This window comes from Rana temporaria, chromosome 3, assembly GCF_905171775.1.
Source record: "Rana temporaria chromosome 3, aRanTem1.1, whole genome shotgun sequence".
NCBI classification, from domain to species: Eukaryota; Metazoa; Chordata; class Amphibia; order Anura; family Ranidae; genus Rana; species Rana temporaria.
Genome location: NC_053491.1, coordinates 343,580,839 through 343,869,196, shown reverse-complemented (window position 1 = coordinate 343,869,196; position 288,358 = coordinate 343,580,839).

Here is a 288,358-nt window from a genome sequence, read left to right as displayed (position 1 = left end):
TCAGCGCGAACTATCCGTCGACATTTAAATTAAATTAAACTCTATGGCAGGAGACCCAGGAGGACCCCACTGCTGACACAGAGACATAAAAAAGCAAGACTACAGTTTGCCAAAATGTTCTTGAGTAAGCCAAAATCCTTCTGGGAAAACATCTTGTGGACAGATGAGACCAAGATAGAGCTTTTTGGTAAAGCACATCATTCTACTGTTTACCGAAAATGGAATGAGGCCTACAAAGAAAAGAACACAGTACTTACAGTGAAATATGGTGGAGGTTCAATGATGTTTTGGGGTTGCTTTGCTGCCTCTGGCACTGGGTGCCTTGAATGTGTGAAAGGCATCATAAAATCTGAGGATTACCAAAGGATTTTGGGTCACACTGTAGAGCCCAGTGTCAGAAAGCTGGGTTTGTGTCTGAGATCTTGGGTCTTTCAGCAGGACATTAGTCAAACATACATCAAAAAGCACCCAGAAATGGATGGCAACAAAGCATTGGAGAGTTCTTAAGTGGCCAGCAATGAGTCCAGATCTAAATCCCATTGAACACCTGTGGAGAGATCTTAAAATTTCTATTGGGAAAAGGTGCCCTTCCAATAAGAGAGACCTGGAGCATTTTGCAAGAAAAGAGTGGTCCAAAATACTGTGTGAGGCCCCGTACACACGGCCGAGGAACTCGACGTGCCAAACACATCGAGTTCCTCAGCGAGTTCAGCCCTGAAGCTGCCGAGGAGCTCGGCGGGCCGAGTTCTCCCATAGAACAACGAGAAAATAGAGAACATGTTCTCTATTTTCTCGACGAGTTCCTCGGCGGCTCCATCGGGCCGAAAGTGTACACACGACAGAGTTTCTCGGCAGAATCCGGCTCTGACCGAGTTTCTCGCTGAATTCTGCCGAGAAACTCTGTCGTGTGTACGGGGCCTGAGAGGTGTATGAAGCTTATTGATGGTTATAGGAAGTGACTGATTTCAGTTATTTTTTTTCCGAAGGGTGTGCAACCAAATATTAAGTTAAGGGTGCCAAGAATTTTGACCAGCCCATTTTTGGAGTTTTGTGTGATATTATGTCCAATTTGTTTTTGTTTTTTCCTTCCTTTTTTTGTTTTGTTCCAACACACAAAGGGAATAAACATGTGTATAGCAAAACATGTGTTACTGCAATACTTTTCTGTGAGAAATACTTGATTTTCTGTAAAAATTTCTGGGGTGCCAACAACTTCAGCCATGACTGTGTATTTGACTTATTGCATCTTCTAATGCACAAGGTGGGAAGCCCACAGTGTGCACTGAACTAAGCGTAAGCTATTTCAGCATAGTAGAGGATCCTGTACAATTGTGCAAGACTGAAGCTAAGGCTGGAGTTCAGATTTTAAGTACATGGTTTAATGTAACACACCTTTTCACAAAAACATATTTTTATTCTTCCAGCATTACTATTGACCAGACTGTGCCTCTCTGTATTCTGTCAATCTCAGAGGTGAAACAGTTAGAAAAGACTTACCTCTCCCAGGTTCTATATTTCAAATATAGCGCCCATCATGCTGTATATTATTTTTACTGGCCCAGGTTGCAAATGCTTTCCTGTTCCTTAGCTTAGTTTTCCTTTACTTGTATATGATGTTTGGATACGATATGGTAAGAACAAATGTCTGCAACACATTCTGTAAAAGATTCAACAAATATATTATATGAATGTACTGCGCTAACAGTGTTATGCGCTGCCATTATTCTGTGTTTTTAGGCAGTATACAGAGTGGTGCACTTAACGCACCTAGCCCATGAGAACCCAGCATTGGGGTTTTATTTGTCTGCACAATAAACAGTTTTAAACTATATTATGCCATGGAGTTTCTTTTTACCATTTTCCATGTAAGGGGAATGCGCCAGTAAGCAGCTTTGAAACAGACAGCCTGGAGATTCTTTTTACCATTTTCCATGTGAGGAGACAGCACCAGTAAGCAGCTTTGAAACAGACAGCCTCCCTAGAACCCCTAAAGTGATTCATAAGCGTGTTTGACCAAGCTGTGAGGTCACACGCTCAGAGGTGAGCAGCAATTACCTGAGGGTGGGGAGCACACAAGTGTGAACACTGCAGCAAGCAGTTTGTCACATTTTTTTGAAGTCACTAAATATATATCAAAAGTACTTTATATCAACTACATTGGATGGATTTTCCATCTTGAATTAGAATATTACTGTTTTATGCACTATAGCACTTTATGATTCACGTTTGTGGCACTAAAATGTTATGAATTATCTATTTGTTATATCCTACTGTGTGGCACTATATTTATATATTTGATTTATTTGCATGTAGTGCATATAGTATAATAATTGACATTAATATATATTTACAGCAGTGTGTCACATACATCACAGTATAATTTACAGTATCATTTACAGATAAAACATATTTCATTAATTTTAATTTGGGAATATTTTGGATGTGATAGCGCAGCACATTAATTTAATTTAATTGGCTTCACACGGTATATGAGACGTGATTAGTGCTAGCAGCTGTCACTTTTACTTTCATTTGTTGATCACCTTTTTATTTAATTTCATTGGATTTTCTTGTATTTGCACTAGGTAGCTCACAATATTCTCACAATCCAACAAATATATTATGCTATAATACTAAACCATGTATTTTTGAAGAACTCTTAGTCATAATTTATGCAGAGCTAATCTGAAAAAAAAGTCAACCATTAGCATATCAAAGAAAGTTATTGACAGAAATTCAGTATATCTATAATTAGATAGTAGTGTTATGCCACTAATGGAAAATACTAATTATTTAATGTGAATGGACAACAAATATTACATTTCTTATTTCTTATTTCATATCTATGCATTAAGCCACATCAGGAATGTAAATGAGATATTAAACATATTAAATATGCATCAGTTATTATATCCGGAAAATTCAAGCCTATTTTTTTTTTTTAGAACAAAGCAGAAAAGATTAGTAAAGCGTATACCAGGAGGCACACAGAAGGGTTACTGGCCATGCATTTAAATATATAGAAATTAAAAGAAATTAATTAATAAAGATGACAATGAAAAAGGTATTAATGCATCAGTTGTTTCAATGTATATCACTATTCCAGCTGGACTATATCCATGGCTGTTTCAAAATACAAATTAAGCAGCATTAAAGAAAGACAAAACAGAATACAACTGGAAAAAACAAAGCAAGGAGAGGGATTTAGGAATATTTAATGAAACAAAGTAGCAGCCTTCAATGCCAAGTACCAGCTGCAAAAGCAAACACAATATTGAATAGTGTAACTAGGGAGAAACATACAGGCCATCAGTGGTTCATGGAAGAAACTGTTCTCATCAGTTTAAGAAAAGTTTTTTTTTTTTTTTTTTTACAATACAAGGAATAACACTTTGCCGATTTGCGGTAATGATGGAACACAAAAAAAAATGTAATCTAAAACATGGCCCGAAAGATGACATAAGTCTTGTTCATTAAAATTCACTGTATAACAATATGTAACCAGATATTTACAGTATATGAGTGGACCAAGATTGTTGACAAGCTTTGTTAAGCAAAACAGATATCAATTGTAATGTAGAAACGTGAAACCAAAAATGTGTTGGCATGTATAAACATGAAGATATAAAAATATGATGTTATAGTAATGCATAAAATACAGTATCTCACAAAAGTGAGCACACCCTCACATTTTGTAAATATTTGATTATATATTTTTCATGTGACAACACTGAAGAAAGGACACATTGCTACAATTTAAAGTAGTGAGTGTACAGCTTGTATAACAGTGTACATTTTTTGTCTCCTCAAAATAACTCAACATACAGCCATTAATGTTTAAACCGCTGACAACAAAAGTGAGTACACCCCCTAAGTGAAAATGTCCAAATTTGGCCCAGTTAGCCATTTTCCCAACCCAGTGTTATATGACTCATTAGTGTTACAAGGTCTCAGGTATGAATGGGGAGCAGGTGTGTTAAATTTGGTGTTATTACTCTCACTCTCTCATACTGGCCACTGGAAGTTTAACATGGCATCTTATGGCAAAGAACTCTCTGAGGATCTGAAAATAATTGTTGCGCTACATAAAGAAGGCCTAGGCTATAAGAAGATTACCAAGACCCTGAAACTGAGCTGCAGCATGGTGGCAAAGAAGCAGTTTAACAGGACAGGCTCCACTCAGAATAGGCCTTGCTATGGTTGACCAAAGAAGTTGAGTGCACATGCTCAGCGTCATATACAGATGTTGTCTTCGGGAAATAGACATATGAATTCAGCCAGTATTGCTGCAGAAGTTGAAGGGGTGGGGGGTCAGCCTGTTAGTGCTCAGACCATATGCTGCACACTGCACCAAATTGGTCTGTATGGCTGTCGTCCCAGAAGGAAGCCTCTTCTAAAGATTAAGGATATGGCTTACTGGAGCCATGTCGTGTGGTCTGATGAGACTAAGATATTTGGTATAGATGGTGTCAAGCATGTGTGGTGGCAACCGGGTGTCTTGTCTACAGTCAAACATGGTGGCGGAAGTGCCATGATCTGGGGCTGCATGAGTGCTGCTGGCACTGGGGAGCTACAGTTCATTGAGGGAACCATGAATGTCAACATTTACTGTGACATACTGAAGCAGAGCATGATCCCCTCCGTTCAGAGACTAGGCCTCAGGGCAGTATTCCAACATGATAATGACCCCAAACACACCTCCAAGTTGACCACTGCCTTGCTAAAGTAGGTGCGGGTAAAGGTGATGGACTGGCCAAGCATGTCTCCAGACCTAAACCCTATTGAGCATCTGTGGGGCATCCTCAAATGGATGGTGGAGGAGCGTAAGGTCTCTAACTTCCACCAGCTCTGTGATGTCGTCATGGAGGATTGGAAGAGGACTCCAGTGGCAACCTGTGAAGCTCTGGTGAACTCCATGCCCAAGAGAGTTAAGGCAGTGCTGGAAAATAATGGTGGCCACAAAAAATATTGACATTTTGGGCCAAATTTGGACATTTTCACTTAGGGGTGTACTCACTTTTGTTGCCAGCGGTTTAGACATTAATGTCTGTGTGATGAGTAATTTTGAGGGGACAGAAAGTGGACACTGTTATACAAGCTGTACCCTCAATAATTTACATTGTAGCAAAGTGTCATTTCTTCAGTGTTGTCACATGAAAAGGTATAAAACATTTTTTACAAAATGTGAAGGGTGTACTCACTTTTGTGAGAAACTGTATATATAAGAACAGTTTTGGGCACCACATTGCTGAAACTGTATAGGAGTTTTGGAGATTTTGGAGAGAGTTCAAGAACTGGCAATTAAATTATTAAAATCAATGGGAAAAATACACTGAAAGGCTAGAAAAACTGGGCATGTACAGTTAAGAAAGACATACTTCTCAGAGGCAACTAAAACAGGGAACAGGGTATTACATCAAAATCAAAATAGTTGCATAAATATTGCAGCTTACCACTCCTTATGCCGCGTATCGCACGATCGTTTTTCAGCATGTAAAAAACAACATTTTTAAAAAATGTAATTTAAAACGATCGCGTGTGGGCTTCACAGCATTTTTCGGGTTCGTAATGGAGATAGCACATTCGTTATGTTGTAAATTGTTGCATCGTGTAATGCAGCGCATTCTTTTCTTCTTTTTAATGCAACACTAATCCAAATCTTTTGCTGCTGATATTGTCACATAGTTATGACAAGCTTGTTACTTTATTATTTATTGTTATCTCATAAATATTATTGTTTATTTTTTAAGCCAGATCTCCGTCTAAAAAGTTTTCTGCATATTTAAAATCTTTTAATGTAGCTCTTCATTTTTGGTTATTAATTGGATAATATTTTACACTGCTTTCCATTTTTTTTTTGGAGTGTGTCAAGTTACCACAACAACATTATTATTAAGTATAATTTACCCACAAGGAGGTTAGTGTCCCTTGTTAATTAGAAAATGTTATTTTTTTAAATGTCCCTGCCTACTCACTAGCAAACTCTCTATTTTTAATAAAAACACATGGTCAAGTTTTGTCAGCAAACAAAAAATCAATTTATTCTGGTGTAAGTAACATAAAATAAAGGCTGATGGCAAACAAAAAGCTTCATTAATAAAAACAAAGATGCCAGGAAGGCAGCACTGCTTGCATTTGTAAAGACGCAGATCCCCACAGCAAACAATCAAGGATGTGATTCAAAAAATTACATCTCTCCTCATTTCCTGGATTTCGTTGTCCTCTTCTCTGCAGACCGAGTCCTCTGAGGCTGGGTTCCTGGAGACGAGGTTGTGCCAGGAGCAGGACCAAGAGCAAGCTCAGGAAGAGGAGCAGGAGCAGGACTAGGAGCAGGAGGATCAGCAAGAACAGGAGGAGCGATCTGCACAATGTCGGTGCCGTCATCAAGCTTCCCCAACATGGCCAGGTTTACTGCCTTGAAGATGACGGTTTCACAGTGCACAAGCTGGCCCCTCTCCATATTCTGGAACTTGCCTGCAATGAGCGCTGCAAAACCCTCTTCTGCACTGGGGGGCTCTCGGAGGGCCGCAGTTGCTTCGCGAATAAGGGCCTGGGTCTCCTCCTCCATTTGAAGAAGCCTCCTGGCCCTTTTCGCGGGAGCGCGAAGAGGAGGAATCTGCAAGATGGTGTCGCGCCGTGCCTCCTGTCTCCCACTGGGGCCTGCCTCCCCCTGGCTCGCAGTGGGCTCTGCCTCCTCCTGTCTTGCAGCGGGCGCTGCCTCCTCCTGGCTTTGCTCTGTCTGTGTATAAAAAAAGGTACATAGTTTATTTGTTGTCTTCATAAATCACACACATTTTTCAACTCATGACAGATGCAAATTAAATTCTAATATATATTACAGACAATCATTCTGACCCCAGCATTTTTCATTCTTGTCCCCATCATGTTTGGCCACTACTGTCTATTGATATGTCCAACACTTTTTGTTCAATCCTTTTAAATTTTGAGCACTTGTAACATCAATTTGACATCATTATTAGAGTTGAGCGGACACCTGGATGTTCGGGTTCGACAGGTTCGGCCAAACTTTGGTAAAAAGTCCGGGTTCGGGACCAGAACTTGACACAAACTTGACCCCGAACCCCATTAACCACTTAACCACCAGCCGCCGTCCAAAAACGGCGGCAAGGTGGTTGCTTAACTGGGGGTCGCCGTTCTGAAATGGCGCCCAGCAGAAGCAGTAATGCGCGCCGCCTCGGGCGCGCACACAGAAAATGCTACACAGATCACGGTAACTGACCGACAACAGCGGTCTTTTACCATGTGATCGCGCCGTCCAATGACGGCGCGATCACAGGTAAACAAACCGGCGTCATTTGATGACGCCGGTTCCTCCCTCCTCTCGCTGTACCGATCGGTACAGTGTGAGAGGAGAGCGCGGATGGCAGCAGCAGTGTGGGATGGATCTGTGACTATTGCAGTCACAGATCCATCCATCCCTGCTCAGCCATCCCTGCATTAACCCCTGCAATACTCTGCCTTCCCTGTGCAATGCTCTGCAATGCTCTGCCTTCCCTGCGCAATTACTCTGCAATACCCCCTGCGCAATACTCTGCAATACCCCCGCGCAATACTCTGCAAAACCCCCACGCAATACTCTGCAAAACCCCCGCGCAATACTCTACAAAACCCCCGCGCAATACTCTGCAAAACCCCCGCGCAATACTCTGCAATACCCCCGCGCAATACTCTGCAATACCCCCGCACAATACTCTGCAATACCCCCGCGCAATACTCTGCAATACCCCCGCTCAATACTCTGCAATACCCCCGCACAATACTCTGCAATACCCCCCACACAATACACTGCAATACCCCCGCACCAATACTCTGCAATACCCCTGCGCAATACTCTGCAATACCCCCGCGCAATACTCTGCAGTACCCCTTGCGCGATACTCTGCAGTACCCCCGCGCAATACTCTGCAATACCCCCGTGCAATACTCTGCAATACCCCCGCGCAATACTCTGCAATACCCCCGTGCAATACTCTGCAGTACCCCCTGCCAGTACTCTGCAGTACCCCTTGCGCAATACTCTGCAGTACCCCCGCACAATACTCTGCAATACCCCCCGCGCAATACTCTGCAGTACCCCCCGCACAATATTCTGCAATACCCCCCGCACAATACTCTGCAATACCCCCCGCACAATACTCTGCAATACCCCCCACACAATACTCTGCAATACCCCCGCACCATACTCTGCAATACCCCCCACACAATACTCTGCAATACCCCCCACACAATACTCTGCAATACCCCCCACACAATACTCTGCAATACCCCCCACACAATACTCTGCAATACCCCCGCACCAATACTCTGCAATACCCCCGCACCAATACTCTGCAATACCCCCGCACCAATACTCTGCAATACCCCCGCACCATACTCTGCAATACCCCCGCACCAATACTCTGCAATACCCCCGCACCATTACTTTGCAATACCCCGGCCAATACTTTGCAATACCCCGGCCAATACTCTGCAATACCCAGAAAATACTCTGGGGAAAAAAATGTGTTTTAACCACTTCCCGCCCACGTCATATGAGGTCCTTGACTTTGTGCAGGGATATCTAAATGATGCCTGCAGCTACAGGCATCATTCAGATATCATTTTTTTCAGCCGGCGATTCTCTACACCATAAGAACAATCATGGCGGCTGTTCCACCTCTTGATCGTTCTTACGGGAGGCAAAAAGGGACGTCCCCACTCCCTTCGCCCTCCGGTGCTTCTTCTGACTCACCGCTGCGATCGAAGCCAGGATTGTTTTTTTTCTTGTTTTTTTTCAGGCTTCCCAGCCTAGAGGTGAGATGTTGGGTCTTATTGACCCCATATCTCACTGTAAAGAGGACCTGTCATGCTATATTCCTATTACAAGGGATGTTTCCATTCCTTGTAATTGGAATAAAAGTGATCAAAACATTTATTTTTGGGGAAAAACGTGTCAAACTAAAATAAATAAAGTAAAATGAACAATAAAAATAAAAAATAAATATTTAAAGCGCCCCTGTTCCCGCGTGCTCGTATACAGAAGCGAATGTGTACGTAAGTCCCGCCCACATATGAAAACGGTGTTCAAACCACACATGTGGGGTATCGCTGCGAACGTTAGAGCGAGAGCAATCATTTTGGCCCCAGACCTCCTCTGTAACTAAAAACATGTAACCAGTAAAAACATTTAAAACGTCACCTATGGGGATTTTTAAGTAGCGAAGTTTGGCGCCATTCCACAAGCGTGTGCAATATTGAAGGGTGACATGTTGGGTATCTATTTACTCGGCGTAACTTCGTCTTTCATATTATGCAAAAACATTGGGCTAACTTTAATGTTTTTTTTTTTAAAAAGCACAAAACTGTTTTATTTCCCAAAAAAATGCGTTCGAAAAATTGCTGTGCAAATACCAGGCGCGATAAAAAGTTGCAACGACCGCCATTGTATTCTCTAGGGTTTTTGCTAAAAAAGCATATATAATGTTTTGGGGTTCTATGTAATTTTCTAGCAAATAAATGATGATTTTTACATGTAGGAGAGAAATGTCAGAACTGGTCTGGGTGCTCCAGAACGCCTGATGGTGCTCCCTGCATGTCGGGCCTCTGTATGTGGCCACGCTGTGTAAAAGTCTCACACATGTGGTATCGCCATACTCGGGAGGAATAGCAGAATGTGTTTTGGGGTGTAATTTGTGGTATGCATATGCTGTGTGTGAGAAATAACCTGCTAATATGAAACTTTTGTGGGAAAAAAATAAAAATAAAAAAAACCTTGATTTTGCAAAGAATTGTGGGAAAAAATGACAACTTCAAAAAACTCACCATGCCTCTTTCTAAATACCTTGGAATGTCTTCTTTCCAAAAAGGGGTCATTTAGGGGGTATTTGTACTTTTCTGGCATGTTAGGGTCTCAAGAAATGAGAGAGGCTGTCAGTACATCAGATGTGATCAAATTGATCAATTTTCAGTAATTGGTACCATAGCTTGTAGACCTTATAACTTTCACCCAGACTAAATAATATCCCAATTTTTTTTTTTTTAACCAAAGATATGTAGCAGTATACATTTAGGCCAAATTTATGAAGAAAAATTCATTTTTTGCAAAATTTTATAATAGAAATGAAGAAAAATTCATTTTTTTACAAAATTTTCGTTCTTTTTTCATTTATAGTGAAAAAAATAAAAACCGCAGAGGTGATCAAATACCACCAAAAGAAAGCTCTATTTGTGGGAAAAAAAGGACAAAAATTTCATTTGGTTACAGTGTTGTATGACTGAGTTATTGTCATTCAAAATGTGAGAGCACCGAAAGCTGAAAATTGGTCTGGTTATTAAGTGGGTTTAAGTGCCCAGTTGTCAAGTGGTTAAAGTCAATGGGGACCCAAACTTTTGAGTACTAAAATGTCTCTAAAAAAGTAATGGAAAGGGCTAGAGGGCTGCAAATGGCAGCAAAATGTTGGTAAGAGCACGGCAAGTACTCTGCAAACAAATGTGGATAGGGAAATAACTTAAAATAACATAAAATACCTAAAAATACAAAATAAATAATCTTGACCTAGGAGGACGAGGTCCATATGGAGTAGGAGGTTGAGGTGGCGGTGGATGTGGCGGTGTAGGTGGAAGCGGCGGTGGAGGAGGACGAGGTAGCCAACACAGGTTTTTGTTTTTAATTTATTTATTTTTTAAATTAGGGTACACCCAAAAAGAGTGAGAAAGATCAGAAATACAAGAATGGCTGGGTAAGGCCGGTATACGTGTCTATTCGGCACAAGGTACGGACAAGTCCTGTGGGATCCATGCCTGGTTCATTTTAATGAACGTGAGCTTGTCCACATTGGCTATGGACAGGCGGCTGCGCTTGTCTGTGATAACGCCCCCTGCCGTGCTAAATACACGTTCAGATAATACACTGGCTGCAGGGCAGGCCAGCACCTCCAAGGCGTAAAGGGCAAGCTCAGGCCATGTGCCCAATTTGGAGACCCAGAAGTTTAAGGGGGCAGACCCGTCATTCAGTACGTGTAGGCGTGTGCACACATACTGCTCCACCATGTTGGTGAAATGCTGCCTCCTGCTAAAACGTTCCATATCAGCTGGTGGTGCTGGTTGTTGTGGCGTGCTGACAGAGCTTTTCCACATTTCGGCCATGCTAACCCTGTCTTCTGAGGTGCTGGCAGTGCCCCAGCTGCGTTGGCGTCCTCTTCCTCCTCCTCTGCCTGCGCCTTCTGCTTCCACTGTGCCCCCGCTGTCGGGTGGGAATTCCACCAGCAGTGCGTCTACCAGCGTGCGCTTATACTTGCGCATCTTGCGATCACGCTCCAGTGAGGGAATTAAGGACGGTATATTGTCCTTGTAACGGGGATCCAGCAGCGTGGCCACCCAGTAATCAGCACCTGTTAAAATGTGGGAAACACATGCGGAGACACTGCAGCATGTAATCGCTCATGTGTGCCAGGCTGCCCAGAGGCAACGAAAAGCTGTCCTCTGTGGGAGGTGTATCGTCTGTGTCCTCTGCGCCAAGAGGCGCCCAGAGGCGATTCAGTTTGCATCTGTTGCGCTATATAAGTTTCTCACTCACTCACTCTGTATCCCCCCAGCCATGCGCCAGTGATGGCCATGAGCTGGTCTGGGTGCCACCCTGCTGTGAACATGGTTCCTCCTCCTCCTCATCCTCCATCTCGTCATCATCCAGAACTGTGCCCTTGCTGGACAATTGTGTACCTGGCGTTTGTTGGTGCAGGAACCCACCCTCAGAGCCACTTGTGAATGACTGCCCTGAAAGCCTTGGAAATGATCCCGATTCCTTCTCCTCCTCCTCCTCCTCCTCCTGTACCACATCCTCTTCCATCATCGCCCGAAGCATTTTTTCAAGGAGGCATAGAACTGGGATAATAACTATGAGAACGGCGTCATCTGCACTGGGCTTGTTGGTGGAGTACTCGAAACAGTGCAACAAGGCACACAGGTCTCGCATGGAGGCCCAGTTATTGGTGGTGAAGTGGTTCTGTTCCGCAGAGCCACTTACGCATGTGTGCTGCAGCTGATACTCCACTATCGCCTGCTGCTGCTCGCACAGTCTGGCCAGCATGTGCAAGGTGGAGTTCCACCTTGTGGGCACGTCACATATGAGGCGGTGAGCGGGAAGGCCGAAGTTACGCTGCAGCGATGACAGGCGAGCAGCAGCAGGGTGATATTGCAGAAAGTGCGCACAGACAGCCCACACTTTCTGCAGCAGCTGTGGCATATCGGGGTAAGTTTTAAGGAACCTCTGCACCACCAAATTCAGCACATGCGCCAGGCAAGGGATGTGCGTCAAACCGGCTAGACCCAGAGCTGCTACGAGATTTCGCCCATTATCGCACACCACCAGGCCCGGCTTGAGGCTCACTGCCGCCAACCACTCATCGGTCTGATGTTCCATGTCCCTCCACAACTCCTGCACGGTGTGGGGTTTTTCCCCCAAACAGAAAAGTCTTAAAACTGCCTGCTGCCGTTTACCCATGGCTGTGCTGAAGTTGGTGGTGAATGTGTTACGCTGACCGGATGAACGCTTCCATGGGACATTGTGGAGATGTTTGGCGGCCCAGGTGGTAGTGTTGCTTGCCGATCCTCTGATTGCGGGGTGGCAGGTGCCACTGTCACTACAGAGGTGGATGAAGAGGCCAAAACTGAAGCAGAAGAGGAAGCAGGAGGAGCCAGAGACCTTTCTTGGTTTTTGAGGTGTCTACTCCACTGCAGCTCATGCTTTGCACTTAGATGCCTGGTCATGCAGGTTGTGCTGAGGTTGAGAACGTTTATGCCTCGCTTCAGGCTCTGATTGCACAGTGTGCAAACCACTCGTGTCTTGTCATCAGCACATTGTGTGAAGAACTGCCACGCTAGGGAACTCCTTGGACCTGGCTTTGGTGTGCTCGGTCCCTTGCTGCGTTGGGCAGTAGAAGGCGTACTGTCTAGGGGACGGACGCTCCGCTTTTTCACCCTGCTCCCTCTTCTGCTGTGCTGGTGGCTCTGTGTGACCACCGCCTCTTCCTCCGAACTACACAGGTCACCTGCATGACGTTGATTCCATGTGGGGTCGAGGACCTCATCGTCCTCCACATCATCTTCCACCCAGTCTTCACCACTGCCCTCCTTGTCGGTCTGCACAATTGCGAAAGCAGCAGCAGTTGGCAACTGTGTTTCTTCATCATCCGATATGTGCTGTGATGGTCCCCCCATGTACTCATCTTGAAATATAAGTGGTTGGGCATCGGTGTACTTAATCTCACTTCTGGGGCAGGGCTAGGTGGATGGCCCTGGGAAACCACGCTAACAGAGTCATACAAAAGCAGAAGAGACTGCTGCATGATTTGGGGCTCAGACTGTTTGGCTGATTTGCAAGGGGGTGAGGTGAAAGACTGATGGACATCGTCTGCAGGTGACAACTCTGATCTTTCACCACAAGACTGGTTGGGAGACAATGTGAAGGAACTGGAGGCACTGTCAGCAACCCAATCTACTACCACCTGTTCTGCTCCTGGCCTCATCATTCGTAGAGCCGGATTAGGCACCACCAAATACCGCTGCAGGCTCTGACGCCTACTCGCACCTGAGGAAGATGTTTCACTTGTGCGTGTAGCTGGCACAGATCGACCACGTCCTCTCCCTGTAACAGGAGCTCCACCAGCAGCACCAAAACCGGGGCCACACGTTCTCCTCATATTTCTGAAATGTAGGCTCTTGCCCTAAATGGGTGTTTTTTGAATAGCAAAATAGAAGAACAGTATCTAAAGGGTGTATCTCACACCTACAGATATGCAGAAAAAGCACACAATTTTTTTTTGCCCAAAATGGGTGTTTTTTGAATAGAAGAACAGTATTTAAAGTGTTTATTTCACACGTACAGATATGGAGGAAACACTGCAAACACTGGAGGAAACACTGCAAAATGTATTTTTTTGTCCTAAATGGGTGTTTTTTGAATAGCAAAATAGAAGAACTAAAGATCTAAAGTGTTTATCTCGCACGTACAGATATGGAGGAAACACTGGCCCAGATTCAGGTACGACTTGCGCGGGCGCAATCGCGATATGCGCCGCGCAAGTACGGATTTGCGCCCAGGCAAATATGCGGATGACCCAGAAAACAAGCTAAGCCTGAAATCAGGCATTTTTCAACGCACGCAGTTTCTCTGCCCCGGCGCAATTAATGGGCATTTTTGCGCAGGGTGCAACTTGCGCTCTCAGTGTTTTCCCTCAGCAAATATGCAAATGAGGAACTAACGCTGATTCAAAAACCTGCGCGGGTGAGGCGCAGTTTGCACACCAATCGCGCAAGCTGTTTGCCCCGGGCAAACTTGCACATTATAAAAGCAGGGGCAAGTTAGCAACAGATGGCCACAGGTCAGCTGGAGAGCAACTACAGCAGCACCAATACGGACGAGCTGAACAAGCAGAGCACCCACACTTTCTGGACCTCACATCTGTGTGCCAACATGCCAGGGGCAGCTATGGTTCTAGCAATACTAGAGAGTGAACCGACTTGTAGGAGGGCACGGGAGAGGATATACCGAGTGCGCAGGAACATCTTTGACATGAGTGATATGGAGGTGTATCGCATGTTTAGATTCAGCCCTGAAGTCATCCTGGAATTAGCCACAATCCTGCATGATGACATCACCAGCCAGACACATCGTGGACATGCAGTGGAGCTACTGGTCAAGGTAGTGGCAACCCTGCATTTCCTGGCAAGTAGATCTTTTCAACGCACAGGTGGAATGGTGGCTGGGAGGTCCCAATCCTCCATGAGTAGGTGTGTGCACCAAGTTGTCCCTGCAATCCTCAGGCGCATGTCACACCAGTTCATCAAACCAACCCAGGAGGACTTGCGGCAGAAGGCAATCACAGATTTCTACCAAATTGCCAGATTCCCACGCACTGTGGGGGCCATTGATTGTACCCATGTGGCACTACGGCCCCCCCGTGAGCTAGAGCATATATACTGTAATAGGAAGCACTGGCATTCCATCAATGTCCAGGTCATAGTGGATGCCCATGGCCTCATATGGCATGTCCGTGCCAAACACCCAGGATCCAGCCATGACAGTTTCATCTACCGTCAGAGCAGCATCCCCACCAAATTTGACCAGAACATGTATGGGGACAGCTGGCTGATTGGTGAGTGACATGGGTGTCAGGTATGACTGTCCCCCCCCATGATGCAGACATCACGAGGGGCACATGCATGACTAACATCCTTCTGTCTTTTCCCTTCCAGGTGACTCTGCATATGCACTGGGACCCCATATGATGACTCCATTCCGGAACCCCCAAACCCCAGGAGAGGAAAGATATAATGAAGCTCACGCACGTACCCGTGCAGTGGTGGAGCGCACATTTGGCATCCTTAAGTCCCGTTTCAGATGCCTGGATAAATCCGGGGGGACCCTGTTGTATTCCCCAAACTTTGTGTGCCAGATCATAGGGGCATGTTGTATTCTGCACAACTTTGCCGAGAGAAGGGGCCTGCAGATTGACATACGTGATGACCTGACCCCCGAACCCCACAATCCCCCCCCAAGAAACTCTACCGGGTCTACTAAGGGAAGAGCAATCAGGAGTGGTCTCGTGGAACGTCTCTTTGCACGTTAAAAACACACATTAATCATGTCACAAGTAGAATGCATGCGTGCACACCACTGTGTTCCCTAGCACACACACCCCACATGCACCCAAAATTGGATTAGACCCAAGGATACCCATGGTATTAGGGAGCAGCAACGCCGCGTCAAGGCTCCAATTATGTTGCTGTCCATTCATACACCTTTCACATGGCAGAGGGTGACACCCCTTTTCCAGCAGGAGTGACACCCCCCCATTCACACACCAGTCACACTGTAGTATACACTCCTCACCGTGTGCAGGGACTACAAAATAAAATAAAAACTCAAACTTTGAGCATAAATTAAATATAGAAAAGCTCATCATCTGAGCAAAAAATAAATATCCCCCAAAAAAAACATATAAGCATAATCAAAATAAATAGAAAAAGCTCCTTATATGAGCACCAAGGGATATGTTAAAAATACAAAAAATAAAAGGAAAATAATCTTTTTTTTTTTTTTTTACATCCTTGTGCCAAGGGTGCCCCGGCTCTGGCTCCTCAGTCGGCGTGGTTGAGCCTGTGGTGGGGATGGAGCCTGGGCTGAGGATGGAGCCTGTGGTGGGGATGGAGCATGGGGTGGGGATAGAGTGGGGGAGGAGCATCAACCCCTACTTCCTCACTCCTGGCAGGTGGTGCCTGCATGCCCTCCATGGCGTTGGCCAGGCGGGTGAGCACGATGTTGGTTTGTGCCAACATCCGCATCTGCCAGGTGGTAGTGTTCCTCTGCTGCCGCCGGGTTAATCTCCCCTCCTCCCACACAGCAGCAGTGTTGGCCTCCACCGCCCCTGCCAACCTGCTCACCTCCGCTGTGAGCAAAGCGGTGGCACCCTGCTGCTCAACCATGCAGGTGACCATGGCAGCACAGTTTGCACTGACTTCCTCCAGGCTCTCGGTATCTCGTTTGCCCCAGTCAGCATGCAGGGTGAGGGCCTGCTGCACAGAGGAGGAGGAGGATGCCAGGCTGTTCGCCACCCGCCTCAAATCTCCCACCATGGCCCCTAGATGGCGGGCCTGCCGGCCCTGTTCCTCCTGCAGACCTTCACGGAGGAGGGAGGGTACACCCCTTGTTTTGTAAAGTGCCTTCCTGGGAGGAGAGGCTGGGGCACGTCCTGAGGGAGAAGAAGGGGAGGGGGCCACACTGGAGGGGGGTCACTGGAGGGGGGGACACTGGAGGGAGGGACACTGGAGGGAGGGACACTGGAGGGGCTTGCCCTGGAGGGGGATGACGTGATGGTCGGGGGGGTGGTGGGGAGGTCAGGGATGGTGGGATCCTCCTGGAGGAAGACAGAGTCCTCCAGGTTGAGGTTAAAGGACTCCTACTCCACTTCCTCCTCCATAGTTGGCCTATGGCCGCTCTCCTCCTCCACCAACATGCCCAGTATCTCCATGGGGCCTGACTGGACCCCATGCTGATGGGGGGATGGCGTGGGTCGCCCCGCAGCCGACGACGGCCCAGCTTCATCATCAACATCTGTGGATGACACAAAAAAACACATGTTGCTGGAGCAACACACTTGTCACATGTTCCCTTCTACCCCCTCATATGTTCCCTTCTACCCCCTCTCATGATACACAGCAAATATGAGAAAAAATACACTTGTTACATGTTCCCTTCTACCCACTCACATGTTCCCTTCTACCCCCTCCCATGATACACAGCAAATATGAGAAAAAATACACTTGTTACATGTTCCCTTCTACCCACTCACATGTTCCCTTCTACCCCCTCCCATGATACACAGCAGATATGTGAAAAAATACACTTGTTACATGTTCCCTTCTACCCCCTCATATGTTCCCTTCTACCCCCTCCCATGAAACACAGCAAATATGAGCTAAAAAAAACGTACCAGTCCCCAAGTCCCCAACAGTGGAGTCATAGCCTGGGAGTCCCTCCACCTGCTCCAGTGCTAAACTTAGGGCAATCACCTCCTCCTCCGGATTTAAACGGATTGTGCAGGCTAGTCCTCCTCCCGTGCCACTAGTATGCTTCCGGATAAGCACCAGCTTATCCCGGACCCTACGCCGCATATCATTAAGCTTTTTCTGTATGTCCTCCCAGGTCCTCTCCTCATTGCCAAGGGCATTTATGTCCATAGTAATGGCATCATATATTGCCCTCCTTTGGGCTACGGTGGTGTTTTTCCGCTCTGCACCATAGAGCACTGTAGTATGGCGCGTGAGTGCCGCCAGCATTATCTCCATCTCAGCGGAGATAAAATTAGCTTTTCTCTTTTTTTTCTTCTCAGGAGGTGCCATCTCCAAAAAAAAGTGCAAAATTACCTTGCTCAGGGGGGGGGGGGGGGGGGGGAAAAAGCAGGATGTCATTTTGCACAGGACCTGCGCAGGTCTGCCCCTATTTATTTGCTCAGTGCAAGCAGGTGGGCAGGATTTGCCCTGAAAGTAGGACAGGCGCAGTTGCACGCATGCGCAGACGGGAGCGGTCGAACTGCGCATGCGTGCGCCGGGCGCAAGCCACTGCTGAGCGGACAGACCATCATTTGCATAGGGGCACACCCGCACTTTCACCTGCGCTGGCTTGCGCCCTCAATTTTGCCTTACACAGGAGCAAATTACCACACAAAAGGAATCCTGAATCAGGTGGCAATCTTGACAAATTGCCCCGGCGCAGAGAAATTCAGCTGAGCTGAACAGGTGTAAGTAATGGGCAAATCTACCTGAATCTGGGCCAGTGCAAACAGTGAAGGAAACACTGCAAACACTGGAGGAAACACTGCAAAAAAAATTTGTTGCTCAAAATTGGTGTTTTTTGAATAGCAAAATAGAAGAACAGTAGCTAAAGTGTTTATTTCACATGTACAGATATGGAAGAAACACGGCAAACACTGGAGGAAACACTGCAAAATATATTTTTTTGCCCAAAATGGGTGTTTTTTGAGTAGCAAAATAGAAGAACAGTAGCTAAAGTGTTTATTTCACACATACAGATATGGAGGAAACACTGCAAACACTGGAGGAAACACTGCAAAATATTTTTTTTGCCCTAAATGGGTGTTTTTTGAATAGCAAAATAGAATAACAGTATCTAAAGTGTTTATCTCACACATACAGATATGGAGGAAACACTGCAAACACTGGAGGAAACACTGCAAAATATTTGTTTTGCCCTAAATGGGTGTTTTTTGAATAGCAAAATAGAAGAACAGTATCTAAAGTGTTTATCTCACACGTACAGATATGGAGGAAACACTGCAAACACTGGAGGAAACACTGCAATTTTTTTTTCCCTAAATGGATGTTTTTTGAATAGCACAATAGAAGAAAAGTATCTAAAAGGTGTATCTCACAGTGCTGGTTTAATTTGATTTCTGAAGCAGGACTGGCTCCTATCTATTTCTCTCCCTAAAAGAAAAACCAGGCAGGAACCTTTCCCTAAAGTATTGAAAGGGTATATCTCACAGTAACATATGCAGTGCTGGTTTAATTTGATTTCTGAAGCAGGACTGGCTCCTATCTATTTCTCTCCCTAAAAGAAAAACCAGGCAAGAACCTTTCCCTAAAGTATTGAAAGGGTATATCTCACAGTAACATATGCAGTGCTGGTGTAATTTGATTTCTGAAGCAGGGCTGACTCCTATTTCTCTCCCTAAAAGCAAAACCAGGCAGGAACCTTTCCCTAAAATATCTAAAGCAGATATCTCACAGTAACATTTGCAGTGCTGGTCTAATTTGATTTCTGAAGCAGGACTGACTCCTATCTATTTCTCTCCCTAAAAGCAAAACGAGGCAGAAACCTTTCCCTAAATTATCTAAAGCAGAGTGACTTGCACATATGTAGATCGCTTAATAATTTGATTTCTGAAGCAGGACAGTCTGACTCCTATCTAATTCTCTCCCTCAGAGCAGCAGCAGCGCCAGCCTTTCCCTACACTATCTACAGCAGAGTGACATGCTGTGCTGTGTGCCTCTAGCTTATATAGAGACGGGTCACATGCTGCACTGGCCAATCACAACCATGTCATTAGTAGGCATGGCTGTGATGGCTTCTAGGTCACATGACGAGTTAAACAAATGTTGATTGGCTGCCCTGCAGCGCGCCATTACATTGCCGAACACCGAACCTGAACTTACAGCAAATTGTTCGGGTTCGGGTCCGGGTACCAAAAATCCAAAAGTCCGGTATGAACACGAACTTTACAGTTCGGTTCGCTAAACCTTAAAAATCACTAGCAAAATGCAATACCTGGCTCCATGGGTCACAATCCGGCTCCTCCAGGAACTCCGGCTCTTCCTCTGAGGATGGCTGCTCTTGGCTGCAGGGAAGGCTCGAGGGTTGACTGCAGGGAAGGCTAGAGCTCCTTCTGGGGGGAAGGGTCGAAAGGGATGCCCTGGACTCCAGGTGGTCGTCCAGGAACTGGGGCTGACTATACTACCAGAGGTTCGGCCTATAGACGCTGTCAGCAGAAGCTCCAGACCTCATTGAGCTCAGGACTTGCATTCGTTGAGTCCTATAGGTGCCCCTAATGGTCGCAATTTTTTTTTTCACAGTCTTGACTGTTGCTGTGGGGATCTTTGACTGAACAAATACAAGCAGGGTCTCCAGTGCTTGATTCCTGGCCTCTTTGTTTTTATTAAGTTTGCTTTTTGTTTGCCACAATATAGGCAGATCCCTCCACCTCTGGACAAATTCTGTAAAAAAATCTTTGTCCTTTAACCACTTCAATACCGGGCTTTAAAACCCACCTCCTTCCCGGGCCTATTCTGGCACTTCTTTCCTACATGTACAAATCCTCATTCTTTTGCTAGAAAATTACTCAGAACCCCCAAACATTATATATGTTTTTTTAGCAGACACCCTAGGGAATAAAATGGCAGTCATTGCAACTTTTTATCTTGCACCGTATTTGCGCAATAATTTTTTAAACGGCTTTTTTTTGTAAAAAAAATGGTTTCATAAATTAAAAAATAACAAAACAGTAACGTTAGCCCAATTTTTTGGTAAAATATGAAAGATGATGTTACGCCGAGTAACTAGATACCCAACATGTCACGCTTTAAAATTGCGTACACTCATGGAATGGCGCCAAACTTTGTTACTTTAAAATCTCCATAGGCGCCACTTTAAAATTTTTACAGGTTGCCAGTTTAGAGTTACAGAGGAGGTCTAGTGCTAGAATTGTTGCACACGCTCTAATGCACGCGGTGACACCTCACATGTGTGGTTTGAACGACGTTTACATACGTGGGAGGGACTTACGTGTGCGTACGCTTCTGAGCGCGAGCTACCGGGGACAGGGGCATTTTAATTTTTTTATCATTATTTTTTCTTTTTTATTTTACTTATTTCTTTATTTTTTACACTTTTTTTTACACTTTTTTTTTTTTCAATCGCTTTTATTCCTATTACAAGGAATGTAAACATCCCTTGTAATAGGAATGTGTGTGACAGGTCCTCTTTAAGGAGAGATGCGGGGTCAATAAGACCCCACATCTCTCCTGCAGGCTGGAAAGAATGAGATCGTGAAAAAAAATTCACAGATCTCATTCAAACTAGCCGCAATTGCGGTTTGTTTACTTACGGTGACCCGGGCGTGATGTCATCACATCGCGCCCGGGCCTCCGACGGTCATAGAGATGACTGGTGACCAGATGGTCACCAGTCTTCTCTATGGCAAACATCCGGCGGACGGCGATCATCTCTCCGGGCCCCCGGTGGGACGGGAGAGCCCGGAGTAGCACCGGATGGCGGCGGGAGGGGGGGGATGTCCCCTCCCGCCGCCTGTAAGAACGATCTAGCGGCGGAACCGCCGCTATGATCATTCTTACGGTGCGCAGGATCGCCGCCGCTAAAAAATTATATCTCAATGATGCCTCCGGGTGCAGGCATCATTGAGATATCCCCCCGCAAAGCCCATCACGTCATATGACGTCCACCCAGGATAACAGGTCCCCGTTTTGGACGTCATATGACGGCGTGCGGGTGTCAAGTGGTTAAAGCTTCCATGTTTTCTGAAAGTCAAAATCAATACAAAAAAAGCTAATGTCAGTCAAGCCTCTACTAATAAGCTTTCTCACCATATATAGGCCACAAACTCCTCCACTGATCAATAAAGTCAAAAATCATGTTACGTATTGTCATTGTGCACGTTTCCCCGAACCTGACGTACTTTCCCCACCCCTTCTCGGTCGTCTAGTGCAAGACAACATGGAGGACACTCGGCAAGTGGCAACCTCAAGCCAGGAGCGAACCCAGGCGGAAACACACACCAGATCCCGGAGATACAAGGCCACAAATATGGCGTTTGAGGAGATGGTGGAAATGGTGGCAATATTGAGGAGGGAGGATTATGATGGTAAACATGGCCCATACAAATACCCTAATAAGGTGAATGCCCAAATAATGGACAAAGTGGTGAAAAGTCTCTACCACAAATTAGGGGTGCGCAGATCCAAGGAACAGCTCCGCAGAAGATGGTCTGACATCAAATTGAGGGAGCCGGAGCAATACCAGAAGATTAAAAGACTCATTAGAAAAAGTAAGTAATTTTCCTGTGTACTCAGATTAGTATTATTAATATCATGGTGCTGCATGTGCTTTTTCTTTCATGTAGTACAGTTCAAGATGTCAAGTTTCATGTTTGTGGGCCCAATAATTGGTTGTATGAGTCGTCGTTCATTCGCTCACTAATAATTAAATACGATTTGTTTGTCTGATACAGTGTTTTAGAAATGTCATCATGCCTATTTAGGCATGGACAAATGTAGTTAACACTGTATCAGACAAAAAGATTGTATTTTATTATTAGTGAGCGAATGAACGATCACTCATACGACCAATTATTGGGCCCACAAACATGAAAATTGGCATCTTAAACTATTTATGGGAGAAGTTTTTTTTTGTTAGTTTTTTTAGTGTAGATGTGTTTTTAACTAGATTTTACTAATCAAACTGAATTCAATATACAGTAAGGAGAGTATGCTCAGCAGTTGGTTACACATGTGGACTCAGTAGCACAAGTGTTGGCCACAAGAACAACCTATTTAGGGTGTCACACAGGTGATCCAGTGGATACTTGGTGTGTTTCCATGTGGAAAACTTGACTAAAATAGAGAAATGTAGCAGCTTTGGTAATGGATACAATCCTGTGTTCAGCTTAGAAGTATTGACAAAACAGACAATTGTACCACACTTACACAAAGAATGAGTCATATTCCTCTTTCAGGCCTCAAATCTTTTTGACTCAAGTATCCCTTTTGTTACAATCTCATAGGACGAGAACGAGCTTCCAGACAGGAGCTGAGAAACCCCACCCCTCCTACCCAAGCCCCACCCCTGCGGGATGTGGAGGAAGAACAAGCGGAGGAAGGAGAAAGTGGAACCACAACAGGTCAGTGTCATACACCACAGCTTCAGGTAATAGATGTAGGCCTGCAAATTTATAATACATGGTGTGTTTCCAAATTTCAGGAGCTTTTCTGGCTGGGGATGGCTTGGATACACACAGCCCCCAGTTGCTAATTGGCGAGGTGATGGCCTGCTCTGCTGACCTGGAGGACATCAACTCAAGTTTGTGGCAGATAAGGGAAAAGACAAAAAAGGTGGAACAATGACTAAAATACGTGATTGATGTTCTTGGGAGGGTTAAAAAAAAAAGATTTTATACTTTTAAGTTTGTTTGCCCAGACCAAGTTCGCCCAACGGCTTCAGTCGGATGACCTGGGATTGCCACCTGCAGAGGAGAATGAAGAAGGACTACCATTCATCTTTGTTGCTGACGAGGCGTTTGCCCTGGGTCCCCACCTTATTTTCTAATTTGGGTTTATTTTATCTTTCTCCTAGGTTATCCTAGTGCCATTTTAGTGCCATGTGTATTTTCCTTTACTAAATACCCATCATTGTCAATGTAAACACTACAAATATTTATTTGTTCTTTTAGGCAGCATTGATATAAATAATGTTTTTTTTGGAATCAGAATTTTTTGTTTTACCTGCTAAAACGCATGAACAATGACAAATGAAAAAAGTTACATTGTTCATGCGTTTTAACCAGAAAAAAAAAAATGTTCGATTCTTAAAAAAAAACAAAAAAAAGCAAAAAAATATTTGTTTGCAAATCAATCATTTCTGGAATATTATCGAATATATATATATATATATATATATTTTTGGAATAAAAAAAATTAAAAATTTTCACCTAAAAATTATTTTTTTAAAGAAAAAAAAAAAACAATAAAAAATGTTTTAAACTCAACAATGTGTGGCTTCTTTTATATCAATGCTGCCTAAAAGAACAAATAAATATTTGTAGTGTTTACATTGACAATGATGGGTATTTAGTAAAGGAAAATACACATGGCACTACAATGGCACTAGGATAACCTAGGAGAAAGATAAAATAAACCCAAATTAGAAAATAAGGTGGGGACTCAGGGCAAACGCCTCGTCAGCAACAAAGATGAACGGTAGTCCTTCTTCATTGTCCTCTGCAGGTGGCAATCCCAGGTCATCCGACTGAAGCCGTTGGGCGAACTCGGTCTGGGCAAAGACCCCGCCATCAGACATCCGCCCATTTTTCCCCACATCCAGATGTAGTTAAAGTAATAGGATCCCAAACGTGGTGGTGGCACGATGCGGATGTGCTTGCTATCATTGGCTCCTCCACAGTTTGGAAAGTTCCAACGCTGCGTGAAGTCCGATGCCACAGTCTGCCATTCCTGTGGCATAGTGGTGAACTGTGGAGACCAAAAAAATAATAATTCAAACAAACATTGCAATCAGATTATCCCAAAACATTCTTGCAAAAAACAACATGATATCATTAATTTGAAGGAGTATTTTAAGAGCCAAAAAAAAAAGGATCACTAATCAGATTCATCACCACCTCTGATGGCCCAAAAAAATTATGTTTTTGGGGACGGGGGTTCAAGATGAGTTGGGGACCTCAAAAATAAAAGATCTAGCACTCTGTCTGAATTCCCCAAAAATTGTTAAATGCACACATTGGGGGGGGGGGGGCAAGGACTACAAGGGAGCAGAGAAAATACTTTGTGATATAGGGAGACACCAAATGGAGCACTACAATTGAGCAGACAAAACACTTTGGGAAGTGACTAGGCTAGGTGTGTTTGGGCCCAGTATAGAATGTTGGAGAGGTTGGCTATTGGAAATACTGTATGCATGTAGGCCAAAAAAGGAGCATAAAACGCTTACAGCATGCATGGGGACAAAAGGGACATTCACTGCATATTACAAACATGTTAATTAGGGACTGAGTAGAAAAAAAATTACATTAGCAAGCATTAAATACATAGATTGTGAGGTTAAAGGACAAAACTTAACTTAATATAGTCCTCCTGCAGGACCTTTATGATAGCAGAACAGGTGTCCGGGATTATGACCCCCAGAGCCTGGGGGGAGATGCCTGTCGAGAACTTCAAGTCTTGCAAGCTTCTCCCTGTTGCCAGGTATCGCAATGTGGCAACTAGCCTCTGCTCAGCAGTGATAGCTTCCCGCATAACGGTGTCCTGCCTGGTGATATACAGAGACACCGAAGCCAAGAGCTGCTGAAAGACGGGGTCAGACATCCTCAGAAAATTCCTGAAATCATCAGGGTTATTTTCCTGAATCTCCCGCAGCAGAGGCATATGAGAGAACTGGTTCCTGCGGAAAAAAACAATTCTTGGCCCACAAACTCCTCCTCACCCTCTCATGGACCAGAGCCAGGATAAAGCAGAAATCCCTGCACCAAGCACAGCACGATCTCGGCGATGAGAACGTACCCGCAACATGGCTAGATAACGGTCGTCTAATCAGAACGAACAAAAAGAACGCACTGAAGAACAGCAAGGCCTCTGAAGAACGACCTGAAAAACAGTAACGAGCAGACAAAAACGCACTGAAAAAACAGATACAAACTGACTACAAGCACTCAAAGACAGATACGAACTCACAAGCACAAACTGAACAGCAGAAAACGATCTTTAAAGCACGAAGACTGAAAAGTGCGAATTGTCTCGCTCCAAACTTTTACTAACACGCGGTAACACGAAATCAGCAAAAGCAGCCCCAAGGGTGGCGTCATCCGCATGGAACTTCCCCTTTATAGTGCTGTCTTATGTGTTGTACGTCACCGCGCTTTGCTAGAGCATTTTTTTTCACGATCGTGTGTCGGCAATGTCGTTTTAACCCCTTCCATTCAGGGCATTTTCACCCCCTTCCTGGCCAGACCAATTTTTAGTTTTCAGCGCTGTTGCACTTTAAATGACAATTGCGTGGTCATGCAACACTGTACCCAAACTAAATCTTTATGTTTCCCCCCCCCCACAAATAGAGCTTTCGTTTGGTGGTATTTGATCATCTTTGCGGTTTTTATTTTTTGCGCTATAAACAAAAGAAGAGCGACAATTTAGAAAAAAAAACACAATATTTTTTACTTTTTTATTTAATAAATATCACAATTAAAAAAAAAAAAAACTTTTTTTCCCCTCAGTTTAGGCCGATACGTATTCTTCTACATATTTTTGGTAAAATAAATCGCAATAATCGTATATTGATTGGTTTGCGCAAAAGTTATAGCGTCTACAAAATAGGTAATAGATTTATGGCATTTTTATTTTATTAATTGTTTTACTAGTATTGGCGGCGATTTTCAATTTTTTTACTGTGACCGTGACATTGCGGCGAACACATCGGACACTTTTGACACGTTTTGGGACCATTCACATTTATACAGCGATTAATGCTATAAATATGCTTTGATTACTGTGTAAATGTGACTGGCAGGGAAGGGGTTAACCACTAGAGGGCGTTGAAGGGGTTAATATGTTCCCTAAGGTGTGTTCTAACTGTAGGGGGGAGGGGACTCTCAAGGGGAGGAGACCGATGTGTGTTCTTCTGTACTGGGAACACACATTGGTCTCCACACTCCTGCTGTGATTACCGGCAGTCGCGGGCACCCGGCGGCAATCACGGCCGCCGGGCACCTGCACCAGGTCACGAGCGCTGCCGCGGGCGCGCGCGCCCTAGATCGCCGGGAACACAGGACGTCATATGACGTCTACCCGGATCGGCGAGGGGTTCCTGCCACCATCATTTTCCTATGGCGCGGTATGGAAGTGGTTAATGATGAAGTTGGAGAAAACATATTTTTTTCCAGAGGCTGAAAAACGTTGTTTTTTTACAAGCCGAAAAATGATCGTGTGTACGCGGCATTAAACTTGATGGCTGCATTTGGTTTTCTTTTCCCTAGGCTTGTTTTTTTAACCTAATGATCTAGCCACTAAAACACATGTTTTAAGCCTCGCAAACACGGACAGTTTTCCCAACGGGAAAACTGCGAGGAGAGGTTTTGGCCAGGAATCCCGGCCGTGTGTATGCTCCTCGCAGTTATTCAAATGGGAAAACTGCCCAGCCCTTTTTTTTCTCACCGGGAAAACCGGCGGACTTATGCCCGGCGGTTTTAGACAGTTTTCCTATGGGAAAAACTGCGATGGAGCATACACATGGCCAGGATTGCCGACCAAAGCTCTATCGCAGTTTTCCTGTCGGGAAAACCTCTCGTGTGTAGGGGGAAAGACTGACCGAGCAGGTTCTCTGCTTTCCCCTCAAGATTTCCGACTGGAACTTTTTCCGTCATAAATCCTGCACGTGTGTGCAGGGCATTAGGTTGTCTCCTCTCCACTGGAGGATCAGCAGAGACACCTTTGGGCAGTATTGTCAATCAAGGAGATTGCAGTGTTAGATGCACTACCAGATTTAGATGAATTTGACTAACTAATTAAAGCAGGATTCCAGCTAACACTTGAGGTTTTACTCAAACAAATAAAAACTGACCATTGTAAGAACCCCTGTTAGTGGTAAATGATTTATTCCAACATTCTAACTGGCATTTACTTCCTGAAATGCATCTGCCCTTAGCTCAGACATGCAGGCAGAAGGGCATGTGCATCCATTGTTTAAGCCCCTCTTGCACTCCTCTATATAAAAATGCCTATGCAGACTCCTGGGATGACATAATTTTGGCCTATGCCAGAAACCAGGAAGCAACTAAAGAAATGTAAAAAAAAAGGTTAAAACGAAAAAATATAATATACCTTTCTATTTATTTACTACTACTAGCAGCATAAAGATTAAAAATATTTAATGCTTGAGTGAAACACCAGGAGGGCGGAGAATATAACTCACTTAACGTAGGCGTATCATATTATGGGGCAGACTTCTGAATGAGCAGTCCCGGTAAAAGAATTGCCTGAATTGTGTAATATGTGTGGTAGCGGATGCTATGAGTACTGACTGTATATGCCTCTTGCAATGAAGATAGCATTGTGTGACTAACTGTGTGCCCTATATGAGAGCTGTGAAGTTTTCTTATTTGTTCTGCTGCGTTTTTCTTTTTGTTCCATTTTTATTTAATTTAGTTTTTTTTCTCAATAAACATCTTTGATTAAAAAAAATAATATTTAATGCTGATTGAGAGAGTTTAATTCCACTTTAAACAGAGGATGATACTTGCAATCACTGCAATGTACGCAAACAATTATTATTTGTCTTTTTTTCTAACATCCGAGATAGTAGGGGACTCAAGAGATTATTGTGCTTGTGACGTATAGAGCATATAGTAAGCAAATAATTCACTGATAGCCTAGATAGGATGTATCTGTTAATATATTGAGTGCAACCATGTAATTAAATCACTGTCTATAATATAGAAACTCCAGAACAGATAAAAGCATTATACAATAACTGTTTGCATCATAGAATTACATAAATAATAATTTTATTAAAATCAGGCAAGACAACTATTCAAATTACTCAATGCTAAGTTCTTTGGCTGACCCAAATGTAACAACCTAACAACAGGCTCTACAATATACTATGACTAATTTGTGAAAATAACTATTCAAAACAATATTTAGCAGAGCTGTATTCAAGTTTTAATGGGCTACTGTATGTACTAGGGGTGACAGGGGTAGGTGTTAGAACAAAAGTAGTAAAAAAAAAAGCACAAAATAACATTCAGTATATGAAACTTAAAAAAGTGTGTAATGTGTGGCTTTGTAATGTAATAACTATTGTAGCAATACCCCCGAAGAGGCCGCTGGTTTAAATTTGGCCCTGCCGTTACCTCACCATTCACCACATTCATCTTAGGGGTCCTCCTTAAAGAGTTGTTCACAAATGTCTGCACCAACACTTAGGCCTCGTACACACACTTGTTTTTCCGCCGAGTAAACCGAGCGTGTGTACGAGGCTTTCAGGTTTCTCGTCTTGAAATCTGCCCAGAATCTCAACGAGAAAAATAGAGAACCTGCTCTCTATTTTCCTCTATGGGAGTCTCAATTTTCTCGTCGAGTCTTAAAAACCTACGCATGGTCAGAATCAAGTATGAGACAGGAGCGCACCTTCTGGTAAAATGAGCGTTCGTAATGGAGATAGCACATTCGCCACGCTGTAAAAATTATTATTCTTTAGAATGCTACAATGATGAACAATAATGAACTTGTTTTGCTGCTGATATTCACACAGTTTTGACTAACTTTTTGCAACATTTTGAATGCTGATCTCATGAATATTTTTGATTAATTTATAGAGCAATATATATATATATATATATATATATATATATATATATATATATATATATATATATATATATATATATATATATATATATATATATATATATATACTGAATATAATGTTTATTTTTTAAATACAGATCTGCATTTTTAATTATTCTTTTATTTCTAGTGATCTCCCTGATTTGATTTTTCATTTTGTTGTGTCAAGTTACCCCAATTTAAACATTATTATCTTGTAAAAAAAAAAAACAATAATACGCCCTCTGAAGACGTGTAACCAATCACGAAACGCATCAGGGTGTGGCCACGTGTCCCAACCGTCCAATCGGGTGAGTGGGATCCCGGGACTCACGGCGTCAGGAGGAGGAATCCCTTAGACAGCTTAACCAGTGAGAGCCGCTCACCATAAGGATTGTGACAGGCGCCATATTCAACTTAATTTTTGTAAGCATAACTTTTAAGAGTGACTTTCTTAATTTGATAAACGTTTTTACACTATGTGGAGTCTCCCTCTTATCCTTTCATGACCGGATTCTATGAGAATCACCAGAGCCCACCAGGAGGTAGCAGAGTGACGGAGGAGAGATCCAGCTGCACTGCATCATATCCCTGAGAGACAGCCAGCGTTCAATGCACACTGATGACATCTATCTGGTGAGTGAGGTCCCTTTGGGGGATCCCTGCATGTCAATTTATTTGGCTATATCATCACAGTAACTGCTGAAGTTTGTTCCAGACTGGCTGATGGACTTATAGCATCTATTTATTTTTTTATCATCTGAGACACCCATTACTGTCAGAGGATATCAGTGCCTTAGTTATTTCACTGAGGACTTCATGATCACTATCATTTCTTTTGAGGGTTTTGATTCATGTGTTTTATTATACATGCATTTCCTATTAGAAATTTTACATTTAGAAGGATGTGGTAACACATTTCATATTTGAGCACATTGAGCTTGATTTTAGCGCTGTCCACAAAGCGAGGACGCCGGCGTATCTACTGATATGCCGGCGTACTTTCAAATTTCCTGCGTCGTATCTTTGTTTTGAATCCTCAAAACAAGATACGACGGCATCTGGGTTAGATCCGACAGGCGTATGTCTATGTACGCCTTCGGATCTAAGATGCAATTCTTCTGCGTCCGCTGGGTGGCGTTCCCGTCGTAATCTGCGTCGAGTATGCAAATTAGCTATTTCCGACGATCCACGAACGTACGAGCGGCCGTTGCATTCTTTTACGACGTCTCTAGTCCGCTTTTTCCGGCGTATAGTTAAACCTGCTATGTTAAGTATGGCCGTCGTTCCTGCGTTTAATTAGAATTTTTTTTTTCGTTTGCGTAAGTCGTCCGTGAATCGGGATGGACGTAATTTACGTCCAAGTCAAAACAATGACGTCCTTGCGACATCATTTAGCGCAATGCATGGCGGGAAATTTAGGGACGGCGCATGCGCAGTTCGTTCGCCGCGCAGACGCACTTCATTTAAATGAAACACGCCCCCTACTCGCCAATTTGAATTCCGCGCCCTTACGCCGCGAGAGATACACTACGCCGCCGTAACTTACGGCGCAAATTCGTTGAGGATTCAAACTAAGCCAAAGTAAGTTACAGCGGCGTAGCGTATCTGCCCGGGGCAGATCTATGTGGATCTGCCCCTTAGTGTTTATCTTTATCAGTGTAAGACATCATTGAGACTATAGACATATTTGATTCATTTTCTACCTTTTATATAATAGCTGTTTCACTGCTTATTACTTTTGATGACTAGCGATTCACGCAGGTGTTATATCTTATAGTCAATTTCCATTCGTGCGCTGGATTCAGTATTAGTCACCTGACCTTAATTAGGTGCTTTGGTACTGATTCCCTTTCCAATATCTATTTTACAGCATTTATTTTTTCACAATAAATACATTTAAAATACTATACCTGGCTCCAGACAGCCGGGTCTTCCTCCAGGATAGACTAGAGAGTAATGGCCTTGCTTCAAGGTGGTCATTTAGAAAGGAAAGTCTGTTGTAGTACCACAACTTTGGTACATATACCTTCCCTGCTGCTGCTCCAGACCTCTGAGAAGCCAGGACCTTAAAACGCTCACTCCTGTATGTGCCTCTCAAGGTCCCAATTTTAGTGTCTAGCTGTTTGATGGTTACATGGGGCATGCGAGTGTGCACAAATGGGAGCAGGGTCTCCAGCGCTGCTTTCCTTACCCCTCTTTTTTGTGGATTGGGTTTTTTGTCTCCCAAAGAGCGGGCACCTCCCTTGACCGATCTATAAATTCTATTAAAAAATATTTTTCCTGGAATAGATTCATTTGTTCTGCAAGACAAAACACAAGACATGGTGGAATCTGATGAGCAGGTGTCTGCAATTAGGCCAATAGAAGAAATAAACGACGACATGGTGGAGTCTGATGAGCAGGTGTCTGTTATTATTAATTCATCTAATGACGACACAACAAGCCTGGAGCCTGAGGAAACGTCATGAACAAGGGGCAGATACAAGGCATCTAACATGTCCTACGCGAAAAATGGCGGAAATGGTGGATACAGTACATGTTGCCGAGAATGTGTTTCTAGCACGACAGCATCGCGCTGATTCTCTGTGACATGGTGCCGACATCTCGCACTCGCTGGAATAGACAAAGCACATTCCAGCGAGTGCATCATAGAAGCGACGGGAGATCCGACTTGTATTCCCGCCAATTCTAACTGCGGCATTCGGTATGCATTCCTGAGAGGGAGAACTCCACGCCAAATTTTAAATAAAAAACCGACATGGGTTTCCCCCCCCAGGAGCATACCAGGCCCTTAGGTCTGGTATGGGTTGTAAGGAGACCCCCCCTACGCCAAAAAAACGTCGTAGGGGGTTGTAACGGTCACCACCGTTTACGACCTTCCATTCCATCCACGACAGCTTCCGACACTCCAACCAACTGGCAGACCCGATCCATTCCATAAGAATTCGCTCAATAACGAGACTGACAAGCTCTGTTACTGCGTCAAAATATGAACTGAACTTTTAATGGTTTCTTCTAAGCTTTTTATGCAGTACAAGTCATGAAAGGAACAATCAACTCCCCACCCACACATCACACCGTGGGGGCTTCAATCACATTCTTTGAGCTAATTACTAAACATTCTTTCATTAACAGAACTCAAACAAAACACCATCACACAATGATCTCTTCAATCCACATTGTTAGGCAAACGTTCTGTCTCAGACAGACAGGTTGACAAGTTCCATTCCACACACAAAACAGTATTTAGCATACATAATTAGAGGTCTGGGAGCAGACCTGGATTAACACCTTTACAGCCTTACACAATGGTTAATGAAATGTCTAGGGGTAGATGCAATTAACACATTTCAAAAGAATGTGTCCCCACATTGAATAGCCAACAACTTGTGATATCTCAAGACATCCTGCAAACATGATTTATTATTAATGTCCCATCTCATGTAATACATGAATTATGATTAGCCACCCTATGCCAAAAAGGGGCACAGGGTAAACTTAGACCCAAGTGTTCTTAGGGCCGCTGGCACAGGAGTATCCCCCATCCCTCAAAAGTCTCTGGGTGTCACGGGTCATCCTGTTACAGGGGTCCCCCTACAATCCATACCAGACCCGTATCCAAAGCATGCTACCTGGCCGGCCAGGAAAGGAGTAGGGACGAGCGAGCCACCCCACCCCCCCTCCTGAGCCGTACCAGGCCACATGCCCTCAACATGGGGGGGTTGGGTGCTCTGGGGCAGGGGGCGCACTGCGGGGGGCCCCCCCACCCCAGAGCACCCTGTCCCCATGTTGATAAGGACAGGGCCTCTTCCCGACAACCCTGGCCGTTGGTTGTCGGGGTCTGCGGGCGGGGGGCTTATCGGAATCTGGGAGCCCTCTCAAATAAGGGGGCCCCCAGATACCGGCCCCCCACCCCAAGTGAATGAATATGGGGTACATCGTACCCCTACCCATTCACCTGGAGGCAAAGTGTAAAAGTAAATTAACACACGACACAGGGTTTTTAAAATAATTTATTAGTCTGCTTAGGGGGCCCCCCTGTCTTCTTTAGCTCTTTTACCAGGGGGGGCTTCCTTACCGCCGTCTGGTTCTCTTCCGCTCTCTGGGGGGTCTTCTCCACTCTCGGGGGTCTTCTCCGCTCTCTGGGGGGTCTTCTCCGCTCTCGGGGGGTCTTCTTCTATCTTCTCCGCTCTCCGCTGTTGACTCAGCGGAGAGCGGGTTCTTCTCCCGCTCTCCGGTGCCTTCTCCTTCAGGGCTGGCCGCCACTATCTTCATGTGTTAGCTCAGTTACTAGCAGGCGGCCAGCCTGCTCTTCTGTGACGTATTCTTCTTCTCTTCTCTTCTTCTGCCTTCTCCCGATGCCGAGAAAGGGAGCGAGATTGACACAATATCGCGGTCACCTACTGTATATTAAAAAAGTCGGATTATCATTGCAAGCTTGGGCCCTATACCCACCCTAATCTAAGGAAGGCCAAAATCAAGAAGAAAATTGTTAAAAGTCTGAAGAGACATTTTGGGGTGAAAAGATCGAAGGAGCAGTTTAGAAAGAGGTGGTCAGACCTCAAACTGAGGGAGCCGGAACAGTTTAGGAGCATTAAGAGAATGCTTGAAAAAAGTAAGTACTTCTCCTCTGTCAATATTATTGTTTTTCCGAACTTTACATGTAGCTCTATCTTTATAAATTTTGTGGGCACAGTAATCGTTCATTTCAGAAACATCGTTCGGCCACTAGATACAATGGGCCAGATTCACTGAAGAGATACGACGGCGTATCTCCTGATACGCCGTCGTATCTCTGTGATTCGCCCGTCCTAACTATGCGGTTGATTCATAGAATCAGTTACGCATAGATAGCCCTAAGATCCGACAGGTGTAATTGACTTACACCGTCAGATACTAGGATGCAATTCTAGGCTGGCCGCTAGGTGGCGATTCCATTGCGGTCAGCGTAGAATATGCAAATGACTAGTTACGGCGATCCACGAAGATCCACGCGTTCGTTGCAATCTTGTACATCGTCGTTTGTCGGTTTTTCCCGTCGCAAAGTTACACCTGCTTTAACATGGCTTATCTTTAGAACAGCCATGTTAAAGTATGGCCGTCGTTCCCGCGTCGAATTTCAATTTTTTTTTTGCGTAAGACATCCGGGAATACGAAACGCCATAACGCACGTCGCTGTTCAAAAAAACAATTGGGCGCCAGAAATTTCGCGCAAAGCACGTTGGGAAATTTTAACACGGAGCATGCGCAGAACGTTCGGCGCGGGAACGCGCCTAATTTAAATTAGGCGGGCTTGCACCGAGCGGATTTGCGTTACACCGCCGCAAGTTTACAGGTAAGAGCTTTGTGAATCAGGCACTTACGCTGTAAACCTGCGGCGGTGTAATGTAAATCAGATACGTTACGCCGCGGGGGAGCAACGTAAATGTACCTGAATCTGGCCCAATGTTTTTTGAAGATACAGGGTTAAAAAAACTTTTATAGGCCTGTTTGTATTCAAGCAATTTTCGTACATTGTTGTCTAGCTGATGTGTTTGTAACTAGAATTAAATATATGTAAAGGAGAGGACACTCAGCAGCTGTTTACACATCTGCACTCAGGAGCACTAGTGTGGGCCACCAGAACAACCTTTTTAGGGTGACCTACACAGGTGCTTCAGTGGATTTTTGGGGTGTCTACATGTGTGTCATGTGTCACAAAAAGGTGAGTAGTCAAGATTTGTGTTTGGAAAAATCATGTCTTCTGCTTGTAACTCTCCCCAAACAGACACTTGTACCCCACTTCCAAGCAATGTTTTATATTCCTATTTTTGCCCTCAAATATTTGTGTGCTAAGTGTACCTTTTATTTCATTCTCATAGGGGAGAGAAGACTGGGAGGACACCACTCCTCAGAGCCCAGGAACCCCAAACCTTGCAAGGAACCCCAACCTCAGGATGGGGAGGAAGAAGAAGTGGAGGAAGGAGAGGTGGAGGATGTGGTGGAAATTGTCACCACAACAGGTCAGTGTCTGTCACCACAGCTTCAGGTAATAAGAGATGTAGAGCTGCAGATTTATAATATCTTTTTTTTTTTATTAGGGGATGAAACGCCTAATTTCTCCGGTTTGAGTGCCCAAAACATCCTCCTCCCAATCAAGGCATGCAGTAGGGAAATGGACGTCATAAAAAAATGGTCTTTATTGAGCAAACCTTTAAGGTCATCATTGATGACTTGGGGGGAAACTAATAAAACCTCCTTTTTTTTGTTCCCAGTTTGACTAAAACATTTTTGCACTTTTTCAAACAAGCTAAAATTTGAAGATGCACACAGTGGGTCAACATGTGCTATCTGCCACCTCGGGATATCCATGTACGTGTTTTGTAAGTGCAACCCCTTCCTCACAACTCAATTAAGTGAAAGGAAGAAGGGGTTGCACCCACAAAACATGTCCATTGATCACCCATGATGGCAGATAGCACATGTTGACAATAGGGATCAGGAGGGAAATACCCAGTTTTTACCCTAAAAAGGCTGTGTGCATCTTCAAATTTTGGCTTGTTCAGGGGTGACAACACCCCATCTTATTAAGGGCAGGTAGACATTTTAGAAAAAGTAGAATGTCTAAAATATTACAGAGAGTTTACATTGTTGTATTTTGTGGTATGTTATTGGGAGTTTTTAAAAAAAATTTTTTTTAAAAAAAAGCATGCCAGTTTATGGCAAAAAAAATAAAAAATTTGATACACATCAAAAATGTTATAAAGACCATTTGTGTGAATATGCACAAAGTAATTTTTTTTAAAAACAACAACAAAGTGTGGCTTCTTTTTCACAAATCTTCTATAACCTTTTTTCTGTTTAGTTTTGGTGTTTTTTTTTTACCAGTGTAATGGTTGTTATTTAATAAGGAAAATACACTTGACACTACAAGTACACTAGGAAAAACTAGGAGACAGCTAAAAGAAACACAAGCAACACATCAAAAATGGAATTTAAGCAGATTACTTTATTTTTTTTAAAGGGAATAATTTTATACATTGCCTGGCATAGGAATGACCCCCCTAACCGTGAAATATTCCACATATTTATCCAGGACTGCACGGGCACTTTGGGGGGGGCAGGCCAGGACGGCCATGTTCTAGACCTGGCAGGGTATTTTCTGATGAGGTAAGTCCGGCCTCGGGCACAACTGTGGCCATATAACTTGGCAAACCGTCTCCTAAGATAATTGTGGAGAACACAACAACAAAAAAATGATATAGTTCTATTTATATTCCGCCACGTGCATTGACGTTAAAAATAGGCGTAACCGGCTGGCCATTATCCCAAAGGCATTCTCCACAACTCTTCATGCTCTGGCCAGCCGGTAGTTGAACACCCTTCTCTCCGGGGTGAGGGTCCTCTGTGGGAATGGCTTCATGAGATGTGGTCCCAGGCCAAAGGCTTCATCAGCCAGAAATACAAAGGGGAGTCCTTGAACATTCTCTGCATTCTCACCCATAAAGGTGAGGTCCATAAAGGTGTCCTGCCTGGTGATATAGGGGGACACTAAAGCCAAAAGATGCTGAAAACTGGGTCAGACATCCTAAGAAAATTCCTGTAATCTTCAGGATTATACTCCTGGATCTCAGGCAGCAGAGGCATGTGAGAGAATCGGTCCCTCTGGAGCAACCAATTCTTGGTCCATGAACGCCTCTTCACCCTGTTCATGGACTCGTCTTGGTCTAAAACAAGAAGACCAACACAAACCGACTGCACAGCACGAACTCTAGGATGAGAACGTACCTGCAACATAGCTATAAAATGAATGTCTAATCAGAACGAACAAACTAAACAGAACGCACTGAAGAACAGCAAGTCCTATGAAGAACAACCTGAAAATCAGAAACGAGCGGACAGGAACGCACTGTAAAACAAATACAACCTGATTACACTCCCTGAAAGACAAGATATGAACCCACAAGCACAAACTGAACTGCAGAATACGATCTGAAAGCACGAAGACTGAAAAGCCTGAATCGTCTCTCTCTTTACTAACACGCGGTAACACGAGATTAGCAAAAGCAGCCCCAAGGGTGGCGCCAGTGGAATCAAACTTCCCATTTATAGTGTCGTTGTACGCGTCGTACGTCAGGATGCGTCCCTGGTGTCTGTCCCATAAGTACCCCCTACCAGAATGCACAGCGGTGGAGACCATTCCCACTGGGCTGCTTCTGGGAAAAGAATACTTAATACACCCAGCCCGCTGCATTTCCAACCTTGTCCTGTGGTGACAGCGACACCTACAGTCAAGTTGAAAATGTGCAACGCAGCTAAACTATAACAGAAACCAATATTTTGACATAATCATTCTGAGCTAAACTACAGCTCAGATAACTTAAATTTACAAGTGCCTACCCAACAGGAGCAGGGCTCTACACTATATTTTTTTCATAGGATCACAGAATGGACTTTGACATGCCCACCTACATTACAGCATCCCAGCTGTCCCCTGCTTCAGCTCTCATCTCAATGTCCATGCAGAAAAATTCAAGAGAGGGATCAGTAAGCCCATGGATAGAAAGTAGGGTCATAGAAGTGCACACTAGGGTTACATGGAAAGTTATACAAACCATAACATTACATGTGAATGTACATACCCAGCTGTTAATAGTTACACAAACCTAATTCAGAATAAAATATTTAATTATTGGGCCTTTTGGGTGCTTGTGTACTTAAAAGACAGACCCAAGACTGCCCCAAATTCTGATGCTTTATATCATCTTTAACTTTAGGGTTTTTGCATATCCATGCCATTTCAATGTTACACTGGTTGCTTTGAAGGTCTGTCCTAAAGTGGTTTAGTGAAAGTCATACACCAATGTGTAATAGTCAAGGAGCAGCCTAGCCGCTCTCCTTTCGGTTCCACAGGTTTGGCACCTTTGTAAGAACACACCTGTTATACAGACTGACCCCCCACCCCTCCATCCCCATGCTCACTGTTGCATTTAGGTGAAATTGCCCAGTAGTTTCAGTACAGTCGATGATTTAAAAATCATGTCTTGAGCCACTGTTTCTTATGCCGCGTACACACGGTCGTTTTATGCGATGTAAAAAAACGACGTTTTTAAAAACGTCAATTTAATTGACCGTGTGTGGGAGAAAACGTCGTTTTATGTCTTCTGAAAAACGACCAAAAAAAATTGAAGCATGCTTCAATTTTATGTGTCGTTTTTGCCAAACGTCGTTTTTTGGGTCATAAACATTGACCGTGTGTAGGCTAAAACGTTGTTTTAAGCCCGCGCATGCTTAGAAGCAAGTTAGGAGACGGCAGCGCTCGTTCAGGTAAAACTACTGTTCAGAATGGATTAAGCACATTCGTTAGGTCGTTTTCAACTTATCTAGAAGAAAATAATGCGCTTCTTTACACCCTGCTTTTAAATGCTACACGAAAATGGTCGTTTGTTGCGGCTGATCTTGTTACATAGTGTAGTTATGACAAGCTTTTAACTAGATTATTTCTTGTTATATAATGTTTTGTTTTGTGTTGTGTTTTTTAGGTGTATCTTCCATCTACAAAATTTAAAATATATATATTGGCAAACCTTTTTTTGTGGGTTTTTATTTTGGCCCCTACTTTTTGTGAAATCTTTATTTTGGGTTGATTTTGGAGTGTGTGAAGTGGCTGCAACAACCGTTTTTTTTTTTTTTGGAAGTTACCCACAAGTTTTTTTTTTTACCTTGTTAATCTTTCCTCAAACTTTTTGAAAATGGGTCTGCCCACTCACTAATGATCTCTCAAATTCCTCAAAAATACACATGGTCAAATTTGTATGATAAATCAAAAGTGCATTTATTCTGCCAAAATATGAAATAATAAAATGGTGGCAAACAAAAAACACAACTTAATAAAAACAAAGATGCCAAGGAAGGCAGCACTTGAGTGCGTGCTTGAATTTAGTAAAACAAGGGTCCCCCAAGCCACGAATCCAGGCTGTGAGTCTAAAAAATATTCCATCAGGGGCACCGTGTTAGTTTTTCCTCTTTTTCTTCCCAGCAGCCTTCCCTGCAGTCTTCCCTGCAGCCTTCCCTGTAGCCCGAGTCCTTGGGGGCTGGGTTCCTGGAGGAGATGAAGTGCCAGGAGCCAGAGCAGCCTCAGGAAGAGGAGGAGCAGGAGCAGGAGGAGTGGCAAGGACAGGAGGAGCAATCTGCACATGTCGGTGTCGTCATCGAGCTGCCCCAGGGATGCCATGCTTATGGCTTTGAAGATGAGGAGTTCGCAGTGCACACGCTGGCTCTGCTCCAGATTGTGGAGCTTGGCTGCAATGAGCGCTGCAAACCCCTCTACTTCACTGGGTGGCTCTCGGATGGCCGCAGTAGCTTCGCGAAGCAGGGCCTGGGTCTCCTCCTCCATTTGGCGAAGCCTCCTGGCCCTTTTCGCGGGAGTGCGGAGTGGAGGGATCCGGGAGATGGTATCCCGCCGGCGTGCCTCCTGGGTCCCACTGGGGCCTGCCACCTCCTGGCTCCCAGTGGGTTCTGCCACCTCCTGCCTTGCAATTGGACCTGCCTCCCCCTGGCTCCCTGTGGGGCCTGGCTCCCCCTGGCTCCCTGTGGGGCCTGGCTCCCCCTGGCTCCCCCTGGCTCCCTGTGGGGCCTGGCTCCCCCTGGCTTTGCTCTGCCTGTGTATGAAAAAAAGGGTCATAGTTTATTTCTTGTTTTCATTACTCACACACATTTTTACAATCATGACAGATGAAAATTGAATGTCAATATATATTACACACAGGGTCGCCATCCATAATTATGTGGCCCCTTACACAGCTTCAGACATGGTTCCCCTGGAGTTGTGGGGGTTGTTGCAGGCTGAATTTGGGATTTATGGGGCCTTTACACCAATAAGCAAACTAGTCTATTTTGTGTCAAATAGATTTGTGTCAAAAAGGGTGTTTGACATCTGGCACCCCTTGCAGGTGTATTGCGTTTCCTCCCCCCCCCCTAATGGCCTACCAGAAAATGACACACAATCATTCCGACCCCTTCATTTTTCTATCTTGTCCCCATCCTGTTTTGCCACTACTGTCTATTGATGTCTATTTTTTGGACATTCCCTTTGAATTTATAACACTAGTAACATCAATTTGACATCATTATTAGATTATACTTGTCATATACTAAATTCATATAAAAATGACATACCTGGCTCCATGGGTCACAATTGGGGTCCTCCAGGAACTCTTGCTCTTCCTCCGAGCTTGCCTGCTCTTGTCTGCAGGGAAGACTGGAGGATTGGCTGCTGGGAAGCTGGGAGCTACCTCTTGGGGGAAGGGTAGACAGGGATGGCCTGGTCTCTATGTGGTCGTCCAGGAACTGCAGCTGACTGTAGTACCACAGGGTAGGTTTATATATGGACTCAGCTGCAGCCCCAGACCTCATTGAGGCCAGGACTTGGACCCGTTGGGCCCTGTAGGTGCCCCTGATGGAATTGATTTTGTTCTTCACTGTGTCTGTTGTGGAGTGGGGGACCCTTGTTTTAACAAATTCCAGCATGCTCTCCTTTGCTTTTTCCCTGGCATCTTTGTTTTTATTAATTGTCTTTTTTGTTTGCCACAGAACAGGATGTTCTTTCCATTTCTGAATAAATTCAGTCATGAAGTCTGCATCCTTGAAGGGATCCATTATTTCTGCAAATCAAACATATAAACAAAAACCTAATGTCAGTCAAGCCACTACTACTAATAAGCTTTCTCACCATATCTAGCCCACAAACTCATTCAATGTTCACTATAAAAAAGTGTAAAATTAAGTTACGTACCGTCGTTTGAATCGATCGTGACTTCCGCCTTCTTCAACAGACTCTGCACGCCACTTTCAACCATGTCAGATCCCTTTTTACAGTACGCACGTGTGACGCTCCGCACGACACCCCGCCCCTGACGTTCGGAATCGTCTTTTCCACGCCCCTTCTCTGTCGTTTTGAGAGGAAGATAGATGATGGATCAAATGGAGGACAATGTGGCTTCTAGCTCAAGCCAGGAGGCAGGCCAGGCCCAACCAGCCAGAAGAACCAGGCAGCGGTGCAGAGCCTCCAACATGTCATTCCATGAAATGGTGGAGATGGTCATCATATTTAGGAGGGAGGACTATGATGCCAAACATGGCCCGTACAGGCATCCGAATAAAGTAAAGGCCGCAATTATGGAGAAGGTCATCAAGAGGCTCCATCGTAAGTTTGGTAAACGCAGGAGCAGAGAGCAACTGCGTAAAAGATGGTCAGACCTCAAGAAAAGAGAACCCCAACAGCTTGCAAAAATCCAAAGAGTCATTAGAAGAAGAAGTACGTCATTTTCATGTGTATTAATTATTTGGGTGTGTTCTTTGTGCCATGTGGTTTTTCTTTCAGGTTGCCCAGAATTTTTATTATGATTGTGGGCACAAGATTTTGTCGTCGGAGTCGTCGTTCATTCGCTGACTTTAAATAAGAAAATACGATCTTTGTGAGAAATGGCATCATGCCTAGTTCGCTTGGGCAAAGGGGAGTTCAATCACTGTATCAGACAAAAAGATAGTTTTTTTATTATTTAGGATCGAACGAACGACAACTCCTACGACCAATTATTCGACCCACAAACATGAAAGTTGTGACATCTGTTTGGTTTGAGGTGACATCAATTGTGGAATGGATATAGATGTGTTTCTAACTAGATTTGAACCAGAAATAATACCTTAATATACAGAAAAAGGAGCATTTGCTCAGCAGTTGTTTACACATGTGGACTCAGTAGCACAATTCTTTGTCACAATAACAACCTATGTCGGGTGTCACACAGAGGTGAGCAGATCCAGTGGATACTTGGTTAGCTTCCATGAAGAAAACGACACCAAATCTACCGAGATTTTAAAGTGCATTGTGAAGGGCTAAAATACTGATCTCAGGTTTTAGAAGGGTTTTTAAAAACAACATTTTTTAAGGAACAAGCTAGTTTCTTTGACTTTCAGGCCTCTAGAATGTTTGAATATCATGTTTACCCTTTCTTCAATCTCGTAGGGCACAATGAAGCAGCAAGGCAGGAGGCCCAACAACAACAAGCCACACCCCCGAGGGATGTAGACGAAGGGGAACCTGCCACAACATCGGGTAAAGTATCATATACCACTGCTTCAGGTAATGTAGATGTAGGCCTACATAATTGTAATACATGTTTTGGTCCCACATTTCAGGAACAAATCGTTGTGGTGAGGGACTTGACACCTATAGTGCCCAGCTCCTCATTGCAGAGGTCTTGTCGTGCAGGGCACAAGTCGAAGACATCCGTCTTGCCTCCCGCGAAATTCGGCACAAAGCCAAAACGCTGGAACGCCAGCTGAAAAATGTAATCAATGTTTTGGGGAGGGTTTAATTTTTTGGGGGACTTTTTTTCTTTTTTGTGTTTAAAAGCCGTGATTTTAGATGTGTAAATATCGAAAAGACCAAAAAAAATAAAAAAAAGATTGATTATATTGTTGAAAAATGAAAAAAAGACCAAAAAAATAAAAAAAAGATTGATTATATTTTTGAAAAATGAAAAAAAGACCAAAAAAATAAAAAAAAAGATTGATTATATTTTTGAAAAATGAAAAAAAGACCAAAAAAAAAAAAAGATTGATTATATTTTTGAAAAATGAAAAAAAGACCAAAAAAATTAAAAAAAGATTGATTATATTTTTGAAAAATGAAAAAAAGACCAAAAAAATTAAAAAAGATTGATTATATTGTTGAAAAATGAAAAAAATACCAAAAAAATAAAGACAAAAAATGATTTTTGCTATGTAAAAAATAAACATATTTGTACGATCAAAAATGTGTGGCTAGTTCTTTGTATCAATGCTGACTCATTAAATAACTCTGGTATATTTTGTTTGGTAAAGATTGACAATGATGGGTATTTAGTACATCCCAAACACATGGCTCTATGAGAACCTAGGAAAAAGCTACAATACACAAAATTCAAAAACAAAAATAAAAATACAAAGAAATACGCTGTTTATTCCATAAAAAAGAAGATTTTATTTTTTAACCAAGATCGGGCATTGCAATGGCCCCCCTCCCCATAAAATAATCCACATAGGATTGACGCACTGCACGTGCGGTTTGGGGGGCCAAGCCTGTATGGCTAGCCTCACGGAGCGCCTCCGGAGCCACAACATCTGCCTCATCAGGCAATACCGTTAGGTAAGTTAGTGAATGTCTTTTTAAATAATTATGTAGAATGCAACAGCATAATATTACGTGATTCCACTTGTATTCTGCAAGGTTGATTGCAGTTAAAAACAATCTGAATCGGCTGGCCAGGATTCCAAAGGCATTCTCTACCACACGTCTTGCCCTGGCCAGCCAATAATTAAAAACCCTCCTCTCAGGGGTGAGGGTGCATTGGGGAAATGGCCTCATTAGGTGGGGACCCAATCCAAATGCCTCATCTGCTACAAACACGAAGGGCAGACCCTCTTCGCTCTCCTCCGCAGGTGGCAATCCTAGGTCCTCCGACTGAAGCCGTTGGGCGAACTCCGTCTCCGCAAAGACACCGCCGTCCGACATCCGGCCATTTTTCCCAACATCAACGTACATGAACTCATAATTGGCAGACACCACCGCCATCAGCACAACGCTGTGGAACCCCTTGTAGTTGTAAAAATGGGATCCACAATGGGGTGGGGGCACAATGCGGATGTGCTTGCCATCAATGGCTCCTCCGCAGTTCGGAAAGTTCCAACGCTGGGAGAAGTCCACTGCCACAGTCTGCCATTCCTGTGGCGTGGTGGGGAACTGTATAGAAAAATAAGAAAAAATACATTCAAACAAACATTGTGAACAGAATATCTCAAAACATTCAAGGGATCCCACTAAAAAAAATCAGGTCATTTCATATACCCAAAGAATATGGGATCACTTGGAAGATTAATCACCCCCTCTGATGTGCAATAAAAAACATTAGGGGGAGGGGGGGGCCCGAGATGAGTTTGTGACCTGACAAACAACCCCCAAAAATATTTGTAAAAAAAAGATATTTTCGCAAGATATTAGAAGAAAATTGTGGGGGGGGTGGGACTTCAATGGAGGCCACAAATAAAGGGGGATCTAGGCACTAGGCTAGGTGGGTTTGGCCACAAAATAGAATGCTGGACAGTTGACTAACTAAAAGATACATGTAGGGAAAAAAGTATTTCTAAAAACAGCATACATGGAGACAAAGTGAACATTCTCACCATATTACAAACAGGTTAATTAGGGAGTGTTTTTGTTAAAAAAATAAGCAGACAATATAGACATATAGTTTGGGCATTGAAAGGACACCACTTACCTTAACATAGTCCTCCTGCAGAACCTGAATGATGGCAGAACAGGTCTCCGGGATTATGAGGTCCAGAGCCTGGGGGGAGATGCCCGTCGAGAACTTCAAGTCCTGCAGACTTCTCCCTGTTGCAAGGTAGCGCAACGTAGCAACTAGCCGCTGCTCAGCAGTGATGGCTTCCCGCATATTGGTGTCCTGCCTGGTGATATAAGGCGACACCAAAGCCAACAGCTGCTGAAATACGGGGTCAGACATCCTAAGAAAATTCCTGAAATCATCAGGGTTATTTTCTCGGAGCTCCCGCAGCAGAGGCATATGACAGAACTGGTCCCTGCGTCGCAACCAGTTCTTGGTCCACAACCTCCTCCTCACCCTGTTCATGGACCGTTGCCGGGATGCAGCACACATCCTAACAACAAGCACAGCACGATCTCGACGACGAGAACGTACCCGCAACATGGCTAGAAAACGGTCGTCAAATCAGATTGGACTCAAAATTGCGCCCTGAAGTACAGAATGGCCTCTGAAGAACGACCTGCAAAACAGCACCGTGCACACAAGAACGCACTGCCAAAACAAATACGTCCTCAATACAAGCACTGTATCACAGATCCGACGACAAATACACAAACTGTACGACAGAAAACGAAATTTAAAGCACAAACACTGAAAAGCACGAATCGTCTCTCACCAAACTTTTACTAACACGCAGCAACACGATATCAGCAAAAGAGGCCGTCTTCCGCATGGAAACGACCCTTTATAGTGACGTTGTACGTGCTTGACGTAACCACGCTTTAATAGAGCTTTTTACAAAAGCGATGGTGTGTATGCTACGTCGTTTTGCAAAATGACGTTTCAAAAACGTCGTTTTTTTTCATCACAGAAAATTTCGTTTTTTTACATCGCATAAAACGACCATGTGTACGCTGCATTAGCTTGAGCATCAAGATGCTGTCAAGGTAGGGAAGAAATGTGGAACTTAATTTGAGGAAGAAGTGACATCATCAAACCTCACTCTAAATCTTCTGAGAGTAGCAATCAGATCCCATTCACACCCAAGTGTAGCTCAAAGCTTTAAAATGCTCAACATCCAAAATCTCATTTATTTCAAGGCCGACTATTCACGTATGAGCACCCAAAAACCGGTTGCTCATAGTCTGAAGCCCCATATGCTACATGGGCTACTTTTGAGGCAGATTTAGGCATTTTTGTCTCCATAGTCGTCAATGGGAATGCCTGAACTCAAACACTCAAACTGAGCATTTTCAAGTGTTTTTTATAGGAATGTTTAAGCCTGTAAGAACAGGTCTCCTCCCCTTAGTGTTTTCTATTAGCTAAAACAACAACGCTTGTTTAAGCCGCAAAATTGCTTAATGCCTGAAAATTGTTCTTCTTAGGTGTGAATGTAGCCTCAAAGACATACAGTAAGTGTCTTGAATTTCACATGGTAGATATACAGCTATGAGGCTCAAGGCAGTGGAAATGCACCGCTATTTTTTAGTAGGAACTAAAGGCAAATGGCAGATATTTCAGAATCCTGCTTAGGCACAATTCAAATTTCTAGATGTTCCCTATAACACAGCAACTCTTCTCTTTTTGAGTTGAGCTCCATATTAGGGAAGTAATCTTTTTCTCAATGCACTGGTTAATAGGATTAATGTGAACAACATGTTCCCAAGTAATTGTCATTCCTTTAACCTAAGGTTTAAGAAAACTTGTTAATCCATAATGACTCAAAACTTTCTTTCAACGCCCATTCACAGATATTAATTCACTTCAAGAGAACCTGAATATAAAATTCATTTGAATAATTATAGCAATACAAAGTTTATGAAGGGCACTTCATTACATTTATTATTTAACTTTCTTTGTGTGGTGATTTAGGTATAATTTAGATATAATCGCAGGGTCTCAGACCAGAAAAATGTTCTAGTGCAGCACACTTTAGCAGAAAGGGGGAATTAATTGTTGAGAGATTGGCAGGTCTCATCAGCAGGGAAGATGTTAAGAGGTCCAACATGCATGCAAAGTTTCGAACACATGTCATTTTGTATCCCAGGGACTGGTTCAAGTGGTTCAGGATAATTTGAGCATAGAGTTATTTCTGATTGGAAATTGAAGGACTTTGTCAAGAAAAGCAATTTGTGTGACTAATTACAGCTTGTGTGCAAGTCTACAAAGTATCTAGGCATACTTATTTCTTCTGCTTTGCTCACCCACTCCCTCGTTTTATAACCTTCTTTGCAACTGCATACCCTGAGTTATTTAGTATCTCCATAAAATTCAAAGAAATGGAAATTTAAAAAAAGTACACTTGGAAATACAGAGAATCTTTTTAAGATACATAGAAAGAGAGAGAGAAACTATTAGTCACTGAGAAAAAAAAAACGTTTCTCTGCTTGTTAGGCCTTTTAAATGAAGAATGCTATACTGATATATACAGTATGTATGTATATATATATATATATATATATATATATATATATATATATATATATATATTTTTTTTTTATATATTTGTAGCATGGCCCCCTGAGGACTGCTTAGATTCACTTGTTCATCTTCTTTTGCATTGATACATGTCCCCTAGGGCAGTACCCAGGTCCTCATACACTAATTATGGCAATAACTTGCATATAACCCTTCAAAATTAAATTTAGATTTTTCATGTTCGTGTCCCATAGCGTTTAATAGGGTTCGCATGTTCACACAAACCTTTTGCCTGTTTGCATGTTCTGGTGCGAACTGAATTAGGGGGTTGTTCAGCCCATCCCTAATGTTGACCCACTGGCTTCATTACCTACTGAGCAACTGATATAGAACAAGTATATTGATTGTACATTTTCCTATTTTACAATTAAAGAATTTGTTACCCCAACATTTCCCATTCTCAATATTTTCCTATTTAATTATGCACTTAAAAAGTTTTAAAAAGTATCCTGTACACTTTATATTGTTTCCTGTGTGAAATACCTGGTGTTCCTCTAAGTCCACCTGTTTAACTATTTTAAATTGACCATGACATGCAAGAAAGCACATCCATTTCAGTGTCGTCGGGATTTCTGGTTGTGCTTGGAAAACAGCCTACCTGTTCTCCAATGGTCAGACTTGTACTGGCAAAGGCATTTACTGTCATTTCTCCACCCCATAGCTCTTTATGCCCCTCATGCAACTTAGAACAGAGGTTATGTCATATTAAAAAAAGGAAAACGTTTATTTATTTATTTTTTAAATATACACAAATATGTTGCCTTTTATTTTAAACTATAACTAAAGGCATTTTTTTTCCCGTTTTGGATAGAGGGTAGATGGGTTAAAACAACCCGTCATTTCCTATTGCTGTCTGTGCTCCTGTTAGAGAGATTCACCCTCTCTGTTTTTCCTATTTACCATTATCAGTGAAAGTGAAAGTAATGCCTCGTACAGACGGGCAAACATGTACGATGAAAACGGTCCGCCGGACCGTTTTCATCGTACATGCCCGCCCAGAGATTTCTGTATGATGGCTGTACATCATACAGAAATCCGCACGTACACGATACGCGGCGACAAGGCCGCGCCGTTGGCGCAACGATGACGTGGCGACGTGCGCGGCCCTGGCAGTTCAATGCTTCCACGCATGCGTCAAAGTCATTCGACGCATGCGAGGGATGGCGGCCGCTCGGACATGTACGGTAAGTCTGTACAGACGACCGAACATGTCCGACGGACAGTATTCCAGCAGGCATGTTTCTAAGCAAGTTTAGAAACATTTGCCCGCTCGAAAACGGTCTGGCGGGCAAATGTACGCTGGAATCCTGTCCGCTCGGCTGTACAGACGACCGAACATGTCTGCTGAAACTGGTTCGCGGACCAGTTTCAGCAAACATGTTCGGTCGTGTGTACGGGGCCTAAAAGAAAATCTCAAATTGTGGGTTTTCCACAGAAATGTAATAGAGGGGAAATCTTCCACTACTAGTTCTGGTGACCTGGGGATCCTCAAGGGATTCCTTTAATTTGCAGGGATTACCTCCCACTTACTGTTTGTCTATGGGACAGGAAGTGAAGGCAGATTTCCCCAATGGGACAAAAGATGCCAAAAAAGAATCCTTACAAGGGTTATATGAAAATGAAAAAGAAAAGTGTTGCCTATAGTTCTACTTTAAACTGAATGGTTTACTTTACAAGGTAAGGGTTCACATGCACTATAACTATAGTCTTTATTTAAAATATCTCCACAAGTTCCAGAAACTACCCAAAAATAAAAAATAAATATGAAATGCATCTCAGCGGGTACAGTGCACCCGGAAAGTATTCACAGCGCTTCACTTTTCCCACACTTTGTTACAGCCTTATTTCAAAATGGATTAAATAGAGAAAATTCTGCATAATTTTACAAACAATACCCCATTATGACAATGTGAAAGAAGTTTGTTTGAAATCTTTGCAAATGTATTACAAATTTAAAACAAACCAATCATATGTACATAAGTATTCATAGCCTTTGTCATGGCACTCAACATTGAGCTCAGGTGAATCCTGTTTTCACTGATCATCCTTGAGACATTTCTACAATTTTATTGGAACCCACCTGTGGTAAATTCAGTTGATTGGGCATTGGATTTGAAAGGCACACACCTGTCTATATAAGGTCCCTCAGTTAACAGTGCATCTCAGAGCACAAACCAAGCCATGAAGTCCAAGGAGTTGTCTGTAGACCTTCGAAACAGGATTGTATCGAGGCACAGATCTGGGGAAGGGTACAGAAAAATGTCTGCAGCATTGAAGGTCCCAATGAGCACATGGGCCTCCATCATCCATAAATGGAGAAAGTTTGGAACCACCAGGACTCTACCTAGAGTCTGGCCAAACTGAGCGATCTAGGGACTTAGTCAGGGAGGTGACTGTAACAGAGCTCCAGCATTTCTCTGTGGAGAGAGGAGAACCATCTAGAAGAACAACCATCTCTGCAGTACTCCACCAATCAGGCCTGTATGGTAGAGTGGCCAGATGGAAGCCACTCCTCAGTAAAAGGCAAATGACAGCCTGCCTGGAGTCTGTCAAAAGGCACCTAAAGGACTCTCAGACCATAATGCCGCGTACACACGATCATTTTTTGGCATGTAAAAAAATATGTTTTTAAAAAATGTCATTTAAAATGACCGTGTGTCACATCATTTTTCGGTTCTGAAAAACGGCAAAAAAAATTCTAACATGCTCCTTTTTTAACGACGTTTTAAACAATGTTGTTTTTGGGGTTGTAAAAAATTATTGTGTGTGGGCTAAAACAAAGTTAAAAACCTGTGCATGCTCAGAAGCAAGTTATGAGACGGGAGCGCTCGTTCTGGTAAAACTACCGTTCCAGGCCATCTTGTGAATCCGGGCCTCCAAAGACTGGATGTTTCTGCCCTCAATCTCGGGCCCATCGCCAGATACTCGCCCACAACCACTTCGGGGACACCCAGCTTGCCACCCAGAGCAGTTAGATCTCCACCAGCCTTCTGAGAGTGCCCACAGGCTTTGGTGAGTTCAAGCGGCCATCTTGGTACACCCCAGAGGCTTCTTCTTTCTCTCCCCTTGAACTGCACCTCCATTCCTCACTGGGGACACCCTGACATGCTACCTTAACGCACCAGCAGAGGGGGAAGACCGGAATGGCCTCATAAGAGCGATGCTCCGCCAAAAACGGAGATATAACATATAATAATAGCCTGATCGGCGGCGATCACAACCCACCTCCCCGGCGTTACCATCCCACTGACCACCCAGGAGATGACGAACAAACGCAAGGGCTCCCAGCGGCCTCAGAAGCTGACAGAATACTTTACGTGGGAGCAAAGACAGAACGGCGCCGAGTCTCCCGGTCCATCTGCTGCCAGCACTCCACAGACGGACCAACCTAAAAGTAAGACAACTAAACGAAACTCTCCATCGGCTAGAAAGCAATCTCCTGTCCCTTCCTCCGCATCGGGGAGCCCGGAGAAGACGCGGCCTAAGCTGGACGGCACGGTTCCTACTCCAGAGGTTAGTGCGGGCTTAGACTCTGGGGATGACACCAGGGAACTCCCTGACTCCATCGACCGCTTTCCTACCACGAATCAGCCTGTGCTGGACACCACATTGAAGGACATGTTAGTGTCCCTTAGAACCTCGCTGCATGGTGACATGATGTCCTGTATGCGCAGATTTGGCAAGGAGCTACATAATGTGTCGGCCAGGGTGGACCACGTGGAAACGAAAATGGGGGAGTACGCTGACACCATCAATAGCTTGGTAGATGCACATGATGCCAGGGATGAGGAGATGGAAGCGGTAAGGGCCAAGATCGCGGACATCGAAGACCGCGCAAGGAGGAACAACCTTAAAATACGAGGGATCCCCAAAACAGTCTCACAACCAGACTTGCTAGATCATGTCACTGGCATAATAACCTGCATTCTACCTGGTGTATCAGCTTTGGATGTCACCATGGACAGGATCCATAGATTGCCTAAGCCTTCCCATCTACCCGACAATGTACCCCGCGATGTTATTCTACGCCTCCACTTCTACCATGTTAAGGAGCGCTTAATGAGAGCAGCCCGCAACAAGGATCTTGTCCCTGAACAACATAGGGACCTGCAGTTTTTTGCAGACTTGTCACAGTACACACTGCAGAAGAGGCGCAACTTAAACACCATCTCAAAAGCCCTGCGCAACCACAACATTGCTTACAAGTGGGGATTCCCTACTAAACTTATCATTACGAATAAGGGAAAGGATTTCGTTGTTGACTCCCTCTCCAAGGGATTGGATCTACTTAAGTCTTGGCTCATCATCCCCGAGGAGGACCCAAGGGGCTCAACCAAGGGAGACCCGTCACGGGTAGGCAACGACTGGCAACTTGTTAACCCGAAAAACGCCCGATCACACCGTTAAACCGCCCGCTGAACAGTGCTACTAAGTTACTTAATCCACAGCTGTACCCCTGTTTCAGGAGTAAATTATCGTACTAGACTTTTTTTTTCCCCCGTTCTGAGTTAGCGTTTTTGTACGCTACACCCAGGTCATTATGACCTACCCCATCCCCTTGCAATCTTTTTAGTTTGTTTTACTTCAACTTTTTCTTCTCCTTTGTTTCTTTACCTGGAGCCACTTCTTCGTAGCTGGAGCCACCACGATACTTCAAACAGTCGGAGACCCACCACCTCTGAGAATGTGCCACTTGTTAGAGGATCCTCTTCACCACACACAAGCACCGCAAACTGTAAGTGATGCACCCACCTTTTATTCTGCACCGCTTTTTACTCATGAATACACATGCCTGTTACATTCTTGACGATCAACACTAAAGGTTTAAATCACCCAGTGAAGAGGAAATCTATGTGGAATGAGGCTATCCACCATAAGGGAGATGTACTGTGTGCACAAGAGACCCACTTTCACAAACAGAAAATGCCCTCATGTATCCACCCTAAATTTCCACACATTTTTACAGCAAGTTCATCGGCTAAAAAGGGTGGAGTACTTACTGCAATTAGAGACACAGTGGCATTCTCTAAACACAACGAATTGGCCGACCCCTTGGGCCGGTATCACATTCTAGTATGTGATATTGCCTCTACTACGTACACCATAGTCAATGTCTATGCCCCCAATAACCATCAGATCCGATTCCTTCACCAAGTCCTTAGGAAGGCTAAGAAAATTCAGAAGGGCTATCTCCTTCTCTGCGGAGATTTCAATCTTCCCCCTGACCCACTAATGGACTCAACATCTGGTACAACCCGGCATCGCCATTCGCTACAACCACTCCTTCATACCCAGGAACTCTACGATGCTTGGAGGTGTCTCAATGGCTCAGAAAGGGACTTTTCCTTTTATTCATCAAGTCACCGAATTTACACGAGACTGGATCTCTTCGTTACAGACAAATGGCTGCTGCCCAAAATAACTGCATCCAAAATCAACGACATCACTTGGTCAGGCCATGCCTCGGTGACACTGTCGGTTGCTGACTCGCCAGGCGTGAATTCATGCTTCGTCTGGCGGTCCAACTCAAGGCTGATCCAGGATGGTACCACCAAGGCTCAGCTGCAGGAAGAATTGTCTAATTTTTTCTCTAGTAATATCAATTCTGTTGCCAATCCTATGACTCTTTGGAATGCCCCATAAGGCATATATGAGAGGGGTTCTTATAAAAATGGGGGCGGGGGTCAGGAGAAGGAGGAGACAGCAAATACAAGACCTGGTCACCAAAATTCACACCTTGGAAACCCAAAACAAAAAAGACACCTCTCAATTATTATCTGCTCAATTATCACAACTCAGATATGATTTGCGACTAGTACTACTCGACAATTTCGATCTAGCAACTAGGCGCCTTAAGATGACATATTATGTTAGCGGTAACAAAGCTGGGAAGCTTTTAGCTAACCGCCTTCGGGGCATCAGATACAAAACGAAAATTCCCTACATTTTACATCCCGCCACAAAAGAAAAGCTATATCATCCGCAAGCCATTGCGGAGGCATTCAGCTGTTACTATAATTCTCTGTATAATTTAAGGGAGGATCAAGCCACGATTCAACCCACCGAGTCCATGATATCCAACTTCCAGGACAAGGTCAGTCTCCCCCAAATCACGCCAGCCCAGCTGGATGAACTTAATACGCCCTTCTCAGTCCCGGAGATCATTAAAGCGATTGACTCCTTACCTATCAATAAATCTCCCGGTCCTGATGGATTCACAGGGGAGTACTTTAAAACCTTCAAATTTGATCTCGCTCCCTTTCTATCTGATGTTTTTAACAATGCTGCCTCCTCCTCTTCCTTCCCTACTGAGATGCTACGTGCTCTTATTGTGGCACTTCCAAAACCTGGGAAAGATCCAACCACGCCACAGAACTTCAGACCGATTTCTTTGCTAAACAACGATCTGAAGCTCTATGCCAGACTCATCGCAAATAGGTTGGTTGATATACTACCGACTTTGATTCATATGGATCAATCAGGGTTCACAAAGGGTAGGCAGACGGCAGACGCGACAAGACGTTTAATCAATATAATTCACGCAGCAAATGTGACCAAAACGCCTTCTCTGCTCCTAGCTTTGGATGCAGAGAAGGCGTTTGATAGGATTCACTGGGATTACTTGGCGAAGGTCCTTACCAAGTTTGGCTTCACGGGTGAGATCCACTCTGCAATAATGGCGCTTTATACCAATCCCTCAGCTCAGGTGTATATATCAGGCATGCTATCTTCCCCCTTTAATATCACCAATGGGACACGTCAGGGGTGCCCCCTTTCCCCACTCATTTTCAACTTGCTCATGGAACCTTTGGCCTCGTACATCCGTTCGCATCCCAAGATCAGGGGGTTCAGGAGCAAGGACTCGACACACACTATAAGTCTCTTCGCGGATGACATCATCCTCATGCTTACAGACGTAGAATCCTCCCTAACCTCAGTCCAAGAGACGTTAAACTTATTCTCCTCAGTGTCCTACTATAAGGTTAACGACGCTAAGTCCTACGTATTGGGAATGGGGGTTCCACCTACGCTCAAACAATCCCTAATTGAAAGATTCCCGTATGTCTGGAGAGACGCAGGAATCTCTTATCTCGGTATAACTCTTACCCCTAAGCCTTCTGAGCTAGCTAGAGAAAACTATTACCCACTGCTACAGTCAATCCCATCTAAATTAAACAATCTGGCAAAGTTTGAACTCTCCTGGTCAGGCCGCCTTGCGGCTTTTAAGATGCAGATTCTCCCCCAAATCATTTACATTTTCAGGACTCTACCCATCCCGGTCCCTGCCTCTTTTTTTTCCTCTTTACAATCCTTGATTAATAAGTTCTTATGGGGGGGCAAGCGGGCTCGATGCGCATTTAGCCGGTTAATAAAACATAGGTCAGTGGGGGGGATTGGCCATACGCATATTAAAGATTACCATTCAGCTTCTATCCTTGCCCAGCTGAAAGGATGGTTCCCCTCCCCAAATCCTAGTATTTGGTCGTTACTGGAAAGCCACCAGGTCCCGTGGGAAGTTCTCTATGATTACTTAATTTCCAGTGTATTCCTACCCCACCCAACTCCAGCGATGAGCCCAACGATCCGAGGATCTATTGAGGCTTGGAAGTCTCTGGTATTACATCCGTCCCCTGATCAACGATCCTCACCCCTAATGATTCCTCTATCAGCTCTATCACTGTTCATTCCTAATATCTCACTTGCTAAATGGGATCCCGGGGGTAGGCTAACGGTAGCTGACTTATACGTAGGGCCCGCCCTTAAGACCTTCAGATCCCTCCAACTAGAATTATCCCTACCTTCGACTGACTATTACACGTACCTGCAGATTAGTCATTTCCTGAAAGGCTTCAAAGAGACTTGTATTTCGCTTCCGTGGCAGGTCCACCAATACTATCTCTCTACGTCACCAAAAGTAAAGGGCATCTCGCTATTTTACTCTATACTACAAAATAAAAGTGTGTTTCAGAAATCTCTCCCTATGAGAGCATGGGAAAGGGACTTCGATAAGATTTATTTGGAAGAACAGTGGACAACGGCTCTCAGGGTCACATACTTATCCACTAGGAGTGCCAATCTGTGGGAGCTGTTTCAAAAGTTCCTACTTCGTTGGTACCTCACACCCCACCGTATATCGAAGTTTGCCCCTGGGGCTTCCCCCCTATGCTGGAGAATGTGCGTGAACACTGTCACACTGCACCATCTGCTGTGAACGTGTCCCAGAATCACCCAGTACTGGAACCAGGTGTTTCAGCTGATCAATCAAGTGTTGGGCCTGCCTCTGTGCCAGGAACCAGGGATGGCATTGCTCTCCCTGGGAATGGACTCGGTACCCCACAGCTCACGAATCCTACTATCCCATATACTGCTAGCGGCCAGGTTGGTTCTGGTCCGGCACTGGAAGGACCTGTTGCCTCCGGGCCTGACCGAAACGATACAAACAATCCATACCCACGGCACCTACGAACAAATGTTTGATTGTGGCTTAGGTGGCAGATCTGGAATTCAGAAATGTTGGGAACCTTGGAATAGATGGTATCATTCCTAATGCCTGTGTTCTCATTGGTGGTCTCCGACTGCAATGCAATGTTAGACTGCAATGTTAGACTGTATTGATAGACTATAACATTCGATTTGCTGGTCCTGCTATGGCTCTATCCTCTTCCTCTTCTTCTTCCTTTCTCTCACCCTACTCTCATTCTCAACCCTTTCTCACCTTTCTCTCTATTCTTTGTTTTCTCTCTACTTACACCTATCTCTTTTTCAGTTCCACTTAAACTTACATTTATAGGTTATGTTGGTCGACTGCCGACCACTGTTACCAGACATTTGCTAAAGATGAGTTCTGTCTTCACCTGCGCAGTGATAACTAGGTACCAGGGGTTTGAATGTTTGTAGTCCACTTTTCGTTATTGCTACGGCATTGTTCCCTACTGATGGAATCTTACCCCATTAGTTTGCACTAAAGATATGTTTATTTTGTTGTACTACTTGATACCTACCTCATTGTGATGTGGATTGTTCAAATGTCTGAAATGTGTTATAATTCCTGTTATGACCTTAATAAAAAAACTATTGAAATATTAAAACTACCGTTCCTAATGGAGTAAGCACATTCATCACGCTGTAACAGACAGAAAAGTGTGAATCGTCTTTTTCTAACACGAAATCAGCTAAAGGGTAACGTCATCCGAATGGAACTTCCCCTTTATAGTGCCGTCGTACAAGTTGTAGGTCACCGCGCTTTGCTAGAGCATTTTTTTTAAACGACCGTGTGTGGGCAACGTCGTTTTAATGATGAAGTTGGGAAAACCGTTGTTTTGTCTACATGCTGAAAAATGTCATTTTTTTTACAATGACAAAAAATTATCGTGTGTACGCGGCATTAGAAACAAAATTCTCCGGTGTGATGAAACAAAGATTGAATTATTTGGCCTGAATGGCAAGCATCATGTCTGAAAGAAACCAGGCAACACTCATCACCTGGCCAATACCATCATTACAGTGAAGCATGGTGGGGGCAGCATCATGCTGCAGGGATGTTTTTCAGCTGCAGGAACTAGGAGACTAGTCAGGATTGAGGGAAAGATGAATGCAGCAATGTAATGAGACATCTTTGATGAAAACCTGCTCCAGAGTGCTCTAAACCTCAGACTGGGGCAAGGGTTCAATTTCCAACAGGACAAGGACCCTACGCACAGCAAAGATAACAAAGAAGTGGCTACAGGACAAATCTGTGAATGTCCTTGAGTGGCCCAGCCAGAGCCCAGATTTGGACCTGATTGAACAACTCTGGAGAGATCTGACAATGGCTGTGCACCGACACTCCCCATCCAACCTGATGGAGCTTGAAAGGTCCTGCAAAGAAGAATGCGAGAAACTGCCCAAAAATAGGCGTGCCAATCTTGTAGCATCATACTCAAAAATATGTGAAGCTGTAATCGGTGCCAAGGGTGCTTCAACTAAGTATGAAGCAAAGGCTGTAAATTCTTATGTGTTTTTTTTTTATATATAAATTTGCAAAGATTACAAACAAACTTCTTTTGCATTGTCATTATGGGGTATTGTTTGTAGAATTTTTCAGAAAATAATTAATTTAAACCTTTTTGGAATAGGACAAAATGTGCAAAAAGTGAAGCGCTGTGAATACTTTTCGGATTCACTACAAGTTGATCTGTCTTCTATAACCATCTAAGACCTGTAATGTCTCTACAGGACATTGACAATTTAATTATGGATCTTCACTTGAAAACCTGTCTTTTCTCTGAAATCCTTATATAGATCTCAGTGCTGTGCCTCAGATTTTCCAGAATGAGCATTAAACGTGAGCAGATTAGCTGTTATTGTCATGTCAATTACATGGGGTTGCAAATAGAATTGAGCAGATAAAAATTCATTCTGCAAGAAATTTGTACCCATAATTCATATATGCTCTGATCTGCATTTTTTTTTTTGACAATTTTAAAAGTGAAACTCTGGCTAAACTTCAGTTGGTATAGAAAAGAATCATCAGCCTTTAAAATAATCAAAATGTGTTGGCTTTGCAACCTGAAATGAAGACAGACACGTTTTTTGTTTTATCCAGCTGTATTTACCCAGTGCAACTTATAACATCCAACTGAAATATATAACACCAACATGTCAGAAAAAAAATAAAAACAATTCAAAAACAGAATCAGTTGTAAAAAGGATTACCCCCTCCTAAAAATGACTTGTAAATGCAATCAGGTGTAAATAATCACCTTCTCAATGGCACACAAAGCCATTTGACTTTCAACTGTGATCAGCTCTGATCATTTTGATTAGCTCAGCATTAAAAGAGCTTTCCTGGAACATCTTTAGTCCCTAGCAGTGCAACTGAAGCAAACAATCTACTATGGATGGCAAGACGATGTCAAAAGATCTCTGGGATGAAGGGACAAGTCAGGAGATGGATGCAATTTTTTTTCAAAGGCTTTGTCAATGCCTAGAAACACAGTAAAGTCTATTATTAGGAAGGAGAATGTATTTGGTACAACACAGGCCCTCCCTCGATCAGGATGTCCCTCCAAACTGGATGAAAGAGCCAAGTGGAAACTGGTCAGAGAGGCTATCTTTTCAATTGTTTTTATTAGATTTAAAACACATACAAAATAAAGAAGGAAAAGTTGACATTTACAACATTGGTCAGTATACATTGGCAGCCAAAAAAACAAAATTAGCTGTGAAAACTAATACACTGTTACCACATGTGGTATACACTAGAATTCGGATGCCGTGCATCCTACTACACAAGCCACAGTCCCCTATGTATATAGAACAACGCCAATATAAGTGGTCAACCCTTGTATGACATGAGATAGAACATTTAAGGGAATATAAAAGAATAAATGGAACGTAAAAAAACAAAAAGGGAAAAATAATCAACATTTAAAACACTGTACCATATGGAACGAGTATTGCTACTAAGAACATTTTCAGAAGAACGAAAGGCAAACCTACTGCTCAGGGAATTTAGAAGTCCAAGGTAGCCATTGAGTCTTAAAGGATTGGATGTGACCTAGTTGAAGTGCAAAATATCTTTCATAGGAATGTTGTGTGGAGACCCTCTGGATAACTTCATTAATGCTGGGGATCTGGGTAGTCTTCCATTTTGAGGTCAGAGTCAGGCGAGCTGCTATTAAGATATGTATCGTCATACTATGTACTTGGGATGGGATGACATTAAGGTTAATATTAAGGAGATCTAGAGGGGGGCTTGGACATACTAAAACACCAGTAACAGAGGAAATGAGTTGGAAGACAGAATTACAAAAGCTACAGATGCTCTTGCAATCCCAGAGTATGTGGGAGATATTCCCTTTAGCTCCACACACTCTCCAACAAAGGTGAGATTCAGAAGGAAATATTAGGGACATCCTGACTGGCGTAAGGAAAGCTCGGTGTAAGATATTCAACATGTTGTCCCAGTGGTTAGTGCAATGAGTATATTTGTATGTCAATTTGATTGCCGCCTTCCACTCCACAGGGGAGTAGGTAGTTCCCCAGTCTTTTTCCCAATTAGTCATGTGAGAAGTCTTGGAAAAGCATTTTGCGGTTTGTAAAATGGAATAAAACCAAGAGAGCCCTCTAGGTTTATGGTGTTCTGTGCAGAGGTAGTCCCAGACTTCAGTAGGGAGGTTATATGTCCCGTCGAATGTGCACGTTGGAAATGCCTCAGTTGCGTGAGAGAATATGTGTGAGTCGTTGGCTGTCTATTAAGTACCTCCTGTATTGTCATCAGGTTATCTTGTCTCCACAAGGTAGTCAATAGGTTGGGAATCAGGTGTTCAACAGTCAAAAGGTTAGTGATCGTCCGTGCATTCTTGTTAATAGGGTCGATGTGAGGTTGGATATATCCCCACACTGTAAGTGTGGCTTCAATAGAGGGTAAGATAGTCTGTGCCAGTGGCAGATTCGTCAGTTTGGCTAAAAGTAAGGAAGGTAGGTCCCTTCCCCATAAGACTGATTTTTCTATTCCAACCCATAGTTTAGAAGGTTCAGGTTCGAACCATGCCTTCCAACTGGTCCAGGATTGTTGCCATGTACATAATACTTTGCTTTGAGCCTTTTTAAATGGCTTTGATGTGAAGTGAGTAGTAGTAGACAAAGTTTGTGTCTACTGTTGAACACATCGGTTTCTAACAGAGGAGAGGAATTTTGTTTGTGTTGGGTTTCCAATTGTTTAAGCTCCTCCAGTGCACCGTTCAACTGCCTTGCCCTCCTCTTTTTTCTCTGGACACATCCTGGATAAGGAGACCCCTACTATACGCCTTATGTGAGCACCACAAGGATGCAATGCTGGTTTCCTCATTGTCATTAAATACAAAAAATGATTTGAGCTGCGATTCAATCCTGCCTGCCTGGACAGGACTGGAAAGCAAGTCAACATTATTCCTCCACAAGTAGGCTGGGGAGATCGACCCCCGGTCCTGCAGGGTAACAGAAACCGGAGCATGGTCCGAGCACGTGATAGGGTGTATTGTGGCCGATAGAGTCTTCTGCAACAAAGTTAGGTCTGAGAGGATTAAGTCTATTCTAGAATAGGCACGATGCGGAAAGGAATAATGAGTATAGTCCTTCTCGGAGGAATGGAGACATCTCCATGAGTCATACAAGTTGTGGCTGGCAATCAAGGATCTAATTTCAGTTCTACGAGACTTCAGTGGTTGAGAGCAATCCATAGATTTGTCAGGGACACAGTTGAAGTCCCCACACAAAAGTAAAGAGCCTTTCTTGACTCTTTCCACTTTTTTGAGCAAAGAGGTCAGGAATCTTGGTTGTCTTTTGTTTGGTGCGTAAAGATTGACCAAAGTGTAGGTCGTGTTGTTCAAATCACAAGTCAATATTATATACCTTCCGTTAAGATCACAAATCAGGTCATGTAGTTTAAATGCAATAGAATGTTTAATGGCCACCAGTACTCCCCTCTTGACCGAAGCATTGGCCTGAAAAACATTTGGATATGCCTTGTGGGAGCACCTGGGGTGATTGGAAGATTTAAAGTGGGTCTCTTGAATACATATTATGTCCCCTCTAAGTTTAGTCATTTCTCTCGACATGGAATTTTGTTTGAAGAGGGCTATTAAGTCCATGGACATTCATTGAGACTATTGAGAGCGTCATCTCAGCAGAGTAAGGAAATGCTCCATGGTTGCTAATAGATTCCTTGCGGACATGTGCCATAATAAATAGTTACCTGAAGGTGGTGCTGTTGCGCCATAAATCCAAATCCAGAAAGTTCTCGTGGTGCTGGAAAGTCCCTTAACTCGCAGCCATACTGTGGATACACAATCTTCAGTGCAAAAATTCTTTGGTACAGTAGAAAAAAAAAAAGAAATAAACAGACAACATTATGCAACAAACATAAAAAAGGTGTGGAAAATTCCACTAAGTGCGAGTATTTTCGCGAGGAGTATGAGGGGGAAACTACTCCCTGAGACCCAGGACCAGCTACACTGGGATTTGAACTGGTTAAGGCTATATGTAGAAAAATTACAAAAACAAACAAACAAAAAAAAGGCAAGACAATGCTTGCTACTTAAAGATGAAGTTCATCAAATAATTTCTGACGCCACTCTGGGGACAATCTTGGGAGAGCTTGATCAGGTGGTGGGGTTGCAGCATCCATAGGAATGAGATCCCATTTCTTAGCTAGGGTGAGCCCATCATCTATGTTAGTGATCGCCATGGGCGTCCGCTGAAATGTTTTCAGGGAGGGGCGCTTCGGCAGAAAATGCTAGCGGGGGTAAAAAGCGACCCGCTAGCGGCCGAATAGCGCAGCTAAAACAATGCCGCTTTACCGATAACGCGGCCAGCTGGCAGTGTGAAATAGCTCTTGAGATAATTCAGCTTCACTCCATGCCCATATAAATATAGCCTAGAGAATGTACAGACCCCCCTTCAGCACAGATGGACCCCACCTTCAGCACAGACCCCTCCATTCAGCACAGACCCCTCCATTCAGCACAGATGGACCCCCCTTCAGCACAGACCCCCCATTCTGCACAGACCCCTCCATTCAGCACAGATGGACCCCCTTTAAGCACAGACCCCCCTTTAGCACATACCCTCCTTCAGCACAGATGAACCCCCCATCCCATTCACTACCTCAGATCAGCCATCAGCGTGGCACAGCAGGTTCCCTCCCCTTGTGTACACATAAACACTGGAGGGGGAGGCGGCTTCACTCTGCTCGCTGTGCCTGTGTGACATCCGGCCTGGGACCCCTCAGGCAGCCCACAGCCACAAAACTCTTCAACACCTTCTCGATTTTCTAGGGGGGGTCAATTGCCCCCCTTGCCCTATGGAGCGGACGCCCATGGTGATCGCATATGTGTGATTGTCCCTTGTGATATGTAATTTGGTTGGAAAACCCCATGAGTAAGAGATCTTGTGGGTCTGCAAGATTTTGGTAATGGAGGACAGGTTCTTGCGCGCCAACATAGTATGCTTTGGCAGGTCAGCAAAAACTGCAATATCAGAGTAAGGCCCAGGCAGAGGCTGTTTTTTCCTGGAGAATCGCATCAGGTCGTCCTTAACGTGGAAGAAATGAATGCGAGCAATAATGTCCCTCGGCACCCCATCTGGGAGATATTTCAGTTTAGGAAGACGGTGTGCCCTGTCCACAATCACCTCATTTTTAAGGGTATCAGGTAAGATGGTTGCTATGAAGGCCTGTACATACTGCCGGAGCTCAGCCGGGGTCACAGATTCCCCCACACCTCTCATCTTTATATTGTTCCTTCTGGACCTGTCTTCTAAATCTGCTATTTTCTCCTTCATGGCCTGTAAATCATTCTCTGCATCATTATGGACATCCACCAGTTCATTATGGGCTGATGTAAACTCCCCCATCTTATCTTCCACATGGCAGATCCTGTCCCCTATGGCTGATACATCGCTTTTTAGCTGCGTGACACAGAGCATCATGTCTCTATGCAGAGACCCTCTGAGTGTGATTAACATGTCCCGCATTATAGTGTCACTAAAGGGCTGCCCTGTAGTAGGGAACTCATGGAGCTGTTCCATAAATTGACTAGTGTTGTCCTGGGAGTTGCACCCATCCCCCGGCTCACCTGCATACTTGTGGGCTGTTGACCTCTTTTGCGCCGACTTCTGCGGGTTGTTGATGGGTGATGTGCCAGGAGAGGAGCCGCCGCTAGCGTTGTGAGGTGGGTAGGGATTCTGGCCATGAGAGGGAGATGATCCACCGCTCCCGTCGCGACGCGGACCTTGCCGCGAGTCCGAGGCCTCTGCGCCATCTTGCGGCCTAGGTGTGCTTGCTGACGGATAAAAATCCATTAGTTTTCTTGGCCCCTTTTCCTTCTTCCTCTTCCCCATCATTGCCCAGGGAGTCCCAGGAGTAGTATCAGGCGAAATGATGCCTTAATCTGCTTCACAAGTCGCTGGATGGAGCTGGATACGAGCAGGTCTCACGGAGCTCTCTCCTTACACAGCCTCGGCTGCTGGCCACGCCCCCCCTGGTCAGAGAGGCTATCAAGAGGCCTACAGCAACTCTGAATCATTTGCAGGAATTTATGGTCACTGTGTGCATGTGACAACAATATCACCAATTCTCCACAAATGTGGCTTGCATGGGAGGGTTGCAAAAAAAAGTCACTCCCCAAGAAATGACACATGTAGTCATGAGTGAGCTTTACCAAAATGCACCTTGACGATTCTGAGACCACAAAAAGGTGTTATGGTCAGATGAGATTAAAATATATATATTTGGCCTCAACACCAAACGGTATGTTTGGCGGAAATCCAGTACAGCTCACCATCCAAATAACACCATTCCTACATTAAACATGGAGGTGGTAATATCTAGACATGTGCAGACTGGAATATTTTGTTTCGTTTTTTCGTTTTCGTTTGGAAAATAAATTTATTTAGTTACTCCCGAAAATCGTTTTGATTTATTTCGTTTTTCGTTGGGGAATAGCTTTCGTCCGAAAATCCAATAACACTTGGTTTCTGTCGAATGGTCAAAAGAATATTCGACGGAACGTCAAATCTTTGTTGGTTTCTGTCTAATGGTCAAAAAATATTCGACGGAAAATATTCGTCGAATCTTTACACCGAATCGTACATTTCCATTAGAATATTCCGCCTACAAGAATTCTAATGTTGTATGACTAGTAATAATGTCGAATCTATTCTCTATAATGTCGAATCTATTTTCTCATAAATCGAAATCTATTCTCTGTAATGTCGAACCTATTATTTTTATAGTGTCGAATCTTTTCTCTATAATGTCGAATCTTTTCCCTATAATGTCGAATCTCTCCATATCGAATTTTTACCACAACGAAAACGAAAATAAAGCATTTTTTATGTCGGATCTTTCGGTTTTCGTTTCTTGCACTTTCGTTATCGTTTTAACAAACGATAACGAAAGTGCAAGAAACGAAAACCGAAAGATCCGACATAAAAAATGCTTTATTTTCGTTTTCGTTGTGGTAAAAATTCGATATGGAGAGATCTTTCGGTTTTCGTTTCTTGCACTTTCGTTATCGTTTGTTAAAACGATAACGAAAAAACCTGATTTTCAGATGAAAATGCATTCTAACGAAAACGAATGCACATGTCTAGTAATATCCTGTTATGGGTTGTTTCTCTGTAGCAGGGACTGGAGCACTGGAAAATCTGCTGCCCTCTGACAGAAAGTTGTCAATGGGAAGAAGGTTTACTGTCCAATATGACAACGACCCAAAGCACACAGTAAAAATGACCCACACAGTGGTTGAAGGAGAAAAAGGTTAATATCCTTTTATGGCCTAGTTAGAACCCAGACTTATAGAGGGGGTATTTTTTTCTTATTTTTTCTTACATGCAAAGTAAAGGCATAGTGTGCTAGTATGCATGGCATATTAGCACATTATGTGGCACTTACCTGCAAATGAAGCCCTTGTCGTCCCCGCTCGAGGCCGCATCCATCTTCACCTGTCTTCCTCCCGGGTCATGTAATATGTTGCTCCTTACCAATCGTTAGATGTGGTGGCTACATTAATTTTCTTTTTTTTTTAAGCTTTTTTCCTTTGTAAAGCACATCACTACACTACACTACAGAGGTTTTTCTGATTCCTTGCTGTACTGCAAAGTAACCATAAAAAAGGCAAAGCAAAACAAGGGCACAGTGATAATGTAGTGTCTGACATGCGCAGAAGATGTTTAAGTATTGGGGCTCGAGCAGGCAACAGGTACATTATTATGGCATGGACAACAGGAGAAGTATTAACCTTTACTTTAAAGGAAGCCCTTTCTTTAACAATTTAAAAAAGTGACAGAGTAACTTCAAAGCCAAAAGCTCCAGTTGACCAATTAACACATTTTCTACTTTTTTCCTACATCTTAGAAACCTAGTTCACAGTCAAGCATTGATGTTAACAAAGATGAAAAAAAAAAATCACAAAAGGTGCACAGTATGTTTGCAGCTATGACAAATTATTCCATCAGTTTTTCTTTTAATATGCGCACTCAATATTTTTGCACAAGTACTAATTTAATCTTTTTCTTCCCTGTCCCTATTTTACGCAGCACTATTGATTACCTATGTTCTACTACTTTCAAATCTGCATCAGGGCAGAACATTTTTTATTTCTTTCCCACTGGTTAAATGAGTGAAAATACATTAGCAAAATTCTCTACGTTCCAATTGTTTTGTAGATTAAAATAATCTATGGAGAAAGTTCCACCCATTTAAAAGTCAGCAGCTACAAAACGTGTAGCTGCTGACTTTTAATAATCAGACACTCACCTGTTCCAGGGTCCAGCGATGCAGGCACACAAAGCCTTTCTCCTCTCCCCCTCCTTTCCATGGCTCCGGCATTCTTTTCCATATAAAATGAATTAAGAATAAAGTATAGATACACACTTTTACATACAAACAAAAGGTGAGTGAGCATCATAGTCACATACAGAATGGGTATGTCCTTTCTCGTTGTAAGGCTATCCCCTATAATATCAATGCATTGTAAGGCTTGCTAGAGTTCCCCCATAATATCAATACTTGTATAGAGATGTATCCTTTAACCCAGAGCTGTTAGGATTAATTACGCAGAAGCTAGGAACAGCCTTGCCAAATGTTATTGTGTGTGAGCAGAGAACAATAACATAGATAAGGCGTGCGGTAGAAACAAGGTTTAGTTGGTCACACAGAAAATAGACTGCTATGTTTTACAAACGTTGTATAATTGTGACGTACTGTATTGCTTGTATAACCTAATTACTTAAATACGAATGGCTGAGCCAAGGGCGTCCCTTTGCTTGTATGTTTTGATAAGGTGGAGTGCGCACGGAAAATAAAGCCTAGTCTTGGATTCACCACATTGCTGTGTGTGTCTTGACTTGCTGATCTATCAGAGAGCCTCCATACATCCATATATTGAAGTGCATTAATGTTGTGATTTTCCTGTCCTTTTCCCCTTTTTTTCCTTTTTCCCTTCTCTCTCCCTTCCCTTTCCCCTCTTCCCTTCATTCCCCTCCCTTCCCCCATTACTTCCCTTTCCTTCCCCCTCTCTTTGTCCCCTTCTCTTCCCTCCCCTTTGCCTTCCTTCCCTCTCCCTCCACTTTTCCTCTTTTTTCCCTTTCCTTTCCCTCCCCTCCTTTCCTATCCCTTCCCTTTTTTATTTTTCTTCTTTTATTTTTTCGCTTCCCTTTTTCCTTTTTTTTCCCTTTGCCCTTTTTTTCTTTTTTTCTAACCATAGCTGGCTGGTAGGATAATAGAGAAAGGGAAGAGTGTAAGAATTTCTGTGGTGTGCAATGGACAAAGTTTGTTTCTATCCATATGCCTACTTATATATTAATTATGGTATTAAGAATTTATTTTAGGTCAGATTTATGTTTTGACATTTATGTCGATATAGACTGAAATGCCTTAACACAGAGATTTGTTTTCCCTCTCTTTCTTAATGTTGATCTACTTGACGTGATTGTAGCCGTATTAGTGCAATTGTGATAGAGAAAATTGAGTACTGTCCGTGATACTTTTTTTATTTGCACTAACATACAATTTTTCAGGACAAGCTTTCGGGGTGTTACCCCTTCTTCAAGGTCCAAGCAGTACTCAATGTTGATTACTTAATGTTGATCTGAATGTCTAGAAGGTACAGCTCTATCTCCGCCTAGCTTGCCTATGCCCTACAGTAGGTTTACCAATTTTGGGGAATTGGCTATATTGCCTATTAGATTTTTGTTCTCTGAGAATATTCAGAGACATTTAAGACACATTGCATGTTTTGGGACTGCGATGTGTTGTTTTTTAAAACAGTTTTTTCCCCCATTTTTTTTCCTCTTCTCTTTTTTTTCTTCCCTGGGTTGTTCTGACTTAATGAAATTGTAAAAATTACTATTTTCTTCTATGGCATTCTCAAAATGTTCCTTTAATGTGAAGGGTCTCAATTACCCTAATAAACGATCCCAAATTTTTCAATATCATAATAAAGAAAAAATTGATATGGTGCTTTTTCAAGAAACACATTTTCATATGGATGCTATTCCAACATGTAAAAATAAATATTACACTTTTTGGCTTCACAGTACAAATCCATATGCGAAATCCAAAGGAGTATCAATCGCTATTCATAAGAATATGAAGTGTCAAGTCTTAAGCATCATACACACGGCCATTTTCCTTGGCAAAATCCATCAAGATAAATGCTGGCAGAGCATTTTTGCAGAGAAAAACGGTCGTGTGTATGTTTTTCGTCGAGAAAACTGTCGTGAATCTCACTAGAAAAAAAGAGAACATGCTCTCTTTTTTCTCGTCGGGAGTCTCAATTTAATCGTCATGTTTCTCGTCGGGCTGCTTTATGACGAGAAACACATTCATGTGTATGTTTAGAAACCCGCGCATGCTCAGAATAAAGTATGAGACGGGAGCGCACCTTCGGTAAAAGTAGCATTCGTAATGGAAATAGCACATTCGTCACGCTGTAACAGACTGAAAAGGGCGAATCGTCTCTCACCAAACTTTTACTTAACAAGCAGTAATATGAGATTAGCAAAAACAGCCCCAAGGGTGGCGCCAGTGGAATCGAACTTCCCCTTTATAGTGCCGTCGTACGCGTTGTACGTCACCGCGTTTGAGAATGATGAGATTTAATCTTGACAGTGTGTATGCAAAGAAATCTTGACAAGATTCTCGACAAGCCTGACAAGAACCTCGTGGAGGAAAATTATGTTTCTTTTAAGACGAGATTCTTGGTCGTGTGTATGAGGCCTTAGATTCTAAATCGGATTATTTAGGTAGACCTTAGATTCTAAATCGGATTATTTAGGTAGATATTTATTTTTAAAAATTAAATATGAAAATAAAATATATACTATAGACAATGTATATTTTCCAAATACTTCTCAAATCTCTAAAGGTCTCAAATATATATATGTATACTTGAAAGTTTTGCTGAGGGTGATATTATTCTCGAAGGTGATTTTAATCAGTTTTTTGATCCTCGATTGGATTCATCTTCGGGAAAAACCCACATTTCGTATTCAGCAATTCGTAGATTAAAGCAGAAATTATCCACAATGAAATTATTTGATTTATGGCATATATTACATCCCTCTGAGAAAGATTATACTTTCTTTTCTCCAGTTCATAAAACACACAGTAGGTTGGATTATATTTTTGTATCACAAACATTATTAGATGCTACTCTGAAAATTAGGATTGAACCTACAATTTTATCAGATAACTCACCTGTTCTCTGTGTGCCAGTAAAAGATCTTGACAACTTAACGATAATTTATTAGAAACCCACTGTGTGTAACTGATATTAAAAAAGCTATAATGCATTTTGTAGAAGATTAGAAAAAATCTCTGATTTAGAAGTAATTCATAAAAATAGAAATAGTGATAGAGCTAGAATTGAACTTGCCAACAATAGAAGTCGACTTTTGCGTTTACTTAACCAGCAGTCTTTAAGAACTTGGGATAAAATCTTGAGGATGTCCTATGAATGTAGTAACAAGAGTGGTTAATTTTTGGCACATTCTCTTCATTCTAAAACATCATCATCAACTGATCAATTTAATCAAGTTAATTGCCCCTGGTAAAGGAATGGTCTATACCAACTCAGCTATTGCAGAATTTTTTTGCAATTATTATTCTTTATTACATTTCACAAACCAATTCTAAAACTGATTTTTCTTCCATAGAGATGGAAAAAAATGATTTCACATATAGAGGAAACAACTCTACCAAATGTTGACTTGGCCACTTGGTCTTCCCTAGAGGTTTTTTTTTACCCCTGAAGAACTGCTAAGTTTTATTAAGACTGCTAAGATTGGTAAAGCGCCAGGACCAGACTGATTTTCTACTCAGTTCTATAAAAATCTTTTCATCAGATCTGTCCTCAACTCTTTTATATTTGTTTAATTCAATTTCAAAATTTCAGTCTTTCCTGCCCGAAACATTAAAGGCTTATATTTTGGTTATTCTGAAACCTGGGAAAGATGAAACAAACCCAAATAGTTATCGTCCTATCTCATTGCTGTATCGAGTCACAAAGCTTTATGCTAAATTTATTGCTAATAGGCTTCGACCTCTATTGCCTTAAATAATTCATACAGATCAAACTGTTTTTGTGAGGTCTAGAGAGACTCAAGATAACACTAGCAAGACTATCTCATTAATCTCCTTGGCACAGAAACAACAAATTACAGCTTGCCTGCTTTCAATCGATGCCGAAAAGGAAAAGGAATTTGATCGTTTATATTGGAGATTTTTATTTCAAATTAATCTGGGAGAAAATTTGATAAACAAAATCATGGAGCTATATACAACTCCTTCTCAAGTCCGAACAAATGGTACCTTTTCCAATATTTTTAAGATTAATAACGGTACTCGTGAGGCCGCGTACACGCGGTCGATCCCTCCTATGAGAATGGTCCGACGGACCGTTTTCATCGATTCACCGCTGAAGCAGACTGATGGTCTGATGTGCGTACACAACATCAGTTCAAAAACCGATCAGGTAAGAACGCGGTGACGTAAAACACACGACGTGCTGAAAAAAACGAAGTTCAATGCTTCCAAGCATGCGTCGACTTGATTCTGAGCATGCGCGAGTTTTGAACCAATGCTTTTGTGTACAAACCATCGGTTCGATTTTAAAGCAAGTTCTCTAATTTTTGTCCGAAGGACAACAGACCGATGGGTCGTACACACGGTCGGTTTGGACCGATGAAACTGGACTTCAGGTCGTTTTGATCGGTTTGGACCGACCGGCCTTAGGTTTTTTCATTATCTCCATTACTTTATGTGATTACAATGGAACATCTAGCAATAGCTATACATAATAACCCTTCTATACATGGTATTACTATAAATGAGGTAGACTTAAAAAACGTTACTTTATGCAGATGATGTTTTACTTTATATAACATCACCAAGGATAAGTTTTCCTTCTGTATTAAAAGAAAATCAGTTCATTTGGATATTTAAGTAACTTTAAAGTGGATGTAAACCCGTAATGTTTTATTTCTTTTTTTGCTGTCGCAATGTAGAGTAAAAGATTTCCGATCATCTGTGCCCAGTCTTGCCACAAAAAGTTAATCCAGCTCTGAGCAATCCTCTTTTATTTTTTTAGTGAGATAAAACGGACTAACAGAGAAAAACCTGTCTGTTCCACCTCCTTGCTGTGAGTGACAGATTATTTACATATCTCATGCACTAGCCTGGAGACAGGCATTATTTTTTAATTCCCACCCCCACTCCTTTTCTGAAGTCATGTGGTTATTTTTCTGGATTTTGACTGGATGTTACTGATCATAGCAGAATTCAGTGTAAGTAATACACAGGACAAAATGCATGTTGACAAGGGGAGTGAAGAGGTGGGCGAGGAGTCTACTGACATCATGACTCTACCCACAGAGCTGCAGACAACAGATCCACCCACACAATCTGCAGTTTTTTAGTTCTTATACCAGGTAGGGGAGATGTTTTACAGGTAAGGATACATGCAGGAGGCATCTATATCCTTATAGATCAGCACTATGGCAGTAGTTTAGAAAGGATGAGAGTGGCTTTACATCCACTTTAAGGTAAATCTAACTAAATCTGATTTATTAAATATCTCACTACCTAGAGATTAGGTTTCTTCGTTGGTAGCACTATTTCCTTTACACTGGCAAGAAGTAGCAGTGGAATATCTAGGAGTTCCATTCTTTATTACAAAACATTTAGTGACACTTTACTACCTAATCTCACTGCCTACGCAAATTCCATCTCCCACAAATCAGGTCTCTGCCCGGAATCCTTATCTGCCCACATTACTGTTATTCCCAAACCTGATAAAGACCCTACCCTATGTAGTAGTAATAGACCCATTTCCCTTCTAAATATTGACACTAAACTCTTTGCCAAGGTTATGGCAAACAGACTGCTCCCCCTCTTACCCCAGTGGATTTCTCCCGATCAAATTGGATTTATCCCTAATAGAGAGGCCAGAGACAACTCTCTTCGCACTTTATCCCTGATCCACTACGTTCATAGGTGCTCCCAGTCCACTCTTCTTCTCGCCAAAAAAGCATTTGACAGAGTGGACTGGGATTATCTCAAAACCACTCTCTGCTACTTTGGACCCCAGAATGTTTCACCGTATTTCTTCCCTCTGCTTAAACCCCCACCGCGCAAATTCGTATAAACGGTTCCTTAAGCGAACCATTCACCTTATACAACGGAACCAGACAGGGTTGCCCCTTATCCCCCCTTTTTTTTTTGCTATCTCTCTGAAACCCTTCTTGGCCACATTTAGACATAATAAAAATATCCATGGCATCCAAGTCGGTTGTATACTTTATAAATACGAAGCTTATGCTGATGATATTCTGTTTTTCATCCAGCAACCACATATTTCATTACCAAATTTAATGTCGGAATTCTCTGCCTTCCAAACGCTATCTAACTTTAAAATAAACCTGTCAAAATCTGAAATTTTAAATATTTTGATACCCCAATCAGTAGCTGATTAGTTGAAGCCCCTATTCCTCTTTCGATGGGAAACTTCACATATGAAATATCTCGGCATAGATCTTACTCCCCATCTTCACTCTTCACACTTCACACTTTTCAGGCATAATTATATCCATCTTCTTAACAACATCAGAGCAGACCTTAGAAAATGGTCTTCCCTTTCACATTCATGGCTAGGTAAAGTGAATATAATCAAAATGAATATACTCCCCCGCATTCTCTTTATTTTACAAATATCTAGGAGTTAAAATCCCAACATATCTTACTCTGGTTTATAAGTTAAAGTTTCTTCCACTTCTACTACGAATGCAAGCTGAATTGTTATTATGGTCAAAACTTTCCCTATCATGGTTTGGCCCTATTAACTCCATTAAGATGGATACTCTCCCAAAGTATTAATACCTATTCCAAACCTTACCTATTAAACCACCTAAAACATTTAAAAAAAAAATCAAGTTTTTTTATCGCAATTTGTTTGGAAAAATACTAAACCTTAAATAATTGGAAAACATTTGTCGATCAAAAGTTTGTAGAGGAGCAGCCTTGCCAGATTTTGAGTGTTATAAAGCATCTATATTTGCTTGTATTCTGGATTGGTTCCATCATCGTGATAATAAACAATGGGTTCAATTGGAAATTGGTTCTTCTCCATTGAATCCTAAAGCTGCTTTATGGCATTTTTTTTAAGGATATAGGATCACAGTCTTCATGGCCTTGGCTTACTTATATGGTCTTGGCATGCTGGCATCATTATTTAAAATTATTTCCTTTGTCTTCTATTCCAGCTCCACTCACTCCTCTAATATATAATCCTTCTTTATCTATTGGTGTTCACTCAAATGCTATTCTAACCTGGGACCAATTTCATTGGCCCCAGATTAGGCATATAATTCTGGAGGGTAACTTTATGTCATTTTCAAGCTCTACATGATCCGAAAAAGGGTATTTGGTTTGTTTATTTGCAATTACAGAGTTTTTTCTCCTCTCTGACCCCAGAATACTCTATTCATTAATAGCTTACACATTTTGAGCAGTTATGTATATCTTTTGGAACGACCAACACATACTATATCTAAGATATATATGTTATTATCTACTTTTAACTCACCTGGTTTACCATCATATACGGTTAAATGGGGGATGGGATTAAAACGGTTAATACAAAAGGAAGATTGGGATAAAATTTTTATTAATACCCATCAATTTTCTATAGCTTGTGACACCCAAGAGCACAATTTTAAATTTCTATCTAGATGGTATTGCACTCCAGTTAATTTAAATAAAATTTTCCCATCACAATCAGATCTATGTTGGCTTTGTAATGTTGCTATAAGTAATTGATCTCATCTTTGGTGGGCTTGTCCCTCCATTTATAAACTTTGGGATCAAGTAATTAGCTTATATAATACTGCTGTGGGTGAATTAATCTATAATTCTGTTGAATTAGATCTTTCCTTTTTACCTCGATCACTATCTAAAACCAAAAAATCTCTTCTTTGTTTTTTTTTTCTATCAGCAGTTAGACAATTGATACCACTGATCACCACAATTGATACCACTGGAAATCTACTACTGTCCCTTCAATTGCGGAGTGGATTGAGACTCGTAATGTTATTATGCATATGGATATACTGGTAGCTGAAAATAATGATACTACACAGAAGTTTATTAGGAGAATCGGGAAAGTTCAGGCGGTGATCAAGTCAGGGACCCAACCAGCGGAGGAGATGCTTGCAGAGCAGCCTTGTGTGTCAAGCCAGGAACCAAGCCGGTTAGCAGGGGTGAAGCTTGAGGGGTATCGGGAGTGCCAAGCTAGGGACCCAGCAGAAAAGTGGTGGTGACCCTTGAGGGAATACCACCGCAAACCTTGGAGGAGCTCAAGGGATTCATAGTCAGTGAATAGTCAGTGAATCAGTGGGTCTAGTGAGAGACCAGGAGCTCAGTATTGAAGAACAACAAGGAGCAGTTGTAGTGGAGTTGAAAGAACTGATACGTTTGAGTTAGGAACTGTTAAAGGACTGTTACCATAGGAGACAGCAATCCTGCATATGCAGAAGTGGCACCTTGTTGGGGCCTTTGACCTGTACGGCTGTTCTCCTGTTGAAGTCTCGGAGTCTGCCAGTTGAGTTTGCAACTATCTAAGGGTGTCCTGGCCCAAACCCTCTTTTCCCCAAAATATATAAAAAGGTCTGTCAAAAGAAATAAAAGCCCAATGACTTTCACCATCTTTCACTATGCCTCACAACCCACCACATATTGAAGGATGTCAGCTATCTTTGGCTTTGGAAGTTCTCATTAGACCAAAAGAGGTAAAAGATCTTGCTACAGATGTAAATAATCTGGCTCCCAGGCAGGAAGCTTCTGCACCCCAGAGGGTCTGCATGGCCTTCTTAGCTTGTAGTGTAATGTAACAAAAATGGAAATTAACGCCTCACAACACTGCTAAACGGTAAAGATGCAACTTTGTTTTCTGATAAAAGCCAGGGGGATGAGCCATGAAATAGCATAAGCATTTTGGGAGTCCAAGAACGTCCCAATCATCAAAGTTTTACTGACAACAATGTGAAAAGTCTAGAAGTGAACTGAACCTTTAATGCAATTTTTTTCAGTGTGCCCGCAAGCACAGGCCTTAGCGCACCAGCTGCTATTTTCCCCTAAAAATGTGTTGGCTACTTTTTGGATTGTCGCTCTGACTTTTCTCAGAATAAAGTTGTTGTATTTTTATATCTAGCAGTGGTGTGACACTTCGATTTCCATTAGTGTTACATTACACTTCAAGCCAAGGTTTTTATTGATGTGTGTTGCTCTGTTAAGGATATTCACCCTTGCCACTATTCTGGTGACATTACCAAAAGTAAAAGTGAAGAAAAATACAAAATCTTGAGTTGTCACCAGAACAAGAATAAAGGGTAAATCTTCCAATGGGGACAATAGTTCTGGTGCCCCTTCCAACAACCAGGAATTTCGCTCACGTTGGAGTAATTTCCTCTAACCAGCTTTTGTGGCTGTAGGACAGGAAGTAAAGGGAGATCTCCCCACTGTGACACAAAAAATCAGACAGAGAATATAACTCTTCATTAGGGTAGGTTCACATGTATGTATGTGCAAACATCAGGGGTACAACATCCTATGTATTTTAATAGGCTGTTGTACCTGCAAAAAAAATGAAGGGAATGAAGTCCATGACCATTTTGTGACACAATGAGGTTTTGTGTGTGCAAAAATATACATGTGTATAAGATGTGTGGGGGTTCCATTAAGAAATAATGACTCCCTGTGTATTTGCTAAAGAACAGCATGTTTCTCGGTGGGTTGGGAATGCTTGTGATTGTTCACACATTTCCCAACTGCACATTTGTGAATCTAGGCTTACACTATCCAAAATGGAAAAAAAAAGTTTGGGCTTTAGTTTAGTAGTGTTGAAATGCCAATATAACTTTTGAACAGCAACTGAAGTACAGCAAGAACCGATTGTTCAAGTATGAAGAGCTAACGAGAAAAGTATTCATGCAGATGGTGAGTACTAATACAATGACGTTTTTAAAGGTTCTGCAGCTCATTTTCCAATGACAATTGTGCATAAGTAATTTTTATGTAACAGCCACCTGATTGCTAAAACAACACAATAAAATATTACAGCATTACAAAATTGTTAGATATCTTCAATACAAACAGGCAGGTATCTTTGTTTTGTAAATGTGTCCATTTACTTTTCTATTTCTCTTTTATCTTATTTATTTCATTGTCTTTGTGTAAAAACACTTTCAAACACAGCCCTCTCTGTCTAGTTTATGTTGTGTACAGTATATTCATAAAAAATATCTTATAGCTGGTTGCCATAGTAATGAAAATAGCTTTTGTTATATGGTGATGAATTGCGCATTACAGGACAAAAAGGATGCTTTACATTCATTGAGGAAACAGAGTGTTCTTGTCGCAGAACAATCAATGCGAATGGTACATTAGAAGGTTTAGATGGTTGTCAAGGACCTCACTTCCAGACAACCAGTCCAAAATTACCTCTGTCTCTCTTTTAATGCCCCGGTACACACGGTCGCTTTATGTGATGTAAAAAAACGACTTTTTAAAAACGTCATTTTAAATGACCGTGTGTGGGGAAAACGTAGTTTTATGTCTTCTGAAAAACAACCAAAAAAAAATTTGAGCATGCTTCAATTTTTTGTGTCGTTTTTCAAAACGTCATTTTTTGTGTCACAAAAAATTATCGTGTGTAGCTAAAACAACGTTTAAAACTATGTTTTTAAACCCGTGCGTGCTCAGAAGCAAGTTATGAAGCGAGCTTCAATGGAAAAGAGTGCTGAACGTAATTGCGCTTTGCTAGAGCATTTTGAAAAAACGATGGTGTGTAGGCAATGTAGTTTTTGAAAATGAAGTTTCAAAAACGTCGTTTTTTTACTTCACAAAAAATGTTGTTTTTTTCATTAAAAAAAACGACCGTCTGTACGCGGCATAAGTCCTGGCAGCACAGCTAATTGAAATATGTATACCTTATAGCAGGGCTCAAAATTTCACTCTTTTGTTTGCATTTTGCGAGTGGAATTTAGTCTAGGGCGAGTGAGGAGCGGGGTGAACCTGGCTGACAGTTTCCTGGCTGAAGCGATCAGCCAGAAACTGTCAGCCGAAGGACACAGAGAGCAGCAGCGCTCTCCTTCTCCCCCTCTTGTATCACACACAGCGGGCATCTTCCGCTGTGTGTCATGGAGCGGGGTCTGTGTTTGGCGGCGCAATGTGACAAGGTCTCGCCCCCCCAGCTAATGTGATAGTAGATTGAATCGTTGTTCTGCCTATCACATTAGCCGGTCTAGGGGGGCGGGACCTTATCACACAATGCCGCCAAACACAAACCCCGCTCCATGACACACAGCGGAAGATGCACGCTGTGTGTGTGCAGGGCCGGATTCCAGACGCTTGGAGCGGGTCCTGGCCAGCCGGGACATCTCTGAGGGGTGTGATTTGGCCATGGCTGCGGTCACACTGACACAATAATAACCAGCAACACGATCCGATCACCGAACTGAACTGCTCACTGACAGCTAACTTCCCGGAGCAGGGGTGGAGACCAGAGGACCGCCTAGATGGAGGGGCGCAGAATAGGAAGCTCTCCTAGTGGACGAGGAGCAGGAGAGGAGGATGTCCTAGCAGGAAGGGCGGATCGGACGAGGTCAGCCTTCGTACCAGACTTGAAACCCCTCTCTAGTGGGAGGGAGGAGCGGAAGGTAGCCCTATTGGGAGCAGCGAATAAGGGAAGGCCGCCCTTGTAGGAGTGGTGATTAAAAGGGGTGGAGCAGGAGGCCATCCTATCAGGAAAGTCCTAGTAGGAGGGGCTGAGCCTACCTGTCCGCCCCGCCCTCTGCACACAGGTGTCCTCAGGAGGAGAACTGGGGATGGAATGGAGGGAGGAGCCGAGCAGGATAAACATGTCTGAGCAGAAATGTAGAAGAGCCGGAGTGAGCAGTGTTCTCTGATCTTCCGTCAAATTATGTCCGATTGAAGTCATTGTATGAGGACCAATGTGCGGGAAACCAGCCACAGCCTGCTGTCTGTTACCCTATAATGACCGGCTGTGTGTGGGAGCAACAAGGCTGCATAGGTCCCCTCCATTAGATTGCCTTAATTTATTTGTTCCCCTATCAGAATTCCCTGTTCATATCAGTGTCCCCACTAAAGTTGCCAGAATATTTGACTCAAAGGTATTTAAGGTATTTAATTCCTTGCAGGGTATGCTGCATAATGCATATAACTACATTTATTATTGTATTAAAAACAGTGCACAAATACACCAGAAATGTCTTCAATAACACACAGTGTTGCGGCAATTGATGGGGCACAGTAATGCGGCAATTGATGGGGCACAGTAATGCGGCAATTGATGGGACACAGTAATGCGGCAATTGATGGGGCACAGTAATGCGGCAATTGATGGGACACAGTAATGCGGCAATTGATGGGACACAGTAATGCGGCAATTGATGGGGCAAAGTAATGCGGCAATTGATGGGGCACAGTAATGCGGCAATTGATGGGACACAGTAATGCGGGAATTGATGGGGCAAAGTAATGCGGCAATTGATGGGGCACAGTAATGCGGCAATTGATGGGGCACAGTAATGCTGTAATTGATGGGGCACTGTAAGGCTGCAAGTGATGGGGCACTGTAAGGCTGCGTTCACGGGCACACTGAGGCTGCACAGGTGGGTACTGACATGCTTTATGTTACTATTGTTAAAGTTGTTAATATTTATTTTTGGAACTTAATTCTGTTTAAAATATTTAACAGTGTCATTTCATGAGATAATTTACAAGGGCGTGTTTAGGGGCGGACTTAGGGGTGGGGCAGGGGAGGTGTTGGGTGGGGCAACTGGTGGCGAGTAACTCTTAAGGCCTGGCTAGTGGCTCAGGACTTGAAATTTTGAGCCCTGCCTTATAGACTTTATCTGCACTAAATCTGGGCACTGGTGAATGTGTACATAGAGATGGAAATTTGTAGTGCTCTCAGCTTAACTGTCTAATATAAGCGTTTTTCTTTAGCATTTAAGGCTAGTGTTAGGTATTAGGTTAAATAGGAGTTAAGGATGTATTTATACAAAATAACATAGCAATTTGCCCAGTGAAAGTGAATTTACATTCATTCTCTTTGAAAGGGGGCAAAATTCTAATGTTTTTAGTCTATTTCTTGTGCTGGTCAAATGTTTTCAATTAAATTAAAATGGAAAATATCACATTTGGCCACTAGAGGGCCCTAAGTATAATTGAAATTTCCTGTGCTACTTAGCACCACCAATTGACTAAAAGTGGTATTTTCATTTTAAATCAACGAGAAACATGCAATCTGCACAGGAACTAGACCAATAACCCATTTTTGCCACATTCTCACAGAATATATTTACATGTACTTTCACTGGTTGAATTGCTATGCTAATTTTTACAAAAACACACCCCTTATTGTTAAGCTTATGGGTAAAATTGAACCTATGATTTTCCAAAAGCAATGAGTTCTCTTAACTGCTGATCTCCCAAGTTGCACTTACTCATCTTACCTTTGCTCCCCTTCTTCTCTATTCTGTTGTATTCTTCAGAGAAAGTAGCTTTGTGCATGTGCCAAGTTGTAACTTGGTGCTTATGCAGGGATGAAGAATTTCTACCTATCCCCATTGACAACACTGGGCATCTAAACATCCAATCTAAGATCAGGGCTGTCACTAGGGAGGAACAAGCGTGAGTCATGTGATCCAGAAGTGCCATGCATTTATCTTTCCCAGTGGCTTACTGCAGTGGGAGTGAAAAGAAGTTGAGTATATGCAGCCAGTGGAGGGTGATAGTTAAATGAACATGCACTATGCATGTTATTTTCTATCCTATTAATAACACAGTTGGTTCTTTTCCCCACCCTCAATCTTTGATTGGACTGTGAAATAGAAGCAGCAGAACAGAGATAAGCCATCTCTCTGCTCACTGATGTCTCTACCTGTCTGAATGTTCCTTCTAGTATACTGTAGCAAAGTTAGATACATTTTATAGTTAGCCAATTTCTAAAAAGACACAAATTCCATCCAGTTCAACCTATACCCACAGCTGATCTAGAGAAAGGTAGATAAACACCTATAAAACAAGAAACCCCCTTTAAAGCATAACATACTGTATCTAAATCCAAAACAGAAAAATTTGTTATATTGCAGCTTACCAGTCCTTAGATGTAGCAGCTCCATTTAGACCCCTTTCACACCGAGGAATTTTTCAGGCACTAAAGGGCTAAAAATAGTGCCTGTAAAGCACCTGAAAAATGCCTCCCCTGCAGCCCCAGTGTGAAAGCCGGAGTGCTTTAACATTGGGGCACTGCGCTGGCAGGACCTTAAAAAATATGCAAATAGCATATTTGGGGCTCCTAAACAGTCCCTGCCCATTGAAATGAATGGGCATCGCTGTTGAAGTGCCTGCAAAGTGCTTCAGCAGCGGCTCTACATGGGCACATTTAGTCCTTTGTTCGGCTGCTAGCAGGGGTTAAAAGCGACACGCTAGTGGACGATTAGCGCCGCTAAAACAGCAGTAACCCTGCACTCAGCTCAGTGTGAAAGCACTCTAAAGTGCAAATAAAGGCAAATCTCTTTTATTTTTAGTTTTGGATAGAATGTTGAACAATTAAGGCTCATACACACGGTAGGACATCCAACAAAATTTCCCTTGGATTTTTGTCCTAATTGATTTGTCCTGCCACACCCAGAGCATACACACAGTCAGACTTTTCTGCAAACTTTTCTAAAAGTTTCCTAACATCACGTGTTTTTTTTTTTGCTCTTTACCGCCACCCTTTGGTTAACTTCTGCTATTGTTTGTTGCTTTTAACATTGGTTTTGAGCATTCGTATTTGCACTTTGTCCAAAAGTTGGTTGGATTGCTGTACACACGGTCACACAAAGCACCATCGGACTTTTGTTGCCGAAAAGTTGGTCCGTTCGCAGACCCAACTTTTTGTTGGATGAAACCAGAAAAAGTTGGTCTGATGGAGTGTACACACGGTCGGACAAATTTGAAAAGTTGCAGATTTTGAAGTTGGTTGGCCAAAAGTCCTACCGTGTGTACAGGGCTTTAGAAAGCCTGTCAGTTTTTATTGCTGTCTGTGCTATTTGTCCTGTTGAACGTTATTATCAATATAGAGTGAAAGTAAAAGAAAATTATACGTTTTGGGTTGACTCCAGGACAGGAATAGAGGGGAAATCTTCCAATGGGGACAATGGTTCTGATGACTCTGGTGACACCCCAGGATTCCCTACATTGGAGGGATTTCCTCTAACTTCCTGTCTTGGCTATGGACAGGAAGTGAAGAAAAACCCCCCATACGAGGCACAGAGGGCAAAGAAAACTGACAGGTGTTATAACCCTCCATTAGGCTAGGTTCACATATGTGCATGCATGTTTGTGTGCACGTCATGGATACAGCAGCCCAATTATTTGAATGGACTGATATATCCACAAAAAACTTGGAAAAAGAAGTTCCCAATCAAAAATAAGAAAAAAAGTTTTGTCTTCAGTTCTACTTAAAGGGTCACTAAAGGATTTTTTTTTTTAGCTAAATAGCTTCCTTTACCTTACTGCAGTCCTGGTTTCATGTCCTCATTGTTCGTTTTTGCTTTGATGTTGCTCTAATTCTTCTCTGTTCTGGACACTTCCTTGTTGTCTGTTTTCCTGATCACCACAGTACTGGGAGATTTCTCACTGTGGTGACTAATCAAGGAGGTGTGATTACTGTGTGTCTGTAACCCCTCAGCACCAATCCAGTTTCGTTTTGCAAAACCTTCACTGCCCTCTATTGGCTCTCTGGCTCTGTACATCAGAGAACCAGGAAACAACAGCAAAAACTAAACTAAACTGTAGGTACATTATATGATTGTTTTTGTATCTATTTTTAATCATTTTTAAAAGGAATCAGTTAACTATTATGTCTCTATACCCTGTAAACAGTCATTTCAGCAAAAAAAAATGTTTCCTTTAGTGACCCTTTAACTTTATTTTTTTAAGCTTTTTATTACCTTTATTTTCATCTTGTGATCCTGTGAGTAACACACTTACTACCTCCGCAAAGCTACACTAATTTCTCCACTATATTTACAAAGGAAGTCATGGTTGTCATCCAGGCTGGATGACAACAACTGCCATTGTAAGGCTTCATTTCCACTGGCGTTTTTACAGCCACTGTTGTTAGGCTTTTTTACAGCTTAAAAACGCCTGTCCATGTTTATTTTGTAAAAAAAAAAAAAAAGCAGCTTTAAAAATGCCGCGGTCGCGTTTTTGAGCGTTTTTTAACGTCTGGCGTTTTTACAGCTCTACTCTGGAGCTTCAGAACGCCCTGGTCCTGCGTTTTTTTTACAGCTCAAAAACGCCTATGCCATTTGCAGCTCAAAAACGTCTATGTGGGCATGATGCCATAGAATAACATGGACAGGCGTTTTTAAGCTGTAAAAAACGCTCAGAAAAGTGGCTGTAAAAACGCCAGTGGAAATGAAGCCTTAATGTCCATTGTAGGGGGGGATTAGTAGTTTAAAACAGAAAGTTTAAAACAGAAAGGACACTTTATTTTGACAGGATCACCAGGTATTTTCGGTACTAGCTGAAAATGTTCTTAGCCTGAAAAATAAAAAAACATGCAGCCACCGCATCTAAGGACTATTAAAGTAGAACTAATCCTATTTTTTAGACAACTGCAAGCAGGCAGCTTTTTATTGCAGAAGAGACGTGCTATGTCTCTTCTGCAATAATACACGTTTATCTGCTTATTTGCAGTTTTCTATCAAATGTACACTGATCTGCAATACAAAGCACAGCTCAGCACATTTTTCTATTGCACTTCAACTGTCTGACTCCCATGCGTATAAGCGGGATGATGTCATACCCCGGCAGCCAACCAAGAGGCCAAAAAACCTTGCACTCGGAGAAAGGTTGATGACAGGCAAGGGATGAAAGTGCTTCATCGCTGGAAGGTGGAGGTGAGTATATTACAGATTGTTTAGTTTCGCTTTAAAGGGGAGTTCCACCCACAATTTCACTTTTTAAATATAAATACCCCTGTAATACACAAGCTTAATGTATTCTAGTAAAGTTAGTCTGTAAACTAAGGTCAGTTTTGTTAGGTTGTTACAGCATTTAGATAGTTTATAATCTAGAAATAGTCCGTGGCCATCTTAAGTGTGGGCATCATGAAGCCAGACTGTATGACTTCCTGGATTTCAGCTTTGCATATCTCTCAATGTAATAGGTTTCAGTCAGGTTTGCAAGGACTACTGGGAAACATGATGCCTATCCCAGAAACCCTTGCGAATAGTCATGTGACTTAATAGCCTAGGCTAATAAGGAGGAGGAAGTAATGAAGGACTACAAAATAAAGGTATTTACAAGCAACAAAATAAATAAAAATTGTCCATTCTGAACACTATGAGATTAGAGCATGCAGCACAGACAAACATAAAAAAATGGGTGGAACTCCACTTTAAGCTCCAATATATTACATCTTGTTTAGTTAAACACAATTGTAAAAGCAGAAGCTTTTTTATCCTAATGCATTCTATGCATTAAGATAAAAAGCCTTCTGTGTGCAGCAGCCTCACTCAGCCCCCCTAATGCTTACCTGAGGTCAGTGGTGTATTTAGGTTTTGTGCTGCCCTAGGCCTGACTAAATTCATGCACCCCCTAATTTAAATACGACCCACCCTTCCTGTCAAAGCCACACCCCTTCCTATTTAAGACCCTATCATCTGTAAATCCCACCCCTTCCAGACCCCCGCCCCCTCCATCTCCCCCCTAGCAGCAAAAATACTCCCTTTCAGCACAAATCCTCGCCCTCATATAACCCCTTCCAGTGAAAATCCCCCTTCTCGGCATACACCCTTGCCTTAACCTCCCCTTTCCCAGCACAAATCCCCCTCTTAGCACAAATCCTTCCCCATCTCCCCCTCCCAGCATAAATCCCCCCTCCTATCATAAATCCTTTCCCATCTCCCCCTCCCAGCAAAAATTACATCTCTCGGCACAAATCCTCCCCCATCTCCCCCTTCCAGCATAAATCCCCACGTTCAGAAAAAAATCCCCCATCATCTCAAACCTGTGCCTCCTTCTCTCCCCTCCCAGTACACCCCCCAGCTCTTTCTCCTGTTCTGCAAGAGTAGCCTCCTATGCTGGGACTTGTAGTGCACTCTGGGAGGCTGAGATATGGCAGCTTCCTATGCTGGGACTTGTAGTGCACTCTGGGGGGCTGAGATATGGCAGCCTCCTATGCTGGGACTTGTAGTGCACTCCGGGGGGCTGAGATGTGGCAGCCTCCTACGCTGGGACTTGTAGAGCACTCCGGGGGGATGAGATATGGCAGCCTCCTATGCTGGGACTTGTAGTGCACTCTGGGGGCAGAGATATGGCAGCCTCCTATGCTGGGACTTGTAGTGCACTCCGGGGGGCTGAGACATGGCAGCCTCCTATGCTGGGACTTGTAGTGCCCTCTGGGGGGCTGAGATATGGCAGCCTCCTATGCTGGGACTTAAAGTGCATTCTGAGGGGCTGAGGGGCTGAGATATGGTAGCCACCTATGCTGGGACTTGTAGTGCCCTAGACTACAGGGGATAAAAGAATGGCAGCCCACTCTGCTGGGACTTGTAGCGCCCTCAGTGGCGGAATGAGGATTCCTCAGTCCCCCCACAGTCTAAGGCACTACAAGTCCCAGCATAGGAGGCTGCCATATCTCAGCCCCCCCCAGAGTGCACTGCAGGTCCCAGCATAGAAGGGCTGCCATATCTCCGACCCCACAGTGCACTACAAGTCCCAGCAAGAACGGGGGTGCCATATCTCAGCCCCCACAGTGCACTACAAGTCCCAGCAAGAATGTGAGTGCCATATCTCAGCCCCCACAGTGCACTACAAGTCCCAGCAAAATGGGGCTGCCATATTTCACACTCTCCCCTTACAATGGTGTCCTCCTACCTGAGTCTGGGCTGGATGTCACGCTGCATGGTGAAGTAGTGGGCGGGAAGTCTGAAGAAGACACATCCAGGCTCCCAGACCCCGGCACAGCACGCAAGGCTGCAGATAACTCTGTACTGGTCAGGAACCTCAGAGGCTGTATGTTAGCTGGGAGAAGGGCCGCGGGAGCCAGGACTCGGGAGGACAGGTGTGGGGATGTTTTTGTGCAGGGGAGGCGCCGCCCCCCGCAAAGTGCCGCCCTAGGCCTGGGCCTTGTCGGCCTAGGCCAAAATACAGCCCTGCCTGTGGTCCCTCTCTGTCCACGATGTCTATGCCATCCACGATTCTCCCTCAAGATTGGCTAAGATACAGCTGCCACTGCTGGTAAAGTCAGCTAGCCAATCAGGAGAGAGAGGAGGTGAGGCTGGGTCGGGGCTCTGTGTCTAAATGGACACAGGGTTCTGTGACTTAGCTCGGGTGTCCCCATAGCAAGCTGCTTGCTGTGGAGGCACTGAACAGGAGGGAGGGCCGGGATCACAGAAGAAGGACTCGAGTGGAGGAGGATCTGGACTGCTCTATGCAAATCCACTGCAACAGAGCAGTTAAGTATAACATAATTGTTATTTTTAAAGTAAAAAAACATTACAATAACGTTAGGCTTTAAAGAATCCGAAACCCTGTGATCTACCAGCCATGTGTTTTCAGTACTGAAAAACAATATATTATCTCTCTGATTACTTAGACAAGAGCAGACTAGCCGATGACTTTTTACGGATCATTAACAAACTAAAATAACCCTGTAACTGTTCTAAGGTTATTCAATGAAAGTACACTGTGCTACACTTACGTGGTTTTAATTTACTAATACAGTGTTAAACCTAATCCTTGATAAACACAAATTGGATTATACATACTGATATTTAATTAGGCTAAAATGGAGCTTGTAACAATTTTAAGAGCTTATATACCGTAATACAAGAGTCAATACACAGAATAAAAAAAAAAACTTAGCAATTTTATATCCTGTGGTCTGAGATAAAACCTTCATCTAAATTAAAATATTGCACACAGGAGTAAACAAAATCATTTAGTGATTTAGATTGAAAGGACAAGAAAAGAACAAATGTGCTGGAACTTGCAGCAGCTGATCAGATTAGGTGTTATTTGTCGAGTAAAGTTCAGAAAGTGACAACAGAGACAGCTTGCAAAGATAAGCTAGGCATGATAATATAGACATTTCTTTAGAAAATCTTCATACGGAAAGTCTGGAATTTAATTGAATCACTGTCCCCACTGTTCTCAATGTCCTAATTTCCCAAAGTTGGGTTGTCTATAATTTAGATGCTCACTCAACCAGTGAATGCAGTGTTGTCCAGCTGTGATCCACTTCTCTATTGACATTACCTGGGTCCTGCTCTGCCATCTTCTTCAGTGATATTGTGAGACAGCTGTCTATTCTGTGCTTAAGCAGATGTCCCTGATGATGTGCCTCCAAGCCCACCCTCCTCTATAGTGTGCTAGCTTCAAGCCATTGCTTCCTGGGATATGTGACATGCAGGAGTCACCGGGATATATATATTTTTTGTCTAGGCAAGAATGAAGGGCAAAGGTCAAAACAGAAATAAAGGTTAACAAACAAATAAGCAACAAAAGAATACAAACACTTTAAGTTTTTAAAGATGCAGGCATTCAGAACACCTTATTTTTTTTTCTTCAGGCTTTATACTGTGTAGCGCTCACCCCCAAAGGAGCCGCTGATTAGTTTGGGATCGGCTTACTGAGTTACCTTTTTGACTTGGTCTAGGGGTGATTTCTGTGAGTGTGAATAAACAGCAAGTGTCCAGACATCAATTCAGTTTTCAATGCTTTACTCCAAGGCCCAACACGGCCAACATCAACATGGCAAACGACAGAGAAAGGTTGATGAGCATAGAGAAAACTTTAGTATCAGGCCTTGGATATGAAGAGAGAGCAAGCCTGCTCTCAGCAATGATATAGCTCAATACGTCGCCACCCCAATCAGGGTGGGTAAAGTGCCCCCGGACAGGTGGTTATCTCAGGCCTGGCAGCCGGACCGTCACTTGCGGATCACTGGGAGGAAACAGACCTCTGCCACAGGCCTGACTCAGGGCCTCTGCCACAGGCCAGACAACTTGGGATTTGTGAGATCAATTTGAGCAAATCCTTCCAGTTAGTTCAATCAGTGTCACCCACTGACAGCTTGAGCATACCTGTCATATGGTGTGGTGACCGGATCCCCGATGGTTCGTCTAGGCCTCCTGGACAACCTTTAGTTCTAGGTTCCCCCGAGCCGATCCCCCATCGCACAGCCTCCAGCTTAGGATCCTCTCAACAGAAGGTTGGGACCCAGCAAGTCGCTGGGGCCCCTCTCAATGTCAGGATGAGGCTCTGCATGGTGCACAACCTCAGCGAAGCAGGCCACGGTGGCGGGGCCCATGGATGCGTGCACCCTGAAAGTGGGTACCGCACCTGGAACTCGGGCCCCGCATAGAACAACCCGCCAAAAGCGGCTGCCCCAGATATATCCCCCTCCCAGCATGCCCAACGAGGGAAGAACTCCTCTGATTGGCTGCTGGGAGGAGGTGGGTCCGTCAGAACCTCTCTAGCGCCAACTGCCACCCAGGGGTGACAACATACCCCTGGAGCGTAGACTGACCCACAAGACTGATTCTGAAATGGGCAGCAGCCTGAGTTTCCATAAATCACAAATGGGAGTAAAACTAAGCCTTCCATTCCCCACTAACTTTAGTGTAGCGCCTGCATAGAAAGTAAGGGGGCGCTACATACTCCTCCCACTTGAATTGACACTGTCCCCAGTGTCCCAAAGCATTCGAGCCCGAATGCTGACCTGATACTGAACCTAACAGGAAATTAGGAAAAGAGAGAGGGAAAAACCCTTTTACTAAATTGACATTACAATCCAATATACATTTTCATGACATACACACATACACAACCCTTCTATCTGACTGCCCATTCTCCGCAGCATGGATGACAGGTGGGTCCAAAAAACCTGTATGCACATAAGAAATATGCAATAAAAAAAACATTGTAAAACATGCATCCTGGCATATCAATGTAATCATTACATTGTTTAGGATCAGGACTGCACGCTCAGGCCTGAACGCGAAATCCTCTCTAGATAATATAAACTTGTAAGTACTGGTAAAAAATACTTCAAGGAAAAGAGGGAAAAAAACAATCAAACACATCAGTAATAGTATTGTCTCTTATAGTAATGGTACAGAACACTGCCCCTAGTGGTCAGTGCGCTGGTACAGCAACAGTTCATCCATCCGAGGAGAGAGGGGAAGAAAAAAAATAGTTATTTTCCTATCGGATCTTCCGATGCTGCATCTCCAAAGTTGACAGACTCCCACTCTAACTGGCTGAACCCACCCCCCCAAAGAGTTCTGCACAAGAGGGGCCCCAGATGTGGATCTGGAGGGGTAGGGAACGTAAATCTGAATGAGGAGGAAGGAAACGTCTTGGTTCATACCTCCGGAAGGTAAATGTGAGCGAAAACACAAGCATCCAACCTATCTGTAAAAACGTGGGTCGGGAAGGATGTCGATTTCACTCATTCCATTAATAGATGCCACTGAGAACACCAAGTCTCTTCGTCCCAGGTATCTCAGTATAACGTGGTCTTGGTATAAGTACCGGCCCCAGCTCCAGTCCCGGAGACAATTTTCTAGACAATTTCCCACGCAAAGGAGTGCGTATTTCGTCTCACGGTCTCCGACTTTGACATTCAGATGGTCCCAGGCAGCATTCCGGCACCATGTCTCACGGTTCCGGTCAATGTCCTGAAAGAGACTCGGGGGCACATATGGGTATTCCCAACCGTAGTCTAAAGCCACCCGGCACATGACGATATACTGCAGCCCAGAGACATTTGGCATCATGCCAGGCCTCCCAAGCCCCGGCAACACGGGGGTGTCTTGTGCTCTTCTCAATGCAGGCAGAGTAACGGCATTGAAATCATCATGTGTCGGCCGAATTCGCCAACTCCCCAGGCCAACAGCGGGGTTCATAGATCCATAGGCTCCAACCTGACCGTAGCCTCCTGCTGAGATCATTATCGCTACAGGCCCTTGGCACCAATGCAGGCGCTGCCGATGGGATAACCCTCCAGAGGTGGACTTGGTTCACAAAGTCCGACTCCGGCATAATATCAGTTCGCACCCCAACCTTGTGGAGCTCATACCCACACAAAGTGTCCTCACCGAGTTCTGAGGGCTCCGACCTTTCGCCCCGAGTTTGGAGGAATAGCCATCTTCATGGGCAGGGCCACTCGAGGGGTCTCAGCGTGAGGCTCTGTAGTACGTCTCACGCAGGGGAGGGCGGCTCCTCCCACTTGGAAAACTTGTCCAGGCACGTCGCTGGCGCGCGCAGAGCTACACGTACGCCCAGGCTTAGCGGGGCAAGGTTAACCCCCTCGCTGCCAGACAGCTTTCACACGTCACCGAACACTCTTCGCCCCTTTAGTAAATCACACTTATATTTTCTCTGGTTGTCAATGGCAACAGCCGAATGCCGGACGAGCCTCCACGTGTAGTGCTCACCCCCGAAGGAGCCGCTGATTAGTTTGGGATCGGCTTACTGAGTTACCTTTTTGACTTGGTCTAGGGGTGATTTCTGCGAGTGTGAATAAAGAGCAAGTGTCCAGACATCAATTCAATTTTCAATGCTTTATTCCAAGGCCCAATACGGCCAACATCAACATGGCACATGACAAAGAACGGTTGATGAGCGTAGAGAAAACTTTAGTATCAGGCCTTGGATATGAAGAGAGCGCAAGCCTGCTCTCAGCAATGATATAGCTCAATACGTCGCCACCCCAATCAGGGTGGGTAAAGTGCCCCCGGACAGGCGGTTATCTCAGGCCTGGCAGCCGGAGCGTCACTTGCGGATCACTGGGAGGAAACAGACCTCTGCCACAGGCCTGACTCAGGGCCTCTGCCACAGGCCGGATAATTTGGGATTTGTGAGATCAATTTGAGCAAATCCTCCCAGTTAGTTCAAACAGTGTCACCCACTGACAGCTTGAGCATACCTGTCATATGGTGTGGTGACCGGATCCCCGATGGTTCGTCTAGGCCTCCTGGACAATCTCTAGTTCTAGGTTCCCCCGAGCTGATCCCCCATCGCACAACCTCCAGGTTAGGATCCTCTCAACAGAAGGTTAGGACCCAGCAAGTCGCTGGGGCCCCTCTCAATGTCAGGATGAGGCTCCCCATGGTGCACAACCTCAGCAAAGCAGGCCACGGTGGCGGGGCCTATGGATGCGCGCACCCTGAAGGTGGGTACCGCACCTAGAACTCGGGCCCCGCATAGAACAACCCGCCGAAAGCGGCTGCCCCAGATATATCCCCCTCCCAGCATGACCAACGAGGAAAGAACTCCTCTGATTGGCTGCTGGGAGAAGGTGGGTCCGTCAGAACCCCACTAGTGCCAACTGCCGCCCAGGGGTGACAACATACCCCTGGAGCGCAGACTGACCCACAGGACCGATTCTGAAATGGGCAGCAGCCTGAGTTTCCATAAATCATGAATGGGAGTAAAACTAAGCCTTCCATTCCCCACTAACTTTAGTGTAGCACCTGCATAGAAAGTAAGGGGGCGATACAACTGTAAATCAAAATGCATTTTAAACGACCCACTTTGGGTCATTTGCACACAAGCCTGTCTTGCTACTGTGCATCCTACCTGCCATTTTGGTGTGCCACAGGTGCAGCATCCAGCCTGAAGGCTGCAGCTGGATAGGGTTGATTGCTGTACTGAACAGTATTCATGTTTAAGGCCCTGTGCATTCTGAAATGCAGAAGACCTCCGTCCCTGACATTTATCCCTATAGCATTTAGCCTCATCCAGTCGCAGCCTTCAATAGACTTTGAAAGGCTGCAGGCAGCGGGGCTTTTCCAGGACTTTAGTGTGACTGCAGCCAGGGCCGCCATCAGGAATTATGGGGCCCCTTACACAGCTTCAGGCATGGGCCCCCTAGAGCAGAGAACCGGGGGGGTGCTGCCGCTAATTGGCTAATTGAGGACATTGAGAAGGAGGGGGGCCATGAATTGAGAAGTGTGGGGGTGCCACGAATTGGGGGGTTGCCTTGGGGACCTCTGGGCCCCTTATAAAATATAAATGAATATAAAAGGGGGGGTTTCCATCTGGGACCCTGGGGACCTCTGGGTCCTTTAATAATAAAAAAAATAATATATATATATATATACACTGACTGCAGCAGCTAGATGGCTCCATGTGCCAGTGGCCTTAAAGTAATAAAAGAACCTTGTATAGTATACCTGTATTTTTAGCAGAATGATCCTTTAAATGCAGTTTCTTTTCCCCCAAGAAGTGCACAAATTACCTGTCCTCAATCAATGAAGATCTTCCTTGTGGAGCCACTGGGTGGGACTGCTGTGGAGCTTAACAGCTTCTTTACAAAGCATCTATCACATGTGTAGTAGATTTCCAATTCATTTAGGAAACCTGGGGATCTTTAAGGCCAACGGTTAATGGGTTCCCCATAAACATTTCAGGGCTTGTGCCTCTGGCCTGTAATTGTCGCTACTTAAAGTTGTTATTCATATATTATTTTCTATACTCTATACAAGTTGCTTCTACAACAGGCGTGGCCCAGGAGGTGACTGCCCTGACCCAGGCTGTGCAGGACAATACCCGGGCTGTCCAGGACAATACCCGGGCTGGCCAGGCCAATGCGGCTGCCCTCACAAACTGTCTGACAAGGATAGCAGTGGCCTTGGAGGGCAGGCCAGCAGGAGGACAGACACCAGGGGAGGCTCCTCCTTCCCCTGCTCACCCACCCCCCCATGAAGATACTCCCCCCCCTGCTCACACCCCCCCCATGAAGATTCTCCAGTCGGCTGTGGCCGTGGCCGTGCCCGTGTCCGTGCCCGTGGGCAGCCCAGATGGAGCAAACGCAGCCGAAATTAATTTGCAGGGGTACTTTTTATTTTTTTTATTTTTTTATGATTTTGTTTATTATACTGTACTTATGATTTGGTTTATGTGTGTGAATGATGTGTGAATGTGGGGGTGGCATTCCTGATTAAATAAGGGTGTCACCCTCAGTTTTGGTGGAGAAGGGATCCCCAGGACCAGGGAGAAGTGATCCCAGGTTCCTGAATGGTGTATGAATGCACAGTAACAGAATTGGAGCTGTGGCGGGGCGTTACTGCTCCCAAGTACCAATGGGGGGGGGTACTTGGATCTAATCCAATTAGATGTGCATGTGATATGTCTGTGCTAGGGACCACAGTGGGTGTGCATTTATGCATTCTCATTGTGACATAATTAATGTGTGTGTTTACTGTGCAAAGATGCATTCTGCGAGGCGTCTCCTGACTGCTGTTCCCTCAAAAGAGGGGGTACCCTTGGTCACTGAAGTCACTAATCTAGCTACGCGAATGGATGCCCCTGGCATGTTGGCATACAGATTGTAGTCCAGCAAGTGTGTGTGCTCAGCTCTTCCTTAATGGTGTTGCTTTAGCTGACCATTACACGGCATGTGTAAAATTAGGGCACCTTTTATAATGTGTAAATTTACACATTGAAACTAACAGAAGCGCACAGGGCGTAATCTACGGTGCACACACTTAATTTTGTGGATCGCCCTATCTCCCTCATTTGCATCTTTGCCTATCAAAACAGCGGCGTTTCTAGCGTAATTTGCACACAGAAAAGCGCCGGTGTAATTATTTTCAGTAGGACGGAAAAACAGGATTTTAAGGCGTATCTCGTTTTGAGGATCAGGCGCAAATATACGCGCCGTGTAAATTTCAATTACGCCGCGTATCTCGAGTTAAGTCGGCGCATTTGCTTTGAATTATTTTATTTTTTTTAAATAGATATTTATTATAGCAAAAAGTAAAAAATATTGTGTTTTTTTCAAACTTGTCCCTCTGCTTTTGTTTATAGCACAATAAATAAAAACCACAGAGGTGATAAAATACCTGCAAAAGAAAGCTCTATTTGTGGGAAAAAATGTATAAAAATGTCATTTGGGTACAGTGTTGGGTACAGTGTTGCATTCAAAGTGTGACAGTGCTGAAAGCTGAAAAATGGCTTGGGCAGAAAGGGGGTGAAAGTGCCCAGTAGGCAAGTGGTTAATGAATAACACAGCCTACGTACACCATAATACAAATTGTAGCCCATGCACAAAATTGTCGTCATGCTAGGATGTCGTCATGCTAAATTTTACTAAATTTTGGACATATGCTTGTTTAATAAATAACAAATCCACCCTGCATCCAAGGCTGCTGTTTCCTGCTGAGAAGACATTGAAAACAGCCCACAGGTCAGCATACTGCTCTCCTCAAATTCACATTACACTTTGCTATGGCTCATTAACCTCCAACAGAGATGTCTTCTTGTGCAATGTCACATAGCTTTCCTTACTACAGTTCTCATAAAAAATGATTGATAGAAAATCATAATTTCAATACAGTATAAAGGACCACTAATAGGGGTTTAAAATGATTCCCGCAATATCAAAGTGGTTTTAAAATTGACTTTTCAAGAACTGCATGGCCCAGATTCACAGACACTTACGCCAATGTATCTTCTGATACGCCGCGTAAATGCACGGATGCGCCGTCGTATCTCTGCGCCTAATTCTTAATAGAAGATACGCCTGAATTTTGGCCTCATCAGACCAACGTAAGACTCCTACGCTGCTGTATCTTGGGCACATATTTACGCTGGCCGCAAGGGGCGCTTCCATTGATTTACGCGTCGAATATGTAAATGAGCAAGATACGCCGATTCACGAACGTACTTACGCCCGTCGCAGTAATCTACGCCGTTTACGTAAGGCGTACATCCGGCGTAAAGTTAAACCACCATATAGGAGGCGCATCCCATGCAAAGGTATGGACGTCGGAATAGCCGGTATATTTTACGTCGTTTACGTAAGTCATACGTGAATGGGGCTGGGCGTAGGTTACGTTCACGTCGTAGGCATTGAGCCGTCATATCTTAGGGAGTATATGCAATGTGGTTCTGAGCATGCGCGCGCATGCACCGTTCGTTCGGCCCTTCATTTACATGGGGTCACGCTTCATTTTAATAGATCACGCCTACTACATTCCTACTTTGAATTAGGCAGGCTTACGCCGGCCAATTAACGTTACGCCGGCGCAAGTTTGGGAGCGAGTGCTTTGTAAATACTGTGAATCACTGATTTACGTTGGCGTAGCGCATATGAGGTGCGCTACGCCGGTCTAAAGATGCTCCGCTCTACGTGAATCCAGCTATATATGTCTGTATGAATACATTTTTGACACAACAGTATACATTTTCAAAAAGCTCCACCACTTATCATTAAAAGATAGTCCTTGATTTCCAGGCAGGTGAGTTTGTATAGGCTAAGGTGAGGTCATTAGTGGGGTGAAGGCAGGAAGAAGCATTTTCTCAGGCCTCGTACACACGACAGAGTTTCTCGGCAGAATTCGGCGAGATTCTGCCGAGAAACTCTGTCGTGTGTACACTTTCGGCCCGATGGAGCCGCCGAGGAACTCGTCGAGAAAATAGAGAACATGTTCTCTATTTTCTCGTTGTTCTATGGGAGCTCTCGGCCCGCCGAGCTCCTCGGCGGCTTCAGGGCTGAACTGGCCGAGGAACTCGATGTGTTTGGCACGTCGAGTTCCTCGGCCGTGTGTACGAGGCCTTACTCTGCTCTCCCTCAGTGATCAGACTGTACTTTGAAACAAGGTGACAGTTTAGAGCAGAGGGTGATCCAATTCATTCATTTGTGACTGCACAGGCACCAGGGTTTATATTACTGTGCCATTTCTTGGCTGGTGTCCCAGTCTGGGAAGTAAATTCTGACCCTGGATAATGGGGCTTGCTGTAAGCAGGTCTCACTTTGGAATGCTGGGACCTGGCATATGCCTAGTGTGTAAGAATATGCCAGCTCATATTTGACTCATTTAGGAGAAGTATAATTAATTGTACAAGGTTAAATGTATAATATTTCATGAAAAGTTTGATACATTGTTCATGTCACAAGTAAAATTTTGTCTCCCATTAAAGAAATATGTGCGCTACCGCTGCGGCTGTCACGTACGCTGTATCACAGCCTGACATGTAGAGGGAGGCCTCGCTTACAACCCCGGCTCAAGGACCACTGATGTTGCAACAGTGGCTGTGAGAGCGCGGCAAGGTATGAGTGCCTGTAAGATATTCTGTTAATTGCAGTTCATTCATCACCGAGGCATAGTAAACAGTGTTTACTCTGTGTCAGTTTGTGAATGAATAGGAGCCTCTATACAGATTCCTAACTCATTTATTACAGTGTAGCTCAGGCTGCAGAGAAAGTGACTGTCTATGTTTCAAAAAGGATACATATGGGGTCTGTTTAGACATGAGTCTACATCTCCCTGGCCCCTGAAGCGCAATCCGTGCTCGAATCACGCTCCAGAGACTACTGACAGGCAGTGAGAAAGTGATGCCTCCCCACCACTTGTGTGTGTTTTTTTTTTAATTGTAATACTAAATACCTTCTTTGCCCAGAGCTGCTGTGTGGTCACTAGGGATGAGCCGAACACCCCCCTGTTCGGTTCGCAGCAGAACTTGCGAACACACCAAATGTTCGTGTGAACTTTAGAACCCTATTAAAGTCTATGGGACTTGAACATTTGAAATCTAAAGTGCTAATTTTAAAGGCTAATATGCAATTTATTGTCCTAAAAGCAGGGAGCTGGGACTGAGTAGATGGATAAGGGGTCTGGTGTGAATTTTTGGGGGAAACCCACGCCATTTTTTTTTATTTGGGGTGGAGTTCCCCTTAAAATCCACACCAGACCTGAAGGGTCTGGAATGGATATTTGGGGGGAACCCCACGTAATTTACACCTAGGTACAAAATTTAAAGTAATATTTCACTTTTATTGTTTCACTTTTAGCATTATTAAATTCACTGCTCCCGAAAAAACTGCAGTTTTTAAATCTTTTTTTTGCATTGATACATGTCTCCTGGGGCAGGACCCAGGTCCCCAAACACATTTTAGGACAATAAATTGCATATTAGCCTTTAAAATTAGCACTTTAGATTTCTCCCATAGACTTTAACAGGGTGTTCCGGGGCTTTTCGAATTTGCCAACACCCCTAATTGTTCGTTGTTCGCCGAACAGGCGAACAGGTAATGTTCGAGTCGAACATGAGTTCGACTCGAACTTGAAGCTCATCCCTAGTGGTCACGTGTCCTCCCTCCACTCTCCTCCCAGATTTTAAGGGAGTACAGAGGAAGGGGCTGAGATTGCCCTCTGACTTATGCAAGCTGGGGGAAACAGATATATGGAAGGGAATTAAACCGGATTCAGACATAACTGCATCTAAAGAGGTCTAAATAAAAAAAAATATAGAGGCTAGATAAACAAAGGGAACCAAACTCTAAAATGCTACGGGGGACTGGATCTGGGGCCAGTTATGTCTGAATCCAGTTTAATTCCCAGTTCTTATATCTGTTCCTCCTTGGGGACCTTACTGAGTATTCAATGTTTTAGTTCTCTGTGGTTGAGCATTATTGTGCTGCTTTGGGAGGTTATGGACACTCCTGACATTATGATTGTTAAGGCATTTCCTCCACAGAGGGTAGGATAAGGTAGCGTGGCACTGTTTGACGTCCAGGCAGGGATGCGTATGCACCTGCCGCACCAGATTGCAGGACTGTGTGTTGGGGCTGGGCATTTCCAACATCCACGTCATTACGTTGATCGTGGTGAGAGGGATATTTCAGGATTAAGCTCATTGGATGGGCAGGGAGCAGTGGCATGAACAGGCTTGATGTGTTGTCTTAAGCAGCAAAGTGCACTTTAATCTGAGAGTACCTTTTTAATGAGCATGGAATGATATTTTGGCAGCACCTTACATACCTTAAAAAAATCAAAAATTGGAGCAAAAACATTTAATAAATATTGTGAATAAAAAAACTACAGTAACATTAACAAAAAGTTCTTATAGGTGAAAAAATGTGTGCTTCAAAAGGAAATCCAAATGTCACTGATCACAATCCAGTGTTAAATCCAGAGATACAAATAGACTCCACCACCATATACAATGGCTGCTCACCTTCAGTCCAGAGACAATAGGTATCAAGCTACTGGAGCTCCATAGGATATAGTCTGTCACAAATCATTGTACATGAAATAAGGAAAATAAACCCCTCCTTGTGGTGTAGTATATAGTAGCATTTATTAACCACTTAAGACCCGGACCATTATGCAGGTTAAGGACCTTGCCCCTTGTTGCGATTCGGCACTGCGTCGCTTTAACTGACAATTGCGTGGTCGTGCGATGTGGCTCCCAAACAAAATTGGCGTCCTTTTTTCCCCACAAATAGAGCTTGGACGACCCCACGGCTGGGCTCTTAAAGAGGACGTACAGGTACGTGCTTGTGCGTGAAGGGGTTCTTAAGTGGTTAAAAAGACAATGTGTAGACTTACAGTTAAAATAGCAGTATCGCGAATGGTAAAAGTGACCAAGGGGTTCCAACCCTTGAGAAAGTCACGTGTTAGTGATGCAACATGTTGGGAGGAGCTGGGTGACGTCACTTCCGGTTACGGCCAAAGCCGGAAGTTTGGTTTCTACAGCATCTACAAAATGAAAAGATCCAATGCTTTTAATGAATCTAACAATTTTATTTCTATTTTTTATATGAACTGATCAAATAAACAATATGAATTTTATCTGAGGTTTTGATTTAGGTTATTGGCACCTTAAAAATCCTTGCTCTCTGTCTGAGCATTATTTTTGTGCATTGTCCAATACTGATGGGATGCGGTGCCCATGAGATCTGCTCTGACCACCCAATTCCTGTGATGAATAATCGGGGGGCCAGAACCTTACTGCACCTTGTGCCAATGCAGATATTACAAATAATGAGATATATTGTTTTTTGGAGTGCCAGTAAGATAATAACCAGTATGACAAGGTAGTTTCACATGCTGAACATACGTGCACCTTGTTGATAAATACTGTAGTTTAAATGTAGTTTATTATACCCTATACATCTGTGCTTTAAATAAAATAAAATAAAGCATAGGCATGACTTAAGTATTTGGTTTATAAAATCTTAGATTTTTGGCAATTTCATTTTTGTCTGCTTACAAGTAGTTAAATCAGGGCTCAAAATGGCTTTCTGACGTCTATCAGCACATTTTTCCTCTTTGTACAGTGTATGCCAGAAACAGGCACTATAAATTGCTTGTCTTCACTATCTTTGAATAACTTTGGCAATTGCTTTATTTCACAATGTAAATCTAGTCAACTCATTCAGAGAGGCTGAATGAAGCTGAACCAAATGCAGAGCTTCATCTAGTGGCTAATCTACACATTCTGATTCTTAATACAATAATAAAAATATGATAGGACAAGCATGTAAAACATGAAAGTCCAATTAGGCTGCTTTCACATTGCAGCGTCGAGCTGCGGTGACGGTATAGCCGCGCTATTTGTAGCGCGGCTATACCATCGTGTTTACCGCGATATTCGGGCGCTAGCGGTGAGGTTTTATTCCCCGCTATCGGCCGAAAAAGGGTTAATACCGCCCGCGTTGCCGGCGGTATTACCGCAGTATTACCGCGCTTTCCCATTGATTTCAATGGAAAGGCGCGGTATAGGAGTGGTGAACACACCGCTCCTATACCGCGGTAAAGATGCGGCTAGCAGGACTTTTTCCTGCTAGCGCACCGCTTCAGTGTGAAAGCCTTCGGGCTTTCACATTGAAGACTACAGGGCATGATTTTTCATGCGGTATAGCAGCGCTATTTTTAGCGCTGTACCGCATGAAAAACGCCACAATGTGAAAGGGGACTTAATGTTTTCTTTAGGGTTAACATTTTTGATTAATACCTAAAAATATGTGCTAACCGAAAATACACAATTTCCTTTAAGAGGTGACATATGTAGTTTGATGAAATAAATCACCTTCTTACATCTCTTGGGGACTCAGTGATTAAATCTCAATGAGCTAGAACCATGCTTGTGCTAATTTTGTGGTGTTTCTTGCCTTTCTGTTGCATTCTACAACAAATCAAATAAAAAATTGACAGAGAGTGGGACCCTGTAACAATGGTTTTGGGAACGTAGGCTCAGCAATCTTATCATTAAAGAAGTTTATAAAATGTAGCTGACATTACTTTCAGCATCTTAAACAATTGAAAACCCAGAGCAAATATACAAATATATTCACCAAGTTACTACAATGTTTAGCGTATCAGATTAGGAAATGTGCATCTAACAAAATTAATGTAAATTAATAGCTTCAAGCAAAAACAACATTTTGGCATTTAAATACACAATAATTATCTTCCAATATTCCAATAGGAATATGCCCTCTTTATTATATGGGGAACATATGTGGTGATCCTGCTACAAGATGCACAAACTAATGCAGCATTTTCAGCCTTTTTTGTAGCATATCTTTCATAGAATACAGAAATGCGTAGGCACACCAGCACTCAACTCCATGTACCTGCATTGACACTCCAGAGGTAGCTTTGGACTTCTTTAATATGTACAATATATTAAATACCAGCTGACATTACTTTCAGCATCTTAAACAATTGAAAACCCAGAGCAAATATACAAATATATTCACCAAGTTACTACAATGTTTAGCGTATCAGATTAGGAAATGTGCATCTAACAAAATTAATGTAAATTAATAGCTTCAAGCAAAAACAACATTTTGGCATTTAAATACACAATAATTATCTTCCAATATTCCAATAGGAATATGCCCTCTTTATTATATGGGGAACATATGTGGTGATCCTGCTACAAGATGCACAAACTAATGCAGCATTTTCAGCCTTTTTTGTAGCATATCTTTCATAGAATACAGAAATGCGTAGGCACACCAGCACTCAACTCCATGTACCTGCATTGACACTCCAGAGGTAGCTTTGGACTTCTTTAATATGTACAATATATTAAATACCACCTACATGCCATTACAAAAATAATTGCCCATCTACAGAATGACATGCTATTGTTATACTATCACCACAGAGTGTAGGTATATTGGCACTGTTTTATTATATAGCTCCTGGCACAGAAAGTACTGTTGTACCCTCCATGGACCTTGAGGTGGATGCTCTCGCTCACTGCACAGTGATTGTGAAATGGATGAGGGAATGTTTTTTGATAGCATAGTGAAGGGTTAACACCCCTGTAATGTTTGTTTTGCTATCTGTGCCCCTGTTCAATAGATTTCCTCTTACTTTTTGTTGTGTCCCTCCTTTTGATAAGTATGAGTGATATGTATGTTGGTTGTATGTAACTCAGGGACTGCCTGTACATATGTCATTAAGGTAGCATTTAAATCAGAAGTTTTTGCATTAGGAAAGAACTCATCCTAAAGTGTATCTAAAGCAAAAACATTTAGCGGGAGGAATTAGAACCTGTTTTTTATTGCTGTTTGCGCCTACACTGGGAAAATTCATCCTTTTTGCTCTAGTGACTATAGTCATCAAGACAGAGTTAGGCCTCGTACACACGACCGAGAATCTCGTCAGGAAAAACCCGTCGTTTTCCCTGACGAGATTCTTGGCAAGAAACTCTTGCCGCCGGAGTGTACAGACTTTCGTTTTAAAAAAACCGCGGTTCTCTTGAAAGGAAAGAATGCGGTGACGTCATTGTGTACGACGAGCATGCGCTCGTCACATTTGATGCCATCGCCGCCATCTTGCTTCACCATACCTATGCCATGGAAGCTACCGCACATGCGTCAAAGTCATTTAGAGCATGCGCGGGTTTCCACGGCGACAGGTAGGTATACACTCTCTCGGGTTTCTCGTCAGGAAACAGGCCGACAAGAATCTCATCGAGATTCTGGCCAGATTTCCAGACGAGAAACCTGAATGCCTCGTACACACGAACGGGAATCTTGGCAAGAAGCAGGTTTTTTTTGCTGGTTTTTGCCAAGAAACCTGGTCGTGTGTACAAGGCTTTAGTTGAGAAAACCAAAACTTGGCACCGATACAGGAGGTGAGGGAAATCTTCCAATGGAGGCATTTGTTCTGGTGTCAGCTGAGGGGGTTCCCCTCATTTTGTTGATATTTCCTTTTATTTCTCATTGTGTATCTGGGGGAAAAAAGTAAGGGGTAATCTCCCAAATGGGAGGCAAACAAAATGAGACACTCAACAGTGTTTTTAACTATTTCTTACTCAATTCCAAACTAAAAAGAAAAACGTTGGAAACACATATAGATACACTTAAAAAGGCTGTAAAGCTTCTTTTTTTTTTTTTATAATAAACATGTCTTACCTTCACTGTACAGTTCGTTTTGCACATTGTGGCCCCGATCCGCAACTTCTGTGGTCCCCTGGTGGCTCTTGTGGCTCCTCCTCTCATCAGGTAACCCCCTAGGAGAAGCGCTCTCCTAAGGGTTACCTTGCGGGCGTGCTCTCGAGTCATTCATTCAGCATCCATAGTCGCCGAATGACTCAGCCCCGCCCTCCGGAGCCTGCGTCATTGGATTTGATTGACAGCAACTGGAGCCAATGGCTGCGCTGCTATCAATCTATCCAACCGGGAGGTGAGGACCCTGGGATGAGGAAGAGCGTGTATCCACCAAGTCAAGTTTGAGGGCTCAGGTAAGTAAAATGGGGCTTGGGGGGAGGGCGTGACAGGCAGAAGTTTTTTCATCTTAATGCATAGGTGAAACAGGTGCTGTCACGCCGCCTGTTCCCTGTTCCGCCTGTTCCCTGTTGTAACATGCGCTTTCAGCGCCATATTGAGTTCCATGCTGGGGCGCATACGGCGCTCGCGCGATGACATCATCGCCCGGCGCCGTTGTGCGTTCCATCGTAGAACGCGGAAGTGCGCCGCTAACGGCGGTTTTCTTGAATTCAGTGCGATTGCACTGCACCTGGTTCTTTTCCTATAAAGGCATTCACAGGCCATACAAGCCCTGTTCTATTATTGTCAGCCGTAGCTCAGCCACGCTACACATACCGCTGCCTTGCTCCCTATGCTGCAACACCGCTCCAGACAACAACTACTTCTTTAGTGCCATTGCACCTACTACAATACAGAGCATTGCTGGGGACAACCTTGAGGCCTTTGCTGAACATCCTACACCACAAACTCTATCTCCTACAGAAGCCTACAAACGAATAAGTAGTCATTCTATCACTTGTAGTCCTATAAGAAGATCTACTGCTAGTGTTCCATCTAATACAATTGTGTTACTAAATATGCCGTGTGGATATCAACATACTATTTGGGAGATAATGCTGTGCTAGGCACTGTTTGCTAAGGAGTACCTTAAAGGGTCAGCTATCCTCAAATTACTAGAGCAATATTTACCTCATATATGCAACTACTATTACGTGTGTAATATTTGCCTCTCGAATGCAACTATTATTACCTGAGCTATAATTGTCACTCTTATGCAATTATTAGTTGTTACAACGACTCCTATTTACTACGTGTACTCTCAAAGTACCTGAGTTATAATTCCCTCGTGTGTAATTATTAGTTGTCTCAACAACGCCTATTTACTACGTGCTTGACAAAGGTACTACCTGTTTATGGGCCTATGCCTTAAGTTGCGGAACATGTTTGCCTAAACTTTCCTATGCTAAGGGTTGACATATTTCATACCTTCTCCCTTAGTGGCCTAATGCACGATGCTATGTAACACTGATAATGACTTGCATACAGTTGTGTATTTGTATCTTTTAGTGCATACTATATAACTGTAAACGCTAAGCTCTGGTCGCATGTTGTAATGTGTCCATCCTTAGTAGCTCAACACCTTTCTTTATGTGACACAGAGATGATGTAGAGATCCCCCAAACTCCTGTTGCTAGGAGTGACGCCTGGGGCCCAATACTGAGATGTCACATAAAGAAGCACATTGAAATCCTTACTATCCGCAGTTGTGGTTCACTCCGTTCACCAGTGCTGTTACAATAGGATGCATTACGGTGAAAAAACATGAGGGTTTACAACCCCTTTAAAGTATCCGTACAATTGTGTTACAATTCGTGTTCTGTATAATAATCCCTGAATGGAAAACAGCAATGTCAGAATGTGTTTAGTGCAAGAGGACATTCATGCCAACCCTTCTGGAGAGCAAGAATAGTTTACTGTAATAAGGAAAACTGTATGATGGTGCTTAAGAGGCTTCATTTGTCTTGATGTGATTCAGATGAGAAGAAACACAATCACTTCTTAGAATTGTAGATTTAGAAGTGATTGTGCTTCTTCTCATCTGAATCACATCAAGAGCACTGTGTGCATTTGATTACATTTCTGGAAGCCAAATGACCTTGTTTTTTGCTACAGCTGATGGACTCTTATTTTGAATCCCCACACCACCACAGCTAATGTGCCAATTGCTTAAATTAATTTGTTTAAGCTTACTCTGTGCCAGTATAACTTTTTTCCAACCTAAAGCCCAACTCTGGCTCCATGATCCATCATACATGATCTATACATACAGACTGGGGTGTCTGTGTTCTCATGGAGGCACCCACAGTTTAAATGTTTTGCTTTTTAGGATTTGTACACACCAGCAGTCTTGCTGAATGCAGTCACAAGGCAATTTGCATTATGTTCATATTGCATTTTGCGCAGCACACAGAGTTATATGAAGGTTGAAAAAACAAAGAAAAAAGCAAGCACTGTAATGCGCTTTAGCAATGTATTGTAGCACATTAATGTAGAACAAAAGGTGGGAGCAATGGTTTTGCACAGAACGTCCCAGAACATCCTCTTCTGGGGTCCCCTGCTACTTGGCTACACCTCTTCTACTTTTCTTCTCTGCAAGCATTCATATAGGCTTGATCCCGAGCTGGGCTACAGTATGTGGATCAAAAGACACATACTATACTGATCCACCCTGCCTCCTGCTCCTTTCTCATACAATTTGACTGACAAAGGTAGGAGCCAATTTACACAGAGTGGCCCTGAACCTTCTCTTTTGGGGTCCCCTGTTGGTGCTCTTGGTTCGTTCTCTTCTCTGAGTTCCCTCATAGCAAGCCACTTGCTATGGGGGCATTTGTGTGGGCTTGATCCGGAGCTGGGCTATGTGCGTCTATAGCCATACAAAATGCAATTCAGCCCCAACTCCTGCTCCCTCCTCACATAATTTGACTGACAGCAGGGGGGCCAATGGCTCCTGCTGCTTTTAGCCAAGCCTATGAGAGAGGGGAGAAGATCCACTGCAGACTGGACAGGGATAGATCAAAAGAAGACTCAGCTAAGTGCTTATGGGGGGGGTCTGGGGGGGGGGCATTATTGGAATTTTTTTTTACCTCATTGCAGACTTTCCCTTTTCCAAAGTTTTCTTGCCAGACGTGTGACACCATCACTACATTGGTCCTACATCCATCTGACTTGAATGAACAGGATACTACATTGATCCAACTTTGTGATAGTCTGACTTGTCCTTTGACCAATTAAAACAATCCCTGTGTGAGATAAATTCCTTTTACTGCTGCTGTTATCACCATGTCGGATGTCAAAAGTCAGATGGTAAGGACAAGGGGCCAGATCCACAAAAGGGATACGCCGGCGTATCTACTGATACGCCGTTGTATCCCTGTTTCTATCTATGCGACTGATTCACAGAATCAGTTACGCATTGATATTCCTAAGATCCAGCAGGTGTAATAGTTTTACACTGTCGGATCTTAGGATGCAGTACCTCGGCCGCCGCTGGGGGCATTTCTTGTCGAAATTCCGCGTCGGGTATGCAAATTAGCACTTACGGAGATCCACAAAGCGGTTTCCCTTCGTGAAGTCTCCGTAAGTTGTTAGTTTGCAAACGCAAAATTATGGCTAAAATTAGTAGACCCTTCTTTCCCGCGACGCTGTCAAATTTTTTTAAATTTTTTTTTTTTCGCCGCATATCTTGTTTTTCCTGACGCAACTTTTTTTACCTGGCGCGATTCACAAAATTCGGCGTAACGTAACTTCGCGCAAAGCACGTCGGGAAAATCGTGTCGGGAGCATGCGCAGTACGTCCGGCGCGGGAGCGCGCCTAATTTATATGGGACTCGCCCCATTAGATTGGGCACGCCTTGCGCCGGACAGATTTAAGTTACACAGCCGAAAATTTCTAGGTAAGTGCTTTGTGGATCGGGCACTTAGGTAGAGATTTTGCGGTGGTGTAACTTAAATAGGAAGATTTAAGTTAAGGATGTGGATCTGGCCCAAGGATCCTACTTTGATCCGACGTCAATGATATTCAATGGGCTGAAGTAGGATCAAAGTCGGACCAAAGTAGTACAGGGAGCATTTTCAAAGTCGGACCGACTTGTGTCGGACCAGTTAAGACGGCTCTCATAGGGAAACATTCATTTTCACACGTTCATGCGACATGAGCTCCCAATGTCGGAGCGTTTGTTGGACAAGTGTGAACCCAGCCTAAAACTGGAGAGTACAAAATCTGGTGCAGCTGTGCATGGTAGCCAATCAGCTTCTAATTTCAGCTTCTAAATTAAGCATTGACAAAAAAAAAGCTCTCCAGTTGTAGTAGATGAATCCCATTAGGTCTTCCTCTTCTCCCAATCTTTTCCAGTGATGAGCAGTCCTTGGAGATGCAGAGAATGGCACAGACATCCACACCACTCACTGGTGTGGCCATGGCCATCTGCTTTCATAGTATGCCCACTTCCTTTTATTTAAATAAATCCACCTTTTACGTCTCTCTTAGGTTTACATTGTTGCAGTGTGTTAGCGCAATTGTTACACTATGTCACACGTTAACTTGCCTTGTACTGAAGCAACCCATTTAAATGAATTGGAGCCAATGCACCAAAACATTGAACAAATTGAATGTGCCACAAAATGTATAATGCACACACGTTGATGAATTAGCGTGTCGTGGCATGCTGTTGCCGTAACTCTTGCACCTGCACACTGGAGTTACATTTGGCACAAAGTTCCATTCTTAGCATTCTATAGATGCAGGCAATGGGTTCTGACTGTAACCAGGACTCAGCATGGGTCACAGGCAGTAAACAGTTAAGACAAATTTGCCAGAAGACAGGTAAAAGTTATTTTTGGCAGAAGAATATTTTAGGGGTCTATTTATAAAAAAAATTATATGTACAAATTTCTCAAACATTCTCTCTCGCAGCCATCACAAATGATCTCTGTAATATGTTGTTTTCTATTACTGTCAGCTTGATCTAATGGCCATAATGCAAGATTTTCCTGATAGAGGTTTTTTTCAGGCAAATTATGGGGATTATTTGTGACATTGACCATAGACATTCGAATACCAATTTTATTTATAAATAGACCTGTGGACAGGGCTGATTTGCCTGGTGCACAAGAGGCCTTTTGCTCTCTCTCACTCCTCTCCTTCTTCCAGACTCTTTGGTGTACACACTCGCTAATGCCCAGGAACAGGCAAGGCCACGTTCATGTGACATCAACATTATGGCGGCACCCTGACTTAGAAGCAAACCGTCCACCCTGGTGTCTCTGTATCTTAACCTAAAGCTGTCCTACAAGTGCCTCCTGGTTCCACAATACATATACCTGCTCAGGATGCGACATTTTGAAGGAGACACCACAGAGCAGTGCCACCTCACTCCCTGTGACAGAATGGGGTCCCACCGGGCACTAGCGTAGTCCCCATGCGTGCACATAATAAACTCTTTTCTCTTCTGTACCATGTGGCTAGGTTCCTAGGGTCTCTGCTATGTGGGTCCAGGCCTGGTTACTGGGGCACCAACTGTTCAGGGGGGGAAGGCTATGAACCCTCACTATACATAAGACCCGTCACCCCTGCCAGTACCGCTCTTCCGCTATCTAGCTGTTATACCATCCTTCTTTTGTACTTGTTGCCCCGAGCAATGACATGTCACCATGATCTCGTAAGATATTGTGAGGTTACGGTGCAGCCAAGTTCAAAAAGTGAAACTAAAGTTTAAAAGAACATGTAATTACATGTTTTCAGACATGTGATAACTATATATATATCCTGTATATATATACACATGTGTGTGTGTACAGTATATATAAATACAGTGGGGCAAAAAATTATTTAGTCAGTCACCAATTGTGCAAGTTCTCCCACTTAAAAAGATGAGAGAGGCCTGTAATTGTCTTCACAGGTACAGTAGGTGCACGCGATATTGTGTCAATCTCGCTCCCTTTCTCGGCGAGATTGAGCACCTACGAGCCCCATCGCGGGAGCCAGCACCGAGCTGGCTTGCCGCGATAGAGACAAAGCCGTCATAGAAGCGACGGGAGATCTGACTTGGATTCCCGCCAATTCTACACGTGTGCAGCGTTTGTTATGAATCCTGAGGGGGAAGTCCCCGCCGGATTTTAAATAAAAATCCGGCATGGGTTCCCCCCTCAGGAGCATACCGGGCCCTTAGGTCTGTTATGGGTTGTAAGGAGAGCCCCCCCCCTACGCCGAAAAAATGGCGTAGGGGGTCCCCCTACAATCCATACCAGACCCGTATCCAAAGCACGCTACCCGGCCGGCCAGGAAAGGAGTGGGGACGAGCGAGCGCCCCCCCCCTCCTGAGCCGTACCAGGCTGCATGCCCTCAACATGGGGGGGTTGGGTGCTCTGGGGCAGGGGGGCCCACTGTGGGGCCCCCCCACCCCAGAGCACCCTGTCCCCATGTTGATGAGGACAGGGCCCCTTCCGGACAACCCTGGCCGTTGGTTGTCGGGGTATGCGGGCGGGAGGCTTATCGGAATCTGGGAGCCCCCTTTAATAAGGGGGCCCCCAGATACCGGCCCCCCACCCTAAGTGAATGGATATGGGGTACATCGTACCCCTAACCATTCACCTGTAGGAAAAATGTCAATGTTAATAAACACACCACACAAGGGTTTTTAAAATAATTTATTAGTCTGCTCCGGAGGCCGCCCCCTGTCTTCTTTAGCTCTGTTTACCAGGGGGGGCTTCTTCTTTGACGTCTTCGGGTGGGGGCCGCTCTTCGCCGCCGTCCGGTTCTCTTCCACCGCCGGGGGGGGTCGCTTTTATAAAAGCGCCCACTCCTCGGCGGGTTTCCTCCGACGTCTTCGGCGGGGGTGGTGTGCTTCTTCTTCCGCTATCAGGGGGGTCTTCTTCGGCTATCCGGGGGGTCTTCTTCACTCTCCGGGGGTCTTCTGCTATGTTCGCCGCTCTCCGCTGTTGACTCGGCGCACCCCGGTTCTTCCTCCAGCTGTCCGGTGCCTTCTCCTTCAGCGCTGAACGTCTATCTTCTTCTTCCGTGCTGTGACGTATTCTTCTTCTTCCGGCCTGTGACGTCATCTTCTTCTCTTCTCCAGATGTTGACACGCCGGCTCTTCTCGCTGAAATGATGGATGCGCGGCTTGCATCGGACCTATATAGGCCTCACAGTCCCATCATGCTCTGTACCTACCCATGTGATACCTACCCACGTGGGTAGGTATCACATGGGTAGGTACCAGAGCATGATGGGATTGTGAGGTCTATATAAATCCGATGCAAACCGCGCACCCGTCATTGCAGCGAGGAAAGGCGACGTGTCAACATCGGGAGAAGAAGAGAAGTGAAGAACATGACGTCACAGCACGGAAGAAGAACTCACAGCACGGAAGGAGAAGAAAACGTACAGCACGGAAGAAGAAGGCACCGGACAGCAAGAGGAAGAACCGGGGTGCGCCGAGTCAACAGCGGAGAGCGGCGAACATAGAAGGAGACCCCCGGAGAGTTGAGAAGACCCCCCGGATAGCAGAGAAGACCCGTCGGGATAGCGGAAGAAGAAGCCCCCACGCCGAAGAAGCCGGAGGAAACCAGCCGGGGGGTGGGGGCTTTTTTAAAAGCAACCCCCCCCGGCGGTGTAAGAGAACCAGACGGCGGCCCCCACCCACCCGAAGACGTCAAAGAAGAAGCTCCCCCTGGTAAAAGAGCTAATAAAGAAGACAGGGGGAGCCTCCGGAGCAGAAAAATAAATTATTTTAAAAACCCTTGTGTGGTGTGTTTATTAACTTTGACATTTTTCCTACAGGTGAATGGTTAGGGGTACGATGTACCCCATATCCATTCACTTAGGGTGGGGGGCCGGTATCTGGGGGCCCCCTTATTAAAGGGGGCTCCCAGATTCCGATAAGCCTCCCGCCCGCATACCCCGACAACCAACGGCCAGGGTTGTCGGGAAGGGGCCCTGTCCTCATCAACATGGGGACAGGGTGCTCTGAGGTGGGGGGCCGCAGTGCGCCCCCCTGCCCCAGAGCACCCAACCCCCCCATGTTGAGGGCATGCAGCCTGGTACGGCTCAGGAGGGGGGGGAGGCGCTCGCTCGTCCCCACTCCCTTCCTGGCCGGCCGGGTAGCGTGCTTTGGATACGGGTCTGGTATGGATTGTAGGGGGACCTCCTACGCCGTTTTTTTCGGCGTAGGGGGCTCTCCTTACAACCCATAACAGACCTAAGGGCCCGGTATGCTCCTGAGGGGGAACCCATGCCGGATTTTTATTTAAAATCCGGCGGGGACTTCCCCCTCAGGATTCATAACAAACGCCGCACACGTGTAGAATTGGCAGGAATCCAAGTTGGATCTCCCGTCGCTTCTATGACGCGATTGCTGGGATGTGCTGTCCAGTGAGTGCGAGATCTCGGCACCATGTCGCCGAGAATCAGCGCGATGCTGTCGTGCTAAAAACACAATATCACAAACACCTACTGTATACCTCAACTATGAGAGACAAAATGTGCAAACAAATCCAGATAATCACATTGTCTGATTTGGAAAGAATTTATTTGCAAATTATGGTGGAAAATAAGTATTTGGTCAATATCAAAAGTTAATCTCAATACTTTGTTATATATACTTTGTTGGCAATGACAGAGGTCAAATGTTTTCTGTAGGTCTTCACAAGGTTGTCACACACTGTTGCTGGTATGTTGGCACATTCCTTCATGCAGATCTCCTCTAGAGCAGTGATGTTTTGGGGCTGTCGCTGGGCAACACGGACTTTCAACTCCCTCCAAAGGTTTTCTATGTGGTTGAGATATGGAGACTGGCTAGGCCACTCCAGGACCTTGAAATGCTTCTTATGAAGCCACTCCTTTGTTGCCCGGGCGCTGTGTTTGGGATCATTGTCATGCTGAAAGACCAGACATATTTCATCTTCAATGCCCTTGTTGATGGGAGGAGGTTTGCACTCAAAATCTCATGATACATGGCCCCATTCATTCTTTCATATATATATATATATACACACACTTGTGTATATATACAGTATAGGCCAGATTCATATAGACTTACGACGGGCGTATCAGTAGATATGCCGTCATAAGTCCAAATCCCCGCCGTCGCAACTTTAAGCGTATGCTCAAACTGAGATACGCTTAAATGTTGCTAAGATACAGCCGGCGTAAGTCTCCTACGCCGTCGTATCTTAACTGCCTATTTACGCTGGCCGCTAGGGGCATGTACGCTGATTTACGCCTAGAATATGTAAATCAGCAAGATACGCCTAGATAAAAGATAAACCACCAAAAACATGGCGCAGCCAATGTTAAGTATGGACGTTGGAATAGCGTAAATTTTTTCACATTTTACGTCGTTTGTGTAAGTTGTCCGTGAATGGGGCTGGGTGTAGGTTACGTTCACGTCGAAAGCATTGACAATTTGCAATGTGATTTGGAGTATGCGCACTGGGATACGTTCACGGACGGGGCATGCGCCGTTTGTTAGAAACGTCATTTACGTGGGGTCACACTTAATTTACATAAAACACGCCCACAGCTTCAACATTTGAATTAGGTGGGCTTACGCCGGCCCTAATACGCAACGCCGCCGTAACTTCGGCCGCAAAAACTTTCTGAATACCTTACTCGCCTCTCAAAGTTACAGCGGCGTAGCGTATAGGAGATACGCTACACCAGCATAAAGGTATCTGAATCTAGCGATATATATAGATTTATATGTGTACACACGTGTGTGTGTGTGTGTGTATATATATATATATATATATATAATGTTGTTAATATTCATTCTTAACCCACTGGTGCTGATATTAGGAAGAAATAAGCCTTCTTCCTCTAATCACACCAGCTTCTCTCCCAGATTCCACCTCTGAGCTGGTGAATCTGGAGGGGAGATATTTCAGTGGAAGGGCTGTGAGATCCTTAGCGGTGATCATCATGATCTCGGCTTATCACGGTTTATTAACCACTTAGTAACCGCCCCATAGACAATATACGTCTACAGGGCGGGTGGTTAACTCTAGGAGGGCGTCAATGTACGTCCTCCCAAAATCGCTCTCCCGCGCGTCCCCTGGGGCGCGCACACGGGAACATCCGTGACCGCCGGGTCCAGAGGACCCGGCCGATCACGAATCGCTGTAAATGGCCGCTGATAGCGGCCGTTTACCACGTGATCGCTCCGTCCAATGACGGAGCGATCACATGTAAACAAACCGGCGTCTTTTGATGACGCCGGTTCCTCCCTCCTCTCTCTGTACCGAGCGGTACAGTGTGAGAGGGGGGAGCGCGGGTGTCAGCAGCGCTGTGGATGGATCTGTGACTATTGCAGTCACAGATCCATCCATCCCTGCTCAGCCATCCCTGAAACCCCCTGCAATACTGTGCATTACCCCCTACAATACTCTGCAATACCCCCCCTACAATACTCTGCAATACCCCCCCTGCGCAATACTCTGCATACCCCCAGCAATACTCTGCATACCCCCCTGCGCAATACTCTGCATACCCCCCTGCGCAATACTCTGCATACCCCCCTGCGCAATACTCTGCATATCCCCCTGCAAAATACTCTGCATACCCCCCCTGCGAAATACTCTGCATACCCCCCCCCCCCCCTGCAAAATACTCTGCATACCCCCCCCTGCGAAATACTCTGCATACCCCCCCCTGCGAAATACTCTGCATACCCCCTGCGCAATACTCTGCATACCCCCCTGCGCAATACTCTGCATACCCCCCTGCGAAATACTCTGCATACCTCCCCTGCGCAATACTCTGCATACCCCCCTTCGCAATACTCTGCATACCCCCCTGCGCAATACTCTGCATACCCCCCTGCGAAATACTCTGCATACCCCCTGCGAAATACTCTGCATACCCCCCCCCCCCTGCGAAATACTCTGCATACCCCCCCCTGCGAAATACTCTGCATACCCCCCCCCTGCGAAATACTCTGCATACCCCCCCCTGCGCAATACTCTGCATACCCCCCTGCGCAATACTCTGCATACCCCCCTGCGCAATACTCTGCATACCCTCCTGCGCAATACTCTGCATACCCACCTGCGAAATACTCTGCATACCTCCCCTGCGCAATACTCTGCATACCCCCCTGCGCAATACTCTGCATACCCCCCTGCGCAATACTCTGCATACCACCCCCTGCGCAATACTCTGCATACCCCCCCTGCTCAATACTCTGCATACCCCCCTGCGCAATACTCTGCATTACTCCCCTGCGCAATACTCTGCATTACTCCCCGGCAATACTCTGCATTACTCCCCGGCAATACTCTGCATTACTCCCCGGCAATACTCTGCAATACCCCTGCGCAATTACTCAGCGCAATTACTCTGCAATACCCCCCGCACCAATACTCTGCAATACCCCCGCACCAATACTCTGCAATACCCCCGCACCAATACTCTGCAATACCCCAACACCAATACTCTGCAATTCCCCAACACCAATACTCTGCAATACCCCAACACCAATACTCTGCAATACCCCGGCTAATACTCTGCAGTACCCAGAAAATACTCTGGGGAAAAAATGCGTTTTAACCACTTCCCGCCCACCGGCCGTCATGACGTCCTTGACTTTGTGCAGGGATATCTAAATGATGCCTGCAGCTACAGGCATCATTCAGATATCATTTTTTTTAGCCGGCGATTCCCTACACCATAAGAACAATCATGTCGGCTGTTCCACCTCTTGATTGTTCTTACGGGAGGCGAAAGGGGACGTCTCCCCTCCCTTCTCCCTCCGGTGCCTCTTCTGACTCACCGCTACGATCGAAACCAGGATCGTTTTATTTTTTTTTATTTTTTTTCAGGCTTCCCAGCCTAGAGGTGAGATGTGGGGTCTTATTGACCCCACATCTCACTGTAAAGAGGACCTGTCATGCTATATTCCTATTACAAGGGATGTTTACATTCCTTGTAATAGGAATAAAAGTGATCAAAACATTTATTTTTGGGGAAAAACGTATCAAACTAAAATAAATAAAGTGAAATGAACAATAAAAATATTTTTTTTTTTAAAGCGCCCCTGTTCCTGCGTGCTCGTATACAGAAGCGACCGCACACGTGAGGTATCGCTGCGAACGTTAGAGCTCTTCTCCAACTAAAAAGATGTAACCAGTAAAAATATTTAAAGCGTCGCCTATGGGGATTTTTAAGTAGCGAAGTTTGGCGCCATTCCACAAGCGTGTGCAATTTTGAAGGGTGACATGTTGGGTATCTATTGACTCGGCGAAACTTCATCTTTCATATTATGCAAAAACATTGGGCTAATGTTTTTTTTTTTTAAAAGCACAAAACCGTTTTATTTCCAAAAAAACACATTCGAACAATTGCTGCGAAAATAACGTGCGCGATAAAAAGTTTGCAACGACCGCCATTGTATTCTCTAGGGTTTTTGCTAAAAAAGCATATATAATGTTTTGGGGTTCTATGTAATTTTCTAGCAAATAAATGATGATTTTTCCATGTAGGAGAGGAATGTCAGAATTGGTCTGGGTGTTCCAGAACGCCTGATGGTGCTCCCTGCATGTCGGGCCTCTGTATGTGGCCACGCTGTGTAAAAGTCTCACACATTTGGTATCGGCATACTCGGGAGGAATAGCAAAATGTGTTTTGGGGTGTAATTAGTGTTATGCATATGCTGTGTGTGAGAAATAACCAGCGAATATGAACATTTTGTGAAAAAAAAAAAAAAATCTTGATTTTTCAAAGAATTGTGGGAAAAAATTACAACTTCTAAAAAACTCACCATGCCTCTTTCTAAATACCTTGGAATGTCTTCTTTCCAAAAAGGGGTCATTTGGGGGGTATTTGTACTTTTCTGGCATGTTAGGGTCTCAAGAAATGAGAGAGGCTGTCAGTACATCAGATGTGATCAAATTGATCAATTTTCAGTAATTGGTACCATAGCTTGTAGACCCTATAACTTTCACCCAGACTAAATAATAACCCAATTTTTTTTTTTTTTACCAAAGATAAGTAGCAGTATACATTTTAGGCCAAATTTATGAAAAAAAAATACTTTTTTGCAAAATGTTATAATAGAAATGAAGAAAAATTCATTTTTTTTACAAAATGTTCTTTCTTTTTTCATTTATAGCGGAAAAAATAAAAACCGCAGAGGTGATCAAATACCACCAAAAGAAAGCTCTATTTGTGGGAAAAAAAGGACAAAAATTTCATTTGGTTACAGTGTTGTATGACTGAGTTATTGTCATTCAAAATGTGAGAGCACCGAAAGCTGAAAATTGGTCTGGTTATTAAGGGTGTTTAAGTGCCCAGTTGTCAAGTGGTTAAACGTACACCATAGTTCCCCTTTAAAGCCTTAATTGCAAACTTGTTTCTTAAGAAAAATAATTAAAACATTATATTATAATGTATTCTATTTATAGGAATTCCCTTCCTAATTCCCTAAATATTTTTGTTAAACAAAAAGTTATATAATATGGGCCAGATTCACAAATGAGATACGATGGCGTTTCTCCTGATACGCCGTCGTATCTCTGTTTCTATCTATGCGACTGATTCATAGAATCAGTTACGCATAGATATCCATTTTTTTTGGTGCCCTAACTTTAGTCAGCAAGTGTATTGCTGTCTAAAGTATGGCCGTCGTTACCGCGTCGAAATTCAAAATTTAACGTCGTTTGCGTAAGCCGTCCGGGAATACGGAAGTACGCTACGCACGTCGCCGTTCAAAAAAATGACGTCACGGCGCGCAAAGCACGGCGGGAGTTAAGAAACGGAGCATGCGCAGTAGGTCTGGCGGGGGAGCGCGCCTAATTTAAATGGCACACGCCCATTTGAATTGGCCCGCCTTGCGTAGTTTTTATCACAAGTGCTTGGTGAATCAGGCACTTGCGATGAAAAATTGCGGCGGTGTAACGTATCTAGGATACGTTACGCCGCCGCGATTCTACGTGAATCTGGCCCTTTGTTTCAGGTGTACAAGTTTCCACGGTTATATCTTGATATCACCAGATGAGCTCTATGCTCTGGTTATTATCAATGTTTTAGCAGAGTCTATTATGCATTCAGGAGAGAGCGCGCCACCAAGATTGAAAATAAGAGTAAAGGGCAAGACATTCACAGCTTTGCTATAAATGAGCAGTTTGTTTAGAAGGCCAATTAAAAAGTCATAGTGTACTGACAATTTTCTCTGGAGTGAAAAATCATCATTTAAAACTTGCACTTACAATATTTTTTTTTTTTTTGATTGCTAAGATGCTGTTAATTAACAACCCATTAACCCAGTCATATCCATAAAGTTCCAATAGGTTTTAGGGAGATGGCAAAGTTTTCCTCTGAAGGCAGAAATCTCTTGTTAGTGGTAAGTATTTAATTTGCTATTTTTTTCTGCAAACTTTTATACAGAAACAAGTTGTTGGTTTCGTCGCTTTGGTCTCTGAAATATAATATGAAAAAAAAAACAATACTTTCGGGCACAGTTCTTTCAGCTATCAGTGGTATTCCACCACTGACAAAAAAAAGGAGTGGGGCAGCCGTGTCCTAACCACTTGCCTACAGGTCACTTTTACCCCCTTCCTGCCCAGGCCAATTTTTAGCTTTCAGTGCTGTCACACTTTCAATGACAATTATGAGGTCATGCTACACTGTAACAATGTGATTTTTTTTTATAATTTTCTATACACAAATAGATAATTTATTTTGGTGGGATTTAATGACTGCTTTTTTTTTATTAAGAAAAATAATCTGAACATTTTGAAAAAAATTAAAATTCTCTTAATTTATGTAAGTAAATTTAATAAATAAGTAATTTTTCTCCTTCACTTTTGTTCGCTGATGAGGCGGCACTCATGAGCATGGATAGGCTGCACTGATGGGACCTGATGAAGTGGCACTTATGGGCACTGGTTAGGTGGCACTGATAAAGAGGCACCAATATGCTACACTTATGGGAACTGATATGTGGCACTGACGAGCACTGATAGGTGGCACTGATGGATGGCACTGGTGGGCACTGATAGGCTAGGGGAATACTTAGATGTGTCCCTACAGCCATTAGCAGCAAAAGGTAAATCATTCATCAAAGACAGTAAGGATATTATAAATACATTAGCGCAAGAAAGAATAGATGACTCCACACTGTTAATAACTATAGATGTAGAGTTACTATATACTAATATAAAACAAACAGACACACTTGCAGCAGTAACATGGGCACTAAAAAAAACATTCTGAACTCAAACTAAAACAGAGAAGATTTGTTTTGGAGGGGTTGAGAATGGCCATGAAGAATAATTTATTTTGGCACAACCATAATTACTATTGTCAAATAAAAGGGGTAGGTATGAGGAACAAGTACGCCCCAAGTGTGGCAAACATTTTTCTAAACAACTTTGCCTTGCGGAAGAAAGTGGAAGCAGAGCTGGACCACCTATTGGCTAAAAAGATCATAACGAAAGTTGATAGAAGTGAATGGGCATCGCCAATTGTGCCTGTCAAGAAAAATAATTGGAGACATTAGGATTTGTGGTGATTTCAGGGTAGCCCTGAACAACCAACTTCTTGTGGATCAATACCCATTGCCTCGACTTGAGGATTTATTTGGCTCACTGGCTGGGGGGCAAAAGTTTACAAAAATAGACTTAAAGCAGGCTTACCTGCAACTGCAAGAACACCCGGATTCACGTCATCTGTTGACCATTAACACTGATAAAGGTTTATTCCAGTATAACCGCATGGTTTTTGGCATAGCCCCAGCTCCAGCAATCTGGCAGCGGTTCATGGATTAGGTCCTGGCAGGAATACCTTTCACCCAATGTCTACTGGATGACATGCTCATCACTGGTCCCACTGATGAAGAACACAGAAAGAATGTTGAAGCGGTGCTAGAGAGACTCCAAAAGTATGGTTTACGTGTTAATCTTTCAAAATGCGAATTTCTCAAGTCTCAACTGGAATTTTGCGCCCACACGGTGGACCGACATGGGTTACACACTACTGAAGAAAAGGTTAAAGCCCTTACCCATGCCCCTACTCTCCTGAATGTCACCCAGCTCAGGTCCTACCTTGGCCTCCTAAATTACTACCATCGTTTCTTGCTGAACCTGGCACACCAGCTTTACCCCTTACATCGCTTACTGGATGCAAGAGCTAAATGGATATGGACAGAAAAATGTGAAGAAGCTTTTCGGTTTTCTAAAGACCTCATTCTGTCTTCTCGAGTTCTGGTCCACTATGATTTAAAGAAAACCGTCATCTTGGCTTGTGACGCCACGCCTTATGGACTGGGTGCCGTGCTTTCCCATGACATGCCGGATGGCACGGAGCGCCCCATTTCTTTTGCCTCCAGATCTTTAACCTCCGCGGAACAAAACTACTCCCAGATAGACAAGGAAGCTTTGGCCATTGTATGGGCCACAAAGAAATTTCACGCGTACATCTATGGTCGGGAGTTCACACTTATCACTGACCACAAACCTCTGTTGTCAATACTGAACCCCTTTCCAATATTGAAAGGGATTTCTACAATGACCGCATCTCGCTTACAAAGGTACGCTTTATTTTTAGGAGCTTATACTTATTCTATCAGATAACGCTCCCATGATACCCATGGCAATGCAGATGTATTTTCCAGATTGCCACTTGGAGGCCACCCACCAAGAGATATACGTGTAGTTGAAGTACACAGGCCATGATCTTGCATGTCAACCTCCCTGATTGCCCCAGACATACAGCCACAGATCCTTTCCTGTCTCAGATATTCTCTTATGTTCAGACTGGGTGGCCAGAGAGAGTTCCAAGTGAATTTCGTCCATACTTTGCCAGAAAATGTGAGCTTGTGACGAATGTTGGTTGCCTACAATGGGGCAATAGAGTGATTGTACCCCAGTATTTGCAATCAACCATGCTGCGGATGCTGCATGAAGGCCATCCTGGTGTGGTGCGCATGAAGCAGCGAGCCCGGAGCTATGTTTGGTGGCCACAAATGGATACGGCAATTGAAGATTATGTTGCTCAATGCCCTGGGTGCTGTCAAGCCCAGCGACCCCAAAACAGAGGAACCCTGCAACCCCAGACTCTATCTTGATTTTGCTGGCCCCATCCAGGATAAAATATATTCCAAATGGCCGGAGGTTTTTCAAATGCCTTATATTACCTCGGCTGCTACCATTCTAGTCTTAAAGAAGCTCTTCGCTCAATATGGCTTGCCGACAGCCATAGTCTCTGATAATGGCACTAAATTTACATCGCATGAGTTTCAATCCTTCCTTGGTGGCTTGGGCGTCCACCACTAAAAAACAGCTCCTTATCATCCAGCTTCGAATGGGCTGGCGGAATGATTTGTGCAGACGTTTAAGAAGCACTTACTGTCCACTCTGGACCAGGTTGGACTGTCAGAGGAGAAGCTGCTGGAATTCTTGATCATGTACCGTAACACGAAACAGGCTACTACTGGGCTGTCACCAGCTTTTCTTATGTTTGGCAGGCATCTCCGCACCAAACTTGATTTAGTTCGTCCACAGGAACCGTCACCAACACCTCCTTCGCCAGGCTGTCTTGGATTCCGTGCCGGTGATCTTGTATGGTCTCGGAATTACAGAGATTTGCCCCCTTGGCGTTATTGATGGAACTCTTGGAAGACGAATGTACCTTGTTCGCCTGGAGAAAGGCATTTATGTTCGACGACACCTTTCGCAATTGAGGAAGCGCATTTGCCGGCCACTTGTCAGATAAACATATTGGATTCTGAACACTAGATGGCAGCAATGTTGTCAGTGGGAGCTGTCAAAGAAACCTTCAGCTACAGACTGGCTGTCACATGACACGCACCACATGACTTCCACATGACTTCCTGGTTGTCTATAAAGCTGAGCAGATGCTCAAAGGAAATTGCTGGTTTGTCTTCAGCTTCCTGTACCTGAGTTCCTGATTCCTGATTGATTGATTACCTGCTGTGACCCGGATTGACCCTGACCTACTCTGATCTTCTCCTGGACCCGACCTTGGCTTGTTTTATGGACTTTGTTCCTGCCTCCTGTGTTTGACCCTCGGCCTGTGACCCGGATTCACCTTCAGTCTCCTGCGCTTTGACTTTCTGCTTGTGACCCAGTTTTGTCTCTTGTCTCCAGTGCTTTGATCCCCAGTCTGTGACCTGGATTGTCTGCTTGCCTGTGTTTGAGCCTCAGCCTGCTCTGGACTTTCTACCAGTCTTCTTCTGCTGGACCCTGATAGCCATCAGTCCTTGCTCCAGTTCTACAGGACTTCCACACAAGCTCTACCCTGCCTGCTGGTAGCTTGTGCCTCTTGGTGCCATCCACCCTCTGTACCACCTCCAGGGGGCGGACTGCGCTTAGTCGCAACAGCGAAACGCTCTCGGCATCTCGGCCTTGGTAAGTACACTATTCTGATAGTAAAAACCAGCCATGTCAGAGGCCGATAGAGCGCATTCTCCTCTTGAGATCATGTGCCAGCAGGTCACAGCCCTCACTGATGCGGTCCAGAAACTGCAGGAAGGCTATGCCCAGATTGATGGTCATCTCCAGCAACTTTCAGGGTCACCTGCACCAACAGCCGCAACTCCTGCACCCACCAGTGGGGCCGCCTCTTCTCAACCTGCATCGAGCCCCACAGTGATTATGGCTTCCCCTGAACCCAGGGTGCCCACGCCAGAGCGATTTTCAGGCAACCGCAAAAAGTTCAGAGCCTTCAAAAATGCCTGTTCCTTGTACTTAGCCCTTCAGCCCAGGACTTTTTCGTCTGAAGTAGTTAAAGTGGGATTTGTCATCTCCCTGTTGTCCGAAGAGCCACAGGCTTGGGCCCACAGTCTGATGGAACAAAGAAGCCCTGTTCTGAATTATTTGGAAACTTTCTTTGAGAGTATGTCTCAACTCCACGATGACCCTCAATGCACCGCTACTGCTGAAGCCATACTACACACCCTGTCTCAAGGGAGGAGGCCGGTGGAGGACTACACCTCTGAATTTCGAAAATGGTCGGCTGATACAGCATGGAATGAACCCACTCTTAAATACCAGTATGGGCAGGGGCTGTCAGAAGCCTTGAAAGATGAGTTAGCCAGGATTGAAACTCCTGCCACTTTGGAGGATCTAATCCAATCCGCTACTAAGTTGGACAGGCGCATGCGCGAGCGGCGCACTGATCGCTTCCAGGCTCCCCGACCTAGCTGGATGCTCCCTAAACCTTCTTCCGTCCATTCATCCTTTCCGGTGACTCCTGCCACCCCTGCTCCAGATGCTGAGCCCATGCAGCTTGGATTGGTCCGTGCTCCTCTCACCCCTGAAGAGAAGCAACGACGGCGACAGGCCAACCTCTGTCTGTACTGTGGAGAAACCGGATATTTTCTTCGTACCTGCCCTGTGAGACCCCGTAAGTCACGCTCACAGTTTATTTTGAACTTTCAAAACACTGGTCTGTCCCAGACTTATGTCACCCTCTCTGTCTCCTTACAGCTAACGGAAAAGGAAATTCATCTACCAGCAATTATTGATTCTGGAGCCTGCAGCTGTTTCCTAGACACTTCACTGGCCAAGGAACTAAACATTCCCTTGCAGATCAAAGAACAAAGGGCCAAATCAACAAAGCAGATGCGCCGACTTAACTCGAGATTTCTAATTTTACACGTATCTTTGCGCCTGATCCTCAAAACGAGATACGCATGAAATTCCGGTATTTCCGTCCTACCTAAAATAATTACACCGGCGCTTCTTTGTGCGCAAATTACGCTAGACACGCCGCTGTATTTGATAGGCAAAGATGAAAATGAGGGAGATAGGGCGATCCACAAAATTAAGTGTGTGCGGCGTAGATTACGACCTGTGCGCTTCTGTTAGTTTCCTGGACCATTTTTTCACTTTTTTTTAAATACAGCCCTAATTTTACACATGCCGTGTAAAGGTCAGCTAAAGCAATACCATTAAGGAAGAGCTGACCACACACACTTGCTGGACTACAATCTGTATGCCACCATGCCAGGGGCATCCATGCCCCTATCTATAATAGTGACTTTAGTAACCCAGGGTACCCCCTCTTCTGAGAGAACAGCAGTCAGGAGACGCCTCGCAGAATGCATATTTGCAGAGTAAACGCACATTAATGATGTCACAATGAGAATGCATGAATGCACGCCACTGTGGTCCCTAGCACAGACACATCACATGCACATCGAATTGGATTAGATCCAAGTCCCCCCCCCTTTGGTACTTGGGAGCAGCAACGCCACGCCACGGCTCCAATTATGTCACTGTGCATTCATACACCATTCAGGAACCTGGGATCACTTCTCCCTGGTCCTGGGGATCCCTACTCCACCAAAACTGAGGGTGACACCCTTATTTTATCAGGAATGCCACCCCCCCACATTCACACATCATTCACACACATAAATCAAATCATAAGTACAGAATACCAAATGAAATAATAAAAAAAAAAACATAAAAAAATAAAATAAGTATCCCTGCTAATTAATTATCGGCGGCGATTGCTACGCCTTGGCTGGCCACGGGCACAGGCACGGGCACGGCCACGCCCTCGCGGAGGATGTCCATTGGGGGGGGTGTGAGCTGGGGAAGGAGGAGCCTCCTGGGGGGGGAGGGGAAGGAGGAGCCTCCTGGGGGGGAGGGGAAGGAGGAGCCTCCTGGGGGGGTGAGCAGGGGAAGGAGGAGCCTCCCCTGCTGGCCTGCCCTCCAAGGCCACTGCAATTCTACTGAGACAGGCAGTGAGGGCAGCCGCATTGGCCTGGCCAGACCTAGTATTGTCCTGCACAGCCTGGGTCAGGGCAGTCACCTCCCGGGCCACGCCTGTTGTGGCGGTCTGTAGGTCGTTCATGCATGTAATGACCGCCACTGAGTTGGTGGCCACATCACCGACTGCCTCCATCATTACACCCAGGCTGTGCTCCATCTGGGTCATTTTTTGTAGCATTTTCGCCAGAGTGCGGGTCTGCCGGGCATTGTCCCTCAGCAGACTGACCGGCAGACGCTCGGCCACCTCCATGGTGTCCTGGGTCGCCATCCTGCCTGCCCCTGAGGCTTGTGGCCTGGGAGGAGGGGATAGAGTGACCCTTGTGGGTGGAGGCCTGTTGGGGGAGAAGTGGGAGGGGCTACCCCTGATGGTGGCCTGACTGGTGCCAGCCTCTGGGGTAGCCTCAGGGGAAGACTCAAAGGTCATCATATCAAGGCCAACAGGACTTCCCGGCCAATCTGAATATTTTCTTCCTCCTCCCCCTCATCCTCCTCCCCCTCATCCTCCTCCCCCTCAACCTCCTCCCCCTCAACCTCCTCATGAGGGGAGGTTTGGCCACTCCCCTCCCCTGGGCAATCCTGCCCTTCTTGGGAGTCATCAGCAGCCTGTCTTGGGGGTGGTGCAGCAGCCTGGCCTGATGGGCCAGCAACCTCCTGGCCTGATGGGCCTGCAACCTCCTGGGCTGATGGGCCTGCAACCTCCTGGCCATCTGTGGAGGACACAAAACAATCACAGGTTTGAGGATCCACACACTTGGCACATCTTCCCTTCCCCCACCCACACATGCTAATCACCAGAGAGAAAAACCAAAAACTTACCTGTCCTCACAGGAACATCTGACTGATAGCCAGGCAGGCCCACCACCTGCTGTGGGTGGAAACACTGGGCCACTGCCCATTCCTCCTCCGTCAGTCTGACTGGGCAGGGTCCCCCTCCTCCAGTGCCCCTGGTATGGGCGTCCATCTTTGCCATCTTATTGTGGACGACGCTCCTAAGGTCGTTAATCTTTTTCTGTATGCCAGCGGGGGTCCTGGTCTCCCCCCCCCGCCGCATTGACCTGATCCGTTATCCGTTTAAGGAGCTCCTTCCTCCTGGCCGGGGGGGTGTTCCGGCTCTCAGGACCATGCAGATATCGCCTATATCGCACGATGCCCCGAGCAAGAATTTGCTTCTCTCCCAGGGTGAAATTAAGCTTCCTGCGCTTGGGGGCCATCACAGACACCACCCAGCACCAAGAAACTCACCCAAAAAACAATCACCAATACACACCCAACAAACAGACACAAATACACACCCAAAAAAGAGACAAAAATATACACCCAAAAAACAGACAAAAATATACACCCAAAAAACAGACAAAAATCTAAACACACAAGCAGACAGCTACTATAAATTCTAAATAAAACACGAACAAAAAACAAACAAAATACAAGCACAAAAAAACAATCAGCAAAAAAAATAACAAACAAATTAACAAAATACACTTATCAAAAACAAACACCAACTAGACTCTCCAACTCCTCAAACACTTTTCTCACAAACACAACTTAACAACACACCAACAAACGTTAAGAGCAGAAGCAAATTGCTCATGGAAGGGAAACACTGGGATATACTTTTGCAAGGGAAGTGTGTTTGACTGGGGCTTTTTATACACAGGGCGATCCTCAAACTAAGTACGCTTGGCCTTTTACCTATCTCACTGATTGCGCCGAGCAAAGTTCTGCACATGCGCAGTGAGCAGCAGATTCGTGCGCGCATGCGCAGTACGGCCGGCCCTTCATTTGCATGGGGTCACGGCTCATTACAATGAAGCACGCCCACTTCATTCCCACTTGCAATAACCCTGCCTTACGCCTCGGAATTTAAGTTACGCTGGCGCAATTTTGTGCGCAAATGCGCTGTGGATACGGCACTTACGACACCCACTTAGGGCGCCGTAACTTAAATGACATAAGTTTTGAGTAACTTAATTTGCGCCGCTGGCTGTGGATTTGGCCCAAAGCCTCCAAGTCTACCTGGCCGATGGGTCTCCTCCTCGTTCTGGACTTGTCACACAACAAACAAGGCCCATTCTTGTCACACGGACTCCGGCCACCAGGAGCTTCTAAGCTTCGACACCATCTTCTCCCCCATGTTTCCCATCATCTTGGGGCTCCCCTGGCTACAGGCACATGAACCTTACATCAATTGGAACAAGAAGGAAGTCTCCTTCTCCTCTCCATACTGTTTCCAGCATTGCCTTCCTCCAGCTCCGGTCTCCTGTCTAACTGTGGTAAATGCACCTGCACCTGACAATCTCCAGCACGTCCCTTCGGTATACCTTGAATTTAGGGATGTCTTTGATAAACAAAAAGCTGACTGCCTACCACCTCATCGGTCTTATGACTGCCCCATTGATCTACTACCAGGTTCGGAAATACCCTTTGGCCGCATCTTTCCACTATCAGAGACTGAACTGAGGGCTCTTAAGACTTACATTGATGAGAACCTGGATAAGGGGTTCATTCGTCCTTCCTCTTCGCCCGCCGGAGCCGGCATCTTCTTTGTGGAGAAAAAAGATGGTTCCCTAATAGATGCATAGATTATAGAGAACTGAACAAAATAACGATTAAAAATCGCTATCCACTCCCACTCATCCCAGAGTTGTTTCAGCGTTTCCGGTCTGCCCGAATCTTCTCTAAGTTAGATCTGCGAGGTGCCTATAACCTCATCCGAATCAGGCCTGGAGACGAGTGGAAGACTGCCTTCAGGTCCAGGTTTGGACATTATGAATATTTGGTAATGCCTTTTGGGCTGTGTAACGCTCCGGCCACGTTTCAGCACCTGGTAAATTACATTTTTCGAGAATACCTAGACAATTTCCTAGTTGTTTACCTGGACGATATTCTTATTTTCTCTGCCACCATTGAGCTTCATCGGGCTCACGTAAAGACAGTCCTTGCAATTCTCAGGAGACATAAGTTGTACCTTAAAGCAGAGAAATGCAAATTCGAAAAATCTGTTGTGCAATTTCTAGGCTTTATCATTTCTACCAACGGGGTCGCAATGGATCCCCAGAAGGTCAAGGCAATTCAGGAGTGGCCGGCTCCAGTAGACAAAAAGGGAGTACAGTGGTTTATTGGATTCGCTAATTTTTACCAAAGGTTTATCATTGGTTTCTCATCCATTATTGCACCCATCACCCAACTAACCTGCCAAAACAGTCGTTTTCAGTGGTCCCAAGAGGCCCAGGAAGCTTTTACCAAACTCAAAACCCTGTTCACCTCTGCACCAATCCTGCAACATCCGGATCCAGCCCTGCCATTTGTGTTGGAGGTAGACACCTCGGAAACCACCACTGGAGCCATACTCTCCCAGAGACAGGGCCCCAAGGCCCTCCTCCATCCTGTAGCTTTCGCATTCCGGAAACTAAGTTCCCCCGAAAGGAATTATGATGTGGGAGACAGGGAGCTGTTGGCCATCAAGTTCGCCCTGGAGGAGTGGAGATATCTGTTGGAGGGTGCGTCCCATTCCATTATGATTAGGGTTGAGCGAACCCGAACTGTAAAGTTCGTGTTCAGTACGGACTTTGGGTTTTTCCCGAACCCGGACCCGAACCCGAATAATTGAAAAAAGTTTGGGTCCGGGATCGGAGTTCGGGAAAAAAAATGTGCGGAGGTCCCCGCAAATTCAATAACCAGACCCTTTAGGTCTGGTATGGATATTCAGGGGAACCCCGCCGTCAATTTAAAACAAAAATGACGTGCGGTTTCCCCTAAATATCCATAACCAGACCCTTCAGGTCTGGTATGGATATTCAGGGGAACCCCGCCGTCAATTTAAAACAAAAATGACGTGCGGTTCCCCCTAAATATCCATAACCAGACCCGTTACCTGAGCACGTTGACCTGGCCGGCCGCAGAAAAGAGGGGGGGACAGAGTGCGGCCCCCCCCCCTCTCCTGAACCGCACCAGGCCACATGCCCTCAACATGGGGAGGATGTCCCCATGTTGATGGGGACAAGGGTCTCATCCCCACAACCCTTGCCCGGTGGTTGTGGGGGTATGCGGGCGGGAGGTTTATCAGAATCTGGAAGACCCCTTTAACAAAGGGGACCCCCAGATCCTGACCCCCCCCTGTGTGAAATGGTAATGGGGTACACTGTACCTCTACCATTTCACGAAGGAAGTGTAAAGTCTTGTAAAAAAACACACTGACACCAAAGCTCCTCTTCTTGGGCTTACCCAGTGACGTAGCAGAGGGTACGTCAGAGGGGGCGGGGTCACGTGACGGGTGGCTCTGCCTCCTCTATATAAGAAATGTCACAGCTTCAGCCGCTCATTCGCTGGACTGTGCCCAGCGGTGAGAGGAGGTCCGGGATGCTGCTGCGCTGGATGAATGGATGTTCTCATCGCCGGAGCAGAGATCACCCGACGCAGGATCTTCTCATCGCGGGAGATCACCCGCAGCCGTCGCAGGATCAGGACAACGCAGGAAGCCGGGAACGAGTGGATTTCTCACCGCTGGATGTTTTTTTTTTTTAATAAAGGACTTTATTCTTTGGTGTCAGTGTGTTTTTTTTACAAGACTTTACACTTCCTTCGTGAAATGGTAGAGGTACAGTGTACCCCAATACTATTTCACACAGGGGGGTCAGGCTCTGGGGGTCCCCTTTGTTAAAGGGGTCTTCCAGATTCTGATAAACCAAAGTTCATAGGGCTGTTCAAAATCAAGAAAATGGTCAACCTGTGGCATTTGAATTGGTCTTACCCAGCTCTTACAGAATTCATCCTGTTTTTCATGCATCCTTATTGAAACCTGTAATTCCTAGCCCCTTCCCGGGAAGAGAAGAACCGCCTCCTCCGCCAGTTCAGGTCGATGGAGAAAACGAATTTGAGGTTGAAACCATACTGAACTGCAGGAAGAGGGGTAGACAACTTCAATACTTAAAGTTGAAAGGGTACCCGCCTGAAAATAACTCTTGGGAACCCCCAAGGAACATACACGCTCCTCGCTTGATCCGAGCTTTTCATTAGGAGCACCCAGGGTTAATGTCCAGTTTGGGTGTCCAGTGGCGGCCCCTCGGGGGGGGGGCACTGTCAGAGAAACATATTGGATTCTGAACACTAGATGGCAGCAATGTTGTCAGTGGGAGCTGTCAAAGAAACCTTCAGCTACAGACTGGCTGTCACATGACACGCACCACATGACTTCCACATGACTTCCTGGTTGCCTATAAAGCTGAGCATATGCTCAAAGGAAATTGCTGGTTTGTCTTAAGCTTCCTGTACCTGAGTTCCTGATTCCTGATTGATTGATTGATTGATTACCTGCTGTGACCCGGATTGACCCTGACCTACTCTGATCTTCTCCTGCACCCGACCTTGGCTTGTTTTATGGACTTTGTTCCTGCCTCCTGTGTTTGACCCTCGGCCTGTGACCCGGATTCACCTTTAGTCTCCTGCGCTTTGACTTTCTGCTTGTGACCCAGTTTTGCCTCTTGTCTCCAGTGCCTTGATCCCCAGTCTGTGACCTGGATTGTCTGCTTGCCTGTGTTTGAGCCTCAGCCTGCTCTGGACTTTCTACCAGTCTTCGTCTGCTGGACCCTGATACCCATCAGTCCTTGCTCCAGTTCTACAGGACTTCCACACAAGCTCTACCCTGCCTGCTGGTAGCTTGTGCCTCTTGGTGCCATCCACCCTCTGTACCACCTCTAGGGGGCGGACTGCGCTTAGTCGCAGCAGCGAACCGCTCTCGGCATCTCGGCCTTGGTAAGTACACTATTCTGATACCACTAGTGACAAACCCGACCCCTCTTGCTAACCACCCACCAGAGTCTACTCTGAACTCTGCTGGTGACATATGGCATGGTGTCTGGCATGATCCCGCAAGTTTACAACCAAACCCTGAAACGGTTGGTGACCATATTCCTGAGGAGCCCAGTCATGTGTCTGGAGTTACAGAGACTGATTTGTCTGTGGGACACCCACTGACATCTTCAGAACCTTTGACCGACTCTATTCCTCCCGGTGCTGAAAATTTACTTGACACATTCGAGATCAAGACACAGAGACAAAGGGCTCATGAAGTGCTGCGGGAATCACAGAACTGAGTTGCAGATACTACTTGCTGAATTGATTTTGCTTGCCTTATGTTATGTGTTCAACATTTTGTTCTCTTGTTATGTTTTGTTTTTTCTTTGGGAAAGAAAGGAGGTGTGATGTTTGTGATAGATCACTGTAACCTTGCCCTTTTTCTCCTGATGCATGATGGGGGGGGGGGGGGGAAGCTGTACCAGGAAGTCGGGACGGTGTGTGTGTGTGTGTGTGGGGAAACTGGAAGCAGACACACGAGGCTGGAGAAGGGATTACATCTGTTAAGAACTAAAGCTGTTTGGATCAAGACTCCTGTAAGAATGCCATAATGTTTCTGAGTAATAAACCTTGCTCTGGTTAAGAAGTACCTCGGCCTGTGTGTGTAACTTGCTGAGAAGATACTGGCAGCATTGCCAGCAACACTGGAGAGACACAGAGCGGCAAGGGGACATAACAGAAACACATTGCGAATTAAAAAAAAAAGAATTCTTTGCTGTTCCATATTGATAATTGTTTGCTGTTTCATATTGAAATTTTGATAGGAGCTGAAGAACGGGGAGATCTTCTGTGTGGTAGTGACACTGATTGTCTGTTCCCTGATATAGGGAACAATGATCAGTGATGTCACGCCTAAAGCCATGCCCCCCTACAGTAAGAATCACTCCCTTAGGGCACACTTAACCCCTTAGCGCCCCCTAGTGGTTAACCCATTCACTGCCAGTGTAATTTTCACAGTAATCAGTGCATTTTTATAGCACTTTTTGCTATGAAAATGACAATAATCCCCAAAATTTTTCAAAAGTGTTCGATATAATGTCGCAGTCATGAAAAAAATCGCTGATCGCCGCCATTACTAGTAAAAAAACCTATATTAATAAAAATGCTATAAAACTATCCCCTATTTTGTAAATGCTATAACTTTTTGAAAAAAATTCAATATTTTTTACTTTTTGCTATAATAAATATCCCCCAAAAACATATATAAAAACATTTTTTTCCTCAGTTTAGGCCGATACGTATTCTTCTACCTATTTTTGGTAAAAAAAATCGCAATAAGTGTTTATCGATTGGTTTGCGCAAAATTTATACCGTTTACAAAATAGGGGATAGTTTTTTTGCATTTTTATGATTTTTTTTTTTTTTTACTACTATTGGCGGCGATCATCGATTTTTTTCGTGACTGCGACATTATGGCGGACACTTCGGACAATTTTGACACATTTTTGGGACCATTGTAATTTTCACAGCAAAAAATGCATTTAAATTGCATTGTTTATTGTGAAAATTACAGTTGCAGTTTGGGAGTTAACCACAGGGGGCGCTGTAGGAGTTAGGGTTCACCTAGTGTGTGTTTACAACTGTAGGGGGGTGTGGCTGTAGGACTGACATCATCGATCGAGTCTCCCTATAAAAGGGATCACTCGATCGATACGCCGCCACAGTGAAGCACGGGGAAGCCGTGTTTACACACGGCTCTCCCCGTTCTTCAGCTCCGGGGAGCGATCGCGATGGAGCGGCTATAAACGAATAGCCGCGCCGTCGTCCCGGATCGCTCCCCGCGGGAATCCGCCCGCCGCACCCGATCGGACCCCCCACCCGCTAGAAGGCAAGGACGTATATATACGCCCTTCTGCCTGTCCGTGCCATTTTGCGGACGTAAATAGTCGTGCGGCGGGCGTTAAGGGGTTAAGGAATGCATTAAGGTAAAAAATGTTTAGGCTTTACAACCACTTTAAGGTTTTTCACCTTAATGCATTCTAAGCATTAAGGTGAAAGCCCTTCTGTGCTGCAGCTCCCCCCCAGATCCCCCTTTCCTTATCTGAGCCCATCCGATCCAGTATTGTGCACGAGTGTCTCCTCATTGGACAGACTGATAGCAGCCCCCACTGCTGTGTCAATCCATTCTGGTGACATGGGAGGGAGGTCGAGTCCTGCTGTCTGTGTCAATGGATGCAGCAGCGGGGCTCAGGAGCGAGCATGCACATGTCTCCCCCTGTCCAAACAATGGATGGAAATCTCCCTAGGATATACAGGAGTGCAGACAGCGGGATAGAGGCAAGGCTGTATCTTGACGCCTCTGATGATATCCGAGTAGGATGAAACATGTCAGGCTGGCAGATGCAAGCACGCTGAGAGCCGAAAGTGTTTTTTATATGCCTTTTATCCTTGTTTGTCCTGTAAGTAGACTACAATAAATGTTGTATGGTTTATCTTTATGGGCTATACTATGATTGCTTCCTTTCTTATACTGGGTTCAATCTCCTGTTGATGACTGTGCTATCCATTCATCTGCCTGTTTGAGTCCTGGAGTCCCTTTATTTTGATGTTGATGTTATCCACCATTCATCTATCAAGTTAGGTGTGCTGCCTTTGTTACTGCCCACCTGCATCCTATGGTCTTGTTGCCTGATTGTCACATAATTATGGTAAGCAGACTGAGAGCACATTGGTGTGGTGTGTTTTTCCTGCACACTGAAGTTTGGTGAAGGTGTTCATACCTGTTTTGCATCTCTTATTGATTTCATCATATGGGCTTTAACACATATTTTTTTCACTGAAGCGCTGCATTTTTGGACTTTTTTTTACTTATGTTTGCTGAATCAACGAACTGTGCTAGCTGCTTTATTATTATTCATTTGCTATATATGTTTTATTTGTATTTTGGTTAGCGCAGATATCCATGCACCCCTTTTTTCTTATAACGCTGTATCTTAGCCTAGGCCAACAAGGCCCAGGCCTAGGGCAGCACTTTGGAGGGGGTCAGAATGAAAAGAGTCTCCGCTGGCTTGCGCTACACTTTTAGTGCAGCACCAGTCTTATGAGGTGGACTGGGCTGCAAGACAAATCGGTCTGGCGCCCCCATAAAGCGGCCGCACTGCTGCCGGTATGATAGAGACGGCGCAGACACAAGGGAAACTGACATGTTCACCTATACCTGGCCGGTAGGTAGTAGTGTGATGGAGTTAAATAAAATGATTATTTTGTGTGTTACTTTTCTTCTAAACCACTCAAATGTTGTTTTTCTCTCTTTTATTGATTTGTTTCTTTTATTTCTTGATACAGTATATATATATATATATATATATATATATATATATATATATATATATATATATATGTATGGGTGTATTAGAATACTGTTACGTTCCTTAAAAGTCATTATAGAGTTAAACAACCCTTCTGAAGTGATAAATGAAGACAGCTGTTACTGCTCACTCCTTCCATAACCCCCTCCATCGAGTGAAGCAAAGATGGCCCCCAAGACTGAAATATAAGCCACGAGGGCAAGAAGAACATGTAACAAGAAGAAAGCCATATATGGACTGACGAATCAACATATGAATGATGTCATTTTGTCTATAAAGCTATTGTAGCAATAAAGTTTCTTCTCTCTCTCTCAACGTTGGACAGTAAAGGATGTAGACTAAACTCCTCGTGTCTGCATGTTTCACTATTATGAATTTGAATCAGAGGCAGAATGGTTATGCTCTAGAGTTGTACTAGAGGTTTATCCTTATCAATTGTCGCGCCAACGTGGATTTTGTTTTCTTGGCCAGATGCGGCATTCCGAGATGTCAATGGAGTGCGCCTGTGAGGACATAGAGAGGTTGATCACCTTTTTGGATGCGGTAAGAGACATTTATTTTATGCTTCTTGACGATTAGTGTTGCTCACGAATATTCGCATTGCGAATATTCGACTCGAATATAGCATATTCGAGAAATCGCGCTATATTTCGAATTTCGCGGTGAATATTCGCAATTCCGAATATTCGCATTTTTTCAATTTGATTTTTAAAACAGATCACATCCTATCGACGTCTAAAAGCATTGCTGGTATGATTAGAGACCCTGGGCCGATTGCGATTTTTCGCTATTGCGAATGCGAAAATGATTGCGAATTTTCGATAACTGTGGTAGGAGAACTCTGATTGTCTCTGATGCAAAAGGGGGGGGCTTTGTGTATGTGTATGTTATGAATATTTGTATGTTTGATATTATTATTTTTTGTAAGAAGGAAAAAATTGCGCATACCTTAAAAAAGGGGAGAATACAGCAGCAACTCAAAAATGTTATACAACATAAATTAATACAAGACAGAAAATGGAGTCGCTCTACAAGAATAAAAAATATGTCTAGTGACAAGACATGTGGGCAAATTATAAAATAAGCAAGCGCAAATAACTTGTGAAATACACAGTGAAACAAATATATAAAGAAATATAGTCCCAATAATAGAAAAATAATCTTTCATAAAAATGTCTTTGATATGTGAAGTGAAAAAAAGTCCAAAGCATGCAGCATGAACGTGTTCAATCTTTAAGGTGTTTGATTGACAAACGGCTGTGACAGATGGATAGAGTAAAGAATCACCACCAATGCAAAACACTTTTTATTTTCTATTGTAAAATATCAAGAATATTCTGAGCCAATCAGAGTGCTCCTTCCGCATTTGCCGAATATTCGCAATTATTTTGTATTGTAAAATATCAAGAATATTCTGAGCCAATCAGAGTGCTCCTTCTGCATTTGCCGAATATTCGCAATTATTTTGTATTGTAAAATATCAAGAATATTCTGAGCCAATCAGAGTGCTCCTTCCGCATTTGCCGAATATTCGCAATTATTTTGTATTGTAAAATATCACGAATATTCTGAGCCAATCAGAGTGCTCCTACAGCATTTCTCGAAATTGCGCAATAAATATCGCATTCGCATGTTGCGATATTTCGATAAAATATCACGAATATTCTGAGCCAATCAGAGCGCTCCTCCAGCATTTCTCGAAATTGCGCAATAAATATCGCATTCGCATGTTGCGATATTTCGATAAAATATCACGAATATTCTGAGCCAATCAGAGTGCTCCTACCGCAGTTATCAAAAAATCGCAATTATTTTCGCATTCGCAATAGCGAAAAATCGCAATCATTTACTTTCGATAAAATATCACGAATATTCGAATTTAGCGAATATATCTCGAATATTCGAATATATATTCGAGATATATCGCGAAATCGAATATGGCATATTCTGCTCAACACTATTGACGATATTCTTCCGTACAGATGCCCTCCATTAGCTCATGGTTGTCCTGCTGCTTCTCGGCCATGCAAAGACGTGTAATTTCTTGAACAAAGTTGTTTTAAAGAGAACCTGTCGTCCTATTCTGTAGGCTGATATTTTGTGTTCTATGTTGCCTTGAATGTGGCTATTTCAGCGGTTGTCTGTATGGGAAGGGGGTGACACAGTTACCATGTCTGGCTTTTTGCACAGAGTGGTTTAAAGAGGGTGAACCGTAAGAGTCACAGATGCCTTGCCATCTCTGTGTGAGAAAAAAAAAGCTAAAACAAAAAGCAGATTTACAGATGGTGTTCAAAATTATAGATACAAATATGTAATATTGAGATCAGCTTCTCTTTGCACAGAGGGATTTAAAGAGGATGGCAAGAGTCACAGATGCCTTGTCGTCTCTGTGTTTTAATACTATAAAAAGAAAGCAGATTTCTGGTGTAAATGCATGTTTGTGTGTATAATAATTACCTCCATACAGACAAAGGGGCAAAGAGGGACTTAGAGAGGGTGAAAAGTGTCAAAGATGCCTTGTCATCTCTGTGTGTTAAAAATTATCGCTGAAATAGTGTGTCATATTCTAACTGTGTGTGTGTGTAGCTTAATGTTTGTTCGACTGTGTGTCTAGTATACTGTTTGTTTATGTTATAAGCTAGTGTGCTCCGCAAAAAGTTCATTTTGGCTATAGAGGGCACATAAGTCCAGCCAGAGCCCTCTTCCTCCATCCCTTCTGCTTTGAAAGAAGTCCCCCCCCCTTTCTCCTGGCATATTAACCCTGTGCTTGCTGGCAGCTTGAGGGAAAACAAGAGAGAATACAAAATGGGAAATGGTTTTTAAAAAGTACGACTGGTGAATTGCAACTGTTTCTTTGTTAGATATATATATGAGTTTAACTGTTTCACGCCACAGCAACTGATACTGTTGATGCATAAGAATGAGTTTTATTAACTCACAATGCTCATCTTTGAAGCTTATTTTTTTTAAGCTGAGCTTAATTTAGATATTGAATGATGACCAGCCTACACTGATTTTTATCGTTTTATCAGTCAGATTGTGTAATCTATGGAGCCCTGCCTGTAGATTTCCAGACCACCCTTCCTTTAAATGCCGCCCTTCCCACATGCCACTCCCCTTATGCCCCTGCCACCTCAGCTGAGAAAGCCTCACATGAGCTACCTACCCTGATGGTGAAATGTGACCCACGACATGATAAATATATGGCTTGTTGCCTGTGATGCCGCGTACACACCATCACTTTATGTGATGAAAAAAACGACACTTTCTGTGAAGTAAAAAATGACGTTTTTGAAACTTCAATTTTCAAAGACGAAGTTGCCTACACACCATCGTTTTCTCACAATGATCTTGCAAAGTGAGGTTACGTTCCACCACGTTTTACCATTGAAGCTCGCTTCATAAGTAGTTTCTGGGCATGCGTGGATGAAAAAACGTCTTAGAAAACGACGTTTTTTGCTACACACGGTCAATTTCTGTGAAGTAAAAAGTGCACTTTTGAAAAACGACACAAAAAATTGAAGCATGCTTCAATTTTTTTTGGTCGTTTTTTAGAAGACATAAAACGACGTTTTCCCCCACACACAGTCAATTAAAGTGACGTTTTTAAAAACGTCATTTTTTTTCATCACATAAAGTGATGGTGTGTACGCGGCATTATACTGTGATAATGTGGTGCCCAAGGAATGTTACTGCAGCTATTGCCCCCTTCAAGACCATGCCTGATGTTCAGTTTATGGACTGGTGCCCCTACTGCTTTCAACACCAGCTGTTGTGCCGGGTGGTAATCTGACCAAGGTTTAAGCTTCTGTATGTATGCTGAGTAGTGTTGAGCGGAATACGCCATATTCGATTTCGCGATATATCACGAATATATAGCCGAATATTTGTGAAATATTCGCTAAAATCGAATATTCGTGATATTTTATAAAAAAAAAAATTTTTGCGAAATTTCGCTAATGCGAATGCGAAACTGATTGCGAAATTTCCCTAATGCGAATGAGAAATTGATTGCGAAATTTTGAAACATTCAATTTCACCTGCCCTTTGGAAAAAGTGTGGTTTTACGTAATGGACCCTGCAACTAACAAGGTATTAATAAAATAAATACATTATTATATAGATTTGAGGGTTTACTTTGACCAATTTGTATATTGATTAGTTTAATAAATATTGAATAACCATAGATTTGGAAAATACAAGTAAACCGTTTACGTTGACATCTCTTAAATGTCTTTATGTTAAACAGTTATTATTCTCATTAAAGAGGTGAAATGCAAATGATGATGACACAGGACAAAAGATGGAAAATTCTTTGAAGATGTGATACACTGGAAAAACGCACAGAAACACTCCACTCTCTCCTATGACAACTGTGGTAGGAGAACTCTGATTGGCTCTGATGCAAAAGAAGGGCGGAGAAAGTATTCGCGAATATTCGGAAATCGAATATTCGCGATTGCGAATATTCGGCAACATAAAAGGATCGCCTCAGCTTAGCTACTCGGCCCAGGGTCTCTAATCATACCAGCAATGCTTTTAGACGTCGATGGAGATCACTAGGATGTGATCTGTTTTAAAAATAAAATTGAAAAAATACGAATATTCGGAATAGCGAATATTGGCCGCGAAATTCGAGTTATTCGCGAATATTCGAATATGCCATATTCGTAACGAATATTCGCAATGCGAATATTCGTGAGCAACACTAATGCTGAGCAACACCACTGCTATTGTGGAAGCATGGCCTCTGTCCGCATGCTGTTCTATGCTGAAGGTCCCTCCCCCTGTGAACAGGCCTTGCTCCAGCCTGACCCATCCTGCCCCAACCCCATGTGCCCAGTATTGAACTACCCCCTCTACCCCCTGTGAACGCAGATGGCATCCTATCCTGCCCACCGCCCATTGCCCATACCGGATTCTGTGTTTTGTAACCCGCCGGGGGGTATCATGCCATGTCTATGGACAAAACAGAAAGAAGAGAATGGCGCAGACCTACCTGCTCCTACCCTGGATGAACATGATTGCTCTGAATTCATGAAGGTGGATACCGCTCATCTACCCTCTGTCCTGTGTGCCCCGACCCCAATGCCTTAACTCACCTTGAATGTTGATTGATTCAGATATGGGGTAACTGAGGTGATAGAGAGTGATCAAGGTCCTGGGTACCACATTAACTTTTCACACACATTACCACCCTCAGAGTAGTGGTAAAGTGGCCCCAAGTGGGAAGCATTCATTATCCCCTTTTGAAATCTTGTTTGGAGCAGATTAGTTTGTAATTGCAACTGTCATGGGTAAATAACAATCTGATACTTTGAGAAATTATGTGACCGCTCTTGCAAATTAATTAACTAATATCCATGTACGAGTATTTTCTAGCATTCCAGATCCTGGTTTAGGTACAGATATTCACAGCATACTCCCTGGTTATTGGGTGATGGTTAAGAAGTTCCTTCGAAAACACTCTCTGGAGATGAGATATGATGGACTGTGCCACCCGCATCAGAATGAGACTATATATTTTTTTTCTTATATTTGATTACTGTACTATAATCTCCTTCCCTCCATTAGATTGGCAGGGTAATACGTTTAGGAACTATGGGCCAGATTCACGTAGAATCGCGGCGGCGTAACGTATCGTAGATACGTTACACCGCCGCAAGTTTTCATCGCAAGTGCCTGATTCACAAAGCACTTGCGATGAAAACTACGCCGGCGGCCTCCGGCGCAAGGCGGGCCAATTCAAATGGGCGTGTGCCATTTAAATTAGGCGCGCTGCCACGCCGGACCTACTGCGCATGCTCCGTTTCGCAATTTCCGTCGTGCTTTGCGTCACTTTTTTGAACGGCGATGCGCGTAGCGTACTTCCGTATTCCCGGACGTGTTATGCAAACGACGTTAAATTTTAAATTTCGACGCGGGAACGACGGCCATACTTTAGACAGCAATACGACGAATAAATTTGCGACGGGAAACTAGACTAGCGGCGACGTAGCGAACGTGAAAATCCGTCGTGGATCGCCGTAACTCCTAATTTGCATACCCGACGCTGGTTTACGACGCAAACTCACCCCAGCGGCGGCCGCGGTACTGCATCCTAAGATCCGACAGTGTAAACAATTACACCTGTCGGATCTTATGGATATCTATGCGTAACTGATTCTATGAATCAGTCGCATAGATAGAAACAGAGATACGACGGCGTATCAGGAGATACGCCGTCGTATCCCCTTTGTGAATCTGGCCCTATGGGCCAGATTCAGGTACAATTACATTACTCCTCGGCGGCGTAACGTATCCCATTTACGTTACACCGCCGCAAGTTTACAGCGTAAGTGCCTGATTCACAAAGCTCTTACCTGTAAACTTGCGGCGGTGTAACGTAAATCCGCTTGGCGCAAGCCCGCCTAATTCAAATGGGGCGGGCACCATTTAAATTAGGCGCGTTCCCGCGCCGAGCGAACTGCGCATGCTCCGTCGTTTGCATTGCGCTAAATGACGTCGCAAGGACGTCATTGGTTTCGGCGTTAACGTAAATGGCGTCCAGCGCCATTCACGGACGACTTACGCAAACGACGTGAAATTTGAAATTTTGACGCGGGAACGAAGGCCATACTTAACATTGCTTAGAACACCTAGGAGGTAGCCCTAGTTTTACGACGCGTATCACGACGGAAACAATGGAAATTTAGATCGACGGGCATCGCGGACGTTCGTGAATCGCCGTAACTAGTCATTTGCATATTCTACGCCGACCGCAATGGCCTAGCCACCTAGCGGCCGGCCTAGAATTGCATCCTAAGATCCGACGGTGTAAGTCAATTACACCTGTCGGATCTTAGGGCTATCTATGCGTAACTGATTCTATGAATCAGCCGCATAGTTAGGACGGGCGGATCACAGAGGTACGACGGCGTATCAGGGGATACGCCGTCGTATCTCTTTTGTGAATCTGGCCCTATATATATATATATATATATGATATAGGTGATTATTGTGACCACTGGGAATCTGTGGGTTGGAATATAGTTGATGACTGGGGATATAGGCCATGGGCCGGATTCAAAGAGATTTGCGCATTATTTACGGAGGCGCAGGGCAACGTTTTTGCCCTGCACCCCCGCAAATTTGCTCCGCTGCCCTTGATTCAGGGAGCAGAAGCTCCGTGAATTGCGCGGGCGCGCTGGCAAAAAGCCCGGCGCTAGAGCACGCAATTTAAATGATCCCGTAGGGGGCAGGAATCATTTAAATTAGGCGCGTTCCCTCGCCGATCGTAGAGCGCATGCTCCGTCGGGAAACTTTCCCGACGTGCATTGCAGCAAATGACGTTGCAAGGACATCATTTGCTTCAAAGTGAACGTGAATGGCGTCCAGCGCCATTCACGATTCACTTACGCAAACGACGTAAGATTCAAATTTGGCGGCGCGGGAACGACGGGTATACGTAACATGGGCTGCCCCTGCTAATAGCAGGGGCAGCCTTGCGTGAAAACCGCCGTACGTAAACGACGTAAATTGCGTACGCAGGGCTCGCGCAACATTGTGAATGGGTGTTAGTATGCAATTTGCATACTATACACTGAGCACAACGTAAACGCCACCTAGCGTCCACCGCAAGAATGCAGCCTAAGATATGCAGGCATAAGAGCCTTATGCCGCGCAGATCTTAGGCTGCAGTCGGCGTAACGAGGATCCTGAATCAGGAGCACTCGTTACGCCGGGGCAAGTAAGCAATTGCGCTGTGTAACCTATGGTTACACAGGCGCAATTGCTTCTTGAATCCAGCCCCATATGTATATATAGATGCCATAGGAGTCCCAAGGGGGGTCCCGGATAAGTTTAAAGCAAGAGACCAAGTAGCTGCAGGTTTTGAGCCCCTGAGTCCAATAATCACTGTGATATATTCCATAGGGTAATTAATGAATTAATTAATGCCAGAGTGTAAAGAAGTTCTTTAATAAGGAAACGAAGTTCAATGCTGCATGTAAATGTTTAGGAATATTTTAGCCCTAAACAACAGAAATGTGTTATTACTAGTGTTGAGCAGAATATGCCATATTCGATTTCGCGATATATCTCGAATATATATTCGAATATTCGAGATATATTCGCTAAATTCGAATATTCGTGATATTTTATCGAAATTAATTGAATGCGATTTTTCGCTATTGCGAATGCGAAAATAATTGCGATTTTTTTTAATAACTGCGGTAGGAGCGCTCTGATTGGCTTAGAATATTCGTGATATTTTATCGAAATATCGCAACATGCGAATGCGATATTTATTGCGCAATTTCGAGATATGCTGGAGGAGCGCTCTGATTGGCTCAGAATATTCGTGATATTTTATCGAAATATCGCAACATGCGAATGCGATATTTATTGCGCAATTTCGAGATATGCTGGAGGAGCGCTCTGATTGGCTCAGAATATTCGTGATATTTTATCCAAATATCGCAACATGCGAATGCGATATTTATTGCGCAATTTCGAGATATGCTGGAGGAGCGCTCTGATTGGCTCAGAATATTCCTGATATTTTATCGAAATATCGCAACATGCGAATGCGATATTTATTGCGCAATTTCGAGATATGCTGGAGGAGCGCTCTGATTGGCTCAGAATATTCCTGATATTTTATCGAAATATCGCAACATGCGAATGCGAAATTTATTGCAGATATTTCGAAAACTGCTGTAGCAGCACTCTGAAATCGAATATGTATGATATTTTAACCAAAATACATATTGCGATTGCGATTTTTCGATCGCGCATGCGCAATTGCGCGAACAACACGCGACCATTTCCTGGAGCCTTGCCAGTTTCCCAATATTACAGCAACATGGTGGGAAGCAATTTCACAAAGTCTGAGGAAAAGTTGCTGATTTGTGTAAGTATTTTGACCACTGTTATTTCATCATCTTCAACTGCATTTAAGTCTAGTTTAAAAGTTAGTATATATGATCAGATATTAGTATTTAACCAAAAATGTGTCTCCTGCTTTTACAAAACTACAAGTCCCAGCATGCCTGGACAGCTGCAGACACCCTGGTTGGCAAATGTGTATTTAGGCACTTTTCCTTGTTATTTAGCATAATGAATTTAAAAATTTTTTGGACATAGGACGTATGCGAACGTCCTGACTTCAGTGTCCTCAAGGCCCAAGGACGTTCGAATACATATTGCCCTTTAGATGTTGCAGAACTACAACTTCCAGCATGCCTGGGAATGCTGGCACTTCTAGTATTGTAAGTTCTGCAGGCCCACATTTTTCAGGCCTTTATGCACGGGTCTCTAAACTGTGGCACCCTAGATGCAGCAAAAGTAAAATTCTTAGCATGCACTGAAAGACCGTGGCTGATGGGAGTAGTAGTTTTGCAACAGCTGGAGGTGGACTGGTCTTGAAACCCAGAGTTAGGTAACAAACCCGTAGTGTTTTGCAACCATTCTGCCTCCAGCTGGTTATTTTCTGTTGAAAAGCCTGTGGCGTGCAAAACACAACCCAAAAACTCCACCCGGTGCAAGGAAAAATTTGCACACACCTAAAGAGTGACATCACAAAAAACTGCGACGGTTGCATACGTCAGTGGTCCTCCGAAAAGGTCCCGTCTCTGACCCCCCGGGGCGTTAGGCTCCTAGGCTCCTGACAGGGAAAAGAGTTACTGTGGTCCATACAGCCGAAGCCATATGGACCCATCTCGGTCCAAGCAGCGCAATCAACACGCGAACAACACGCGACCATTTCCTGGAGCCTTGCCAGTTTCCAACTTATGATCGCAGCGCAATCACACAGCAACATGGTTGGAAGCAATTTCACTAAGTCTGAGGAAAAGTTGCTGATTTGTGTAAGTATTTTGACCACTGTTATTTCATCATCTTCAACTGCATTTAAGTCTAGTTTAAAAGTTAGTATATATGATCAGATATTAGTATTTAACCAAAAATGTGTCTCCTGCTTTTACAAAACTACAAGTCCCAGCCCAGCCCAGCATTTAAGTCTAGTTTAAAAGTTAGTATATATGATCATATATTAGTATTTCACAAAAAATGTGTCTCCTGCTTTTACAAAACTACAAGTCCCAGCATGCCTGGACAGCTGCAGACACCCTGGTTGGCAAATGTGTATTTAGGCACTTTTCCTTGTTATTTAGCATAATGAATTTAAAAATTTTTTGGACATAGGACGTATGCGAACGTCCTGACTTCAGTGTCCTCAAGGCCCAAGGACGTTCGAATACATATTGCCCTTTAGATGTTGCAGAACTACAACTTCCAGCATGCCTGGGAATGCTGGCACTTCTAGTATTGTAAGTTCTGCAGGCCCCCATTTTTCAGGCCTTTATGCACGGGTCTCTAAACTGTGGCACCCTAAATGCAGCAAAAGTAAAATTCTTAGCATGCACTGACAGACCGTGGCTGATGGGAGTAGTAGTTTTGCAACAGCTGGAGGTGGACTGGTCTTGAAACCCAGAGTTAAGTAACAAACACGTAGTGTTTTGCAACCATTCTGCCTCCAGCTGTTTTTTTCCTGTTGAAAAGCCTGTGGCGTGCAAAACACAACCCAAAAACTCCACCCGGATGCAGTGAAAAATGTGCACACACCTAAAGAGTGACATCACAAAAAACTGCGACTGGTACATACGTCAGTGGTCCTCCGAAAAAGGTCCCGTCTCTGACCCCCCGGGGCGTTAGGCTCCTGACAGGGAAAAGAGTTAGCAACGCATATCTCCCCTATACGTGTATCCTGTGTTGTTAATAATATATTCATAATTATGCAAATGATAATGGCTGCTATATTTATGCAAAAAAGGTGGCGACCGAAATGGCAGGATATAAAATCTTTCATGTTACCCCTGTCATTGATTAATAAGGCGAGAATGCTTCCAATTGTTGAATAGCATACATTTACGTCATATATCCATAAGGCTGTCAACAGAAGTATTACAATATACTTTGTTCTTCATCTTGCAGAAGTTCCTGGAAACAGGATACGATGAGCTGCGGCGGCAGCCACAGAAAAGGGCTGTGGTCAGCGCCCTAATCGCTGACTTTGGCGGCCAACATGACCACAAGGCCATTGTTAAGAAGTGGTCTGACCTGAAGAGGCGCCAAATGGGTAATGTCAGACGTCTTCGGGCTAAATATCATCCAGGTAAGTTATTGTTGACAGTTATGTTTTTTTTTAAAAAAGTGTATTTTGTGCGTGAACTCGAAAGAGAGAGGAGCCGGCCTGCAGGAGTTGGGAGGCCTCCCCCAGAGGCAATCTGCCACCTTTCTCCATGCCCCGGTTGGCAATGGCGGGTGTGAGGGGGTCCTCCCAACCCAACCTCGCATAGCACACCCACCAGTGGCGGGGCTGAGACCACCAAACTCAATTCACAGGTAGCCGAGAGCGGGATCCGAACCCCTAGCTGCAGAGGTGAATCAGTTGTCAGTGCAGTGGCAATCGCGTGGAGCCACCGCAGCTCCTTTGGTGACAGTTATGTAAGGTCATATGTAATTCATGTAAGGTCAGATGTTGTTAACCAAGATGCCATGTTGTGCTAACATATATCACCACCGGCCAAGGTATTCATAGTACTGTTGAAAAAAGACATGGGGCAGCAGACAGGAACACAGAAGTTATGTGGGAACATAATTTTCCCATTGCTTTGCATGGGACTTTAAAGAAAAACCCCGACCATGGCAAGTGGGGGTGGGTAAGGTTTAAACCACCTATCCTATGTTTGTGGCTGACATATAAGTAACCTGTGTGCCAAGTTTCATATAAATATCTTTAGCCGTTTGTACGTGATGCTGGAACATACATACATACATACATACATACATACATACATTTATGCACACACACACGTTGAGTTTTATATATATAGATTACCACTAAATTCCTGTGTTAGGAGTGGGGTTGTTATAGTAATCCCGTGTGCTCCATCAGGCCCTTTTTTTAACATGAGATGGTCTGAACAAAACAAAGGAGACAAAAACAGCTCATTTTAACATGGTTGCATCCCAGCTCACGCTCAGTCCCCTGTAGTGCCCACAAGACCCTTTAATATAACATTGTCCCATTGGTTAACTGTCTATATAAATCAATTTGTATTCATATACAATACAGCACAGTACACAGAATTTGCATACGTCATTAGAAAACATTTTTATAATATATGAACATTGTGTTATTATAGGAGCTCCAATGCCAGTTGTCCGCGCCAAGCGCAGAAGGCGCCAGGCCGATGAGGAGGAGGAGGAGGATGCGGCAGAGGAGGATGCGGCAGAGGAGGACATGGATGAGGAGGAGCAGCCAGGGCCCTCCCACTCCCCAACCCCAGCTCCTGTTGAGGAGCAAGCTGAGGAGCTTCCCCCCCCCACCACCCCAACTTCTCAAGCAGAAGAGCAGGAGGAAGAGAGCGGTCCTGTGAGCCTCATTCAGGAAGGTAAATATGTGCACAATGATTAATAACATTTCAACAACGAAATGTAGATATAAAAATGGACAACATATAAAGCGCACCTGTCAGATTGTAGAACCATAATATGGTATTGATGCTAGAAGTATACAGGTAGTGCATAATTATTAGGCAAGTTGTATTTTTTGAGGATTCATTTTATTATTGAACAACAACCATGTTCTCAATGAACCCCAAAAACTCATTAATATCAAAGCTGAATTTTTTTGGAAGTAGTTTTTAGTTTGTTTTTAGTGTTAGTTATTTTCGGGGGATATCTGTGTGTGCAGGTGACTACTATTACTGTGCAGAATTATTAGGCAACTTAACCAAAAAATAAATAGATAGCCATTTCAATGATTTATTTTTAACAGTGAAACCAATATAACATCTCAACATTCACAAATACACATTTCTGACATTTAAAAACAAAACAAAAACAAATCAGTGACCAATATAGCCACCTTTCTTTGCAAGGACACTCAAAAGCCTGACATCCATGGATTCTGTCAGTGTTTTGATCTGTTCACCATCAACATTGCGTGCAGCAGCAACCACAGCCTGCCAGACACTGTTCAGAGAGGTGTACTGTTTTCCCTCCTTGTAAATCCCACATTTGATGATGGACCACAGGTTCTCAATGGGGTTCAGATCAGGTGAACAAGGAGGCCATGTCATTACTTTTTTTTATTTAATACCCTTTCTTGCCAGCCACGCTGTGGAGTACTTTGACACGTGTGATGGAGCATTGTCCTGCATGAAAATCATGTTTTTCTTGAAGGATGGTGACTTTTTCCTGTACCACTGCTTGAAGAAGGTCTCTTCCATAATCTGGCAGTAGGACTGGGAGTTGAGCTTGACTCCATCCTCAATCCGAAAAGGCCCCACAAGCTCATCTTTGATGATACCAGCCCAAACCAGTACTCCACCACCACCTTGCTGGCGTCTGAGTCGGACTGGAGCTCCCTGCCCTTTACCAATCCAGCCACGGGCTCTTCCATCTGGCCCATCAAGACTCACTCTCATTTCAGCAGTCCATAAAACCTTAGAAAAATCTTTCTTGAGATATTTATTGGCACAGTCTTGACGTTGCAGCTTGTGTGTCTTGTTCAGTGGTCATCGTCTTTCAGCCTTTCTTACCTTGGCCATGTCTCTGGGTATTGCACACCTTGTGCTTTTGGGCACCCCAGTGATGTTGCAGCTCTGAAATATGGCCAATCTTGTGGCAAGTGGCATCTTGGCAGCTGCACGCTTAACTTTTCTCAGTTCATGGGCAGTTATTTTGCACCTTTGTTTTTCCACACGCTTCTTTTGTTTGATGATCACGCTTCAGAAGCTTTGCAACTTTAAGAGTGCTGCATCCCTCTGCTAGATATCTCTCTATTTTGGACTTTTCAGAGTCTGTCAAATCCTTCTTTTGGCCAATTTTGCCAAAGAAAAGGAAATTGACTAATAATTATGCACACCTGATATAGAGTGTTGATGTCATTAGACCACACACCTTCTCATTACAGAGATGTACATTACCTAATATGCCTAATCTGTAGTAGGCTTTCGAGCCTATACAGCTTGGAGTAAGACAACATGCATAAAGAGGATGATGTGGTCCAAATACTCATTTGCCTAATAATTCTGCACTCCCGGGATGTGTTAGACACATAACAAGTGTATACACATGATAATGATTGATTAATAAGCAAAAAAAAATATTTATTTATTTGGTAACGTTATTTGAAATCCAAATGTTTTTTTATTATATCCTAAAAGCATCAAGAGATCTGAAGAGGCAAAATATACTCATTGAAAAGACGCACCAGAAGATCCTTCAGAACCAGCGGAAGATGAGCTACCTCAACCAACAAAATGCTCTGCTAGAGCAGCAGCTATCGGGTCAGATTGCGGAAATGCACCGCATTCAAAAACGGATTGAGAGCTATATTTAAATTTATTTTTGTATTAAAAAAACTTATTTTTTGGAAATGTTTCATTTCTTTTTGAGATAGAGTTGTAGGTTTTTAAACACATCTAACTTCACATCAAACAAATCAACATCAACACATTTAACTTCATAATAAGCAAAAACATTTTATACTATTATTTTATTTAACATTAACCTAGGACAAACTAAAGCACACGACACAGACACGACGAACACAAAATAAACTGTTGAAAAATGAACATAACAAAAGCAACAATATATATATATATACAAAGAGAGAGAGAGGGAGAGCAAGAAAGAGAGAGAATGCAGATGAGCTCTTGCAGTCAGCCCAATGGTTGCAGTATAAATGCCGCAAAACAGGGTTTAACATAAGGTTCATTGTTATAGTTACACTTGCTGTTTAGATCCGGTCTGGTAGTCCGGTCTGGTAGCTTGTAGCGGAGGCTGTTGGTGGATCCGCTGTGCCAGAAAGGTCATGAAGCTTTACTCAGCATGGAGGCAGCAGCAGGAGTATTAAAATATAATATAACTAGACAATGCATTTCCTGAGGAAAATGCGAGTGGGAATGCTGAATAGCTTAATTGGTGAGCCCCTTGCCAAAGACATTCACCATAACCACTACACTATCTTTAGGACACACAGCTTCTTTCTCTATCTGCAAAGTATAGAGTATGCTGACTTCCTGGTCGCCCCTCCCCCCTCAATAGGTTTCCCCTCCCCCCCAGGTCAGTGAGGAGGAATATTGCACTGAGGTCAGGAAAGTTATTTATGGAAAGAAATAACATTACAAACGCTTTTAATTCACAGATCTAATACATGATTTAAGCCTCCAAACAAAGCTTAATAAATCCTCAAACGTACATGCAATTGATACAACGACTACACCGTTTGAAATACACGGCCCTTGTAAACGCATCGATATGAAATTTATGTAGATAAACTTAAAAATGTGGCCATGTCTGCGATTTAGAAAAGAGCGTCTTTGTGAGTTCTGCAGCAACATTTTTTAGATAATTTCACATGAGAGTCTATGAGACATAATTTCTGGCTGTTGCTCCAATAATTAAAACTAAAATACGTATCGCAGAATTGGTCACATTGCCATAAACCAGACAAGCATAGCTACGTTTTGATATAAAAATTGTGTATGAAAAGTAGATCTTGTGGGCGTGAGACCAATTTGTTTCCCCTTTTTGTAAAGATATTTTTAATTACAAAGATCTCCAATGTTAAGGTCACATGACAGACTCTAAATCCCCTCCATAGGTTTACATTATAACCTATTGCATTTTTGTGAAAAATTCGCAAAACGTAAATTGCGTTTTCACCAAAAAATTGTAAACGATAACGATCTGAAAAGTCATAGCCGGATAGCTAAATATTTTGTGACCGCTTTAAAGTTTTTTCAGTGTCTGTAAGTGAAAGTATGAAGTAGCTGAAACTTTTGGCATGGCATGTGAATTCAAAGGGGAAAAGGATGTTCTCATTGACTTCAATGTTTAAAAAAAGGGTCTAAAAGCTTAAAATTTATAAAAGTGTAAAAAGTAGAAAAAAACTTGAAGAAGTCCCATCATTAGCTGAACGAGACGAACATTTTTACAGTTGAATGGTCTCAATAGCTGAAAGTATGCCGAAGTTACGCAGAACCAAAAAACTTAAGGAATAATAAGATTACTAAATTTACGGATATCAATACTGGAAATGTTTATTAAAGCATTCACACTAATTAAGATTAATACATTTACGGGTATCCATACTAGGAATGCTTATTAAAGCATTCCCACTAAGTATCACACAGGCATGATTTACAAGCAGTAGTGGTAATAGTAATACATAGCATAAAAACACTTGGGGAATACTTTACAGCATCAGTAGTGGTCATAGTAGTCAATAGTGTACCAAAAAATTGGGACACAGGTGTCTTGACTGAGCTGTAATAGTAGTAGTAGACATTGACAATACAGTGTCAAATCACTCGGGCAAGAGGTGCCATGATGAACAGCAGTCTTAATAAGAGTATATAGGGTGTGAAATAACTGCTGACATAGGTGTCTTGACTGGGCAGCAGAAGCAGCAGTAGTAGTATTAACAGTAGTAGTTGATACAGAGTCATATCACATGGGCAGGAGGTGCCATGATGAACAGCAGTAGGAATAGGAGTATATAGAGTGTCAAATAACTGCTGACATAGGTGTCTTGACTGGGCAGCAGCAGCAGAAGCAGCAGTAGTATTAACTGTAGTAGTTGATACAGAGTCATATCACATGGGCAGGAGGTGCCATGATGAACAGCAGTAGGAATAGGAGTATATAGAGTGTCAAATAACTGCTGACATAGGTGTCTTGACTGGGCAGCAGCAGCAGAAGCAGCAGTAGTATTAACAGTAGTAGTTGATACAGAGTCATATCACATGGGCAGGAGGTGCCATCATGAACAGCAGTAGGAATAGGAGTATATAGAGTGTCAAATAACTGCTGACATAGGTGTCTTGACTGGGCAGCAGCAGCAGCTGAAGCAGCAGTAGTAGTATTAACAGTAGTAGTTGATACAGAGTCATATCACATGGGCAGGAGTTGCCATGATGTACAGCAGTCTTAATAAGAGTATATAGAGTGTGAAATAACTGCTGACATAGGTGTATTGACTGGGCAGCAGCAGCAGAAGCAGCAGTAGTATTAACAGTAGTAGTTGATACAGAGTCATATCACATGGGCAGGAGGTGCCATGATGAACAGCAGTAGGAATAGGAGTATATAGAGTGTCAAATAACTGCTGACATAGGTGTCTTGACTGGGCAACAGCAGCAGAAGCAGCAGTAGTATTAACAGTAGTAGTTGATACAGAGTCATATCACATGGGCAGGAGGTGCCATCATGAACAGCAGTAGGAATAGGAGTATATAGAGTGTCAAATAACTGCTGACATAGGTGTATTGACTGGGCAGCAGCAGCAGAAGCAGCAGTAGTATTAACAGTAGTAGTTGATACAGAGTCATATCACATGGGCAGGAGGTGCCATGATGAACAGCAGTAGGAATAGGAGTATATAGAGTGTCAAATAACTGCTGACATAGGTGTCTTGACTGGGCAACAGCAGCAGAAGCAGCAGTAGTATTAACAGTAGTAGTTGATACAGAGTCATATCACATGGGCAGGAGGTGCCATCATGAACAGCAGTAGGAATAGGAGTATATAGAGTGTCAAATAACTGCTGACATAGGTGTATTGACTGGGCAGCAGCAGCAGAAGCAGCAGTAGTATTAACAGTAGTAGTTGATACAGAGTCATATCACATGGGCAGGAGGTGCCATGATGAACAGCAGTAGGAATAGGAGTATATAGAGTGTCAAATAACTGCTGACATAGGTGTCTTGACTGGGCAGCAGCAGCAGAAGCAGCAGTAGTATTAACAGTAGTAGTTGATACAGAGTCATATCACATGGGCAGGAGGTGCCATCATGAACAGCAGTAGGAATAGGAGTATATAGAGTGTCAAATAACTGCTGACATAGGTGTATTGACTGGGCAGCAGCAGCAGAAGCAGCAGTAGTATTAACAGTAGTAGTTGATACAGAGTCATATCACATGGGCAGGAGGTGCCATGATGAACAGCAGTAGGAATAGGAGTATATAGAGTGTCAAATAACTGCTGACATAGGTGTCTTGACTGGGCAGCAGCAGCAGAAGCAGCAGTAGTATTAACAGTAGTAGTTGATACAGAGTCATATCACATGGGCAGGAGGTGCCATCATGAACAGCAGTAGGAATAGGAGTATATAGAGTGTCAAATAACTGCTGACATAGGTGTATTGACTGGGCAGCAGCAGCAGAAGCAGCAGTAGTATTAACAGTAGTAGTTGATACAGAGTCATATCACATGGGCAGGAGGTGCCATCATGAACAGCAGTAGGAATAGGAGTATATAGAGTGTCAAATAACTGCTGACATAGGTGTATTGACTGGGCAGCAGCAGCAGAAGCAGCAGTAGTATTAACAGTAGTAGTTGATACAGAGTCATATCACATGGGCAGGAGGTGCCATGATGAACAGCAGTAGGAATAGGAGTATATAGAGTGTCAAATAACTGCTGACATAGGTGTCTTGACTGGGCAGCAGCAGCAGAAGCAGAAGCAGCAGTAGTAGTATTAACAGTAGTAGTTGATACAGAGTCATATCACATGGGCAGGAGGTGCCATGATGAACAGCAGTAGGAATAAGAGTATATAGAGTGTTAAACAACTGCTGACATAGGTGTATTGACTGGGCGGCAGCAGCAGCTGAAGCAGCAGTAGTAGTATTAACAGTAGTAGTTGATACAGAGTCATATCACATGGGCAGGAGTTGCCATGATGTACAGCAGTCTTAATAAGAGTATATAGAGTGTGAAATAACTGCTGACATAGGTGTATTGACTGGGCGGCAGCAGCAGCAGAAGCAGCAGTAGTAGTATTAACAGTAGTAGTTGATACAGAGTCATATCACATGGGCAGGAGTTGCCATGATGTACAGCAGTCTTAATAAGAGTATATAGGGTGTGAAATAACTGCTGACATAATTGTCTTGACTGATCCAAAGGAGTCATGGGAGAAAATCATGTGGTCAGATGAGACTATAATATAATTTTTTGATCATAATTTCACTAACCGTGTTCGGAGGAAGAATAATGATGAGTACCATGCCAAGAACGCCATCCCTAATGTGAAGCATGGGGGTGGTAGCATCATGCTTTGGTGGTGTTTTTCTGCACATGGGACAGGGTGACTGTACTGTATTAAGGAGAGGATGACCGGGGCCATGTATTGCAAGATTTTGGGCAACAACCTCCTTCCCTGAGTTAGAGCTTTGAAGATGGGTCGAGGCTGGGTCTTCCAACATGAGAATGACCCAAAGCACACAGCCAGGATAACCAAGGATTGGCTCTGTAAGGAGCATATCAAGGTTCTGGCGTGGCCTAGCCAGTCTCCAGACCTAAACCCAATAGAGAATCTTTGGAGGGAGCTCAAACTCCGTGTTTCTCAGCGATAGCCCAGAAACATGACTGATGTAGAGAAGATCTGTGTGGAGGAGTGGGCCAAAATCCCTCCTCCAGTGTGTGCAAAGCTGGTGTAAAACTACAAGAAATGTTTGACCGCTGTAATTGCAAAGAAAGCCTACTGTACCAAATATTAACATTGATTTTCTCTGATGTTGAAATAGTTATATTCAGCACTGTAAATACATCAGGTCCGGGGCTTCATCAGGGAATGCATGGCAAGGGACCCTTCAGCGCCCTGAACCGACGACGGGTGCCAGAAAGTCACCGCCGATCCAGGACTCATTCATCTTTATGAATGTGAGTCTGTCCACGGAGTCTGTGGACAGACGGGTCCTCTTGTCCGTGACCACCCCACCTGCCGCGCTGAATGTCCGCTCAGATAGTACGCTGGAGGGGGGGCAAGACAATAACTCCAGCGCATACTGAGCGAGCTCGCGGCAGGTGTCCAATCTGGCAACCCAGTACTCCATGGGGTCGTCGGTGCTCATACTGTCAGAAGCACCGACGGACGCCATGTAGTCTGCCACCATGTGGGCCAGCCGCTGGTGGTGACTGCTGCTGCTGCTGCTGGTGGTGGTACTGGGTCGCTCGGTTTGGAAGAACATCCTCATCTCTTCCATTAGGTCCCCTGCTCGGCTGCAGCTGGGTGCAGCCACCTGCTGGGTGAGATGAGGGGGGACAACTGGAGGCCGGGGAGTTGCCTGCTCCAACCGTCTGACAATGGCTGCCTGCAGTTCCTCCATCCGGTGCTGCCTCCGGCTGGCTGGGATGAACTGCTCCAGTTTCCCCTTGCACCTGGGATCCAAAAGGGTGGCCATCCAGAAATCATCCCTCGTCTTGATGGTCTTAACCCGGGGGTCCCTCCTGAGGCATCTCAGCATGTGGGCAGCCATGGGGAAGAGCACAGCCCGCTGTGACTCCTCAATGCTGGCCAGGTGAATGAGGTGCGACTCTTCTTCCCTGAGGCGCTGCTGGTCAAACTCAGACATGCCCAACCCCCGGACTATCGGTGCCCCCAACACCGGCTCTCCCTCCTGACCAGGCCCTGACTCCGGGACGACACCAGCAACCACCTCCTCCTCCTCTTCATCATCATCCTCCTCCTCCTCCTCCTCCTCCTGGTCCTGGCCCTGGTCTCGGTGGAGCATTGCTGACTCCTCCTGCTCCACCAAGGCACTCTCCCCAGCCTCGAGCAGGCGATCTAGTGTCCTCTCCAGCATGAACAGTATTGGCAGCACGCTATTGAGGCCAATTTGCTCACTGCTGACCATCTTGGTCGCCTGCTCGAAGGAGGACAACACTTGGCAGACCTGGTTTATCTGCCCCCACTGCGCACAGGCGATGAAAGGGAGTTGTGGTGAAGCCCTCTGAGTGCCTAGTTCCATCAGGTACTCCCTCACCGCCCTTTGCTGCTCCCACAACCTCTTCAGCATGTGGAGGGTGGAGTTCCACCGCGTCACACTGTCCACAATCAGCCTGTGAAGGGGCAGATTGTACTTCCGCTGCAATTTGGACAGGGACGCGGTAGCGGTTGGGGAGCGCCTGAAGTGGCTGGCAATCCTACGCGCCTTTGCCACAATGTCACTCAACCCTGGATAAGTGCGCAGGAACTTCTGCACCACCAGGTTGAGGACATGTGCCAGACAGGGCACGTGCGTCAGACTGCCAGCATGGAGGGCGGCGAGTAGGTTGCTGCCGTTATCGCAGACAACCATACCTGGCTGGAGCCTTCGGGGTGTCAGCCACTTCTGGACCTGAGCTTGAAGTGCTTTCAGCACTTCTTCTGCAGTGTGTCTCCGGTCCCCTAAACTAACAAGCTGGAGCACGGCCTGACAGCGCACGTGCCCCACACTTGAGTAGCTACGGGGGCGCTTGCTGGGAGGCTCAGCAGCTGCGGAGACAGTGGCTTGAGGGAGACCAGCAGTTCTCCCCTGGACACCCCGGGGCGGCACCACAAGATCGGTTGCCGACGATCCCTCACCGACGCCTCGGAGGGAAACCCAATGGGCCGTGAAGCTGATGTAGCGTCCCTGCCTGCTGGTCCAGCCATCCATTGTCAGATGAACCCTGTCGCTGACAGCGTGATCCAGCGACAGGGTTACATTCTGCACAATGTGCTGGTGTAGGGCAGGGACACCAGTCCTGGCAAAGAAATGGCGGCTGGGGACACGCCATTGGGGTTGGGCCTGCTCCAACATCTGCCTGAAGGGGTTGCTGTCAACTATGTTGAAGGGCAGCAGATGTTGGGCAATAACCCTTGCCAGGAGCCCATTGAGGGAACGCACACGTCGGTCTCCAGGGGGGAAGGGAGTGGTGCGGTCAAAGGCGTCTGAAATCGACGCCTGGCGCCGGACGGCAGTGCGGGACACAGACGTGGAGGGTGCTGTGGAAGTAGAGGTCTGGCTGCCGGTACCAGTACCTCTACTAGAGGGAGCGGGGGGGCATGACCTGCTGGAAACAGATGAAGATGTGGCAGGGGCTGCTGTACCCTGCTCACGTGTGGTGGTGGTGCTGCTACCACCACCACGCTTCATCTCTTCATACAACGCCCAGTGGTTTATCCTCAGGTGCTGGTTCAGGGCTGTGGTACCCACCCGAGCCAAACACTTCCCTCTCTTCACCCTCACTTTACAAATCCGGCAGATGGCCACGGTAGGGTTGTCTGCCACCAGGGTAAAGAAATTCCAGACAGGTGACTTCAGCACCGCCCTCCTGTCAGATGGGGTGACGCTTACTTGCACCTGCTGGGATTCGGTGCGCACAGGTGGAGCTGCCTGCTGCTGCTGCTGCTGCTGCTCCTCCTCCTCCTGACACCTCCTGCTGCCATCACCAGTGGAGACCCTGACGATGGTCTCCCTGGTGGTGACCTGGCGCACCGTTTCACCAGGGTGCCTACCTTCCCCGTCGTCACTGACGTAGTGAGCCGACGCGTCAGATGGCAACCATGATGGGTCACCCTCTTCGCCCCCAGAGATGTCAGACCAAGGGCTGAGATGTGTTGGTCTGAGGGAACCACGTGACATGGAGCCTCTAGCCTGGCTCCGCTGTCCCCTCACCCACGCCTGGGTCTGACTAGGTGCTGCTGTTTCCTGCACCAAAACAGCAGCACCAGTTTGAAGGGATGTCTCTGGGATACTGCCAGCAGGTATCCCATCCTCCTCATCCATCCCTTCAAAAAGGTCCTGACCATCAGGACAGAGCTGGAGGTCTGCCTGATGCATGGCCTCCCCCAAGAGATCCCTATCACTGTCGCTGTCGAACAGTAAGATGCTGGACTCTTGGGGGCTGGGGGGGGGTAGTACAGGCAACGGTGTAATGGTGGTACTACTGTGAGTCGGGACCGACGACTCAGTGGCACTGCTGTGCCCCATGTAGTCCACCACTACTTGAGCCTGAGATGGCAATATCGGGCGGCTGCCCGATGGGAAGAACTCCCGGATCAGGCGTACTCCCCTTGCACCCGATCCTCTACCACTAGTAGGGGCACGAGAGGTACCCCGTGCTGGCAGCGATCCAGCACTGGGAGTAACTCCCCTACCCCTGCTGCCACGGCCACGGATGCCGCTCATTATTGCTGATATGTGTGTGGGGGGGTTAAACTTTATTGGGGGGGAAAATGTGAACAAAATGTGTTTTTGTGTTTTTTTTACAAGACAGGCACGCAGACAAAGACGTACACAGACAGCTACTAAACTATAAGAAAAGTAGTACACCAGACAAGGACTACAAAATTAAAGAAAAAAAAAAAAGCACTAAACAAACACTAACTTTTTTTTTTTTTTTTTTTTTTAAACACAAAACACAGACACTAAACACACACTAAGCTAAGCTAGATGAAATAAATGTACACTAACAGTGTGTACACTTACTACACAAAATTTAACTAAACTGAACACAAAACTTAGCTTTTATAAAAGCTCTTTAGGGAAAACTAAACAAAATTTGAACTGAGATGCCTATCAAATATCACTGAACAGCGAACCTGCAAGATCTAACAGTAACACAAGATGAACAAAACTTAGCTTTTAGAAAAGCTCTTTTATAAAGCTCAGATCAATATGTGTTCTGAAATCTCTTGCAAATATAACTGAACAGGGAGGATTGCAGGATCAAACAGTAACACAAATGAAAAAAACAGCACAAAACAGCACAAAACGTAGCTTTGAAAAAAGCTCTTGGGTCTATTGCTTTGAAAAAAGCAGTTGATATACTGGAAAAGATCCACTGGAATCACTAAATAGCAATGCTGGTGATGATCTAAATCAATCAAGAACAAAGACACAGGAAACCAGGAACACAGAAACAGCCTCCACACTCTATAGCCAGCTTCTGAATCTGCAATGAAATGGTGCTGGGAGTGAGCTTATATAATGTCCATGCAGGCAGGTTCCTATTGGTTGCTAACCTGTGACGAGTGTGGAAGGAGAACTCTGATTGGCTCTGATGCAAAAGGGCGGAGCAAATAATCGCGCAATATTCCTATTGCCGAATATTCGCATTGCGAATATTCGGCAATATAAAATGATCGCTTCAGCTACTCGGCCCAATGGCTCTAATCATACCAGCAATGCTTTCAGACGTCTATGGAGATCACTAGGATGTGATCTGTTTTAAAAATGAAACTGTAAAAATCGCTCTGATGTGGAAGATCGGGGCGAGGAAAATAATCGCGCGATATTGCGTTTGCCGAATAATCGCATTGCGATCTTTCTGGAAAATTCAATGAACGCTTCAGCTACTCGGCCCAGGGTCTCTAATGATACCAGCAATGCTTTTAGACGTCGATGGAGATATCTAGGATGTGATCTGATTCAAAAAAAAAATTGTAAAAAATCGAATATTCGGAATTGCGAATATTCACCGCGAATTTCGAAATATAGCGCGATTTCTCGAATATGCTATATTCGAGTCGAATATTCGCAATGCGAATATTCGTGAGCAACACTAGTTATTACATGTCATTCAAAGCACAAACGGGAAAAACTATTGATTAAGATTATGTAAAGAACTGTATAAAATTCAGTTAATGGAAAACAACAAGGTATTTAGTATTTAACAAAAATCCTACAGATTTGGTTGCAGGAAATAAGGATTGAACATTTTTTACAAAAGATTCCAAACTTGGATTTGGTTATTAAATTTAAAGTAGTAGATTATTCTAATTTACTTAAGGTTACCCAGGAAAAAATATTAAAATATGAAAGTTTTGTTCAATCTAAAATTAGCAAAAATTGTAGAAAAAACAATTGTTAAAAGTTTTTGTAATTGAGTATTTCTGATAAGAGTAAGGACTTTGGTTGGAGGAATTTTCTCGGGAAAACGTCAGTCAGTTCATGCGCAGGAACCAATCTGAGTTTCACGAGATTGTCCCCTAAACAATTTTTTGTCATTACTAAAATCAAGAAATGTCACATTATAATGTAATGTACATGATTTTTGGCAGATGTACAAATTAAATATGTTTACATTTTTTTAAAAAAGGTTAAAAATTAGAAAAACGATAAAATTTGATTGTCAATGAATCTTACAATGTATGGCATACGAAGCTTGGAAGATTCGGTTTAGCAGTAACAGATGTTTTTCTTTGGAGATCATTACATGAAGGGAATGTCAGGTTACACAGCCTGGTCAGTCCAGTCATTGCTATGGTAATTTTCTCTTCTGTGAATCTGAAGAGCAGAATGTTAGTGCTGAAACCAGAGACCTGGAATGGAGGTTCATGGATGAGAAAAAATATATTTAAAAGATGTGGCTTACTAAAGTAATGGTTTTAAAACATTTTTGAGCCTAAATAACTTTTCTTGAGAGTTCATTGAAATTCTTGAAGACAAAATATCTGTCTGAATGAATGTTAATGAATTATAAAGGCTTACTATAGGGCAAATCTTTCTTCAATAATAAATTATAACTTGTATACAATCATTTGAAGGTCTAAAGAAAGCCCTTATTAAATTAGTATTTTTGATTAATATAGAGATCTCCCTCATACATTTACATTGTACAAGTGTATGTGGATGATTGGTATTTTTAAAAAAAATTGGGTTTTTGCACCATTTGTTTTGAAGAACATCTTACTCTAAGGGTGTTATTTCAAAGAGAATGGGAGGTGTCAATATACGCAGCTTTGACTGAGCTTTGTATAGTGACAACTGGATGTTAAAAAGAAAGGTCGGTTAAAACAGTGTATAGATACATTATGAATAAATGATGCAGTGTGATAGAGCCACAGTTGTGAATTAAAAAGTCACTTTTTCAGGCTTTTGGTTGACAAATGTATTTATTGGGGAGGAATATTGTGCTTTTTTAAATTGATCTATATTTTAGCACAGTGGAACTTCCTGTATGTTTGTCTACCCTGAAGGATGAACTAAGACTGCCTTGTGTTAAATAGAAATTTTGTTTAACAGTCATAGTGTGACAAGCGCATATGTGGTTCAGTCGATCATACTGTATGATTGGTTCTGAAAAATTGTGTAAATCAACATGAATAAGTTTCTTTCAGAAATAGAATATCTAGGAAAGCCCAATATAAATTAATGTTCTTTTGCAAAATGAAAGCAATTATAAGTGAAAGTATAGTAAGAAGAGAAATACAGTAATCTGGTAAGATTGTTGCTTTTACAAAATGTAATTTAGTAATGGGATAAAGAGGGTTCAAATAAGTATGTAGATTGGATTAATTATATTTACTATAATCAACAGAGGTTTGTTAACTATAAACAGTGATGCACTCCAAGGTTTAGCTGACAACTAGAGGCCACTTCACAAAAGACTTTGTAAAATCGTATGGCCCTAGACATGATTTTAGCTAACAAGGGGGGTGTATTTAGAATGTTACCTGGGGACAGTATTTTGGGTGATAACACATTTATACTCAGGTATAGCAATTTTGTTTCTGCTTATATTGGTTATGATAATGGTTTGTTGTATTGACCGTATCCTCTATTACAGTCCTTAGCTGTTAAAAAAACACATACAACATTCTCAAGTGAGGGAAAGAATAGTGTTTGACTGCCTCCTGACGTTTCGTTGGTAAAGGACTACAGATAATCCCTGTCTGGACGCTAAGCGAAACACAAAAGAGTTGCTGATAGGGAGGCCAGGCACAGGGACAAAGAGAGCATAGGGACAGTACTGATAAAATAGTCATTTTAAGGGGGGACTGTGATGGAGTTAAATAAAATGATTATTTTGTGTTTATGTTACTTTTCTCTTAAACCACTCAAATGTTGCTTTTCTTTCTTATATTGTTTTGTTTCTTTTAATTCTTGATCTATATATATATATATATATATATATATATATATATATATATATATATATATATATATGTGTGTGTGTGTGTATACATATATATGTATGGGTGTATTAGAATACTGTTACTTTCCTTAAAAGTCATTATAGAGTTAAACAACCCTTCTGAAGTGATAAATGAAGACAGCTGTTACTGCTCACTCCTTCCATAACCCCCTCCATCCAGTGAAGCAAAGATGGCTCCCAAGACTGAAATATAAGCCACAAGGGCAAAAAAGAAAGCCATATATGGACTGACAAATCAACTGTGTGCATATGAATGATGTAATTTTGTCTATAAAGCTATTGTAGCAATAAAGTTCCTTCTCTCTCTCTCAACGTTGGATGGTGAAGGATGTAGACTAAACTCCTTGTGTCTGCATGTTTCACTATTATGAATTTGAATCAGAGGCAGAATGGTTATGCTCTAGAGTTGTACTAGAGGTTTATCCTTATCAGTAGGACTTTCCTGCAATCATTTGCTTGTGTTATTTGTTTCTGCCCCCAATCCTTCCTTTGCTCACTGCCTGGACCACATACCTCCATCACTGTGCTACATGTTTTCTGCTGCACCACTGACATGTTATATCCTCTAGTCCTCTCCATAAATTTAACAGAAATTTGTGTTTAAAGTAGAACTAAGCAAGGGATGGTTATAGCCCCTGTTCATTTTTTTTGCCATCCGTTAATTTCCCTTCATTTCCTGACACATAGCCAAACAGAAAGTGAGAGGAAATCTCTGTAGATTAAGCAGAGATTTCAGGGCATGTCTTAAACAGGAAGGGGTGTGACCTTGACAGGAAGGGGTGGATTATATTTAAATTAGGTGTTGCACAAGTTTAGTCAGGCCTAGGGCAGCACAAAACCTAAATACACCACTGACTGGAGCTCTGCTGGCCTGGGGAACTAAGGAGATTGCATCAATAGCATTGTCCTTAAAAGATCTCAGAAAGCATTATGAGATCGCATGCATTTGATATTAAATAAAAGAAGAGATTTAGATAAACTAAAAAAATATCTGAAGCCAAACCTTTTTTTTTTTAAAGCAGGGGAGGATTAAAACCACTGTTATTTTTTTTTACCTTTGTCTCATTAGGGAAATTCCTCTTCACTTCCTGTACTGTAGACTCAACAGAAGTCCAAATAAAAAAAACTTTTGCCTTTAGTTATAGGTTAATGCTTGATTTAACAACAATTGAAATGTTGTTTCTCTTCATAGATACTGCGGTCAATAATGTTTGTGCAATGCACTCAATAAAATACAAAAATACCTTATTGACTTTTCTGCTCTGCATGGGGACAGTGTAAATTCTGCTGCAATTAGTTTGTTCTTCTACCGAGTACCAAAAATATCCTTGTTCATATTTCATTACTGTATAATTATGACTCTCTGAAGTTAATATAGTTAGCAGTTAGCAAATTACTCCCAAAAACTGTAATCTTTTTATTTTTCTCTATTTTTGTCAGATCATGCAATTTGTCATCACTCCTTCTAATTATATTGCTACAGTATTTCCAGTTGATAGTTTAATAACACTATAAAAATAGGATGAAGATGTTAATATTATTAGTAGTAGCAATAATAACTTTCAGTGCAATGCGCTTATGGAGGCATAGTTGTAAAGAGCTTGGTCTCATAATATATAAGAGGCAAGGGCAGAGCAGCTGGCGGGTAATGTAAAACTCTGAGTCACAGCACCCTTGGGTGGTGAAATCTATGAGTCATGGTCTAAAAGGATTTTACTGGTTTTGAAATTTTGTGTTAAAATCTATGGTATTAGCTAACAGTGGCCCAGATTCAGGTAGATCGGAGCAATATTTGCGTGGGCAAAGAGCAAAGATTTTTCTCTGCGCCCACGCAAATATTTCGATTTGCCCGCGATTCACGGAGCAGTAGCTCCGTAAATTGCGCGGGCGCTATGCTAATTAGCCCTGCGTAAGGGCGCCTAATGTAAATGATCCCACCGGGGGCGGGAATCATTTAAATTAGGCGCGCTCCCGCGCCGAGCGAACAGCGCATGCTCCGTCGGGAAACTTTCCCGACGTGCATTGCGGCAAATGACGTCGCAAGGACGTCATTTGCTTCTAAGTGAACGTGAATGGCGTCCGGCGCCATTCACGAATCACTTACGTAAACGACGTGAAATTTAAATTTCACGAGCGGGAAGCGCAGCTATACTTTAGCATTGGTTGCCCCTGCTATTAGCAGGAGCAACCTTGCGCTAAAGTTGCCGTACGGAAACTCCGTACCTTGCGTGCGCAGGGCCCGCGCAACTTTTGTGAATCGGTGGTAGTATGCAATTTGCATACTATACGCCGATCACAATGGCCGCTCCCCCTAGCGGCCAACGCAAGAATGCAGCCTGGGATATGAAGGCATAAGGAGGCTTATGTCTGTCATATCCTAGGCTGCAGTCGGTGTAACAAGGTTCCTGAATCAGGAGCACTCGTTACACCGGAGCAAGTAAGCCCTTGCGCCGCGCAACCTATGGTTGCGCGGGCGCAAGTGCTTCTTGAATCTGGGCCTGTGTTCCTAACTATTTGTAATGATTTGTCAGTGTGCCTTATTCAGAGTTCAAATGTAACACTTAATCTGATTACTAGTATATCCAACAGTATGCCCATCCACTAGCCTAGTCCAAGGACATTATCATCCTATGTTTTATGGTTTTAAAGTATAACTCTGGGCATAATCAAAAATGTCAACCTGTTGATCCTGGAAGTAGATCCTGTAATAGGATGCCATATTTTTATTTTGTTATGAAATGTACAGCAGAGCTTTTTTTAGGTAAGAGACAAATGCATTAAAGCAGACCTTGCAGTGAAAAGCATGGTCCATCTAATATGAACAGTAGCTTTAAAGTTAAAAAGCAGTAGGGAGAAAGTTATTAAATATACTGTACTTACATTACAACCAGCTTCCACCCACAGTGCCTAGGTAAGGGTGATGTCGCCTACTTACTGGATAAATCCCCAGGGAATGCTGACTATCCTAAATCTTGAGAGAAGTTGCGTAGGATCTCACTAAAAGAATCATAAAGTCACCTTCTGTAGTAATGAAGCCAGTATTTTACTAACTTTTGGCTACAGCGCTGATGGATGACAGTCTGACCAATCAGCTCCTCCAGAACACCAGGGAATCCAGCATATAGAGGCTGCCATTGGGGTTGGAAACCTCTCAGCTATCTGCCACAGTGTCCCTCTATCCATGTAGATGGCCAGAAAGAAGGACGCTGTAGGCTCTAATAAGCTGCCTCATTTCTTTCCTCCCACAGAGCGGCCGCATGTCCAAGATGGTGGCAGCGGTGGCTCGCCTGCCTCATCCAGAGGCTCCTCTTGCTTTCCACAGAGCCCCACACAGTCCGGCGCTCCTAAGGCCTCAAAACCACGATCACAAGTGGCCTTAACCCCAGTGACACAGAACCCAGCTAAGGCTGTCAACAGGCTTTTCACCTATAGAGGTAGGCCACAGCTGTAACTCCATCAATACAACCAGAGAGCAAGCTGAGACCTACAGATCCTTCCTGCTAGCAATAAGCATGTCTCTGAATCAACTTTAAAGGACATGTTGGTGTCCCTGCTGGCTTCTCTCCATGCAGTCATGAAGGAATGTATAACAAATTTTAAAGCTGATGTGCAGGAGTTGGGAGGGAGAGTGAACCACATAGAGCAGAAAATGGGAGAATGTGCATCCTCTCATAACAACTTAATAGATGCACAATGACCAAGATGAAGAAATGGGAAAACTAAAAGCTAAAGTTGAGGACTGCTCATGGCGGAACAACGTGAAACTAAGAGGTGTCCCTGAATCTGTCCAAAATGTCCAACTAAACCAAAATGCCTGTTACATTATCTGCACGATCTTACTATCTATTCCAGATTCTGAAATAGTTATTAACAGAACTTGTTGCCTACCCAAACCCTCTTACCTTCTTGACAACATTCCTAGAGATGTTATTATGAGGGTACATTTCTATCATGTAAAGCAGGGGTGGGGAACCTGCGGCCCGCAAAATCATTACATCCGCCCAAACCCCCCCCCACCTGCGCCCCTAAGTGTGTGTCAGCGGAGCTGTCAGAAGGAGCCAATGTTTACCTTGTAGTTCCGGCTCCTTCTGACTAGGGGTGCAAAGGATCAGGTTATGTCCAACTTCTGCAAAACTACCTGAGCAATTCTCCCACCTTCAAATGTACACGGATCTCTCTCAATAGACACTGCAAAAAAGAAAGTATTTTTCTGCCAATCACATAAGCATTACGGAACCACAATATCAACTATTGCTGGGGTTATCCTATAAAGCTTACCTTCACATACAATGATGCTACCTCCATGATTACATCACTTATTGAAGGCTTGGTACTGCTCCGATCCTGGGACATTCTTCTGGAGCAAGAGCCCACATCCCGATCACCCCCTATTGGTGAATGGCCAGGACGCCTGGCAGGTTGTCTCAGATAAGCGCAAGCAAAAGTCTAACACACCCTAAATGCCTCTAAATCTTAACTCCAAAGGAATCATATTATCCGACCTCCCTGGTCAGATGGAACTCACTACCCACGATTCCTCCTCCACAAATAATGTGCAGTATCCCATGATCGACTGGAATCATCCTTACTTTTTAATAACTGTTCCTTACCATTTCTGTATACTTTTTTCTTTTTCTTTCTATTTTTTCTTTTTTTTTTCTTCCACCCTCTGTCAATTACAGGTCTGAGAACAGAAATGCCCATCTCTCAAATCCTCAACTGGAATACTACTCTGCAATGCTTACTAAGGCCTATACCTGGATCAACTACCTCCTACACATACCATCTTCCTCTCACTAGCTAAAGGTAACAAAAGCTTTTCGTTTGATTTATTCCCAAAGGCACTTACAGGCATCGCCCCTCCTACTTTTTGCCATAACCAATTCCCCCACATCATCACCCCATCAGCACAGAATAAAGAGAACTTATTGCGGTTTGTAAAGGAAATTTGTAAGTTCTGTATATAATTATATTCTATTTTGTATGTATTGCATACAGCCCTCACTGTGCACACAGCACTAATAATGTTTTCAGTACATGTTTGCATTCTTTCGAGTCCTGATTAGAATTAGTATGTTACGCACCTTGTTGCCATAAACGTACAATTGTAATATTAATGTGATACCTATGTAATCATGTGTATAAAAACCTTCAATTGTGTCATAATTAGGGTTGGGCTATCTGTTTGAGTCAAACATTGCCTGTTCGCCGAACAACGAACAATTTGGGGTGTTCGCGGCAAATTCGAAAAGCCGCGGAACACCCTTTAAAAGTCTATGGGAGAAATCAAAAGTGCTAATTTTAAAGGTTAATATGCAAGTTATTGTCATAAAAAGTGTTTGGGGACATGTATCAATGCAAAACAAAGTTTTAAAGGGTCACTAAAGGAATTTCTTTTTTTTAGCTAAATAGCTTCCTTTACCTTACTGCAGTCCTGGTTTCATGTCCTCGTTGTTCGTTTTTGCTCTGATGTTGCTGTAATTGTTCTCTGTTCTGGACACTTCCTGGTTGTTTGTTTCCTGAGGACCACAGTACTGGGAGATTCTAGTTTCATTTTCCAAACCATCACTGCTCTATGGCTCTGTACATGCACACAGGCAGGATAACATGCAAAAGCGAAACTAAATGCAAAAACGAAAGTAGATGCAAAAACGAAACTACAGGTACATTATATGATTGATTTTTATCTATTTTTAATCAAATTTAAAAGGAATCAGTTAACTATTATGTCTCTATACCCTGTAAACAGTCATTTCAGCCCAAATTTTTTTTTCCTTTAATAACAGACGTTTTTTTGGGGAGCAGTGATTTTAATAATGCTTAAAGTGAAACAATAAAAGTGAAATATTCCTTAAAATGTTGTACCTGGGGGGTGTCTATAGTATGCCTGCAAAGTATTGCATGTTTCCCGTGCTTAGAAAAGTCCCTGCACAAAATGACATTTCTAAAGGAAAAAAGTCATTTAAAACTATTTGCGGCTATAATGAATTGCCAGGTCCCGACAATACAGATCGATGTCATTGAAAAAAAACTGCATGGGTTCCTCCCTTAGTCCATTACCAGGCCCTTTGGGTCTGGAATGCATATTAAGGGGAACCCCGAACCAAAATAAAAATAAAAAAAACATGGGGGTCCCCCCAAAATTCCATATCAGGAATTAAGGGGAACCCTGCGCCGTTTTTAAAGGGGAACCCTGCGCCATTTTTTTTTAAATGGCGTGGGGTTCCCCCCAAAAATCCATACCAGACCCTTCAGGTCTGATATGGATTTTAAGGAGTACCCCGCACCAAAAAAATAAAAAAAAATGGTGTGGGGTTCCGCCCAAAATCCATACCAGACCCATGCAACCTGGCAGGCCACAGGAAATGAGGGGGGGGGGGGGCAAGAGAGTGCCCCCCCTCCTGTACTGTATCAGGCCGCATGCCCTCAACATGGGGAGGATGTCCCCATGTTGATGGGGACAAGGGCCTGATCCCAACAACCCTTGCCTGGTGGTTGTGGGGGTCTGTGGGTGGGGGGTTTATCGTAATCTGGAAGTCCCCTTTAACAATTGGGAACTCCAGATCCCACCCCTCTATGTGAATTAGTAACCCCTCCCATTTCACAAAGAAAAAGTGTGAAAATGTTAAAAATGACAGGAGACAGCTTAGGACAAGTCCTTTATTAAAAATAAAAAAATTTAAATAAAAAAAACATTCAAGCGATGTAATCCAGTCTGTCCAGCATTGTACTCCATTCTTGATGTCCAGCGATCATCCATTCTCCAGCATTGCTCTCCACTCTCCAGCGAGGAACGACGCATGATCGCCTGCACCGGAGGCACCGGAGGTACCCGGCCTAATGACGCGCAAGATGTTTATTATAGTTCGGGGTTTAATTTTTTTATTTGGCATAAGGTTCCCCTTAATATATATATATACCATACCTGAAGGGCCTTGCATTTTAACTTAGGGGGGCCCCCACACTTTTTTTTTATTATTTTTTAATGACTTTGATCTGTATTGTCGGGACCCGACAATTCATTATAGCCTTCGAGTAGTTTTAAATTACTCTTTTTCCCTTAGAAATGTCATTTTGTGCAGGGACTGTTATAAACACGGTAAACATGCGCTACTTTACAGGCATACTATAGAGACCCCCCGAGGTATGAAATTTAAAGGAATATTTCACTTTTATTGTTTCACTTTAAGTATTATTAAAATCACTGCTCCCCAAAAAAATGCAGTTTTTAAAACTTTTTTTTGCATTGATACATGTTTCCTGGGGCAGGACCCGGGTCCCTAAACACTTTTTTTGACAATAACTTGCATATTAACATTTAAAATTAGCACTTTTGATTTTTCATGTTCGTGTCCCATAGACTTTAATGGTGTTTGCATGTTGGAAGAAATGTTTTGCCTGTTTGCATGACCTGCTGTGAACCGAACCGGGGGGTGTTCGGCTCATCCATATGTGGAATCATCTGGTCTGAGTCTGTCCTGGATAAGCCTGCCTCCCAGTATTGCTATATTAAAGGACGATTGGAGAAGGGAAAGTTAGCCTAAACCTAAAGTGAAAGATGAAGCTTACTAAGGTGGTTAATGACCTTGATAAGTCTGAGATTCTGGTAAGAGGCTATGTGTGTCTGAACTGCAAGGGTGTCAACTCACTGAAGTTATAATAAGAGCCACCTGGCACTGCGTGGATCACCATCTAATGGACTTTTGTTTTTTGGACTCAATCTTTATGTAAATAACACTTTTTTTCATATCTTGTGCACTACATTCTTGGACTCATATTGCATGATTATATATGTTTTGTGGCATTTGAATAATGTTATAATTTTTGGTTTAGACAACATTTATGCACATTTAAGTTGTGCATTATATTTATATGGCAGCGCAACACTGTTAAATTTCACTTTGCTATTATTGGTATGCACAATATTGTGAGTGCAGCTGCTCCACTTCATTAATTATTAATTATTAATCATCGTTTATGATATATTTGTTTAGTAATTTTTCACTAAGCACAGGTATTTTTACTTTTAATTTCCAACTACAGAAGACTTATTAATAGAGAAGATGGACAAGCACTTACGATGACCTGCTTCTCCACAGTAGAGACAGAGGTTGTTTAGACTACGTCATTGCCATTCCTCTGACATAGGTGAGGTGCATAGAAGACCCAGCTGCGTGGGTTTGGGCTCATCAGATGCAGATGGAACTTGACTGGAAGGAGCAGGGGTAGCTGGAGGTGACAACTTATACAACATCCACACAGGATGAGCTAGACTAGTGGATCTCTCTATCCGTCCTTCTCTGAGTCGCCAGTCAATCTGGATGGATAAATCAATCAGTCCTACCAGAAAACTTGTTACCCCCATTCTAGCCAGTTAATCTTTAAAAGGTTCGGACAGACCCGGTGGAATTGGTAGCACAAAGCAGGGTCATTCCAGTTGCTATTGGAACTCCAGCATCTGAATTCAGACTCCTAGTCCTCGACTGCATTGTGGCCTTGCTGGAGGGAATAAAGAACTGCCTCAGCAGAAGCAGAATGCTGAGGGTCATCATATAGGAGTGCCATGGTGTCAAATAAAGAGTTGAGGATAGTCCACTTGAAGACGAAGGGCCCATGTCTGTGGTTCTCTTTGTAGCAGTGAGATGACAAAGCTTAAGAGTAATCAAAATCAGACCAGGGTCGGTAACGGCAGGCAAATGGGCATATAAGCAGAAGGAGCAGGCAGAGACAAAATCCAGAGACAAGCCAGGGGTTGGTACGGGCAGTGTTCAGGCAGTGAGTCAAGAGCAGATCAAGTCGGTAACAGGGAGTCAATGCAGGAACAGGTAGTGAGTAATCAGAAAATGTAGTAGACCAGACGGCAAGGACCCAAGACCCTAGAGCAACTTAAATGTCCTGCCTGGTGTTTGTGCTTGCTCACGCACCCATTCGTGCACACACACGTGCGTGCTCGCACGCACCTAAAAACTGACCATGGACCACTCTTCTGTGCACAGGAATGCGCCATTCGTGACAGTAGGGCTATATACAGAATTTTTAACAGTGCCTTTGAAAACCTGGCCTGTTTTTTAATACTCCCACAGCAGTATGTTAAATAAAAAAAAGCTCTCTCTGTTATACAGACCTCCTCTCTGGTGATATCTTCTACAGCAGGGGTGAACAACCTGAGGCCCACAACAGCTATTAATGTAGTCCAACACAAAATGTTGATTATTTTTTTTTTTTATAATTTTTAATAAACATTTATAAGTTTTATCATCGCAAAGAAAAATATTTCACTCTTCACAATCACATGTAGTGCTACTCCCGTAGAAGCCGTAGGAATACTGTCCAGGTCTCCCCACAATCTTCGCCCTGCAGCCAGGCACACAGACTTATTCACACATTTCTTTAATGACCAGACTAGGGATGTCGTTTTTGTTGTTTTTTGTTTGGAGAACTTGGGTAGGGTTAAGGGCATTAGGTAAGATACTCCTCAAACAAGAACTGTACTTGAGAACATAGGAAATCTTCAGGACAAGCTATATAAAAGCTTGCTTGTAACAAACACAAACAGTAGACTTCTGCTATAAGGTAGTGGTAGCTAGAGTCGCTGTCTCGGATTTACCCTGGTTCTCCTCCTTCTTGGAAAACCGATCTCAAATAGTGAAACTGGGTCCTTTCACTTCTGAAAAACGCACAGTGTCATGCAGAGTCCCTCAGGGATCCCCCTTGTCGCCCATACTATTCAATATCTATCTCTGCCCTCTTTTTGAAATCATCAGTAACCAGAAGTTACTCTACCACTCCTACGCTGATGACACGCAACTATATTTTCGCATCTGCAACAATAAGGATCATTATCTCGGACTAGAGAAATGCCTTACTTTGATAGAAAATTGGATGACGGAGAGTTATGCCTAGTACACACCAGAGGATTTATCCGCGGATACGGTCCTCCGGACCGTTTCCGTGGATAAATCCTCGGAGGATTTTGATCCGATGGAGTGTACACACCATCGGATCGAAATCCGCGCCGAATTCCCATCGCGATAACGTGTCGCGCCGTCGCCGCGATGATGACGCGGCGACGTGCGCAACGCTGTCATATAAGGAATTCCACGCATGCGTCGAATCATTACGACGCATGCGAGGGATGGGTTCGGACGGATCGATCCGGTGAGTCTGTACAGACCACCGGATCGATCCGCTGGAGCCGATTCCAGCGGATAGATTTCTTAGCATGCTAAGAAATTTTTATCCGCTGGAAATCGGTCGGCCCGAAATATATCCGCGGATAAATATCCGCTGGATCGTACACACCAGCGGATCTACTTGCTGAAACCGATCCACGGATCAATTTCAGCGGATCGATCCTCTCGTGTGTACGGGGCCTTACCCTAAACTCAACGGCTCAAAAACAGAACTTCTGTTTCACGTCAACCAAAAGAGACTTCCCGCACCAATATGGACACTGCCGCCCTTTCTGGGACAAACCATCACACCTGGCACCAAAGTAAAAAGTTTCTGAGTCATTTTTGACACCCACATGACAATGGATGCACAAATAGGGTCAGTAGTCAGCGGATCCCACCATCTGCTGCGCCTGCTACGTATACCCATTCCCTTTATCCCAAAAGAAGACATAGCAGTCGTGGTGGGTACAATTATCAACTCCAGACTCGACTATGCAAATGCCCTCTACCTCGGACTCCCAAAATACCAAATCACTTGTCTGCAAGTCGTTCAAAATACGGCCGCTCGACTCGTGACTGGGAAAAAACATTGGAATCAATCTCACCTTCACTGAGATCCCTTCATTGGTTGCCAGTAAAAGACAGAGGGCCAGATTCACGTAGCGCAGTGGATCTATAGATCCGCTCGATCTACGTGAATTAAGATCCGCTCCCGCAAGCTTAGGAGGCAAGTGGCTAATTCACAAACCACTTACCTCCAAACTTGCGACGGCGGATCCTAAATCCCCCGGTGGAATTCAAATTCCGCGGCTAGGGGAGTGTACTATTTAAATCAGGCGCGTTCCCGCGCCGATTTAAATGCGCATGCGCCGTCCGGGGAATTTCCCGGCGTGCATTGCTCCCACTGACGTCACTAGGACGTCAGTGGTTTCGACGTGAGCGGGACTTGCGACGCGCGTGTTTGTGAATCGGCGTACGCAAACGACGTTGGAAAATTCAAATTCGACGCGGGAACGCCAGCTATACTTAACATTGGCTGCGCCTGATGAAAGCAGGGGTAAGTATACGACGGGAAAACCGCTACGGAAACGACGTAAGAACACTGCGACGGGTCCGCGTACGTTCGTGAATTTGCGTATCTCGCTGATTTACATATTATTTATCGTAAATCAGCGGGAATGCCCCCGGCGCGATTTTTAAATTGAAAAAAAGATCTGACAGTGTAACACAGTTACACCTGTCAGATCTTAGCCCTATCTATGCGTATCTGATTCTATGAATCAGGCGCATAGATAGGACCAGTTTACGTCAGAGATACGATGGTGTATCTGTAGATACACCATCGTATCTCTTTGTGAATCTGGCCCTGAATCACTTTTAATGCACTCTGTCTGACACATAAGTGTGTTCAAGGAAATGCCCCCCAATATCTATGCGAAAAATTTAAATGTCACAACCCCAATCGCCTTCTGCGATCCACCAACCAAAATCTACTCCAGATACCCAAAGCCAGATACAAGTCCAAAGGAGAACTAAGATTTGGAATCCAAGGACCTAGACTATGGAACGCTCTAACAACCAGCATCCGTTTGGAGGTGAATCACCTTGCCTTCATAAAAAAACTCAAAACCCATCTTTTCTGAGGGCAAAAGTACAGTAGAGAAAGGATACTAAGCGCCCAGAGGCGATTCAGTTCGCATGTGTTGCACTATATAAGTTTCTCACTCACTCAGAACTTCAGGACACCAGCCGACCCACAGCTGACTCTAGCACCAGAGGGGTGGCAAAAGGTCCACAAAATCTCTCAAAGTGTTTGTACTCACACAAGGACCAAGGAACAGCTGGTTGCCTCCTTCCAACTTCCAAACAACACCTTACTTTAGTGATACCAGACTAGATCTTTTGCAGACAGCCTCACCCTTAGTCAGCTCTCTTTAGCTCCAGGGTCTCAGCATCCAGGCCCCCAGGTCGCCCACCTGAGCCAGCAGACACAGCAACAGAGCCTTAGAGGGTAGTATGCCCTCCAGGCTCGATAAATCCTCTCCAGGAAAAGACCCAGAGCTCAGTGTGCTCACAGAATATATGCAGTCTCCCATTATGCCATTAGAGTATTCCTTTCTGGGATAGGCCAGAACTGTATCAGTATTCATGCTGCCATCTGCATAGCTCCACACCTATCATCCAGAAACGTCTGAAGTTCCCTGGCTACAGAGAAAGCTATCAGACAGACTGGAAGCAGCTGAGCATACTAAACAGACCTAACTAATTGATCACAGCTAGTACAGTGAGAAAATTATGTGAATGCTATATTGATGTCCTAATGTCAAATATCACACTAGTTTTATATTTCCCTCTTTTACTTTTATAATTTAAAAATTAAATTAAATTTAAAAAGTTGTATTGCTAAGATATGTACTGTACAAGTGTACATGTATATGTACATGTATAAGACTTAGGTAACATAAATAAATTAACTAATAATATGCACAATGGAAAGGCAACAGGAGGGGGGACAGTACCTTGGAGTTGGACTTTATTTTGTCTGCAATGCACATCTACAGAGTGTTGCTTTGAATTGCAGTGATGATCATGGTGGGTCATGAGGTTCATATAATTCTAATTACGATCAAAGCATCAGCCTCTGCCGTAGGGTTGCCACCTCATCCCTTTAAAACCAAATATTAAATTACACAGGATCTGAGGCTGATTAAGGTGGTAATTAAACTCACTTGATGAATTATCTGCATTAAATTAGCCTCAGAATTTGTGTAATCCATATGTGTTTGGGTTTAAAGGGATGAGGTGGCAACCCTACACTGCAGTGAAAGAGAAAGTTAAATAAACTGGAGAGAATTTATCAAAATTGAAGCAGACAACAACCAATCAACCAAATTAGCTTCTATTGTCAGATTTTCTTTGTAAGGCTGGGTTCACACTATACTACACGACTTTCATCCTACTTTGCTCTGCGACATTGCTCCTACACTGATCCTACATTGGTCCTACATTTGTCCTACATTGGTCCTACATCCATCCGACTTTAATGAACAGGATACTACTTTGATCTGACTTTGCCCTGGACTTGAAGTCCGACTTTCAATGAGTGGGGATCCGACTTGGATCCCTGCCAATATCAGGCACTGTTTGATATGAACCTTGAGGGGGAACTCCACGCCAAATTTAAGAAAAAAACTGGCATGGATTCCCCTCCAAGAGCATACCAGGCCCATGGGTCTGGTGTTTATTTAAAGGGGAACCCCCTACGCCAAAAAAACGATGTGGGGATCCCCCCAAAATCCATACCAGACCCGTATCCGAGCTGCAGCCCGGCCGGTCAGGAAAGGGAGTGGGGATGAGCGAGCCCCCCTCCTTAACCGTGCCAGGCCGCATGCCCTCAACATGGGGAGGTAGGTGCTAAGGGGCAGGGGGTGCACTGCCGTCCCCCCACCCCACAGCATCCTGCCCCCATGTTGATGAGGACAGGGCCTCTTCCCGACAACCCTGGCCGTTGGTTGTAGGGGTCTGCGGGTGGGGGGCTTATCGGAATCTGGGAGCCCCCAGATACCGGCCCCCCACCCTAGCTGAATGAGTATGGGGTACATCGTACCCTTACCCATTCACCTGGAAGTAAAGTGTTAAAAAAAATAAACAGGCTACACAGGTTTTTAAAATATTTTATTAGTCAGCTCCGGGGGCCCCCTCTCTTCTTTAGCTCTTTTACGAGGGGGGGCTTGCTTCTTCCGACGTCTTCTGAGGGGGGTCCCAGTCTTCACCGCCGGTTCTCTTCCGCCGGGTGGGGGCCGCTTTCGTCTTTAGCTCTTTTACAGCGGCCCCCTCCCAGGCTTCTTCCGATGTCTTTGGCGGGGAGGTGCCCGGGCTTCTGTCGCCTTCTCCTTCTGCCTTCTCCTTCTGCCTTCTTCTTCGCTGTTGACACGTCGCTTCCTCCCGCTGTAATGCCGTGTGCGAGGCTTGCACCGACTTATATAGGTCTCTTATGACATCACAGTCCCATCATGCTCCGTGCATCTGTGACCTATATACCCCATACTAATTCACCTAGGGTGGGGGGCTGGTATCTGGGGCCCCCTTGTTAAAGGTTGTTCAGAGATTTCGATAAGCCCCCCGCCCTCAGACCCCGACAACCAACGGCCAGGGTTGTCGGGAAGAGGCCCTGTCCTCATCAACATGGGGGCAGGGTGCTGTGGGGTGGGGGGGCTGCAGTGCGCCCCCTGCCCCATAGCACCTACCTCCCCATGTTGAGGGCATGCAGCATGGCACGGTTAAGGAGGGGGGCCGCTCGCTCGCCCCCACCCCCTTTCCTGACCGGCCGGGCTGCTGCTCGGATACAGGTCTGGTATGGATTTTGGGGGGACCCCCACGCTGTTTTTTGCTTAAAATTTGGCGTAGAGTTCCCCCTCAAGATCAGTAGAATACAAGTCACATGCCAAAGTCGGAGCGTGCAAGACTGCGTTCCGACTTTGATCCTACTTCAATGATGTTCAATGGAGTGAAGTAGGATCAAAGTCGGACCAAAGTAGTATAGGGAGCGTTTGCAAAGTCGGACCGACATGTGTCGGACCAGTTAAGATGGCTCCCATAGGGAAACATTGCTTTTCACACGTCATGCAACATGAGCTCCCAATGTCGGAGCGTATGTCGGACTAGTGTGAACCCAGCCTCATACTTTAAAAATGAAAGTTAGAAGCTGATTGGTTGCAATGCACAGCTGCTCCAGATTCTGGCTGCTCCAGTTGTCATTAACTCCCCTTAGTATGATTTGTATGCCTCCAGTCAAAGCTTAAACTAATGCTGGCCATACACTATACGAAAAATCAGCCGAAAATCGCTCATGTAGACACTTAGTTAGTTTTTCGGCAAGTTAATGGGCACAAATCGTTAATGGTTTGTGACGTTTTTGTGGGAAAAAAATGAATGACAAGTTTGGAAGAATTCTGCCGAACGAACGATAAATTGCAAAGTTAATGCGTCATTCGTCCGAGAAAAAACAAATGGCTACTACTGCGCATGGGTGAAAACATTTAACCCGGAAGGTATATATTCGCACCAAAGAACGTTCACGTAAAATGGTCGTGACAATTCGTACACACCACCAACTATATAACCTGCAACTTCGTGAATCGTCATATACCTTCTATGCACTATTAAAAATGTATTGCAATAGTATTTTTTTTTTAGAAAAGTAAAGAAATACTGTACAATTTATTTTGTGCATAATTTTTTTTGTAAATAGCTTCCAAAAATGTTATTTTGACATTTTAATAATTAACATTATTCATCCATCAAGCAATGTTTTTTAATTATGTCTCATGGTTTTCAAAAGTAAATTGTTTTGTCAAACATTAGTAGTCTTTAGATTTTGGCCTGCAGAATAAACGTGGTTTGAGTTTCTCTTTAAAGCGGGGTTCCAACCACCATTAGCATTTTTTAAACGTATGTCCTTTTATCATGCGTTTTTATAATATAAATCCGATCACTTACTATTTTACAATCCGCTGCCGCTCCGCATAGTTATTCCAAAAAGATAGTTTATAAAACTATGTCCACATCGTTGTCATTTTGCTTGTGGGCATTGTGAAGCTCACAAGCACTTACTTCCTGGAAGTCTTGGATGGGGAGTGATAATTGGGTAGCGCACTGCATCCTGGGAAATGATAACACACATTTCCCAGGAGCATTAGAGGGAGATGATGTCAGAATCCAGAATCCTAGGTGATTCCAAAGGCAGATTTCGTGGGACCACATAGCAACAGGCATTTCCAGATGAGTAAAAAAAAAATCTTTGTTTTTTTTCTTTTTTAGGTCTAATGAGCACAATAATGAAAACATTTTTTTGGGATGGAAACTCCACTTTAAAGTTTGTGATGGCAGTCACCCCTACTATAGGTGCATGTCCATATATGGGATAGTTGTGTGCATGAAAACACTGCTACCATATGTGTCCATACATAATTGACTTGTGTCAGAACACAACTATAGTAGAGGTGACTGACTCACAAACTTTAAAGACAGCTTTGCTCCAACCATGTTTTTACATGGCATGCCTGAAGTTTAAATGTACATGAAGCACCCACATTAAACATAAAGGGCCAGATTCAGAAAGAATGGCGTAACTTTCGGCGGGCGTAGCGCATCTCATATACGCTACGCCACCATAACTTAGAGAGGCGAGTACCGTATTCAGAAAGATTGTAAGCCCACCTAATTCAAATTTTCAAGGCAGTGGGCGTGTTGTATTACAATGAGCCATGACCCCATGTAAATGAGGGGCCAAACGAACAGCGCATGCTCTGTCCGTGGACGTATCCCAGTGCACATGCTCACAATCACGTCGGCTAGAATGCCTAAGATATGTCGAATACTGCCTACGATGTAAACGTAACTTACGCACAGCCCTATTCACGTACGACTTATGTGAACAACGTAAATTTCGACGGTCGTTCCAACGTCCATACCTTAACATGACTTACCCCTGCTTTATGAGGGGTAAAGTTACGCCAGTCGTACGCCGTAGTAAACATCGTATATTAATACGCCGGGCGCAATTACGTTTGTGAATCGGCGTATCTAGGTCATTTGCATATTTATAATGGGAATGCCGAATGCGTCCAGCGTAACTATGCGCCCACGATACGCCGGCGTAGGCAAGTTACGTCGGACGGCTGAAACCATGTTTTTGGACGTATCTCGCTTTGTGAATCGGTGCAAAGATGTGACAGCGCACATTTGAAATTACGGCGGCGTATCTGGAGATACCCAATCAGCAAATGAGCTGGGAGTGTAGTTATGTGCACATATGTAGGTAGCTGTGTGCACATCTATGAGTGGTCTACGTGCTGGTGAGCTGCGTACTGGTGGGGTGCTAAAGGTCTGAGTCTATGGTGTGCTCAAAATCTGTAATAATCACATATAAGCAAGCAAAGAGGTAGGTTCATGCGTCAATGTCTGCCCTCATAGGCACTTAAGTGATGAATATAAACAAAAATAATAGGTACATCAATGTACTACCAGCATGAGCACATCCTGAAAATAAGTAAATTAAATCAAATAACAAGCAATGAACAGTAATGTGGAGTATGAGCCAGCAACAGTCCAGGTGCAATACTAACAGTCCGGCTCCTGGTATGTTAGCATATAAAATAATAATATTGTTATATTAGTAATCAGTCCACAATACTGTAGCTCAATATAGCATAAACTTCTAATGCATTCAGAATAGTGGCATATATGGAGTCCAATTGTACAACGCTGTGGAGGGGGTGATCCTAACTGTACAGATGCGGAGTGGTCCCGGTGCTCCCCTCAGGGTTCCCCACTCACCAGATAGAGATCCCCGCTTGGGGTAGCAGGCATGCAATAATTTCTCCTGGATATCACCGGCTCACTCCACCGCTACTACAATCGGCTCCCTTCCTGTTGGTCACTAGTGGATCAGCTCAGTGTCATCTTAAGAGCATTATAGGCCCCCGGGCAATACAGTGCACTGGGGCCCTGTCTACACAATCACGCACGAGAATTTACTGACAAAAATCATAAAATTTACTGGCAGAACCACATTTTTTACTGCCACTGCAAAAAAAGTACCTAAAATTAAATTTTTCAGTGCCCAACAATGCAAATGTCAGTATTTAAACTATAAACATATACAGTAGCTAGTGCTGTGTTTAAGTTAAACAAAAGTAAAAAAAAAAAAAATGTCTTTATTGACATGAAGGTCAGGTTACTATAACCCAGCCAGCACAGAGTTTCCTCTTACATCAGAGTCTGCAGGATTCCCCCTTACAGTGAAAGGGAACTCTTATGTAAAGGGGAACGCTGCAGATCATGATCTAAGGGGGGAACTCTGATGTGGAGGGGGGCTATGGTGACCAGAGACAACCTTATATCAGAGTCCACTGCTTTCTCTTTCCCACTTACATCAGGGTCCGTAGACTGAGTTCCCCCTTGCATTGTAAGGGGGAATCCTGCATACTCTGATGTGGGGGGTACTCTGGTGACCAGAGACCACCTTCCTTAGATTAAATACACTAAGGTAAGGGGGGTCACTAATATAGGAGGGGGAACCTTTATATCAGTGCCCCCTTACATTTTTGCATTCACTCCCCCCTTACATCAGCAACCCCCCGCACTCGTGGAGGACCGGATCTTCTCTGTGATTTCCGCGAACTGGGCATGGGCAGTTCTAACCCGTCACTCTCCATAATTTTTTACTGGGGTTGCTGGGCAGCCGGTGGGGCCCCCCAGGCAAGCGGGGCCCCCGGGCAACTTCCCAGCGTGCCCAATGGAAAAGATGGCCCTGGATCAGCTGTTCTACAGGTGATGGTCCTCCCGTGTCTCCGTATCTCAGAAAAAGAAGGGGAACTCCAATAGTGCAATATGTCTTCAATAAAATTTATTAAAATATATATATATATCTCCAAAAAATAACTCCTGCATAGGAGTGGCTGAGTTAAAAAGAGGCAACCCCGATAACGGAGTAAACGACAAAACAAAAAACACAAACAGCAAAGTCCAGGGTCTGAAGCGTGTGAACAGCGGAGAGTGGCGTGCGCTCCAGCCACAGCCACCGTACGCGGACCCGGAAATGACGTAAGTCCGCAGACGCCATATATATATATTTTAATAAATTTTATTGAAGCTGAACTTTTGGTGCAAATTTTTGCAAACAATGAACACATAAACTGAACTATACAAACAAAAACACAAAAAAAAAAAACGTGGACAAAAGTGACACATGTTAAATTTTGCATAGTGTGTCAACTACAACCAAAAAAAACTTTTTTGGACAGAGGTCAAGTAATCTTTATTTTTTTCACTAACTCTGAGCACTTCTCTAACTCTGATGAGCACTTCAACAGATCAGATACCAATCTTTGGGCAGTGAGGGCATTTAATCAGTGTTCCTCAGACAGATCATGTGCTGTTGAAGATAAGAAAAAAATAAAAATAAATCAGGGAAATGTGTTTTAAATAGGGTTGGTGTTAAAGTGTATGTGTAGTGGCTTACCTGTGCTGCTTGTGATGGTTTCAGAGGAATGCTGTTCCTGGTCTGCTTCAACATCTGTTATAGTTTGGCATGGTCCTGCATCATCATCATCAGGTCCTATAGCAGTAGCTGTAGCTGTGTCATCAACCAGAACAATATCCATTCCTGTTGTCACAGTTCTGTTATCAAAGTGTGCTTTCTTGGGTCTTTATTGGTTTAAGATAAGAAAAAATCATGAAAAAAGCATGCATGCTAAAGAATATAGTTTGCATTGATGAAGACATTGCAGAGAGACTAGATGGATTGCATGACAGAAATGTCAAAAAATAATCTAAAATACCTTTTTTCATCATTCTATGTATCTTCTGCAACTGGGATTCCTCCCTATGCTTCAAGTCAGATCATCTCTTGCACAGCTGGTCCTTTGATCGCTCCACACCATACTTCTTCTCAAGCACATGGACAACCTTCTTCATGATGTTGTCTTTTCTTGTATTACGTCTGAGGTAGTTTTTGTGCCTCCCATCATAATTATTTTTTTTCCAGAATCTTCACTATAGTTTTCATCTCACCCAGGACATAGGTGTTGCCTTTTTTTTAAACCTTTGCAGGCTAAATTGTTCGGGAACTGCATACTCCTGTTCTTCAGCCATCGTTCTGCTGCTAAAGATGGCAACGGATGAAGAGGGGTGGAGCTTGTAAACTCCCATAGAGCACCACGGTAGACTCCAATCCGGCACACAGAATGTTGTCACGTACGATTACACTGACAAGACGAACGACCACATTACACTGACGAGACGAATGATAACACTGACCAATCTACAGAAGATTCCTAACAATTGAAGGTAACAATAGTTCTAGAATATTAATTGTTTGGTGTAGTTTGGCAACTAAACAATGATGCATTGTTTCTTATTACAGGAGCAATGGTGGACAAATTTACCTCACCACATTTCCTGCCACAATTCCTTGAAATGTATCGAGACCTTCCATGTCTATGGAAAGTATGCTCCAAAGACTATTCAGACTGTCAAAAACATAATGAAACGTATAGTAAATTAGCAGAACTATGCACTGTTGTGTATTCCAAAGCAGATATAGCCAACAAATAGCAAATTTGTGTACTATCTTCAAAAAAGATTTGAATACAATTAATGATTCAAAAAGATTAGGTGCAGGTCAAGTATACATGCCACGTCTGTGGTATTTTGAGAGTCTACGTTTTCTGACCAGAGGAAGCACGACCCTCTGTGTCAAGTTTAGACAGTATAGGTGAAAATATTTCAGTTGATGAAGAAGATGCAACATTTGAGGAAATGGCAGACAGTCAGGTAATGTAATCATATTCTTTTTTTATTATACACTTTGATATATACAGATAATAAAATCTAAATTTAATATAATACATAACAAATTACACCACACATCAAAATTTCTAGCAAATGTACTTTTGTTAATTTATTTTAAGCAAAAAAGACATGACACCTGTCTTTATTCCTTAAATAACAGATACATTCAGCCACTGAAATTTTAATATAACATTTAGAAATTATTTTGCCAATCTACTGCTCCAGGACCTAGAAAATATTGCATATAATCTAGACAATTCTGATGGGCTAGTTGACTAGAGAGACGTGGTGGGGCACAGCCTAGGTTTAATAGCCCTTCTGTATCATTACGCCACTCACCAGGCATGACATCCCCAGACAGAGTATCTTCCTGGTCCATCATGGATTGTGGCATGTAGGTGGAGCTAGTATGCCTTAGGAAATTATGTAACCCACAGCAACAATGAACCATAGTGTACATTTTTTGGGGGCGACATTTATTGGTGTATGGAAGATACGAAAGCGGTTGGCCATAATACCAAAAGCATTTTCTACCACTTGTCTAGCATGAGATAACCTGTAATTAAAGATTTTTTGAACAGGTGTAAGGGCAAATGGTTTCAAATCATGGTCAGATAATGCAAATGTGTCATCTGCGACAAATACAAAGTTTAGTCCTTCCACTGTGTCCTCTTGGGATGGTAGATTTAAAAGTCAGTTTTTTCAACTATGAGTAAAGACGTTTTTCTCAATTACTCCCCAATCTGAATTTCGTCCATTTTTTCCAATATCCACAAAGATAAACTCATACTTTGCATTCACGATTGCCGTTAGGACAATGCTAAAGTAGCCTTTGTAATTATAATAGAAGGAGACAAATTTAGCTGGGAGCATTTTGCGAACATGCTTCCCGTCTATGGCACCACCACAGTTGGGGAAATTCCAATAGTTGTTAAATTGTTTAGCTGTTGCTTTCCATTCCTCCACAGATGCCGGGAGCTGTAAAAGGTAAAAATATATGTTAAAAACATTTTCAGGCTTAATTCTCGATACATTCTTTTATTTTGCTTTATTATACAGGATCTATTTGGCAACGAAACACGGACTGTCACATCACCCCCACCAGTAAACATAAACAAAAAGAAAAAGACAAGGCAAGAGTATACAGGCAACTTTCTACTACAGGTTTTTCATATTTTCATATATCCTCTATAATCTTATTTATTTCCTTAATCTAATCTATGTTGTTTAGGGCACAAGCACTTTGATCACTGGAATTGTTGTTCATGGGATGCATAATTTGAATTGGCATTTATATAATAGGTTTTAAATAACAGGTTTGAATATACTATGCCTAGCACAGAGCTCACATAACTTAAATACTAATTTGTGTTTGTTTCTGGTTATCATAAAGAGTGGTAATATATATAAAAAGTTAGCATGATCCACCTATTCTATATAATTTTCAAACACTCAGTCCACAGGGGGTTTTACTTGATTGCAGCAAACTTAAGAAGCATTTATTGAATTGTATCTTGGCGCCGATAACACATATTTGCACGAAAAAACGATACATTGATGTTCACAAACTATTTATTGTTCGAAAATCGTTACTAGGCATGTGCAAAAGGGAAAAATTTGTTTTGTTTTGTTTCGTTTTAATTCGTTATTTAATTAATTTCGCTAAGTTCGATTCGTTACATGTGTTAAATTCGTTTTCGGAATTCGTTCGTTTTCGACCGAATTTCAAAAAATCCGGTCGAATTCGAAAATATTTTGACCGGATTCGAAAACAAATTCTATTCGAATCGAATTCGAAAACAATTCGATTCGAAAACAAATTCGAATGAAAATTGAAAGCAAATTTGAATCAAAATCTAAGAAATATAAATCGATTTCTAAAAAAGAATACAATAAAATAGAATATAAAATAATAAAACAATAGAATGAAAATCAAAGAACAGTAAAGAACAGAATGGAATTTAATAGAATGTAATCAAATACAATAGAATATGACCTGGCTTCTTCTATCTATCTTCTGTCTATCTTCCATTTTCTGAAATTTGAAATTCATATAGAATGAACTCAAATTCAAATAGAAAAATATTAGAAGAGTAGAATAATATATATATATATATATATATATATATATATATATATATATATATATATATATATATATATATATATATATATATATATAGAAAGAAGATAAATGCCTTTATTCTACCTTAGCAGTGCTAAGCTGACAGCTCTAATTTAGATGAAAAATAACGAGTTGAACAGGTGCCTAATACCCATAGGTGTGGTAATATAAACAAAATGTTATCTCCCAGTAACATTCTATTTAGGTACATGATTTTGCATCCTTGGCGTTTGCCGATGGCTCCATTACTTAATATCAACAATGCAAACTGCCTGGGGTTCCTCACAATATGGAGACGAGTTAAACAAAGACTTGTTTTTTTGTACTGCACAGACATTCTGAATAACACGTAAAGTTGATTTGCACTTTTCAAATCAGTAAATATCCTTTTCTGGGTTGCTGCATTGCAGTAAAAGATTAAATTGGATTTATATATCTCACATGAAGCAATGCATCTAAGAAGATAATTACTACTTTCAGTAGATCTGTGCTGTTTTCTTGAATAATAGATTAAGTATTCAACAGACTGTATTAAATCTGTGAATACAATTCATTAATGCTGCTCTATAAGTTATTATGAACAAATACAATTTTTGTGACCAAGATAAAATTGTCCAAAATTGCTGCTATAAAACTAGTAGCAGGAAGTTGTTAAAAAATGACTGTCCCTGAGGCTCTGGAACTCTTTTTCAGGCTTCTAAAAGCAAGGACAAAGTGCAACATGCAGATGCATCTTATAAAATACCCCTGTGGGAGGGGCTTAAGGGACCCTAGCGGAGACACTGGGGAACTGCACTCGCTAATGCCTAAACCATAGGCAGGAGCCACGGTCATGTGAAATCAGTAGTAAGGCGATTATCCAGTCTGGATAATAGAAATCAGCCAAGCTTCCCCTCATTCACTAAGCTTCTCATACAAGGCAAACACTATTTGCATTAGCAAATTAACCCCTATGTGTGAATGGAACAGGATCTCTGAATTGAGGAAAGGTGGACGATTGATAGGTGCACCCCCTCCAATCAGAGATCACATTGCAGAGCATGTGTGTCATAGTGCTTTGGGGTCATTTTGGTACCACAAAGCATGTGTGTGAATGGGCCCTTAGCAGTTCACTTTTGCATTACAGAACATGTGAGCGAGTTCCTGTTGACACTGTATTCCAGCTTTCCCAAGCAGGGTTCCTGCAGAGGTGGCAAGGTATTTCTTTGATCAGTGTTGCAATAAAGCGGAAATAAAGTTAACTAAAAAAAAAAAAAAATAGGACTTTATTACCACTTTAATAACCTACCTGATGAAGCCTGCACAGTCCTGGCACCAATACCATTCATCTCTGTGGAACCAGCAAAGCATTTTATCTTTCAGGTAAATAATAACTATAACCAATAATCTTTTTTTAGCAATCTGAAAAGAGGACATTCTTCCCACCGACCTTCAGTATAACAAGGCATTCTTCCTACTGACAATCAACCTAAGGGTTATAACTAGGGATGAGCCGAACACCCCCGGTTCGGTTCGCACCAGAACATGCAAACGGACCTAAAGTTCGCATGAACTTTCGAACCCCGTTAAAGTCTATGGGACTTGAACGTGAGAAATCAAAAGTGCGAATTTTAAAGGCTAATATGCAAGTTATTGTCCTAAAAAGGGTCTGGGGACCTGGTTCCTGCCCCAGGGTACATGTAGCAATTAGAGTTGAGCGGACACCTAAAAAAAAGTTCGGGTTCGGGAACCCGAACCCGAACTCCGAACCCCATTGAAGTCAATGGGACACAGACTTTTAGTAAAAAAAATAAATAAATCCGCGGCGGTCCCCCCAAATTCAATAACCAGACCCTTTAGGTCTGGTATGGATATTAAGGGGAACCCCGCCGTCAATTTTAAAAAAAATGACGTGGGGTTCCCCCTAAATATCCATAACCAGACCCGTTATCCGAGCGCGTTGACCTGGCCAGCCGCAGAAAAGAGGGGAGGACAGAGTGCGCCCCCCCTCTCCTGAACCGCACCAGGCCACATGCCCTCAACATTGGGAGGGTGCTTTGGGGTGCCCCCCAAAGCACCTTGTCCCCATGTTGATGGGGACAAGGGTCTCATCCCCACAACCCTTGCCCGGTGGTTGTGGGGGTATGCGGGCAGGGGGCTTATCAGAATCTGGAAGACCCCTTTAACAAAGGGGACCCCCAGATCCTGCCCCCCCCCTGTGTGAAATGGTAATGGGGTACACTGTACCCCTACCATTTCACGAAGGAATTGTAAATTCTTGTTAAAAAAAAAACACACACACACCGTAGAAAAAAGTCCTTTATTAATAAAAAAAAGAAAAAAAACTCCAGCGGTGATTATCCACTCGTTCCCGGCTTCCTGCTCCAGCGTTGTCCTGATCCAGCGACGAGTGCGTGTGATATCCAGCGATGAGAAGATCCAGCGGCGGGTGTGGGTGATCCAGCGACGGGTGCGGGTGATCTCCAACGATGAGAAGATCCAGCGACGGGTGCGGATGATCCAGCGATGGGTGCGGGTGATCTCCAGCGATGAGAAGATCCATCCATCCAGAGCGCAGCATCGCCAACCTCCACTCACCACTGGACACAGCCCAGCGAATGACGCGCTGAAGCTGTGACATTACTTATATAGGGGAGGCAGGGCCACCCGTCACGTGACCCCGCACCCTTTGACGCACTCTCTGCCACGTCACTGGGGAAGCCCAGGAAGGGGATGTGGGGATGAGACCCTTGTCCCCATCAACATGGGGACAAGGTGCTTTGGGGGGCAATTCTAAAGGAAAAAAAGTCATTTAAAACTGCTTGCGGTCTGGTTATGGCAATATGGATGAAAATCATTGAGAAAAACGGCATGGGTACCCCCCCAGCCCATTACTAGCCCCTTTGTGTCTTGTATGGATATTTAGGGGAACCCTGCACCCAAATTAAAAAAAGGAAAGGCGTGGGGCCCCCAGGCCCTATATACTCTGAACAGCAGTATACAGGCGGTGCAAACAAGACAGGGACTGTAGGTTTGTTCTTAGGTAGAATCTGTCTGTAATTATTAACTGATACATTTTTAAAGTGTAGCTCCAGCCAAAAAATCTGTTTTTAAGCTTTTTGGAAAACATAGGGAAGGGTTGTCACCCCTGTAACATTTGTTTTGCTGTCTGTGCACATGATCAGAGCATTTCACCTCACTTTCTGTCCCAATGGCAATTGGTTTTTGAGAATTGGGTTTTTTAGTGAAACAAGGATTGGTAAAAAAGCATAGGCAGAGAGGAGACATGTTTTTCCCATATTAACTCTTACAGGAACGAATTTTCCTTCCTAGTGGTAGATTTCCTCTCACTTCCTGTTGTCTACATCTGTTTGCAAGTAGGAGTCGTTTGTAAGTTTGATATTTGAAAGTAGGAGTCTGCCCTATATACTCTGCAGAAATTTGGGCCTTAGGTGTTGGTGTTGCCACAACACTGTAAGCCCTCACAGTTACTCTTGGTGGTCGCATTTCACTGCTGTGAAATATTAGATCAAGAATTGTAATTACATGCCCCAGTTGAACAGGGTCGGAAAAAAGGGCCTTTGGTGGTAGACGGTATGGCGGTGTTGTCACAACACTGTAAGGTCTCACAGTTACTCTTGGTGGGCGCAGGAACGGGCCCTGCTGTGAAATATTAGATCAAGAATTGTAATTACATGCCCCTGTTTAAAAATTGGGACTTAGGCACTGGTGCTGGTGCCACAACACTGCAACCCCTCACAAATACTCTAGTTGGAGCGTGGGAATGAGCCCTGCTTCAAAGTATTGCATCAACATTTTTAATTACACAGGTGCAGAAAAAATGGGCCTTGGCCACTGGTGGCGGTGCCCAGAACCAAAAATTTTCTTACAAGCTATCAGCATGATCATTGAGAAGGAAGAGGATAGTCACTCAGCATAACAGGATAGTCAGCATCAGGTGCTTGGTAGCTGGTGATCCAAGACGGATTAATTTTTATGAAGGTCAGCCGATGCTGCCTTCTTTCACCCCACGCTGATGAAGTCCCGCTCATAGGGACGTAACGTCGTACGAGGGGAAGGGGCCACATGTGACGTCAACCGCGATCGCCGACCTAGACTGAAACCCATGCTCTTATGGATGTTTTATGCTGTTTCGCTGCACTCGTTTGAGAGTGCTTATACAGTGAGTGTATTCGTTTTTTATTCTTAAATAAATGTATTTTGGCTTCAGAGAGCACTAGATTTCCTCTCCTTTGTTTTTTATGCCCTGATTGCCATGTCCTGATCCTGAGTCTGACTGATATCGTGGTTCTACTGCTGCATTGCTTGCTGTCCTCTGAGAACAGGTGTTTCTCTGATTATGCTTTGTGACCTATTGCAGGTCGAAGTTGTAAGGTGAGAGGCCATTCCTGCTATTTGGTGGAGGTTCCTTCTGGATATCACCCTTTGGATATTTGCACTATTATATTCCGATTTGGATCATCTTTTTGCACTTGAGCACTTTATATGGACTTTATTATATAATTTTTAATTATATATCATATATCATATGTTTTAACTTTCTGTATGTATAGTTTAAAGCTGGGGGAACATGACTGCCAGTTTGCTGTACTTCTTGGGCACTCCCTCTCTCTGGGCTCATGTTATTGCCTTTCTCAAGCTGGGTACCATCATCGGAACCTTCAAAACGCTGTGCATCCTCCTGCAGCATGTACCCAACACTGTGGTCAAACAGTTCGGGTGACTCTTCAGGAGGACATGGCTTGGTTATCCACTCTACCAACTCTACAGCATGTTGCGGCCAGCTGCCGAAAAAAAGGACAAGCATGCCCCATGGCCACATGCTGATGAGGATGCACCGTGTCCATGACCAGCACTGTTGCCTCTAGACACAGAGCCTGCTTGCCTTCTTTTATTGGCCTGTGTGTGTCTGTCTCTCCTTGATGGCCTTCTAGACATACTTTATTTCATGTATTGGAATAGGTAGGTACACAAGGAATTGTCTGCAGTCAGCTTTAGCTGCACACTGTGGCCAGTAAACAGTACACTGACTTACTATGCTACAGGTTAGCTTAATCAACTGCTTGTATTATCAGTAATCAGGGATTGACTGGCCATCGGGACTACCGGGAGTTTCCCGGTGGGCTGACTGGTCAGTGGGCCGGCTCGGCTGTGTCACTCATCTCTCTGATCTGTCACATTTACGCTAATGCTTATGCCTGCACCCGGCAAAGCCAGCCAGAAGCATTCATCGTGGTCACGACACTGATGGTAATGGGGACTCTGATGTAAGGGGGCTAATGGTAGTGGGGACTCTGGTGGTAATGGGGACTCTGATGTCAGGGGACCGCTGATGGGGAAACTGATGTAAGGGGGTGCTGTTGGTGACACTCAAAATTAAAGTGGGCTGGTCTGGATGAAGTCCAGGGCCAAATTTTTGTCCCAGTCCAGCCCTGTCAGTAATAGAAAAACAATAGTCTGCGGTGAGCTTTACATGCACACTGAGCTCAGTATACACTACACTGACTTAAGAAACTGCAGGTTAGCTCAATCAACTGCTTGTATTGTCAGTAATAGAAAAACAATAGTCTGCAGTGAGCTTTACGTGCACACTGTGGCCAGTGTACACTACACTGACTTAAGAAACTGCAGGTTAGCTCAATCAACTGCTTGTATTATCAGTAATAGAAATACAACAGTCTGCAGTGAGCTTTACATGCACACTGTGGCCAGACTACACTACACTGACTTAATATACTGCAGTGAGAATAACAGGAACACTCTGAAGTGAGATCTAGCTAAACTGAATACATATATATATATATACAGGGCTCAAAATTTCAAGTCCTGAGCCACTAGCCAGGCCTCAAGAGTTACTCGCCACCAGTTGCCCCACCTAATTCATACACTGCCCTGCGCCTAATTGCACCCGTAAACACGCCCTCGTAGATTATCTCATGGAATGACAATGTTTTATGCAGAATCAAGTTACAAAATTAAATATTACCAACAACAACTTTAACAAAATGGGACAGGGCACTGGGGGCAGACCAGAGGGACAGGGCACTGGGGGCAGACCAGAGGGACAGGGCACTAGAACTGGGTCTCTTCCCCATTCTTTTGCTGTCTCCTCTGCAACTCCCATCCATCCTCTCTCTCTCTCCCATTCATCTCATCATCAGGAGCCTGTGTGTGCGGCTCCACGTTTACATGTCCCCACTTCCCCCTTTTATTCAGGCTGGCAGAGAGGAGAGGAGCTGCAGCACAGCGGGAGGGAGAACAATCCAGCGCTGAGATCCACACAACTGCACAGCCATTGACACCATAGCACAGCGCACACTGACAGCGCACAGCACACATTGAGACCAGTCTGTTCACAGTGCTCAGGCTAAACTTACATAGAGCGCAAGGAGAAGAAAACTGCACAAACTAGAAGGCTGCCGCTCTCATGTCAGGGCAACTTTACAGTTAGCGCTGCACCGGAGTGGTAATTTTTGCAATCCTCCACCTCACTCATTACTTTCTGCTCTCCAGCTACATTGGTCGGGGCCCGGGGGGGGGAGCTCAGAGAGGTCATACTGTTGGGTCCCATGGCTTAATGAGAATTGTAAGGAGAGCACCTGTGTACTGCTCTGCCTGTGCGCGGCTCAACAGACTACTTTTCCCGAGCATGCACCTTTCCTCTTCGGCCGCCAATCTCATCGGGACTCTAAGTGTAGGCACAGATTGGAGGAAGATTGGTCATGCAGCCCTGTCATCACTCGCCCCCAGCTTAAATCCACTCGCCAAATGCTAGTAGGCGAGTGGAAATTTTGAGGGCTGTATATATATATATATATATATATATATATATATATATATATATATATACTGTATATATATATACACAACTCCTAGGATGCATATACTGTATATACTAAATACACTGACTAAAGCTAACTCAATTGCCTGCCTGCTCTATCTATCTGAAATGAAAAGACACTCTGACTCTCTCTATCTCTATCTCTCTCAGACTCTCTCCGCAACACACTACACAAGGCCGACACGCATGCGGCCTTATATAATGTGGGGCATGTACCTACTCCCCTGAGCCATGATTGACCAAAGGCACCCTGGCTTCGGCCAATTACGGCTCTCTGTACTGACGGCGCTGTGATTGGCTAAGTATGCGGGTCATAGTGCATGCTTGACCAATCATTAGCCATAAATGCACTGCGATGACGCAGTGAGCTATGGGCTGTGATGCGCCACTCGAATTTGCCGCAAACAGCCCATATTGTTCGAAATTCGGCAAACGGACGAACAGACGATGTTCGAGTCGAACATGAGTTTGACTCGAACACGAAGCTCCCTAGTGATAACTAGTGTTGAGCAGAATATGCCATATTCGATTTCGCGATATATCTCGAATATATATTCGAATATTCGAGATATATTCGCTAAATTCGAATATTCGTGATATTTTATCGAAATTAATTGAATGCGATTTTTCGCTATTGCGAATGCGAAAATAATTGCGATTTTTTAATAACTGCGGTAGGAGCGCTCTGATTGGCTTAGAATATTCGTGATATTTTATCGAAATATCGCAACATGCGAATGCGATATTTATTGCGCAATTTCGAGATATGCTGGAGGAGCGCTCTGATTGGCTCAGAATATTCGTGATATTTTATCGAAATATCGCAACATGCGAATGCGATATTTATTGCGCAATTTCGAGATATGCTGGAGGAGCGCTCTGATTGGCTCAGAATATTCGTGATATTTTATCGAAATATCGCAACATGCGAATGCGATATTTATTGCGCAATTTCGAGATATGCTGGAGGAGCGCTCTGATTGGCTCAGAATATTCGTGATATTTTATCGAAATATCGCAACATGCGAATGCGATATTTATTGCGCAATTTCGAGATATGCTGGAGGAGCGCTCTGATTGGCTCAGAATATTCCAGATATTTTATCGAAATATCGCAACATGCGAATGCGAAATTTATTGCAGATATTTCGAAAACTGCTGTAGCAGCACTCTGAAATCGAATATGTATGATATTTTAACCAAAATACATATTGCGATTGCGATTTTTCGATCGCGCATGCGCAATTGCGCGAACAACACGCGACCATTTCCTGGAGCCTTGCCAGTTTCCAACTTATGATCGCAGCGCAATCACACAGCAACATGGTTGGAAGCAATTTCACTAAGTCTGAGGAAAAGTTGCTGATTTGTGTAAGTATTTTGACCACTGTTATTTCATCATCTTCAACTGCATTTTAGTCTAGTTTAAAAGTTAGTATATATGATCAGATATTAGTATTTCACAAAAAATGTGTCTCCTGCTTTTACAAAACTACAAGTCCCAGCATGCCTGGACAGCTGCAGACACCCTGGTTGGCAAATGTGTATTTAGGCACTTTTCCTTGTTATTTAGCATAATGAATTTAACATTTTATTGGACATAGGACGTATGCGAACGTCCTGACTTCAGTGTCCTCAAGGCCCAAGGACGTTCGAATACATATTGCCCTTTAGATGTTGCAGAACTACAACTTCCAGCATGCCTGGGAATGCTGGCACTTCTAGTATTGTAAGTTCTGCAGGCCCACATTTTTCAGGCCTTTATGCACGGGTCTCTAAACTGTGGCACCCTAGATGCAGCAAAAGTAAAATTCTTAGCATGCACTGACAGACCGTGGCTGATGGGAGTAGTAGTTTTGCAACAGCTGGAGGTGGACTGGTCTTGAAACCCAGAGTTAGGTAACAAACCCGTAGTGTTTTGCAACCATTCTGCCTCCAGCTGGTTATTTTCTGTTGAAAAGCCTGTGGCGTGCAAAACACAACCCAAAAACTCCACCCGGTGCAAGGAAAAATTTGCACACACCTAAAGAGTGACATCACAAAAAACTGCGACGGTTGCATACGTCAGTGGTCCTCCGAAAAGGTCCCGTCTCTGACCCCCCGGGGCGTTAGGCTCCTGACAGGGAAAAGAGTTACTGTGGTCCATACAGCCGAAGCCATATGGACCCATCTCGGTCCAAGCAGCGCAATCAACACGCGAACAACACGCGACCATTTCCTGGACCCTTGCCAGTTTCCAACTTTATGATCGCAATGCAATCGCAGAGCAAGATGGTTGGAAGTAATTTCACTGTATCTGAGGAAAAGTTGCTGATTTGTGTAAGTATTTTGACCACTGTTATTTCATTATCTTCAACTGCATTTTAGTCTAGTTTAAAAGTTAGTATATATTCATAATTATGCAAATGATAATGGCTGCTATATTTATGTAAAAAAGGTGGCGACCGAAATGGCAGTATATAAAATCTGTCATGTTACCCCTGTCATTGATTAATAAGGCGAGAATGCTTCCAATTGTTGAATAGCATACATTTATGTCATATATCCATAAGGCTGTCAACAAAAGTATTACAATATACTTTGTTCTTCATCTTGCAGAAGTTCCTGGAAACAGGATACGATGAGCTGCGGAGGCAGCAAGAAAAACAGGGAGTTATAAGCTCCCTGATTGAGGAACTAGGCGAAGAACACACTCGCATGGCGATCCTCAAAAAGTGGTCCGACCTGAAGAGGCGCCAGATGAACCGGGTCAGGCGTATCCGGAATAAATATCATCCTGGTAAGTTATTGGTCACAGTTATGTTTTTTTTTCCCTAAAGTGTATTTTGTGCGTGTACTCGAGAGAGGAGCCGGACTGCAGGAGTTGGGAGTAGGCAGGCCTCCCCCAGAGGTAATCTGCCACCTTTCTCCATGCCCCGGGTGGCAATGGCGGGTGTGAGGGGGTCCTCCCACACAGACCGTCCTACCTGCTCCGCTTCGAAGCCCCACGGGGCAGAGGGACTCCCTATAAGGGAGTGAGAGGATTTGCCCGCTCAACCAGCCCCGTTAGTCCTTCGCCTCTCTTTTTAGAGACCGCATGGTCAGAGTGCGTGCATGTTAACCCAATTGCGAGTGCGTGTGTAAGTGTGGTGGTTTTTGTGGGAGGGAGGTGGGCATACTAAGCGCAGGCTTACCTCGCATAGCACACCCACCGGGGGCCGAGCTGAGACCACCAAACTCAATTCACATGTAGCCGAGAGCGGGATCCGAACCCCTAGCTGCAGAGGTGAATGGCTTGTCAGCGCAGTGGCAATCGCGTTGAGCCAGCCCGGGTCCCTTGGGGACAGTTATGTAAGGTCATATGTAATTAATGTAAGGTCAGATGTTGTTAACCAAGACGCCATGTTGTTGTAACATATATCACCACCAGCCAAGGTATTCATAGTACTGTTGGAAAAAAACATGGGACAGCAGACAGGAACACAGAAGTTATGTGGGAACATACTTTTCCCATTGCTTTGCATGGGACTTTAAACAAAAAGCCCGACCCTCACCAATGGGGTTAGTTAAGGGATAAATTAACGATCCTATACTTTAAGTGGATGTATAGATAACATGTGACCAAGTGTTATCGAAATATCTACAGCTGTTATGAAATAACATGTATTTCCCATAGAGTTGAATGGGACTTTAAAGAAAAACCCTGACCAAGGCAAATGGGGGTGGGTATGGGTTAAACCACCAATCCTATATTTGTGGCTGACATATAAGTAACCTGTGTGCCAAGTTTCATGTAAATATCTTTAGCCGTTTGGACGTGATGGTGGAACATACATACATACATGCACACACACGTTGAGTTTTATATATATAGATTCCCACTAAATTCCTGTGTTAGGCGTGGGGTTGTTATAGTAATCCTGTGTACTCCATCAAGTACTTTTTTTTAACATGAGATCGTCTGAACAAAACAAAGGAGACAAAAACAGCTCATTTTACCATGGTGGCAGCCCAGCTCACGCTCAGTCCCCTGTAGTGCCCACAAGACCCTTTAATATAACATTGTCCCATTGGTTAACTGTCTATATAAATTAATTTGTATTCATATACAATACAGTAGAGTACACAGAATTTGCATACGTCATTAGAAAACATTTTTATAATATATGAACATTGTGTTATTATAGGAGCTCCGCTACCAACTGTGCGCCCCAAGCGCACAAGGCGACAGGCCGCAGAGGAGGAGCAGGAGGAGGATGTGGAAGAGGAGGAGAGGGATGAGGAGGAGCAGCCAGGGCCATCCACATCACCACCCCCAGTTCCTGTGGAGGAGCAAGAGGAGGAGCTGCACCCCCCCCCCGAAACTTCTGGTGGAGTAGTGGGTGACGAGGAAGAGGAGCAGGATGAGACGGTTAATTATACCGTCAATCAGGAGGGTAAATATGTGCACATATATTAATAAAATTTCAACAATAAAATGTAGCTCTAAAAATGGACAGCATTTAAAGCAGGGCTGTGGAGTCGGTAGATAAATTTTTCGACTCCGACTCCTCAGTTTTATGTACTTCAGACTCCGACTCCCCGACTCCCCGACTCCCCGACTCCGACTCCTCTGTATTAATATGCGAATGTATTTTATAGATTCCTTGAGGGAAAGAAACGCAAACTACCACAGGACTACTGGCTGGGAAGCCAACAGTCTACTGTATTGCACAGTTTAAGCAAAAGACAAACACAATGAAAACAATCAAGTGACTGGATAGTAGCAGCAGGCTTAAACATCAGGAACATGATCTTTAACAGTTCAAAAATACAGACCACATTATTTGGCTGTTTTAGAACCAAAACAAAGCTTATCTATAATGAACCCAAAAAAAAAATATGAAAAACCTAGAAATGGTTTATATTAATCTTGAAATGTAGTTCTAGGCTTAGCAAATGCAAATAAATGCAATGTAGAGTTCTAAGGAAGAGAATTGCCTCTGCCAGATCCTCTTTCATAGAGTCTCTTAAGTCAGACTTTATTATTTTTATGGCTGAAAATAATCTTTCGTAACGGTCTTTGAAATCCAAATGTTTTTTTCTTATATCCTAACAGTTCTAAAAAAGCTAGAGGTGAAACAAGCTGCCATGAAAAACCTGACGAAGAGAGTAATGGCAAATGAGCAGCAGATACTGTTTTTGATGCGCCAAAATCAACAACTGGTGCAACAACTGGCGAAAAACATGGATGAGGTGACAGAGCTTCAGAAGTTAATGTCCTAATTTTTTTTTTTTTTTTTTTTAATAAAAAATGTTATATTTTGCAAAGGTTTCATTTCTTATTGAAATTGTTAGTTTTTTAAACACATCTAACTTCACATCTAACACATCAACATCAACATCAACATCAACACATCTAGCTTAATAATAACCGAAAACATTTTATACTATTACTAGCTGAATACCCGGCGTTGCCCGGTCTTCCTATCTTAACCTTTTGGGGAGGAAAATCATAGTAATATAAATATACCCATCTTTTATATAAGGGTGTTGGTAAGGGTTAATTTAACTGTTATATATTTTTATTTGGCATATAAGTAATATGTATAGCGGGTATTATTGAAATATCTCCAGGCGTACAGAAGTTATGTGGGAACATACATTTTCCATTGATTTGCATGGGACTTTAAAGGAAAACCCCGACCCTCACAAATGGGGGTAGTTAAGGGATAAATTAACTATCAGTGGTATCAGTGAACAGCAGTGGTAATAGGAGTATATATAGAGTGGGAATTAACTTTTTACATAGGTGTCTTGACTGAGCAGCAGCAGCAGTAGTAGTAGTAGTAGTAGATACAGAGTCATATCACTTGGGCAGGAGGTGCCATGATGAACAGCAGTGGTAATAGGAGTATATAGAGTGGGAAATTACTTTTGACATAGTTGTCTTGACTGAGCAGCAGCAGCAGCAGCAGCAGCAGTAGTAGTATTAGCAGTAGTAGTTGATACAGAGTCATATCACTTGGGCAGGAGTTGCCATGATGAACAGCAGTAGGAATAAGAGTATATAGAGTGTGAAACAACTGCTGACATAGGTGTATTGACTGGGCGGCAGCAGCAACAGCAGAAGCAGCAGTAGTAGTATTAACAGTAGTAGTTGATACAGAGTCATATCACATGGGCAGGAGTTGCCATGATGTACAGCAGTCTTAATAAGAGTATATAGAGTGTGAAATAACTGCTGACATAGGTGTATTGACTGGGCGGCAGCAGCAGCAGAAGCAGCAGTAGTAGTATTAACAGTAGTAGTTGATACAGAGTCATATCACATGGGCAGGAGTTGCCATGATGTACAGCAGTCTTAATAAGAGTATATAGAGTGTGAAATAACTGCTGACATAGGTGTATTGACTGGGCGGCAGCAGCAGCAGAAGCAGCAGTAGTAGTATTAACAGTAGTAGTTGATACAGAGTCATATCACATGGGCAGGAGTTGCCATGATGTACAGCAGTCTTAATAAGAGTATATAGAGTGTGAAATAACTGCTGACATAGGTGTATTGACTGGGCGGCAGCAGCAGCAGAAGCAGCAGTAGTAGTATTAACAGTAGTAGTTGATACAGAGTCATATCACATGGGCAGGAGGTGCCATGATGAACAGCAGTAGGAATAAGAGTATATAGAGTGTTAAACAACTGCTGACATAGGTGTATTGACTGGGCGGCAGCAGCAGCTGAAGCAGCAGTAGTAGTATTAACAGTAGTAGTTGATACAGAGTCATATCACATGGGCAGGAGTTGCCATGATGTACAGCAGTCTTAATAAGAGTATATAGGGTGTGAAATAACTGCTGACATAATTGTCTTGACTGATCCAAAGGAGTCATGGGAGAAAATCATGTGGTCAGATGAGACTATAATATAATTTTTTGATCATAATTTCACTAACCGTGTTCGGAGGAAGAATAATGATGAGTACCATGCCAAGAACGCCATCCCTAATGTGAAGCATGGGGGTGGTAGCATCATGCTTTGGTGGTGTTTTTCTGCACATGGGACAGGGTGACTGTACTGTATTAAGGAGAGGATGACCGGGGCCATGTATTGCAAGATTTTGGGCAACAACCTCCTTCCCTGAGTTAGAGCTTTGAAGATGGGTCGAGGCTGGGTCTTCCAACATGAGAATGACCCAAAGCACACAGCCAGGATAACCAAGGATTGGCTCTGTAAGGAGCATATCAAGGTTCTGGCGTGGCCTAGCCAGTCTCCAGACCTAAACCCAATAGAGAATATTTGGAGGGAGCTCAAACTCCGTGTTTCTCAGCGATAGCCCAGAAACATGACTGATGTAGAGAAGATCTGTGTGGAGGAGTGGGCCAAAATCCCTCCTCCAGTGTGTGCAAAGTTGGTGTAAAACTACAAGAAATGTTTGACCGCTGTAATTGCAAAGAAAGCCTACTGTACCAAATATTAACATTGATTTTCTCTGATGTTGAAATAGTTATATTCAGCACTGTAAATACATCAGGTCCGGGGCTTCATCAGGGAATGCATGGCAAGGGACCCTTCAGCGCCCTGAACCGACGACGGGTGCCAGAAAGTCACCGCCGATCCAGGACTCATTCATCTTTATGAATGTGAGTCTGTCCACGGAGTCTGTGGCCAGACGGGTCCTCTTGTCCGTGACCACCCCACCTGCCGCGCTGAATGTCCGCTCAGATAGTACGCTGGAGGGGGGGCAAGACAATAACTCCAGCGCATACTGAGCGAGCTCGCGGCAGGTGTCCAATCTGGCAACCCAGTACTCCATGGGGTCGTCGGTGCTCATACTGTCAGAAGCACCGACGGACGCCATGTAGTCTGCCACCATGTGGGCCAGCCGCTGGTGGTGACTGCTGCTGCTGCTGCTGGTGGTGGTACTGGGTCGCTCGGTTTGGAAGAACATCCTCATCTCTTCCATTAGGTCCCCTGCTCGGCTGCAGCTGGGTGCAGCCACCTGCTGGGTGAGATGAGGGGGGACAACTGGAGGCCGGGGAGTTGCCTGCTCCAACCGTCTGACAATGGCTGCCTGCAGTTCCTCCATCCGGTGCTGCCTCCGGCTGGCTGGGATGAACTGCTCCAGTTTCCCCTTGCACCTGGGATCCAAAAGGGTGGCCATCCAGAAATCATCCCTCGTCTTGATGGTCTTAACCCGGGGGTCCCTCCTGAGGCATCTCAGCATGTGGGCAGCCATGGGGAAGAGCACAGCCCGCTGTGACTCCTCAATGCTGGCCAGGTGAATGAGGTGCGACTCTTCATCCCTGAGGCGCTGCTGGTCAAACTCAGACATGCCCAACCCCCGGACTATCGGTGCCCCCAACACCGGCTCTCCCTCCTGACCAGGCCCTGACTCCGGGACGACACCAGCAACCACCTCCTCCTCCTCTTCATCATCATCCTCCTCCTCCTCCTCCTCCTCCTGGTCCTGGCCCTGGTCTCGGTGGAGCATTGCTGACTCCTCCTGCTCCACCAAGGCACTCTCCCCAGCCTCGAGCAGGCGATCTAGTGTCCTCTCCAGCATGAACAGTATTGGCAGCACGCTATTGAGGCCAATTTGCTCACTGCTGACCATCTTGGTCGCCTGCTCGAAGGAGGACAACACTTGGCAGACCTGGTTTATCTGCCCCCACTGCGCACAGGCGATGAAAGGGAGTTGTGGTGAAGCCCTCTCAGTGCCTAGTTCCATCAGGTACTCCCTCACCGCCCTTTGCTGCTCCCACAACCTCTTCAGCATGTGGAGGGTGGAGTTCCACCGCGTCACACTGTCCACAATCAGCCTGTGAAGGGGCAGATTGTACTTCCGCTGCAATTTGGACAGGGACGCGGTAGCGGTTGGGGAGCGCCTGAAGTGGCTGGCAATCCTACGCGCCTTTGCCACAATGTCACTCAACCCTGGATAAGTGCGCAGGAACTTCTGCACCACCAGGTTGAGGACATGTGCCAGACAGGGCATGTGCGTCAGACTGCCAGCATGGAGGGCGGCGAGTAGGTTGCTGCCGTTATCGCAGACAACCATACCTGGCTGGAGCCTTCGGGGTGTCAGCCACTTCTGGACCTGAGCTTGAAGTGCTTTCAGCACTTCTTCTGCAGTGTGTCTCCGGTCCCCTAAACTAACAAGCTGGAGCACGGCCTGACAGCGCACGTGCCCCACACTTGAGTAGCTACGGGGGCGCTTGCTGGGAGGCTCAGCAGCTGCGGAGACAGTGGCTTGAGGGAGACCAGCAGTTCTCCCCTGGACACCCCGGGGCGGCACCACAAGATCGGTTGCCGACGATCCCTCACCGACGCCTCGGAGGGAAACCCAATGGGCCGTGAAGCTGATGTAGCGTCCCTGCCCATGCCTGCTGGTCCAGCCATCCATTGTCAGATGAACCCTGTCGCTGACAGCGTGATCCAGCGACAGGGTTACATTCTGCACAATGTGCTGGTGTAGGGCAGGGACACCAGTCCTGGCAAAGAAATGGCGGCTGGGGACACGCCATTGGGGTTGGGCCTGCTCCAACATCTGCCTGAAGGGGTTGCTGTCAACTATGTTGAAGGGCAGCAGATGTTGGGCAATAACCCTTGCCAGGAGCCCATTGAGGGAACGCACACGTCGGTCTCCAGGGGGGAAGGGAGTGGTGCGGTCAAAGGCGTCTGAAATCGACGCCTGGCGCCGGACGGCAGTGCGGGACACAGACGTGGAGGGTGCTGTGGAAGTAGAGGTCTGGCTGCCGGTACCAGTACCTCTACTAGAGGGAGCGGGGGGGCATGACCTGCTGGAAACAGATGAAGATGTGGCAGGGGCTGCTGTACCCTGCTCACTTGTGGTGGTGGCGCTGCTACCACCACCACGCTTCATCTCGTCATACAACGCCCAGTGGTTTATCCTCAGGTGCTGGTTCAGGGCTGTGGTACCCACCCGAGCCAAACACTTCCCTCTCTTCACCCTCACTTTACAAATCCGGCAGATGGCCACGGTAGGGTTGTCTGCCACCAGGGTAAAGAAATTCCAGACAGGTGACTTCAGCACCGCCCTCCTGTCAGATGGGGTGACGCTTACTTGCACCTGCTGGGATTCGGTGCGCACAGGTGGAGCTGCCTGCTGCTGCTGCTGCTGCTCCTCCTCCTGACACCTCCTGCTGCCATCACCAGTGGAGACCCTGACGATGGTCTCCCTGGTGGTGACCTGGCGCACCGTTTCACCAGGGTGCCTACCTTCCCCGTCGTCACTGACGTAGTGAGCCGACGCGTCAGATGGCAACCATGATGGGTCACCCTCTTCGCCCCCAGAGATGTCAGACCAAGGGCTGAGATGTGTTGGTCTGAGGGAACCACGTGACATGGAGCCTCTAGCCTGGCTCCGCTGTCCCCTCACCCACGCCTGGGTCTGACTAGGTGCTGCTGTTTCCTGCACCAAAACAGCAGCACCAGTTTGAAGGGATGTCTCTGGGATACTGCCAGCAGGTATCCCATCCTCCTCATCCATCCCTTCAAAAAGGTCCTGACCATCAGGACAGAGCTGGAGGTCTGCCTGATGCATGGCCTCCCCCAAGAGATCCCTCTCACTGTCGCTGTCGAACAGTAAGATGCTGGACTCTTGGGGGCTGGGGGGGGGTAGTACAGGCAACGGTGTAATGGTGGTACTACTGTGAGTCGGGACCGACGACTCAGTGGCACTGCTGTGCCCCATGTAGTCCACCACTACTTGAGCCTGAGATGGCAATATCGGGCGGCTGCCCGATGGGAAGAACTCCCGGATCAGGCGTACTCCCCTTGCACCCGATCCTCTACCACTAGTAGGGGCACGAGAGGTACCCCGTGCTGGCAGCGATCCAGCACTGGGAGTAACTCCCCTACCCCTACTGCCACGGCCACGGATGCCGCTCATAATTGCTGATATGTGTGTGGGGGGGTTAAACTTTATTGGGGGGGGAAAATGTGAACAAAATGTGTTTTTGTGTATTTTTTACAAGACAGGCACGCAGACAAAGACGTACACAGACAGCTACTAAACTATAAGAAAAGTAGTACACCAGACAAGGACTACAAAATTAAAGAAAAAAAAAAAAGCACTAAACAAACACTAACTTTTTTTTTTTTTTTTTTTTTTAAACACAAAACACAGACACTAAACACACACTAAGCTAAGCTAGATGAAATAAATGTACACTAACAGTGTGTACACTTACTACACAAAATTTAACTAAACTGAACACAAAACTTAGCTTTTATAAAAGCTCTTTAGGGAAAACTAAACAAAATTTGAACTGAGATGCCTATCAAATATCACTGAACAGCGAACCTGCAAGATCTAACAGTAACACAAGATGAACAAAACTTAGCTTTTAGAAAAGCTCTTTTATAAAGCTCAGCAAAATGTGTTCTGAAATCTCTTGCAAATATAACTGAACAGGGAGGATTGCAGGATCAAACAGTAACACAAATGAAAAAAACAGCACAAAACAGCACAAAACGTAGCTTTGAAAAAAGCTCTTGGGTCTATTGCTTTGAAAAAAGCAGTTGATATACTGGAAAAGATCCACTGGAATCACTAAATAGCAATGCTGGTGATGATCTAAATCAATCAAGAACAAAGACACAGGAAACCAGGAAACCAGGAACACAGAAACAGCCTCCACACTCTATAGCAAGCTTCTGAATCTGCAATGAAATGGTGCTGGGAGTGAGCTTATATAATGTCCATGCAGGCAGGTTCCTATTGGTTGCTAACCTGTGACGAGTGTGGAAGGAGAACTCTGATTGGCTCTGATGCAAAAGGGTGGAGCAAATAATCGCGCAATATTCCTATTGCCGAATATTCGCATTGCGAATATTCGGCAATATAAAATGATCGCTTCAGCTACTCGGCCCAATGGCTCTAATCATACCAGCAATGCTTTCAGACGTCTATGGAGATCACTAGGATGTGATCTGTTTTAAAAATGAAACTGTAAAAATCGCTCTGATGCGGAAGATCGGGGCGAGGAAAATAATCGCGCGATATTGCGTTTGCCGAATAATCGCATTGCGATCTTTCTGGAAAATTCAATGAACGCTTCAGCTACTCGGCCCAGGGTCTCTAATGATACCAGCAATGCTTTTAGACGTCGATGGAGATATCTAGGATGTGATCTGATTAAAAAAAAAAATTGTAAAAAATCGAATATTCGGAATTGCGAATATTCACCGCGAATTTCGAAATATAGCGCGATTTCTCGAATATGCTATATTCGAGTCGAATATTCGCAATGCGAATATTCGTGAGCAACACTAGTGATAACCAACTCTTTCTATTAAACAACATTGTAGCAGGGCATTTACTCCACTGACCACCAGTGTATAGTGACACTTCTCTTGCTGGCCACAAAGATAAGGTGCCCCTCTCCATTGATGACCAAAGTAAAGGAGTTCTGCTCTGGTAATAAATAATATAAGGGCACATTTCTCCACATATCACTAATAAAAAGGCTATGTTCCTTTTCTGGACATTGTCATTTTTTGTTTATTTCATGATTTGTACTAAAAATAATTTTGTCATATACTGTATATGGGTATTACCCATATAAATGGAGGTTTAAAAATATCAGCTCTGAGAGTCAAATTATTTATTTTTGAATTTAGTATTATATCTGCAACCTTCTTATCATGCAAAAATATCATAAACTATAGATATAATCATTTTTAGCAAAGGGCCTATATTGAACTATATTTCAAAACATCCTCTATGGTAATAGGTTGAGAAAGGCTTTTGTAAAGCCTGCTGTAAAGTCGCTTGTGTGGCACTTCATGTGCTGACCAGAATCCCCCAGCCCTGTGCTGTTGAAGCTCATTAGTCTGAAACACTGCAGTCCTAAGATTTTTTTTTTTTTTTTTACATTCAGCAAAAGGTGCAATTTTATTTTGCACATAATAACTCTCTTTATGCCTATACAAACAACATTTTACTCTATTGCAAAAGACAATCTTAAGCACATCATTAGATGTGACTGCTTGTGTTTTCAGTTTGGATAGGTCATGAAAATTAATGGGTGCTTCAGTCAAGATTTTTTTTTTATTCTGGGTTTTTTCCTGCTATGGGTTCTTCTGCAACAGAATGTAATTGGAAGCAGTAATCTCTTTGAGTAGCCATAGGTGTCTAAGGAGGAATTGCACTAAGTACATTATTATTTCTAATAAGTGCATTAGACATTTTTTTGTCCTGTGGTGCAGGCATATTTCAGATTGTTGCAATTTTGTTATTATCAGGTTTCACATTCTCTAAGTTATAATGTGTCCCATGTGTTTCCTTTTATTTCTGTTTTATTTTTATTTATTTATTTATTGAACTTTGCTCAAATGCTTTACTTGTATATTGTATTCAAAATTACTGGTATATCATTGGACAACAGTGATTTTGCTTCCTGAACACATTTTGGTGTATATTACAGATTTTTGCCTGCTAATCACAAAAATAAGCTGTGAATTAACCCGTCGTGTACAATACATGTTTTACAGATATCTTCTCTTTTTGTAGTTTGCAATACCTGTTGGCTAAGCAGCTGCACAAAAAAACATGCAAAAATGTGGAACTTTTATTGAAGCACATCCAGTACACCAAGTACAACTAGAATATCTGTGAAGTTCCAAAAGTAGTGGCTCTTCTGCTTGGAATGCAGTTCAGATATATAACGTCCTGTTGTTACATATGCTAATTGGAAATCCATGCAAGAGATTCACATTACATTAGAATTGTGTTGGTCCACAGATGAAATACTCCATCAATGACAAGTACTTCAAAAATCTGTTAGTGGGGCCAGAGAAAATCACCTGGAAAGCATTTAAAGATATCAATGATCAATGACGATTTTCTAGGCAACTACAGAGCAATAACTTACATTCTGCTGGTTGCCAAACTTCTTAAGAGTAACGAGTAACACGTCACTCAAGATTATTGTTCTACTTTCTGCACACTTATGCCACGTACAGTACACACGATCGGACATTCCGACAACCAAACAGTGGATAATTTTCCGACGGATGTTGGCTCAAATTTGGTTGCAAAAATGTTGCCAGGAATTGCAAACGTCAAGAACGCAGTCACGTACAGCACGTACCACGGCACAATAAAATGGAAGTTCCATACCAATTGTGCCACCCTTTGGGCTCCTTCTGCTAATCTCATGTTAGTAGAAGTTTGGTGAGAGACGATTCAAGTTTTTCAGCTTCGTGCTTTTCCACTGTTACAGCATGACAAATGTGCTATCTCCATTACGATCGCTAGTTTTACAAGACCGAGCGCTTCTGTCTCATACTTGATTCAGAGCATGCATGGAATTTTGTGCATCAGAATTGTCTACACACGATTAAAATTTATGAGAACGGATTTTGTTGTCGACACACGGTCAGAATTTCCGACAAAAAGCTCCCATCATACATTTGTTGCTGAAAATTCAGAGCGTGTGTATACGACATTAGACTTCTTTCCTGAAAATCTAAGTGCAGTCAGTCATGAACATGGTGAAAAATAGGATGAGATACAATATGCACTGGATTATTTTACAGTGCCTTGAAAAAGTATTCATACCCCTTGAAATGTTCCACATTTTGTCATGTTACAGACCAAATTTTTTATGAATTTGATTGGGATTTTATGTGATAGATCAACACAAAATGGCACATAATTGTGAAGTGGAAAAAAATTACAAATGTTTTTTAAAATGTTTTACAAATAAATATCTAAAAAATTATGTGTTGTGCATTTGTATTCAAGTCTGATACCCCTAACTAAAATCTTGTGGAACCAATTGCCTTTAGATGTCACCTAATTAGTAAATAGAGTCCACCTGTGTGTAATGTAATCTCAGTATAAATACAGCTGTTCTGTGAAGCCCTCAGAAGTTTTTTTAAAGAACATTAGTGAACAAACAGCATCATGAAGGAACACACCAGACAGGTCAGGAATAAAGTTGTGGAGAAGTTTAAAGCAGGGTTAGGTTATAAAAAAAAATCCCAAGATTTGAACATATCACGGAGCACTGTTTAATCCATCATACGAAAAATGGAAAGAGTATGGCACAACTGCAAATCTACCAAAAACATGGCCACCCAAACAGACAGGCGGGGCAAGAAGAGCATTACACAGAGAAGCAGTCAAGAGGCCAATGGTAACTCTGAAGGAGCCGCAGAGTTCCACAGCTCAGGTGGGAGAATCTGTCCACAGGACAACTATTAGTTGTGCACTCCACAAATGTGGCCTTTGTAGAAGAGTGTGTCAGGAAGATCCTGCCAGTAACAGAAGATCCGGACTAAAGAGGGCGAGCGGCCACTTACACCAGGTGAGCTATTTAAACCAAAAAAAAAAGAAAACCCCCCGGGGGAGAAAAAGAAGAGAAACCCCCCCAGATAAAGAAGCCACTGGTAGAAAAAATGCAAAGACATAAATTACAGACACTCAAAACCCTTCACCAACACCCAGTAAATTAAAATTAATAAGACAACATTGTCTATTTTAAAACTCAGGCTACATCACAAAATGCATGTACGCAATGATACTCTAGCAGGGTGACCAGCTGGAAATGGATCCAGTTAGTTACACTGCAGTAGAATAGATCAGCCAGTAGGACTGACCAGGTCCCTGAAGGGGTATAAAGAGTTTAATGAAAATAGCTATGCACAAGGGCTCATATATGTAAATGACATCAATCAATATAAAAACAGCACAGGAGGATAAAATATCCTATAGTAAAGGGCTGTTAATGCAAAACAGTCAATAAGATGGATCAAACACACTTGAAGCCAATGTTGTGGAGCAAAAGGCAGGCTGGCAGAGATATTGTGCAAAAGTTCATTTATTTCACTAATGCAACTTAAAAGGTGAAACTACTGTATGAGATAGACTCATTACATGCAAAGCAAGATAGTTCAACCCGTGATTTGTCATAATTGTGATGATTATGGCTTACAAGCCAGGCCCACAATCCACATATCAATTGGGCCACAGGAGAGATCACGTTCCCTTTTCCTTACTGTCAGCAGTTCTGTCTCCTTAACCCCTTAACGCCCGCCGCACGACTATATACGTCCGCAAAATGGCACGGACAGGCAGATGGGCGTATATATACGTCCCTGCCTTCTAGCGGGTGGGGGGTCCGATCGGGACCCCCCCTGCATGCGGCGGGCGGATTCCCTCAGGAAGCGATCCGGGACGACGGCGCGGCTATTCGTTTATAGCCGCTCCGTCGCGATCGCTCCCCGGAGCTGAAGAACGGAGAGAGCCGTATGTAAACACTTCACTGTGGCGGCGTATCGATCGAGTGATCCTTTTTATAAGGGAGACTCGATCAATGACGTCAGTCCTACAGCCACACCCCCCTACAGTTGTAAACACACACTAGGTGAACCCTAACTCCTACAGCGCCCCCTGTGGTTAACTCCCAAACTGCAACTGTCATTTTCACAATAAACAATGCAATTTAAATGCATTTTTTGCTGTGAAAATGACAATGGTCCCAAAAATGTGTCAAAATTGTCCGAAGTGTCTGCCATAATGTCGCAGTCACGAAAAAAATCGCTGATTGTTGCCAATAGTAGAAAAAAAATATAAATGCAATAAAACTATCCCCTATTTTGTAAATGCTATAAATTTTGCGCAAACCAATCGATAAACGCTTATTGCGATTTTTTTACCAAAAATAGGTAGAAGAATACGTATCGGCCTAAACTGAGGAAAAAAAAAATGTTATATATGTTTTTGGGGGATATTTATTATAGCAAAAAGTAAAAAATATTGCATTTTTTTCAAAATTGTCGCTCTATTTTTGTTTTTAGTGCAAAAAATAAAAACCGCAGAGGTGATCAAATACCACCAAAAGAAAGCTGTGGGGAAAAAAAGGACGCCAATTTTGTTTGGGAGCCACGTCGCACGACCGCGCAATTGTCTGTTAAAGCAACGCAGTGCCGAATCGCAAAACCTGGCCTGGGCATTTAGCTGCAAAATGGTCCGGGCCTTAAGTGGTTAAAGATACCTGTAAGCCACCTATCCTGTTGTGCATGGAAACCGACACAGACATATGCCAATCTGTCCCAATCTGTGCCAATCTGTACCAGAGGCCTATCATGACATTTTCAGTAAAAGGGAGCCTAGACCCTTCCGCCCCCCCCCCCCCCCAAGGCATATGACTGTACCATTGAGCTCCTTCTGGCAGCCAAAATCCCTTTTGGAAGACTATTCCCTTTAACAGAGTTGGAGCTGGAAACATTAAAGAAGTACATTGATGAGAATCTATAAGAAAGTTTAATTCGCCCATCCACATCCCTGGCAGGAGCAGGTATCTTTTTTGTGCAAAAGAAAGATCACACCCTACGGCCTTACATTGACGACAAGCTTGACAAAATCACAGTTAGGAACCGCTACCCTCTCCCCTTGGTGCCCAAACTATTTCAGAGACTGGGAGCTGCTACCATTTTGACCAAACTTGATCTCCGAGGGGCCTACAACTTGGTCCGCATCAGAGAAGGAGACGAGTGGAAGATAGCTTTTCGTACCCAATTCGGGCACTTCGAATATCTTGTGATGCCCTTTCGGTTGTGCAATGCCCCTGCTACATTCCAGTACTTCTTCAATAATATCTTTCAAGGTTATTTGGATCTGTTCGTCATTGTCTACCTAGATGATATCCTAATCTTTTCATCTTCCCTAGACTCTTACCGCCAGCATGTCAGATGTGTGCCAGTCCGTACGCTAAGCCTGAAAAGTGCAAGTTCGAAGCAAAAAAGTATCCCATTTCTGGGACTAATCATCTCAATTGAAGGAATCAAGATGGACTCTCAAAAAATTGCTCAAATCCGAGATTGGCCAGTTCCCGCATACAAGAAAAGAATCCAACGTTTTGTAGGATTTGCTAACTTTGAAAATTAATTAAATGGTTTTCAGCCATCATCACTCCTATTACTCAGCTAACCAAACAGGGAATCCATTTCCATTGGTCTCCAGAGGCTCAGACTGCTTTTGAATCCCTTAAGAGACTTATCACCTCTGCCTTGAAGCCTGACTCTACTCTACCATTTGTCCTGGAGGTTGACACCTCCGAAATCGCTGTTGGAGCAGTACTTTCCCAATGACAGGGGACCAAAGTCCTGTTACACCCAGTTGCTTTCTTCTCCTGTAAGTTAACAGCAGCAGAGAGGAACTATGACGTGGAAGACCAAGAACTGTTCGCGATAAAATCCACACTGGAGGAATGGTGATACCTGTTAGAAGGAGCAGCCCACCCAATCCTGATCTATACAGATCATAAGAACCTGGAGTACCTAAGATCTGCAAAGATATTAAGGCCACATTAAGCCAGGTGGGCAATATTTCTCACCAGGTTCTCTTTCCATGTCACCTACCGACCTGGCTCGAAAAATACGAAGCCTGTTGCTTTGTCTCGGATGTTCCATAAATCCAAGGATGTGTCTTCCCTGGACACCATCCTGTCTCTTGGAAATGTTCTTTTAGTACAAGAAGACTTGTTCTCACGAATCAAACAAGCTTCTGTGGGGTTAGCACCCACCACTGGAACAGAGTTATAATCAAGAGATGGCCTGTTCTGATACAGAAACAAGATCTTCATACCTTAGAATCTACGGGTCACTATACTGGAACTCTGCCATGACCAGGTACTACTGATAGTATTTAAAAAGTCCAACACATCTTATGTCCTTAAAATGACATAGCAGCACTCATGTCAGTCCATCCACATGTGACACGCTTTTATGTTTCCACATATAATAAAAAAGATGAAAACTTCTTTAAGTGGGTGAAGCTCTCATTACGGTGATCTTAGTTGTTATCACTCGTGCACCACATACCCAGAACGCCACCATGTGAGTAACACTCTCCTTAGGGTATACAGTACACTCCCCAGATGTTAATATTTCATATGCCTTAAGGTAATCCTTTGCTGTCACTTTGAAGGCAAGTCATCCACTAATTCTGTTGACTTGGTGGAGGTATAGATGGCTCCAATGCAGCAGGATCACATAGGAAAGTAAAAATGCCACATAGCATAACCCTGCTTTTCAAAATTGTATTGTAGCCAAATGCCCCAATACAGACTATATACATACTAGCTTGTAAAAACAATAGAGCAATATATATATGAAAGGGCAAAGGGTAGTCACCAGTCCGCTGTGTAGGATGCCGCCTGTGTCATATGAAAAGTCACGCTGTTTCTTCCTTGTAGTTCACAGCTGGCCGTGGCATGCACACGTAATTTCCAGTTGTCCGGTGGCATTCTGGGTATGTGGTGCACGAGTGATAACAACTACGATCACCTCAACGAGAGTTTCACCTACTTAAAGAAGTAATTTTTACCTATTTTTCTGGAATCATATAAAATCTTGTCACATGTGGGTGGACTGACATGAGCGCTGCTATGGCAATTTAAGGACATACAGTAGGTGACCGCGATATTGTGTCAATCTCGCTCCCTTTCTCGGCGAGATTGACCACCTACGAGCCCCATCGCGGGAGCCTGAGCCGAGCCGGCTCACCGTGATGGGGAAAAGCCGTCATAGAAGCGACGGGGATCCGACTTGGATTCCCACCAATTCTAGCCGCGGCGTTTGGTATGAATCATGAGGGGGAACTTCACGCCAAATTTTAAATAAAAAACGGCATGGATTCCCCCCAGGGGCATATCAGGCCCTTAGGTCTAGTATGGATTGTAAGGAGAACCCCCTACAGCGAAAAAACAGGGTGGGGGTTCTCCCACAATCCATACCAGACCCGTATCCAAGCACGCCGCCTGGCCAGTCAGGAAAGGAGTAGGGACGAGCGCCCCCCACCTCCTGAGCCGTACCAGGCCGCATGCCCTCAACATGGGGGGGGTGGGTGCTCTGGGGCAGGGGGGCGCCCTGCGGCCCCCCACCCCAAATTACCCTGTCCCCATGTTGATAAGGACAGGGCCTTTTCCCGACAACCCTGGCCGTTGGTTGTTGGGGTCTGCGGGCGGGGGGCTTATCGGAACCTGGGATCCCCCTTTAATAAGGGGGCCCCCAGATACCGGCCCCCCACCCTCGGTGAATGAATACATCTTACCCCTACTCATTCACCTGGAGGCAAAGTGTCAATAAAATAAACACACAACACAGGGCTTTAAAATAATTTATTAGTCAGCTCCGGGGGTCTTCTCCGCTCTCCGGGGGGTCTTCTCCACTCTCCAGGGGGTCTTCTTCCATCTTCTCCACTCTCCGCTGTCGTCTCGGCGCTCCCCGGTTCTTCTCCCACTCGCTCTCTGGTGCCTTCTTCTGGGGTTGGCCGCAACTATCTTCTTTTTAGCTCTCTTACTAGCGTCGGCGCAGCCCGCTCTTCTTTGTCGTCTTCTGCCTTCTTCTTTTCTTCTTATGTTGACGCAATGCTTCCTCCTGCTGTAATGCCGGGTGCGCGGCTCGCACCGATTTATATAGGCCTCTTATGATGTCACAGTCCCATCATGCTCCGGGAATCCAAGTCAGATCCCCATCGCTTCTATGACGCGTTTGCTGGAATGTGCTTTTCCTATTCCAGCGAGTGCGAGATGTCGGCAACATGTCGTCGAGAATCAGCGCAATGCCGTCGTGTTGGAAACACATTCTCAGCGACAGGTACTGTAAGATGTGTTGGACTTTTTAAATGCCATCAGTTTTACTTGGATATTTTTTTATAGTAGCCGCTGACGCAATTAATATAATAAGATATTTTGTTTTATTTATCTTATTCAACATAGTAGCTAGATTTAGTTCTATGTAGTTAATATCATTCCTTTGAAAAGTTTTCTTTTGCCGCTATGTGGTGTCAATAGGCAATCACTGTGCACTTTTTTTATTTATGACCATGTACTGGCTGGACATTTTGGTATAACTAAAACTGCTGATCTTGTGCAACGCACATTTTGGTGGCCTGGGGGTTGCTAAACCCAATCAAGGCCTGGGGGTTGCTAAACCCATTGCCTGTTCCGTACAGACCGTGGAAGATGTTATTCATAGACTGTGTGGTGAATTGCCCATGGCAGAGGGTCATACCACAATCTTTGTGGTGGTGGACCGATTGTCTAAAATGGCACACTTCATCCCAATGAAAGGAACGTCCTTAGCTCCCGAAACAGCGCAGAGTCAGAGAAAACATTAAACTTCATGGAATGCCGGCTAACATTGTCTCGGATTGGGGACTACAATTTACTTCCAGATTCTGGAAGGCATTATGCAAGACTCTTGGAATTTAACTATTATTCTCCTCCACCTACCACCCACAGACAAGTGAGCAGATGGAGAGGACCAATCAGACTCTGGAGCAATACTTGTGTTGTTTCTCCTCATTTTCCCAAGATGACTGGATCTCCCTGCTCCAATTGGCCGAGTTCGCCTACAACAACTCCACCAATTCCACCACAAAACAAACCCTATTTTTTGACAACCATGGCTTCCACCCATCATTCTTGCCCAACTCCACCCCAGCTGTCCTTGAAACAAAAAAAAATTCAGCTCCAATAACAAATTACTGCAGGAAACCATGACAAAAACACAGGAACATAACAAAGAAGTCTTTGACAGAAAAAGAAGAGAAGAATTAAAGCTGGAACCCGGTAATCTAGTGTGGTTGTCCACGACAAACCTTAGGTTGGCATGCCCTTCAAAGAAACTGGGCCCTAAGTTCATGGGTCCATTTTCCATAAAGAGGAAAATTTACGAGGTGGCCTATGATCTGGAACTTCAACACTCATTTAGGATTCATCCCGTCTTTCATGTGATGCTACTGAAACCCTCTGTTCCCAACTCTTTTCCAGACTGGAAATTTGCATCCTCCAGAGCCTGTAATAGTGGATGGAAAGGAGGAATTTGAAGTGGAAGTGATTTTGGATTGTAGGAAGTGAAATAACCAAATCCAATTTTGTATTAAATGGAAGGGATACGGACCTGAGGAGAACTCATGGGGACCTGAAGGTAACATCCACGCTAAAAGTCTGAAGAGTCTGAGTAGTAAGAGAGGCCTTCTTCTGCAGTTCGGGCTTATCTACTAGGTACGTGACAGAGTGTCAAAAAGAAAGTCATTGTTAAAAGAAAGCCATAAAAAGTTATATTTGTGAGAAGCCATGTGGGGGACACAGCAAACAAGTAGACGAAAGTGCTCTGGTCAGATGAGACCAAAATTTTACTTTTTGGCCTAAAAGCAAAACGCTATGTGTGGCGGAAAACTATCAGTGCACATCACCCTGAACACACCATTCCCACCGTGAAACATGGTGGTGGCAGCATCATGTTGTGGGGATGCTTTACTTCAGCAGGGACTGGTCTGCAAAAGACTTGGGACTGGGACAGAGATACAGCTAGAGCTACAATAGAATGGCTTAGTTTAAAACATATTAATGTGTTAGAATGGCCCAGTCAAAGTCTAGCCCTAAATCCAGTTGAGTATCTGTGGCAAGGCTTGTAAATTGCTGTTCACAGATGCTCTGCATCCAATCTGACAGAGCTTGAGCTATTTTGCAAAGAAGAATGCACAAAAATTTCACGCTCTAGATATGCAAAGCTGAGACATACCCAAAAAGACTTTCAGCTGTAATTTCACGCTCTAGATGTGCAAAGCTGAGACATACCCAAAAAGACTTTCAGCTATAATTTCAGAAAAAAGTGGTTCTACAAAGTATTGACTATTGAGGAGGATACGAATGCATACAAATGCATGCCACACTTTTCAGATTTTTATGTAGCAGGCATTTTGTAATGCAATTTTTCCTTTTGGCCACAAGATGGAGACAGAGAGATGCTGACGTTTCCTTCCAGAAAACTCAGAAACACAAAGCACACTGGGAAAGAGGGGAGTTTCAGGAAGTGCTGAGGTAAATGAGGAGAGGGGCTGACAGGAGACAGAGGAGAAGAGATTGCTTAAAAGAGTGAGGAGAGCTGTCTATTGTACCAGCATCTGAGGAGAGCTGTCTGAGGTACCAGCATCTTGGGAGAGCTGTCTGAGGTACCAGCATCTGAGGAGAGCTGTCTGAGGTACCAGTATCTGAGGAGAGCTTCCTGATGTACCAGCATCTGAGAAGAGCTGAAGATCTGTCTGAGAAGTACCAGCATCAGAGAGAGGAGAGAGATATAAAAGAGTGTGGAGGATGAGTTGTTTTTTTCAGAGGAGGAGAGATAGAGAGTCTAGGAGCCCAGAAAAAAAAAGGTTCTGACATGACAGTGCAGAGACAGTGAGGAGAGAACGACTGTACCCAATATTGTCAGCCAGAGAAAGACAGAGCCTGAGTTGGCAGAAATCCACAGCCATTTGGGGACACTCCTAAGTCTGCAGCAAGTTATCCGCGCCAGTGTGGAGAGAGGACGAGGTGCCATTGGAAGCTACTACAGTGTGGGGAAGCAGTTCTGAGACCGGATCGTGGAGATCAGTAACAAAGTACCAGGCTGATGACATGCTATTACCGACACAGCAAGGCAGGGAGAACATTCCCAGTGCCCAGCAAGACGATGCACAATCGCATGTGTCCAGATCGTTACGGGCTAGCAAGATGTCCTCAGCAAGTTCCTCAGCAGTTAGAGCTCATGCCAAGGCAGAAGCTGTCTGCGTCCAGCTACAGTACGCAGAAAAGGAAGCTGCCATGATGCAGGAGGTAACAGCAAAGAAAGCTGCCATGATGCAGGAGTTAGCAACACAGAAAGCTGCAGTAGCACAAGAAGAAGCGGAGTTAGAGTTAAAATTTCTCATCCTGCAGCGACAGACTGCTGCTGCAGTTGCTGAAGCAGAGGCCGGTGCCTACATGGGAACAAGTCAGTCAGGAAGTGAAAAATCATATAAAGTCTCAGAGGTTCTAGAAAAACCTCTATCCTCTGCAGATCGTACAAGTGAGTACATCCAGAACCTTACTGTTACACATGCAAATGAACAGTCTCTTAAACCTGAAGCAAAGGAATACAGGCCAAGATCAACATACCCCCTGAGCAGGCCCCATTAACCACATCAGGTCAGCGGCTGCCAACAAACCAAGAATGAAGCACCAGAAACCCCTGAGAACAAAAAACAAGTGTTCACATCGCCTCAACCTATGGATTACATGCGCGAACAACAATGTGCAATAGATGTCATCAAACATCTCATTCACAAAGAAATGATTAGCGCAGGCTTTCTCCAATTTGATGACTGTCCTGAAAACTATTGGGCATGGAAATCTTCCTTTTTTAATGCCACTGAAGGTCTGAACTTATCACCAGCAGATATACTTAATTTGAAGATAAAATGGCTTGGGACCGAGTCAGCAGAACATGCTAAGAGGATGAGAAGAGCGAACCTGTTCAACCCTGCAGCAGGACTCAACATGACCTGGAAAAGACTAGAAGAAACGTATGGATCCCCAGAGGTGATAGAAGGAGCACTGTTGAAAAAACTTGAAGTCTTTCCCAAGGTGGGCTACAGAGACAACGTGCCACTACAAGAACTAAGTGATCTTCTACTAGAGATAGAATATGCCAAAGAGGATGGCTACTTGCCAGGAATTTCATATCTTGATACAGATAGAGGCACTAATCCCATAGTAGAGAAACTACCCTCAAATCTGCAAGACAAGTGGATGTCTGTGGGAGTTAAATTCAAAGAAGATTGTGGAGTCGCTTTTCCCCCTTTTTCTGTGTTTTCTAGATTTGTCCGACAGCAAGCGAAAATGCAAAGTGATCCCAGTTTCGCCTTCACCACCAGCGGCAATCAATCACACAGACTGGAGAAACCTCACAGACCTCACGGTAGGACCTCTGTATCCACACACAAAACAGCTGTACCTTTTAGAAGTCACAGACTACCAAAGCAACCACAAGGTACACACCATAGAAAACCCTGATAGACTTTGCACAATACACAAAAAACACATCCACTAACGAAATGCAAAGGCTTTAGAAACAAACCCATTGCAGAGCAGATGTCCTTCCTTAAACAAAACGGCATCTGTTTCAAGTGTTGCGGATCTACTTATCACATTGCCAAAGACTGCAAAATACCAGTAGAATGTACAGAATGTGGCAGTGAGAGACATATTGCAGCTTTACACCCAGGACCTGCTCCTGCCCCACTAGAGACTGTAGAACCCAGGAAAGATCAGGGCAGGGAGCAACAAGAGACCCCACTCTTCTCAGTAATGTCTAATTGCACTGAAGTATGTAGACAAGGCAAGAGTGCACGATCATGTTCTAAAATCTGTTTAGTGACTGTGTATCCCACTGGCAACAGAGAAAGGGCAGTGAAAATGTATGCAGTGCTAGATGAACAGAGCAACAGATCCCTTGCAAAGTCAGGTTTCTTTGATATCTTTAACCTTAAGGCAAGTGCAGTTCCATACACTCTAAGGACATGTGCGGGGACAATTGAAACCACAGGGAGAAGAGCTACTGACTTTACCATTGAATCCTTCAATAAGAAAGTCCAGTTCCCACTTCCTACCTTAATAGAGTGTGGCATGATACCTGACGAAAAAACTGAGATTCCCTCTCCAGAAGTAGCTCATCATCACCCTCACTAGGGATGAGCTCCGCGTTCGATTCGAACGTATGTTCGAATCGAACATCGGTCGTTCGATCGTTCGTCGAAACTAGAAAGAAACGGGTCGTTCGCGCCAAATTCGAATGACGCAAAACGTCCCATAATTCACTGTGGCGTTGAGCGCTGATGATTGGCCAAGCATGCTGTATGTCCCGCATGCTTGGCCAATCACAGCGCTCAAAAAACGAAGAGCCATAATTGGCCAAAGGGGGATTAGTACACGCCCCACACTATAAAAGGCAGCCTGCACGGCTGCCTTGTGTAGTGTGTTCCAGCTTGTTAGGCCCCGTACACACGAGAGGATCCATCCGCTGGAATTGATCCGCGGACCGGCTCCAGCGGATAGATCCCCTGGTGTGTACAATCCAGCAGATCTTTTTCCGCTGATTTTTATCCCCTGGGATGGATTTCAAGCGGATAAAAATTTGAAGACATGCTTTAAAATCTATCCGCTTGAATCCATCCCAACGGATTGATCCGCTGGTCTGTACAGACTCACCGGATCAATCCGTCCGAAGGGATCCCCCGCATGCGTCGTAATGATTCGACGCATGCGTGGAATTCCTTATATGACAGCGTCAGGCACGTCGCCGCGTCATCATCGCGGCGACGGCGCGACACGTCATCGCGATGGGATTTCGGCGCGGATTTCGATCCGATGGTGAGTACACTCCATCGGATCAAAATCCTCGCAAATCCTCGAGAGGATTTATCCGCGGAAACGGTCTGGTGGACCGTATCCGCGGATAAATCCTCTCGTGTGTACTAAGCCTTACAGAGAGCAGATCAGTCAGACAGAGATAGATAGATAGATAGAGAGATAGGGCCAAATCCACAGCCAGCGGCGCAAATTAAGTTTCTGAAAACTTATGTCATTTAAGTTACGGCGCCCTAAGTTGGTGTCGTAAGTGCTGTATCCACAGCGCATTTGCGCACAAAATTGCGCCAGCGTAAGTTAAATTCCGAGGCGTAAGGCGGGGTTATGGCAAGTGGGAAGGAAGTGGGCGTGCTTCATTGTAATGAGCCGTGACCCCATGCAAATGAAGGGCCGGCCGTACTGCGCATGCGCGCACGAATCTGCTGCTCACTGCGCATGTGCAGAACTTTGCTCGGTGCAATCAGTGAGATAGGTAAAAGGCCAAGTGTACTTAGTTTGAGGATCGCCCTGTGCTTAAATAGCCCCAGTCAAACAAAGTGTTGGAGGAGTATTAGATTGTAGTTGTTGTTTGTTTCTGATAAGTGTATTTTTTGTTTGATTGTTTCTGCTAAGTGTTTTTTTTTTTTTTCTGCTTGGATTTTGTGTTTGTTTTTTGTGTGTTTGTTTTTGACTTTGTAGTAGCTGTCTGCTTGTGTGTGTATTTTTGTGTGTTTGTCCTGTTTGTTTTCTTGTTGCTGGGTGGTGTCTGTGATGGCCCCCAAACGCAGGAAGCTGAATTTTTCTCATGTTGAGAAGCAAATCCTTGCCAGGTATATCATCCAATATGGAAGATATTTACATGGGCCTGATAGCCGGAACACCTCCCCGGCCCAAAGGAAGAGGATATATGCTAAAATTACGGATCACATAAATGCGGCGGGGGGGGGGAGACGAGGACCCCCGCTGGCATCAAGAAAAAGATCAATGATCTGAGGAGCGTGGTCCGCAATAAGGTGGCAAAGCTCACTGCCCATAGGAGGGGCACTGGAGGAGGGGGACCATGCCCCATCCGGCTGACTGAGGAGGAATGGGCAGTGGCCCAGTGTTTCGAGCCAGAGCAGGTGGTGGGCCTGCCTGGTTATCAGTCTGATGTTCCTGTGAGGCCAGGTAAGGTTTTTGTTTTTCTATTTGGTGATTACCATGTGTGGGTGGGGGAAGGGAAGATGTGGCAAGTGTGTGGATCCTCAAACCTGTGATTGTTTGGTGTCCTCCACAGATGACCAGGAGATTGCTGGCCCATCAGGCCAGGCTGCTGCACCACCCCAAAGACAGGAGGCTGCTGAGGAGTCCCCAGGGGAGGGGAGTGGACAAACCTCCCCTCATGAGAAGGCTGAGGGGGAGGAGGCTGAGGGGGAGGAGGCTGAGGGGGAGGAGGAAGAAGATCTCCAGATTGGCCAGGAAATCCTTATTGCCACTGATCTCATGACATTTGAGGATACCCTTGAGGCTACCCTTGAGGCTACCCCAGAGGCTACCCTAGAGGCTACCCCAGAGGCTACCCCAGAGGCTGGCACCAGTCAGGCCACCATCAGGGGTAGCCCCTCCCACTCCTCCCCCAACAGGCCGCAACCCACAAGGGTCACTCTATCCCCTCCTCCCAGGCCACAAGCCTCAGGGGCAGGCAGGATGGCGACCCAGGAGACCAGGGGGGTGTCTGAGCGTCTGCCGGGCCAGTCTGCAGAGGGACAATGCCCGGCAGACCCGCAGTCTGGGTGACATAAAAAAAACTATGACCAAGATGGAGCACAGCCTGGATGTAATGAGGGAGTCACTCAGTGATGTGGCCACCAATTCATTGGGGGTCATCACCTGTTTGTGGTCCCTGCATACCGCCACAACAGACGTGGCCCAGGAGGTGACTGCCCTCACCCGGGCTGTGCAGGACAACACCCGGGCTGTGCAGGACAACACCCGGGCTGTGCAGGACAACACCCGGGCTGGCCAGGCCAATACGGCTGCCATCACTGTCTGTCTGAACAGGATAGCAGTGGCCTTGGAGGGCAGGCCAGCCGGAGGTCAGACACCAGGGGAGGCTCCTCCCTCCCCTGCCCCCCCCTATGAATATACTCCCTCCCCTGCTCCCCCCCCCCCCCCATGAAGATACTCCCTCCCCTGCTCACACCCCCCATGAAGATACTCCCTCCCCTGCTCACACCCCCCCGTGAAGATCCTCCAGTTGCCCGTGGCCGTGCCCGTGCCCTTGGGCAGCCCAGACGGAGCACTCGCCGCCGGAATTAAATTGCAGGGGTACTTTTTTTTTTGTTTTTATATAATTTTTTTATTTTTATGATTTTGTTTATTATACTGTACTTATGATTTGGTTTATGTGTGTGAATGATGTGTGAATGTGGGGGGGTGGCATTCCTGATAAAATAAGGGTGTCACCCTCAGTTTTGGTGGAGTAGGGATCCCCAGGACCAGGGAGAAGTGATCCCAGGTTCCTGAATGGTGTATGAATGCACAGTGACATAATTGGAGCCATGGCGTGGCGTTACTGCTCCCAAGTACCAAAGGGGGGGGGGGGGTACTTGGATCTAATCCAATTCGATGAGCATGTGATGTGTCTGTGCTAGGGACCACAGTGGTGTGCATTCATGCATTCTCATTGTGACATAATTAATGTGTGTTTCCAGTGAAAAAAAACATTCTCAATGTGACATAATTCATGTGCGTTTACTGTAGAAAGAAACATTCTCATTGTGACATTATTCATGTGCGTTTACTGTGAAAAGAAACATTCTCATTGTGACATTATTCATGTGCATTTACTGTGAAAAGATGCCTTCTGCGAGGCATCTCCTGGCTGCTGTGCCCTCAGTAGACCGGGTAGAGTGGGTTAGGGGGGGATTGCCTGGGTGGGGGGTCAGGTCACCACGTAAGTTAATCTCCAGTCCCCTTCTCATGGCAAAGTTGTTAAGAATACAACATGCACCGATTAGTTGGCACACAAAGTCTGGGGAATACAACAGTGTACCCCCAGTCTTGTCCAGGCATCTGAAGCGGGACTTTAGCAGCCCAAATGTGCGCTCCACAACTCCCCGGGTGCGAATGTGAGCGTCATTGTAGCGTTGCTCTCCTGGGGTTTGGGGGTTCCTGAATGGGGTCATCATATGGGGTCCCAGGGCATATCCAGAGTCACCTGGAAGGGAAAAGACAGGAGGATATTAGTCATGCATGTGCCCCTTGTGATGTCTGCATCATGGGGGGGGGACATACCTGACACCCATGTCACTCACCAATCAGCCAGCTGTCTCCATACAGGTTCAGCTCCAAATCTCGAGATATGTTGGTCTGCCGGAATATATAACTGTCATGGCACGAACCAGGAAATTTTGCACAGACGTGCCAGATGAGGCCATGGGCATCTACAATCACCTGGACATTTATGGAATGCCAGTTTTTGCAATTCCGGAACAGGTGCTCTGTCTCATGGGGGGGCTGTAGTGCCACATGGGTACAGTCAATGGCCCCGATGGTCCGTGGGAACCCAGCAATGTTATAAAAGTCCGCCATGGTCTTCAATCGCTGGTCCTCCTGGGTGGGCTTTTGAAATTGATTGCCCATGCGTCTTAGTATTGCAGGGACTACTTGATGGACACACCTGCTCATCGAGGACTGTACCATCCCAGCCAGACCTCCACATGTTCTTTGGAAAGACCCAGTGGCAAGAAAATGCAGGGTTGCCATTACTTTGATGTGAGGTGGCAGGGCATGGGATCGTTGGGTTGGGGTGGTGAGATCATCCTGCAGGATTCGGGTTAATTCCAGGATGGCTTCCTGGTTAAAGCAGAAGTTGCCATAGACCTCAGAAGCAGTCATGCCAAAGAGATCTTGGCGTGTGCGGTATACCCTCTCCTGTGCCCTCCTCCTCCTCCTCTATGCCCTCCTCCTTCTTTGCGCCTGTAAAGTAGTGAGTGCCGTTAGAATCATGGATGGGCCGGGCATTTTGGCAGTCAGATTGAAGTCAAGCAAATATGTGTTGTCAGCTCTTCCTCAATGCTGTTGCTTCAGCAGACCTTTACACTGTAGGTGTAAAATTAGGGCTGCTTTTATAAAGTGTAATTTTGCTCCAGGAAACTAACAGGTGCGCACAGGGCTTAATCTACGGCGCACAGGGTGTAATCTACGGCGCACACACTTAATTTTGTGGATCGCCCTATCTCCCTCATTTGCATCTTTGCCTATCAAAAAAAAGCGGCGTGACTATCGTAATTTGCGTCAGAGGATGCGCCGGTGTAATTATTTTAGGTAGGACGGAAAAACCGGATTTTTCGTTTTGAGGATCGGGCGCAAAGATACACGCGGTGTAAAATTTGAAATCTCGAGTTAAGTCGGCGCATCTGCTTTGTGGATTTGGCCCATAGAGACGTGTCTTTTCTACCAGATAGATAGAAAGATAGATAGATAGAGTAGGAAGTGTAGTCAGTATAGTTAAAACTACAGTTTGTAGAGAATATATTCACATCCTTAGGCGTTGTCAATATATTTATAAACTGTATAGCTCATCTAGTTGATCTATTAGTATCTGTCAGGCAGGAGATTGTTCTACATGCAGTGCTCTAACGTGTTGTATTGCCTGCATTAGGGATTAGCTTGAAAATATTATTCTGTGTTATTGAACGTGTGCTAGTTTAATTGCACACACAGACGCATTACCTGTTACTGCACGTGTGCAATTTATTTGCACAGAAGCGCAGTCGCGGTTAATGCAACTGGGCTATTGAATTGCACAGAAACGCAGACATTCTTACTGCGTGTGTGCTGTTTAATAGCAACTAAACGCATTTGGTGTCACTGCGTGTGTGCTGTTAAATCGCATTTGACCGCAGTCGCTATTACTGCGTGTGTGCAGTTTAATAGCAACTAAACGCAGTCGGTGTCACTGCGTGTGTGCTGTTAAATCGCATTTGACCGCAGTCGCTATTACTGCGTGTGTGCTGTTTAATAGCAACTAAACGCAGTCGGTGTCACTGCGTGTGTGCTGTTAAATCGCATTTGACCGCAGTCGCTATTACTGCGTGTGTGCTGTTTAATAGCAACTAAACGCAGTCGGTGTCACTGCGTGTGTGCTGTTAAATCGCATTTGACCGCAGTCGCTATTACTGCATGTGTGCTGTTTAATAGCAACTAAACGCAGTTGGTGTCACTGCGTGTGTGCTGTTAAATCGCATTTGACCGCAGTCGCTCTTACTGTGTGGTTGCTGTTTAATACCATCTGAACGCAGTTGGTGTGACTGCGACTATTTTGTTACATAACACTTGAGCCAAGTCGCTCTTACTGTGTGGTTGCTATTTAATACCATCTGAACGCAGTTGGTGTGACTGCGACTATTTTGTTACATAACACTTGAGCCAAGTCGCTCTTACTGTGTGGTTGCTGTTTAATACCATCTGAACAAAGTTGGTGTGACTGCGACTATTTTGTTACATAACACTTGAGCCAAGTCGCTCTTACTGTGTGGTTGCTATTTAATACCATCTGAACGCAGTTGGTGTGACTGCGACTATTTTGTTACATAACACTTGAGCCAAGTCGCTCTTACTGTGTGGTTGCTATTTAATACCATCTGAACGCAGTTGGTGTGACTGTGACTATTTTGTTACATAACACTTGAGCCAAGTCGCTCTTACTGTGTGGTTGCTATTTAATACCATCTGAACGCAGTTGGTGTGACTGCGACTATTTTGTTACATAACACTTGAGCCAAGTCGCTCTTACTGTGTGGTTGCTATTTAATACCATCTGAACGCAGTTGGTGTGACTGCGACTATTTTGTTACATAACACTTGAGTCAAGTCGCTCTTACTGTGTGGTTGCTGTTTAATACCATCTGAACAAAGTTGGTGTGACTGCGACTATTTTGTTACATAACACTTGAGCCAAGTCGCTCTTACTGTGTGGTTGCTGTTTAATACCATCTGAACGCAGTTGGTGTGACTGCGACTATTTTGTTACATAACACTTGAGCCAAGTCGCTCTTACTGTGTGGTTGCTATTTAATACCATCTGAACGCAGTTGGTGTGACTGCAACTATTTTGTTACATAACACTTGAGCCAAGTCGCTCTTACTGTGTGGTTGCTGTTTAATACCATCTGAACAAAGTTGGTGTGACTGCGACTATTTTGTTACATAACACTTGAGCCAAGTCGCTCTTACTGTGTGGTTGCTATTTAATACCATCTGAACGCAGTTGGTGTGACTGCGACTATTTTGTTACATAACACTTGAGCCAAGTCGCTCTTACTGTGTGGTTGCTGTTTAATACCATCTGAACAAAGTTGGTGTGACTGCGACTATTTTGTTACTTAACACTTGAGCCAAGTCGCTCTTACTGTGTGGTTGCTGTTTAATACCATCTGAACGCAGTTGGTGTGACTGCGACAATTTTGTTACATAACACCTGAACGCATAACTATGGCTGGAAGGACAGAGAGTCACGAGGGCAAGCAGGCTCTGCATCTAGAGGTAACGCTGGTGATGGATGTGGTGCATCCTCTTCAGCATGTGGCCGTGGCCGCTCATCCTTCCTTTCGGGAGCTGGCCGTGTTGAGCCTCAACATGCTGAGAAATTAGTTGAGTGGATGACCAAGCCGTCCTCATCCTCCTCATCCTCTCTCACACAGACTGATCATAGTTTGTCTGGCAAAGCAGCTGCCAAGGCGTCCTCTACCCTCTGCACAATGGCATCACACAATCCTTCCCTAGTCCCACCGTGTCCTCCTGAGGAGTCCCCCGAACTGTTTCAACACAGTGTTGGGTACATGCTAGCTGAAGATGCACAGCGTTTTGAAGACTCCGATGACAGAACACTGATAGAGGAAGGCATTGATGTGAGCACAGGGAGAGGGGGTGGCCGAGAGGGACAACAATCTGGGAGTGATGTTCCCCCAGCTGGAGCATACTGCCAGGTTGTCGCCAGTGATGATGAGGAGGGAGGGGATGATGAGGTCATTGACTCTACCTGGGTGCCTGATAGGAGAGAGGAGGAGGAGGAAGAGGAGGACGAGGCACAGGCACATCTCCAAAGAGGCAGGATGCCCTCCAGGGGTCAGCTTGAGGACAGCACACCAACTGCATTACGTGGCGCTGCTGTGTCTCAACGTTACAGCAAAAGTTCATTGGTGTGGGCCTTTTTTGAAACCTGTCCATCAGATCGTACCTTTGCTGTTTGCAACATATGTCTCAAGCGTATCTCGCGTGGCCAAAACATCACCCGCTTGGGCACCACATGCTTGTCCAGACATATGTCGACCTGCCATGCAGCTCGTTGGCAGGCATACCAGAAAGACCCACACCAAAGACCAAAGCAGTCCTCCCCTTGCCCTTCTGTGACCTCCAACCCCACTAGACCCCCAGTCCTCTCTGCAGCCTGCACCGAAGGTGTAGAAATAGGTGTGTCACAACGTAGTAGTGGTAGTACATGCGGGCAATCTACTGATATTACCAGACACATTTCCCTGCCCCAGCTGCTGCAGCGCCAAAAGAAGTACGCTCCCAGCCATCCACATGCCCAGCGGTTGAATGCTAGCTTAGCAAAATTGCTAGCACTTCAACTGCAACCTTTTCAGTTGGTAGATTCTGCCCCCTTCCGTGAGTTTGTGGAATGTGCAGTACCTCAGTGGCAAGTACCCAAACGCCACTTTTTCTCACGGAAGGCGATTCCAGCTCTCTACCGGCATGTGGAAGGCAATGTCCATGCCTCGCTGGACAGGGCGGTCAGTGGTAAGGTGCATCTTACCGCTGACTCATGGTCCAGCAGGCATGGACAGGGACGTTACCTGTCTTTTACGGCCCATTGGGTGACTCTGCTGGCAGCTGGGAAGGACGCAGGGCAAGGTACAGTAGTTTTGGAGGTTGTTCTGCCACCACGCCTCCAAAACACTACTACTGCTTGTGACACACCTCTCTCCTCCACCCCCTCCTCTTCTTCTTCCTCTATGGCCTCTTCCTGTGGTGATGTTGGCTCAGAATCAGCCGTGCTCCGTAGGCGTACGATGGGCTACGCAGGAGTGCTGGCCAAGAGATGCCATGCGGTGCTAGAGCTGGTGTGCTTGGGAGACAGCAGCCACACTGGGGAAGAGGTTCTTTCAGCTCTGCAGGGGCAGGCTCAGAGGTGGTTGACGCCACGCCAGCTGAAGCCTGGAATGGTGTTTAGCGATAATGGCACCAACCTCCTCTCTGCCCTGCGACGTGGAAAACTCACCCATGTGCCCTGTTTTGCGCATGTTCTCAATTTGGTGGTGCAGCGGTTCTTGGGCAGGTACCCTGGCTTACAGGATGTCCTGAAGCAGGCCAGGAAAGTCTGTGTGCATTTCCGGAGGTCATATAATGCCACTGCTCAGCTGACAGACCTCCAGAGGGAATACAACCTGCCCAAGAACCGCCTAATCTGTGACATGCCCACCAGATGGAACTCCTCGTTGGCCATGCTGCAGCGGCTGCACACGCAGCAGAGGGCCATCAATGAGTACCTGTGCCAATATGGCAGCAGAACTGGCTCAGGGGAGCTTGGGTTTTTTTCACCACGCCAGTGGGCCTTAATCAGGGATGCATGCACTGTCCTGTCACCATTTGAGGAGGCCACGAGGATGGTGAGCAGTGACAGTGCATGCATCAGTGAGACTGTCCCGCTTATTCACATGTTGGAGCACACCCTACGTGGAATAATGGACAGGGCCCTTGAGGCAGAACAGAGGGAGGAAGAGGAGGACTTCCTTACCTCTCAAGGCCCCCTTTATCCAGACACTGTTCCTGCTTGCCCACCTGGAACACAGGAAGAGGAGGAGGAGGATGAGGAGGAGGAGGAGGATTGTATCAGCAGCATGGAGGTGGAGCCTAGCACTCAGCATCAACAGCAGCAGTCTTCAAGGGATCATTTACAGTCCCAAGGAACACGTAGACTTTTACGTGGCTGGGATGAGGTGGCTGAGGATCCTGTCGTCCTCAGTGACCCAGAGGACTGTGCCCCGAATGCCTCTGCAAACCTACGCTGCATGGCCTCCCTGATCCTGCAAAGCCTGCGTAAGGATCCTCGTGTATGTGCTATCAAGGAGAGGGATCATTACTGGCTGGCAACTCTCCTTGATCCACGTTACAAGAGTAAGGTAACGGATCTTATGTTGCCATCGCAGAGGGAGCAGAAGATGAAACTACTGCGGGAGGCCTTGCAGAAGGGTCTGTGCAATGCGTTCCCAGAACGGGGGGATTACCAAAACCTGGCCCAGGACAACGTCTTGCTGAGGCTTCAGTGAGTCAGAGAAGGAGCGGTGGAGAAGGTGGGCGTCTGACCGATGCGTTCAGACAATTTTTTAGTCCGCAGCCCCAAGGTCTGACCGGTTCCAGCAACCATCGCCAGCGTCTGGTTTACATGGTCCGGGAATACCTAGCGGCAAGATCCGACTTGGACACCTTCCCCACGAAAAATCCTCTGGCTTACTGGGTCTTGAGGATGGATCACTGGCCAGAGCTTGCACAGTACGCAATTGAGCTACTGGCTTGCCCTGCATCCAGTGTTCTTTCAGAATGCACATTCAGTGCTGCTGGAGGCTTTGTGACCGATCACAGGGTACGCCTCTCCACCGACTCTGTTGATCGACTGACCTTCATCAAAATGAATCAGGCTTGGATCAACACCGGCTACCAAGCACCTGATGCTGATGTTACTGAATAAGAATTTTGTGTTGAAATATCAGATCCCTTTGAGACTGCTGATGCTGAGTGACTGTCCTGTTGTGCTGCTGATGGAATATCCTTCTCCTCCTCACTTTTCATGCTGTTAGCTAGTAAGAAATGTTGTTTTTCTGTGCTCCGCCACCAGTGCCTAAGGCCTAATTTTTCTGCCCCCGTTTAACAGGGGCGCCTAATAACAATTTTTGATGCAATACTTTGCACGTGGCCTAAGGCCTAATTTTTGTGCCCCTGTGTAACAGGGGCGTGTAATAACAATTTTTGATGCAATACTTTGCACGTGGCCTAAGGCCTAATTTTTCTGCCCCTGTGTAACAGGGGCGTCTAATAACAATTTTTGATGCAATACTTTGCATGTGGCCTAAGGCACAATTTTTGTGCCCCTGTGTAACAGGGGCGTCTAATAACAATTTTTGATGCAATACTTTGCACTTGGCTCCTTGTTGCGCTCCAATTACAGATATTGGGAGGGGTTGCAGTGTTATGTTGCGCCTACGGACACATTTTTATGCCCCTGTGTAACAGGGGCACCTAATAACAATTTTTGATGCAATACTTTGCACGTGGCTCCTTGTTGTGCTCCAATTGCAGATATTGGGAGGGGTTGTAGTGTTATGTTGCGCCTACGGACACATTTTTATGTCCCTGTGTAACAGGGGCGCCTAATAACAATTTTTGATGCAATACTTTGCACGTGGCTCCTTGTTGCGCTCCAATTGCAGATATTGGGAGGGGTTGCAGTGTTATGTTGCGCCTACGGACACATTTTTATGCCCCTGTATAATAGGGGCGCCTAATAACAATTTTTGATGCAATACTTTGCACGTGGCTCTTTGTTGCGCTACAATTACAGTATGTTTGAGGGGTGCCCTTTTTTCTACAATTTTGCTTTCCCAAAAAGATAATGCCACCCCCCCACCACCCCTAAAATAATCGAGATATTGTTCCCACACAGCACGTGCGCAAGCAGTATTAAATTACTTTGTTCTTATAATAATTTAATGTTGTGCAGGGACATTTCTAAACACGTGCCACTACTAGAGACACACAGCAGGTGTGATATTTGAAGGAATGTTTCATTTTTTTTTTCACTTTAAACATCATTAAAATCGCTGCTCCGGAAAAACGGCCGTTTTTAAAATATTTTTTTCGATTGATACATGTTCCCTGGGGAAAGACCCGGGTTCTGAAAGACGTTTACCAACATTAAATTGAATATTGGTCTTTAAAATGATCATTTTTGAATTCGAACGTTCGAGTCCCATAGACTTCAATGGAGTTCTAAATGTTCGCGCTAACCCGCTGTCTGTTCGAACGTTCTGATGCGAACCGAACCCGGGTATGTTCGGCTCATCCCTAACCCTCACCTTCGCTAAATTGCTCACCTTATCCCAGCTGTTGAGCCAGATGTTTCTATCCTTCTACTTCTTGGGAGAGACATCCTTCAGGTAAACAAGGTGCGCCAGCAAATCAATGGACCTTATAATGCCCCCTATGCACAAAGACTGGACCTGGGATGGGTCAATGTAGAAGAAGTTTGCCTGGGGACAGCGCACCAGCCTGACAACATTAGCACTTTGAAGACGTCTGTGTTAACAAATGGACGCACATCCCTTCTCAGTCCCTGTCACAACAGCTTCGTTGTCAAGGAAAGCTTTGGCGGGTAAACACAACACTGTGACTTTTCCACACTATATGGTAAAGAAGAAGAAGTCAATTCCAAAGTTGAAACAGACAATCTAGGGATTACAGTATTTCAGAAAACTAAAGATGATGATAAACAGGCCCTCTCTATAGAGGATCAGACCTTCTTGCAGATTATGGATAGAGAGGCTTACCAAGATGACAATCACAGTTGGGTGGCCCCTCTTCCCTTTCGCACACCTAGACGTGTTTTTCCTAGTAACAGGGAGCAAGCCATGAAGCGTTTGCATTCACTCAGCAAAACACTGCAGAGAAAGCCAGAAGTGAAAAGAGATTTCATTGAATTCATTAAAGGGATGCTAGACAATGATCACCCTGAAGTTGCAGGACAATTTGAGTCAGACAGGGAACACTGGTATCTACCAATGTTTGGTGTTTACCATCCACACAAACCTAACCAAATTAGAATAGTTTTTGATTCCAGCGCAGAGTATAAAGGAGTCTCTTTAAATGATGTACTGTTGAGTGGCCCTGACCTAAACAATACTTTGCTAGGTGTCCTGATGCGCTTCAGAAAAGAGCCCATTGCTTTTACAGCAGATGTGCAACAAATGTTTTATTGCTTTCTCGTCAGAGAAGACCACAGAGACTTTCTACGTTTTCTCTGATACAAAGACAATGACATAGACAAAGAAATTGTCGATTACAGAATGAAAGTGCACGTATTCGGCAATAGCCCCTCTCCTGCTGTTGCTTTATACTGCATGCAAAAGGCTGCCCAGGAAAATGCAGAGTGCTATGGACAAGAAGCCAAACACTTTGTATTGAGACATTTCTATGTAGATGATGGACTCGCTTCTGCTAGCACAACCGAAGATGCAATTTCATCCTCAGTAAAGCAAAGCAAATGCTGGCAGAATCCAACCTGCGTCTTCATAAAATCGCCTCCAACAGCCAAAAAGTAATGGAAGCATTCCCTGTAGCAGACAGAGCTAAGGACCTTAAAGATCTTTGCCTAGGTACAGACACCCTAGGCCTAAGTTGGGATCTAGAAACAGATAGTTTTGTTTTCAGATTTTCCTCAGAGGAAAAGTCTTTTACACGTAGAGGCATTCTATCCACTGTAAATAGCCTCTATGATCCCCTAGGATTTGTATCACCTGTGACAATAAGAGGTAAGGTCTTAGGTCGGGAACTGTCATCTGGGAAAAGTGAATGGGATGCATTGCTTCCACAGGAGAGACTAAGGCCCCGTACACACGAGAGGATCGATCCGCTGAAATTTATCCGCGGACCGGTTTCAGCGGATAGATCCCCTGGTGTGTACAACCCAGCGGATATTTACCCGCGGATTTTTTTCGGCCCGATGGATTTCCAGCGGATCAAAATTTCTTAGCATGCTAAGAAATCGATTCGCTGGAATCCAGTCCAGCGGATTGATCCGATGGTCTGTACAGACTCACCGGATCAATCCGTCCGAATCCATCCCTCGCATGCGTCGTAATGATTCGACGCATGCGTGGAAATCCTTATATTACAGCGCCGCGCACGTCGCCGCGTCATCATCGCGGCGACGGCGCGACACGTTAGTACAACCATGAGATCAAAATCCGCCAGAGGATTAATCAGCGGAAATGGTCCTCCGGACCGTTTCCGCGGATCGATCCTCTCGTGTGTACTAGGCCTAAGTGAGTGGGTTCATTGGACAGAATTCTTACTAGCATTAGAGCACCTAAAAATAGACAGATGCTATGTGCCCATGTCTCTATCATCAGCTTGCAGGAAAGAACTATGCATCTTCTCAGATGCATCCACCACAGCTATAGGTGCAGTAGCTTACTTGAAAGTAATGGATGCAGAAAATGTGTGCCATGTTGAATTTGTCATGGGAAAGTCCAAATTAAGCCCTAAACCAGCCTACACGATTCCTCGTTTAGAGTTGTCTGCTGCTGTACTTGCAGTCAAAATGTTTGAGCTAATCGCAGATAAACTAGACACTGGCCCAGATTCAGGTAGATTTGCCCATTACTTACACATGAGCTGCTCAGCTGAATTTCTCTGCGCTGGGGCAATTTAGCCAAATTGCCACCTGATTCAGGAATCGTTTGTTCAGTTAATTTGCTCCTGTTTAAGGCAAAGCTGAGGGCGCAAGGCCGCGCAAGTGAAAGTGGGTGTGCCCCTATGTAAATGAGCATTTTTCGGCTCAGCAGAGGTTTGCGCCGGGCGCGTGCATGCGCAGTTATGGCGCTTCCGTCTGCGCATGCGTCAAACTGCGCCTATCATACTTTCAGGGCAAATCCTGCTCAGCTGCTTGCACTGAGCAAATAAATAGGAGCAGACTTACGCAGGTTCTTTGCTGAATTTCATCCTGCTTTTTCCAACCCCCCCTGAGCAAGGTAATTTAGCCCATTTTGAAGAGATGGCACCTCCCAAAGGAACAAAAAAAAGAAAGGCCAACTTCGTGGCTGCGGAGATGGACATCCTAATTGCTGCACTCCTGCGCCATAAAGAAGTCCTATATGGTGCCCAGCGGGCAAACACCACCGTTGCCCAAAGGAGGGCTATCTATGAAGCCATAACCCTGAACATCAATGCCCTGGGTAATCAAGAGCGTTCCTGGGATGACATCCAGAAAAAACTTAATGACATGAGGCGCAGGGTCCGGGAGAAACTGGCTCTTATCCGCAAACATACCGGTGGCACGGGAGGTGGACCACGATGTAAGATACGACTAAATCAGGAGGAGGAGATTATTGCCCAAAGTCTAGTGCAGGAGCAGGTGGAGGGACTTGCAGGGTACGACTCCACTGTTGGAAACTTGGGGACTGGTAAGTTTTTTTTTTTCATATCTGCTGTGCATCATGGGAGGGGGTAGAAGTGAACATATTTGGGGGTAGAAGTGAACATGGAACTTTTTTTTTTTTTCATATCTGCTGTGCATCATGGGAGGGGGTAGAAGTGAACATATTTGGGGGTAGAAGTGAACATGTGAGAAGTGTGTTGCACCAGCAACATTTTTTTTTTGGTGTCATCCACAGGTGGTGATGAGGATGATGAAGCTGGGCCGTCTTCGGCTGCGGGGCGACCCACGCCATCCATACCTGAGCCAGGGGTCCAGTCAGGCCCCATGGACATTATGGCAATGCTGGTACAGGAGGAGATCCTACCGGGGACAAGTATGGTGGAGGAAGTGGTTTTGGAGGAGGAGTCCTTTTTCATCATCCAGGAGGACTCTGGCTCCCTCCAGGAGGATACCACCATCCCTGATCAACCCACCACCCCCCCGGCCAGCACGTCATCCCCCTCCAGGGCAAGCCCCTCCATTGTGGACCCCTCCCCTTCTCCCTCTGTCCGTGCCCGAGCCTCTCCTCCCAGGAAGGCTCTGTCCAAAACCAGGGATATACCCTCCAGCCTCCGTCAGGGTCTGCTGGAGGAGCAGGCCCTGCAGAGCCGCCATATAGGGGCCATGGTGGGAGATGTAAGACGTATGGCGGACAGCATGGCATCCACCTCCACCTCTGTGCAGCATGCCCTCACCCTGCATGCAGACCGGGACAAACATGTCTCACGGAGCCTGGATGAACTAAGTGGCAACTCCAAGGCCATGGTCACCTGCTTGGTGGCTCAGCAGAACGCCCCCGCTTTATTAACCGCTGAGGTCAGCAGGTTGGCAGCTGCGGTGGAGGCCAACACCGCTGCTGTGCAGGCCAACACCGCTGCTGTGCGGGAGGAGTGGAGAGTTACCTGCCATCATCAGCGGAACACCACCACCCGCCAAATGCGGATGTTGGGCCAGACCAACACCATCCTCGCCCGCCTGGCCAACGCCATGGAGGGCATGCAGCCACCACCTGCGAGGAGTCTGGAAGTAGGGGTTGATGCTCCTCCCCACCCCATGCCTCCTCCGCACCACGGAGATTGAGGAGCCGGAGCCAGGGCACCCTTGGGCCAAAGAAGAAAAAAAAAATTAATAGAATTTGAAAATGTATTATATGCTCAGAATATGAGCTATTTTTGTTTATTATATGCTCAGAATATGAGCTTTTATATTTATTTGTAGTCCCTACACACGGTGAGGAGTGTATACTACAGTGTGACTGGTGTGTGAATGGGGGGGGGGGTGGCACTCCTGCTGGAAAAGGGGTGTCACCCTCTGCCATGTGAAAGGTGTATGAATGGACAGCAACATAATTGGAGCCTTGACGCGGCGTTGCTGCTCCCTAATACCATGTGGTATTGTTGGGTCTAATCCAATTTGGGGTGCATGTGTCGTGTGTGTGCTAGGGACCACAGTGGTGTGCATACATGCATTATACTTGTGACAAGATCAGGGTGTGTTTAATGTGCAAAGAGACGTTCCACAAGACCATTCCGGATTGCTCTTCCCTCAGAAGATCCGGTAGTGTTTATTGGGGGGGGGGATTGCGTGGTTCTGGGGTAAGGTCATTGCGTAGCTCAATGTGCATGCCCCTTCTCTCAGCAAAATTGTGGAGAATACAACATGCCCCGATGATTTGGCACACAAAGTTGGGTGAATACAACAGGGTCCCCCCTGATTTATCCAGACATCTGAATCGAGATTTAAGGATGCCAAATGTGCGCTCCACCACCGCACGGGTACGTGCATGGGCTTCGTTAAATCTTTCCTCTCCTGGTGTTTGAGGGTTACGAAATGGGGTCATCATGTGAGGTCCCAGGGCATATGCTGCGTCACCTGGAAGGGAAAAGACAGGAGGATGTTAGTCGTGCATGTGCCCCTTGTGATGTCTGCATCATGGGGGGGGGGCAGTCATACCTGACACCCATGTCACTCACCAATCAGCCAGCTGTCTCCATACATGTTCTGGTCAAACTCGGTTGGGATGGGGCTGTGTCGGTAAATAAAACTGTCATGGCTTGACCCTGGGTGTTTGGCACGGACATGCCATATGAGGCCATGTGCATCCACAATCACCTGCACATTTATCGAATGCCAATGCTTCCTGTTGCAGTAGATATGCTCGAGGTGCCGGGGGGGGCGTAGTGCCACATGGGTACAATCTATTGCACCCACAGTGCGTGGGAATCTGGCTATTTCATAAAAATCACTGATTGCCTTCTGCCGCAGGTCAGCCGTGGTTGGTTTGATAAATTGTGTGCCCATGCGTCTGAGTATTGCAGGGATCACTTGGTGCACACACCTGCTCATGCTGGATTGGGACATCCCCGCCACCATTCCACCTGTGCGCTGAAATGAGCCACTTGCCAAAAAATTAAGGGTTGCCACTACCTTCACCAGTGGCTGCAATGCCTGTCCCCGATGGGTCGGGCTGCTGATGTTATCCTGCAGGATTGTTAACAACTCAAGGATGACTTCAGGGCTGAAGCGAAACATGCGATACACCTCATTATCACTCATATCAAAAAGGTTGTAGCGCCCTCTGTAAATCCTCTCCCGTGCCCTCCTACGAGTCGGCTCAGTCAATAGAATATCAAGAACCATAGCTGCCCCTGGCATGTTGGTGCACAGATGTGAGGTCCCGAAAATGTGGGTGCTCTGCTTGTTCAGCTCGTCTGTCTAGGTGCTGCTGAAGTTGCGCGCTCCTGCAGCTGACATGTGCCTATCTGTTGCTAACTTGTCCCTGCTTTTAGAAGGAGCAAGTTTGCCCGGGGAAAAAAGCTTGCACGCTTCCAGCGCAAGATGCGCCTCACACGCGCATGTTTCAGAATCATCGGCAGTACCTAATTTGCATATTAGCTGAGGGAATAACATGTTTGCGCAAGTTACACCCTGCGCAAAATTGCGCAAGAATTGCTCCGGAGCAGCGAGGCTGCGTGCGCGGAAAAAAGGCAGAATTTCAGGCTTAGCTGGTTTACAGAATCAGCCGCAAATTTGCCTGGGAGCAAATCAGTACTTGCGTGGCGCAAATCACACTTGCTCCCGCGCAAGTGCTTCTTGAATCTGGGCCACTGACTTTTATGCTGTGAAATTCTTCACTGATCACAAGACTGTCCTAGGGTACATTTGCAACACCACTAGGAGGTTCTATCTGTATGTCTCCAACAAAGTGAATAGAATCAGGCAATCTACACACCCAGATCAGTGGTTCTATGTATGTACGGAGCAAAACCCTGCAGATTATGCCACTAGACCTACTCAAGCAGCATGCCTTCAGAACTCTATATTGTCCTCAGACCCAGATACACCTATGGTCCTTACCCCAGCAATGTTGTTGACTCAAAAGGTGAACTCTTTGTCTGCTCCATCTGGAACCATGAGTACAACACAAGTTCATACGATACAATGGAAGCAAGTTCAATGCTTGGCAGACACCTTTTGGAAAAGATGGAAGAGAGAGTATCTGTCAAATCTGCAACGCCGTAGGAAATGGACTGAGGATCACTCAAATGTAAAAGTGGGTGATTTTGTCACAGCCAAGAGGGCAGGAACCAGTGGCCCATAGGACTTGTTTTCAATGCTCTATCAAGTAGGGATGGCAAGGTTAGAAAGGTGGAGGTCAAGATTGTAAAAAATTAGACTGCCAGAATTTATCTCAGACCTATAACTGACATTATAGTTTTGATCTCAGATTAGCTAGGATTCTATTTTCCTGTTATATGTTTTTTCTGCAGGTAGTGACATAACAAATTATGCCAGACAGGGAGTGTTCTTCCCATATTATCCATAGCAAATATGTGCAATGTTAGTTTGATGTTGATGCCATCTAGTGGCCAGAGTTAGTTATCATTTTGCCAAAAGCTTACAGCAAGCTGTATTTTCCTCTGAAAGGCAGTAACCTTTAACCCCGGAACTGTGTTTCCTCCATTTTATGCCTGCTTCTGGATCTAACAGACTCATGAGAGAAAGCTCTTAAAACATTCCTGGACTAGTGATGGAATTGTCTGTAAGTACTCTTACTGATGGACTGAGGCTGCTGTGTAATGTTCAATGTACTGACACATATGTTTTGTTTATGTTTATGTTGTAGTTTTACAAAGTTATTCAGAAAAAATAATACATACAGATCTGATGTCTCCCGTGTCTTGACTTCTGAATTATTGTTAAGCTGTCTGACTGCTGGCTCCCAGTTGATGGTGGCTTCACATGTGGACTCTCTGATCAGAAGTGCATTCTTTGATCAAAAGTGCGAGTTAAAAACCAGGATTTGGCTATCATTTGCTTCTGCTTGCAGATTTTTTTCCCCTCTTTTTCTCTGACACTTTTTAAACAGCTTTTTTTTCTTTTTCCTTTCTGCTAATTAAGGGGAGGGTTTAATTGTTCACAGGTGTGTGTTTGTTCACAGGTCTTCACAGGTGAGTATAAAGTGGCTGTACAAGCTCCCAGAGGAGCTGGCTCCCAGTTGATGGTGGCTTCACATGTGGACTCTCTGATCAGAAGTGCATTCTTTGATCAAAAGTGCGAGTTAAAAACCAGGATTTGGCTATCATTTGCTTCTGCTTGCAGATTTTTTCCCCTCTTTTTCTCTGACACTTTTTAAACAGCTTTTTTTTCTTTTTCCTTTCTGCTAATTAAGGGGAGGGTTTAATTGTTCACAGGTGTGTGTTTGTTCACAGGTCTTCACAGGTGAGTATAAAGTGGCTGTACAAGCTCCCAGAGGAGCTGGCTCCCAGTTGATGGTGGCTTCACATGTGGACTCTCTGATCAGAAGTGCATTCTTTGATCAAAAGTGCGAGTTAAAAACCAGGATTTGGCTATCATTTGCTTCTGCTTGCAGATTTTTTCCCCTCTTTTTCTCTGACACTTTTTAAACAGCTTTTTTTTCTTTTTCCTTTCTGCTAATTAAGGGGAGGGTTTAATTGTTCACAGGTGTGTGTTTGTTCACAGGTCTTCACAGGTGAGTATAAAGTGGCTGTACAAGCTCCCAGAGGAGCTGGCTCCCAGTTGATGGTGGCTTCACATGTGGACTCTCTGATCAGAAGTGCATTCTTTGATCAAAAGTGCGAGTTAAAAACCAGGAGTTTGAAACAGGAGGTAAGACAGGAGTCTTCATTATTTTTTTTTTTCAATCACTGATCCAGAACAAGCTTGCAGCTAATAAAGTTGGAACTCTTGCTATATAGTTTCAGCGGTGCAGCAGACGCTCTCATCTTAGTCTGCTCACCCCAGGGATAGTGAGAGCAGGACGCTCTCAAACGAGTCGGCTCTCCCCAGGGATAGTGCAGCCAGGCAGGGTCCACCACACCCCCCTAGCCAATTGATCCAGGGTTGCACCGATCGCCGTTAAGGGGTCAGGAAGGAATTTTTTCCCCCGATCGCTGCAGATTGGCACAGCACGCCTGGGGTTTTTCGCCTTCCTCTGGACCAATCGGGGAGAGAAGACTCAACGAGTGACGGCTCACTTGGACAGTCTTCCACCCATCACGTCCGGCGTCTCGCGGCTCTTCCCGCATCCGCGCCAGACCAGGCCTCATTCGCGGCCGCCGCAATTAGGAAAGACTGACGACAATGTGACTGGCGACAATGGCTAATCTGCGATACTCTGCGGACTCTATTCGGGGTCTGAGACAATTCGCAACAGCATTACCAGCCGTCACCAAAAAGGCCTTAAAAATAGAGCAACTTTTGAGATTCGATCGACGATCGACCATCAAAAATTTTAACTATTTAACCCAGCTCGAGCACATATCATGTGCTTTGATCAACACAAGATCGGCAGTAAAACACCGATTAGAAATCCACGATTTCTTACTACAAAACGATCTAGACTGCCTCTTTATTACAGAAAGCTGGCTCTCAGACGACTGCAACACCATTCTCGGAGAATTGGTGCCAGAAAACTATCGCATTATAACGGAAAACAGAATAGGGCAAAGAGGAGGAGGCCTGGCGGTGATCCACAAGAATCGCATTACAATCACTAAGCCAGCCCTTCAAAATCCTCTTCCATTCATGGAAACCCTTACTCTTCAACTTCAAACTTCCCCCCAGGAGACTGTTCACATTCTCCTCTGCTATAGGCCACCTGGGCCAAAATCGCAGTTTTTGCCATCATTAACGGAGTTTATATCCACTTATACCCTTAACAGCAAACACCTTTTGCTGCTCGGGGACTTTAATCTGTGGGCCAACTCCGCACAGGATCCCATTGCGGACGCCTGCATTGATCACCTGGAGGGATTAGGGCTACAGCAACTTATATGCGGGCCAACACATGCTTCAGGTCACACACTCGACCTAATTTTCAGACAAAATCTGAAAATAAGCATTTTAGAAAATGAACCATTGCCATGGACAGACCACCATGCAATTAATTTCATAATCTCCAAAATTCCCCCAGTGATAAAAGCACCCAAGCCGGTGACAATACACTGGGCTAGATCTCAGAAGAAGCTCCATTCGGAACTCTTCAAATCTACCTTGGGAAACAGAATCAAAACAATCCATCCACATCAAACAGCCGCAGATACACTGGATGCCATAAACGCAGCCCTGCTACAGTCAGCCGATTTAGTAGCACCGAAACGCAAAGTCTGCATCCGAAAAAGAAAGTCCGGCTGGTTCAACAACCAGCTGTCGCTTCTGAAGCAAGAGCGCAGAAGGGCGGAAGCCGCCTGGAAAAGAAGTCCTGCAGAGGATAACCTCATCATCTACAAGGCAATAACAACACGATATCATAAAGAAATCTTCAAAGCCAAGAAACATCATTTTTCTATGGTGATTAACAGCGCCCTAAACCGCCCCCGCGAACTCTTCAAGATGGTCACCCAGACCATGAATCCAGGATGTCTTGAAGTCCCCAACTCAGACACCCAAGAGTTCTGCAATGAACTATCGGATTTCTTCATCAACAAAATTGAAAGAATCCGGGAAAGCATCATGCAAAACAATACCCCCCTCAACCCCACCGTCAATCAACCACAAAACACCCACAGAAACGCGCTACAATCAACAAAGTTCACTCTGGAACCGATCTCCATCGATACCACAAAAAATATCATTGGTGCTTTGCGGAACAGCACATCGCCCAATGATATCATCCCCACCAAACTGCTGAAGGAATGTGCCGACATCCTGGCACCACCCATCACACAGCTTATAAACCAGTCATTTAAGGAAGGCACAGTGCCATCCCTGTTGAAAGAGGGCACAATCCAGCCCATCTTGAAAAAACCTAACCTGGATCCCAAGGACCCAACTCACCGCCGTCCCATAACAGGCCTAAATGTTCTCTCCAAGATAATGGAGAAAGTAGTGGTACAACAGCTGCAACAGCATCTAGATACCCACAATCTACTGGATCCATTACAATCAGGCTTCCGTCCCGGACACGGGACAGAAACGGCCTTACTCAAAATATGGGACGATGCCCTCGAGGCCGCAGACGAAGGAGAATCTTGTCTCCTGGTTCTGCTGGACCTAAGCGCAGCCTTTGACACGGTAGACCACAAACTGTTACTGATGCGACTAGCCAAGGTAGCAGAAGTCGCAGAAGGTGATTTACCATGGTTTTCTTCCTTTCTTGAAAACCGATCACAAACAGTTAAATTGGGTTGTTTCACGTCGGAAAAGCGCACGGTGTCATGTGGAGTCCCCCAAGGATCCCCCCTGTCACCGGTGCTTTTCAACATCTATCTTCGCCCTCTCTTTGATATTATCAGTAGCCAAGAACTACTCTATCACTCTTATGCAGACGATACGCAACTGTATTTTCGCATCTGCAACAAAAAGGATCATCATCTCAGTTTAGAGAAATGTCTCTCTTTGATAGAAAACTGGATGACTAAGAGTTATCTTAAACTCAACAGTTCAAAAACAGAACTCCTTATGTTTCACGCCAGCCGAAAGAGTCAACTGGCAACAACCTGGACACCCCCGCCCATTCTGGGCCAAATCATCACCCCTAGCTCCAAAGTCAAAAGTCTCGGGGTCATCTTCGACACCTTCATGACAATGGACGCACAAATAGGGTCAGTAGTCAGCGGAGCGCACCATCTGTTGCGCCTACTACGCAGACTTATTCCATTTATCCCCAAAGAAGACGTAGCAGTCGTGGTGGGAACAATCGTGAATTCCAGACTGGACTATGCTAACGCCCTGTACCTCGGACTCCCAAAGTACCAAATCTCCCGTCTGCAAGTCGTACAGAATACGGCCGCCAGACTGGTGACTGGGAAAAAAAAATGGGAATCAATCTCACCTTCGTTGAGAACCCTTCACTGGCTGCCAGTAAAAGACAGAATTGCATTTAAAGCACTCTGCCTGACACATAAGTGCATCCATGGGAAGGCTCCGCAATATCTTTGCGACAAGATAGAACCTCACAATTCGAATCGCGTTCTGCGATCCACCGACCAAAATCTGGTCAGGGTACCAAAAACCAAATACAAGTCCAAAGGAGAAAGAAGGTTTGCTTTTCAGGGTCCTAGACTATGGAACGCTTTACCAACCAGCATTCGGTTGGAGGAAAACCACCTGACTTTCAGAAGACGGATCAAAACTCTGCTCTTTTGATGTCATGAGACACGAACAACTAGCGCCCAGAAGCGATTCAGTTCGCATGCGCCGCGCTTTATAAGTTTTTCATTCATTCATTCATTCATTCATTCACTAGTGTTATACAACAGTTCAATAACGCAAAGCAGAACAAGTATAGTAACGGTTGGACTTGTGAAATACAGACGTTCTGTTTAATTGTCATTTCACTAGGTTATTGATTCTACCAAGACGTTTATCATGATGGTATTGCGTCAAAGGTACTACACTCCCATTTTGCGGATGTTTCTACTGATTTTCAAGATGTTCATGTAACGCATTCAGTATTTTCATTTCATGCAAATATTTGTTTTTGTCAACCAATAGATATAACTATTTTGTATGACTACATGTCTCTGTGAATACATTTCTTATGTATAGACTGTCGTCATATATATTGTTTTTTGTATCTTAAAAATATCCTTGTTAAAAATGACTCAATAATAAATACTGTGCGGGAAAACTGTCCTTAAAAAGCACAACATGTTCATAAAATTGCAGTCCATACTATTCCAGTAATGGGACATTACTAGATCTTCACACCGCACCACTTGAGAGCGTGCCACCACTTCCCCATTAGGTTTAGACTCACCAGATAAATTTGCCTCACATTCTCATGTTTGCCAAATAGGCAGTTAATGTATCATCTGAAGCAATCTTCAGCCCATAAATGGTGAGTCAAACAGCTTATATATGAAAAGAAAGGGGAGAGCTATGATAGTGTAATACGTTTCACAGCAATTTAATATAATAACAATTCTTTTAACATTCCACTTACATATATCCAAAATATAAAAGGCATATGTTAAAAAGAAGCATATTGTTTCACATCCCATTAAGTCTGGTTGTTTTATGGATTTAAGCATGTATATGGTTATTAATGATCATATACATTTTTTATATTGATTATTATCTAGTGATGTTGCTTAACTTGTAGCTTTCAGGTGAAGTTGGATTTATTTTCATGTATGTGCTGTGTCTGTTGACATAACCCTGTCCTCTGTGGAAGAGGTGAGCAAGGACAGAATGATCCAGTCAAAGCTCATCATGAACTAAAAACAGAGTAAACATTTTGAAAGGAACTTAAAATACAGTGAATATAAAAAGTCTTCACACCCATTCACACTTAAACTGTCAGGTTTCTGTGATGTAAAAAAATGAAACAAAGATACATCATTTCAGAACGTTTTCCATGTTTGATGTGACCTATAAACTGTACAACCTAGTTGAACAACAAACTAAAATCTTTTAGTTGGAGGGAAGTAGAAAAAAAATAATAATAATATGGTTGCATAAGTGTGCACACCCTTAAACTAATATTTTGTTGAAACAACTTTTGATTATATTACAGCACTCTGTCTTTTTGGGAATGAGTCTATCAGCATGGTACATCTTGACTTGACAATATTTACCCACTCTTCTTTGCAAAAACCTGACCAAATCTGTCAGATTGCGAGGGCATCTCCTGTGCACAGCCCTCTTCAGATCACCTTTCAGATTTCCAATCGGATTCAGGTCTGGGCTCTGACTGGGCCATTCCAAAACTTTAATATTGGTATTCTTTTGGTGATGTGCAGTGTTGTTTTTGCACCAAACATATCTTTTGGAATTATGGTTAAAAAGTTCAACCTCGGTTTCATCAGACCATAACACATTTTCCCACATGCTTTTGGGAGACTTCAGATGTGTTTTTGCAAAATTTAGCCAGGCTTGGATGTTTTTCTTCATAAGAAAAGGCTTTTGTCTTGTCACTCTACCCCATAGCCCAGACATTTGAAGAATACGGGATATTGTTGTCACATGTACCACACTGCCAGTACTTGCCAGATATTCCTGCAGCTCCTTTAATGTTGCTGTATACCTCTTGGCAGCCTCCCTTACCAGTTTTCTTCTCATCTTTTCATCAATTTTGGAGGGATGTCCAGTTCTTGGTAATGTCACTGCTGTGTCATATTTTCTCCACTTGATGATGACTGTCTTCACTGTGTTCCATGGTATATCTAATGCATTGTAAATTATTTTGTACCCTTCTCCTGAGTCCTGACTGAATTTTTAACAGTGATACATCTGATGCTTTGGAAGCTCTCTGCAGACCATATCTTTTGTTGTAAAATTTCAGGAAAGACTTACCGGACCAGCTGAAATTTATTTAGGGTTAATCAAAGGCACTTTAAATTGTGGGAGGTGTGTATTGACTCCTATTTAACATGAGTTTGAATGTGATTGATTAATTCTGAATACAGCTACATCCCCAGTTATAAGAGTGTGTGCCCACTTATGCAACCACATTATTATTTTATTTTATTTTTACTGTCCCCCACCGAAAAGATTTTTCAGCTGAGTTGTACAGTTTATAGGTCGCATTAAAAGATGGAAACAGTTCTGAAATGATTTATCTTTGTCTCATTTGTTACATACACAGAAACCTGACAACCTACAACTGTAGGTGAACTAACCCCATTGTTTCAAATTGTGATTTGTGTGAATTAGCTTACTTATCTCTAAACATGGGTTTACAACCTTATACCTGTAGTAATTTTCTATTGCTAATGTTTTCAGTTCTTTATCACAAAAATGCATGTTCTTTGATTTTAGCAAATTTCATTACAAATGTACTTGCTATGCAAAATAATAAATAAACATGACAACTCGCATCCTAATACCATTTTGACCTTGAGCTAATCACTTTATGTCATTACTCGCTTGCCTGTATAATTGGCACTGTGGCAAAAAGAAAAATAAAGGCACTTCAGCTCTTAAGAACCCACTAACAGACCTAGATAAATTACATTAACACATTCAGTTTTACCATTTTCAGAATAGTTCATCTATTTCTGGACCTGGAAAGTTAAAAAAAGTAATCAAAAAAGTAATTTCTCTTAAATTCTCAATGCTCATTATGGTCCACAAGCAGACATGAAATTAATGACATCATATTACAGTTTGCTAAGAATTACCAACTGCAGCAGCTGTAAACAGGTACAAAGGAGTCCATCAGGAGTAAGAGATTTAATTTCAGCGATATAGGTAGCATAGCAATATACCGTATTTATCGGCGTATATCGCGCACTTTTTTGCCCTGAAAATCAGGGCAAAATCGTGGGTGCGCGATATATGCCGATACCCACTTTCCCGCGCCGAGTTTTGAATACTGCGCCGACATATACCGAGCGCAGTACACTCAGGTATAGTCGGCCAGTTTCGGCTTCTTCCGCGGTCACGTCCTGGACGTACAGGATGTGAGCGCGACAGTTGCCGAGCCTGCCCGAGTGTACTGCGCTCGGTATATGCTGGCACTGTATTCAAAACTCGGCGTGGGAAACGAGCTGGGAGGACGCAAGGACGCCGCGAGGACGCCGCAGAAGGACGCCGGACCCACCGAAGAGGACGCCGGACCCGCCGAAGAGGACACCGGACCCGCCGAAGAGGACACCAGACCTGCCGAAGAGGACACCGGACCCGCCGCAGAAGGACACCTGAAGGCGCAGACGGACGCCGGACCCGCCGAAGAGGACACCCGAAGCCGCAGAAGGACGCCAGACCTGACGAGGCCGCCGATGGACGCCGCGGAAGACACCAAAACTGTAAGTACAAAAATAACTTTTTTTCCACAGGATTGGGGGTCACTTTAGTGGTGCGCGGTATACACGGGAGCGCGTTATACCGCGATAAATACGGTAGTGTGCAATCATAATGTAAACAATATTCTAATCAGCCTGTAGAAAACAGATTGCAAGTGTAGCACCCTCTATTTTAGGTAGGTGCTAAAATTAGAATGTTTGCCCAGTGCAGGTAAATTTAGGCAGGCCTAGCTTTCTGTTTGTTTTGATCTGGGAGATGGGGAGTGGTTTAGTGTAAGCTGGTGTCTCACGGGCAGTGTCACTTCCTGGTTACCTCCCTCTGGCTCTCAGAAGATTCTGGAAGCAGAGGAGGGGAAGAGAGGTGGAGCTGTCTGGGGTGTGGTAAGGAGCCCTGACCAATTCCCAACTAGGATTGGCAGGGGGAAGGCCTCCTTAATACCTTTGGTCTGCCCAGCTGGGGAGGAGTTGTCCGGGTGGAAGAACTGGGAGATGGAGTTTTAGGCTGTTGGGGGCCTTGGAGGGAGCCCCCCTGTCTGGGAGGGGGTTGACCTTGAGCTGGGGCTTGGAGGTGTAAGTGAACCCCTCCATACAACCCAAATGAGAGGTGTCCTAAACAGGAGCAGGAGAGTACAGTGGGGAACACTGCCAGGCAAATCTTCAGGAAGGTCTCACCTGTTGTTCGGTGAGTGACAGGCACAGTCGGAAGATCTGGGAGAGGCATGCCAGGAGTGGATGTGCTAGCTGCGTTAGGAACCAAGTATTGAACAGTAGAGGAAGTAACAGTTAATCAAGAAGCAATGTTCTGGAGGAGTCTGGGGCTTTAGAGACTGTAAATAGAGGTTCCAATCTACATATATTTTCATAGATTAAATACTATTGATCTGGGCATCCCATATTTCCATTACCCCATCCAAGTTTAATCCCTCAATAAAACAACAAAAACAAGCTGATGGACTGTTCATTGTCTGGAGAGTGACTGACGGTAAATGTCAGACTGAGATGACATGGGTGACAGGTGGAACTAATACACTCAACGGCCCAACAGGAGTACTACACAACCATGTATTGTTACAAATGGTGAGGAAGAAGCAGACTATAAACCTATAGCAACCAGTTTACCACTTTTTTTTCTGACATTTGATATGTTTTGCGAGAACAAAGTTCTTTGTTATTGTTTTTACTGCTTTCCCGCCAATGGACCTATCTATAGGGGGTCCACATTACATGGAATTTATTGCTAATGGATTGTTCTCCATCTCAAGTATGGACCACACTAAGTTCTCAATGCACCTATTCTGTGTAAACCACTAGGGACAGTGTAATAATTTAGCAGCAGCCATACTCCCTCAGCCAAATCGCACAGCCAATTGAATGTCAATTAATTGTACATATCTGTAGAGAATAATGTATAATGTACTTGCTAATAAATAACGTTTTAATTTAGGATTTTACTGGTACCAAGATTATTGGGAAAACAGCTAAAAACAAAAGTGAAAAAAGAGAGGTTGGCAAATGAAATTGCAGTGTTGCTCAGAATTAAATTTATATCTGAGCAAATGGGAGGGAAGTGGGAAGCAGAGAGAAGACGTCTAGGGGAGGACACAGAGAAAGTCAGTGAAAACCTTCTAAAGATTGCAACAGCCTCCAGTAGTGAGATGGATGAATTGCAGGCAAAAGCAGGCAGCTTCTCAGAAAAAAACAGTGAGCTACAAGAGCAGCTTCAGAGATGCTGCATGGACTGTGATATGAAAAGCAAACTTGTAGAATCATTGCGAATAAGGAGAAATGTATAGTATCGCTCAATGAGCACAAAGGAACATGTCAATTGGCCAATATCTGCACAGTCAATGAGGAAAAGGGTCATGGTGAAACACAGTCAGATATTGCACGAATAGCTGTGCATCAGAATAACAGTTTGATTATTATCCAAGAGAGACTTATGTTGTGCCAGATTATGGGTGAATTTAACAGCCTGGAATTACCAATGAGTCTGTCCAATAAATTTGAGGCTCTAGTGCTTAAATTCCACTTGAGTAATGAGGATGCATGCTCTCTTCTAAAAGCATGGCTGCCAGTTAGGCCAGTTATCCGCACAGTTTAATGATATCTTAGCAGATGCAGAGGTGCAGAGGAAAGAATTGCAGCGTATTGTGGACAGTCATGATAATGGTATGAGTGATTTACAACAAATTAAATTTAGGAGAGGAGGTGACCTAATATTGTTCTGCAGTGAGTATCTAGCATTGTATACGAAAGTGTTCAACTGTCCAGACTTATTGGAGGATGATGCAAGTTTCATATACTCAATGGACAATAAGTGTTATGTAAGCTATCCTTCTAGAATGGCTCTGAGGAATGCTAGATCCTACCAAAATGTTGTCAATATCCTGCAAGACTTCTGTCTAGAGTCCAGTGACTTTATCAACAATAAAGAGTTATAGGAGGTTGGGAGCGGGAGGTGTAATTGGATGGATCATATATATATGTATGCATATATTATGATAATGGGTTGATTTAAGTCATGTTATAGTGTGATAAAATATATACAGTATATTAGGCTAGTAAGCTGGTTGATATGCTGCTCTGAGTGTGTGCTGGTGAATGGTGAGTGAATGAACACCCCTTGCCTGTACTGCACCCCTTCATGAAGATGTCAGAAGGAAGAAGATACAGAAGACACAGAATGGTAACATAGAAGCTGTCACGGGAGACTGATGTTGGTGTGTCACCCAGTAGCAAAGCAGCACGTGTTAAGAAACACAGCGCGTTAAGACCGTTATGGACTGTTCTATAGGAGCTGGTTCGGAAGCCTATGTTGAGAGGCGCAACACGGTAAAACCATTATGGGCTGTTCCATAGGAGCTGTTTCTGAAGCACATGTTGGAAGACAGTTAAGGACGGTTCCAGAGGTACTGGTTCTGAAGCACATGTTGGAAGACAGTTATGGACTGTTCCATAGGAGCTGTTTCTGAGGCGCATGTTGAAAAACGCAACACATTAAGACAGTTAAGGACTGTTTGGACCATATGAACTGTTCAATGTCTGAAGAAGGATGATATGCGCCCGTTAGGTGCGAAGCGGCATATGTTAGAGAACAACCTAGTATTTTCCTAAGGTTTCCACACATCTGTTTTTACAACCAAGATCAGATGACACTTGCAGTCCCCAAAAAATCTGCATAGCAGGGGTAGGCCTGGCTCCTTTGTGTCTTTGACAATAAGATGAGAATCAGTGATTCTAAAAGCAAGCTTCAAGAGAGGAGAAGGAATGGCTTGGCATTATCTGATTGGACAGGAGGCAAGTGTGGGTGGTTATGGGTAAGGGGAATGATTGTTAAAAGCACATACCGAAGAGTTAGGCCCCGTACACACGACCGAGGAACTCGACGTGCCAAACACATCGAGTTCCTCGTCGAGTTCAGTGTGGAAGCCGCCAAGGAACTCGGCGGGCCGACTTTTCCCATTGACTAACGAGAAAATAGAGAACATGTTCTCTTTTCGGCCCGACGAGTTCCTCGTCGGCTTCCTCGCTGAAAAGTGTACACACGACCGAGTTTCTCGCCAGAATCCAGCTCCGACCGAGTTTCTGGCTGAATTCTGCCGAGAAACTCGGTCGTGTGTACGGGGCCTAAGAGTTCCCATGTCCACTTTTGGTTCCTGGCATGTTCATGTGAGCCTTTGGCTTGTTCCCTTTCACAATCCAGAACCCAGCTGATAAAACTGTTTGTGATAAGTATCTTTGATGTTCTTTTGTATATATACTCTGCTGCTTAAGATGTGATGTTAGATTTTCATGGGAAATAAATGAAAGATATTGGTTTACTAGCAGCAGTGTGTGTGTCTTAATAGACTAGTTAATTATAGGCGTAGACCAATCAATCCATTTATGCAATAGATAGAGGGAATCCGTGAACATCTTTTGGGATAATAATTTTATGGGTCACCCCTACCATCCAACCAACTGAGGATTCATATACGCACCAATTTAGGGATTCAACAAGTTGGTAATACAATTATAGGGCTAGATTCAGCAAAGAATTACGCTGGCGTATCCATAGATACGCCACATAAATATAAAGCTGCGCCGGCGTATCTACTTTCTGTATTCAGAAAGCTAGATACGCCGACATTAGCCTAAGATACGACTGCCATAAGTCTCTTACGCCGTCGTATCTTAGGGTGCATCCTGACGCTGGCCGCTAGGTGGCGCTCTCGTCGTTTTCAGTGGAGAGTATGCAAATTACCTAGATATGCCAATTCACAAACGTACGTGCGCCCGGCGTTCGTTTTTTACGTCGTTTGCGTGAGGCTTTTTCGGCGTAACTTTGTGCCTTCTTCTATGAGGCACACTCAATGTTAAGTATGGACGTTGTTCCCGCTTAGATTTTTGAATTTTTTACGTCGTTTGCGTAAGTCGTTCGCGAATAGGGCTGGACGTAGTTTACGTTCAAGTCTAAACCAATGACGTCCTTGCGACGTCATTTGGAGCAATGCACACTGGGATATGTACACGAGTGGCGCATGCGCCGTTCGTACAAAAGGTCAATCACGTCAGGTCAACACACATTAACATAAAACACGCCCCCCTTACACATTTAACATAAAACACGCCCCCCTTACACATTTGAATTACGCGCGCTTACGCCAGCCCCATTTACGCTACGCCGCCGCAACTTACGGAGCAAGGGCCAGATTCACGTAGACCGGCGCATATATAGACCAGCGTAGCACATCTCATTTACGTTACGCCGGCTCAACTTAGAGACGCAAGTACCGTATCCACAGAGTATTTGCGCAAAAAAATTTGCGCCAGCGTAACGTAAATTCCGAGGCGTAAGGCGGGGTAATTGAAAGTGGGAAGGAAGTGGGCGTGCTCCATTTAAATGAGCCGTGACCCCATGCAAATGAAGGGCCGGCCGGACTGCGCATGCACGCATGATCCTGCACCTCACTGTGCATGCTCAGAACTCGGCCCGGCGCAATCAGTGAGATAGGAACTAGGCCCGGCATACTTAGTGAGATACGCCCAGTGCATAAATAGGCCCAGACATACGCCCTTCCATTGCAAAAGTACATCCATGTGTTTCCCTTCCTGAAGCAAGGTGCTTTTGTTCTGTTGTCTGTTGGTGTGTGTTGGTTTGTGTCGGAGTGTTTTTGGAAAGCTTTATTGGAGAGTGTTATAGGAGATTGTATTAGCTGTCTGTTTTTGCTGTGTGTTTTTTGTGTCTGTTTTTTGCTGTGTGTTTTTGGTGTTTGTTTTTGCTGTCTGTTTTTTTGTGTCTGTTTTTGCTGTGTGTTTTTTTGTCTGTTTGTGCTGCCTGTTTTTTTGTGTCTGTTTGTGCTGAGTGTTTGGTGCTGATATGGCACCAAGGAAGAGGAAGTTAAACTTTTCTGTGCGGGAGAAGGAAATTCTGTCCAGGGCCATCACCCTATATGGGCGGTTTTTGCATGGCCCTGAGAGCCGGGACACCACCCCAGTCAGGAAGAAGCAGATCCTACAGGACATTGTTGATGATATCAATGTTTTGGGGGGGAGAGGAGGACCGTCAGTGGGATCACTAAAAAGATCAACGATCTGAGGCGCGTGGTTCGTGGGAAGCTGGCCAAGCTAACATTCCAGGGGCACTGAAGGGGGACCACCTTGCACCATAAGGCTGACTGCTGAGGAGCGTGCGGTGGCCCAGTGCTTCAACAGCCAGCAAGTGGTGGGCCTGCCTGGCTTTGACTCCGAGGAGGCCGTGAGGACAGGTACGTTTTTTTTTTATATCTGGCGGGTAGCATGTGTGGGGGGGGGATATCTGACAAGTGTGTGTATCCTCCAACCTGTGTATGATTTGTGTCATCCACAGATGGCCAGGAGGGTGCGGGGCCATCTGGCCAGTCTGCACCATCCCCCGGACATCAGGCTGCTGAAGACCCCCAGGAAAGCCAGGAGTCCTCAGGGGAGGGGAGTGGCCAGAGCTCACCTCATGAGGAGGATGAGGAGGAGGAGGTTGAGGGGGAGGAGGTTGAGGTGGAGGAGGTCACCAGTGCCAATGAGGTACTTCTCCATTTGGAGGACATTCCCCCTGTGTCTGGCAACAGTCAGGCCTCCATCAGGGGTAGCCCCTTCCACTCCTCCCCCAACAGGGCCCCCCCCAAGGGGCTCCCCTTCTCCCAGGCCACAAGCCTCATCTGGAGGCAGGAAGGCCACCCAGAAGACCAGGGGGTGTCAGACTTTCTGCCAGCTAATCTTCACAGCAGGCGTGGGTCAGGAGGTGTGTGCCCTGACCCAGGCAGTCCAGGCCAATACGGCAGTCCTGAATGTTGGCCTCACCAGGATAGCCGTGGCCTTGGAGGGCAGGCCGGCAGGTGGGCAGAGACCAGGGGAGGCTCCCCCTTCCCCTGATTCCCCCCCCATGAGTCTCCCCTGAGAGGCCGGGGCCGTGGCCGGCCCAGGCGTGGGTCACGCCAACAACGTTGATTTGTGGTGTACTTTTGTTTTCAGTGTTTTATTATTTTTTTTGTTTTTACTGTGATTATGATTTGTTTTATGTTTGTGAATGATGTATGAATGTGGGGTGACATTCCTGCTGGAAAAGGGGTGTCACCCTCATTTGTGGTGGAGAAGGGTTCCCCAGGACCAGGGAGAAGTGATCCCAGGTCCGTATGAATGGTGTCTGAATGTACAGTGACATAATTGGAGCCGTGGCGTGGTGTTGCTGCTCCCTAGTACCGTGCGGTGTACTTTGGTCTAATCCAATTTGATGAGGATGTGGGGTGTGTGTGTGCTAGGGACCACAGTGGTGTGCATGCATGCATTCTACTTGTGCCATGATTAATGTGTGGGTTTAACGTGCAAAGATGCCTTCTGCGAGGCGTCTCCTGACTGTTGCTCCCTCAGAAGACGGGGTACCCTCGGGCAGGGGGGATTGTCTGGTTCGGGGGTCAGGTCATCATGTAGCTCAATCTCCAGGCCCCTTCTCACGGCGAAGTTGTGCAGCATGCAACATGCACCGATGATCTGGCACACAAAGTTTGGGGAATACAACAGGGTACCCCCCAGACTTATCCAGGCTTCGGAAACGGGACTTCAGGAGGCCAAAGGTGCGTTCCACCACTCCACGGGTACGTGCGTGTGCTTCATTGTATCTTTGCTCTCCTGGGGTTTGGGGATTTCGGAATGGAGTCATGAGATGGGGTCCAAGTGCATATGCAGAGTCACCTGGAAGGGAAAAGACAGGAGGATGTTAGTCATGCATGTGCCCCTCGTGATGTCTGCATCATGGGGGGGGACAGTCATGCCTGACACCCATGTCACTCACCAACCAGCCAGCTGTCCCCATACACGTTTTGTTCAAATTCTGTTGGGATGTGGCTTTGACGGTATATGTAGCTGTCGTGGCTGGAGCCTGGGTGTTTGGCACGGACGTGCCATATGAGGTATTGGGCATCGGCTATCACCTGTACGTTGATGGAATGCCAATGCTTCCTATTGCGGTATATATGCTCTGTCTCACGGGGGGGCTGTAGTGCCACATGTGTGCAATTAATGGCCCCCACGTGCCTGGGAATTGTGCAATTCTGTAGAAATCACGCATTGCCTTCATCCGCAGGTCCTCCTGGGTGGGTTTGATGATTTGGTTGGCCATGCATCTGAGGATTGCAGGGACAACCTGGTGCACACATCTGCTAATGGAGGATTGTGACATCCCAGCCACCACTTGTGCGCTGAAAAGAGCCACTGGCAAGGAAATGGAGTGTTGCCAGTACCTAGACCAGTGGCTCCACTGCATGTGAGCGTTTTGTTGGGCTGGTGATGTCATCTTTCAGGGTTGTGGTTAATTCCACGATGGCTTCAGGGCTGAATCTGAAGATGCGAAACACCTTAGAAGCAACCATGCCAAAGACGTCTATGCGCGGTCGGTATATCCTCTCCTGTGCCCTCCTTCTCCTCCTCCGTTCCCTCCTCCTTCTGCTATATGTTATAACATTTTATTAGTTTTTCTTTTTTTTTCACGTTTTTTTATTTTATTCGGTTTTTTTTTTTTCATTTTTATATATATTTTTTTTATATATTCATGTTTATTTTCAAATTTTAACTTTTATTTCACCTCTTTAATTCTATTTAACTTTAATATATTGTCAATTATAATTTTATTTCTATTTTTCACTTTTCATTCTCATTTATGATTTGAATCTCTATTGTTGTACCACTGTCAGCAAATATGTGTGATCATTTATCTGGTTATGTTAGAGCGATATGTGTGCCATTAAAACCTATAGAGCACTTCCGTTCCGAAACAAAATCAGATTGTGGTCACTCTCTCTCTCCATGCTGAATGGAGAGGGGACATTCTTTGGCTTGAGTGAAAACTTCACAATCACCAATCAGGCTATTTAATGCAATCTGCCTGGTGACTGGAATCGCTTCCTGATGACATCGTAAGATGAAACGTACGTTGAGGCGCATTCCGGTCACATCATGTCGGAGTCTCGAACTTCCGGTTTATTGTACTACGGCAGTGGAACGCACGCTATCCCACAAGCCCAGGATGGCTGACAATCCCTGCCAAGTACTACATGCAAGTGTCCTTAGTGCCGGCACTTTTAAATGCTGTTGTCTGAGAGCTATAGTGAATTCTAATTTGGGAGTATTTTTTCCCCAGTGCTATAGTGAATTTTGTTTGGACGCTAATTAGCACGATTTCACCATTTTGAAATGATTGTTTTGTGCAAACACATATTAGCACTATAGTAAATGACCCCCTATATCTGCAAATCCCCCCACAGCCCCTTATACTTACCTTGCCTGCACTGGCTCACCGCAACTGGCGTTTTCAGAATGACATCACCATATTTCTCAGTACAAGTTTACTTTAAAAAAAATGTGTTTCGTTCTCTTTTTATTTCAACTTCCTCAAATACAGCACTGACTATTTTGAGTAAAGCCAGTGATGGCTATCATTTATATTCCAAGGACTGAATAGATGGTTATCCTATGACTCACTGTGGAAATTTATGGAAATATATGCAGAACTGACTGCTGTAATCTTGAATAAAGACATCCATATAACTCTGGCCACTTGGCAATTTTCAGAGAACTTTGCTGTGCTTTTCAAAAGTAAATTATGCTCTTAATACACAGCAGAGGCTTTGTTTTTTTTGTTTTTTCAGCACTTAAAAGTTGTTTTTCCTTTAGGGCAGAAAATAGGTGATAAATCTCATCAGTGTAGGTATATATTGGGATGGAAATATGTATTTTGTTTTGGGCCTGTGCTGGAAATTGTCTAATCACATACTTCAGGTCTTTGGAACATATTGCCAAAGTGCTTCAAAATATGACCAGATGAGTACAATACAAATCTCCACACAACATTATCAATTGCATATGCACAATTTTGCAGGCTTGTTGTCCAGCTTCCAGCAATCCCCAAACAACTTTTATTGGAATAAAGACTACAAATACACTTTAAGTAGAACCTTATCTAAAAACATTACTATCAGGAATAAATGCAGGGAAACAATAGGGCAGATAAGGACATCAAGATGCAGACACAATGGAAAAAAGTGTGATCACACATGAACAGAAAATTGCAAATGTAGACATACTGAACATCGCAAAAACAGAAGAGGATAAAAAAAAAAAAAAACGAATGTTGGGAGACAAGGAAGCACCAGGAGATTCATAAAATATTAGAGGGGTAAATGAAAATAAATATTGCAATATGTTTACTTGGGATTTTATTTTTTTATAGGTAAAGGGTGTATCAGGTTTTTTTATGCGGAGCTGTAATTTTATAGTTAATAAGAAAGTGAATAATAAATGGGATTCTGCGCAACGTATCACACAAACATGGTAAGTGTAAACAAAAAAGAAACAAAACTCAACAAGTGATGAGTGAATAATCAAATAATAATAGGAGAGCTCGCAAGCTCAATGGATGAGTGGATCCGACAATAAAGTGCAATAAAGTCCCATAAAGGTAAATAAATATATCACCAATGCCAATTGAGAATAATAAAGTGATAATGTGCAAAATAGTCCTATAATAAATAAATAGGTGCTGCCGAATGGAACTGCTGGTATTACTGAATTTCCACTCAATCAGATAAGGATAGTTGACAGATGAATAAACGTATCCCTCACTGGGCTCACAGGACTCTTACCTCCAGGCCGATAGTAAAGGGCATCTAGTATAAACCTCACTGGCAGTCCTCTATAGATAATCTCAGCCAATCCTCCTTAAAAGCAGGTAAAACGTCTCCTCAGCTGATCCAGACAGTGCTCAGACCCGGATGGAAAAAGAGAGAGAACAAAAGGAGGGGCTCCAATAGTGAAGTACAGTAAGACCCAGGGATATTTATTGAAGAAAAACCTGTGCTTACATCAAAACACAATAAAATCGTGCAGCAGTTTAAAAAACGAGCAGCGTCCACAGCGCCAGCTTACGTCACTCCAGGTGTACGTCCGTCCAATCCCTACGCGTTACGACACGGGATCACGTGTCTTCATCTGGGGAATCTGATTGGCGGTGGTGGTGTTGTTTATATCTCCGGAAACCGGAAATAGTATCACGGCCATTTTGTTGGAGTCCACAGCGCTGTATATGCTATGCCCATTGATTGAAATGCACGGCAATACAAGTCACTGAAATAGATGACTCGGCCTGAGTATACATCTGAAGGAACGGCGGGGTAATAAAGGCAGTATAGTGGATAGTACAATGACATATACTAAATAAAAACTGCACAATGGGCCAATTACTCACATAGGGGAAAAAATAAATATAATGCATAATAAAATAATTCCACAGCTAAAAGGGAGGAGCAACCATCGGAAGCCAACCTGAAATTATCTCAAAAGAGACCAAGCTCCTCACCATATAATATGGCTGATATGGAATAAAAAATGTATACATATAAAAAAATCTAAATATATATATATATATATATATATATATATATATATATATATATATATATATATATATATATATAAATATATATAACAAAGAGAAATATATTGGATATTAAAATATAAAAATATGTTAAAATCTATATAAATGGGACAAACCCATAGAATGGGCATCAAATATGAGGATAAGATAAAATCCTAAAAAAATATATAAAATCCTAAACAAAATATATATATATATATATATTTAACCACTTGACCACCGCCCCATGTCAAAAAGACGTCCTGTTTTTAAAGTTGAATATCTCGATAACGGCAGCAGCTGCTGCCACAACCGAGATATTCATCTTTTCAGGGGGCGGTGGTGTACACGATAACAGCGGTCTCCGCGGCGGATTCGCCGCGAGATCGCCGTTATCGGTGGTGGGAGAGGGGCCCCCCCCCTCCCGCCGCTCTCCCGCGCCCTCCGCCGCTTACCGGAGCTGTCGGTAGCAGCGGAGGGGATCGGATGTGTCCGGCAGCTGAGCGGGGACGGGACTGAAGGAGAAATCTCCTTCACCCGTCCTCATAGCTCTGCTGGGCGGAAGTGACGTCAAAACGTCAGTCCCGCCCAGCCTCTTAAAGAAACATTTTTTTTTTGTCATTTGAAAAAATGACATTTTTTTTTTTTTTTTTTGCATTTAAGTCTAATTATGAGATCTGAGGTCTTTTTGACCCCAGATCTCATATTTAAGAGGACCTGTCATGCTTTTTTCTATTACAAGGGATGTTTACATTCCTTGTAATAGAAATAAAAGTGATCAATTTTTTTTTTTTTATTTCAGTGTAAGAAATTATAAAACTAAATAAAAACAAATAAGAAAACCCCAAAAAAAATTTTTAAAGCGCCCCATCCCGACGAGCTCGCGCGCAGAAGCAAACGCATACGCGAGTAGCGCCCGCATATGAAAACGGTATTCAAACCACACAAGTGAGGTATCGCCGCGATCGTTAGAGTGAGAGCAATAATTCTAGCCCTAGACCTACTCTGCAACTCAAAAAATGCAACCTGTAGAATTTTTTAAACGTCGCCTATCGAGATTTTTAAGGGTAAAAGTTTGACGCCATGCCACGAGCGGGCGAAATTTTTAAGCGTGACATGTTGGGTATCATTTTACTCGGCGTAACATTATCTTTCACAATATATAAAAAAATTTGGCAAAATGTATTGTTGTCTTATTTTTTAATTCAAAAAAGTGATTTTTATCCAAAAAAAGTGCGCTTGTAAGACCGCTGCGCAAATACGGTGTGACAAAAAGTATTGCAATGACTGCCATTTTATTCCCTAGGATGTCTGCTAAAAAAAAATATATAATGTTTGGGGGTTTTGATTAATTTTCTAGCAAAAAAATTGTGATTTTCACATGAAGGAGAGAAGTGCCAGAATTAACCCGGTGGGCAAGTGGTTAAATATATATATATATATATATATATATATATGGTGGTCGCACACCTGGTTTGTCGCATAATCCAACCACATAATGTAGATACACATAATAATTTACCATCAAGCTTAAAAAATGATCCCACTAATTGAAGCTGAAGTAACAAACAGATACAGTGATGCCTTATACAGTGGGGAACTGGAATCAGTAAATCAGAAATTGCTGAGGAAGCAGTTGAGATCGAATTCAACATTCATTCCTCCCGGTACTAGTGTACGCATAATATGGATCCATTTAGATTCTTTTTGGCTTATTGTGCGTATGTTGTGACTCCCTCTCCATGAGGGGTTGTATTTCTCAACCCCCCAGAATTGGAGTTGGGTGGGATCACGATTGTGTACCTGGTCAAAGTGTCTTGAAACACTATGTTTCGGGAAGCCTTTTAGCACATGGTGGTAATAAGTATATATATATATATATATATATATATATATATATATATATATATATATATATATATATATATATATATATATATACATAGATGGATGAGCTACAAATAGCAGTGACTGGTATTCATATATATATACACATAGGTAGATAGTCAGCACATTGCAGTAACCAGTGGGCATAGTAATAGTATTTTATATAATAAAATTGGTAAAAATGATAAAAGAGTTAATATAATGTAGATGAAAATACAAATTTGTATATTGGAACTTGGCCCGTCATTGGAGGTTTTCTGTATTTGTGGGATTGAATTAGGGGGAAAAAAATCAAGTTATTCTGATTTTACTTTCTTTCTCACCCCGCACATTCAGTTAAAAGTTGTGTCTTTATAATATATTACATGTATGACCCTTCCGATGGCTGGCCTAGGGCCTTTAGGTGCCACGTGCCATGTGAAAATTATTGACAGTGCCCCTCCCTGACCACATCCCTCTAAATAAATATTTTGGTGAGATGATTCCATTCCAGTAAAGCAGCAGCTGATAGATATGAAATCATGCCTATAAAGATTATTACACAAAATGGACAAACAGCTAGTACTTAATAACAAATCCCTGCATTGTACACAGATAAGACTTTTCTCAACAAAAGTGGAGTAAGTGTGCTGTGCTTATCTTTTTTGAGTCAGATTTGCCTCGTGAGATCTAGATGTGAACAGCGAGGAGGAGGCCTGCAATGCACATTTGAAAATTGACAAAAATGTTTTTATTAACCACTTACCCCCCGGACCATATTGCTGCCCAAAGACCAGAGTACTTTTTGCGATTCGGGACTGCGTCGCTTTAACAGACAATTGTGTGGTCGTGCGACGTGGCTCCCAAACAAAATTGGCGTCCTTTTTTTCCCACAAATAGAGCTTTCTTTTGGTGGTATTTGATCACCTCTGCGGTTTTTAGTTTTTGCGCTATAAACAAAAATAGAGCGACAATTTTGAAAAAAATGAATATTTTTTACATTTTGCTATAATAAATATCCCCCAAAAATATATAAAAAAACATTTTTTTTCCTCAGTTTAGGCCGATACGTTTTCTTCTACATATTTTTCGTAAAAAAAAATCGCAATAAGCATTTATTGATTGGTTTGCGCAAAAGTTATAGCGTTTACAAAATAGGGGGTATTTTTATGTCATTTTTATTATATTTTTCTTACTAGTAATGGCGGCGATCAGCAATTTTTTTTTTTGGTACTGCGACATTATGGCGGACACTTCGGACACTTTTGACACATTTTTGGGACCATTGGTATTTTTATAGCGATCAGTGCTATAAAAATGCATTGGATTACTATAAAAATGCCACTGGCAGTGAAGGGGTTAACACTAGGGGGCGGGGAAGGGGTTAAGTATGCCTGGGTGTGTTCTTACTGTGGGGGGAGGGGTGGCCTCACTAGGGGAAACACTGATCCTCAGTTCATACATTGTATGAACCGAAGATCAGCATTTCCCCTGCTGACAGGACCGGGAGCTGTGTGTTTACACACACAGCTCCCGGTCCCCGCTCTGTACCGAGCGATCGCGTGTGCCCGGCGGCGATCGCGCCCGCCAGGCACACGCACGGGAGTCGGGGGCGAGCGAGGGGGCACGCGCCCCTAGTGGCGGCTGGGAGAGAGGACGTCATACTACGTGCTCTCGCCCAGCCGAGCCAACTTGCCGACGTATAACGGCGGTGGCCGGTCGGCAAGTGGTTAAAGATATTAACACTGCTGGTAAGCCATCTGAAAATCTAAAAACTCTGGGGCAGATCCACAAAAGGATTACGCCGATGTATCTTTAAAATTTCCCGCGTCGTATCTTTGTTTTGTATCCACAAAACAAGATACGACAGCATCTGGGATCGATCCGACAGGCGTACGTCTTAGTACACCGTCGGATCTTAGATGCAATTTCTCGGCGGCCGCTTGGTGACGTTTCCGTCGAAATCCGCGTTGAGTATGTAAATTGGCTATTTACGGCGATCCACGAACGTACGTCCGGCCGGCGCATTTTTTTACATCCTTTTCGTCCGGCTTTTTCCGGTGTATAGTTAAAGGTGCTATATGGTGGCGTACTCAATGTTAAGTATGGCCGTCATTCCCGCGTACAATTTAGAATTTTTTACGTCGTTTGCGTAAGTCGTTCGCGTAAGTCGTTCGCGAATAGGAATTTGCGTAGAATGACGTCACCGTCGTAAGCATTGGCTTCTTCTGGTCAAATTTCGAGCATGCGCACTGGGATACCCCCAGGGACGGCACATGCGCAGTTAAAAAAAAACGTTGTTTACGTCGGGTCACAACGTATTTACATAAAACACGCCCCCAATACATCCATTTGAATTCCGCGCCCTTACGCCGCCAGAGATACACCACGCCACCGTAACTTACGGCGCAAATTCTTTGTGGATTCAAAATAAAATAAATAAGTTACGGCGGCGTAGTGTATCTTAGATACGCTGCGCCTGGCGTACAGATGCGCGGCTGTACGAGGATCTGCCCCTCTGTCTGAAAGTCAGCAAGTTCCCAGATATTAGGGGTGTAGATTAGGAGGAGATATGGAGGTCCAAACCCTTTCATCTTGGCTTGTGGTAACTTTAAAGGGGTTGTAAAGGTTTGTCTTTTTATTTTCTAAATTGGTTCCTTTAAGCTAATGCATTGTTGGTTCACTTACCTTTTCCTTCGATTTCCCTTCTAAATGTTTTTTTTCTTTGTTTGAATTTCTTACTTCCTGTTTATCCTCAGTAAGCTTTCCACCATCATCTGAGCGGTGGAAAGTAATTTAGAACAGCTTACTGAACAGCTTACTGAGGAGGAACAGGAAGTGAGAAATTCAGACAAAGAAAACAAAGAAAAAAAACATTTAGAAGGGAAATTGAAGGAAAAGGTAAGTGAACCAACAATGCACGAGCTTAAAGGAACCTATTTAGAAAATAAAAAAACAACTTTTACAAACCCTTTAAGGCATGGGGGTCACACAGCAGGTGGCATGCAGATGTATTAGCCAAATGCAGGAAGTTTGCTTTTGGGGGATTACTTCCGTACGCTATACATGGGTTTACACAGAAATTGGTGTATACCTGTGTACAGCCAATCATGTCTATAGGGAGCTGTATCCAGCACCTGTACTTCCTGGGTACAGATATATGTCTGCATTTATATAGTACACTGCCTAATATGTCAGTGTGCATGATGCCTTTGGTTACAAGAACTGTGGCATGCCGCATGTGTTACTGTTTAGGCTCAAGTTTTAAGCCCCTGCCACACATTTTTGCTAGACTTATAATTTGCCATGGAGTGCACAGCACACGGTCCTATAGTTTCCCTCTGGGTGCCGAAAGTTAACCTCCCCCCCTTGACCCTGCCAAATATGCCAAAAAAAGAGGCAAAAAAGCAAATAACTAGGCACAATTATTATTTCTAAATATTCTGTATAACATAACATACAGTATCTTTACTTTTTTAGTTTGGGCCCATTTTAGTCATCATTTTGTACCTTATGTGACCCAAAGAAATACACCCCATGAGAGAAATTAATTCATTAATTCAGCTGATCCACTGATCATAAAAACATAAAAATGGTAAAAACAAATACAGCAGGCAGAGCATGTGGCTTATCCCTGAGGTTATTATTGTAGTATGTAAATTAAAGGTTTAGGATTAAATTGCAGAGTGCCCTCCTGTGTATATACCCTAGCAAGCTTATAATTTCTGCTGTCTGGTAATTGCATTTCAAGCTCACGTTGAAATAAATTATTATGATTAAACTATTAGTCAATCTTTTATATATTTTTTTTATTTTTAATGGAACCCTGTGAAAGTACGCTTTGAGCATCATGTACCAAAGTTCTGTTTTATTTTCATTAAACCTCTTTGAAAAGTTTACTTTAAACACATCCTGCAAAAATTGACCAATTATAACCAGCAAACTCCATTAAATACTTTGATCTCTGCGTGTTTGTTACAGGGCATTGTTCTTGCTCAGGTACTTCTCTGTTGAATATGACAATGATGTAAGACAGTTATATATCTAGTTTAAAGGAGAATTCCAGATCGGGATATTTTTACATAGATACATTGGTCCCGTTTTGACCAACGTAACTGTGAATATACAATACTTGTGGCATTCTTCTAAAAGCTGGAAGTTGCTGGAATAGAAATGGCTACTCCAGTGATCTTCACTAGCTTCTGGGTCCCGTGCCAAGCAACTGCCCTGCTGCATTGTGACCATCATTCTCTAATTGGATGAGGTAGAGAGCGTGACAACACCTTGTGCAACCAGAGAACACTTTGCATTAATTGAGAAAACGCAAAGCAATCTCTAAATGGCGCTCGTGCCAAGAGCGGGACCTCCTGTATTCACAATGCAGTACGGAACCTAGTGGAAATCACTGGAGTAGTGGTGCCTATTACAGCAATTTCCAGCTTCTAGAGGGATCCCATGGTGTATGCATAATCAAAATGATAAAGGGACTTTAACCGCTTAAGGACCGCCCACGGTATTTATACGTCGGCAGAATGGCACGGACAGGCATAAACTCGTTCCTGTATGTGGCCCTTTAAATGCCTGCCGTGTGGTCGCGAGCATGCTCACGACCCTGCCGCCTTACCCGGGAGTCGGACCGCGGGTCCCGCGGACTCGATCGGGGAGGTATAGAGTGGCGAGATGCTAGTGAGAATGACACTGATCTCGGCTCCGTGTACTCAGAGTGGAGATCAGTGTCATGTGACACAGAGCCCAACCCCCCTACAGTAAGAATCACTATGCTAGGCACACTTACCCCTACAGCGCCACCTAGTGGTTAACCTCTTCACTGCCAGTGTCATTTTCACAGTAACCAGTGCATTTTTATAGCACTGATCGCTGTAAAATGTGTGTATTTTTTATATAATCTGGTGTGAATTCAGTTCTCAAAGGCATATTTAAAGTCCCTTTATCATTTTAAAAGAACTATTCGAGTACCTACATGTTTGGGATGATGCCAATGAGAACTTTATAAATGTTTGTGAATGGCATCCCACCCCTTGCTTAAATATATGGTCTATGCATATACATATATGCATATATGCCCAAGCTTGACCAATGTAACTATGTAAACATATCTATACCTGGGCCTCTTCTTTCATTATACAGATATTCAGTAAAAAACAAAAAATTGTAGATAGTCCCTACTTGAGCATCAGGTTATTCTGCCTTACAACATTATCACTTAATTGAACATATTAAATAGGAACTTAATGAAGAAAGTGGGGTATTGGTGGTTTAAAGCTTGAACACTACCCTCCCTATTTGAGGTTGGAATATAAATCGAATACTGTTATGTCAAGAAGTACATATGATCAGGGCCATGCTGTCAATGAAGCAAATTTAGGTAGCTTCAGGCCACACTCCGGAGGCACAGTGGGGGGCGGCACTGAGGCTAAAGTATCCATACCGGGGGGCTGCTCTAAGCATAGCCCTGCAAATGTTATCCCCAACAGAGGCATATAGGTACTCTGAGATTTCATGACAGAAATAAGTTGCATGTTTTCCTATAAGAAATGTGACTCTTTTGCATTTTGAATAGCGTAAGGGAGGGTTATAATTCCTGTCATTTTTTTTTTTTTGCCAACTGTGTGCCCTTGGGGAGATTTGCTTTTACCTCCTGTCCCATAGCCAGAACATTAATCCTTGCAAATTATGGGAATACTTGTAGGCTTTCCAGGTTAGCAGGTCTAGTGCCCCCATTGGAAGATTTCCCCTCTATTACTGTTCTAAGGACAACACAAAGTTGGGATTTTGTTTAACTTTTTATGATAACGGTAAACAGGACAAATGGAGACAGTGAATCTCCCTAATGGGTGCACAGGTAGCAATAAAAAACCTGCAGGTGTTCTAATTCATTTCTACTTTGTCCAAAAAGAAAAAAATTAAAACAAAAAAAAGAATCGTGTGCTTAGTGTATAAAACAAATGAACAAAGGCCAGCTGCATATAAGCTATTCCTGAATACAAAATATCTCTAGCCACAAACTCTTCCCAATGCATTTCTGTTGATGACAGTTGTGTTGAAACGCATTGGGCGGAGTTTGTTGCCAGTGAGTTTTTGTCTATGTGAGTTACTGCTACTTACATGTGAATGTATGAGATAAATATATTTTTTTCCATGTTTTTTGGGGAGTAAAAAAAATGCTTTTAGCCATACTTTAACTCTGAGAATATGCTTAGTTAGTTGCAAAAGAAAAGTTGTTAAACAAAAATAACAGTTATTGGGAAATAAACGTTGCAATGCAATGCATGTGATAAAGACAAATCAGTAAGCCAGGGGTTAAGTGTGTTCATTACCCCTGGTGCTATAGCCCAACTTCAGCTTGACAAAAAAAACAAAATCAGGCCCAAGATTTTTTGAAAAAATAAAAGAGCCGTTCCAGCTGCTATGCTTACCCTGGGGCTGTCTGCCTCAAACTTACCTGTTTACCGATCCAACTGACTCCCCTTCTGCACTGAATGATGCCCATCTATATACAACCCACTTCATGTGAGCCCAGGTTGTGAATGTTTCATCACCTCATTCTGGACGCACAGATGAATGTTGCATAAAGATACTCTGTCATTAAGTGATGCAGATTTCTGCAGCATCCAGGATGCCTACTGTTGAAGGAAGATGAGGGTGAGGAAGACCTAGCATGTCACTGAAAAGGACTGCATACACCAGGGGTAAAGGTGTGTGTATACATATTTTCTTCTATACACTGGTATTTCATGGGGGAGTTGGATGTGTGTGTGGGAATTCTGAGCCTGGAGTTAGGTTTTAAAGCATGGTCAGTATCAAATAAGAAGCCCTTTGATCATTAAAGGACTGTCAAAATCAGCAGGTATTTGCACTAATTCTAAAAGCAAAAGGATCCAAAATGTTTACTATGGGGGCATGGGCGTCCGCTCCATAGGGCAAGGGGGGTCGTTTGACCCCTCCCTGGGATTGTTAAAGAGTGTCACTGCCATGATCATTCATGTCTGCAGTCTGTCAGTGTGTGTGTGTTACAATACATTCACTCTGCTCCCGCTGAGCTGGCTGAGAATGGCAGCTCGGGTGGCCGGATTCAGTACTGCAGCGATGAGCTAGCTCTGTTCAGGGCTGGCAGTCTCTCTGTGTCTGTGAGTTCAGCCCAGCCCCTCCCTCCTCCACACAAAGCTCTATCACAGGCTGGGTGCCTGAATCTGCTCTCTCTTTTCCCGCCCACACTTCTGGCAGAACGTGTGTTGTCTGTGAAAAAGATATGTGGGCGGGAAAGTTAAAACAGATCAGTCTGCTCGGTCGGTCGGCATCCACAGCCTTAGAAAAAAAAAATAAGTGAGCCTCCTGGGACTGTCCATTGCCACCAAGTAAGTGACAAGTGAGCTTCTCCTCCCTCCCTCCCTGCCCTCCCCCCCCCCCTCTGCACAATACTAGGCTAGCAGCCTGTTTTTACTAGCACTGCAGCCTGTGACAGTTTCTTGCTCTCCTATGTTTTTTGATGTGGGTTCACGCACATGTATGCTGCAGTTTGGTTGCAATGCTGGTGTACTGGCACTGTCTTGCTGCATGTTACCCCCGGTCCCATAGACTTCTATTAGGTTGTACATTTTTGCTGCATGTTCTGAAAGTGCACATAAAGTCCTGCATGCTGCATCTTTGGTGCAATTCCAGAAAATGCAGCAAAAACGCACAACCTAAAAGAAGTCTGAGGGACTGCGGCTATGGAAAACAGCCAGCACACCAGTGCAGTGGTGGCCAGTCCATTAAGGGTGCACAGACGCTGCCCCCTTCATCATGCCACCCCCTATATGTAAAATTGATAGATTCCTGCCTTGCATGAATCTATCCATGGCCACCGTGCCCACCCCATATTTAGGTGTCCGTGTCCGGAGGGGGTGTCACAGCGGCTGCATTTGATGGGCACAGCGGCTGCATTTGATGGGCACAGCGGCTGCTTTTGATGGGGTACAGTGGCTGCATTTGATTGGCACAGTGGCAACATTTAATTGGCACAGTGGCTGCATTTGAGAGACATTTGACAGGCAGTGAGAAGGTGATATCTAGTTTCCTCTCTGCCTGTTTTAGCCTCCTAAATGACAGTCCCTCCAGGTAATTCACTTTGTACTCCAGCTTATTTCCATTACTCTCTGTAGGTATTAGATGTTCTCTAACCTTATTTTTTGCACATCTAATACATAATGAGAGTTCTGGAAATAAGGTGAAGTTCAAAGTGAATTTCTACACCTAAGTGGAGCGCCCCTTTTAGAAGATTTGAGAAAAATATTATACCCAGAGACTGGTGGACTTAGGCCATCATAGATAGATTGAAATTCTGCCAGTTTAGCAGAAATTTTAATCTATTATTGTGCAGACTTTTTATACAGAATGTAATGTAAAGGGGTCCAGTGATGCAGGGTTCTGTGTAATGTAAGGGATCCAGAGGTGCAGGGTTCTGTGTAATGTAAGGGATCCAGAGGTCCAGGGTTCTTTGTAATGTAAGGGATCCAGTGGTGCAGGGTGCTGTGTAATGTAAGGGATCCAGTGGTGCAGGGTGCTGTGTAATGTAAAGGGGTCCAGTGATGCAGGGTGCTGTGTAATGTAAAGGGGTACAGTGATGCAGGGTGCTGTGTAATGTAAAGGGGTCCAATGATGCATGGTGCTATGTAATGTAAAGGGGTCCAGTGATGCAGGGTTCTGTGTAATGTAAGGGTTATAGAGGTGCAGGGTGCTGTGTAATGTAAGGGTTCCAGTGGTGTAAGGTGCTGTGTAATGTAAGGGTTCCAGTGATGCAGGGTGCTGTGTAATGTAAAGGGGTGCAGGGTGCTGTGTAATGTAAAGGGGTCCGGTGATGCAGGGTGCTGTGTAATGTAAAGGGGTCCAGTGATGCAGGGTGCTGTTTAATGTAAAGGGGTCCAGAGCTGTGGGGTGCTGTGTAATGTAAAGGGGTCCAGAGCTGTGCGGTGCTGTGTAATGTAAAGGGGTCCAGAGCTGTGGGGTGCTGTGTAATGTAAAGGGGTCCAGAGGTGCAGTTGTGGAGAGGGGGTACACAGTAGTGACAAAGAGATATTGAAAGACGCAGGGGGCACAGTGGGGTGTTTTTACATTTTAATGTAGGTGGGCACTTTTAACCCCCACTAGTGGTTAAAAAATGCGACTGTGTGTCGCCGCTGCCGAAGCGCCCCCCCCCGAGCGGATGCCCATGTATAGGGGAAAGGGAATATAGCCCCAGCTTTACTTTTACATACATTTTATGTAATGAGCTTGTGTTCCTTGCTAATTGGTAGACATGTGCATTTGTTCTCGTCCGAATGCATTTTCGTCCCAATTTCGGGTATTTTCGTTATCGTTTTAACACACGAAAACGAACACGCAAAATCAGAAAGTTCCGACATAAAAAAATGCTTTATTTTCGTTTTCGTTGCTACAACAGTTCCATATAGATAGGAGATTTAACATGACGCTGAGAATAGCAATCTGTGTCTATCGAACCTGTGGTCGAATGTGCCTAACCTTAACTCTACAAAGAGAGGAAAGATTTGACATAGAGAGAAAAGATTCCACATTATAGAGACAGTGTTGGGGTAGACCATTCAACATGAACGACGAAAATTCGACTAAAGGCTCATACACACGGTAGGACATCCAACAAAATTTCCCTTGGATTTTTGTCCTAATTGATTTGTCCTGCCACACCCATAGCATACACACAGTCAGACTTTTCTGCAAACTTTTCTAAAAGTTTCCTAACATCACATGGTTTTTTTTGCTCTTTTCTGCTCTTTACCACCACCCTTTGGTTATTCTGCTATTGTTTTTTGCTTTTAACATTGGTTTTGAGCATTCGTATTTGCACTTTGTCCAAAAGTTGGTTGGATTGCTGTACACACGGTCACACAAAGCACCATCAAACTTTTGTTGCCGAAAAGTTGGTCCGTTCGCAGACCCAACTTTTTGTTGGATGAAACCAGAAAAAGTTGGTCTGATGGAGCGTACACACGGTCGGACAAATTTGAAAAGTTGCAGATTTTGAAGTTGGTTGGCCAAAAGTCCTACCGTGTGTACAGGGCTTTAGAGGGGAAAAACATGCAAAGTCGAATCTGTCATTGAAGGCTTATGGTGTCTGTTGAAAGTTCTAAAAAGATCCGACAAGCAGCTAAACTGTACGACGCCAAAATCATAAATTTTCGGTCAAATGCTCTGCCCATAGGCTATAGAAGAATTAGAATGTTAGTTGACTAGTAATAATGATTCATAAATATAATTATTACTAGTGTCACACAACATTAGAATTCCTCTATAGCTTGTAGGCGGAACATTCGACCGGAAATGTACGATTGCATCGTACAGTTTAGCTGCTCCGTTGAATCTTCATAGAACATTCTTCAGACACCATGAGCCTTCAATTGACAGATTCAACCAAATGAATTCGGATTTTTGGATAAATGCATTTTATAACGAAACCGAATAAAGAAAAACGAATTTCGGGAGTCACTAAATATATTTATTTTTTGGACGAAAACTAAATTCCGAAACAAAATATTTCAGTGTGCACATGTCTACTAATTGGAAAGCTCTAGAGCAGGGGATGTGTTGGACCTCTGCAGAGAGACCATAGCTTGTCCACAAAGAACAAGGGTCCTTCTTTGCAGCATGCTGGCAGGGGACAGGAGTTTCTACTCAGGCAGAGGCTACTATCTAAAGAAAACAAAACTGTAACATATTGCATACCTTTTGCTTTGATGAGCCTGGAAAGTATTTAACTGACTGAAGCTGAAAGTTCAGTTGTGCTTTAATAGTACAGCTAGGTGTTGACCCTTCCCCAGCCTGTGGTTGGACAGTGAAGGAGAGGCATCAGATTGGTGAGCTCCTCCCACTCTGTCACTCTCCTTTTTCACCCTGTCATCGAACTCTTTGCTAGCGCATGAGCACTGTTTCCTTGGGCTGCTTACACCCCCAGCCTTAGTACAGCTGATTGAACGAGATGATACCCAATCAACTCTAGGTACTCATCCTAGTTTATTTTTAAAATACAGTTAATCATTTTTTATGAAAACATACTGTACGTAACTGCATAAATTCACCTCACTGCAGCCAAACCTTTTTGTTGGAACCTCCGTTTTGTTTCTGACACCCATCACCAAGGAAATGAAGAGATTGTTCAAAATAGGGACACAGACAGCAAAAAAATTAACAGGAGTTGAAATTTTAATACACTCAGGTGGTGTGGGTGGTGACTTAGAACCCCTTTTACATACTAATTTCCAATCACCTCTACAGATGAGATTTATTTTTCATTGCCTTAAAACTAGTTTATTCTTCATGGATTTAGACATTTTTCAGCAGTTTGATTACAATTCAGACATCCACTTTTTTTTGACAAGTTGTAATGTTTTGTCCATCAAATGTTCTGACCGAGATGTGGTTTCCTGCTGTGCTGTGAGCCAGAAAAAGCCACAGATTGAGGTTAACCTTTCAAATGATCCTACTGCTTTGATTATTTTTAAAGTAGTGACACATGTTCTCTAATTCCTTCCCTGTAAATGAACATGGTTTGATAAAAAGTAGAGGTAGGAATAAGGTTTTGGAAAAACACCTTAAAATTTCTTAAAATTGAGTTCTGGTTGGATATCAGTGAAGGCGCTTTAAAGGTCCAGGGGACATCCTCGAGGCACAGACCCTTTTTTTCTATCAAACACTCAGGACCTCATGTTTGGGAACATATTTATATCTGGTAAGGAGCTGGTGTGCAGTCATGTGGTAGAACATGCATTGGATACATGTACAGTGTTAACACAGATTATTCACATGGTATGTGTGTAGCACAGACCACCTGGCTGGTCCCACTATCTTGTCCCAGGCTCCCCCCCCAGTGTGATGGCAGCCAAGCACACCGCAGCATTCACTTCTTTGACTCAATAAATAGTCTAGGGTGGGGGTCGGCAACCCATGATCGGGCGATAGGTAGAGGTAAATCAGGAACACTTTTCCACTTTGCTGACCCCGACTACTTTGGTGTCAGTCCTTCCCCCCAGCATCCTCTACCACGCTCATCCTTCCTCACAGCAGAGAGCAGAAGGCTATACAGCTCTAGACGGACGATGGAGGACAGGAGCGGGAGTTGGCCAAGTTAACTTTTGAAGTTAGCTGGCAGATGATTGGTTGTTAGGGCATGGGGCAGTCAAAGCAACCAATCACTAGCTTGGTATTATTGAAAGTTAACTCCGGCAGCTTTCGCTCCAGTCCTCCTTCCAGAGCTGTGCAGCCTCCTGCTCTCCGATCTCTGTACACCTATTTAGGTAGGAGAATTAAGCTGTGATACTGCTTTATGTGTGTGTGTGGGGGGGATGTATGATGTAAAGGGAGCAGAAGTCACTGCTGGGGGACAGAGGGCACTAGTGTGTGTGTGTATGGGGATGGGGGGCAGAGGTCACTATTGTGGGGGTGAGGTGAAAGGGGCAGAAGACACTGCTATGGGGGGAGAGCCAGAGGACACTGCTATGGGGGGGGGCAGAGGGGCGTAAGGCACTACTGTGGATGGAAGGGGTGATGTGAAGGGGACAAAGGACACTACTATAGGGGGGGTAGCAGAGGGGCAGAAAACACTTAGAGCACCAGGATAGGGGGTGGTGGTAAAATCCACATCCCGGCAAATTGCAGCTGAGACTGCAGCAAAGGGGACTGGGGAATCTGTCCTCAGCCCCTTTCTCTGTCTCAAAAGTGAGAAATTAGGGGTTTGTTTAGACCCCTGATATTTGACTAAAGCTCCCCAACAGGGCTCCTAAAAAAACAAATTGTAAAATGTAAAATAGTGAGACCTGATTGTTGGAATATCATTGGCTGCTTGAAACCAATGTATATCGAACTTGTGGGTCAAAAGGGAACAATGGGGTGGGGATTTTGGTGGGGACTTTTTCACGGCACTGATAGGAAACGGTTTAGTAAAAAATCACAATTTTTATTAAACATAAAACAAATACAATAAAAAGGACATTAAGGGACAGGCCCCACATTTGCACATCAGAAAACAAAAACCGACTGTGTCAATTGCAGGAAACCGCGGTGATACCGCTTCTTCAGGAGGTAATTTTCTAAAGGATATTCATAAGACATGTAAATAAACAAGCAAAGGGTACAAGGTATATAAACATTTTTGTTAAAAACACAGCAGCATGCTCCTCAAGGGAGAAAAAACTCACCCAGATTGGTCATATGATCAAGCGCAGGGCCTGGTTATTGCCTTCCTTGGCGCATAGAGGGGGATAGTTAATAGAACGGGCTCTGATGAAGTGAAAGGTATAATCAATATAAACTGATAAGAATTGGATTTATTTATGTGAGGTTGGGCACCAGGTAGTGAGTGAGGTTGGGAGTGCACAAGTGAGAAGGACAAGGAAGTATGTGTGTGTGCTAAAAGAAGTGGGAAGAGCAGGGTGGTTGAGAATAGGGAGTGTGTGGCAAGGAAGGAGGGAAAGTGTGCGGATTAAAAGGAAGGGAAAAAAGGGGGGAAGAGGAAGAAAGAGAGACGGAAGGGGGCAGGGGACAAAGAAGGGAAGGGGGGGGGGGAAGAGGAAAAGAAGAAAGGGGGAAAAGGGGAAAAAAAGAGGGGGGGTCATAGATAAAGGGGGGGGGCATAAAAACAAAAGGAATAGAGGAAAAAACCAAGACAGCAGAGGGGAGAGGGAAAAGAGGGGGAGGGGGAAAAAGAGGGGGTGATAGATAATAGGGGGGGGGATAGGGGAAAAGCCAGGAGGGGAAGTGGAGAGGGGAGGCATAAAGAAAACCAGCCACCACAAAAAGCCAATCAAAAATTGAAAGACCACAGAGGGTCCTTACCATAAAAATAGTAAAAAAAATTCAAGATTACTGGGGCACATAAGGGCAGGTGTATTCGGTCAGGCAGATGATAGATGTGTTTCCAGATTATGGATCATACCTGGCACTTAATCTGACTATAACAGAAAGAGTCAGAAAAACGGAGCTTAGTATAAACGCATGATGTTATAACAGGCATTAGAGGAGAGGGGGGTAGGGGGTTTTTAGACCGTGTGGTTAGGCACTGGTTACCATGACCATCTGGCATCGGCGTGTGTCCCCAGGGAGAGCATCCGTGCTGTCTCACATTGACAGCTGAATCAGCTGCTTTTGTGAGAATCCCTGGGCAGCGTCTGACGTCATCGAATTGCGACGCCGACGCCGTCCAACGTCCCACCAACCCACGCACAGCGTGCGCAGGCATGCAGCCTCGGACCCAATGGCAAAGTGCCAGGTCAGAAGCTGCAAACAGGGAGCTAGGATTGGTGCTCTCTGCTGGGGACGACACTCCATGCGCCAATGAACGAAGGGGGGGCCAGGCATAGAGACAGATCGGCCAATCAGGGCGGTTAAACTCCGGGAACGTGCTGCTGTGAATAAGCATGTATGGAAAACATTTACAATTGCATTTAAACAGAAATCAATGAACAATATATATATATAAATGAAGGGCGATCAACCCATGATAATACATCCGTTGTTACAGTGAATGTTCATAGACACTGAAATAAAAATCAAGAATTGTACAAAGCAAAGTCATATAGATTCAGTATAGTCAGCCGTTTTAGGGTGACATCTGAAGCAGGCTGTTGCCGCAAACCTGATTATGAAAAGTTTGTGGTGATAGCAGGGGAAAGGGAGGAATAAGAATGGGAAAGTACAGAGGTGCGGGGGCAGGGAAAGGAGAAGGGGGGGCAGGTGGAAAGTGGGAAGGTAGGGGGGGATTTAGGGGACGGGAAGAAGGATGGGAAGAATAGAAGGGGAGAGGGAACACATACACTTTATCGCAGAAATGATTTGTATGAGTTCATTTCGTTTAGCCCTGGGAACACCATGGCATTAAGGTGTTCAATCCAGAGGCATTCTTTTTGTAGAATAATTTTATCCCAATCACCCCCACGTGGATGTGGGGGAATCACTTCCAGAATAAAAAAACGCACAACAGAGAGGTCATATCAATGATAGAATCCGATATGACGTCCTACTGTCGTCAGTTTACCAACATCAGAATCATATAAGTGGTCGCCCATGCGTTGGCGGAATTCTCTAAAGGTCTTGCCTATATAGAAGGCTCCACAGGTACAGGTCATAAGATAAATAACCCCTCTCTTGCCACAATTGGCAGAAAAGGGGGGGTGGAACTCCTCGCCATTCGGCAAGGTAAAGTGTTCGCCTTCCAGCACCCAAGGGCATCGTGGGCAGTTGCCACACTGATAAGTGCCCCTGGGTGTTGGTCGGGCTGCGCATTCAGAAACATAGTGACTCTGTGTTAGTCGGTCTCGTAGTGAGTTAGCACGACGAAACACCATCTCAGGCTGTCCTTTGACATATTTTTTCAAGGTATTGTCCTCTGTGAGGATATGCCAGTGTCCTTGCAGAATATTACGTAATTCATTGTAGTGAGCTGAGTAGGTTGTTATGAACCGTACTGATTCATGGGTACATTTTGTTTTATTTTTAGAAGAGTCATACAACAGGGAGTGCCTAGAAGGAAGGCATGCCCTGTTGTAGGCATTTTTGAGGTTAGTGTGGGTATAGCCCCGGGCGAGGAGGCGTTCTCGAAGTTCATCAGCTTGTGTTTGGAAATCTGTTGCTAAAGTACAATTCCTGCGTAAACGCAGGTATTGGGCAAATGGGATACTTCTGATAAGTAGTTTGGGATGGGCGCTGGAGGCATATAGTAAAGTGTTTCCCGCTGTGGGCTTTCTATACAGGTCGGTGTGTAGTATACCATCTGGTTGCTTGATGACTACTTAACTTAATGTTAATGAATTTAATTTGAGGTTCACCGTTGTGTTTGATGAAAACCAGGTCCCCTTCCTGGACCTGGTTTTCATCAAACACAACCGTGAACCTCAAATTAAATTCATTAACATTAAGCATTTGTACAAATTTGAGTAGGGACTCACTTGAGCCCGACCAAAGTAAGATCTTGTCCATGAATCTACTGAACATTTCGCTTGCATTAAGAAATCGTTCCCACCCACCTAAGCATAAATTTGCGTAAGCCGGGGCACAGGAGGTGCCCATGGCTACACCCTGGGTTTGTAAAAACAGCTCATCATTAAAGGTAAAATAATTTTTTGTCAAAATAAATAATAATAGCTGCAGGACGAAGTCAACAAGGGGCCAGGAGGTGTTCTCCTGCTTGTAAAGAAACGAGCCAGCCATCCTGACGCCCTGCTCGTGGGGGATGCTCGAGTACAAAGCCTCGACATCCAAGGCCACGAGTAGGGCGTCAGGAGGGACTTGGGTCCCCTCGATGTGTTTCAATAGGTCAGAGGTGTCTCTAATATAGGATGGAAGACTGGTAACATGGGGCATTAAGAAGGCATCCATAAATTTACTGGCGTGATCTGTGAGTGAACCCATGCCAGAGACAATAGGTCGACCAGGAGGTTTCTGTAAGTTTTTATGTGTTTTGGGGAGGGCATAAAAAGTTGGGAGACGAGGAAATTTCGGGATGAGATACTCTAAGGTGTCCTTATCTATTAGGCCGTTGAAGTAAGCCTCAGTGCATATGGCCTTTAATTCAGTAGAAAAGGAGGCAATTAGGGTAGAGGAAATACGACAGTACCAATGATGGTTGTTTAGTATGGATAGGCACATGTCTTGATAGAAAAGGTGTGTCATTAAAACAATGTTACCCCCTTTGTCGGATTGTTTAATCACGATCTCTGGGTTTTTTTGCAAAGTTTTAAGGGCTTTAGTTTGATTACTGGTTAGATTTGGGGTCACCTTCTGCCACTCCTGTCGTTTGAGGTCATGTATTGTGGCCTGTACAAAGGACCAAATCGAAGGGCAGGTCATCAAATCGGGAAATCTCCAAGAGGGAAGTCGAAAGGGTTTGCATGGAGGACGAGTAGACGGAGGCTCTTGGGATGGACCAGGATTAGGAACTGATAAAGACTCGATATGTTCTGGATTGCTCTCGTCGTAGAGGAGCATGAGGTCGCGGAGCGCTCGAAATTCAGCAACCGTGAACTGTTTGGTGCGCTCCGCCAGCTCACGCTCCAATCCCACGCGAGCACGATCATTATCAAAAATAAATTTATAAGTCAAGTTACGAGCAAAGAGGTAAAGGTCCTTGATCGTGTGAGTTACTTTGAGAGGGTCAAGGGGACAAAAGCCCAGGCCCAACTGTAGGACTGAGGACTGATCCTCAGAAAGTGCATGGGGGGTGAGATTAATAATATTAAGGTGGGTATTTTTAGAGGAGTTGGCTGAAGTGGGGGTGGTCGAGTTTGGTTTGTTTTGGGAACAAATGTGTCTAGATTTCCTTGTTGCTGTTTCTTTAGGTCTAAAAAAATGGTCTCGTTATTAATTTTCGTATATCTGTTAGTCATGAGGGTGGAGTTAAGCACTTTTGGAATAGCACCATGTAGTGACATAGAAATTGCTGTATTGTCTGTGGGTAAATTGGTATCCACCAAGTCACCCGCAGTGGGAACACGGTTCTTAGTACCTTTAGAAGTTTTTCTGTCTTTTTTAGTTAGAGGTGGTTGGGGGGGGGTAGCCCCCCCATACCTCAATCTCTTACGGGTGGATCTAGTCCCCGGTGTGTCAGGGAATCTAGTGCCACTGTTTTGAGAGGCCCTCGAAGAAATTGATGAGTCAGATTCCGCCTCGGTATTGGGGTTACCAGGCTGTCGATTTCGGTTTGGATTTCTCCTACCGTTTGGGCCAATAGACCACTTATAGGCATAGCCCTCACAATAGGCTGCCTTATCTTTATTAAACTTCGTCTGTTTTTTACTAATGATTTCTTTATTTAAAGTTTCTAAACTAAGCTTTAATTCCTTCCATTTGTCGGCAAAGATTAAGTTGCCCGTCAGATGTAGGAATTGTGTATTGAGGCTTTCAATTTCTTTGTCGAGGGTTGTCATGTCCTGGGTATATTGTACCACTAATGTTTTCATAAGTTCAGTGCTACAATTTTATAAAACATTTTCCCAATTCTTTTTGAATTCTACTGCAGGGTCTTTGATAGTAGGGAATATTTGTACACGTAACCCAATGGGACAGATTTTTTCTGTTAAGTAACGTCTGAAAAATTCTATATGCCAGTACAAGTGTGACTTTCGTTTAAGAAAAACTAACATTTTCGAGAAATACATTTTCAAATCATCCTCAAGTTTATGAGTATTCAGGCAAGATGTCTGAATATTTGACATGAAACCAGTCCAATCAGTGCCAAGAACCTCCATCTTAATCAATCAAGGAGCAATCAATTTAATTTCAGTACAGGAACAGAGAGCTCAATACATGCAACAAAGCATTTTATCTAAAACATAATGGTATAATGCTTAGAGTGAGAGGCACTCAAGGGGTCAGCGAGGCACCTTTCGGGGTGGGGGACAGGGGAGGACCCACAAGTTTGATATACATTGGTTTCAAGCAGCCAATGATATTCCAACAATCAGGTCTCACCATTTTACATATTAAATGGGATGTTGGCACATTGTATTACCCCTACCATTTTTTTTAAAATAGGCTATACTCTCCCTTTTCAACCAAATTGTAAAATGTAATTAAAACAAGTTAAAAAAACTATTTAAAAAAATAAAATAATATAAATAAAAACTACTGACACCATGCACTGCCCTACTGACAGCACCCACTGCTCTACTGACTGACACCATCTACTGTCTTAATGACACCATCCACTACCCTACTGACACCAACCTCTGCCCTGACACCATCCACTACCCTACTGATACCAACTGCTGCCCTACTGACACCAACCTCTGCCCTACTGACACCAACCTCTGCCCTACTGACACCAACCTCTGCCCAACTGACACCAACCTCTGCCCAACTGACACCAACCTCTGCCCTACTGACACTGTCCACTTTTAAGATAGGCTAAGTTTATATTTTAACAGTGACATTTGTTTTATTACATTTTTCTTACTATTTAGTTAGGCCTTGCTAGTTAATTTAGTCACAAAAAGGGCGCCAAACCCCCACAATCTTTGATCTCTTTCAGGTTGGTAGATCTCCACCTCACAAAGGTTGCCTACCCCTGGTCTAGGGTTTGACTTTTTTGTATTTATTGCTGAGTAACTTAGGATAGGATAGGGAACTGTGGAATGCTCCAGAATGCTGAACAGTAATAAAAGGACACCTTCCTCTCTGCGGCTATTTCTTAGAACAGTCCCCTGAATCAGTTCTCAGGGAAATGGACAGCAATGAGGCACCATGGGCAATGTTCCAGGTTAGGCATGCCTTAGCAAATGTGCACCAAGGGGTTAACATCAGCACAGCCACCCAAGTTCTGCTCTCAAATCTGTACTCATAAGTCCTCTAGTATTTTGATGCCTCCTTCCTGCATCGGGCAAACATTTAAAAATCGGATTCTCAGGGGCGTGGCCAGGCAGCGGATGTAGCCGGATGCAACTGAAGTGAGCTTCGCCGATAATCCGCTCTATTATGCTGAGGAAGAAGACTCCAATCCCCCTAACTTACTTTGAAGGGTGCCGGACGGTCCCGGGAACATTTACCTACCTTCCCCAGAGCATTTGTCCCGCGATGTCATCCACCAAGCGCCAGCTTGTGAACAAGCCTGCAGAACTCATGTCTCAAAATGGCACCTATGCAGGCCGCACGGCCAAGGAGAAACACAGAGAAGCTGCTGAAAAGCTGTTTTCCAAGCCGCTTACAAAGGAACTGGTGGCATCCTTCAGCACTCCAGAGGATTCGTCTGGTGGGGTGTCTGAAGCAGATGACACAGTGCCCCTGGAAGATACAGTACATGCCAGCATACTGTGGGACGCAGTGAGTACTCCTACCCCCGGGTCTGATAGGCCTCAAGCCCCAGTGAGTCCTAATGTAGAGGGGGAACCCACGCTGTGTGATATATTTGCAGCAGTGACATCCTGCAATATGTCTATTGCAGTCCTTACTACGGAAATAAGGGGGATGAAGTCTGAAATTTCATTTCTAAGGCAAGATGCCCAAAAGATGCGGGAAAGGACTTCTGCGCTGGAGGAAAGGGTGAGTATCATTGAAGATGGTATGGGGCCTATGCAGAGGGATCTCACCTATAATAACCATCTAATTGATCAACATTCATCTTGCTTGGAAGAGTTGGAAAATAGGATGAGAAGAAATAATGTGAGGGCGATAGGATTGCCAGAGAAAATGTAGGGGAAGAACCCTGTGGAGTTCATTGAGAAATGGCTAGTTGCTGCGTTTGGGCGGAAGGTGTTCTCCCCCATGTTTTCTGTTAAACGTGCACACAGGGTGCCAGCTAGGCCTCCGCAGCCAGAAGCACCTCCACGACCATTTTTGTTTAAACTTTTACATTATCGGGACAGAGATGCTATCCTGCATAATGCTAGAATCAAACCGGCTGCCCTAAAGATAGATAACGCTAAAGTATCCCTGTTCCCAGATTTCTCTGCTGAATTACAGAAGAAAAGAGGCAAGTTCATAGATGTTAAACGTTGATTGCAAAATCTTGGACTGAAATATGCCATGCTGTATCCTGCCCGCCTTCGAGTAGAGGTGTTTGGCTCTGTGCAATTTTTTGATTGCCCTGCGGCTGCTGCACAGTGGCTTGATCGAGAAGAACAGTCGATTCGGGAGACCCGAGTCAGGCGTCCGACTGACTGAAGATGTGCAAAGCAACACTGTTGTAGACCGTGTTTGCTTCTTCCACGCTACCAGCCATAAGGCGGGTATTGTTCGATTTGGTTACTGTGGCCTATATTTTGGCTGTTGAGAAGTTCTAAGACACTGTTGTGTGCTTCCACTGTTCCCCTCGGAAAGGTCTGTAACAGGCCCTGAAGTACCCTTTTGATTAAGTTTATCTGGCCATGTTGGCCGGTCTACATTTGTTTTTGCTGAATGAAGATTTCACCGTGGCCTGGAACTTTGTTGTTGCTTTTTGCTGACTTTTTTGTTTTCTCTGTCCCACACCCTATACACCCACATCTTTGTCTATCTATCACATGGAGCCCTGCTGAGCCAGTTTACTTGTCTATCGCATCGTAATGGAATGACTTTTATTGCTTGTTCGGACTATAGATCTGACCACTGTCTCTTTAACCTTTACATACTGGTCTCTCACTATCCTGCTCTTATTATGTTGATGGTGAAATGTCTAAGTTAACCAGATGTCTTTCATGGAATGTCAGGGGTCTAAATAATCAGGTTAAACATCTGGCAGTGCTATGCACGATTAAGAGGTTGGGTGCTGATGTGATTTGTCTGCAGGAGACTCATCTCCCCCCAGGGACCACTCCAAAAATTGCGGCCAAACAATTTTGTCACCAATATCATGCTACCCATTCGGTGTACTCGAGGGGGGTGAGTGTCCTGATTTGTCAGGGTACTCAATACTCTTTTAGATGCTAAGATTGATCCTGAAGGTAGATACGTTTTCCTCTTTTGTTCCCTTTTTGGGACGAAGTGTGTATTGGCGGGAGTCTATATCCCCCCTCCGTTCTCATCTAGTGTACTTAAAACGTTAGCTGAATTTATGTCACGTCTTCCTGGCATCCCTGTATTGGTCCTGGGGGACTTCAATAATTTTCTGGAATACGAGAAAGACAAATTTAAACCTACTGTGGGTGAGGATACACACGGGAGGAGGGGTTCCACACCTTTTGTTCGCCTCGTGGGGGAGTTGGGCCTAACAGATGTATGGAAAATGCATAACCCTGATGCCAAAGTATTTTCGTGCCAATCGGCCTCTGTAGGGGGTTTATCGAGGATTGATATGGGTTTGGGAATTGATCTCTTGTTACCCTTGGTAAAACTATCCCAATATTACCCGAGGCATACTTCAGACCATTCCCCATTAACGGTAGACTTGAGTTTAGGGGCGAAGGTAGGTTCTAGTCTCTGGAAGCTTAACCTGTTCTGGCTGTTTCTCATACCAGCTCCTGACCCCGATCCCATTACTCCGTACTGAGTTCTTTAGAGACAATATAGGATTGACAGATTTACAGACAGTGTGGGATATGGCTAAGGCTTATATGCAAGGTCAATTTATTAGAGTGATAACCTGTATAAAATCTAATACCAAGGAATGGGAGATGCAGGTCTTAGATGAGGCCCACCGCTCAGAGGCAGATTATGTGGCAGACCCCACAGATGTCAATAAAAGGAGGTGGTTGGCATCTCAAACCATGCTCAAAGATCTATCCATTCAACTAGCTGAAAACAAAAGGTTCTTTCTACAACAAAAGCACTTTGAGGAGGGGGAGAACACAGGCCATATGCTGGAACTCCTGGCTAGGTCGCAGCAGCCCCCTTCCCATATTGTTTCTATGACAGATGCTAAGGGAGAGGTGTGTTACTCCACACAGTTCATCATGAGCTGCTTCACCAAGTTTTTTCAGGATGTTTACACGTCCATAGTTAGTCCCTCTCCTGAGGAGCTACACTCCTTCCTGGATAGGTATCCTATGCCGAATCTACCCGCCTCGGATGTGGCATTGCTTAACGCCCCCTTGACCAAGGAGGAACTCCTGGAGGCACTGGCGCAGGCTCAGAATGGGTGGGCGCCAGGGGCCGATGGTCTTCCATCTGAGGTCTATAGTCGCTACTCTGAACAGCTTATCCCTATTCTTTTGAATGTCTACAACATAGCTTTTAAGACTGGTACGCTTCCCCCCTCTATGAATGAGGCCCTTATAGTGGTGCTGTTGAAGCCCAGGAAGGATCCTCTTTCCCTGGTTTAGTACAGACCTATTTCCCTGTTGACGTTTGATGTGAAGCTCATGGCCAGGGTTCTGGCCACTAGATTATCTAGATGCATCCATCATGTGGTGCACAGGGATCAATCCGGCTTTATACCAACCAGGTCCACCTTGCAAAACCTACGTAGATTGTTTGTTAATATGCAAGTACCAGTTGATAATCCAGGCAATAGGGCCATCTTCTCCTTAGGCCCCGTACACACCATAGAATCCATCCGCAGATAAATCCCAGCAAATGGGTTTCAGCGGATAGATCCTATGGTGTGTACACGCCAGCGGATCTTTTTCCGCGGATAAATCTCCCCTGTGATGGATTCCAGCAGATCGGATATTTGCTGACATGCACAACAAATCCATCTGCTGAAGTCCATCCCAACGGATGGATCCGCTCGTCTGTACAGACTCACTGGATCCATCCGTCCAAAGGGATTCCCCGCACGCGTCGTAATGATTTGACGCATGCGTGGAATTCCTTATATGACAGCATCGCGCCCGTCGCCACGTCATAATCGCGGCGATGGCGCGACACGTCATCGCCAGAGGATTTCCGCGCGGATTTCAATGCGATGGTGAGTACACTCCATCGCATAGAAATCTGCGGAAATCTTTGAGAGGATTTATCCGTGGAAACGGTTTGCTGGACCGTATCCGCGGATAAATTCTCTCGTGTGTATGGGGCCTTAGATGCAGTCAAGGCGTTTGATAGCGTTGAATGGCCATATCTATGGGAGGTTTTGAGGAGATTTGGGGTGGGTCCATCTTTTTTGAAGTGGGTCCAGCTGCTCTATAGTTCACCACTAGCAAGAATGAGAATTAATGGGGAGGTTTCGGACTCCTTCCGGCTTTTCAGGGGTACATGGCAGGGGTGCCCGCTTTCACCCCTGTTGTTTGCCCTAGCTCTGCAACCTCTGGCGATTCATATGAGAGCCTCGCCGGGTATTACTGGTTTTACCAGGGGTGCCAGGCAGGACGTAATATCTTTATTTGCAGACGACACTTTAATCTATTTAGGGGACACCGATGCTTCTTTGAGGAATGTGATGACTTTAATCGCTGACTTCGGAGACTTATCAGGCTTCAGCATTAATTGGAACAAGTCAGTGCTCATGCCCTTGGATCCCCTGACGAACCCCTTACCTGACTGTGCCAAGGACATATTAGTGGTAAACGAATTTAGATATTTGGGAATTCAGGTGACTCCAGATCCGACCCAATATCTCTCTTTAAATCTAGCTCCACTACTTCATAGATTCAGACAGTGGCGGCTGGTGCTCAAAATTTTTGGGGGGGCGCAAACAAAGAAGAAAAAAAAATATAAGCCTCACTGTGCCCATCAAATGCAGCCACTGTTCCATCAATTCGCACCACTGTGCCATGCCATCAAACGCAGCCACTGTGTCATGCCATCAAACGTAGCCACTGTGCCATGCCATCAAACACAGTCACTGTGCCATCAATTGTCACCACTGTACCATGCCATCAATTGTCACCACTGTACCATGCCATCAAACACAGCCACTGTACCATGCCATCAAACACAGCCACTGTACCATGCCATCAAATGCAGCCACTGTACCATGCCATCAAATGCAGCCACTGTACCATGCCATCAAATGCAGCCACTGTACCATGCCATCAATTCTGGTCACTGTGCCATCAATTGTCACCACTGTGCCATGCCATCAAATGCAGCCACTGTACCATGCCATCAAATGCAGCCACTGTACCATGCCATCAAATGCAGCCACTGTACCATGCCATCAAATGCAGCCACTGTACCATGCCATCAATTGTGGTCACTGTGCCATCAATTGTCACCACTGTGCCATGCCATCAAATGCAGCCACTGTGCCATGCCATCAAATGCAGCCACTGTGCCATGCCATCAAATGCAGCCACTGTGCAATGCCATCAAATGCAGCCACTGTACCATGCCATCAAATGCAGCCACTGTGCCATGCCATCAAATGCAGCCACTGTGCCATGCCATCAATTGTGGTCACTGTGCCATCAATTGTCACCACTGTGCCATGCCATCAAATGCAGCCACTGTACCATGCCATCAAATGCAGCCACTGTACCATGCCATCAAATGCAGCCACTGTACCATGCCATCAAATGCAGCCACTGTACCATGCCATCAATTGTGGTCACTGTGCCATCAATTGTCACCACTGTGCCATGCCATCAAATGCAGCCACTGTGCCATGCCATCAAATGCAGCCACTGTGCCATGCCATCAAATGCAGCCACTGTGCCATGCCATCAAATGCAGCCACTGTACCATGCCATCAAATGCAGCCACTGTACCATGCCATCAAATGCAGCCACTGTGCCATGCCATCAATTGTGGTCACTGTGCCATCAATTGTCACCACTGTGCCATGCCATCAAATGCAGCCACTGTACCATGCCATCAAACACAGCCACTGTGCCAATTGTCCCCACTGTGTCACTGTCCAGTCATACATCCACCTCGGAGCTTTATATTATAACCTGCTGGGACTTGTAGTTCTCCATCGTCTCCTGGGGCTCAGGTGCATGCAATCCACCATCTTTGTCCAGTTTTTCTCACTGCTGGGACTTGTAGTCCCATAGATGGTGGATTGCATGCACCTGAGCCCCAGGAGAAGATGGGGAACTACAAGTCCCAGCAGGTTTATAATATAAGACTCCCATCCACCTAGGAGCCTTATATTATAACCTGCTGGGACTTGTAGCTCCCCATCTTCTCCTGGGGCTCAGGCTGCTGACGGCTGGCATTTCACCCAGATTATGCATTGCATTGAACATTAAAAATCATTTATTATGCCCAACTCCATGAAAATGTTAAAAAAAAATCCACCCTTGCAATGAGCCTACATCTGCACTGGGTTAATTGCTCATCATGTCTAGTGAACATTCGGCCGAAATCGCGGCACCCCCATCCCCCCCCCCCCTGAGGGGGGATGGGGGTGCCGCGATTTCGGCCAAATGTCCACTAAAAAAAAAAATTCCAAATGTTCCAAAAAAATTTTTATAGTGAATATTCGGCCGAAATCGCGGCACCCCCATCCCCCCCCCCCCGGGGGGGAGGGGGGTGCCGCGATTTCGGCCGAATATTCACTAAAAAAAAATTGGAACACAGGTAATCTTTGCAGAAGGGGGGTGGACAGCTGCAGCTGCTGCCGCCGAACTTTGCAGAGAAAACAGTCCATTACAGAGGGGCAGAGGCAGGCGGCATAGCTCAGCTTACCTGTACTCGCACTGAGCGCCCCGAGTCCCGACGTCACTTCCTGTTCTTCCAGGGACGTCAGGACGGAACGAGCACAAATAGTGGATGCACCCGCCCAGCCATAACAATGCAGTCCATCGCGCCGGAAGCAAGTGGCGCGATGGACCGCGCCACAAAGGCATTTTTGGGCTGCCAATGTAGCGCCACGTCTGCAATCCCGTGATTGCACAGACGTGGCGCTACCCATACCGCGCTTTTCCCGGCGCCCGACGCCCGGACTCAGTGCACATAAGAACCTTTTTTGGAATTTTTTTTCCTTAAAGGGACATGTTTAAATAAAAAATTTTTTTTTTTTTTTTTTTTTTAGATTTTTTTTTTTACTGACTGGGGGAGGGGGGGCGGCGCCCGGGCGCCCCCTATGGGCGGGCCGCCACTGGATTCAGAGCAAAGTGTTTGGCTTGGACGAAACTCCCTCTCTCGGTTACAGGGAGAGCTAATCTTATTAAGATGGTGCGGGCCCCACAGCTCCTCTATGTTTTTCACAACACTCCAATCTGGATACCACATATATGGTTTGCGCAGATTGATGCACAGTTCAGAGACCTGATTTGGAGCGGCAATGTGGCGCGGATAAACCTCTCTACGTTACAGTTAGCTAAGGATCAGGGGGGTATGGCAGTTCCACATGCCCGTTATTAATTTGTGGCCTCACAAATCCAACATCTGGGTAATTGGGGGGTTGTAGATGAGGGTGATCCAATTAGGGCACTGCTGATCCCATCAGGGTCTGGGCTTCCGGTCATATCATACTTGGAGGCAGGGCTTACGCATTTATCACAGGCACTCCCTACTATTGTCTTATTAAACATCTTGTGGAAATACATTCGGTCTATCCTAAACATTAAAGGGGTGTGTTCCTTCACTCCTATTTGGAAGAATTCTTACTATAAAGAGCTTTCTAAGCTATGGGGTTTCCGCTCCTGGGAAGCGGCGGGGATCCACTATATACCTCAGCTGTTTGTGGGGTCAGTCCTTAAGTCGTTCACTGACCTGGGTGATGAGTTTGCTCTTGACAGGAATCAATTCTACAAATACTTACAGTTGAGACATGCCATACAGAGTGAGAGTAGACTGTCCCCCATTTCGATGATAAGACACCCCTTATACAATGATGTTTTGATAACTGCAGAAAAGAAGGGTATGATTTCACGAATCTATGCCAGGCTGCTCAAAGCCACCCATGATGTGTCCACCCTGGCATGTAGGAAAGGTTGGGAAAAAGATCTGGGCCCCATCGATGGTGAAACTTGGGAACTATGCTTATCCTCTGCTTCATTGGTATCGGTCTCTGCGCAACATAGACTCTCACATTTATTCCTACTTCATAGGGTCTATAGCAGTGGTCATCAACCTTGTCCTGCAGGGCCCACTAACAGGCCAGGTTTGCAAGATAACTCAAATACATCACAGCTGATATCATTTGCTCCTCAGTGATTGCAGTATTCTGGTCTGCATCTCCCCAAGGTAATACATAAAACCTGGCCTGTTAGTGGGCCCTGCAGGACAGGGTTGATGACCACTGGTCTATAGGACACCTGCCCCGTTACACAAATGGGGATTGAGGGATTCTCCGTTATGCCCAAAATGCAGTGCACATGATGGTGATTTATTACATATGATGTGGAAATGTCCAAAGCTTTTCAGGTACTGGCAATTTGTTGTTACCACTATATCCCAGGCTTATGGCTTTCCGGTGCCGCATGAACCCATAGTATGCTTACTGGGTGCCCTCGAGGTGCCATCACTTTCGCCAAATGGCCACACAGCTGTTTTGCGGCTGTTGTATGTTGCCCGGAAGGCTATAGCGAGATTATGGATTATGCCTAGAGTACCAAAAGAGGGTCAATGGGTGGAGATGGTGAATAGCTTGCTAATACGGGAGAAACTCACATACCAACATAGAAATGCCTTTAAAAAGTTGTATTCCTTATGGCAGCCCTGGCTCGATACTCCTGGGCTGGGACCAGCTCAATTGGTTATGGATAGGCTACTGCAATTGTAATGTGTCAATGTCTGGGGTGAGATAGAGAACGTACTGTAATATTACTCTGGGGTTTATTTTTGTACAAGGTCAGCGAGAGTGGGGTCATGGTGGAATAGTTTATCAAGATGAGTGAATTGTTTGTGTCTTTACGTTACATACATCCAACAAGCTGATTTCTTTGAGTGGTCAGGCTTTGTGACTTCTGGGACTTCAATGAGCTTCTTGGCAAGTGTCAACTAAGTAGCCTGGGAGGGCAATAGCCCCCCAGGCTGGGTGCCTCTCTTCCTGGAACAGTATTAAGACTTCTCCAGCCCCGGGCAATCTATAATCTCTCCAGCCACCTTCTGAGTATGCCTCCCTTGGATTGTCTGAAACATCATAAATATTCAGACTGCCCACCCAGCCTGCTTCTCTTCTATGTTCTGGAGCTTTCCAGAAAGCAGAGGAAAGCAATCCAGTGTGCAGCACGTGTGACACTGACCACCCAAATCAATCAGCCACTGCTTCACTGATTATAGCGGAGCACAAAAAAGAACCACATTTACCTGACAGCCTAGCACCTGACCTGCTACATGTGGACTTTTTTTGCACCATTAATAATGGTTGCACTTTTTATTATTTGGTGCATGTGTAGCACTACCCCTCTAGGAGCCACTGACTAGGATGTGTCCTCTGTTCTTTGCTTCAAACCTCAGCCCTTCTGACCCACCAGGTTGAGTGTGCAAACATACAATGACACAGGAATTCACTAAAAGTAATACATAGTACCCAAGAAAACAGGCACTAAACCAGGCAGTAAAGGTAAACGTAATACATTGTCACACAATGTGGCTGGTAACTAGGCAAGCATAACATGGATTAACAATGGTAATAACACAATGTAGAATATAAAGTGATTAACAGTAGCAACTAATCAGCCATGCAACCAGAGCTCTAACCACCAAGTGGCTGTCAGATGTTAAATCTTGCTCTAGCCTATACTGGTTATATTGAGCCATGAGCTAAAATTAGCTGTAGAATCCCACACCAGAAAGAGCAGGGTAACTAAAATAACAGAACCTTCATACTGTATAAACTCTATTGTAATAAACAGGTTCACCTACCAATATACAGCAAGATGACCACTGCAGACTCACGTTATCACAGATTATATCTGCTATAGAGCCTGTGAGATAGCAACAAGGGGACATATATACACCCAGAAGCTATAGGCAACAATGGAAAACTCTTAAAATAGGAACACTTGCCTAATAGTCTCTGATCTGGCCTGGATAAAATACAGCAGCAGCTCCTGTATATATGGTCAGGTGGTCTAATTCTGTATCTACTTCTTCATCATTCTTCAATCAGGGTTTCCGACTCAGCAGGGACAGGAAGTGGTATGGGGTAAGTAACAAACGACAGCTATTTACAAATACAGATAGTAGGGGCAGCAGATCCCTACAGCTGCTTAAAGGGGTTGTAAAGGTTCGTTTTTATTTTCTTAATAGGTTCCTTTAAGCTAGTGCATTGTTGGTTCACTAACCTCTTCCTTCGATTTCCCTTCTAATTTTTTTTTTCTTTGTCTGAATTTCTCACTTCCTGTTTCTCTTCAGTAAACTTCACACCATCATCCAAGCGGTGTTTAGTCAGCCAAAACAGCTTACTGAACAGCCTACTGAGGAGGAACAGGAAGTGAGAAATTCAAACAAAGAAAACAAAGAAAAAAAACATTTAGAAGGGAAATTGAAGGAAAAGGTAAGTGAACCAACAATGCACTAGCTTACAGGAACCTATTTAGAAAATAAAAAAAACAAACCTTTACAACCCCATTAAGGAAAGGGACTGATGTGAATGTACAGTATGTTAAGTGTTGTGTAAAATTCTCAACCCTATAGGATTAAAAGTTAAGTTATCTGTGCACTGGAAATAACCAATAAATAATAAATCCCCAGCAGCTGGATATATTCTGCTCCACTGCAGAGAAAATGACAAAGTTGAACACAAAACCAGCGCTTGGTAGAGGCAGTAGTCCCAAAAACAATCGATACAATATATTAGATAAAACATATATGTCTTAATTGTAAATATGTCTTGTTCTCTTGATAATAAACCATAGGAGAAATTCAATATACAGTTGGTCTCAGGCTGATCTTCCTCGAACAATGGAAAAATAACCCAATATAGTGTAGTATGTTCAATACCAATGGATTATGTTAAATCATAATCTTGACTCCTCAATTTACCCCCTCAGTCTCCTCATATATCCCAAATTTACTGAGCATATCATTATGGATGTCACACCATTTCCTCAAGCTCACTCTTTCTAAAACTGAGCTTGTAATAATTCCTTCTCTCTGGCCTCTCCCGAGACTTTACCATTGACATCAAAAACACAACCATTGGTCCTTCCACACATGCCAGGTGCTGGGTGTAATTCTAGACTCTGACCTCTTCTTCAGCACCCACGTACAATCACTGGCTAAATCTTGCCACCTTAACTTCTGCAACATTTCTAGAATTTGCCCCTTCCTGACTAATGACACCACAAAACAACTTATTCACTCCTTGGTTATTTCCCACTTTGACTACTGCAACTTTCTCCTCACTGGCCTACCTTTACACAGGCTATCCCACCTTCAGTCTATTATGAATGCTGCTGCGAGACTAATACACCCTACTAACCGATCCGTGACTGCAGCTTCTCTCTGATAATCTCTTCACTGGCTTCCCCTACCGCAATCTATAAAATTCAAATACTAACCAAAACATACAAGTCCATCCACGACATCACCCCCAGCTATATCACCAGCCTCATCTGCAGATATTGACCAAATCGTCCTCTCTGCTCCTCCCAAGACCTCCTACTCTCTAGCTCGCTTGTTGCTTTCTCCCATGCTGGTCTCCAGGACTTCTCCAGAGCCTCTCCCATCCTCTGGAATTCCCTGCTCCAGTATGTCCGCCCAGCTCCTACCATGTTGTACCACCTCCCCTTCCCTTTAGATTGTAAGCCCCTTAAAACAGGGCCTTCAAATGTATTCTGGGTTGAACTGTATTGTAATTGTACTGTCCCCCTTTATATTGTAAAGTGCTGCATAAACTGTTGGCACTATATATATTGTGTAAAAAGATAATCATTTAAATAAAAAAGCCACTCACATCAAAACATGTACAAAACATGTAAAAAAAAACAGTGTATATCCCTTTAACCCAGTGATGAACACAGTAAGTGAAATCCATACCCCCCTAGTGGACACACCACTAGGGGGTAGGGATTATAAGCAGGTTGAATCATGTATATGGGATCTTAATAGGCCTGTAGTTAAGAAATTCTGCTCTAGGAGGAAAAAATATGGCGATTTACAAAATCTGTCCAATGTGTGGGCAATTTGATTATCTACCAATAGATATTAGGCTCGGTTCACACCTATGCAGTTTGCTTTTGATCCATTTCTGCAATGCTTTTTGCACAAGCGATTTTACAGCAATTTTGCCACGATTAGCATTTTGCATTTTTTTTGTGCTTTTTTTTAGCCAATGTGTTGTTGGGCAGATAAGAAAATCCAAAATGCGAATCACGGCAAAATCGCCGTAAAATCACTGCAAAAATGCAAAAATTTGCCATTGAAGTCTATTGAACCAAAAAAGCAAAAAAGCAACATTTGCATTTACTGTAAAAAAGTCTCTGAACCTTTCCAAAAAAAGGTTGAAAAAGGCTGAAAAAAGCATAGATGTGAACGTGTCCCATAGAAAACCATGGTAAATGAACTGCAGTGCATTTCTGCAAAAAGCAAAAACAAAAACAAAAAAAACAGGTAGGTGTGAACCAGGCCTATTATTATTATTATTATTATTATTATTATTATTATTATTATTATAATTATTACTATACAGGATTTATATATAATACTGACAGTTCAAGCAGCACTTTACAACCTGAGACCTAAGATTGTATGTACTGTAATTGGTCCTAGGATATATTTTATGCATTTTATTTCATTTAACACTTACCGGTATTTTATTTTATAAGTAACATCATAGTTGTCAAAACAATATGATTTTTTCCACTTGCCTGTGATTGCTGGGACTTCATATATTTTACATTTATATAATTGATATTAAAGCGGAAGTTCCACCCAAAAGTGAAACCTTTGGCTCATTGTACTCCCCCCCCCCCCCTCCGGTGGCACATTTGGCACCTTTCGGAGGGAGGGGTCAGGGGTGACAGGGTACCTGCCTCTCACAGGTATCCTGTTCCCACTTCCGAGAGCCTCAGCCACAGGTAGTGAGGTCACCATGGGACTCCCTCCTCTCAGTATGTACAGCTGCTGGCTTTTAAACAATACTAGCATATAATGTCTGCTGCCTACATCTCAGGATTTACTAATTGCTTTGACATGTGGTTATGACTGTGGGTAACCTCTGCTTTTTTTACATTTTTACTTACAGCTGCCCTGATTTATGACAAATTTATTTTAAACAGGAATACAGTATATACCATTTTTTTTTTATTATTATTATTGTATTTTTCATGTTTGAAGCAAAAATGTAAAATGTTACTTATTTCTTTAAACAACATAAAATTCACATTAAAAAAAATAGCCCTTTAGGTCACTTAATATATGTGTATTCAATTCTACCAGAGAAGGAGAGCTTTCCACAGATTTTACCTAGGAAACTATTCAACAAAAATGGACTACTTGCACTCTATAACTCACTAATGGGCATTAATTACTAAATGCTGTGTGTCTGATAGATAAAGGTCTCCTGACAGATATCATTACAAAAATGTTTATTGTATAAAATATCAAAACACAGACAAAACACACACATATAAAATATAACTTATATACAATCCACCAGCTGCCCTCATTAGCTATAGTAAACATCATACCATGACCATCAAAGGTTCTTAATATTTTATATATATAACTACTTTTAGCTGATCTCCTTGCAGGCTGATTCCCAGTGCAGCTACCAACCACTGGAAAAATAGTTTAGCAGTCATAAAAACATGTAGCTAAGTATGATACTGGTATAAAAATGTGTACAACAATACCACTGCTGAATCCAGATGAGGAGGGGTTAACATCAGTCCGTCGGCATGTAGATGTCCTGTGAAGGGAACTATCACAACTCCAGTGGATGGCTGTAGAATGCCAGGTTGATAGAGGGAAGTGATAGAGGGATAGTGTAACAGCCCTTGCGTGTGGCAGATAGTAAGGTCCCGCCGGCATGCAGATATGAAGGCACAGCAAAGGAGCCCTTCAGATGGACACGGAAAGCCCCGCCGGTGTCCATGACGTCACCGGATCAGTCATTTGTGTTGTTTTGTTTATTTGGAGAGATATAACTTGGTTGGGGTAAAGGGGCATATGGGATGCCACTTGTTGAATTTCCATCACATTTAGAGAACATTGATTAGTAGATCAGCCCTGAATAAACTGATGTACTCTAACATTCGCAGTCTTTTCTTTCTTGCATATCTCCATGCAGACTATAGCTCATCCTCCTCTTCTGCTCTAGTTCCTGCAGAATATCACTTCCAGGACTTTTCTCCTTCTGCACAAATCTTTCTCTGTACAACTGTTAGGCTCCTGTCTCATCACCTTCAGTATGACAAAAGGGATCACTCTGAATAACCCCAGCTTTCTGGCTGTAATTTAATTGCTGTTCTAAAGTTCCTTGAATAATGTTACTTGAGTGCTGTTGCCAGGTCAGAGGTCTGCAGAACCTCACCCCAGCGGCCTAGCAATTTTAGTAGCACATGGTAACTGATAGACTACTGCTCCCAGCTAGTCTGACCTACAAATCCAGTGCCCTCAGAACACAGCGACTTGACACTACTCCCCACAGTCTCTCCTCTGCTCCGGGACTCCTCACCAATGAATGTAAAGATGAGGACTTCATCCATGACCGTGTAAGGATGAAGCTCCCTCCCAGACTTCCTGGCATGCCTCCGCACCCAGCACTCTACTGTGGTATACACACTGACCTTCTCCTGCCCCAAGTCCATGATGGAGAACTTTATCTGGACATACATTCCAGCAGCATCTCCGGCCCCTCTGCTCCAGGAATTCCTCATCTGTGACCATGTACAGAATCGGACCTCATCCATGACCGTGTAAAGAAGAGGTTCCCTCACAGCTCCCTCTGGCCCACTCCGCATTTGGTGCGCCCCCCCCCCCAAGATGGGTTATGCCCTATAACAACTGCTTAGTATTCCATCCTCCACTTCTCTTAGTCGACAGCCCCCAGCAGCATATGACCCTAGCTTATATGGGAGGTCTGCCCCCTGCCAATACCGAATGAGGATTGGTCAGGGTTCCTACATGACCTGCCTGCCCCTCCAGTTCCAGGCCCAGCCCCTCTTCCAGAACAATCTCCCTGGAAGCAGGGAAGGCACCTTAGAACCAGAGCACAGGTAGTCACACCCACTGCTAGACTAACCACTCACAGGTCCAGATCAAAACAAACAGGCCTAGCCTCTCTCTCTCTCTCTCTCTCTCTCCTGCAGTCTAAGTAGAAACCTCCTTTTAAGTTGAAGTGGATGACATTTTTTTCTGCCTGGACTCTAGCACATTTGTTGAATTTTATACAGTTTTCAAGCAGCTGAAGAGAATAGGTAATATTGTATTAGACAATTATGCTGCGTACACACGATAAGATTTTCCGTTGGAAAAACCTTCCATGTTTTTTTGATGGAATTCCGCTCAAGCTTGGCTTGCATACACACAGTCACACAAAAGTTCTCTGAACTTTCATCCATCGAGAACACGGTGACGTACAACACTACGACAAGCCAAAAAAAGGAAGTTCAATGTTTCCGAGCATGCGTCAGAATTGCTACAGACGATCGGATTTTCCGATAGAAATGTTTCCGTCTGAAAATTTGAGAACCGGAGCTCAATCTTTGTTGGATGAAATTCCAACAGCAAAAGTCCGATGGAGCATACACACGGTCAGAATTTCCGATCATGTGTACATGCCATTAGAGGCAGTGAAGAATGTACGGACAGGAGAATGGTTGGGTTAGACGTGTTTTTCTGCAATATTCCAAATTTATATTTTGCAATCAATAAAACAAATTGTATTGCCTAGTGCCTATTTTCTTTATTTTCTATTACTCTACCTAAGATGATAAGCATGTAGAAAGGTATAGCTAACCTCCAATAAGTTAGACTTTATAAAAGTAAAGTCCTATTGTGCAATAATGAGACGTTATTTATTATAAAATAATAATCAGTTCAATATTACACTCAAATTATTGCAATATCATTAATAAGCGGATCTGTTTTATAAAGATTAATAACATGGAACAGAATGCTAATGCATTCTATATCTGACACACCTCTGAAGAAGACTATAGTAAAAGGCTCACTCATTAGGGAAGCTAAATTTCCTTTTCAAGAAGTGCGTGGTGTAGAGTGTCTCATTATAATGATATCTATCCCATCAAACAGATAATTAGAAAAGAAACTGATGGAGGTTGAAAAATATAAACAGCAGCCGTCCTTGAGGAAATTAGCTGCTCTCATGAAGTGCAAAACACTCTTAAAAATGATATGTTCAACAGTGCTGTAAAACAAACAAAAAAAACACATATAAGAAAAATATTACGCACTATATACTCCATGAACAAATGCAAATAAAACTGCGATCATAAAAAAAACACAATCTTTTTTCAATAATCCAGCGTAGACTTCAAATTCACCTGGTTATAAAACAATGAAAACTGCACTGCAGCCAAAATTTAAATAATGTTCTCTCAGTGGTCTTGACTGATTAGGATATGATATGCCATAAATCTATCCCCTATTTTGTAGACGCTATAATTATTGTGTTTTTTTTTTTATTATAGCAAAAACTAAATCAAATACCACCAAAAGAACGATCCATTTGTGGGGGAAAAAAAGGACATAAATGTTGTTTGTGTACAGCGTTGCACATGTAATTGTCAGTTAAAGCGACGCAGTGCCGTAGAACACAAAAATAGCCTGGTCATTAGCCACTTGCTTACTGGGCACTTAAACCCCCCTCCTGCCCAGACCAATTTTCAGCTTTCAGCGCTGATGCACTTTGAATGACAGTTGCGCGATCATACAACACTGTACCCAAATGATTTTTTTCCCCACAAATAGAGCTTTCTTTAGATGGTATTTAGGAGAAAAAATTAACAGTGGCGGGACTGTAACGGTGCAAAAAATGGAACGATAAGACAGTAGAATAAATTTAATAATTTATTAAAACATTGAAAACATCAAACTACACAACGCACCATGAGACCAATAGGTCTGACAGATGCATATATAGCCAGATGTGTAGTAACAAAATTCAGAAATATCCCTTTATCAAAAACAGCAGGTAATATATAGGAAGATCACACCACAGTTGGTAAACCCAATATATTTTGCCTTGTTCTGGCTTCCTCAGGGGTATGGTTGAGATCAAGATTCCAGCTCTATTGACAAAATACATTATCAATCTGCCAATGTATGCCCAAAAATGCTGACCTGCTAATCCGGGACAGATGGGGGATAAGAAAAGGGTGGAAAGAAAAGCACCCTGATAACTCCCCCAACCAGCCTGGTTGGACCAAATTGCGTAGATTCACAGTCAAAATAGGGGGGAGGGGAGATGGTATAAAGTCCAGCGCCAGATCATGCTGCAGTTGGAGGTCAT